The 288,358-nt window shown below is 40.0% G+C and overlaps 1 protein-coding gene across 1 annotated transcript; it reads right to left on the bottom strand.

Moving 5' to 3' along the window:
• Positions 1–53,343: 53,343 nt before the first annotated feature.
• Positions 53,344–287,046, bottom strand: LOC137502936 (uncharacterized). Its single transcript, XM_068230150.1, has 6 exons — positions 286,984–287,046; positions 284,580–284,707; positions 270,627–270,698; positions 243,594–243,676; positions 54,244–54,361; positions 53,344–53,457 (listed from the first exon to the last, which is right to left on the bottom strand). The coding sequence occupies exons 2-6, from the start codon at positions 284,643–284,645 to the stop codon at positions 53,344–53,346; spliced, it is 453 nt and encodes a 150-aa protein (XP_068086251.1). The 5' UTR covers positions 284,646–284,707; positions 286,984–287,046.
• Positions 287,047–288,358: the final 1,312 nt, after the last annotated feature.

The raw sequence follows: 288,358 nt of genomic DNA, 5'->3' as shown, positions 1-288,358 counted from the left end.
TTATTATTATTATTATTATTCAAGAGAAGCACCTTGAGAAACGCTATCTGCTATATAGAGTTTGCAACAACAAAGGCAAGAATTTTGGACTTTTCCCTACAGATGTAGCTATTAAAAACTAATGTCATATCCTCTGGTGTAAGGTGGAACTACCAAAAATTTGAAGTAATTTTTATTCCTACGTTGTCTCAACTGAATTTTTTATTCTTTGTTTTTGGTGTTTCAGAGTTTGCAATAATTCTATCTGTCTCCGCCAGCTTTTAATCCTGGCCATTTTGTATATTTATTTGTCAGCCAATAGGCTCTGTGTTGTACCTATTGAATTAACCAAAACATTTGGGCTGTGTCGGGTCTTAGCCCAGAATTTTCTAGAAGCTTCCCCTCGAGTATAAAAGCGGGCTAGGTGGTCCTATTGATCGCCAAATTTGCTGAGTGTGTGTTAACAGAGTAGGCGGGGAGCGTCCTCCATCGTCGAGTAGTCCATCAACTCAAGGTAATGGCTAGCTCACGGAGAAGGTTCCAAATCTTAAGAATGTAACTTCTACTTTCCTAAAGTGTAAATTTCTATCTTGTAATATAACTTTCAAACATGCCTAAAAAACTTAACCGATATCCGTGAATATAGATTGATGTCCGGTACTCTCTCGAATTCCCTTTCAACTTGATGTTGAGAAGACTATGACTTTGTAAGCGTTTTATCTCTTTTAACCTTGTAAATTAACTTTTCTCCATCTAGTCACCTCTGTAACTACGGACCAGAAGCCGTAATAGGGTTTTAATCTTTAATCACAAATTTCTAGTAGTGGAAATGAGTAGTATAATTGGATGGTTCGGGCGCCGCCACCGCCACCGGGCTCCCAGAGGCCACCTCCACCACCACCACAGCCAGAGGCCTCCCAGATGCCTCCTCCACCACCACCACAGCCAGAGGCCTCCCAGAGGTCTCCTCCCCCAGCCGCGGGAAATTTGAATTTGTAAACAAAGCCACGTGCTTTTTGACAGCTGCCATCGACAACAACGCATCGCTAACCTCAGTACTGCCATCTTGACGGGCCTAAACCGCAGTAGTGCCAACATAACCTAACTAGCGCGAGATAAACAAAGCCACGTGTTTTTTGACAGCCACGTGCTTTTTGACAGACAACAACGCATCGCTAACCTCAGTACTGCCATCTTGACGGGCCTAAACCTCAGTAGTACCAACTTAACCTAACTAGCGCGTGGTAAACAAAGCCACGTTTTTTTGAGAGCCGCGTGCTTTTTTGACAGCTGTCATCCGCCATCTTTAATCCAGAGAGCACCGTGCTGCCCTCTTTAGCTACTTACCTTTGAAATGTGGTACGTCACAGCTGTCATCCGCCATCTTGCATCGCGAACCTCAGTGCTGCACTCTTTAGCTAGATACCTTTGAAATGTAGTGGCGGCAATTTGAAAAATTCTTTATGCTCCTGTTTGGAAACAAACCTATGCGCTTTTTTTGTCAGCTATCATCCGCCATCTTTAATCTAGAGAGCAGCGTGCTGCACTCTATGTGGTGGTGGTAAATTCTACACGCTCTTGTTTGGAAACAAACCCATGTGCTTTTCTGACAGCTGTCAACCGCCAGAGAGCACCGTGCTACCCTCTTTATGCCGGTGGCAAATTCTACGTGCTTTTTGACAGCTGTCATCCGCCATCTTTAATCAAGAGAGCACCGTGCTGCCATCTTTAGCTAGATACCTTTGAAATGTGGTGGCGGCAAATTCCACGTGCTCTTGTTTAGTAAACAAAGCCACGTGCTTTTTTGACAGCTATCATCCGCCATCTTTAATCAATAGAGCACTGTGCTGCTATCATGCGGGTAATTTCGTCAGCTGTCATCCACCATCTTTACTCTACAGAGCGCCGCGCTGCTCTCTGTAGTAGCGGGCAATTTGAAAAGTTCTGTTACTTGTCATCCGTCATCTTTAATCAACAAAGCTTCGTACTGCTGTCTTTAGCTACATACATTTAACATGTGGTGGCGGATAATTTAAAAATAAAAAACCTTTCGTTAGCTATCATCCGCCATCTTTATTCAACAGAGCATCGTGCTGCTATCTCTAGCTACATACATTTAACATGTGGTGACGGCAATTTGAAATTCTATCTAGATGCCATCTTTAATCAACAGAGCACCGTGCTGCTATCCCTTAGAATTGTGGTGACGGATAATTTGAAATTCTGTTAGCTATGATCATTAAACATTAGTGCATTCGCTAACCTAACCTCTCATCTACTATCTTGAAGGAGATTATACGACACTTCCTCTACCTCCTGTTCTTCCTCCTCCTCCTCCTCCCCTACCACCTCCGCCTCCTCCTCCTCCTCTGTCAAGGCATAACTTTATCGAACACGCATCGCGAAGGCAAGAGTGTGCAGCGATATGCATGTTTAGACTTGCGGATTACGAAGGAAACATAACAAGACTTGAATCGAACACTGCACTCGATGTCGTTAACTTCAACATGTGATTAAAACATTGTCTGGTGTGTTCAGAACACTACATAAGTAGAATCGAACGCTGTACAACATGATAGGGGATACCTTTGTTCTAAGAAGATCAGATTGAAACATAACAAGACTAGAATTGAACACTGCTCTCGATGTCGTTAACCTTAACATGTGATCAGAACATTGATTGATGTGTTCAGATCACTAAACAAGTAGAACCGAACACTGTACAACATGTTAGGGGGATACCTTTGTTCTAAGAAAATTAGATTGAAACATAACAAGACTAGAATCGAACACTGCACTCGATGTCGTTAACCTTAACATGTGATCCGATACAACATGTTAGGGGATAACTTTGTTCTAAGAAAATTAGATTGAAGCGTAGCAAGGCTAGAATCGAACACTGTAAGAACATTGTTTGATGTGTTCAGAGCAAAAGTACAACTTCAATGATTTACCTAGTGTAAAAATCAAAAACACACACTGTGCACATATCGCATAGCTAACTCGGCAACACTTCAAATGATTTGCTTAGTACGAAAATAAAAATCTATACCGCGTAGCTAACTCGTTCTTCGCACTGCTAAGACGCTTAGTAATTGCAAATACACTGATATATGTCATACGAAAATCAAGAAAGCACACTGCGTAGCCAACTCGCACGGGTCACTCGCTTAGTAATTGCAGCACGACTAGAACACTGATACACGTTACTCTTTTTTCTCGAAACACACACACACTCCTGTTGAAGGAGCCTGTACAAGGTTTAACACCCCTCTATCAACAGGCCTTACTTAATGCTAGCTTTTTTTGCACGCCCTTGAAACTACCTAAGAATGTAATATACAATAGTAGGGAGAGGGTAAAACCCGGTATCGGCACATAACCTACCCTACCGAAGAAGCCTGCACACAGCATAACGCCTCCATCCGACAAATGAATCACCCTCAACACTCTTGTACTCACAATCATTTTCGAAGGAGTCTGCATAAGGTTTAACGTCCCCATTAACAGCCCTTACTTAATGCTAGCTTTTTTCCACACCCCGCCTCTTAGATCATACACCATAGCTTTACGACCGGTTACCCTTCCTGACTAGGATTTTAAATCGCAGTATACGCGATAAATTTGTTATAGCGGGTTTTATAACTAGATATCCGGGTACCGGCACATAGCCTACTCCTACCGAAGAAGCTTATCACCTCCATCCGACAAATGAATCACCCTCAACACTCTTCAACCATTCCCGCTACTTCGGGAGATAGCAGGTTCGAACTCCTACTGTCGGAAGCCGTAAAAAATAGCAAATGCTAGGCGAGGGACCTGCGCGATCGTCATAACATGATCTAGCCGGATGCCCTTCCTGACGGCATAAGTTGCCAGGATTTGAATCGCGGTATCCATCATTGTATCTCACTTGCGTGTATGCAAGCTCGAGCGTATTTTTTTGCTGAGATATCATGCTACTTCCGTTCGCCAGCTAGAGCGGAAACTCGCAGTACTGCGTCTATTTCGTCTTACAACTTGGAGGAGACAACATGTGGACATATAATTTATGATCTTTCATCCCCCTATTTTTTAAACATGTAAGTATGTAGTATCTCGGAACATTCTTATCCGTGTGTGTGTGTGTGTGTTTCGAGAAAAAAAGAGTAACGTGTATCAGTGTTCTAGTCGTGTTGCAATTACTAAGCGAGTGACCCGTGCGAGTTGGCTACGCAGTGTGCTTTCTTGATTTTCGTATGGCATATATCAGTGTATTTGCAATTACTAAGCGTCTTAGCAGTGCGAAGAACGAGTTAGCTACGCGGTATAGATTTTTTATTTTCGTACTAAGCAAATCATTTGAAGTGTTGCCGAGTTAGCTATGCGATATGTGCACAGTGTGTTTTTGATTTTCATACTAGGCAAGTAATAGGCGAGATAGCTATGCGATATGTGCACAGTGTGTGTTTTTGATTTTTACACTAGGTAAATCATTGAAGTTGTACTTTTGCTCTAAACACATCAAACAATGTTCTTACAGTGTTCGATTCTAGCCTTGCTATGCTTCAATCTAATTTTCTTAGAACAAAGTTATCCCCTAACATGTCGTATCGGATCACATGTTAAGGTTAACGACATCGAGTGCAGTGTTCGATTCTAGTCTTGTTATGTTTCAATCTAATTTTCTTAGAACAAAGGTATCCCCTAACATGTTGTATAGTGTTCGGTTCTACTTGTTTAGTGATCTGAACACATCAATCAATATTCTGATCATATGTTGTACCGAGTGCAGTGTTCAATTCTAGTCTTGTTATGTTTCAATCTGATCTTCTTAGAACACAAGTATCCCCTAACATTTTGTACAGTGTTCGGTTCTAGTCTTGTTATGTTTCAATCTAATTTTCTTAGAACAAAGGTATCCCCTGACATGTTGTACAGTGTTCGGTTCTACTTGTTTAGTGATCTGAACACATCGATCAATGTTCTGATCACATGTTAAGGTTAACGACATCGAGTGTAGTGTTCGATTCTAGTCTTGTTATTTTGCAATCTAATTTTCTTAGAACAAAGGTATCCCCTAACATGTTGTACAGTGTTCGGTTCTACTTGTTTAGTGATCTGAACACATCAATCAATGTTCTGATCACATGTTAAGGTTAACGACATCGAGAGCAGTGTTCAATTCTAGTCTTGTTATGTTTCAATCTGATCTTCTTAGAACAAAGGTATCCCCTATCATGTTGTACAGCGTTCGATTCTACTTATGTAGTGTTCTGAACACACCAGACAATGTTTTAATCACATGTTGAAGTTAACGACATCGAGTGCACTGTTCGATTCAAGTCTTGTTATGTTTCTTTCGTAATCCGCAAGTCTAAACATGCATATCGCTGCACACTCTTGCCTTCGCGATGCGTGTTCGATAAAGTTATGCCTTGACAGAGGAGGAGGAGGAGGAGGAGGAAGAGCAGGAGGTAGAGGAGGTGTCGTATAATCTCCTTCAAGATAGTAGATGAGAGGTTAGGTTAGCGAATGCACTAATGTTTAATGATCATAGCTAACAGAATTTCAAATTATCCGTCACCACAATTCAAAGGGATAGCAGCACGGTGCTCTGTTGATTAAAGATGGCATCTAGATAGAATTTCAAATTGCCGTCACCACATGTTAAATGTATGTAGCTAGAGATAGCAGCACGATGCTCTGTTGAATAAAGATGGCGGATGATAGCTAACGGAAGGTTTTTTATTTTCAAATTATCCGCCACCACATGTTAAATGTATGTAGCTAAAGATAGCAGTACGAAGCTTTGTTGATTAAAGGTGACGGATGACAAGTAACAGAACTTTTCAAATTGCCCGCTACTACAGAGAGCAGCACGGCGCTCTGTAGATTAAAGATGGTGGGTGACAGCTGACGAAATTACCCGCATGATAGCAGCACAGTGCTCTATTGATTAAAGATGGCGGATGATAGCTGTCAAAAAAGCACGTGGCTTTGTTTACTAAACAAGAGCACGTGGAATTTGCCGCCACCACATTTCAAAGGTATCTAGCTAAAGATGGCAGCACGGTGCTCTCTTGATTAAAGATGGCGGATGACAGCTGTCAAAAAGCACGTAGAATTTGCCACCGGCATAAAGAGGGTAGCACGGTGCTCTCTGGCGGTTGACAGCTGTCAGAAAAGCACATGGGTTTGTTTCCAAACAAGAGCGTGTAGAATTTACCACCACCACATAGAGTGCAGCACGCTGCTCTCTAGATTAAAGATGGCGGATGATAGCTGACAAAAAAAGCGCATAGGTTTGTTTCCAAACAGGAGCATAAAGAATTTTTCAAATTGCCGCCACTACATTTCAAAGGTATCTAGCTAAAGAGTGCAGCACTGAGGTTTGCGATGCAAGATGGCGGATGACAGCTGTGACGTACCACATTTCAAAGGTAAGTAGCTAAAGAGGGCAGCACGGTGCTCTATGGATTAAAGATGGCGGATGACAGCTGCACATGGCTTTGTTTCCAAACAAGAGCACTTGGAATTTGCCGCCACTACATTTCAAAGGTATCTAGCTAAAGAGTGCAGCACTGAGGTTTGCGATGCAAGATGGCGGATGACAGCTGTGACGTACCACATTTCAAAGGTAAGTAGCTAAAGAGGGCAGCACGGTGCTCGCGGGATTAAAGATGGCGGATGACAGCTGCACGTGGATTTGTTTATCTCACGCTAGTGAGGTTAAGTTGGTAGCACTAAGGTTTAGGCCCGCCAAGATGGCAGCACTGCCGATGACAGGTGACGAATTTTACATCTACTACGATAAAGAGGGCAGCACAGTGCTCTGTGGTTTAAAGATGGCGAATGACAGCTGTCAAAAAAGCACGCGGCTCTCAAAAAGCACGTGGCTTTGTTTACCACGCGCTAGTTAGGTTAAGTTGGTTCTACTGAGGTTTAGGCCCGTCAAGATGGCAGTACTGAGGTTAGGGATGCGTTGGTGTCTGTCAAAAAGCACGTGGCTGTCAAAAAACACGTGGCTTTGTTTATCTCGCGCTAGTTAGGTTAAGTTGGCACTACTGCGGTTTAGGCCCGTCAAGATGGCAGTACTGAGGTTAGCGATGCGTTGTGTTCGATGACAGCTGTCAAAAAGCACGTGGCTTTGTTTACAAATTCAAATTTCCCGCGGGTGGTGGAGGAGACCTCTGGCTGTGGTGGTGGTGGTGGTGGAGGAGGCATCTGGGAGCCCGGTGGCGGTGGCGGCGCCCGAACCATCCAATTATACTACTGAAATGGCCGCCTCCGTATAATTTTGTTCTTGGCCAGTAATTGAACTTACTTTTCTACAAAAGCCCGGCAGAACGAGTGCTGGATACCCCTGCATCATTTCCTTTCTATAACAGCAGCTTGTGCCTAGAGAGGCCTGTAAAGTGTAAATTTTATTGCGCAAAGATGCTCCGATTATAAATGTAAAGTTGAAGGTTGCGCTGTAAGGAGAGCGCAGTCTCCACGGCATTGACGCTCTTTCTCTTCTTGTAGAGGTTTTAGTGTATGGTGCCTTTTGGAAGGCTGTAGCGTGTAATTTGGTGGAGTAAAAGGTGCTCTTGAACCATTGTATTTTATGGAATACCCTGTAAAAAGAAATTGGGAGAACTGTCTCCTTGATTATTGAGTGAATGGAGCCGTAGTGCTCAAATCTTGTGTAAATTGAGATCTTGAAGCTCAAATTGTTCATTGGTGCACGCTTCTAATATTTCCTACATTGTACCTGAGCTAACGAAATAGTACTATAACTGGAATTTTTTTGTCGCTAAGCGAATTGGTTGTTAAAGCTTAACCTTTGAAGAGATACAAAATACGAAAGGAAATAAATATAGCGGTAAAATTTAAAGTTTTAATTGATATCCTGACTTCATTATATGGACCCATTCAAGCCCGCACCTTCCTTCACCTCTGTAAACCACGATATCATCGTAACAAGTGGTGGCTAATAGTGGTTGAATGGGTCTAGATTAAGCCCCTTTTGACAGCGACTACCAGAAATTAACACCGAACTCTAAAAATTCTCTTGGTTACTGGAACGTTTAAAATCCATTCAATTTCCTATCATTATGTCTGGGCCTCGCGAAGTCCTTGCACCTAGCTACCTGCACACGGAGGAGTTGATTTACGAGCTTTTACTGAGGACGTTTCAATCTGGTCTCAGGTTTGTGGCAGATATTGCCAAACTTAAGGAATCTTTAGAATTTCCCATCTGTATCCCGGTATTTGGGGAGAAGGAAATTGATAAGTCTCTGTGCACTATCAAGGATAATACCACCGAGTTAGCTTCCGTAGTTAGTTCTTTTGAAGTAAGTGATCCATCTGCTAGTCAATTATTTAAAATAGTTCAGGCTAGACTGTTTCATATTTATAACAGGGCTAGGGACCTTTGTCTCTAAAGCTAAGGGATGACGGGCTGTACCATTGTAAAGGCAACTGGATCTTCAGAAGTTAATGAATAAATGGTTGGGTGATTTTACTCTAATGTTGTGCGTAATACAAGTCAGCTTTAACTCAAGTGCCTCATGTAGTATGTACAGGCTTAGCATCATGTCATCTTTAATTATGGCCATCATATTTCCACAACAAACATGTATATGTCTCCATGAATTATCAATACGCCTGGGATTGAACTCAGGTATTGTACGACTGTAATGGTAGCTGAATCTTCTTAATTCAATGAACAACTTGTGAGATTTCACTGTTATGTTCTGCGTATTACAACTTGGCTTTAAACCAAGTGCATCAACTTGTAACTACACGATGGGGGTGGTATCTTACATCGTTGTATCAGAGTCCCAAGCCTAATAAGCAATAAGCGATATCAAAGTTGGATGGAAACAAAGAGCAAACTTCGTTATTCACCAAGATAACGTCAGATTTATAGAAGTTTAGTGAACTCATTGAACCCTACCATACAACGATCCCAGGACCTTCATTCGCGCCGATTACATTTATCAGTCAGTGAACCAGTAGCCAATGAGGGAAGGCTAGGTTTCTCAAGCGAAGTAGATAAATAACAGGGCGCGCCAAGAATCACTGTGTGAGAGAGAAACGCGCAAGCGAGACAGTCACAGAAATTTAATAACACAAGCTTTGTTCATTTTGTTCGGGAAAATACAATCGCCAATTGTGAGAGGTAAAATATGAGTTGCTTCAACGTTGGAAAACCCAACAAAATGATTTCTGTCTAGCACGGGAACCCGGTATGGGCGAAATAACAAGGCCAAACAGCCAAGATATAATTACAGTGGCTGAGAACGAAAGTGTTACTACTCAAAAAAATTAATTTATGATTTTTCTGTCAATGTTAACCATATGCCGACCTTTACAACCTCCAAAATTGTAACAACACAAAATTTGCTCTGAATTCAACGTTTTTCTGAATTCAAAAGGCTAGAATTATGAGTTGTAAATATTTTCCTGATTATAACAACCACGTAAGATTCGCGTAAACACCAATTTTCATAAAAATTACGTAACAGGTCAATTTTGAGGGGCAATGCTGTAAACTGCTATAACTCTAAGCTCTTCTCTTGAAAATCATAGATTTTGAATTGTAATTTTTTCATTCTGGCCCACAGCCATGCCCAAGCACGCATTAATTCATCATTCTGGTAGAAGCTAGGGAACGACAGCGGACCAATAACAGAAAGTCGGCTGACCTCATAAAGAAATATTTGTTATCCGGGGATGTCGATTGAGGGGGCCGGACTTCAAAACATGAGGGCACGATTCTTCCTTTCTTGTGTCCAGAGCTATTACTAGAAGTGCGTGTTGCCTGCCGAGAAGTTGGAGCTCTTTGTGAGTTGTACATTTTGCTCTTCGTTCAGAGCGGTTAGATAATATAATATACAGTTTATTTACTTATTTAATCGTGTAACAAACATAAATTATATCCTACAATAATATCAGGACAATAACAAATCTGGTACTATAACCATTAATTATTTCTGATGATGACAGGTAACGAAGTGATTAAGCTCTACATAAATATAAATTTAATTAAATGTGGTGAGACCAATATACGGCTAATTCACATGCTTCCATGGTAGCGTCCATCACATTCTGGAGAGAGCAATTAGTTGGGCACCAGTTACAAACAGGAGGATGGCTCATTGTCTGTTCTTCACGACATTCACATAGAGTGGAGTCACAGACAAAACCCCACTTTCTCATGTTGGTCTTTGTTCTTCCAACTCCTGAACGCAACCTGTTCAGCGTCTCCCATGTTGACCAGCTCTGCTCGCGGCCCGAAGGAAGTCTTTCGGAAGGCGTCATCCTTTCTGCGTGATGGCTAGATCTGGAACGCCATGAATTCACTCTGAATTTCGATGGTGGTTTAGTGAGGCTTTCAGTTGTATGGAAAAAAACTTTACCTTGACTTGAGCCGTTGGGTTGCTGGTTGGTACCCATAAAAAGTACGGATCGCCAGGTTTCAATGCTTTACATTTCTCCAGTCTGGATGCACACTCACGGCGAATATCTGGAGGTGGGATACCTGCTAGACAATAAACTTTATCAGGTGGTGTAGATCTCAAACATCCTGTAATGAGTTTGCAGGTCTCATTGAAGGCAACATACACTTGATTAGCATGACTAGATCTACACCAGACATGGCAGGCTGAATAACAGAGAGCTATTGCTGAAGTTTTTAAAATGAGGGGATGCGCCGCCCAGGTTTAACCCCATAATATTGTTCCTTGCAAATACCTTCCTTTTAGTGTTCAGACAGTGTGTTCTATACGTTAGTGCTCGGTCAAGAGTTACTCCTAGATATTTGGGAGTGAAGCAGTGTTCTAATATTTTACCTTCCCAAATTACTTGCAATTTTCTTGCTGTCTGTCGATTTTTCAGGTGGAAGGCACAGACTTGTGCTTTTGATGGGTTTGGCTTTAGTTGGTTCTCTCGGTAATAACCACTTAGAATTTGTAGAGCATGGAGAGGTTCTCTTCAGCAACTTCAAACGTTTCCTCTTGAGCTGCCAGAGCGACATCATCTGCATAAATAAAGCCCTCTGTCCTCGTCGGCGAGGCTAATCATTGGTGTAAATGTTGAAGAGTATAGGAGCTAGCACACTCCCTTGTGGAAGGCAATTCTTTAAGTTCCTCCAACTACTCCTCTTCCCTTGGAATTCAACGAAAACCTTCTGTTCTGTAGAATCCAGTAGTGAATATGGAAGACATAAAGAGGTGGGAACAGTGAATTCCTAAAGAGATTCAATAATACAGTTAATGTGGGCGCCGAACTAAATCAGCTTATAAAATTTGTACTAAGGAATATGTACTTACGATTGGATGAACTAAGACCATGATGATGCCTGTTATTTAAAGGGGCTTAACATCTCAGGTCATCGGCCCCAACTAAAAACATTAGGTGTTATCTAATATATGCTCATGAGTGGACGGACTATTTCCAGTCAGGCAAGTAAGCACACCAAACACTTTGTGGTATTTTGTCAAAGCTGGAGCCCTTGAGTTCGAGCGTCGAGCGCGGTAAACGTGTACCATAACTTTCGTGCGGCCCACTAGTTCCGAGAAGTTTTAAGTGAACAATTACTAAATAGCCCAATGTTTTATGTAGCAGTGACGCATTTCCCAACCCATCAAGAATAAAGCCTCACTAGATTGGTAGTCGGCATCACAAACGGACCCATGAACTACCCTAAAGAACCAATCACCAAAGAAAGACTCTACGAAGCCCATGTTCATCAGAAGATAGAGATCAGTGTTATTTTATTTAGGAGAGTAGCAACCGCACACGCTCATGTACATAAATATCAATCACTGGTGATTCATTGTGACGATTTTAAGTTTCCTTATTACCTAGTATCATCATATGATTGATGGATTGCCTAAGTGAGTATTAGTTAATGCGGTGTAAATATTAGTAATCACGAGCGTACAGATGTATTTGCTTAATGTTCAGTCGAAATGAAATGACTTTAATTTAGAAAATTGTATAACTAATGTAGAAAAAATTATTCTTTATATGTTGTCATAGACAATTCATTGACGGATTATATACGTCTCCGACTTTGACTACCATGGGAAAACTATCAGCAAGGTAACACTAAACGAATTAAACATTCCATGGTGATCAGGCAGAAATATATAACAGCTTTAAAATATAATCTCAGTGGAAGAATGAAACTCAGAAACACACTAACATTTTAAGACTGAAATATTTAAATTTGATTTAAGCTCTTCCCCAAAGAAAAGCTGCCCAGAAAAACTAAGGTATTACAGCAACCCATAGCTCTGTAATAATAAAAAAAAGCTTACTATTAAAAGCTGCATTCCCCATCTTGCAAGTAATCTAAAAGGAAAATGTTTTATTGCATAGCTAAGGAAAAGTGAAGACAGTAGTAATCAAACGAAATATTGTACGGAAGGGACATATAAAAATAATTGTCAACGACAAAATTATTCGAGAATCTAAAATTAATGTAGCACTAACTTGGAAATAATAAATAATGAAACTGGTAGGAAGGAAATAAAAGAATCAACAGCTATTGCACCACACATTCTGAATTACTTCTTTATAAAGAAATACTAACTGGAAAATATCTTTGATATCCTTGAGGAGAATTACAATTTACCCCCTGATATTCAGAGTTACCATCAATTACAGATGTAATGATGTAAAGTTTGTGTGACATGAAATCACATTTAAAAGGTCTGTCCACCGTAACTGGTAGTATACATAAAATACGTACGACTAGTGGCAAGTAAATAATACTGTCCTTGTGTATAATTTCTATTGTTAATTTATCTTAAGTTGCCATCCCTTTTGTGTTGCTTTTCTGCACATGAATTCCAATTCTTTAATAATTCAAATTCTCGTTTTTGCTGTAGGAGGTTATTTACTCCTCTGATGTCGTTTCCTAAAATAACATTTTAAACAAGAATTACCAGCTTGTGCCCCTGTGCCGCCCCTCATGATATTATATACTAAAACTACAAACAATACAGGTAACTACACATTTGTAGACGACTTCACAATTTGTAGACTAGAACATGGAGCATTATTAGAGAGCAAAAACATGTGCATAACAGTATTTTGGAGTGTTGTGGAGCTCGAAGTGTGGAACTGTAGGTTGCTGAGCAGCAACTTTATTATTCTATTCATACAAGAAAGCAAAGATCTACTTCCACTCTTGTTTTCACCCAATTATATTTTTAAGACATTTCCACAAATCGAACATCTAATCAGCCATACTCCACAGTAAGTGGATAGAAGGGCATTACGGGGAACATATTGGTTAAACAAATTTTTCAGGCAGAGAAAAACTCCACGACACTTCTCCAGAGAAAAATAAGAATGTTACGTAATAATAAAAATCAGGTTAATGAACCGCACATTCCGGCACTTGTTTAAGGAAGGACATGTTGGAAAAACGTGGCACTGTATGCATGGGAACTGTGCAGCCTGACACGTGAGTTAGTGGACTGGTGATATCGACGATTGTACCACTGAGAAATTTCACTATGGATAGGCGTTAGCCCAAACCGTGTTAACCCTAGAAGAACAGGGTGAAAATCGTGACATGAACGGTCGGCCAAGGAGTGATAGACCTAGTATTAAACCATTTTATTTTACAACAAGAAGACCTGTCAATACCCTGAAGAGATTCTTAGAATAGTCAACTCCATAAAAATCTACAAACCGAGCTCGATAGCTGCGGCCAGTATCCAGTAATCGGGAGATAGTGGGTTCGAACCCCACTGTCGGCGGCCCTGAAGATGGTTTTCCGTGCTTTCCCATTTGCACACCAGGCCAATGCTGGGGCTGTACCTTAATTAAGTCCACAGCAGCTTCCTTCCAATTCCTAGGCCTTTCCTATCCCATCGTCGCCGTAAGACTTATCTGTGTCAGTGCGACGGAAAGCAAATAGCAAAAAGACTACAAAATGGCCAATGAAAATTCAGCATAACATTTAGCGTTCTAAACACGCACGAATATAAAAATTTGTGGAAAATGATATGTACTTAATACATCTACTAGTTAACAGTAGTTTCCAAAAACGAACACAATGATTCTCAATATGGCAAGCAAAATGTAACATGTATATGACGCTTAGAGAACTTCCAACTGGGTCACAATCCTTGGTTTCTTCTGCCATTATCAAGAAAATAATGAGAAGAAATATCTGCATTTGAACCCTTTGTAATCATTGTAAAACTGGAATTAGCTATAGATGCATCTGTAATGTCTTTTTCTTCAATATAAATAAAGTTGTAGGGGTTCCGCTGTCTGTAATGTCTCTTTTCAGATACTTATCCGTTGTAAGTTAACGCAAGAGCGAATCGTTGGGTTTTTACTTTTCGTGTATGTTTGTCTGTTCCACCATCACGTCGAAACGGCTGGATTGATCTCAACCAAACTTCATATTTAGAGTACACTCATCCCGGGGAAGGTTTTGATATGCATATCATTTTAAAATCTAAAATTTTTCAGGAGACCGGAAAAACGTATAAAATCTAAATAAAGAGATTTAGGATTAGTTGTATTTACTATATCACAAATAAATAGCGTTGTAATGAATGTTACAGAACGCCAATGTTGTATTCGTATAATTATCTGAAATATTTAAGGTTCACATTTGGAGATGGCCGGGTTTGCACCAAACTAAGGAATGAAAATGTACAAAAAATGCTTTATTTAAAAGTTAACATAAAAAAATCAATGCAGTAAAAAGGCCAATGTATTTACACAAAATAAATTGAATTTTCAAAAATTATACGTTAAACATTAAATTAAACATTAAAGCCATTATCTACACTGTGCTCACATCAGACATACCAACTTTCAAAAGTGAAAAATCAGGAGAAATTTTGCAGCGAATCGCGACGTATTACGACCCATCACTGATGGCAGAACATGTACAATTTCATTATAATTCAATACATTAACAATTCTATTTGCTCATACATATATATTTTCCATCATTTATATGTGAATACTAAATACTGGACATACCTGAACTGTAGGAACATGCGACTTCTCATCCTTCAACATGGTGATCACATTACGACTAATTGTTGTTTAACACACCAGTAGCTGACTTAGCCTTCTTCAGAAACTCGGAACTAAATTTTTGCTCAATGCACTTGCCTTGCTGAACTGATTTCAAGGTTAAAAGTTTCTCCAAAGTTTGTTCAGACAGCAAGAATTTGAACTGTGTTTTTGTCTTTGTGACTCTGCTAAAAATGCTTTCACATTCTGCATTGCTATGTGGAATTGATAAAATAGCAAGCATCACCTTAGAGAGTCTGTCATATTTAAGTACACCATCAGCTGATTTCATCTGACCTACCAATGCCCATTGAACATCAATTCTTCCTTTTGCCAGGTCTGTTTCTTCGAGCTGAAAGTTACAGAACTGGGAGTGCAGAATATCAGGTTGTTTATCCAAATGTTCCGTTTCATAAGTCAACATATTCGGACACTTGTTTATAAAAAATCTAAGGCTAGAAAATGATGCCTTACATATAGCAGAATATTTGCAACTTCTGCATTAATTAAAACTTCACCTTTGAATGGAAATTTGTGCACCATGTAGTCACACGATGAAGAGAAACACTTTCTAACAGACTTAAATAATATGCACTTTTCCTCAGACTTCAAGGTGTTCACTAAAACAAACGCAGAGTTCCCTATCATCAGATCACAATCATCCTTTTAATTTGCTGGAGTATGATAATCTACATCAAGGAGAGAGGAGGATCTTTTAATAACGTCTGATTTCATAAAACTTGCCATCACATTCTTCAATATTTCCTCCAAAACTGACCCAATAAGTGGATGTGCGGCATACTTGACTGAAGAGCTACGTTTGGATTCTCAAAGATATCCATAAAACTTGAGAGAGTAAGGCAAAAAGATTTATGTAAATTTGATGAAAGGAACATGAAAAGTCGTTCTTCATGTGACAATGCATGGCTCTTAGTGTCATAAGTACTGCAGTTTCATTTTTTTAAATGAAACTGACGACTGTCTTTACCTTTTAACTGAGGAGTGAGGTGAAATGTTATGATAATCCTTAACGTTTTCAGACAAACAAGACACATCTGCACTTAAACTGTGCTTAGGAATTTTGTAGGTCTTCAACGTTCCCATCTGAGAATCCTTACTCACAATTTCGCTCCTGAATAATGTAACCAAAGGGTCCCACTGAAGCCAAATCCTATCTAAACACCTTCTTAGTGATAACCATCGAGTAGACAAACACTTCAGAAGTTTCCTGATCTCTGTGTTGTGTAAAGTCTGAAATTCTCTGAACTTTTCTCTCGTCTTTGCACACCTTTCCAGATAATAAAATATATCAATTATACTTTCATCTACATTTAAGGGCAAGCATGCCACACCGTTCTCGACAGCAAGATTAATTAGGTGACAAGATCAGCCTACGATGATTGTTACTATTTTCCCGCTTCAAACATCCTGCCACACCATTCTTTAATCCTACCATTACTGGAGCATTATCAGCACCAAGAGCTAGGCAGTTTTTTAATGGAATGCAGAATTCCCGAAAAGTTGAGAGCAAAAGATTGGCAATGTTAGCTCCAGTAGCATCCCCTTCTAAATTAGGCACAGAGAGTAGACAACTCTGAATTTCATTGAGATCAGGCTTAAAAAATGTTACAACAATGGGAGAGGCCTATATCTTTAAGTCGCTTTTATTGCTACCATCAGTAGCAACGGAAAATGCATTCACCTGCAAATGTGATACAGTTTTCGCCCTTTCTTCCATGCACATTTCTGTAATGACAGCCGCTGTTTTCGTTCTAGCACACCCATATCGTTTAGCGATTTCGGAATCAGGAAACATTTTGCGAAACAAAGGTCGCACGTGATCGGCACAATTTACAGGCAGGTTATTTTCTACTATAAATGACGTAAATAACGCCTCGGCATTCGTCACAGGATTTACATCTTGGTTTTTACATGAAAAGTTCAGTTTCTGGTTTCTTTCTACACACTGAACACTCTCCTTATGTTTTCTCGTTTGCATGTGCTTGAGTATATTGCATTTCCCGTCATGTGCAACTGCAAAATCAAACCTACGTATAGTACAGAATGTGAACGTTGGTCCCTTTCTGGATTCACTCAAACACGGAAACTCTTCACTATAGGCACTTTTAAACACTGCATCATATTTCTTTTTTTGACATTTTGGCCAAAACAAATATTAAGGCACAACACGAGCACTTCTGCAGGTCTTGCCCCGGGTAGAACGACTATGTTTCTGAGGTTAGGTTACTCCAAAGAGAATGTTACTCGTTTGACTTGCTTGCAAAGAGAATGACTGTATTATAGACCAAAGAGCAGCACATGACTGGCCACCGTGCCCCGTACTGCCATCTGGTATCATTATTAGAACCACTATCGACCAGCCATACTCAGCTATATATCGATAGAACGAGGAAACCCGCGGGAGTTTAAAATAATACGAAAATTACGGATATTGCTCTGAAAATCGGGAGATCGGGAGGAACGATGAAAAATCGGGAGTCTCCCGCTCAAATCGGGAGACTTGGCATGTCTGTCACATGCATCTCCCTCATCTTCTGGGTTGTTTTGTGGAAGGTTATTGTTATCAATGAGTTCTTTGTGAAACTTAAGCACTTCAAAATTTCTCCACTGAGTCCCAAATGTTTAGTCAATAGAGATTCAACATCTTTTGCCTTTAAATTCTTTACTATTTTAGCAGTATGTATAACTTTTTGATTCATCATCAAAACAGTTTTTCCTTTCTTACAAACGCCTAATTATGTTCCAACGTCTATTCTGTAGTTGGGTTCACCTTGATTTAACACTGAATTGCCTCCTTTTAATTTGGTCCAAATTTTCTGCAGCAAAAAGGGTAATTTTAAGTGCCAGTTCCCTATAGGCCTGAAAATAGAAGTACATTCTGTTTTCAAGTCAAGGTCGGAACATTGTCATATTTTCCTAGATGAAGTAATTTGCCATACTGAGAAAGAACGTTATGAAATTCCTCAGGTTGTATTAAAATTTCTATTTTATTTGTTTGTTTTCCAATGAGCCAGAAAACTCTGTCGGATGGTAAAAATGAATGGCCTGTCACAGGGAAAATTAACTCAATTTCCTTAATGCTTTTAGGTGCCTTTGTGACAAACCAAAAGGAGAGCATTGATATCATAACAGAATTATTGTTCTGTGCCCCACATCCATCAGAAAAACACCTTATAAAATGAAACATTGAATACATCAGTTGTGTTTAGCTTATGATAAAGCGCTGATGCTATTTCATTGCCTTTTTCTGGCCTTTTCGGGTGTCAATTAATCAACCTTAGTGTCCATTTTCCCAATATAATTATAATATCTGCACAGTTCTATGATAAAAACTACAACTTTCCTTACAACAGAACTATAACACTTACAATAGTCACCATGAATAAGCTGCTCTTTCCCACCCAATTGCTGCGATTCCACTGCCCTCTAGTGTTAGAGGAGATGGCCGGTATTGCAACTCATAACCATACGCGCACGGCCGTGTTTGCAACTAACTCCAATTTTTGATGAAGTAAATAAGCTGGTTGGAGGCCGAGCTTACAGCTAATAGTTTTCTACCTTGTGTAAAAGTGGACAGAGAACATATTCAGCACAAAAAGTAGATTTCAATTTTTTTTGGGAGATGGCCGGTTTTGCAAATAGACGACTCAATTTATTGAGGGGCATTTGATTTTCCAATAAATTCACTTGGCATTTACATATTTGTCATTATCCAGCTGTCCTCAGTTATAATCAATTTTCTATTAATTTCAACTTTCTTAACTGTTTTATTTTCTTCATTAATTACTCCATATGTACGCAAGTTATAGAATCTACTGGATATATTTCCACCAAACTTCATATTTAGAATCAACATGTCCTTGGGTAGGTTTTAGGGCAAATATTATTTCTAAATCCGTGAACTGATTGGGGGTTTTGTACGAAACCAAAGCCGTGATTTTGTACTCCTACAAAATATACACAACCAAACTTAATAAAAATCTACCTGCCTTAATGGAAATCAATTTGTAAACCTTTCTTCTCATGTGCATCATTTCGATACGAGGATTAATAAGGGAGATATCATTAACGGACCGTTCTTCGGTACAAATCCCATTGAACTTAACTCAAGAGGGGGTATCAAATTATAATAATTAAGAAATCCACCTTTCCAATACACAAAATCCTTATATTTAGGATGAAATCGTTTAATCACAAATTGGACATGTTTCACTCAACTTTGTGAGCATCATCAGCAATAGTTAACATAAATCATTGGTGGGTCAGGGCCCTGATCCTGGTGTATATCACAAAAGAATGTCTAATATACATTGATAAAATATATAAATTTAAACTGTTAAATTTAAAGTGTTAAATTTATACATTTTATCAATGTACTGTATATTAGACATTCTTTTGTGATATACACCTGGATCAGGGCCCTGACCCACCAATGATTTATGTTAACTATTGCTGATGATGCTCACAAAGTTGAGTGAAACATGTCCAATTTGTGATTAAACGATTTCATCCTAAATATAAGGATTTTGTGTATTGGAAAGGTGGTTTTTTAATTATCACAATTTGATACTCTGAACTCCAATACGGTTGAAAGAAATGAGATTTATAAATTGCAATCAAGAGGGGGGTGCATGTCATGTCCTTACAACTTGAAAACTACTGAAGATATTCGAACCAAACTTTATATTTAGCATCCACCTGTCCAAAGGTAGAATTTAAAGGTCAATAACATTTCATGTTCCGGGAATGGACTGGTGGTTTTTAGGGAACCGAAATGGTGAATTTACTCTTCCACAAAATATACCGTACAAGACCAACCCGCCTGGAAATCGACCAAACGTGATGGAATTCCATCTATAAAACTTTCTTCCTGTGCACTTTTTCGTCAGGAGAAATAATAAGGGAGATATCATGAATGGTCAGTTTTGCAGGTTAAGTCGAACGGACATAGCCCAAAAGGTGTTGTTCGTGGAGCAGATTTCTTATCTACCTATATAAATAAAATCGTAACGACTGTGTGCCTCTACAATGACTATTTTGGCGAAATTTTCGCACAGCTACCCTTTTCAGGGGTAATAATAACCATCTGCATATTTTTTGGTTTAGTTTCCCGAAAGTCCTAATTTTTACCCTCCTCGCCCAAAATCCAGATTGCAGCAAAATCAGCCTGACGAAAAAGAAAATTAAAATTTGAAAAAAGTATACGTTTTAGACTGTAACGGACGGAAAACTTCCAAGATCTTTAAATTTTTCATATTTTATCCCCGAAGAATATCGAAATATTGGGGCGATTTTAATGATGGTGCAGACCTTCGGGAAATCCAATCACATAAAGGATTGCACAATCTCTGTTCTACTTTGGAATGATCTACAACCTTGGTCTTATGACTTTTTGTCGTATGTGTAACCCCCTTACGTTTGAATTTTCTTTATTTCTCGATGTTAAGTAAATTTGGACTTTTCACATATATAATTCATACTTTCAAACTCTTCACGAAAATTGACCCTGCCAATAGCCATATGTAAGCCAAATACTATATATGTAGCTGTCACATAATTATCCGAAAAGTAATGCAATGTGAGATAATCTTACAAAAACTTTACCCTATTCAACGTTTCTAACTCAATCTGACCCATAAGTAGATGAGATATCATAGGACCAGCCATTTAAGCCGCTAAATCCGGCGTCTTGTGGAATAAATTCTTTTGTCGATATGACGTACCGCTTAGCAGCAGTTAATCTGTAAATGAAGGTCTGCAAATATTATAAAAATTCATATACTTTCGTATCTATATATATTGACTGATGTCGATTTTTAGCGATTGGGAAAGGGTGTGTCTGCTATTGTAATCAGTACTCCCCACATGGACATTGACTGGCAGTAGGAACGGGGTCCTTTTCCAACTCCTGTGTAACTGGCATTAGCAAGGAAGGCCTACCATTGAAACGAATAGTTCACTTCTCGATTTGAATTGCAGAAGACAAGGGAGCATGCAGTTTTGTTTAAAACTCCCCTACCCGATTGTGTTTGGCAGTAGGCATGTGTGCCCGCAATTATAAACAAATGTCCTCATCTAAAATGTGACTGGCATTAGGCATAGTGGCCTGCTATTTTGATGGAAACTCACCAACTTTGTGTGACTGGTAGTAAGCTGGCTGGCAGTTGGAAAAGGGGCCTGACATTATAATGATAACTGCACAACTCAGTTTCGACTAATAGTAGGATAGTTGCCTGCCATTATAATAAAAACTCCTCAACTGTTATCTGTCTCGAAGTAGGAAAGGGGGCTGCCATTGTAACGAAAACTCCCCAAATCGATTGTAACCACGCATTAGGCAGTGGGGCCTGCAAATATCATATAAATTTCCCAACTCGATTGTTAAAGGGAGTAGGCAAGTGAGCTTGCCGTCATATCACAAATCCGTAACAAACACTTTACATTGGAAACAATGTATGGGGACCTCCCCAATTTTAAAACCATCTTATTTACTGCATATGCAGTATTTACTTCGATATTCGAATACAATGTAGAATACCGTAGTGAGGCACGGGTACATTTGCTAGTCTTCAATAAATTTGCCGCTGTATTCAAAGTTACTGGTTAACACAAAATCTGGGTCAGGGTGAATCATCATTCTAGTTGTCAAACAAATGAGACTTCGGACGTAACCATATCTGCACGTTGAATGCAAGGGTGTAGCCGTTCTGGAAAATCCTTTCGAAGATTAAGAATTCCAGGAAATAACGCTGAAACATACTGTTGACCGACATCAGCCTTACAGATAGAGCGAGTGTACCTACAAAAACAACAAATGACCAATGATACATAACGTCAGTGTAAATGTTCACTAAGGTTAGCTACCAGGTCTGAACAAACATGAGTCTTGTGAAAAAACGTTTTAAATTTATTTATTGAAATGACTTGATCGATCTGCAGTGTTAGTAGGTGATTTTTCTTAAGATAAGACTTCTAGGAAACCTATAACCGCACTTATTACACAGAGGCAGTTATACTGGAGACTGAGTGAGGAGTGTTTACAAAAATTACCACACTCGTTACAAGAGTGAGAGAGGTTCAACCAAATTTTTCTGAAGAATGCCCCCGTTCCACACCACAAGTCAGCATTTGTAGATTTATTACATGCTTGAGAAAATTCACCATCACATTGACATCACCAGAGTGACCGTAGCTTGGGATGACCCTACGGATGTTTTTCAGGACTAGCCTCTTCACTAATTTTTTGGCTATTTGCTTTACGTCGCACCGACACAGATATATCTTATGTCGATGATAGGAGAGGAAAGGCCCAGGAATGGGAAGTACCCGTGGCCTTGTGTGAAAATGGGAAAACACGGAAAACCATATTCAGGGCTGCCGACATCTCCTGGATGCGAGCTTTTACCTCATTCGTAACAACAGTGTGAACATTTTCCATAACAAATGACCTGGTGCAATCGAAGATTAGATTTCCTGAATAAATTACTAACACATTCTTTAGAAATTTGCTGGCGTCCAGCGTTGTGTGAGTAGGTGACTTTGAAGACGGCATATCAGGGGAAACGCTCACCACAAGAGTGCGGAAGCTCTACAATATCTATAAGTAATTGCTCATTAAGCGTGCACTTTTCAGGAGAGTTTTGGTGAAATTCTGTATGGATGAACAGGTGTTTCCAAAAAATATATTTGCAGAAAACGCAGTACGACAGTCAAGAAGGAGTGATATCAGGCGAAACATTCACCACGAGAGTACAGATGCTTATAAATGACTTTCAGCGAGGGCCCATTAGGTGTGCTCTTTTCACGAGACTTTTTACCACATTAGTTACGAAAGTTTGGGGGACAGATGTTTCCGAAAAATATATCTGCGGAAAATGCACTACAACATTCAACACGAGAGTGGGACCCATTTCCAGTGTGTGTGTGTGTGTGTGTATTGTTATAGTACATATATCACACTTTCGCACTGTATTCAGAAGTAAGATGTATCATTGTCAGTATTCGATATATTATTATAATTATTTCACATCTATATTTATTCCTAATATTTTACACTGCAAGGTATCCATATATTATATCAGTAATTTTTGCATAAACGGATGGGAAATAGTGTTAAATACATTTCGGAAAATTGTATGAGTTGTGCAGACATCCCAGAGTCCGACGAGGTGGCGTTGTTGACGTTGTAGTAGGAATGATTCTATGAGTCGTGTGAATAGGCCAGAGTCTGATGAGGTGACCTTGTTGATGTTGTCATGAGATCCGGAGATCAAACGGCTTCATACTGGACTTGACTTCAAACTTTGGTTGAGAAAACTTGACTTGAAACAGCAGAGCAGAGGTGATGTACCAACTGTGGAACGCGGTCTTTGTGTGTTTGTGAATTGAGGTAATGACGTACTACTGCGGAGTGCTTAGGCTCTTGGTATTGCACCACTTGTAGCGGCTTGGTTTTATATACTGATGAAAGCTATGGAGTGCTGTATTTCAGACATTCCGTAATTTATGTTCTGGAAGAAGCGTGTGTTACTCGAGTGATGTAACTTTTAACCAAGTGTAGTGAACATGGTATTATATAGGTCCAATATCAGTGTAATATAACAAGTGCCAATAATTCAAATATGCAAGTTGTGCTGATAGAGACAGCAAAGTATACTTATGTACATACACTGACTGACAGAGCAAATGCAACACCAAGAAAGAGTGGTCAGAACTTTATGCCAATTGCAGGGTAGACTGACGTCACTGACGTATGCTCATGATGTGAAAGCGCCGCTGTGCTGCGCACGTAGCGAACGATAAATGGGACACGGCGTTGGCGAATGGCCCACTTCGTACCGTGATTTCTCAGCCGAGTCATTGTAGAACGTGTTGTCGAGTGCCACAGGACACATGTATAGCTAAGAATGCCAGGCCGCCATCAACGGAGGCATTTCCAGCAGACAGACGTCTTTACGAGGGGTATGGTGATCGGGCTGAGAAGGGCAGGTTGGTCGCTTCGTCAAATCGCAGCCGATACCCATAGGGATGTGTCCACGGTGCAGCGCCTGTGGCGAAGATGGTTGGCACAGGGACATGTGGCACGTGCGAGGGGTCCAGGTGCAGCCCAAGTGACGTCAGCACGCGAGGATCGGCGCATCCGCCGCCAAGCGGTGGCAGCCCCGCACGCCACGTCAAACGCCATTCTTCAGCATGTGCAAGACACCCTGGCTGTTCCAATATCGACCAGAACAATTTCCCGTCGATTGGTTGAAGGAGGCCTGCACTCCCGGCGCCCGCTCAGAAGACTACCATTGACTCCACAGCATAGACGTGCACGCCTGGCATGGTGCTGGGCTAGAGCGACTTGGATGAGGGAATGGCGGAACTTCGTGTTCTCCGATGAGTCACGCTTCTGTTCTGTCAGTGATAGTCACCGCAGACGAGTGTGGCGTCGGCGTGGAGAAAGGTCAAATCCGGCAGTAACTGTGGAGCGCCCTACCGCTAGACAACGCAGTATCATGGTTTGGGGCGCTATTGTGTATGATTCCACGTCACCTCTAGTGCGTATTCAAGGCACGTTAAATGCCCACCGCTATGTGCAGCATGTGCTGCGGCCGGTGGCACTCCCGTACCTTCAGGGGCTGCCCAATGCTCTGTTTCAGCAGGATAATGCCCACCCACACACTGCTCGCATCTCCCAACAGGCTCTACGAGGTGTACAGATGCTTCCGTGGCCAGCGTACTCTCCGGATCTCTCACCAATCGAACACATGTGGGATCTCATTGGACGCCGTTTGCAAACTCTGCCCCAGCCTCGTACGGACGACCAACTGTGGCAAATGGTTGACAGAGAATGGAGAACCATCCCTCAGGACACCATCCGCACTCTTATTGACTCTGTACCTCGACGTGTTTCTGCGTGCATCGCCGCTCGCGGTGGTCCTACATCCTACTGAGTCAATGCCGTGCGCATTGTGTAAAATGCATATCCCTTTGAAATAAACATCAATTATTCGTCCGTGCCGTCTCTGTTTTTTCCCGAACTTTCATTCCTTTCGAACCACTCCTTCTTGGTGTTGCATTTGCTCTGTCAGTCAGTGTATATGTGCTTTCTTCACTGGACTCACTGCATATGGTGGCTTGGTCCCCACTTTTGTTTTTCAACTGTTTTTGTTGTTGTCGATTGTGTAAATATGGAGTAATCCAGCGATACCCTTTGAGTGTATCTTGTGCATATTTTGGTGTGTTGATGAGGTGCCCATGCATGGAGTTTGTTCAGAATATAGTTAATTATTTTAGAATCAGCCAAAGTATTGATGAACCTACGAGCAGTCCCTAGCTATTTAGTCGTTTTCAGAAGGTTAAGTAAAGCCTGAAGATGTACCAGTATGCAGCTTTATGTACACGCCCTGGGAGAGGAAGAATTATCATGGCGTGTCAAAATTTCGAGGCATGCATTCTGGTGAACCCTGGCACCCAAACAATGGACATGATGAAATATTATTTTATTGATTTATTTATTCAGATAGATTTCATTTGACGCCCAAGCGTGAGGCGATAATTTTTTATATTTGATGTAATTTCATCATATTGCAATGGTTTATTATTAACGTCATACAACAAATGGTGCCAGCGTGGGGCAATTAGGTATTTCATTTGTATTTGATTATTTTATCATATGATCATATTAATGATTTTCATAATTATTCATATATATTACCGTGTGTGTTTAGAATACTGTATATCCAGTTTGCATACGTCAATATATTCATACTGCATCCACTAGAAGAATGTGGGCGCTGTCCAATAATCGCAAAAATGTGTTATCGAATATAAGATTTTTGAAATATTACCACATTCAACACAATGATGTGGACGTGTCTAATAAGCGCTGTCCTTGTCACACAACCATGATATATCTATGCAAATGTATCTTCAACACAGAAGTTTGACCTAAACTGTTACACACATCGTTCTCCACATTGTGGGCGAGCTGCAATGTATTCTAACTTGCGTTTTCGAAGACTAGGCTTGTTAAAATCTAATTGTCGCATTGATCACGAGAATGTAGACGCTCCGCAGTATGGGTAGCAGGTGTTGTCTGAGATCTTCAGACCACAGTCGTCACAGGAATGTGGACGCTAAACAGTATGCGTAGGTACGTGATTTTGAAGATTTAACTTCTGAAAATTCTTCTTAACGCATTGTTTACAAAAATGTAAATACATACTAACTAGTATGTGAAACTAGATGATTCAGAAGACGGGACTTCCGATAAAACTCCATACCAAAGTTATTACATGTGTACGGACATGTGTCGTGGAAGAACTTGTTTCTCAGAATGCTGCTTCCGACATTGATCACAGGATTACTTACTTTATTTTGCGGGTTGAACCATGTTGTTGTTATCTGTACATTACGTACAATTTGCCGACGTTTCAAATACATTGCAGTATTCTTTCTCAAGGCGACTGAAATACTCCTACTTGATTCAAGTTAGTCAGTCACCAGGCAGCAATCATACTATGAGGGTGGTTCTTTACTTTGGTATTTTACATCCTAGCCTTTCTGGCTGACGTAAGCCCCTTGGCTGTTTTGTGAAACGCTATAAGTTATGCGTCACAGCCACGTAGTGGGGCTTGCCCGCGATATTATGTAATTGAAGGTTCAGACTGTATGTCAATGTTGTGCTCTGTATGGCTTAAACTATGTATGATAGGCATCCAAGAATTACCGATTTTATATCCTTCTCCTAAATTCATATTTTCGGATGTTTCTTGACTTTGATAGCCTCGCGGATTTTCCTTTCCAGATTTCAAGGGGTAGCTGCTAGGATATTGGTCTTTTTGTCTCTTTTCTCTTCTGATTTTCTAAAGGCTCGTCGCATACTATTGAGCGAGTAGCCATTTCCCCTGAGGGTTTCGTGAGGTGTTCTTTCTTTTCTCCGAGATGTTCTGCGTCTGATATCGCTATCGCCTTGTTAACCAGTGATTATAGAAGAGCCTGTTTTTGTGATTGGTGGTGATGAGAAGAGGTGTGCAGGTACCTGTCTCTGCATGTGTGGGTTTTCTGTATACCGCGTGGCTCAGAGTCCCATTGATGTTGCGTTTCACTTGGATATCCAGAAACGGTAGTTTTCCGTTTATATTGGTTTCCAGGGTGAACTGAATATTTACGTGAATAGACTTGAGATGGCCGAGAAATAGCTGCAGGTTATTGCTCCTGAGAGGCCAGATTACGAATGTGTCATCTACATAACGGAGAAAACATTTCAGTTTAAGGGTTGATGTGGCTAAAATTTATGTTAGAAGTGTTCCATACACATGTATGCTATTGCTGTATCTTCCTACAACACCGATTACAGGGTATGTGGAAGTTCACCATGATGTGTAGGCAGATGTTGTCGAAGATTCGACTTCTGAGAAAATGATTTACCACATAGTTCACATGAAAATGGACGCTCACCAGTATGTACAAGCAAGTGTCGCCGAAAATTCCGCTTTTGAGAGAATGTGATACCACATTTATCACATAAATGTGAACACTCTTCAGTAGGTCTATGCCGGTGTTTTGCAGGATGACCAGAATGTGTACGCGAGTGGTACCGAAGAGACGACTTCTGAGTAAACTTCCTACCACATTGATCACAGGAATGTGCACGCTCACCAGTGTGCGTAACGGTATGTTGTCGAAGACTGGACTTCTGAGAAAAACGCTTACCACATAAATTACAGATATGTGGAAGCAGTCCAGTATGAATACGCATGTGTCTTCGAAGAACTTGTTTCTGAGAGAACTGCTTTCCACATTGATCACATGAATTTGATCGGAAAGTGGTATGCGTAAGTAGGTGCTCACGAAGGTGCGTCTTCTGAGCAAAGTTCCTACAACAGTGATTACAGTTATATGGACGCTCACCTGTATGTGTAAGCTGGTGTCGCCTGAGATTCGACCTGTCTGAGAATGTTTTACCACATTGCTTACAGGAGTGTTGACGCTCGCCAGTATCAATGCCCTGGTGTCGCCGAGGTTCCGAATTCTGAAAAAAAAAAAAAACAAAAAAAAACAAAACAGAACATTCATTACAACAGAGTGCCCATTGTCTAATGGAATGGTTTGGCGGTATAGCGGAGTCAGAGAACACGTGTAGGTTGCATTCATTACGAATGGACAAAATGCACATTACCTTATTTTCTTCTTTCAATTCCTTGCGGCTTCTCTTGCATGTACCAACTGGACTATTCCCAAATCTAGAAAACAAAAAAAAGTATTAAATTTTCTGAGTAAGATAACAAAATCAAATACAATTTCCAAAAGCAAATGCAAGATATGTACCCAACTTGCTTCTTATCACATTACATAGCACTCCAAAACTCAATAATTTCAGATATAGGCTGTAACAGATAAGTCCATATAATTTCCAACTGCCAAATGGAATATATAATAAGTTTGCCCTCAATGACAGAATATCTAAACAATTCAAGAGGGTCCATTAGGGAAGCAATGGTTGCGAGAAAGGACTCTGAGTGACATCCTTACGGGCATTCTTCAAGTTTGTTTGTAACAGAAACTCATCACACTTAGGATGCAAAATAACACAATGTTTTAATATCTTCTTCCTTAGTGAGGTTAAATGTTGACAAGATTTCTGTATCATCTACAGAGACATTGGCAAGGGCTTCTGGAAAATATGACATCCAATTTCTGATACACACATCTGTACTATAAAACCGGGCATAAATTTCTGACTGAATCTGCACATCTACTTCAACCGAGATAGGACCTGTCAATATGTCATCAACGTAAAAACAAGATGCAAATAGGGGGAGATTCTGTGTGGTCGTTAGCGAGTTGAACTAGGGATCTCGGAGCAAGAAAGAGGATGGAACTTGGAACAGTAGCAAGGTGGTAGTTCTTGATCTCTTAATCGGAGGATTCATGCCACCCATCTTTCTGAAGACTCCTGTGGTCGGGATGTATTGATACACTTCTGTACATCTTAGCAATATTAGCTAAAAGGGCAAAAAATAAGTTCTGAACTTTAAAACAATAGAGAGGAATTCAGTCTGAATTTTAGGGTCTATCATTTACAAATAATTCAATGCTACCCCATATTTCAAAATCTAATGTTCTAAGATTCACAACTTCCATCAAAATCAACTTCTTGCTTGGTTGTCATTCTGGAATCATTGTGTACAAAATGATGGGGTATGTAGAAGCTTAATGAGTTAGAAGTCACGAGGGATGCAATTTCAGTGTGTCCGAATTCATTGTGTTCACTCATGAAAATTATGTACTGCTGTTTCAAGTGTGTGAATCTAACAGACTTATTTCCAATGTAATTGAGCATTTTAGCAACATTATGCTTAGACTCAGCTGCAGGTGACACTTCAGGATAAATAGGAAATTTGCCAACAAACCTGCCAGAAACATCCAGTTGATCATTGTATAAGAATGTCCTTCACAATCCCTTTCTTCAGAAGAAAGAAATTGTTGATGGGGTTCTTTAAGCCTCAATCTCTGACAAATCAAGATTAATGTAAGCAAAAAAAATATTTTTTCCTAATCGTAAATATAGATGCCACCCAACTAACAAATTCTTTCTAACCTTAAATAATCAACCCCTTACTGTAATGACCACACTTACATAGGCATTACGTTTTCAAAATAATTTTAAATGGAATGACATTTGGATCAAATTTATAAGATATCCAACAGGATTCACCTCCTACTCTGGCTGTTAGGTTAAACCAGGGGACTAAAAGCCATACAAATCACACCTCACACCTCTTCCCACTTCTGAGACAGATCATAGATAAATTTAAACTCCAAATGGAATTATGGACAATTACAGATCACACATATCTGGGCAAGGATATCTAATTATTTTTCTTTTCCTCAGAATTATGACAACATTCCTTATTCACATGGAGAACAATTTTGTTAATAATTTCATGTCATCAATTGTATACTTAAATTTAAAATACATATATATATATGTAAGTAAAATTAAAAAATTTAATATATTTAACATTGTTTCACTTTGAAAAAAATGTTTTCTCTTCTGTTATTATGTGTGTAGTGATTCAATACTTTAACAAGAAAACGATTTTTATTTCTGACAATGTGTTTTGCAAAAGCAGAGAAAATTATTTTTCAATTTACATCCATAAAACCTGTGAAATTAGCACACAACCATAATTAAAACAAATATCTGTTAATGTAATTGCCCGAAGACCCAATTTGTTAGACTGATAGCTCACTCCCGTAGTTGGGGGAATGAAATAACTATTACACTAAAAAGACTTATTTCCAATGTAATTGAGCATTTTAGCAACATTATGCTTAGACTCAGCTGCAGATGACACTTCAGGATAAATAGGAAATTTGCCAACAAATGTTTTCTCTTCTGTTATTATGTGTGTAGTGATTTAATACTTTAACAAGAAAACGATTTTTATTTCTGACAACATGTTTTGCAAAAGCAGAGAAAATTATTTTTCAATTTCCATCCATAAAACCTGTGAAATTAGCACACAACCATAATTAAAACAAATATCTGTTAATGCCTAACTCTGCCTTTATGAAAACATCTGCCATGAAGAAACCTACTCCGGGTTATATTTGCAAAGATTGTGGAAGAACCTTCCTCTGGGGGTACAACAACCGTGTCATAAAATATTGTGTAGTGCAATTTTTCGCTGCAAATAATGCAGAAGTGTGTTCTAGAAACCTTCGAATGGCAAACTTCATGAAGAAGTTTGTAGTGTAGATTCATCGAGAAAGAAGATTAAAGAGCTCAAACGTATTCAACCTGATAATTATCTATAAATAGTAAAGCTTTAAAAAATATTTCAAAATCTAATGTTCTGTTCTTTTATGCTCACATCTCATGAGGGACAGAAGCAAGATAAAGAAGAGGAAAGAAAATAAGATTTCAATGGTGTTTACCATCAGAGTTCTTAATTTTATTTCATTGCCTAAGCCTAATACAAATTCTATCACAGTGCAAACATCTAAAGAAGTAGAGCAGCACGATGAGGTACAAAATGAAGAAGGTGATGAAAAAACAACCGACAAGGTCTCAAATCATTTCTTACCAACAAAGCAGGTTAAACACAGTTTTCTACATATCAACTGGCTGCACGTAGTCTGAAATGTTAACAACAAGCCTCTGTTATCGTAAGTAGATGTAAGATCCCAGCCGATTAGTAGAACGCTTTTAACAGATAAGAGCCAATCAAGATTGTCGTTACACAACGTATGAAGCAGAGATTCTAGAAATAGGGCAAGAATTACATTGTATGTGGGTATTACTTAGTAACAGTTTTATATACAGTCAGTACAGTACCTTTCTCTTTTTCTGTAACATACAGTACACTATAATGTTACAGACACTTCAATAACCTACATCACATAGGGTGTTATTTCGAACTCTACCTGTAGAGTAGGTCTCAAGGTTGGATAAAGCAAGAGAGATGCCCGAAATGGTAGGTTAGCTAAAATGGTAGTTTAGGGAGAAGTATAAAATTTAATTCGTGTATAACATAGAAAAATGCTACATAAAGATGTAAAACAACATTTCTAATCATTTTGGCCGAACATGAGTTTTCGAGTTTTTGCACAGGCTATATTAACACCGACATTCATGAATGTAAACACAACAGTGTTGTAAGAAAAGAGTTGCATAAATGTAAACAAATAAAAACTCGTAATGCAACCCTCATTAAACCACACTTTTTAGTCACTGCTCATTAGCCCGCACACATTAGTAACTGCTAATAAGCCCTTGCTCAACTGCTCCCTGATCAACTGTAATAGCTTATTAGACCCTGCTTATTAGGCCATGCTTAATTGACCTTGCCCATTAGTGACTGATAATTGCTGATGACCACGCAGTTTTCAACAGTCTTACCCCTCACCTAGGCAATTTACCAAACTTGGAAGATGGATGGGTGTTTGTACCATATTTAGATTTAGATGACATCTTCACAGCCTAAGTTAGTCTATATAAACTTGATATGCTACTAAGTTTTTAAGTTCACTTCTGACTATCGTTCTTATTTCGGCCTTTTAGGCCGATGGCCATGCAGTTTCTAAGACTCGAAAATCTCCTTGAGCTACTCAGTCTAAGTTAGTCTACACAGACTTGATTCTGTATTTCAAGGCATTTCTTAAGTTTTGAACCCAAAGCTTTAATCTCTAAGTGATGTAACATTATGGTATGCAATTAGAAGTATCTAAATTTCAAATCTATAAACACAAAAATTTAAAATAAACAAGCGAGTGACTCAGCTCTAAGACCCTGATACTGACCTCCATTACGTCCATAAGAGCAATTTGAATATCTTAGGCCTTACACAACCTCTAATCCCATATAAACAATGTATACCCATTATCTTGTAGAGAACTACAAGTTCCAGTCCGAGTCCCTCAGGTTGCCTTCCATTTTGCCCCCATCAGTATTAAACATTACACCATCTCCCTAGTCCCATTAGCAAAATGTTTAGCCACAATCTTGTTCCACGTCCAGCACCAAGTGCCGAAGATCACCCTCCACTGTTTCCCCTCTATAAGTAAAGCATACATATTAAGCCATATACCATGTTCCTAGTATCATTAGCACAATATGTAGCCGCCATTTTGTCCTGAGGTCCGTTCCGTGGGAGCTAATGCTTCTGCACACAGTACAGAGATAAGAGAGGAAGGTCAGAAGCAGCATGTGGTCGAGTGTTTTGAAGGCTGTTAATTACCTCGATCCCTGTGAAGTAAAGAATGGAGAGGGAGAGTGGTAATTGCTTAGCTGTGTTTGCGTACATATTTGCATTTTCCCTAACTCATTATTCCCAACTTTAAATTTCTCAATGAACTTTGAGGCAATGGCTTCTGAGGCAACTATTATCATTAGAGTAGAATGCACTTTGTGCTGATTTGCCGTGTTCACTATTAAGATATAAACACACGTCTTTGCTGTAAATGCTTCGTGGCTGAGTTTCTTGGTGATATTCCTCACCTATTTATATTTGTCCCACATAAGATTGTTTGTATCCCATTCCCATTTCCTGTGAAGCACATTACATTTGCATGTCATTTCAACTATTCCTTTTGTGATCTATGGAGAGATTTTCTTGCTAACAATGGGTAGATGGCTTCTTAGAAGTTATGATAGCAGTTCCCAGCCAGCTTTCTTGTAATAATAGAATTTTATAACACACTTTTACTGTTCATTTCTTGTATTTTATGGTAGCTGTAACTGCTAGACGTTCGGAGGAAGAGAGGATTACTTCTGTTTTCAGTACTGAGGATGGAGGGTTAGTAAGGACAAGAGTTTACATTATACGGGTTGGGTCAGTAATTAATTGTTCAAAGAACATGTAGAATTCTGTGGCAAATGTTGCTGCTAATGGACTGATAGAGAGGGGCAGGAGGTGTGGGCGATCATGCTGGCAGAACATACCTAAGATAAAATCACCAGCCTTTGAGAAACTTTTGGATCAATGCTGCATATTTTGCACAGGGCTTGGAGACAGTAATCTTTCCTTAGAGATGTCACTGGGGAGGGGGGTTGGAGCTCAGTTCATTGAACCCAAAAGGAACTTGCTTCCAGCACATGTGAATTCCACCCAATCAAATTCTGCCTTTGTTTCCAGCTGCTCAAAGCGCACAGGGTTGAATTCGGGTTTCATGGCAATAAGTGTTCCTCCCCCTGAGGTTTCCTAAATACTGCTATGTCATGGATTGACAAATTTAGTCAGGATCCACTAATGCACACAATTGGGGGTTCTAAAACAGCGAGAGTGGCCACAATTGCCTGTTTACGCTTAACATACTTCAGGCTGTGAGCATTAAATCAAAACACAGTAACTGTCCTGTTATGTGCAGTCCAATATTCGGAGTTGCTAACATCATTATTTACACTGCTCGATGTCATGTTAAAAATTATTCTGAGATTGAGAACTACGTTTCCAACACAATGATGTCTGCACCCTCTGAGTAAATTTTCTGCAGTAGAGATATATTAATCATTGCACATGTTCTCTGGACTGGTGAGTAAAAAATGTATGTCACAAATAGCTGATTCACATGATGTTTAGAATTACACACATTACAAAAGGCATTTGAATGACGCTTCTGAGTTTGGTCCTGGGTTCAATTCCACCTATCCACTAAGAGCAACCAACACATCAAAAGGAGGGAGATGATACGGGTGGTTTGGCAACTTTGCTCCCTCCGGCAACCCGCCAACCCCCAGACGTCCGATACCCATTCCTGCGGTGGACTGTAGACCTTTACTTCTGCACTATGCCCAAGAATTAATCTCACATTTAGATACTACTAATAAGCGCTTATTAATTTCTGAAAATGCGTACAATTCTCTGTTTGTCAAGGAGTACTTTGCAGATGTTATTACATTTTATACCATTAAGAACATGACACAAACTGTGCTAACTCGTGTCACTACAGGGACACAATAGAGAATTGGGAAATAACGATATGACACAACAAATGCTGAACATATTGAAAAATTGTAAAATGCTTGCCACCATCTTGAACTATTTTCTGGTTATATTGTTGTGATGAACTGCAGATTTAAATGTTCAAAAATAACAGTCTTGCAAAACCATACATTTGATTTCTTCAACACAGCCAGGCAAGAGGCAGTGTTGCCAATATTTCCATCCCAGAATATACATTCCGCCTGCCTGAACACTGAGTATTCCGATGCCAACCACTTGCTTTGAACCAACCACCAATTTTGCTTTTGTTTACTCACTTATTTTAACCATACAAGGATGCATTTCCCAAATAGTTTGCTTACCTGTTACTCATGACCATATCTCAGTTTTATTGATTTAATAGTTCCTGGAATATTTTAATGAGTGAGTCAGTGGTGTTATGTATTTCTACCACACATTGCCTGTGATCACCAGATTGTTCAGAAATCATCTACTAATTACAGGGTCAGATGTAAGAACAAAGATTATGAAAGAGCAACAGGAAGCCAAGTTAAATGTCGGAGACCGATAAAGACTTGACATTTAGACAATTAAATATCTCCAAACTGTGTGGAGCAGTGTTTATAATGAGGTGATAGAGGCGAAGAAGAATAAACAAAATACAGATGATGGAATATAACACTCCAGTCTATGTGGATCATTGCCGGATTTTCAGCCACTGGATCCCAAGATCAAATTTTCAAAGGTCAGAATAAATTCTGAGTATGGAAAGCAAATTTAGTACATGAGAACATGGTCATTCAAGTGCAAATCATCAGGCCCTGAAATATTAGAAAGATTTTGGTTACTTTTAGGTTAATTTATTGCATTTCTTATATGGCAGGGCTCAGGCTATGAAGCCTGCTATTATGCCAAACCATGTTATACAACAGCTTTATACAATTTACAGAATAATGTACATGAAAAAATTTTTTACACATATTTCTAAAAACTATAAAAAATAATTTACTTAACCTCTATAATTTTGTATCCTTATTGATAACTAAGAACTAATTATTACTTTTTACATTAGTGAGATCTACTTTTTACATATTTGAGTACCACATTAAACATTTCCTTTTAAATAGCGTCGGATTGCCTATGCCTCTAATTTCAACTGGGACTGAGTTCCAGGAACGTACGGTTGCAGGTATGAATGAGTTGTTGTATGAGTTACTGAGGTGAATGGGAATGTACAAGATGGAACATGTGGATGACCTTGAGGGAGCTCTATCGGAAGCGAAGAGGTATTTAAAGTCTGTTCTAAGATAGTCTGGTTTGCTTGTTTGCAGAATACTGTGGAGAAGGGAAACACACAGGTATTTAAGTCATTCAGTCCATCTCAGCCATGACAGCTGAAAGAGAAAAGGGGTAATATGAGTTTGAGTATGGATATTTAATAAAAATCAAGCGCTAGCATTGTAGGCTCGCTGTAGTCGATAGTAAAAAGTTTTGCACATCCTATTATAAACTACATCTCCGTAGTCAAATATTGGAAATATTAGACTCTGAAGCAATAATTTTCTTGTGTTTCTTGGAAGGAAGTCCCTCATCCTTTTTGCAGAATGACAAATTTTTGTGACATGTTCTGACCAACTAATATATTTATCGAATAAAATTCCAAGGTCCTTTGCATGATCGGTATATGTTACTAGTATTCCACTGAGTGTAACACCGGGTATAAATGTGTTTTGTATTTTGGCATGAGATTTATGTGCGCCAATTATGATGGCCTGTGATTTTAATGTGTTCACTTTCAGGCCATGTCTGCTGGTTCAGTCATTAACATTTGCTAGGTCTTCATTTAAGTTGGTGATTTAATTGTTTAAGTCATTAGGCTTTGTGTGAATACATAACTGAACTAGCAAATGTACCCGTGCTTCGCTACGGAATTCTTCATTGTATTCGAATATCGAAGTAAATACTGCACATGCAGTAAATAAGATTGCTTTAAAACTGCATGTCTCTTCGCGTTATCCGAGAAACTGCATGAGAATGCCCCATACGTTGTTTCCAATCTAAAGTATTTGTTACGTATTTGTGATGATAACCGCAGGCTCACTTGCCTACTGCCACTCACAATCGTGTTGGGAAGTTAACATTATAATTGCAGGCCCCATTGCCTACTGTATGGTCAAAATCGATTTGGGGAGTTTTCGTTACAATGGCAGGCCCCCTTCCCTACTTCCAGACAGATTACACTTAAAGAGTTATTGTTATAATGGCAGACAACTTCCCTAGTACCAGTCAAAATTGAGTTGTGCAGCCATCATTATGACAGGCACTTTTTCCTACTGCCAGCCAGCTTACTGCCAGTCACACCAAGTTGGTGAGTTTCCATCAAAACAGCAGGCCACTATGCCCAATTCCAGTCAGATTTTATATGAGTACATTTGTTTATAATGGCGGGCACCCTTGCCTACAGCTGAACACAATCGGATAGGGGAGTTTTAAACAAAACTGCATACTTCCTTGCCTTCTGCAAGTCAAATCGAGAAGTGAATTATTCATTACAACGGTAAGCCTTCCTTACTAATGCCAGTTACACAGGAGTTGGAGAAGGACCCCATTCCTACTGCCAGTCAAAGTCGGTGTGGGGAGCACAGAGTACAATAGCACACACACCCTTTCTCGATCGCTACAAATCGACATCAGTCAATATATACAGATACAAAAGTATATTCATGTTTATAATATTTGCAAACCTTCATTTACAGATTAACTGCTGCTAAACGGTACGTCATATCGACAAAATGGTTGTAACACAAGACACCGGATTTAGGTTCCTACTCAGGGGTCAGATTGAGTTAGAAACATTGAATAGGGTAAAATTATCTCACACTGCATTACATTTCAGATAATTATGTGACAGCTACTTAAAAAGCATTTGGCTCACATTTGGCTACTCGGTGGGCCAATTTTCGTGTAGAGTTTGAAGATTCTGTCTTTCCTGTAAGTGATTGACAGTATGAATTATGCATGTGAAAAGTCCAAATTTACTTAACATCAAGAAATAGAGAAAAATCAAATGTAAGGGGGTTACACATACGACAAAATGTCATAAGACCAAGGTTGTAGATCACTCCAAACTGAATGGAGATTGAGCCATCAATTATATGATAGGACTTTCCGAAGATCTGCATCATCATTGAAATTGCCTCCATATTTCGATATTCTTCGGGGAATAATGTAAAAAATTTAAAGATCTTGGAAGTTTTCCGACCGTTGCAGGCGATGACATATGATTTTGGCGAAAATTCAATTTTCTTGTTCATCTCGCAGATTATGCTGCAATATGGATTTTAGGCAAGGAGGGTAAAAATTAGGACTTTCAGGAAACTAAACCAAAAACATATGCAAATGGTCATTATTACCCCTTACGTGGGTAGCTGTACGAAAATTTTGCAAAATAGTCAATGTACAGGCACACAGTCGTTTCGATTTTATTTATATAGATAAGGAATCTGCTCCATGTAAAACACATTTTGGGCTATGCCCGCTGCATTCAACCTGAAAAACCGACCTTTCATGATATCTCCCTTATTAATCTTCATGTCGAAAAATGCACATGAAAATAAATGTTCTAGAAATGGATTTCCATAAAGCTGGTTCGATTTCCAATCACCTTGGCCTTGTACTGTATAAAATTGTGGAAGAGTAAAAAAACCATTTCGGTTCCCTATAAACCGTCAGTCCATTACGGGAACATGAAATCTTATTGACCTTTAAAACCTACCTTTGGACAGGTGGCTGCTAAATATAAAGTTTGATTCAAATATATTCATTAGTTTCCAAGTTGTAAGAAATACGCTTAACACGCAACCGCTCTTGAGTTAAGTCCGGTGGAATTTGTACCAAGAAACGGTCCGTTAATATCTCCCTTATTACTCGTCGTATCGAAATGATGAAAATGAGGAAAATGGTTTAGAAATTAATTTCCATTAAGGCAGGTAGACTTCCATTAAGTTTCGTTGTGTATATTTTGTGGGAGTGCAAAATCACGGTTTCAGTTTTGTATGAACCCCAGTCAGTTCAGGGATTTAGAAACAATATTTGCCTTGATATGAAACAAAATGGCGTATGGCTTTTAGTGCTGGCAGTGTCCGAGGACATGTTCGGCTCGCCAGGTGCAGGCCTTTTGATTTGACTCCCCTCGGCGACCTGCGCATCACAATGAGGATGAAATGATGATGAAGACGCCGACACACACACCCAGCCCCCAGGCCAGAGAAACTAAACAATGATGGTTAAAATTCTCGACCCTGCCGGGAATCGAACCCAGGACCCCTGCGAACAAAGGCCAGCACGCTAACTATTTAGCCATGGGGCCGGACAATATTTGCCCTAAAACCTACCCAAGGACAGGTATATGCTAAATATGAAGTTTGGTGGACAGACAAACAGACAAATAGACAGACCCACAGACACCAAAGCTAAAAATATTCAATGATCATTATTACACCTGAAATGGATAACTGTACAGAAATTTAGCCAAAATATTCACTGTACAGACACACTCTAGAAGTGCAGACCTTTATTTTGAGACTTACTGCTTTGAAACTGTACGACATATCTATAAATCGACTTCACAATCAGGCGCCTCCTTCAGTATTCGACACGGCTGGTCCCATGACATCTCATATCTCATATATTTGCTGGTTAGACTGAGTTAGAGTCATTGAATGGGGTGAAATTCTGTACAGTTTTCACGTATTACTTTGTATTTTTGATACTCATATGACAGGTAGAATCATAAAATTTGGCTACCACATGGCCACTGGTCATGACAATGTGCGTGCCAAATGTATGTGCAAAATGACAACATATACGTGTAAAAGTACAAAATTAACTTGAAATTGAGAAATACAGCTCTGTTTAACGTATAAGGGATAGAAGTACGTCAAAAAGTCATACCAAAGTCGTAGATCTCTCCATAATGAAACGCGATTGTGCTTCCTGATTTGTGATACGATTTACTGATTAGCCACCAATTATCCCGAAACGAAGGTCTGCACCGTTGTTAAAATTGCATCCATATTTCGATATTTTCTGGGGCCAAAAGTTATACATTTGCATAGCTTAGAATATTTCCTCAAAGAAAAGAGTGTCCAAATTTCGATATTATCACTCACATACATACGGAGTAATGAAGGAAGAAAATAAAAGTTATGAAAGCTGACATTAATAGAAAATGGATTATAACTGAGGATAGCCGGATGACGACAAAATATGTAAATACCACGTGAATGTATTGTACAATCATATGCCCCTCGATAAATTATGCTGGTGTAAGTTATGGATATAACAAAGAGGTAACAGAGGAGAAATTTAGGCGCAGGGATTTTAGGCAAACAGATAGGAACATGACAATGGTGTTATTACTTAAGCTATTCGAGGACGGTTATAACCTCCAACGATATTCCGCCAATATCCCGTACAATGGCCGACTGACGCCTCTCTTGCCTTCTACCCAAGGAACCATCACGAATTTAAAAGCATGATGAGGATAATGGCAGTACGTTACTTCCCTGCTGGCATGCAGTAAGAGACGTTGCCATGGTAACATGTAGGTTCGTTTTCGGTCAGTTGATCACTCAATGTAGAGCATGATACCCGCAGAAAATAGTAAATTTCTCCGTCATTTGAAGAGTAAGGTAAATTATGAACAAAACAAAAGTTGTTTATAATGAAGATTCGTTTCACATATGATCCACAGAGTTTACAGAAAATCAATAGTATAAGAGAAAATGGAGGAAAACCGTTCTGGTTTTCCTATAAACCCCCCCGTCTATTCAAAGATTTTAAAATGATAACCATACCGAAACCTTCCTCGGGATGAGTATAATATAAATATGGAGTTTGGTTGAGATCTATCCAGCCGTTTCACCGTGATGGTGGAACAAACAGACACGAAAAATAAAAACCCGCGATTCAGTCTTGAGTTGACCTAAAACGGATAAATGTCAAAAAAATCTGCAAAACAAACGAAATTACAGACAGCGGACCCTTACAACTTTATTTATATAGATATCATCTGCATACAGGTGATATTTACAATTGGTCAGCATCTCAGATAAGTCGTTCATGTACAATGAGAACAGAAGTGGTGACAACACTTCACCCTGAGCCACGCCCACCTTAGTGGTTTGCCACGAAGATGTATCGTTTCCCATGCTGCTGACGATCACCAAGATAGGATTGTACCCAGGCTAAAGTGCTGTAAGAAAATTTCAGCGCCTTAAGTTTAGCGAGTAATATGTCTATCTACACAGTCGAAGGCTTTGCTTAAGTCCAAGAGAACATGTATAGTCATTTGTCCCTTATCTATCGCTAGTTGCATGTCATTTGTCATTTTAACTAATGCGGTGGCAGTACTGTGGTTTTGTCTGAATCCCGATTGATATTTGTTAAATAAGTTGTACTGTATAAGATATTCAGTCATTTGCTTATGCACTATTTTTCTCCAACATTTTTCCTAATATAGGAAGGATACTAACAGGACGATAATCTTCGGGACTGTTGGGGTTATTATTTTTAGGGAAAGGTCGGATGATTGCATGTTTCCAATTCGAAGGAAAGACTCAAGTCAAGAGTGAATTATTAATGATATGTGTAACCATTCGAAGTATGATGTCTATGATTCCTTTTAGAAGAGACAGGATGATTCCATCATGGCCAGTGGACCCTGACTTTATTTCAATGAAGACACCCCTGACGTCACTGGCGGTCACATGAGAAAAGTAGAACTGCTCGCCATTATGTCTTACTTTTGAGAATATTCTGTTAATTACTGCTGATTTGGTCCGTTCGTCAATCTGAGAGGATCGTGAGCTAAAATGACGTATTTCTAATTAACTGTGTTGTTCTGTTTCGGAGTTTTTTATACTTTCCGAAATTGTCAGACATAGGATATTTCATATAATAATTACAGGCTGCGTCTCTTTATTTTCATCTGGTAGCGTATTTCTTGGGAAAGCCATGGGTTTGAAGGTCTCTTTACCCTAACAGAGCGTAGTGATGCATGTCTGTCATACAAAGTCAAAAGTAGTTTGGTAAAACGATTTACTTTTCCGTCAATGTCATTTATGAACTGAATGTTGTGCCATTGTGTGTTAAGAGTATCTTCAAAAAATACGTCTTCATTGAAGTGTTTAAAATCTCTATATGTAATTAATTTCGCCTTGAATTTAGGACAATTCAAGGAATACGCAGCGTAAACCATGTCATGTCGGAAGAGACCGGGAACAGGCATTTGTCCAAGTTAGGATTCGGTTGGTATTATTAGTAATTATTAGATCGAGGAGCGTACGTGAGTTGGCAACATGATGTGTAGGGTTTAGGGTTGCATTGTCAACTTAATGGATGAATACTTCTCAGTCAATCGTTTTCTTTCAGTAGATTTCTTTGTCAAATTTGTATTAGTCTCCCATTAAAATCAGATGCTCATGCCTGGGTGTTAGGTCATGTAGGGCTTCCTCCAGATTTGTGCTGTTAACAGTCTCCGGTGGACGATACACCACACCAAGCAAGCACTTCGTACCGCGAACTATGAGCTCAACGAACAAGAATTCAGGGCTATTGGAGAACTCACTGGGGGATTTTAATATCACCTTAAACTTCACATTATCCCGTATATACATACCAACTCCTCCACCGAGCTTACCGCTCCTGTCATTCCTAACTAATGAATAACCATTCATACTAACAAGAGATGAACGGACAGATTGACGCAACCACAGAATCGGAGAATAGTATGGGATGCAGGTTGCTGACTGAGAATATTTCAGAGAATTCCGGTAAATGTGGGAGAATGGTCTGAGTGTTTACATGATCTATTTGTAAGGAAGTAGGGTAAGGCGAAGGAATGTCCTGAAGGTGATTAGCGGTACATAGGGTGCGGGCTGGGAGATACAGGTAGTTATATGCTTGGGACTGTGGGTTGGAGAGGCTTAAACTTGGTGCATTTTTTTTTTTTCCTGGTTGCTAGTTGCTGCCAACTTGAAATTCAACTGTAGATATAAAAGGAAAAACTACACTAGAAAAAAATTAAGAAACTAAAAATTGAAATTTATGAAAAAAATGTAGGCTATAGCTACAGTTGGAATTCTGATTAAAGTTCTATACAGCGGTATTTAGTTTACAGAATGTCGGCTCATGGTTAGCGAATACGATTGAGGTCTTCGCGGTTTGACACAGGTATTTTACGAGTTCCCCGTTTAACATAAATTATGCCATCCTTCGACCACGCATTCCGCACAATGAACTTACTTATAGCATCCTGCAGAAGCCGCAGTCTCTCCGGGGTTAGATCATCTCTCATTTTTTTTTTTTTGCACCTTTGAGTTTCATTTTGTTTACAAACAAGGCATTTCTTTTCTGGTACGAAACAAACTTCACAATTATGGGTCTTGGACGGCTATTTTGACTTTTCCCAACCCTATGCGATCTGTCTATTTCGTCCACTGCGAGATCCACCCCAATTTCAGAGCTATATCAATGACAATATTGTCCGTGTTTTCTCCTGCAGTTTCTTCCACGCCAAGCACATGCAAGCACTGTCTCCTTTGACACTGCTCCAAACTGTCTGTTTTAATTTGCAGCTCCCTTTTCAATTCTCTTTCTGAAACAACATTAAAAATGTGGACCTAACAACACCAAGATAAAAATCTACTACGCAATCATACGAGCCAGTGTATTCTATCGTTTGAAACTTAACAAGCCACTGAAGGTGACAGTAAATATATCGATATCACAGAAAGAAAGTATCTGCGACGTGTCACTAATGAATGAAATTGGGGTTTTGATAGAAGAATTCAAAGATGTACAGAGGTATGGAAGGAGACAGAATCAAGTGCCGAATTCACAGCAGGTTGATTCTCTGGACTGGTCATATTGAAAGAATGGTGAACAGCAAGGTCATGGTCAACCAGACACCCGTATTACAATATGGAGAAAGGAACTGGGATGGTAATAATAATTGTAGTGGCTCAGAAACTGAGTGGTACCAACTAGAAGGCCTGCTTGATCACTAGATACTACAGGCTGACTTATTTAAATTTTGTAGAATGTTCTCATGAGCCACGATCAAAACAACAAGTTCGGACCTTGAGTGAAGTACAGAAGACAGAATTTAAGAATGAACGGATGGACCTGTGCTTGCCTTGAACCCAAGATATTGGGATATCGAGGACTTAACTCCACCTCTTGTCTGCAGAGGGAGCTACTAAACACATAAATAGCAAATTCCATATTGTCGAGGGTTGGAGGTGTAAAATCTAATTATGCTAAGCAGTACTTACTTGTCTTCTTCTTTGAAACAAGCAACCAACTGACCTACTGTGTGTTCATCTATGCATATTTCATTCTTAATATTGGTGGACAGCTGTAAGGAACAAATATGCAAACCAAGGTAAGAAATGTACAGTAAACAGATAAGTAGAGCAAAAGTTTATTATTAGACATGATATAGCTGACAAAATAAACTGGATAGTTACACAATAAAAATATCAGTTTAGTCTCACAATGTAAAAAGCAAACAAACAAACAAGTGCCAAATCAAAATTACATGAAGAATAGGAACAAGAAAAGGAACTCATAATGGGATAAAAAGGACAACACTGGAAGTGGGAGCAAAAGAAGAAGAAAAGCTTGAAGGACAACAATAATCTCTGCAAATTTTTCTTCTCTTCCTACAACTTCCTGTCATCATGTTCATTCTGTTATGTGTTCTTAAATGACTGGTTACTTGTTTGTTTCTTGTGTTCCCACAGATGACTCTGATTGTATGACAAATAGTCAGTCAGTTGTTGGACTTTTCATTGCCTCTAGACAACCAGTAGGCTTTATCAATATAGACTTACAACATTTACATTCAGATGTTAGACAATGCTGGCCATGTTTTCTACGGATAGCAAGTACACCACATTCCCGGAAGCCGCACAACAGATTCTAGGACAAGTCAGAGATTATTACCAGACTCTAGCAGCTAGATGCTGGTCCAGTCACACTATATGAGAACAATGTAGGTGTCTATTGATAGAGTTGTAGAGTCCATAGTCTAAAAGGTCAAGAATAATGGCCAAGAAAATTTGTTGCGCTCACCACACATTGACTTACAAACTGCAGGCCTTCAGGTTGAGCAGACGCCACTTGGCAGGGTAATGCTCATCAGAGCTGTAGAGTCAAGGGTTTTGGTTTGTCATAAAGGGACTCTGTTCACAGAGTTTAAAACCACCTAATATGTTTCCAAGATATGAGCAGCAGTAGCAGCGATTAGGGGAAAGGGAGGAGGGAGGGAGGTCGCTCCCCACTTTGTGGAGAACAAAATTAATTTTTATTCCATTTTAGCTGACCAAAACTGGGAATTATTTAAATAAACCATTTTGTATAAACCCTGTTGTGTTTTCTGCTAATTCTTTCCTTAGGTTACTCAATTATTAATAAAAATACTCAGTGATATTATGCACAAAATGTCGTTCGTCGCAGCAAACCGAACTGTACAGCGCCACAGCACGTAGTGAAGACCCAAAGAGCAATGTGTAGCATGTTCTGTGACAAAGGGTAACAGGGGTATATTTGTGCCATGGTCGCACGCTTGCCGCGCGCATTCATCAGTCTGGCATTCTCACTCAATGTGTCTGTGTAGTTCTGTCTAGTGTCATTTACCTTGTTAGTGTGTAGTCATGTACTAAATTACCTTTACATTGTATAATCAGGCTGTACTTCTATTTAATTGTAATACATGCGCAACTATTGTTCCTATGGTGAAAGTTTTATTGTATAGTACGATAATTACCGCACTTAAATTGGTAAACTGTCAACCTGAGTGGTGTTTTTAGAAGTAGGAAAGATCACAATATGAAGATAAATTTAGAATTCAAGAGGACAAATTGGGGCAAATATTCGTTGCACGTTCCTGACACCATTCACGGGCGACGTGGGAGCGATGTGGCGGTGCGTTATCATCTTGGAACACCGCAGAACTGTCTGGGCGCTGGAAGGCCAAAAATGGGTGGAGATGGTCTCCGAGCAGCTCAACATACCGCGTACCATCCATAGTCTCTTCCAGAACAACTAAGGGGCCCATTCCATACCATGAAAATGCACCCCAGACCATAGCAAAGACACCAGCGCCCTGAACCACATCTTCGCGCAGGCGGGATCCATCGCTTCATGTGGTCTGCGCCATACACAGTACCTCCCATCGGCATGGTGCAGTTGAAATCGTGATTCGTCCGACCATATCACGTTATGCCATTGTTCCAGTGTCCATCCCTGGTGGCTGGCCACAAATGTGCGTCCTTGAGCCCGATGACATTGGGTTAACAGAGGCACCCGTGTGCGGCGCCACCTCTCATACTCCACGGAACCCATGTTCCTACGTATTGTCCACTGGGAGACGTGTCTAGCAAGGCCTGCGTTGAATTGAGCCATGATTTGTTGCACGGATGCCCGCCTGTCACTACTGAAAATCCGCCTCAGATGTCGCAGGTCACAGTCATCGAGGCTGGCTGGACGGCCGGTCGTTCATCTGTTGTGGACGGTGACACCCGCATTCAACCATTAATGATACACCCTGGACATGGTTGATCGCGTGAAGCCAAATTCCCACACCACTCCCGAAATCGCACTTCCCATCCGTCGGGCTCCGACCACCATACCCCGTTCGAACGTTGTCAGCTCACGACTACGTTTCATGTTACACCTGTCACATGCACAGCCACGGCTCACAAGGTCTCCTATACAATTGCTGCTGGCACAGGGGGCATGTGGTGTGCAGACAACATACCTGCTCATCAGTTCTCCGCTATCCCATGACATTTGCTCAGTCAATGTAGGTATTGATGACAGTGTTAACAAATTTCTAGGTAGGCTCCCATTTGTGCAATACAATCCTTCCAAGAAAGCCAGGTTCGTTTTTAAAAGTTATTGACTCTGTGAAAATGCTTCTGGATACTGTTCCCAGTTCAAACTTTATACCAGATAAGGCAAACAGGGTATTATTCCAGCAAAAGAAGCAGCAGTGTAGGAACTAATGGAAGCAAACTTGAACAAAGGTCATATATATATCTTGATAACTGCTTTCTCCTGAACTTTTTCGCACCTTGTTGGAGAAAGGAACTCATGCTGTGGGTACTGTATGCAGTAACAGGAAGAATGTGCCTCCAGAGTTCCGCAGAGTCAAACTGAAGAAATGTGAGAATATTAGTATGACAGCTAATAATATTCATGCCATAAAATGGAAAGACAGAAAGGATGTGCATTTACATTCAATTGTTGATCAGGACTTGGACGTTGATGTTGTGAAAATTCAAAGATAACGAGGTGGAGGAGATAAAGTGGTGAAAATCGCCAGGGGTACGGGAAGATACAACCGGAAAATGAATGCAGTATACCATGAAGACCACGTCCCTGCATGTTTCCCTGTAACGCGATGGAACATCAACGGTTTTAAAACGATAAATCTGTATCCATTGGATAAGGCTATCTTCAATTCATGCGTTGTGTTCATGAAGGTTACTGGCAGGCGTCTGCATCATACATACTTTCTCACAGCATTTGCCGATCGATTGTTCCAAAGTGTTGCTCTCCCGCCTAGGACAACAAAAGGAAGAAGGCCCAGTCAAGACAGCCACCTGCGGCTTCAGGCAAAAGTACAGAGATATTTTCCAGTGCCTATTCCTCCAACAGAAAGGAAAAAGCATCCTTCTCGGTGCTGCAAAGTTTGCAAGGGTCATAAAAACAGGTCGTGAGGTGGCTATGTGAAAAATTTGGTGATCCACTCCATCTGGAGAGCTGCTTCAAAAAATATCACAGGATTATTAACTACTGAAGACTGAGAAACTGTTAATGAACAGTTAGGCACTGATCTGTGATGTATATAGCTTTGAAAAATTGCCACTTTTTGACCAATCCTCAATAAACCAAATTATAGAGTAATTTTCGAAAACTGAGTTTTCTGTCCCTTCAGGTTAGACTATTAGTCAGGTTCCAATAGTTATTATTAAAGTACAGTTTCAGAATTTGCCTGTTTTAAAAGTGGGAAACCACAGAAAACCATCTTTGGAAGAATGGCTGAAAGAGAAGTGCAAGGATGTCCAAGGCTTTATGGTCCTAGGAAAGGAAGAAACTGCATGCAGGAGAATCAAGGAAGCCTTTGGAGAAATGAAAACTAGGTAAGAGAGTAGTGATGGGTGATATGACAGCGCCAATGGATTGGATATGGAGGAACATAGTCAACAGCTTGCTGATAATCCTACCAAATGCAGTCCAACGATTGGACTCATTTCATATATGCACCTTTCCTACTGTATTCAAGCAAATACCCTCAACAAGAGCTCAAATGGAAAAAAAACTTCTATGGAAAAGAGACAAAGCAAAAATATGGCAGGAACATACCCAACAGTAGTATCATGGTAAAGAAGTAGATGATAGTGTTCTGGAACAATAAGAGGCTGTTGATCCTGATGAAATGGGAGTCCCAATTTTGAGGTCAGAATTCGAGAAAATTTTGAAAGACCAAAGTATAAACAAGGCACCAGGAATTGATGACATACCCTCAGAATTACTGACCGCCTTAAGAGAAACCAGCATTGTGAGGTTATACCGTTTAGCATGCAAGATGCAAGAAAAAGGGGAATTGCCATACCATTTTTGGCAGAATGAAGTTATGTCTATTCCCATGAAAGCCGGTGCTGACAAGTGTGAAAACTATCGCGCCATTAGTTTAGTATCGAAAGACAATTTGAAATCGAGTTGGAGGGCATCAATTTGGCTACAGAAGAAATGTAAGAATACATAAAGTAATCCTTAATTTACGTCAGATCTTAAGAGCATTAAATTAAGAAGGACAAGCACACATACATAGTCTTGGTAGAACAAAAAATGCATTCATTATCAGATACAGAGAATTATTTTCTACCTGCACAAAAATCATTCTGCTGTGATAAGAATCGAAGACTTTGCAAAAGCAGCAGAGTTCAATAAGGGAGTGAGGCAGGGCTGCAGGTTACCCCTCCTTCACAATTTTCATATGGAAGAAAGAGGCAGTGTAGAAAATAAGAAAGGAAACTGGAAATGGTATTGCAATTAAAGGAGAGGAAATCAAAATTCTGAAGTTTGCTGATGATATTGTTATTTTATCTCAGTAGCAGACGATCAGGAGAAATTGTTGAATGGTATAGACATCTTGGGGAAGGAGTGCAAGATGAAAATAAATAAATCCAAAACAAATGTAATGGAGTGCAGTAGAACGAAGTCAGCTGACGCAGGAAATATTTGATTAGGAAATGAACTTCTAAAGGTAGTAGATGAATATTGTTTCTTGGTAGTAAATAAACTAATGACAGAAGAATAACGAGGACATAAAATGCAGACTGCAGGCTTGCACAAGCAAGGAAGTCCTTTCTTCAGAAAACAAATTAGCACCTTACAAACTTTGATAAACCGATTACTTACATGTTCTTTAACACATCTGTCTGGAGCGTGGTGTTGTATGGAGTAACACATGGACGATAACCAGCTTAGGAAAAAAGAGGGTGGAAACTTCTGAAATATAGTGTTAAAGATGAATGACGAAGGTGAGTTGGGTAGATTGAATCATGAACGAAGAGATGCAGAATGAAATTGGTGAAAGAACAATTTGGCTAAATTTGACAATCAGAGATAGAATGATAAGACATATCATAAGACACCCAGGTCATGTTTATTTGGTTTATGAGGGAAGTGTAGTCAGTAAGAACAGTAGGGGTAGACCAAGATATGAATATGACAAGCAGATTAGAGCAGATGTGGGATGTAGTAGTTATCTAGAAATGAAAAGGATACCACAGTATAGGGTCACATGAAGGGCTGCATCAAACCAGGCTTTGGACTGATGACTCAAACAATAACAAGTGAGAAAGTGTGTCATGGTTAACAGAGATGGCAATTCCTTTCCAAGAGGACATGCTGAGAACACGATTATATTCATTAATCAAGATGAATAAGCCAGCCCTGTGCACTTATAAGAGAGACTGTATTTCAGCCAAACATGGTCATCCTGTATTACACCTTTCTCCATATCACCCAGAATTGAATTCCATTAAGCTGATATGGGCGAGTGTCAAGAATGGCATTTCTGAACATAATGAAATGTTCAGAATCGAAGCATTACTATAATTTATGGTGAACAAATTGCTTCTAATACAAATGAGGACTGCAAGTAAAATTTGTGGGCACGTAAAGAAATTTGAAGATCAGTAATTTCAAGTGAAGGTTTACTGGACCATGATAAACAAAAACATGGAAAGTGAAATGGACTGATATGATGACAGTGATGAAAGCAATACTGAAACCGAAAGACCAAGTGATAATAAAAAGACAGACACTGCTAGCGGAAGTGAAATCGATATGGATATGATGAAACAGAGGGAGGGGCATTCTCTAAGATATTTACTATGCCTAGCAATAGTGACAGTGAATGATCCATAGTCCTCTATCAAGTGATTAACGTACTGAGTTACGTGTAATGTGCAGTTATGTGTGTAATTATTGGAAGGATTTGTTAAAGCTTTCTTGACAGGAATATTTTGTAATGTTATTCCTTCGGGGCATCGACCTCTGAAGATCTTCTGACCCTAATTGCACCATATGTGTGGAACCTGCGTGTATTATGTAAATGGCGGAAGTGTAAAGTGTTGAATGTGAGGAAGGAAACGTTAAGGATGACACAAACACTCAGTCCCCAGGCGAGGGATATTTATGCATTTCCCCTAACCCAGCCAGGAATCGAACCCGGGGCCGCCGAGTGACAGGCGGACGTTTTGCCCCCTACAGCGCGGGGCCGGACTAACAGGAATACAACAACATATGAGATTGTATGTTTCATAAGGCATGTACAAGGATTGTACAATATCCTCACTTACACTCCCCAATGTATGCATGAACCTAGTTCTTGTCACCTTCCACTACAGTGCTCTACCTGTCCTACACTTAAATGAGTGTTCTCCACAAATTGCACAAGCTGTATCCTAAGACTGTAACTTTGTTTTCAACGCAACAAAAGCAATGTAAAAAAAGGAACCTACACCGCCTGAAATCTCTCTGATGTACCAAATACAGGCAGACGGGGTAAAAAATGGTAAATTTATGGAGTAACATAGGACCACTGTGCTGAAATTAAATGCTGGGTAGAGAAAGTAGAGTAAATCTTCATTAGCATGTGGCAACTCCTATCCTAAAACGATCGCAGAATAAAGCTCAAAAAGAGAATAACTAAGTGCTTTGTCCTCTCCACCCTACTAAATACTGTAGAGCCTTATATATTTTATTACACACAGAAAAGAGAATTCAAATTTTCAAGATGTTGATATATAACGGCAAACTGTATAAATCCTATGGGTCATGTTTTTGGCGACGATGGGATTGGAAAGGGCTAGGAGTGGAAAGGAATTGACCATGGCCTTAATTAAGGTACAGACCAGGAATTTGCCTGGTGTGAAAACAGGAAACCACAGAATACCAGTTTCAGGGCTGCCAACAGTGGGTTCGACCCACTATTTCCCGAATACAAGCTGACAGCTGCATGACCCTAACCGCATGGCCACTTAATCAATACAGATAAATTGTGCACTGCGAATGGACTTCATATGTATTAAGAAACAAAATGTTAGATTGTTGTCTCAAGAATGCCAGCCCATTGTTCAGCATATGGCTGCACTAATCGGTGTAACTAATTCAAGGATACATTTTTTTAACTAAGTCTTACTGAATTATAACTGACATTGCTTTTGTAATTCCTGTTTGATATTAAACCCATTTTAATGTTTAAACAGAGGAAGTACTGTGAGACACAGTTATTATTCATTTGAACATGTTTCTGATTTCCTTTTTAAAGACCAAGGAATTAACTCAACAATGGGTTGTGAGGATGAAAATAGACAAATGGTATCCCACACAATAGAGTCATTTATGCTCCGCATACTTTGAAGTTAAGTACATGTATTAAATGACCAGTGGCTCTTACTGCCAAACACGGTTCTAGGCATTTATTTTCCCACACATTTGCAAACATAAAGCATAACCAAGAACACCCACCAGAGGCAACATTAAAATATATAAAGTTGGGACTATTAAAGAGCTTTGAATTATTTTTCCCTAACCATTTGCTGCTCCTATTTATCAAGCAATTTAAAATTGTAGTGATCTGGATGACATTGTTTTAAAATTGTTTTATTTTTATCTTTTAAATCATCAAAACTACAGCTTTTGTCTCATCCCTAAGAAATTAAAGCAGCAATTGATGCAGACTACCAGGAAAATAAAATGGCTGAAATCATGGCAAAACAAACAAAGAGGAACAGGAGGAAAGTCTTCCATCAGCAAGAAATGATTAAGGGACTTCACAAGAAACATAAGGATTCAGGTCTCAATGTGCTGGGTAGCTATTTCCAAGAGGTGATCCAAGACCTTGTCAGGCTTCAAGCCAACCGAACAGTGCATCAATATTGCCACTATCCCTATAACTACCCCAGGAAATATTGACATCACCACACCTTCAAAATATTTGTTACTGGGCCACATCTATTGATGGCAGTCCAGGTTTTACAGAGGAGAGTTTTCACAACTAAGAAAACGTAAGGGCTATTTCACAATCAATCCTCACAACTTACATGTTTAATAAAATGGCTGTTATGAAAGACTTGGTGTAGGGCAATAAACAGTTTTGTGTCTATGTTGACTTAGGTCAGGGATATTTAGACACTGGTGAGAATGAAATGGCCAAGTAACATTACACTTTATGGTAGCAGCACTGAATGGGAGCTCAAAAATACCAGTGAGTGGAGAGCCCATACAAAAATAATATTGTCAGCAGTTGTGATGGGATTGGGACTAATATCCTTAGGAATGAAGTTTGTTGGACTGAACTCCCAGTGTTCTTTTCCTCACCAGCAGAGTTTGAGCAAAACGCATTTAATTTTGTTGATGCTGCTCACAATATACAACTTGCAATGAATTACCTAGCAGAAAAGCAGGTTCTCATAGATGGTAGAGCTCCAGACCAAGAAAATATTACTGAGTGTTACAGAAAGTGAATAGCCTGCATGCTGGTTATAGATTAAGGAGAATGAATTTAGAATGGGTCATACAGAAGATCAATGTTTCCTCAGATGCATAAACCTTCGGTAATTCTGAGGCTAATACCCCTAAATTTTGCTGTGATCTGGGTCTTCAAGTGTTTGTTGATTGTGAAACTACCATTCAGTTTGCAATGTTCCTAAATCTTGCATTATATTTAATAAATTCATACCATCTTATGGGTAAGCAAACCAAAGCTGCAAACATATATTCTAATGAGACCAAAATCAGTACTGATATTGAAAAATGCATACGTTACCCAAACAATATCATGCTAACTGATGGTTTATCCCTCTGTAACTCTAAGAAAATAACTTCATTGAAAGGTATCATTTCTGATTTTTTCAGTGAGCAAGGTCTTGCAGAAACATATGTCTGGGGAGAGGATTCTGTACTAAGATACGTCCTCACATGGAGGTTAAGCCAGGATCACCTGGAATTCATTGTCTCATGTGTCAGGTGCAGAGATGGAAATAAAATTCTAGCCAACTAAAAGCTGCATACAGGAAGTGTCTCACTGGTCAGATCGACCCATCTTGTAATTCTAATACGTGTTTTTGAAAGGTACTATTCTATTGCAACCTGGTCTTGTACAGACAATTCAGCAAGAAATATATTTTGTCAGACTTGAGCAAGATTAGGTCACCAATTATGTTGATATTTCTTTTTATAGTTAATATGTTGATTATGTTGCAAGCATTGTGTAAAATATATCGCTAAATCAATTAAATATGTGCAGTATTTGCGTCTTTCCCAGTGTTACATAATACCTGTAATTGGAGTATAAGCCCAAGTAGAAGGTGATGAAGACAAAAATGAAGATTTCTACAACAAACTGCAACAGGTTTTGAATAAAATTAATAGGCATGACAATCTCTTATTGATGGGTTACTGAAGTGCAAGAGTAGGTAATGCGAAAGTTGGACAGTCAATTGACACATTTGGTGAACATGTCTGTAACAACTACGGGATTAGATTAATAGACTTCTCCACTTACAATCAGTTAAAGGTAATGAATGTTTTTTTCAATCATAGAGACAGCCATAAATACACATGGGAGGCAAGAGGCACGAAATCCATACTAGATTATGCTATTTGCAATATCAAACTAGCAGAGATGGTTTTCACTTTACAATGGCGAAAAATGAAAGTATCCTCCTATTCAATACATCATATATTCCGTCATTAGACGGAGTAAAGAGTAAAGAGAGATGGTTTTACATACAAGAGATTTACGAGGCCCATAATTAGAAACTGAACACTACCTATTAATGTGTCCCATTAGAATAAAACCTTGATGGGACAGCAAGATGAAGAAACCAACAAAATCAAATACAACCTCTCTCTACAAAGTAAAACTTCTTCTTCAAAACCTAAAGAATGAATTCAACTTTCAGACATGTTGTGCTACATAATCAATACATACCTGTAAATTCTGCATTAATGTAATCATTAAAAAAAATTTAGTCAATCTGAGATTAGTACAAAAATATATATGTGCCTTAAAGATAGACAGCAAGATGCTCATCACATAAGAGAAGAGTTATGTAACCATTCAAACTCAGAAGACTGCTAAAGGTTTATTTGTAATCACTATACAGTTACCTGGAATGATACTTACACATGAAGTATTTGATGTTTCCTCAAAAGAGATTGGTTCCTGTTTGATCATTACTTCCAAGTCCATTTTAAATAGTGTGTGAAAGTATAGACGGTAGATTACTTCCACAGACCTTGCACTGAAACATGAGCAACAAACACTATTATTGCTGTTTTATAGTCAAGTCTGTAGTTTCAGGTGACTGTTGATATTGTGCTCATAGCCACAGGACCTCCAGTTTTACCTGGAAACTGAACCTCAAAGATAAACATTTTCAATGAAAAACATCCCACACACACAGATTGGAATTAATTTATACACCCCTTGTGAAAAGCCTGTGACTATGCAACTTACATATTGCCCACTACACTGGGAGTCAAATGACTGGTTTGATGTACCTCCCCATACAACCCTATCCGGTGCTATGCTGTAGATGTACTCTAATCTGTTCATAACATTTCGTCCTTTATACTAGAACTGATCTTCCTTTCTATTTTTACAATTAGTTTTACATCACACTGACACAGGGAAGCAAGTGACTGTGGCCTTGAGTAAGGTACAGTCCGGCCGGCCCCGCAGTGTAGGGAGCAACGTGTCCGCCTGTCACCCAGCGGCCCCGAGTTCATTTCGCAGCTGGGTCAGGGTTTTTAATTGTAAATGACCAATATCCCTGGCCTGGGGACTGGGTGTTTGTGTCGTCCTTCATGTTCCTTATCGCACTTTCAACACTTTACACTTCCGTAATTTCCAAATACACGCAGACATATGGTGCAACGTAGGGGCAAAAGACGTTCTTAGGTCGATGCCCCGAATAAATAGCATTTAAAAAAAGGTACAGATCAGCATTTCTTTGGCGTGAAAATGGGAAAACTTAGGGGTGCGACTTCATTCCCACTTCTAGCCCTTTCCTATCCCATCTTTACCATAAGTCCTATCTGTATCAGTGCGATGTAAAGCCAATTGCAAAAAAAAAAAAGTAATTCTACAACCAAACCTACAAAACTATTCATTTCTTGCTCATCTTGCAGGGCAAATTAACTGCTTTCAACCACTGTGAAGACACAATCTCCATGCCCTGTCCCTCTGCTAGCTCTATTGGCTGTGTACATTTTGTACTGCTCAATATAAACTTCACTGTGTTTACACTAGTGTCTGGTGGTGATTCAGATACAATATAAAATTTGAAAGCCACTATTAGGAATCCGATATAGTTCATCAGTTTTGTTTTCAATCCACAAACCTTTGGATAGTAAGTGAGCCCAGTCTTATTCATCACACTTTATGTAAATCATCCTGGATGGTAATGACTAATGACAATTGAGGGCAAGCTCTGTGCCTTATGTATTTTAATACGCCAGTTTCTCACACAGATATAGGCATGGTTCATCTCTCAATGCACTGTCCTCACATGGGCTGGCAGCCCCGTTAAAAGCTACCATACAATATGTTGAATTCAGTAGCAGTTTGGTGAGATTCCTTATTGATCAAACAAATTATTTGATAGAAAATAACAAGGTACCCATGAGCAACTTTATCCAAAAAGTTGCAGCCATTACTGATTATGTTACTATATACACTGTTTTTTTGTTACAACAAAGAATTCCGAACTGGCTATGAACTATTTTGTTACAACAAACAGTTCTAAATTGGCTATGAACTCCTTCAAAATTATCTTACTGAGCATACATGAATCAGAATGTTTCCAGAACTGATTGTTAATAACGGTTTGTTGGAATTAGTAAATGGCATTTGTGAACTGTATCAACGCCATCTACGAACTATTACGAAACGTTCAACGGTGAATGTTGGAAGAGCTCACTATTCCAATGAGAAGTACTGCATGTAGTCACACAATTTACTGGTCGAATCAAATGTGCATGTATAGAACATGCAGTCCCTGGTATTGAACATGAACTGCTGGCAATGGTTCTGAAATGGTTCTGAATGTAGTTAGAACAGCATGAATTCAGAACTCACAGTTCTGAATTTCTGTTGGAACAGCATGTATACAACTGTACATTAGCAAGCTATTCAGAATCAATTCGGTACCGGTACCATGTTGGACCAAACCTGCATGTATTATCAATAAGGATAGTATCTGAGATATATTTAATGTAGACAGCCAACAGTTGGCTGAAAAACAGAAATATCTGTCGCTGATCTTTTGTGTTTAAATACGAATTGAACAATAAAGCTTTCGTTATTTCCTATCACGTAACGTACGATATTAAGTTCCGTATGGAGATGTACAAGACTGAGATTCCTTTGTACGTAAGAAACTAAGAAACTGCAATTACCTGATGTAGAAAATCTTAAGAGAAACAGCACAATCCACAGAATAAACCTGCACAAGCAACCGCTATATGTCCGAGATGCATAGTACAATACAAATTAATTCAAACATTAAATAACAAGCCAACCACTTCGAAACTAAACCGGAAATAGCGAATAGGGCTTCTCACAAATTTATAACTTCTTCTACTTCTTCTTGATACTTATAGACTTATTTACTGTCGTCCAGCCACTATGCGTATAAAAAAGGAGATCACACGCCAAATAGAGTCTAAAAATCATAGGATAAGTACATTTTGCACATATTATAGAGGATTGGAAAACTAATGTCCTTGAAAGCAGTCTAAGGGTTCACTGTTCACATACAACCAAAACTTGCACTGGATTCAAAGATGGAAGCCAGACCAGAACGTCTAATGATAGGTATAAACTTGTGGAGAGAACAAAATATATTGAGCACCTGTAAATATGATCGAGCTGCGGAAATGTCATGTAAATTCTCGTATGGAACGTACAAATGTATAACCACTGTAGTGATGGGTCGAACAACTACCTGCTCGATCTGCAACCGATAGCTGCTTATACTGCCTGCTCATTACCACATTTTAACATGGCACTAAATGAAACACTCCGTTTACAAATACCCACAGCAGATGGCAGCACCAACCGGCTCCTGAACCAAGGTCTGTCCAAGACCAACTGCAATATTATCAGACCTGAAGGCACATATCGATACGTCACAAAATGGCCGCCGCATTGGGCTACGCGTATCCGGCATGTAGGGCCATGTTTACATTCAGTTTGGTGTAAGCTCAGCACGTGTCTAGTTCGTTGAGGTTATCTTGCTACTGGAATTCGCAAATTAATTATCCACCGAATATGTTTGTGTGTTAAGTAATGTTTCAGTGTCCTTTTATTTGTTATCTAGTTATTTTTTAAAGTGCTAGTGATGTTTTTAGTTGTATTCAGAGGTTATTACGGCCGTATGTAATGTGTTGGTGATTCAGTGAGTTTGATCTGGTGGAGTGGAATTAGTTTTAGTATTTTAGAGGTTATTAGTGTCGTATATTATTTGCTGCTGCTTCGGTGAGTTTGGTCTGGTGGAGTGTATAAATGTGTTAGATAAGTACAATGGGTCGTAAATGTTCTGTGCCTGGTTGTCGATCAAATTATGGATCTTCCAATACTACAACTTTTAGGTTTCCTAAGGACAAAGTTTTACGAGACAAATGGGTTAGGAATATTCATCGTGACCATTTTGAGGTTACTGATAATACTTCGGTATGCATTAAACATTTTGACCCTAAGTTTATTATAAGTGAAGGTGTTTTTCCTGTGCTCAACGGTGATCCCGTTAGAGTGCCCAGAAATATACCAAAACTGACTTCTGATGCATACCCCACTATATTTCCTAATCAGCCCTCTTATCACACTGTTAGTGTTTCAAAACAAAGGACAAATCCCGAAGACAGGGTCCAAGAGCTTATTAGGAGAGATGAGGAGAATTTTAATAAGTGGTGCGAAAATGACAAAATTACTGATTTTAACACATTCATCTGTGAAGTCGAGAAAAAATGTGTTAAACCATTCACTGCAATAGTGCATTGGCACTGCCGGTGGCTCCAGTAGCCTACGCAGTGACCTCCACGGTATGCACTAGACATGCGTCTTGGTAGGTGTGCTATTCACCAACTGGTGAGCCCAACTAAGCACACTGGGGCGAAACGTTGGCAACCAGGAATGAGTTAGCTGCAGAATTCATTATGTCCTATAACAGACCAAGAATATTGGTATTAACATGAAAGTGACCGAGGTATGAGTGATGCTAGCAATGCCATTTCTTATGCAGCCAGTCTCTGTGAGGGGCGGTGTGAAAATATTGCTCATAGGGTCAGTCGGTGCGTTTATTTTAGTGGGCTTGGCAGACCGATATATAATAGGAACTTTTGGCTCAACGAGGAAAGCAACGGAGAGCTACTTCACTTTCCCTAATATGCCTCTTCAGTGACACCTAGGCCACCTCTGACAGCTGATGGGGGAACTGGGAGGATCAAACCAGCCTCCAGTTCTGAGCACTTAACATACGTATGTGTTGTGTATTGATGTGATTTACCAACAAATGCTGCTTTAATTCTGTCATTTTGAAGTGTACTGGCTGTAGGGTTATGTTAGTGAGTCATGCGAGTATTTAAAGTAGACTTGGTTGCTGAATTTCTTATTTTCTGAGTACGGTACACTATTTCAGTGCTATGAGTTTTTTTCTCTTGTAATGTGTTGCGTGTGCACTGTTGTGTTTTACCAACAAATATTTATTAAATGTTGTCAATTTCAAGTGTTGCAGGGTTATGTTATTGAGTCGTGTGATATTTAAAGTTGACCTGGTTGCTAAATATCTTATTTACTAAGCACAGTGTGTCATTTCACTCTTATGAAGTTTTTTGTAAAGTGTTGTGCGTGGTTGTTTTACCAACAAATATTAATTACGGTACTTACATTTTGTCATTTTAGGGTTATGTAAGTTGAATACTTATTTCGATTTTGGTATATTATTTTAAACCGTTTCGTGTTTTATAACTATGGAAACATGATTTATATTTCATGTACTAATTCTTCTTTACGATTATGAATTTTGAACGTTATCGGCGTTAATTATATTAGTTAGGAATTAATGCCTAGCTGCTTCCCACAGCAGACAGTGAGCCCAATGTTTCCGCCATGTTGGATTCTGCATTAAGGTCTGATAGGTTGTAGTTGGTCTTGGTCTGTCTAGGGAGGTCTGGTCACGCTACCACAATCCTTTGCGGTGGCGGCCATATTGGGTCTCAAATATCGTTGTTATGTGGGCGTGCACGATGTAATGATGTGAGTTATTACTTGTATTTTGAAATAAAATGGGATACTGTGCCGCTCCAAATTGTCAAAATAAGACAACTAACGGAATTAGAGTGTTTCGCTTCCCGAAAGTTAAGCAAAGGAGAGCTCAGTGGGTACAAAACCATAGGCATGACAAATGGCAATCTACAGATAATTCCGTCTTGTGCGCGGTTTTGTGAACTTATACACTCGTATTACTCCTGAATAATACAGTAATATGTTTGTATGAACAATGTTTTATATTAATAGGTCTTATTATGTATTTTCTGCTAGCAAAATTTTGAAGAATCGCTATTTGAACGAAAGAGGGCAGATGCACGGAAACTACTCAAGTGGAATTCCATCCCACCCAAGTCTTTGACATGTGATAGGAAACCTCCCAAAGAAAGGGAACTGTCTTTCAAAACAAGCAAGGAAAGTAAATGGAAATGTGTAACAGTAGTATTGTTGTTTACGAAAATTTCATTTTCATGCGTTCGGCTCCATGGCTAAATTATTAGCGTGCTTGCCTTTTGGTCATAGCGGTCCCGGGTTCGATTCCCGGCAAGGTCAGAAATTTTAACCGTAATTGGTTAATTTCGCTGGCCTATCTTTTCAAACCAACAATTTGTGTCCAGTTTGTCATCATTACAACAATAATTGTTAATAGCAGTCTTTTACGGTACTGTAGTTATTATTTACAGCTATATTTCATTCACCGTAAATGCTCTATGGAGTACATTATCTGGCTGGACAAATACTTAAAGATCACAACACTCGCACTAACCAACTACTGTAATTTAACGTACCGTAGCCTAACATAATATCCTAATGTAATCCCTAAAATAGCCTAACCTAGGTTAACTCAACTTAATAGTGACTGAATTTCTATTTATTATTATTATTATTATTATTATTATTATTATTATTATTATTATTATTATTATTATTATATGCATGAGCGTTAGGACTCAGTTGAGAGCCCCGTGGTCGCCAACCCACGCTCCCTAGTTAGGAGCTCCTGACGCCCCTTTCAGTCACCTCTTATGACGGGCAGGGGATACCGTGGGTGTTATTCTATTGCCCCCGCCCACAGGGGGAAATCAATCTGGGTTGTGACTACGAGGGCCTTAGCTGAGTCTTGACATTGCTTTCACTTGTGTTTGGCTCTCACCTATTCTATCCTATCCGACTTCCCCTGGTCAACACTTGTTCTTTTCCGACCGCGACGGCATTAGCGCATTCGAGGCCTAGGAAGTTTTTCATTTCCATGCACTTTGTGGCCTTCATCTTACTTTTGCCGATACCTTCATTTTTCGAAGTGTTGGACCCCTTCCATTTGTTTCCTTCTGATTAGTGTTTATAGATAACAACAGTTACCATACATCATTTAATGCACTCAACTGAAGAGGCATTCAGTGTTCGTCAACACACGGGGGTAACCCCTTAGAAACGCAGTATCGGTAATTACTTTCTTAATAAAGAAAACGGTGAAGGTAATAATAAATTATTTATTAGAACTGTCTCTTAGTACTTTAAGTATAGTACTTCACGTTCAGTATTTCATGTACCGTTAATAATAATATGACACATGTACTGTACAGATTTCTATGTTTCTGTCAATAAGATTACGTATTTGACAGATTATATTAATAGGAAACACAGTAAGACCAAGTTGTAAGGAAGTAAAAGAGTAGGACATGAGCTTTCCTGTTGATTCTTGTTTCTTAAAAAAAAAAAAAATCAGGCTCTGCTAATTATCTTCCTATTCAAATAGCTGTGAATGTATTAATATCATTTAAGTGTTATACAGTTATATATACATGAACAGTACATGCCCAGTTAAATTCTTTACGAAAAATAGTTGATGTTCTGTTATTATTTCAATGTACGGCACCGAAATCCTCTAAATTGCCTTTGGTTACGCTCGCTTAAAGACCCAATATGGCGGCTCCATAAGAAGCATTCGTGACTTGACCTCCCTAGACAGACCTTGCCTGAACTGTCTGTATGAAATAGCGGGAAATAGGGTAGTAGTAGTAGTAGTAGTAGTACTGTATTTGTTTACAGTGAAAATGGTGTACTGCTGCGTGCCTTTCTGCAAATCAAAGAAAGGGAAAATAAAATGCCGTGGTATTTCATTCCATGACACGGGCTTTTTCAGGAGATCCAGTTGAAGCCATGTTTAGTTCTATAAGAATGGGAGAAGGTTGCAATGACATGACTGATTCAGAATTCCATAAAAATAATTCTGAAATCCGGTATTTTAATGTCCACCGATGGTGCTAACGTTGTCCACAAACAAAATACAAAATTTTCTGCCTCAGTATCCTCTCCCGGACTTGACGAAACAGAACCAGTGATGCCGCTGAGTATGTACTTGATTTACTGGAAGATGTTCGTGAGCCCCCTGAGTCAGTGTGTGTCACTTTGGAAACTGCTTCCCATGCATTAGTGTGTGGTTATTTAGTGCATGTAATCGAAGAAAAAAAAACAATGCAGCACGTGCTTGAGTAACGTTTCCCCCTCAGTTAATGCATTCCCATTGATGAACTTAATCAGACAGTCTGATAGAGGAGGCCTGCGCTATCCCCAGCAAGGATTTATTGGCCTAATTATGGGGCTACAGAATTTGTTGAGGCAGCTCTACCGTACTGCAAGAAATCTGCAAGTCTGCTCCAGACTATAAAAAACGACCTGTGATAAAGCCATTGATGAACGGATGAAAGCATGGAATCAGTGGAATGGACATCAAACAACTAAGAGATGGGAGACCTTCCTAAAAGTTCAGAAAATCTCCTCAAAAATAATCCGCAGGGAGAAACGAGCCTATGACAAAAATAGACTCATGGAAATCGAACAAGATTTCCTTAGAAACAACTCCAGGAATTTCTACAAGACCTTCCGTGAGAATTTATCTAGCTATCAACCACCATCTTTATGTTTCCGTCGAGCAAATGGAACATTAGAAACGAACACCAAAGAGAACTGCACTATTCTAGCTGACTACTTCCGAGACCTCCTCAATTGTGATCCTCCAAAGGAAAGACTGAACTTTGAAAAGCCCATGCCCAACCCCGATTCACAGCCACCGACAATACAGGAAACAGCAGAGATTATACGATCGCTTAAAAATAATAAAGCTCCTGGAGAGGACGGCATCACTGCGGAGATGTGTAAACTTGGAGATGATCTTGTAAGCAAAATTCATGCAATCCTAGTAGAAATATGGGAAACGGAAATGATTCCACAGGATTGGAAGTGTGCATTAATACACCCATTGCACAAGAAAGGTGACAAGGCAGATCCAAACAACTATAGAGGCATATCTCTACTGCCAATCGCATACAAAATCCTTTCCAAAGCTCTCTTGAACCGGTTAGAAAAACAGACAGATCATCTGATTGGCGAGTACCAAGCGGGTTTCAGGAAAGGTCGATCATGTGCAGAACAAATATGGAACTTGAAGACGATATTAAGGATTCGCCGAAGTGCCAGCACGATCGTCACCTTTGTGGATTTTAAGAAGGCGTATGACTCTGTGGACAGACAGACAGTATTTGATACCCTAGAAGAACTCAGAGTGGACAAGAAGACCAGAGCACTTATCCAGCAGACCCTCACAAGTACGACCTCTAAAGTGAAATTCCTTGGAGAAATCTCTGAGCCTTTTGAAATATGTACGGGCGTTCGTCAAGGTGACAGCATCTCCCCTATTCTGTTTAACTTAGTTCTAGACAAAGTTATTAGAGAGTGGGAAAAGGATATCAAGGGTGTGAACATCGGAAATTTGGGAAGCAAGGTCAATGTGAAATGTTTAGCATTTGCTGATGATCTCGCAATCATTACTAAGACCAAGGATGAAACAAGGTATGCCATACAGAGACTACACAATATAGCATCAAAGGCAGGCCTCCAGATATCCTACGAGAAAACCAAGTACATGGAAAATCTACGTCAAAATAGCAAAAGAACTCCGCTAGAGATGGAAAACGGCACAATTTCACAGGTGCCCTCCTTCAAATACCTTGGAGAAATTATACTACCATCAGGATTAGACAGTAGTGCCAATGTAGAAAGAAACACCAAACTACATAAGGCATACAGACTGACGTGGAATTACTACAACAAAAGAGTCATATCGCGTAATGCAAAATTACGACACTACAAGACAGTTGTATTGCCCGAAGCTTTATATGCCTCAGAAACCATATGCTTAGGTGGTCACTCTAAAATTACAGAAATTGAAAAGCAGGAGCGGAAAATTCTCAGGAAAATTTATGGTCCTACGAGAAAAAATGGAATGTGGATTAAGAGGAAAACAGCGGACCTCTACTCCTTCACCGACAGGTTTACTGATGCTGTACGGAAAAGGCGCCTTAATTTCTATGGCCATATCTACAGAATGAACAGCGACAGACTAACTAAAAGATTATTCAAAGTAATCAACTCAAAGAAGGTCAAAATAAAATGGCTAGAAGAAACTAAGGCGGACCTCCAAGAAATAAATATTACAGACGACATCATGGAAAATCGTGGAGCTTTTAGAACCAAAGTAGCTAATCATAAATTTAGGGAGAAACCAAAAAAGACAACTGGTAGGAAGTGGTCGACAGAACGCAAGATGCAACACAGTGCATTCATGAAGAGATTTTGGGAGGATAAGAAGGCACAAACCATCAAACCAACTATCAAGTTCAAACGCGCTCTATGAATGGGCATAACGAAGGAATAATAATAATAATAATAATAATAATAATAATAATAATAATAATAATAATAATAATAATAATGTTATTTGTTTTACGCCCCACCAACTACTTGTACGGTCTTCGGAGACGCCGAGGTGGCGAAATTTAGTCCCGCAGGAGTTCTTTTACGTGCCAGTAAACCCACCGACACGAGGCTGTCGTATTTGAGCACCTTCAAATACCACCGGACTGAGCCAGGATCGAACCTGCGAAGTTGGGGTTAGAAGGCCAGCGCCTTAACCGTCTGAGCCACTCAGCCCGGCTCTACCCTCTTTGTGCCACTGTAAGATTTTAAAGTGTGTTAGTAACAATAAGCACCAGGAACTTGTGGTGGCCAAATTCGTGAAACCTCTACTTAGTAATGTAGGGAAGTACCATACAGACAAAGTTTACAGGTTTTCTTATTCGCCGAAATCTCTTTCTCGAAAAGTCCTGAAGCTATCACTCTCTAGAGCACCACTTTATGCATACAATTCTTTAATTTTTCTGTTACTTTCAGATTTAAAATTTTGCTTGTATGCTTATCTAGCTGTATTCACGCGATAACTGGGTACGTCTGGTGCTGCGATCTAGCGGCAGAATGTTTGTAAGTCGTATTACACGTTTGAATATGGAATGAGCAGGCAGTATAAGCAGCCATCGGATGCAGATCGAGCAGGCAGTGGGTCGAACCAACACCTCCTAGACAATAAGGCCTCCCAACTGTTCCGCATGTCTACCGTGACATCACTACCGGGAGGCAAGCTTGAACCTTCTCAGTGTTAAGAAAGCAATGAGTGTGGCCATGTGTCGGTGCAATTATGTAGAAGTGTTTTAATTATTTTAATTGTACCAGTTGCGAATCGTTGTGTAAAATGGTGCTAAAGTGTTGTGTGCCCAACTGCAAGGGAAATTACGATAATGATAACAAAGTTCATGTGTTTAAGTTCCCGAAAGATGAGGTTATGCAGCACAGATGGTTACGTGCAATTCCAAGACAAGATTACAGAGTTACCAATTACTCGGTGGCGAGTAACTGTTACTTTTACATTCTCACATAATCATAATGCACATAGGCCTATTAGTTTTTTTTTTGCTAGTTGCTTTACGTCGCATCGACACAGATAGGTCTTATGGCGACTATGGGACAGGTAAGGGCTAGGAGTGGGAAGGAAGCGGCCGTGGCATTAATTAAGGTACAGCCCCAGCATTCGCCGTGTGTGAAAATGGGAAACCACGGAAAACCATCTTCAGGGCTGCCGATAGTGGGGTTCGAGCCTACTATCTCCCGAATACTGAATACTGGCCGCACTTAAGCGACTGCAGCTATCGAGCTCGGTCCTATTAGGTATTAAACTACACGGAGCAAGTGGTGATATGTAGGTATGTTTACTCTCGTAAGCTATGAGGTTATGTTAGCTTACAATCAAGGGATACATTATTATTATTATTATTATTATTATTATTATTATTATTATTATTATTATTATTACCCGAATTAGATTTATTATACACATTAAACTACATGCCTACATATGTAGGCCTATTCACTCTGTAAATGCATGAAGCTGGCTCACAGTGGTATCTTATTTTATAGGTATGGCACAGACATTTTAAAGCCAGTGATGTTTTGTGGGAAGTAACTGCTACTGATTGAAAGACATGAAAAATTTTAACTGCTTCTCTTCCAAGTCCACGACTGGCAGAGAATGCAGTCCCGTGTATCTTTCCCAACAGTCCATCATATTTATCTTCACATTCTGCCAGTTCAAGAGAAGAACCAGACAAAAAAAGAAGTAGAATAGAGAGGGAATCAATAAACAGAGCAACTGAAGATAGTATCAACAGTCATGCCTCATACACAAACAAAATTTCAGTCCACAATCTAACACAACTGAAAAGTAAAATAAACATGTTGATGTTACCTGATGGTTGGTGTACTGTTGTGAAGAAAATGCAAGTAATTTTTCTGTACATGAATACATTAAAGCAACCACATTGCATAACATATATAATAATTGAATCGTTTGTTTCAGAAACGACACTTCTCCAACGTACCAAATTGTTCAGAAAACAGGAAAAACTGTCTGTAGTGTGTAATGTCATACCTATCCTTCCGAAATTCATTATGCTTATTCTACTGTTGAAATGGCTATGACAGATAGGTTGTTTGAGTGAATTAGTCCAATACGTTCCTTTACAGACTTTGTTGAAAATGGTGGAGACGTGCTGTTTCTGCAACAAACACCATTATTGAGAATATAAGGAAGTGTAACATTGATTTTAACGTCATTTCAGTTTCAAAAGGAACTTTATTAAATAAAGTACAAATTTTGTACTGAGGAAATACAGTGTTTAAACCCATTATTTAATAGTTATTTGTAAAACTTACTTATTTGCACATATTATGATTAGACCACATTGTGTAGAAAAATAAACAGAAGAATCCTCCTTTTATGTCCCTTTCCAAAGTTCGTAAAACAAAACAACACAATATAATACAAATAGCATGTAAGTGTCAGTAGGCCAGCGTCTCACCCGTCTGAGTCACTCAGCCCGGCTGACCCTGTTTTACGGCCGAATATCCTTCCTGACGCTAAACGTATGCGGAGGGATGTAATCAATATTGCGTGTTTCTATGCTGGTTGGTATTGTCGTGTGTTGTCTGAATATGAAGACGAAAGTGTTGGGACAAACACAATCACCCAGTTCCCGAGCCAGAATTAAATTCCCGACGTGGCCAAGAATCGAATCCGGGACCCTCTGCACCGAATGCCTCAATGCTGACTATCCAGCTAAGGAGTCGGACTCCTTACACGACTACGTGTTAATAAATAATTATTTGAAAATGTACTGCGGTATACACATTGGCATGAGTTACTTAGCCTATATTTTAAATATTTAACGTCAAAAACCTCATAATGGTCCGTATTGAAAAGAATCGCTTTAACATATGTAGGAAATTGAAGTATCACTACCTGAATTAATTCATGTTCAGGTAGAGGTGGATCAAAAAATTGCATCTTTTTTAATTGTGACAGTAAAAAGTCGGAATAGCGTGAGGAATTAATTACTATGTTGTACTTTCTCGAATATAGTTGCAATCTAATTAAATGTTGAATTTCTGAATTCCAAAATCTTTTCAATAGTGCTTCTTTAAAATCATCGTAAGTTTTAATATTAAACTTGAATGCTGAGTACCATGTTAGCGCTCTTCCTTCTAGAAATCGGGAAGCTATTCTTAATTTACAATCAGATCTTACTTGACTCTCTAAAAAATATTCATCAAGATTGAGGAGAAATTCCTTTGCGGTATATTCTTCCCTTCCGGAGAACTTCGCAGGTTTGTCATCAGACATTCGGATAATTTGGGAAATGTGAGAAATGCTTCCGCTAGTGTCGAGAATGCTTGGTGCTGTCCCGTCCTTTTCTACTTGAGAAACTTTATCACTGAGTGTTTCAATTTTACCTTGCAGATCTAATTTAATGACTTTGACCTGACTACTAATGGAAGTTTCTACGTTTTTAACTTCTGTTTCGAGGTCCTTTTTGACTTCGGCAACGTCGTGACTTATGCAGGTGATCTGTGTGTGTGCGTTATTTAGCTGGTTTTTAACATATTTGTCAGTCTCTTCTTGTTTAGTTTTCAGCAAGTCTACTTCACTAGATAACTTGTGAATACCACTCTTAAAAGACACACGAATATTATCCTGTATTGACGCAATCTTAGCTAAATGTAACAAAGGCTTTTCAGTCTGTCAAACACACAGCAAATACAATGTAAATTAAAACACTATAAATATATCTGTAATACACCCACTAACATACAAAGAATGACATGTTTCGTCCTACAAGAACATCCTCAGATTCTATCAAATCACTTAAAAACAAGCTTATGTATGCACAGTATTGTTTCCGTAGCGTAAACTTGTCAATGATAGAGAGATTAGTGATAACATGAAACAGTAATGACAAAAAATATAAAAAAATAAAATATTTTCCATGTTAAATGTACCTTTATGTAATATGGATGAATGCAAATTAATAATTTTTAGGTGAAAAAGTAAGGGACGTTATTATTATTATTATTATTATTATTATTACTATTATTATTATTATTATTATTATTATTATTACGATAGAAACAATTTAATGAGTAGGTGTTGTCAGATATTATGTGAGTAGAGCGAATAGGGGGAATTATTTAAATATGTATGCTCATTCAGGTTATTGGCATTAGCATTTTTTGCGACGTAAATTTCTATTGTTTCTTTTATATTCAAAGATTTACTTTTACTTTCGAAGTGTAAAATTTTTAGATCAGTGTTGATGTCTGTGAAATGGTGTGAACAGTCGTAGATGTGCTCCCCGAAGGCTGAATGCCGATTATATCTGATCGCGTTTTTGTGTTCTTTGTATCTTGTATGGAAATTACGTTTTGTTTGTTTGCAGTTGGATTCTTGGCACTTCAGTTCATACACTCCTGACTTTGAGAAAGGGTCCTTTTTGTTGAGGTTGCACCTGCTGAAGTGTCTCTGTAGTGTGTTATTCGTTCGAAAAGCTACTTTTAAACCTTGTTTCTTCAAAATGTTAGCTACTTTGTATGTGTTATTGTTAACATAGTTGAGAACCACGTAGTTTTCTTTGTCGTGTGTTGTGCTTTCCCGGCGACTATTCTTATGTTTATTTAATAGTTTATCCACTGTGCCTGGAAGATGGTTGTTTTCTTTCGCGATTTGTTTAATGATTTGCAGCTCTTCATTGAAATCTGTTGTGCTCATTGGTATGGAAATAGCTCTATGTATCATTGTATTCAGTCCTGCTATTTTGTGTGTGTATGGGTGGTTCGAGTTGTTGTCAATAGTGTGCGACGTCCGAGTGGGCTTTCTGTATACTTTGTAAGATAGCTTGTCATTATTCCTGTTGATTGTGATGTCTAGATAGTTTATTTTCTTGTTATTTTCCGGCTCCATAGTGAAGCTGATGGATTTGTGTAAAGTATTTAGAGTGTTTAATAACTGGTCTGCATTAGTGACGTCATTATCATACATGCATATGGCGTTATCCACAAATCTGCTCCAGTGTAAGATTCCTTTTGAAAGCTGGCCCATTAAGAAGATGTTTTCGAAGTTATTCAGAAAAATGTTTGCTATTATACCTGATAACGGTGAGCCCATGGCTAGCCCTTCTTTTTGGCAATAGATTTTGTCGTTAAATGCAAAGCAATTTTGGTGTAGTGTTGTTCTAAGAAGGTTAATAATTTCTTTGGTTTCTTGTAGAGAGGTGTTTTCTTTAAGAAGGTTTTCGATAATTTTAATGGATTCATCTATTGGTATGTTGGTGTACATATTAGTGATGTTAAAGGATATCATACGTGTGCTCTCTGTTATTTTAAGTTTATTTAATTCTTTAATTAGTTCTAGGCTGTTTTTAATTGATCTGTCTCCTTTAAGTGAAATTTTCTCTTTTAGAATGATGCTCAGTTGTTTGCTTAAATTGTAACTTGGCGCATCTTTAAAATTTACTATTGGTCTAATGGGACACAGCTCTTTGTGTATTTTGGGCAGGGATCTTCGTGTGGGGAGTTTAGGATTTTTGATGGTGAGGCTTTCCTTTTCTTGTTTTGTGAAAATTAAGTCTGTTTCCTTGATAGCTTGCTTTATTTGGTTTTGAAATTGATTTGTAGGGTCGCGTTGCAATTCTTAAATACCGTTGTTGTTGATAAATTCTATTGTTTTTCCTGCCCAAAATACACAAAGAGCTGTGTCCCATTAGACCAATAGTAAATTTTAAAGATGCACCAAGTTACGATTTAAGCAAACAACTGAACATCATTCTAAAAGAGAAAATTTCACTTAAAGGAGACAGATCAATTAAAAACAGCCTAGAACTAATTAAAGAATTAAATAAACTTAAAATAACAGAGAGCACACGTATGATATCCTTTAACATCACTAACATGTACACCAACATACCAATAGATGAATCCATTAAAATTATCGAAAACCTTCTTAAAGAAAACACCTCTCTACAAGAAAACAAAGAAATTATTAACCTTCTTAGAACAACACTACATCAAAATTGCTTTGCATTTAACGACAAAGTCTATTGCCAAAAAGAAGGGCTAGCCATGGGCTCACCGTTATCAGGTATAATAGCAAACATTTTTCTGAATAACTTCGAAAACATCCTCTTAATGGGCCAGCTTTCAAAAGGAATCTTACATTGGAGGAGATTTGTGGATGACGTCATATGCATATATGATAATGACGTCACTAATGCAGACCAGTTATTAAACACTCTAAATACTTTACACAAATCCATCAGCTTCACAATGGAGCCAGAAAATAACAAGAAAAAAAACTATCTAGACATCACAATCAACAGGAATAATGACAAGCTATCTTACAAAGTATACAGAAAGCCCACTCGGACGTCGCACACTATTGACAACAACTCGAACCACCCATACACACACAAAATAGCAGGACTGAATACAATGATACATAGAGCTATTTCCATACCAATGAGCACAACAGATTTCAATGAAGAGATGCAAATAATTAAACAAATTGCGAAAGAAAACAACCATCTTCCAGGCACAGTGGATAAACTATTAAATAAACATAAGAATAGTCGCCGGGAAAGCACAACACACGACAAAGAAAACTACGTGGTTCTCAACTATGTTAACAATAACACATACAAAGTAGCTAACATTTTGAAGAAACAAGGTTTAGAAGTAGCTTTTCGAACGAATAACACACTACAGAGACACTTCAGCAGGTGCAGCCTAAACAAAAAGGACCCTTTCTCAAAGTCAGGAGTGTATGAACTCAAGTGCCAAGAACCCAACTGCAACGCCACATACATAGGTCAAACAAAACGTAATACCGGGCGAGTTGGCCGTGCGCATAGAGGCGCGCGGCTGTGAGCTTGCATCCGGGAGATAGTAGGTTCGAATCCCACTATCGGCAGCCCTGAAGATGCTTTTCCGTGGTTTCCCATTTTTACACCAGGCAAATGCTGGGGCTGTACCTTAATTAAGGCCACGGCCGCTTCCTTCCAAATCCTAGGCCTTCCCCATCCCACCGTCGCCATAAGACCTATCTGTGTCGGAGCGACGTAAAGCCCCTAGCAAAAAAAACGTAATTTCCATACAAGATACAAAGAACACAAAAACGCCATCAGATATAATCGGCATTCAGCCTTCGCGGAGCACATCTACGACTGTTCACACCATTTCACAGACATCAACACTGATCTAAAAATTTTACACTTCGAAAGTAAAAGTAAATCTTTGAATATAAAAGAAGCAATAGAAATTTACGTCGCAAAAAATGCTAATGCCAATAACCTGAATGAGCATAAATATTTAAATAATTCCCCCCTATTCGCTCTACTCACATAATATCTGACAACACCTACTCATTAAATTGCTTCTATCGTAATAATAATAATAATAATAATAATAATAATAATAATAATAATAATAATAATAATAATAATAATAATAATAATAACGTCCCTTACTTTTTCACCTAAAAAATTATTTATTTGCTTTCATCCATATTACATAAAGGTACACTTAACATGGAAAAGGTCAATAACATCTCTCCCATCTCCAATGTTGATGGAAGGTAAATTGCTTTTTTCAGAATAATAATAATAATAATAATAATAATAATAATAATAATAATAATAATAATAATAATAATAATAATAATAACGTCCCTTACTTTATTCACCTAAAAATTATTAATTTGCAGTCATCCATATTACATAAAGGTACATTTAACATGGAAAATATTTTATTTTTTATATTTTTTGTCATTACTGTTTCAATTTTCACTAATCTCTCTATCATTGACAAGTTTACGCTACGTAAACAATACTGTACATATATAAGCTTGTTTTTAAGTGATTTGATAGAATCTGAGGATGTTCTTGTAGAACGAAACATGTTATTCTTTGTATGTTAGTGTGTGTTTTACAGATATGCTTTTAGTGTTTTAATTTACATTGTATTTGCTGTGTGTTTGACAGACTGAAAAGCCTTTGTTACATTTAACTAAGTCAACACTGGAAAACATGGCTTCATATTTAACAAAGCAATCCTAGCTTGTGCTTGCGAAAGATGTGCATGCGATTCTTGGAATTCTGCTTTTAAACTCCCTACTTGATGAATTAATTGTTGTGATGTACGAAAAGCAGTCTTTAAATCCGCAACAACTTGTTTTTTATATCCTCTTTTACTGTGTCTAAATTACGGGTAAGGCGTTCATTAATCTCGGTAAATTGAGAATTAATTTTAGCATTGGTATCAGAGAATCTTTTTTCGATCTCTGAACCAGCCTTGGCGAGTCTACTTTCAAGGTTTGTATTAATCTCAGAAAATTTACTAACTTATCTATACTTTCCGTCATTTGAGTAATACGAGTTTCAAAATTGGTATTAGACTCGTTTATACGTGCTTCCAAGTTAATGTTTGACTCATTAATGCGAGCTTCCAAGTTAGTGTTGGATTCGTTAATACGAGCACCTAGGTGGACTTCTAAATTAGTGTTGGATTCCTGAATACGTCGTGATAAATTAGCGTTAGATTCCGAAATTCTTTCATTCATGCTAATTTCTAGAGCTTCAATGGCTGCTAATATGCTTTCCATTTTGACAATATTACATTTGACCAAATACCATAGACAAGTAATAAATAAGCACTTATAAAATTTGCAAATATCACCATTAATGTTCAATGGTGGACAGTTTGTAAAATAATCACTTGGACACTGGCAAATATTTCGCATACAACATCAAAATAGCACTTTGAAAAAAATATTTGTGGTAGTTCATTGTCCGCAAATTACCAAGTATTGACTTTGGAATGAATTCAACTAAGTTCAAAATTAGTCTGTTGATTTGAGATTACTCTGATTAAATAGCACACGATCCATGTTAATATTTCCAGCACTGCACTTTACTAAACTTAGTATGATCTGAAAATCAAAGTTTCTGTACTTTGGTTTAAAATGATTATAAGATCTATTTGTACACTTATTCAGTTCAAGTTCTGAAAGTTTGATCTTCATCTAAGTGTCTCTTATGTTGATTAATTTTATACTTGTACGCTCTAGATTCAGATAATTCCTATCACATCTGAGTGTCATTTACACTTATGTACACTGATATGCTATTCAGATCGGCTCCTACACGTCTGGGGCGCCATTTATACCTATCTTCCCTCTCTGTAACCGTAAAAGTTTATTTTGATGGCTAGCTCGAACATAAGACTCGGCCCAGGTGGTGACCGGTCACAGAGGAGAGGGTAGTCGACACTGATTGTTTATAAAAATAATTTATTCATGAAAATACAGTCAGATTCCCACATCACCTGAGTCTCCATAGGTACTCCTTGTGGAACGGAGACCCAACCATGGGAACATGATCCCTCAAAGGCAGCAATCAAACCATGGAAACACGATCCTTCGTGTTCAGCAACCGAACCATGGAACACGATCCGTTGTAAGCTGGCCATCGTTGATTTTAGAAGGTCCTGGTTCGAGGTAACCACTCACCGATTATGTTACGCGAGTGTCCACATTTGACAGTTCGAGTAATGGAATGGTTTCGCGTAAATCACAGCACTTCGTAATCGTGACGCAATACTTAATAATTGGTTATGCTCTGACTTAGAAAAAAATGTTAGTTTAGAAAAATAGCATGTACTTCTGTCAAAAGATTGTGGTTGTTTGCTCACACACAAAGGAAAAAACAAATTTGAATCCCTACACTGACGTGGCGTCTTCCCACGAAACTAGAAATTAACACCGTTTCTTTACAATAATAAATACACAGTTTATTCTTAATCACATCAGAAAATATAGCGTCTGATGGGATTACTTCATTTGGAGATAATTCCTGAATATTCTAGAATGAAATTAAATGTTTGCAGCAACCGACCAAAAGTACTGGTGAGTTGACGTGTCAATTAGCACATCACAGTTCAAAATGGAAATATCACTCGTAATTACTGCATTCTATATGAATGTCTAAAGCGATTTAAGACTATATTCGTGTCATGGAATGTCTATTTGTAAATTATAATTCACACGAAGTACTTATTATTATTATTATTATTATTAATAATAATAATATCTCCTGTCGGCAGAGTTCAATTCACTAAAACATCTCACTTATAAGTACTGCATTCTTCACAATGTCTGAAGTGAACTACTACAACTCTTGCAATACGTAAAGTCCATTACAAAGTACCTGGATATTCTATCACTCAAGTCGAAACGTCGAAGTTCAATTAAATTCACTTTGAAATTGTTCTGACATATGTGACACACGTAAGTGTTGGTTCTACTATGTTTTACAAGTCCTGGAGCTGAACTTTAATCTTTACTAGTCCCTTTAATAAAGTTCTACTCACTGCAAATGTATAAGTTCCGTAACAACGCAAGTATTCTATGTCCAAAGTTCACGCATCACTCGGACAGGGTCCCGTCTTGAAAATACGATGCAGCGAAACAACGTCGTCGAGGTTTAGACTGTAACTGTAGTGTAGATGAACTGGCGGCTAACATCACCAACAGCCGACCGACCGGCCTCGACTGTGGCACAAGGCAGACTGATCTGACAAGGGAAATGCTTGCCTATTCATTCAGTATTCCCTCGGAAACGTAATTGCTAATATCTTTCGTACATTTTAACGGATCTCCATGAAATTCAGGGATTATGACTATAAAAAATCAGGCTATGCAGTGATGATGTTCGTTTATTTATATCATTAATCCGTCTGAAAGAAATTAACGATGGAAGAAAATGGAACATTCCATCTGACGTAACACCACCTTGGTCACGTTACTCGGTCGTGACGCTTCACTTCCCCGCTGCTCGCAGCTGACGTGGTCGAAGGGGAGCGTGCATCGGGACTTTGATTGTGAACCGTGCTACGGGTATAATATAGAGTCACTGTACTCCGCGCGCTCCCTCGTTCTATTGGGGCTGTGTTGACTTAAGGCTATGACCAGCCAGGCACGTTATCTGTTGCTTGGTTGCGTGTAGCTTCAACTGCTTAATAGCAGTTTAGATATAATGGAGTGTAGGAGTGAAGGAAGAGCTGTCAGAGAACATTTATCTAAGAAGTATAAAAGTCACAATAACAAACTGAAAGGTTTAGCATATACAAAATGTTCCGGCAAAGAACTCCCTGCTAAAATACCGCCAAAGGTAGGCTATGTATTGTGAAATGTTTATACTACCTCATTTGTTGTCAGCATGTGCTGTTAATGAACGAGTACTATGAAATATGATTAGTTGTTGATTATACCTATTCGTGATTATACATATATAAGTTACTTTAATGTTACGTAAACTCCTTTCGTTCTCTGTATTTTCAGACTGTCTGCAGATGCGATAGAAAACAACTGAAATGCCGCTCAGTGCAAATGAATACCGTTTGACTCTCTTTAGGGACTTTTACAGCCAAACTGCAAATACTCAAGGAACCTTTTTGATGTGTTTAATGCATGTATTACCAGTTGTCAGGAGACACCGTGGCAAACATAAACAAATGATTCAAGATAGGCCATATCATCGCAACGCAACAATAGATAGACATTCTAGAGTGTGTCGGAAAACAAGTAACAGCACGCCATTTTGTCTTGTTAACAGTTGGGGAGTGCAAGTATGAAGTGAAGAGTTTAGAGAAGATGATCGATGTGGAGCAGTACAGGGAAATTATAGGAAGATGGCATGGAAGACAGAAGAAAGAAGTGAATATAGGAGGGTATAGAACGGAATTGGGAATGAAGGAAGAGATGATGCTGACAGCGGTGGTGATTATAGTAATGCTATGGATCGGGGGTGTGGAACTGAACCCCGGGCCGATCTACAGTGGAAGCATGAGTTCGGAAGACGTAGAAGTAATCGGTAAGGTAGTAAAAGAGGTGGTTGAAGAAGTGTGTCCCTTTGAACAAATAAAAAGTATGATACAAGACCAAACGAGGGAGTTCGACAAAATGAAGAAATGGTTCCAGGAAAAGGCCGAGGACACAACATCCAAAATGATAAACAACGCTGAAGAGGTGGCAACATTAAGGGAGAAAATAGGACGATTAAAAGAAAAGGTGCTGACGCTTAAAACTGAAGTAGAAACCACTACCGTAGTCAAAACCGTAGAAAGAAATGCTTATTTATATATCAGGGGACAGGAACTAATAGTGACTAATGCGAGCTGGAGAAGAATCTGGACTGTGACTAAATTACTGGAGCTAAAAGAAAATACGAAACAGGAAGAAGACACGGTAATGAGTATGGGGAAAAGAGTGGAAGAAGGTCAAGCTGTAGAAAGCAACGAGGGGGAAGACGAGCAAGGTGAAAAGGAAAATACGTAGGGAATCAGGAATTTGAATGAAGAAAGGCAGGGAGAGGTGCATAGTGAAAGTGTGATCATAAACAATGAAGAGGAAAGGCAGAGAAGTAAATGCAATGAAGCAAGAGAAGTGCGGGGTAGAAAGGTAAAGTCTGAGGCAACCTGGGAGAGACTCGAGTAGGGTATGAAAAGAGGGAGTAGCGGAAGCTTAAGGAACCTGTGCGGAGTTAAAAAAAGATGAGAGTATTGTAACAAGAAGCAAAAACTACAATAAAGATAGTAAGTAAGTAACTAGGGGCATGGTTTTCGAAGACGTGTGTTTATGAGGTGGAGTTGGAGGTAGGTGACTATATAGTGAATTTGACGGTGATGGTAGTTTTTGGTAGGTAATGAGGTGTGTTTATTTATTGCTGATGTTGTAATTGAAATGTATGAGTAAAAGATGGAGTTGATGGTATGAGGAGGTATGTGTTTGTATAGTGGAATTCATGGTAATATCTGGAGTGTATTGGTCTGTCTGTAAGTAAGGTAATTTGGAAGAGTGATTTGTTGAGTGAATTCGATGGTGATGGGGTATGTGATGGTATAGTAGGTATATTGAATTAATGGAGGAAGTGGTAATTGGTATATAGTAAGGTAATTTGGATTTGATTTGGAGTGTTAAGTGTAAGTGAATGATAGTGGATTTGGATGGAGTTTTTGGTAGGTAATGGAGTGTGTTTATTTATTGCTGATGTTGTAATTGAAATGTATGAGTAAAAGATAGGGTTGATGGTATATGGAGGTATGTGAGGGTAATTTTGGCATGTCGATGGTAATTTTGATTTGGAAGTAATGGAGGGTCGATGCTATTTGTGTGTTCAGTAAATAGGCAGAGTTGGTAAATATTGGTTTGGTGGACGTGATGGCAAAATTTAATGTGAAGAATGGCTTGGTTTTTAATTAGATTAAGCATGGTTAAGTGTTCATTTATTGCTGTTGTTGTAAGTGAAATGTATGAGTAAGAGATGGAGTTGATGGTATACGGAGGTATGTGTTTCTATAGGGAAGTTAATGGTAACATGTGTTTTGGAGGTGTGTGGTATACATAATGGCAGAATTTAAGTGGGGAGATAGAGAGGTGGTGGAATACGTTATGGCAGAGACAAGAGTGATTATGGATAAGAGATGTGTGAGAGGTATGATATTGGAAAGTATGATATAGAAGAGGTAAATTTGGTGGTGGTAATTCTGATTTGGAAGTAATGGTGAGTTGATGCTATTTGTGTGTTCATTAAATAGGCATGGTAAGTAAATTTTGGTTGGGTGGACGTGATGGCAAAATTGAATGTGGAGAATGGCTCGGTATTTAAATTAGGTTAAGCATTGTTAAATACAATGAGTAGGAACAGAGAAGTAGTACAAAGATGAAGATGCAACGTGAGCAGAATGAGGTGTAAGTCTTGACTCAGCTAGTCAGAGTGGGTCAGGTAATGGTGTGAGGAATGAAATGTGCAAACGTTTGCATGATTATACAGGGGGACAAGAGAGTCGTTGTCATTTACAATGTCTTTGTTTTATTTCAACTACATTAGGTCTTTTAATTCTATATTATTTAAACTGCATATTCTAAAAAGGCAATGTGAATATTCAGGGAGGACATTGGTTGTGGCATGCAGGGACTTAGGATGACTACTGTGGGGAACCTTACCTTGGGGGGTCACGTTTCCGGAGTACTCTCTGAACCTCATGGCACGTCCAAGGAGAAGCGTGTTTCCTTTCGTTTGATTATTATTATTATTATTATTATTATTATTATTATTATTATTATTATTATTATTATTATTATTTTGTTTTGTTCGTTTATTCTGTTTATTAGTCCGATTATACCCATTGCATGCCAAGGCATATGGATCACTAATAAGGGTTGATCATGGGCCATATGAGAGCGCATATGGGGAATGATTGCCTTTTATTTTATTTTAGTTTCATTTTATTCCATTTTGCTGGTTTCTTATTTTAGTCGTTTATTAGATTCTAATGTACTGTCCTTTTGCATCCTGGAATTGGCTTAGGCTATTCCCAATTCCAAATTTGAACCATACTTTGTAAAATATATTGGGTGATCCCTCTCCTGTACTCTTAAGCGGACGGAGCAATAATGCTCAATTTTGTAAAAGTTGGGAGCTGTAAGGTCAGATTGTTGAATTGCGGGTTTATCTGATTTCTCCAAACTTGTAACTAAACTACCGTAAAAAACTAATTCTATATCTGAAGTCTTGTACTGTCGCTCAGCGATTGGTCTTGTTAACAGTTGGTATTTAAAAAAACAGTCCAAAAGAAATATGACTTTGATTTTAAAGCTATTAATTAATCTTTTGATTGTAGTAGATAGACCCATTCATGCCCGCGCCTTCTTTCGCCTCTGTGATCCACAAAAACACGGTAACAAGTGGTAGCAAAGCGTAGTTGAATGGGTCTGGATAAAGCCCATTTTGACGGCTAAGCATAGAAATCTATATCGCCCTCTAAAAGAATTTCTCGCTTGTTGGAAATTTTCAAAATTGTTAAACATTTCTTCCAACATGTCTGGTCCTCGTGAAATCCTTGCACCCGGGTATTTGCGCAAGGAGGAACTAATTTATGAGCTTCTTATTAGGAAGGTTCAAACTGGAGGCACTGCTGTGGCAGATATTGCCAAACTTAAAGAATCTTTAGAACTTCCTATTTGTATCCCGGTATTTGAGAAAGAAATTGATGAGGCTCTATCCAGTATCACGGATAATACCACCGAGCTATCTTCCCTAGTTAGGTTTTTTAAGTAAGCGATCCATCTGCTAATCAACTTAAAAGAGTTCAGGCTAGGCTATTTCATTTCTATAATAGGGCTAGGGACCTATTGTCTCTAAAATAGAAGGAGGATCATGCTAAGGAAGCAACTAATCTATTGGAACACCTCTCTGATATGTCGAATAGAGTTAGTCAGTTGTTGTCCGGGACCGCTACTGCTGAAAGCGACCAGGTGCCTATGGTAAATTTGTCTACGGAGGAACAATCTAGTAGAGTGATTGAGGGTAGGAAATCTGTTGCTACTCAACAAACATCTGCCCCATCGGTAACAGCGTGTGATCATCCAAGACAACTTCCACCGTTCATTACGACTAACGCAGTGTTTGAACCTTCTCAAGCTCCAAGGCCGTCACCTCCTAGTTCTCCATTAACTCAACTAATTAAGTCATTTCTTTTAAGATTTCTAGTCGAATTTTCTCTCTCTAATCCCCAAGCACTTCAAATTACTTACCCATATTCTGTAGGCGTCCTCTCGGATAAAATAGCAAAAGCAATAGCTGACATATCTTCAGTAGAAGACTTCCATGTCCATCTTCTGGCTAACTTCATTCCGGCTAGACCTATGTCATCTTTAATTCAGAAGTATTATTTTAGAGTACAGAGGTAGGATGAGAACCTTGCAGATATTAAGTTTTACACCATTGTATTAGCTCTTCATTTCCCAGATAATCAAACTGTCCAAACTATAGTAGAGGGAATCCCTCCGCCCTATAGTTCGTACGTACGTTTTGCATCTCGGCCTCAAACCTCCCGGAACCCGAGGCAATGGCAGTGTCAGCCGAAGGCGTGAGGTATGCTGACACCTTACGAGTCGCCACGGTGCCCCCTCCGTCATCTAACAGTTCTTGGCCACCACCTAACCGAACCTTTCCCGAACGCAAGTGTTATGCATGTGGATCAACTGTACATCTTAGGAATAAGTGTCCCTTGGTCAGATCCAGCGGATATAGGAACGGAGCTGGTCCGTCTCAAGGTTGCTTCATGTGTGGATCATTTTCCCTTCTTGCTAAGAATTGCTCTTCAAGTAACAACACACCATCTTGTTCAACTTCTGGTGCTGCCTCCACGAATCCAAGTGATAGGAAGTGACCAGCGTACGCGGCTGAGTCACAGTGTTTCCCTTCCAGAGGCTCGGCCCCTGTTAGATTAGGCAACGAATTTTCCAAGAATAAAACTTCATCTAATTTATCATTTGAAGGCCCTAGGCAATGCCTTAAAATTACTTCAGAGGCTCCAGAATGTGTACCATATCACAAAATTGAAGTAAATAACGAACCAGCCACGGCTCTATTACACTAAGGAAGCGTGAGTTCCATTATTACTTAAGAGTGATATTCTAAATTAAAAGCTTGTTGTAAATTTCTGGTCTATTGTTTCTCTTCCATTAAATGTGTTTCAGCAAACTCGTTACCAATGGAAATTTTAGGTTTATTTTTTGCTAAAGTTCGCATTTCAAAATTTACCTGGAAAGTTAAGTTGTTTGTAGCTAAACAATTGTCCTGCCCTGTAATATTGCGGGCCGACTTTGTGTCTAATACAGGTCTTGTGCTCGACATTCAGAGCAAGTCGTGCTATTAACTGTAATATCCCCCTTTTGAAATGAAATTCTGTGTCATTTTCATCTATTTCGCCTACCCAGAGTGAGACGTCGTTAGATCTTAGGTATCTGCCTGAGGATCAGGCTGAAAGTATTACAAGGTTGTATCAGTCTTTCCAGACGTATTTTAAGATACCCTTGGCGTCACGGACCCTACTGAATATAAAATTGAGCTAACGGATTCCATTTCGGTCAGGTTTCCTCCTTATAGACTATCGCCACCTAAAAGGGAGGCTCCTAAGGAAATCTTCGATCAGATGCTAAAGGATGATATTATTCGACCTTCCAAGTCGGCGTATTCACCGCCCATTTCTCTGGTACCGAAACCTCAAGGTGGTTTCAGGCCTGTGATTGATTACAGGGCTTTGAACCGTAATGTGGTGTTATAATCTTCATTCTTGTTTTTCTTGGTTTCGTAAGGCTAAATTCTTTACCGTCTTAGACCTTAATCAGGCATATGACCGAATTCCTCTAGCGGAAGAATCCAAATATCTAGTGGCTTTCGCCTCTGATTGGAATCTGTATGAATACAACCGTATGCCTTTCGGGATCTCCACGGATGCAGGTATACTTACTAGACTGCGCAGGGTATTCTCTGACATAAATTTCGAATATCTGTATCATTACCTCGATGCTGTCGTCTTGTTTTCAGAGACCTTCGAAGAGCACTTAGATCATCTGAAGGAAGTCCTCAATCGCCTTCGGAAGGCTGGAATGACCATTACATTATTTAAGGTAGCTTTTACTAAGCCTCCTATGTCGTTCTTAGGGCATATTGTGTCGCCCGGTGGTGTTTCTATAGACCATTGCAGAACACAGGCTATTCGTGACTTCAAGCATCCTAAGGATATCAAAGGAATGGCTAGATTCATAGGCATGGTAAATTTCTTCAGGAAATTTATTCCTAACTTCGCTAACAGAGAGGCACCCCTAAGCTTACTTCGCAAGGAAGGTGTCAAATTTGGGGGGCCGTCGTAGTAAGATGCTTTTGAAGACCTTAAATTAGCTCTTTGTAATGCCCCTGTATTAGCTATGTCAGATTTCCCGAAGAAAATAATTGTCCAAACTGATGCCTCTTCATCTGCTGTTGCTGCTGTCCTTCTCCAGGAAACGTAACTCGACAGGCGACCCATCGCCTATGCGTCTAGGACCTTATCGGCTCAAGAAGCCAAGTATTATATCTATGAACTAGGGGGTTTGGTAGTCTTCCTTGCTTTGGAGAAGTTCCGTCTGTATTTTGAACATGCCAAATTTGAGTTAGATACAGAAAATCAAGCCTTAAGTTGGGTTTTAGCTAGGCTTTGTCGTACAGGACGTATCGCCCTTTGGGGTATCAGGATTTCATCATTTGAGTTTGATGTACGACACATTAAGGGTTCAGAAAATGCAGTTGCTGTTGGTCTCAGCTGTATGTTTTCCAGTGGTGTTGAGTCTAGTGAACAGGAAGATGTTTTTTTCTTTTCAAATGCCCATTCCTTATAGTATTAATGCTATTTTGACGGATGTCCTTATGCTATTCCGTTACACTGAGAATGATCAGCGTGAAGATCCTGTGCTGGCATCGATAATGGAAACCCTTTCTTCTGGGGGAACATGTTGTCCCTTATTTATTCAGGAACGGGGTTTGAGTTGCCTTTGAGACATGATTAGAAGAAGAAAGTTGTGGTTCCAACCTTTCTTGTGCGAGTGACCTTCAAATACTAAAATGAGACCCCATTAGGGGGACATTTAGGAATCTTCAAAACAAGGGAAAAAATCAGAGAGTTGTTTATTTGGAAGAGTATGGATGTCGAAATCCGAGAAATGGTTAAAACTTGTCAATCTTGCTTACTTAGTAAGCCCACCTTGTCTACCAAGCTAGGACTATTGTCATCGCACCAGGCACCTCGCCCCATGGAGCGTTTTGATACAGACTACGTCGGACCATTCCCCCAATCGAAGGGGAACGGGAATAAAGTAATTCTTGTATTCGTGGACGGCTTCACTTGATTTTCATGGTTCTTTCCGACTAAACTGGCTAACGCTCAGTCTACAATTTCTTGTCTTAACACTATCTTTGCTTCTTTTGGCCCCTGTCAATATATAGTTTCAGATAATGCAAGAAGGAAAGAAGTAATCTTAAAACTTCTCATGAAAAGATTAGAGAGAGATATGATCGTGGACGGAGGCCACCAATGTTAAGGTCGGAGATCAAGTTATGGTTATGGACCATCTCTGGCTGAGCGGGTCAATCGTAATCCTCGATCAGCGTTGATTGCTTTTCATTGTGAAGAACATTCCAGGTGGTTATCTTTTGCTTTAAATTCAGCTCTTCATGAGTCCCACAAGATCACTCTGGCCTCTCTCATGTTCAAATTTGTTCCCAACATTGTCTAATCATTGGTCATTCAATAACGTAATACCTGAGACAATAGACCGTGATAATATCAGAGACCTATGGAAGAAGGCGAGAAGTAATCTTAAAACTTCGCATGATCGTGGACGGAGGCCCACCAATTTAAAGGTCGGAGATGAAGTTATGTTTAAGAATTTTGTTCCTGCAGTCTAGCTTGTCCCCAGAATTCATGGGTCATGTATTATTTTGGACTTCATAACTCCTGTTACCATTCTAGTAAGCAACCCAGCCACTGAGAGGATATTTAGGGTTCATCTCTCCTAAATAAAACGCGTGTAATCTTTTGTTTTTCAGTATGGGCCATTAAGACTTGGCAGCAGGGAATAAGTTATATTTCCTTCGGTTGCAGTTCAGTAAACCAATTGTGTTTTAATCCAGTTGCAAGGTGCATGCGGAGGCCTTCTGCCCCACCCATACCCATGTAAGGCATGATCTTAATTATGTACTCAACCCTGTACAAGCTACCCCTCTAGTAAGGTCTACTTTATCCCCGCCTACAGTCACACACTCATCCTCCATGCAGCCCGCCTCATCTAAAAACGCAGCTTAGAAAAACACACAACTCTCACTGTCCACAAAAACAATCTCTGTCGCCAAGTAAATTATTGTTACAGCGCCCTCTCTGACATCGACAGCCGAGGCGGCGGCCGCTCTTGCCGTCAAAATCTGAACTGTATATCCGGTACGAGTACGGCTGCAAGAAGACTTCAAGACTTGTTTTCAACCTAATTTCGTAAAAATGAACTCTTTCAAGAATAATCGTTATCTGTACAACGTTTTTTTCTAACAAGCAATTTCAAAGTTTCACTGTGAGGAGGGGCCTTTTGGGGGATGTTTCTACCAAGAGGTACACAAACCACGTGCATTCAAATCAAGCACCTTTCTGAACTGACATCTTAGTCTTAAAACTTGGAAGACCTAGTGCAACTAGTTTGGACTTTGGTCAACAGATGTCGCTACTAAAGTGATAAAGTAATTTGTTATTTTAAGGTTTCATAAACTGAGTTGATTTATTGTTGTTTTTTGTGTACCACAGTTGTCAACACTTCAATCTCTTTCCGCCAACTTCAAAATTAACCAATCGGAAATTTTGGGTACTTAATTTTCAACCAATCAGGGTTTTCTTGTATATGTTTTATTATCCAATAAAAATGGTGGATGTGTCGGGCTTCAGATCAGATCTCTCTTGAACCTTCCTCTCGGGTATAAAAGCTGGAAATTTTTCGAGCTACCTTATCTTCTTGATCGTCCTGTTACTGAATGGGTGCTAATAGTGGAGGCGGGGACGTCTCGCCGTTCATAATAAGCAGTAAGGTAATGGCAGCCACTCGAGTGGAAGGTTTCCTGTCTTTAACAATAATGTAAACCTCATCTTCAAATTAAATCTCAAAACTACCCTAGAAACTTAGCTTAAATACGGGAATAGAGAGTATTTGAGGTGACTATCTAGTGACCTCAGTAGCCTCTGTAACGTCGGACAGTGTCAGTGAGTGGAAGTGTCTGCCTCCACGTCACTTTTTATTTAACGTCAACCTGCATTTTTTTCCTTCCCACAAATGCCCGGTAGAATGAGTATTCGATACTCGTGTAAATCTTAGTTATTTCTGTTAAGTGGTTAAACATTTTAGAGTTTAAGACAGTGAATACAGGCCGGGACCTCCTTAACACTATTGTAAAGTTTTAACATAGAAAAGACGCTCTTTGCCTTTTGGAAAGCGGTAACGTTGTGGTGGAGCAAAAGTGCTCTACGAAGAAATGTGCCTTGTAAGCAATAATGCTCAATTAAAGTATGAAGGCTTTCACGGCCGGTGTCAATATAATAAAATTCTTCCGGGTTGTTATGCCGTGGTCCACTCCTCTCGCTTCTCCCAGACGTTTCGACTACTGCTGCGGTAGTCATCTTCTGTGGCGTCGTGTAGATACGCTCTCCTGTATCCCGCTGGCGACTGCAAAAGTTGTTTGGGAAGCAGCTTTATTTATATGTAAGTGTGTGGCCTCTAATTGGTTCGCGCTGTGCAAACCGACATCTGATTGACTATCTGAAAGCACGACCTCCGATTGGGTCGCGCCGAGCAGCTTGACGTTTGGTTGGCTATCTGAACACACGACCTCTGATTGGTTCGCGCCGGGCATGGATTCTGACTGGGTCGCTCCGAGAAGTCTGTCGTCTGATTGGATCTCGGAGTGCACGACCTCCGATTGGGTCGTGCCGAGCAATGGATCCTCTGGTTGGTTAACTGTAATGTCCCTGATCTTAGTAAACTTCGGCCGTACGTTATATAAAGGGGTGTACCAGGCCTTGCTGAGTTTCAGTCCTTCCTCCTTTCTATTAAAGTTATCTGGATGTTTATGTATTTCGATTGCTTCCCTGTAGAGACGGGCGTGAAAGTGGGATGTTGTAGCCAGTATGTCAGTATCCTCGTAACGGATCTCATGATTTCCGTCAAGCAGTGCATGCTCCGCTACTGCTGATTTGTCGTATTGTCTCAAGCGACAATTCCTTTTGTGCTCCGTCAGGCGAGTATTGACACTTCTGCCAGTCGTGCCAATATAAACAGCTCCACAGCTGCAAGGTATCCTATAGACCCCAGTAGATGTTAAAGGGTCACGTGGATCTTTGGCAGAACGTAACATGTTCCGTAGCTGTTGGGTCGGCTGAAAAATGGTTTTAACTTCGTGACGTTCAAGGAGCCTTCCAATACGATCCGTGACGTCCCGTATATACGGAAAATAAGCGATACCTTTCTTCCTGGGTTCTTCTCGCTTACTATTCGCTGGCTGTCTTCTGGGGTGGAGTGCTCTCCTGACCTCTTGTACCGTGTAGCCATTGGTTTGTAAGGCTAGATCAAGATGCCGCAGTTCCTTCTCGATGTACTCTGGTTCACAGACACGAAGGGCGCGATCCACCAAAGTCTTCATCATGGCGCGCTTCTGCCCAGGATGGTGATTCGAATTTTTGTTTAAATATCGGTCTGTGTGTGTTGGTTTTCGGTATACTTGATGCCCTAGGGATCCATCATTCTTCCTCTTCACCAGCACGTCCAGGAAAGCTAATTCTCCATCCTTTTCCTTCTCCACAGTGAATTGTATACGAGGATGAATACTGTTCAGATGTGTAAGAAAACCGTCAAGTGCCTCCTCTCCATGTCCCCATATTACAAAAGTGTCATCAACAAAGCGGAACCAACAGCTGGGTTTATTTACAGCAGTCTGCAGGGCTTCCTCTTCAAAGAATTCCATATAAAAATTAGCAATAACAGGGCTAAGTGGGCTTCCCATGGCAACACCGTCTGTCTGTTCATAAAATTCATGTTTCCATTGGAAAAATGTCGTCGTAAGTACATGTTGAAATAAAACTATTGTCTCCTCTGCAAAGAGATGTTGAATATGTTCAAGAGTATCCTTGATTGGTACCATAGTGAACAGCGAGACGACGTCAAAACTAACAAGTATATCCCCCGGTTGTACTCGCAAGTGTCGCAGTCTGTTTATGAAATGGGCCGAGTCTTTGATATGTGAGTCCTTAGTCCCTACGTAAGGTTTCAGTAAACTGCTTAAATATTTTGCGACTTCATAAGTTGGAGAGCCAATGGTACTAACGATGGGACGAAGAGGGACGTCTGGCTTATGGACCTTAGGAAGACCATATAGTCTTGGACACAAGGCTTCTGATTTCTTCAGCTTCTTCTGTTCTTCTGGTGAAATAGAAGATTTCTTAATCAGAGTATTGGTCTTGCACAGGATACTCATAGTCGGGTCACGGGGAAGTTTTTTGTAGATCGATGGATCAAGAAGTTCTTTGATCTTATGTTCATAATCCATGGTGTTCAAGATGACAGTAGCATTACCTTTGTCAGCTGCTAATATGATAATACTTTCGTCGGCTTTTAAATCCTTTAGAGCAAGCCCCGCCTTCTTGCTAAGATTACGTTTTGGTAACTTGGCCTTGCAGAGTATCTTGGAACAGTCGTGACGTATTTCCTCGGAAACCTGTGGCGGCAACTGACGTATTCCTGATACTATGTTGGAAATAATATCTTCTATTGGGATGGTCGCCGGTGTAACAGCAAAATTGCCTCCTTTTGCAAGAACAGTAGTTTCATCTTCGGTTAAAGAACGGTTAGATAAATTAATGACTGTCCGAGCAGTGTCCACTCTGTGGATCGGATCTCTCGTCCTCATATTGCCACTTACGCGTTCGTACTTTTTCTTCTGCCGTAGCGTATCCTTCTTCTCCTGATGTTCCATGGTGTTGTAAGTAATCCTGTCAATTCGGTCCCAGTCACTCCAGTGCATCGAGTTGCCTGTCGTCAAATGTAGTGATAAAAGCCGTTCATCATTGAGGGCAAGTTCTTTACGAGTAAAATGAATACGTTCCCTAAGAAGGGCTTGTTCAGTCCTGTTATAAATTCTGTGTGCCGAAGGAGTTGAAAAAAGTCTCTTCTGTCGAAGAAATTGTGGAATAACACATGTGTCGCGGCAGCGGAGTAAAAATGTAAGAGAGCACAGTAGATGGGATTTATTCTTGCGAAGCGTTTCAAATTGACGACTTAAACGATAAATATCCTCCCCGTAGAGGTGGGTCATTAAAGTATGAAGGCTTTCACGGCCGGTGTCAATATAATAAAATTCTTCCGGGCTGTTATGCCGTGGTCCACTCCTCTCGCTTCTCCCAGACGTTTCGACTACTGCTGCGGTAGTCATCTTCTGTGGCATCGTGTAGATACGCTCTCCTGTATCCCGCTGGCGACTGCAAAAGTTGTTTGGGAAGCAGCTGTATTTATATGTAAGTGTGTGGCCTCAAATTGGTTCGCGCTGTGCAAACCGACATCTGATTGACTATCTGAAAGCACGACCTCCGATTGGGTCGCGCCGAGCAGCTTGACGTTTGGTTGGCTATCTGAACACACGACCTCTGATTGGTTCGCGCCGGGCATGGATTCTGACTGGGTCGCTCCGAGAAGTCTGTCGTCTGATTGGATCTCGGAGTGCACGACCTCCGATTGGGTCGTGCCGAGCAATGGATCCTCTGGTTGGTTAACTGTAATGTCCCTGATCTTAGTAAACTTCGGCCGTACGTTATATAAAGGGGTGTACCAGGCCTTGCTGAGTTTCAGCCGACGAAAGTATTATCATATTAGCAGCTGACAAAGGTAATGCTACTGTCATCTTGAACACCATGGATTATGAACATAAGATCAAAGAACTTCTTGATCCATCGATCTACAAAAAACTTCCCCGTGACCCGACTATGAGTATCCTGCGCAAGACCAATACTCTGATTAAGAAATCTTCTATTTCACCAGAAGAACAGAAGAAGCTGAAGAAATCAGAAGCCTTGTGTCCAAGACTATATGGTCTTCCTAAGGTCCATAAGGCAGACGTCCCTCTTCGTCCCATCGTTAGTACCATTGGCTCTCCAACTTATGAAGTCGCAAAATATTTAAGCAGTTTACTGAAACCTTACGTAGGGACTAAGGACTCTCATATCAAAGACTCGGCCCATTTCATAAACAGACTGCGACACTTGCGAGTACAACCGGGGGATATACTTGTTAGTTTTGACGTCGTCTCGCTGTTCACTATGGTACCAATCAAGGATACTCTTGAACATATTCAACATCTCTTTGCAGAGGAGACAATAGTTTTATTTCAACATGTACTTACGACGACTTTTTTCCAATGGAAACATGAATTTTATGAACAGACAGACGGTGTTGCCATGGGAAGCCCACTTAGCCCTGTTATTGCTAATTTTTATATGGAGTTCTTTGAAGAGGAAGCCCTGCAGACTGCTGTAAATAAACCCAGCTGTTGGTTCCGCTTTGTTGATGACACTTTTGTAATATGGGGACATGGAGAGGAGGCACTTGACGGTTTTCTTAAACATCTAAACAGTATTCATCCTCGTATACAATTCACTGTGGAGAAGGAAAAGGATGGAGAATTAGCTTTCCTGGACGTGCTGGTGAAGAGGAAGAATGATGGATCCCTAGGGCATCAAGTATACCGAAAACCAACACACACAGACCGATATTTAAACAAAAATTCGAATCACCATCCTGGGCAGAAGCGCGCCATGATGAAGACTTTGGTGGATCGCGCCCTTCGTGTCTGTGAACCAGAGTACATCGAGAAGGAACTGCGGCATCTTGATCTAGCCTTACAAACCAATGGCTACACGGTACAAGAGGTCAGGAGAGCACTCCACCCCAGAAGACAGCCAGCGAATAGTAAGCGAGAAGAACCCAGGAAGAAAGGTATCGCTTATTTTCCGTATATACGGGACGTCACGGATCGTATTGGAAGGCTCCTTGAACGTCACGAAGTTAAAACCATTTTTCAGCCGACCCAACAGCTACGGAACATGTTACGTTCTGCCAAAGATCCACGTGACCCTTTAACATCTACTGGGGTCTATAGGATACATTGCAGCTGTGGAGCTGTTTATATTGGCACGACTGGCAGAAGTGTCAATACTCGCCTGACGGAGCACAAAAAGAATTGTCGCTTTGGACAATACGACAAATCAGCAGTAGCGGAGCATGCACTGCTTGACGGAAATCATGAGATCCGTTACGAGGATACTGACATACTGGCCACAACATCCCACTTTCACGCCCGTCTCTACAGGGAAGCAATCGAAATACATAAACATCCAGATAACTTTAATAGAAAGGAGGAAGGACTGAAACTCAGCAAGGCCTGGTACATCCCTTTATATAACGTACGGCCGAAGATTACTAAGATCAGGGACATTACAGTTAACCAACCAGAGGATCCATTGCTCGGCACGACCCAATCGGAGGTCGTGCACTCCGAGATCCAATCAGACGACAGACTTCTCGGAGCGACCCAGTCAGAATCCATGCCCGGCGCGAACCAATCAGAGGTCGTGTGTTCAGATAGCCAACCAAACGTCAAGCTGCTCGGCGCGACCCAATCGGAGGTCGTGCTTTCAGATGGTCAATCAGATGTCGGTTTGCACAGCGCGAACCAATTGGAGGCCACACACTTACATATAAATACAGCTGCTTCCCAAACAACTTTTGCAGTCGCCAGCGGGATACAGGAGAGCGTATCTACACGACGCCACAGAAGATGACTACCGCAGCAGTAGTCGAAACGTCTGGGAGAAGCGAGAGGAGTGGACCACGGCATAACAGCCTGGAAGAATTTTATTATATAATAATGCTCAAGTAACAGTTGTAAAAGTTAGGAGCTTTAAGCTCAGATTGTCAATTGTAGGTTTTCTGATTTCTCCAAACTTTTAACTTAACTAACAAACTCATTCTACATATGAAATCTGGTCTTGTTAACAGTTGGCATTTGAAAACAAAAAAAAACCGTCCAAAAGGAATGTAAATTCGATTTTTAAAGGTTTTAATTGATCTTTTGATTGTAGTAGCTAGACCCATTCATACCCGTACCTTCTTTCACCTCTGTGATCCACAAACACACGGTAACAATTATTACTACTATTGTTATTATTATTATTATTATTGATTCAGAAAGTTTGAACTGAAGTTAATATTATCTGCTGAAGCTGTATATGTATATGGATGGAGACATTTAGAAGGAATAATGTATTGGACATAGCCCCTTCTGCAATTTCCATTTTTAAATTGTATTTTCCGAGAAATCTCATAACAACACCTCATATGTAGATGGTTGGTTGTATATTTGATTTAATGTTGTGTTTGTGACATAACAAAGACAAAATTATTTAACTGGAGCATTTGAAATTGTTCTTTATCAGTATCTCATAAAGCAGTTTTTGGCGTTTAGCCCCTTTAGAATGTTAGGTCTACAATTGAAAGTCCAAAATCCTCCAATGACCAGAATTCCAGACGTGAGGACGAAGAATGAATGGATGGATATGAATTTAAAACAATCTGTGGATCCGACCCGCAATGGCTCACATTCAGAGAATCTGACGTAAAACAATATTATTAGTGACTAAGGGACTGCGCCTATAGCACAATACTGAGTCGATGATGCGTGCAGTCTAAAGGAGTCCAAAATCAAACTCATCGGCCCCTCATAATGGTTTTTATCGCTAGGAAAGTAGAACCATGGTATTTGTGATGTTGCGGTACGAATCCAAAGTACCGGTAGCATAAACTCGCGGTATTCCATACATTATGGTACTACTCACACGTAGTGAGTATTCATCACATACGTATGCAAACCACAGACTCGTACTATCCCGTGGTCTTCCTCATATAGTGGGCACTAATCACAGGCAAGCTAGAACCATGGTGTCGCTAATATAGTGCTACTAATCACAGGTACTGTAAAGGATGACAGCGCACTCTGTTGTTACTAATCACAAACTATTTTGTACCTAACATAGTAGTATTACGCGCAAGTGAAAGCGACCCATGGTGTTACCCGTGTTTTGGTACTAATTACAAGAAGCCTCATGGCTCGAATTCGATCATCCCTTGGTCGCCCCTTGTAATCGCTTCTTATGACAGGCACGGGATTCTGTGGAAGTATTCTTCGTCTGCGTCCCCCACCCATAGGGGGTAGACAGAAAGAATAAAGAAAAAGAAGGGATCCGTCTCGTCGAAAAATAAGTAACGGACGAAGAAATGCAAGGGTCACGGAGGGCGTGAAAATGAAAAATGCCCTAGGCCTCGAATGCTCTAATACCGTCGGGGTAGGAAAAGAACAAGAGTTGACCAAGGATTGTCAGACAGGATAGATGAAAGGGAGGAGCCTGGCACTAGTAAGTGGAAGCAATACCAGGAGTCAACCAAGAGCCCCGTGGTTGTCAAACCACTCTCCGAAGTTGAGAGCCCCTGGGGTACCTTTTAGTCGCCTCTTACGGCGGGCAGGCAATATCTTGGGCGTATTCTTCATCTGCGTCCTCCACCCACAGGGGGTCGGCCAAGAACCAAAAGAACAGCGCACGGCCTCTGGGTACTCTCGAATGCCTGCTTTAACAAGTGAAATTGGAATTTCCTGTTTTTCAGCGGAAGTAATATTTACAAGTTCAATGAATGTATAATGGTAAGTGCACTCGAGATGGTATTTAGGTCTTGTCTGCCGCAGTTCAGTAAATAGGTTTTAATACTCGCCAATTATTTCAACTGGATATCTGAGATACATCGATACCAAATTTCACATGCGTTGTTCATGGAGATTATCTATTTATGTATTTATTAACAACTTGTATGACTACAGTGCCTTCTATTATGCCAAACTAAAATATATACATTTAATAGATCTTACTGCGATCTCTCGGAAACATAGCAGGGGATTGTGTGGTGATTACTTCTGGAGGACAGGTACTGTTGGTCTGCTCTCAAGTGACAAGTTTCTCCCCTAAATATAGCCAAGAGAACTGAGTGAGACAGTATATTGTTATTAAGTGACAAATGGAGATGCATCACCTCATTTGAAATTATTACGTGATTTTTAAAATAATTTCACAAACATTATATTTTAAGAACGTAGCTGAATGTACGAGTCATGTAGTTCCGATCACAGCTCATAGACTGAGTTCAACCGTCGTACGAATGATATGTACTACTTCATCAATAGAGTTTGTTCTTAAATTAGCTTTTATCCTATTATTTCAAGTAACCGCGGCAATTCTTCTCACGTGTTTGTACGGCAATCACGCTCAGTCCACACAGCTTTAACTCCCGTGCAGCGGAGTCTGTCTGGGAATAAAGCGATATACAGATAACTTGTCCGATTATCGCGCAGTCCATTTGTTCACATATGGGTTGTATGAAAACATAAGCCAACATCTGTGACTTTTTAAATCCGGGTATTTTAATTCCTGCAGGTAGCTATGTGCATGGTATCATTATTTTCCAAATTTACCAAAATTTATTGAAATTTACTATGAATCAAAAATAGATTTATGCTGTGCTTTAAAATGTTACACTAAAAATATGAAGTTGTAAATTTTAATTTCACTTTTCTCCGGCTTTTGAGCTTCCAAGTGCTCTTGAAGTTGCTTCATTAGAAATCTGATGTCGCTTAGGAAGGATAATTTACTAAGAAATTTTGGTGTGAGAAGCTTAAAATATGCCAATGCTCCCTCACGAAGTAACAATATGTCGGTTGTCGGTTATTGTTGTACTGTACTCACGTTACCTTGGTACGTACCCTTGGAATAAGTTATCACCCATAATTTTATCAAATATTGTATTTTGAGGTCTACATTTTTGAAGCAAATCGTGGCTAATCATGTGACTACCTCTGAGAATGGTTGTGCAAAATTTGATGAAATTCTGTTCAGCGACTTAGGCGTGATATCGTGTCGGAAGGCAGGCACGAAGAAGATTACCAAGTTCATCACGGTAAGGAACGTCTTGGTAGCTGTTGTCAAAACCACGAGGTCATCTGCCCATATTCATGATGGGGGTGACCACAGACATAAGAAATATAATTAGGGAACATTAAATCTCCAAGGCAGCAGAAAACCGAATATGATGTCCTGAGTCCTGAAACATGTTGGCTCAGCATGGTTTCCAGGATGTCTTACCAATGTTTCACTGAATAAGTAGCAAACTGTTACTATATCGTATGTGTTTCCAGCTTTTATCGATAGAGGACAGCCCCTCTGTCAAGAGCATTGATGATCTTTTCTCGCCTAGGTCTTTTAACTATCTTCTCCTTGATATTTATTTTGTTTTGATGACGGGGAAGAATAATAATAATAAGCCCTCACACACAGGAGCGATGTTATTACATTTCAAATGGATGTATTTTAGATTTAAAACCCTGCTAAATCACTGCACGATTAACGAGTTCTGAAGATAGATATTGAGGGTAATGTACCGTTTTGAATTTGTATCTCCTGTGTATGATCATTTTTTCTTTTCTTTCCTTTTTTATTTTTGCTGACCGAAAACCCGTCTTGATACTCGGGGAGAGGATGGTATGTGTTTGTGTGCGTTGTTGATATAATCGTGGTGCAACAAAATCTGAGCCTCTGTCTATTATAATGGACTTCTCAATGAAACGTCTTTGCCCTCGGTTGGAATTATGGTTTGTGTGTCGACCGGAAGATTTATTCTGGCCGTACACAGCGATGTTTGTGGGTGATCTACGCGTGGCCATGTGCCGCGGTGAGTGGAACTGTTTGGCCACCACTGACGTTTGTCCTTATTGATTTTTGGTTATATTGCACTCTACGAGTTGGCCGGATTTACCTATTTGCACCAGTGGCCACTGTTACTTGCCTTAAGGCGATTTGTTCGTATGGTTGAATGAACGAATAAATGAATGAGCCGAGTATTAAGATGAAGTATCGGTCTATTGAATTTGTGTTTATCTGTTCATTATCGCCCCCTTTACTCTCGGATGCTGTCTCTTCTTATTTAGTGCGCTTCCCGATCGTTTTCGACCTGGACGTTGCCATGTTGATTTATTCCTTTCTTGGAAGCACGCTGGCCCGTGTTAATGTAATTGATTTATTTTCCGCTCTTTTCCCCATTGTATCTTTTTTTCTCTTTGCCCGCTGGGGTTTTCTCTTTCCTGGGACGGCCTTTTTTGTGTGCTCCTTGGTGTGTGGGAACCTAATGAAATGAGACCGTGGTATTGTTAAAAAATGAAAGATATATATATATATATAAAACGTTATTCAAAAAAGAAAAAGTAAGGGAGAAATGGATAAGGTACTCCCGACTCGTAATTATTAACCCTCAATAAATGGGAGCAATCGATTTAAGGCCTAGTCTAAAATTATTCTCTTCGCAAATATTGTATGCGAAGTCGTCAAGGGTAAAAATGTTAAGATCCCTTGCATAATTATATTCCTGTGCATGTGTGTATTGATGAGTTCAGGATATCATGTTGATTGTAATTCGGGCTAATCTGCATACGTATGTATTACCCAATTATGATCTTATATTTTCCTTTTCCAATTAATTCTCTAATTAACGTTTATCACTTATTTGGATTTTGACTCAAAGTAGTGTTAGTTTATGCTTGTATTTATTTAGGTGAATAAGGTTTCCAGTTCAGGGCAGAGTTATACGCCCTTCTTGGTCGCGGTCCACGTGTAGTTTCCTCTTCTATCCTCGTCGTAGTCTATGTATTTATGTCAAATTGAGGGTGGATGTGGCTCAGTAAATGGTAGGAGAGACGTGCTCGATCAGGATATCTCATCTGGAAAAAGCACGGGTGAGAGAGAACTGGGAATAGTATTCTGTTTCGGATGCATTAAGAAAATAATTTCTTTTCGACTTAACCTTTTGAAACTTGTTATATTATTTCCGATCTTGTGTGTCGTTTATTAATTAACTCTTTCGATGACCATTGTGTATGTGTGGGTCTTTCATTACTGACGAAACCTCGGTTGAGACATGGCAAGTGAGAAAGTTGTTGACATGAGTGGTGAGAGTGATGTATTTGCTGGAGGGGTCTCCGATGTCGAAAGAGAAAGGCGAGAACGTATTAATCGTGAAAGTGCTTCTGCCCTATCAGGTAGTGAGAGTAATATGTGCTTAGGAAATAACAATGCTGTTGTTGACAGAAATTGTGCCCTCGATGAGAATCGTGTCGATGTGGTTTCGCCCTGTTATGGACCCAGTAGTGAACGTAGTCCTCATTTGAACCCCGTTTTCGATATAGTTAGGAAATGGAAGCTCAATTTTTCCGGGAAAGGGGGCAATTCTAATGTAATTGAATATCTCGAGAGGGTCGAGGATATCGCTGAATGCAGCTCGATACCCCTTAACCTTTTCGTTCCTGTAATTCCGAGCATGCTCGAAGGGCCGGCGTTGAGGTGGTTTAGGTTGGTTAAAGCAAATGTCTGGTCGTGGGAGGATTTCGCTGATCGCATTAAAAAACGTTTCGGGTTGTCCCACATGGACTATTGCCTGAAACAAGAGATCTTTAGAAGAACCCAAGGCGTGGAGGAAGGTATTGACGACTATGCTACTCGTATTTTGACCCTGTACAACCGATTTGGTGTGAAGGTTCCTGAGTGCGAAATATTCGACCAATTTTACCGAAACCTGTCCCCTCAATACAAATTATTCATTAAGAGATCCCAGGTTCAGACCGTCGATGATGTTAGTAGTATTATAGGACAGTTCGGCGGCCGCCTCCGCCTCCGGGCTCCCAGGGGCCCCTCCGCCTCGAGCCGGAAATTTGAATTTTGGCCGTGATTTGAATTTGTAAACAAAGCCACGTGCTTTTTGACAGCTGTCATCGACAACAACGCATCGCAAACCTCACTGCTGCCATCTTAACGGGCCTAAAACTCAGTGGTACCAACTTAACCTAACTAGCGCGAGATTTGAATCGGTAAACAAATCCACGTGCTTTTTGACAGACAACAACGCATCGCTAACCTCAGTACTGCCATCTTGACGGGCCTAAACCTCAGTAGTACCAACTTAACCTAACTAGCGTGAGATTTGAATCCGTAAACAAATCCACGTGCTTTTTGACAGCCACGTGCTTTTTGACAGACAACAACGTATCGCAATCCTCAGTACTACCATCTTGACTGGCCTAAACCTTAGTGCTACCAACTTAACCTTTCGAATCGGTAAACAAATCGACGTGCTTTTTTGACAGCTGACATCCGCCATCTTCAATCAAGAGAGCACCGTGCTGCACTCTATGTGGTGGCGGCAAATTCCACATGCTTTACAAAGCCACGTGCTTTTTCGACAGCTGTCATCCGCCATCTTTAATCAAGAGAGCGCCGTGCTGCACTCTATGTGGTGGCGGCAAATTCGATGTGCTTTACAAACTCACGTGCTTTTGTCATCCGCCATCTTTAATCAAGAGAGGACCGTGCTGACCTCTTTGTGGTGGCAGAAAATTCGAAGTGCTTTACAAACTCACGTGCTTTTTTGACAGCAGTCATCATTAATCAACAGAGTACCGTGCTGTCATCATGCGGGCAATTTCGTTAGCTGTCATGCGCCATCGTTAACCTAGAGAACACCGTGCTGCCCTCATGCGGGCAATTTCGTCAGCTGTCATCCGCCATCTTTAATCAACAGAGCTCCGCGCTGCTATCATGCGGGCAATTTCGTTAGCTGTCATCCGCCATCTTTAAACTAGAGAACACCGTGCTGCCCTCATGCGGGCAATTTCGTCAGCTGCCATCCGCCATCTTAAATCAACAGAGCACCGTGCTATTATCATGCGGGCAATTTCGTTAGCTGTCATCCGCCACCTTTAATCTACGGAGCAACGTGCCGCACTCTTGCGACCGCCAACTTTAATCTACAGAGCGCCGCGCTGCACTCTGTGGTGGCGGACAATTTAAAAAGCTGCCAAGAGAGCATTGTGTTAGCATCTTTATGCTTTGACATGTAGTGGCGGCAAATTCCACATCCGCCATCTTTAATCAAGAGAGCACCGTGCTGCGCTCTTGATCGTAGTATTGGACAATTTAAAGGAAGCGATTAAGTATATAATCGAACAAAGTACTCGATACAACATATAATCAGAACATCAATTGGGGGTATACCTTTGTTCTAAGAGAAGATAGCTATTGTTTCTTTCGCATAACTTGCACCTAACATGCTTGTTGTTACATCAGGAAAGGTAACTGGCTAAATCCTGGTCTTTCGGCGCTAGGAAGGGCATCTAGCCGTAAAACAATAGTTCAAGAAACTGTGATTTAAAATCCAGCTGTACAAAGAGATTCTTGTGTCAGGAAGGACATCCGGCCGTAAAAGGAGTGCTTTCAACTTAAAATCTCATGTTAGGAAGGGGCAACCGGTCGTAAAACAGGACTAGGAGTAGGAGAGCGGCAGCTAGCTGCTTCCTGGCGCATTACAGGTGTTACGCCTTACAAGTAGCTATGTACTAGCACCGGATTTCGAATAAGCAGACTCTAGAACGAGAAAAAATATCTGGGATGTGTTTCTGAAGCATGCCTACACACACGCGCGCGCGCAAGCTGCATCCGGCTAGCGAGCCCCTACCGGAATGTGTTTGCCTCAGCGGAGTACGAAGTCCACTGCACGCGTACAGTTCGCATTAAAATTATTAGCAGCTTGTAGAGCTGAGCTCAAACCTTCTTGTTTAATCGTAATATAAATACGTCTGCTTGTAGAACTTGTATATTTCGGAACCTCAGCGTTTCGTGTTGTTTTCAAAGGTCGCTAACAGGTACGTGATACTGTGGATCTAGGCTTAGCTTAGTAAAACTCACAACAATGTCTGACCTCTATAGGTTGAAACTTGGTTTCCTCCGAACATTGCAACTTTAGTCTATTGATAAATAGTTGTTCTCTTCAATCCTCATGCTATAGAAGAGGTTAATCTTATAATTTCAAACTTACAACCATGTCCGACTTCTATAGGTTGAAACTGGGTTTCTTCCGAACATCGTAACATTTAGCTCATTTCTATTGATAAACAGTTTTCTCTTCAATCCGCATGCTATAGAAGGGGTTAATTTTCTAATTTCAAACTCACAACCATGTCTGACCTCTATAGGTTGAAACTTGGTTCCTTCCGAACATTGCAAATTCAGGCTATTGATAAATAGTTGTTCTCTTCAATTCTTATTCTATAGAAGAGGTTAATCTCATAATTTGAAACTCACAACTATGTCTGACCTCTATAGGTTGAAACTGTGCTTCTTCCCAACATAGCAACTCTAGGCTAGCTGACTTGTCCTTTCCTATCGTATTATTACATCTGCTTGTACGCTAGGTAATAAAGGTCTTTAATTTAAAAATAGCTAGGTTAGCTGTTAGCGAACCAAGTAACGTTTACAACCTTCATTGTATTTAGCATTTTACGATAGAAGAATTAGAAGGTGTAGACAAGGAAGAGGATAATCTTATGATTTCAAACTCACAACCATGTCCGACCTCTATAGGTTAAACCTGGTTTCTTCCGAACATCGCAACTCTAGGCTAGCTGACTCGCGCTTTTGTTTTTAGCACTCTAGGATTAGAAGGTGTAGATATGGTAAAGGTTAATCTTGTAACTTCAAACTTACAACCATGTGTGACCTCTATAGGTTGAAACTTGGATTTTTTCCCAAACATTGCAATCGCGCGCGCTGACCTTCTCAGGTTCAATCTGCTGCAGAACTCCTCGGCATTAACAGTAGGCTCGATCCTAGCTTAGTGCTTAAATACGTCAGCCTGTAGAACTCAGCGCAAGGCCCTCAGGAGAGCTCTTGTTGTATAAACATTTAGTTCCAACCGTACTGCAGTTGTCAGCGACTCTGATATCCGCTTGGTAACAAGCAGCATATTTACTCGCTGCAGTTTGCGTGAAGCGCTCACAGTTCTCTGTGTATGTTTATTACGTGCACATCCCCGTCTAAGTACTGTCTGCTGTGAATATTATTCTTCAGCCTTCAACTTAAGGTAAGCCTGAACTGTCAGTTACTGTTTGCAAAGCAACTTCTACACTAGGTAATAAACATCTACATTAATATATTTTTGTTCTTTTTAGGTACAACTAGAATATTATCATTCGAGTTACAGGCTTGAAAGTACGCATTTTATTCATCCGAGTAACAGTCTGCAGCGCGAACATTTTAAGGTATGTTTCGAACTTCGAGTTGTAAAGATAGCTAGGCTAGCTGAAGTACCCTTTTATATTCCTACACTACATTCATATATGTTATTTTAGGTACAACTAGAATATTATCGTTCGAGTTACAGGCTTGAAGGTACGCATTTCATTCATCCGAGTAACACTTTGCAGCGCGAATATTTTAAGGTATGTCTGACCTCTAAAGGTTCAAACATGGTTTCTTCCGAACATAGCAACTTTAGTCTATTGATAAATAGTTGTTCTCTTCAATCCTCATGCTATAGAAGAGGTTAATCTTATAATTTCGAACTCAAAGCAATGTCCGACCCCTATACGTTGAAACTTGGTTTCTTCCGAACATCATATCTTTAGTCTATTGATGAATAGTTATTCTCTTCAATCCACATGCTGTAGAAGAGGTTAATCTTACAATTTCAAACTTACAGCCATGTCTGACCTCTATAGGTTGAAACTTGGTTTCTTTCGAACATCGTAACTTTAGTCTGTTGGTAAATAGTTTCCCTCCTCTATCCGCATGCTATAGAAGATGTTAATCTTATAATTTCAAATTTACAGAAATGTCTGACCTCTATAGGTTAAAATTTGGTTTCTTCCGAACATCGTAACTTTAGTCTAATGATAAATAGTTGTTCGTTTTAATCCACATGCTATAGAAGATGCTAATCTTATAATTTCAACTTCACAACAATGTCTGACCTGTACAGGTTCAAACATGGTTTCTTCCGAACATCGTAACTTTAGTCTATTGATAAATAGATATTTTCTTTAATCTGCATGCCATAGAAGAGGTTAATCTTATAATTTCAAACTTACAGCAATGTCTAGCCTCTATAGGTTGAAACTTGATGTCTAATCTCAAAAAGGTTCAAACTTGGTTTCTTCCGAACATAGCAACTTTAGTCTATTGATAAATAGTTGTTCTCTTCAATCCTCATGCTATAGAAGAGGTTAATCTTATAATTTCAAACTCACAGCAATGTCCGACCTCTATACGTTGAAACTTGGTTTCTTCCGAACATCATATCATTAGTCTATTGATAAATAGTTATTCTCTTCAACACACATGCTGTAGAAGAGGTTAATCTTATAATTTCAAACTTACACCATGTCTGACCTCTATAGGTTGAAACTAGGTTTCTTCAAAACATCGTAATTTTAGTCTATCGGTAAATAGTTTCCCTCTTCTATCCGCATGCTGTAGAAGATATTAATTTTATAATTTCAAAATTACAGCAATGTTTGACCTCTATAGGTTGAAACTTGGTTTCTTCCGAACATCGTAACTTTCGTCTAATGATAAAAAGTTGTTCGCTCTAATCCACATGCTAAAGAAGATGTCAATCTTATAATTTCAAACGCACAGCATTGTCTGACCTGTACAGGTTCAAACTTGGTTTCTTCCGAACATCGTAACTTTAGTCTATTGATAAATAGTTATTTTCTTTAATCTGCATGCCATAGAAGAGGTTAATCTTATAATTTCAAACTTACAGCAATGTCTAACCTCTATAGGTTGAAACTTGATGTCTGACCTCTAAAGGTTCAAACTTGGTTTCTTCCGAACATAGCAACTTTACCCTATTGATAAATAGTTGTTCTCTTCAATCCTCAGGCTATAGAAGAGGTTAATCTTATAATTTCAAACTCACAGCAATGTCCGACCTCTAAACGTTGAAACTTGATGTCTGACCTCTAAAGGTTCAAACTTGGTTTCTTCCGAACACAGCAACTTTAGTCTATTGATAAATAGTTGGTCTCTTCAATTCTCGTGCTATAGAAGAGGTTAATCTTATAATTTCAAACTCACAGCAATGTTCGACCTCTATACGTTGAAACGTGGTTTCATCCGAACATCGTAACATTTGCCTATTTGTAAATAGTTTCCCTCTTCTATCCGCATGCTATAGAAGATGTTAATCTTATAATTTCAAACTTACAGCAATGTCTAACCTCTATAGGTTGAAACTTTGTTTCTTCCGAACGTCGTAACATTAGTCTAATGATAAATAGTTGTTCTCTTTACTCTGTATCCTATAGGAGAGGCTAATCATATAATTTCAAACGTACAGCAATGTCTGACCTCTATAGGTTGAAACGTTGTTTCTTCCGAACATCGTAAGTTTAAGCTAATCTTCATTGATAAATAGTTATTCTCCTCAATCCGCATGCTGTAGAAGAGGTTAATCTTATAATTTCAAATTACAGGTATGTCTGACCTCTATAGGTTGAAACTTGGTTTCTTCCGAACATCGTAACTTTAGTCTATTAGTAAATAGCTTCCCTCTTCTATCCGCATGCTACAGAAGATGTTAATCTTATAATTTCAAACTTACAGCAATGTCTGACCTCTATAGGTTGGAACTTGGTTTCTTCCGAACATCGTAACTTAAGTCTAATGACAAATAGTTGTTCTCTTTAATCCACATGCTATAGAAGAAGTTAATCTTATAATTTGAAACTTACAGCAATGTCCGACCTCTATAGGTTGCAACGTGGTTTCTTCCGAACATCGTAACTTTAGTCTAATGATAAATAGTTGTTCTATTCTATCCGCATGCTATAGGAGAGGTTAATCATATAATTTCAAACTTACAGCAATGTCTGACCTCTATAGGTTGAAACTTGTTTTCTTCCGAACATCGTAACTTTGGTCTAATCATAAATAGTTGTTCACTTTAATCCACATGCTATAGAAGAGGTTAATCTTATAATTTCAAACTTTCAGCAATGTCTGACCTCAATAGGTTGAAACTTGGTTTCTTCCGAACATCGTAACTTTAGTCTATTAATAAATAGTTATTCTCTTCTATCCACATGCTGTAGAAGAGGTTAATCTTATAATTTCAAATTTACAGCAATGTCTCACCTCTATAGGTTGAAACTTGGTTTCTTCCGAACATCGTAAATCTAGGCTAGCACACTTACCCTTTTATATCCTATTATTACTATGTGTGATGCAAGTGCTAACGCTACATTTATATATTTGTTCCTTTTAGAAAAACCATGGAGATTAATAACCAGCTAGGTCATATTTCAACTCCAACTACCAAGCCGCTAACAAGTCTACCGCTAAATGAGCAATTTAAAGTAATTTCACTACGAAGATTAAAAACGAAATTTGGAGAAAGGATTTTATGCGTCTGCAAAGACTTTCAAGTTTTTTACCTAACTGCTAAGCGTGCTAACTGACTTAGAAATAGAAGAACTAAATCAACGTTCTATTTTCATTATATATCGCAGGATAGAGAACAAATCTTGTGTTATTAGTCTTATTGACGCGTAAAAGCATGTACATACAAGAATTACATCGAGAAGGCAAAAGTACGCAAACATCACTACAAGTAAAATCAATCATGATAAAACTAGTACAGACAAGATGTAAATAAATACTGTAGAATTGGCATATTCTTTTATTTTAGATTAGGTATTACCTTCTCCTCCTACTCCTTCCTCTCGAAGAAGAATAAGAGCAAGAAAGAAGGTGTTGATTAAATTCGTAAGTATGTTATCGTCTAGCACAGTAAGTATGTTGAGAAGAGATTTTTTTCTAAACAGTGCTTGATTCTAGTCTTGCAATGCAGTGTACTACAACATCGCACTATAGTATGCATATATATGTTTTCTTGAACGGTAGTATGTGTTCAAGTCTAAACTTGCACACTCTCGCTTTTGCAATGCATGTTCAATAAAGATGTACCTTGGCAGAGTAAGTAAAGGTAAAGGAAGTTATACACATCAATTAATGTTCTGATCACATGTTAAAGTTAACAACATCGAGTGCAGTGTTCGATTCTAGTCTTGTTATGTTTCAATCTGATTTTCTTAGAACAAAGGTATCCCCTAACATGTTCTAAATACATGTTGTATCGAGTACAGTGTACGAATCTAGTCTCGATCACTTATCTAGTGTTTTGAACACATCAATTAATTGTCTGATCACATGTTAAGGTTAACAACATCGAGTGCAGTGTTCGAATCTAGTCTTGACCAATTATCTAGTGTTTTGAGCACATCAATTAATGTTCTGATTACATGTTAAGGTTAACAACATCGAGTGCAGTGTTCGATTCTAGTCTTGCTATGTTTTAATCTCATTTTATGTTCTAATCACATGTTGAAGTTAACAACATCGAGTGCAGTGTTTGATTCTAGTCTTGTTATGTTTTACAATCTTGTTTTTGCAATGCATGTTCGATAGAGGAGTACCCTGAAAGAGTAGGAAGAGTTCGATTCAAGTCTTGCTATGTTTGAACCTGATTTAATGTTCTAATCACATGTTGAAGTTAATAACTTCGAGTGCAGTGTTCGATTCTATTCTTGTTATGTTTTACAATCACAGAGCAGGACGAGCAGCTCAGTAAGTATGTTGAGAAGAGATTTTTTTCTTTCTAAACAGTGCTTGATTCCAGTCTTGCAAAGCTGTGTTCTACAACATCGAACTATAGTATGCGATTCTAGTTGTAATAGGTTTTCTAACAGTAGTATGTATGTTCAAGACTCAACACACATCACTGCTGGAATTTGCCGCCACCACATGTCAAAGAATAAAGATACCAACACGACGCTCTCTTGGCAGCTTTTCAAATTGCCCGCATGATGGCAGCACGGTGCTCACTTGATTAAAGATGGCGGATGACAGCTATCAAAAATGCACGCGGGTTTGTAAAGCACGTGGAATTCGCCACCACCACAAAGAGGGCAGCACGGTGCTCTGTTCATTAAAGATGGCGGATGACAGCTACCGAAATAGCCCGCATGATAGCAGCGCGGTGCTCTGTTCATTAAAGATGGCGGATGGCAGCTGGCGAAATTGCCCGCATGATAGCAGCACGGCGCTCTCTAGATTAAAGATGGTGGATGACAAAAAGCACGTGGCTCTGTAAAGCATGTAGAATTTACCGCCACCACATTTCAGCTAAAGATTGCAGCACTGTGCTCTGTAGATTAAAGATGGCGGATAACAGCTGACGAAATTGCCCGCATGATAGCAGCACGGCGCTCTCTAGATTAAAGATGGCGGATGACAAAAAGCACGTGGCTTTGTAAAGCATGTAGAATTTACCGCCACCACATTTCAGCTAAAGATTGCAGCACTGTGCTCTGTAGATTAAAGATGGCGGATGACAGGTGAAGAAATTGCCCGCATGATAGCAGCACGGTGACAGCTGTCAGAAAAAAGCACGTGAGATTGTTTCCAAACAAGAGCACGCGGAATTTGCTACCGCTACAAAGAGGGCAGCACGGTACTCTCTGGACTAAAGATGGCGGATAGCAAAAGCACGCGAGTTTGTAAAGCTCTTCGACTTTGCCGCCACCACATAGAGTGTGCCACGGCGCTCTCTTGATTAAAGATGGCGGATGACAGCTGTCAAAAAGCACGTGGATTTGTTTACCGATACAAACCTCGCGCTAGTGAGGTTAAGTTGGTAGCACTAAGGTTTATTCCCTCCAAGATGGCAGCACTGCGGATGACAGGTGACGAATATGCAGCTACTGCGATAAAGAGGGCAGGACGGTGCTCTGTAGTTTAAAGATGGCGGATGACAGCTGTCAAAAAGCACGTGGATTTGTTTACAAATTCAAATCTCGCGCTAGTGAGGTTAAGTTGGTACCACTAAGGTTTAGGTCCGTCAAGATGGCTGCACTGAGGTTTGCGGTACGTTGTTGTCTGTCAAAAAGCACGTGGCTGTCAAAAAGCACGTGGATTTGTTTACAAATTCAACTCTCGCGCTAGTACGGTTAAGTTGGTACCACTAAGGTTTAGGCACGTCAAGATGGCAGCAGTGAGGTTAGCGATGCGTTTTTGTCTGTCAAAAAGCACGTGGCTGTCAAAAAACACGTGGCTTTGTTTACAAATTCAAATCTCGCGCTTTAGGTTAAGTTGGTACCACTGAGGTTTAGGCCCGTCAAGATGGCAGCAGTGAGGTTAGCGATGCGTTGTTGTCGATGACAGCTGTCAAAAAGCACGTGGCTTTGTTTACAAATTCAAATCTCGCTCCAAAATTCAAATATCCCGCCAAAATTCAAATTTCCCTCCGGAGGTGGAGGCCTCTCCCGAGAGCTGGAGGAGGAGGTGGCGGCAGAACTGTCCTATTATACTACTGATGTTATGAACTTGCGTCGCGAGTTTGAATCGATCGTATGTCAGAATAAACAATATCGTCCCCCTCCGGCTCCGTCCGAATGCCCTATCACCGACGTCGCCTGCCGCACGTCCGTCAAGTCAGCATACTTTGACGCGCCCCCTTCGCCGTCGCGCCCCTCGACTAGTCCCGAGCGAAGGACCAGCGTTGTGTCTCCGGCTCGACGCAGTATTAACGCCATCCAACCCTCCGACTCACCTGTTGAACGTAGTGCCGCTACAAGAAAGTGCTGGAATAGCGGTAAGGCGGGACATATTTCTAAAAATTGTTGGTCAAAATCCCGACTGAAGTGTTCAGAATGTGGCCTCGTTAGTGCCACTGCGCGTATATGTCCTAGATGAAGTTCCGGGCAGGGAAAATGAACGCGCGCCGGCGTAATGGCCCTTCGTTGGCGCAAAATGTCTGTGTTAACAAAAGGATCTGGCGTCTTCCTTCGTCGACACGCTGGGCCAAATTTTGTATGGGATCGCACACGCTATACGCCCTACTGGGTACTGGTTCCTGCGTTTCCTTCTTGAATCTGATCCCTGCGTCTTTCATGCATTTAAAATATCTCTCGAATTGCGGGGAGATAGGAAAGTTTATGTCTGCTGAAGGCCGTCAAGTGTGTTCGGTGGGCCACGTCGTGTGCCACATCAAAATTCATAATCTTTCATGGAATTGGAAATTTTATGTTGTTGCTGATCTGTCTGTCCCGATCATTTTAGGGACTGATTTTATGCAACCTTGATTTCATCACTCGAAGTTTCGCCTTCCGCTTCCGGTTTGACGTTAATTATCCCTTCGAAACCCCCTTTCTGCGTAATATTGTGTGTCCTCTTTCAGCTCTTGTGACTAAGTGCGTCGTGTGACCTAACCGACGGGCAGAACGTGATGCTAAACAGTCTAATGGAGGAATTTTCGGATGTTTTAACACCTGAGTTGGGTTGTGCAAAAAACTTTTCTTATTCCATCGATCTCAAAGATAAAACCCCTGTTAGATCCCCTCCCTTCGGGTGTTCACCTCCGAAGTTGTCCGCCATGAGAGAATGTGTAAACGAACTTTTAGAAGAAAAAGGTCATCAGCCCATTCAAGTCAACTTATGGCAGCCCCGCCTTCCTAATCCCTAAAAAAGACGGGAGATTTAGGTTCATCATTGATTACCGTATGGTGAATAGAAACATTGTGTTTGACAGCTTCCCATTGCCCACTATCGAAAGCGCCTTTCAGCATACTGATCAATACTGATCAATACTGATCTGCATTTAGGGCAGTCGCCCAGGTGGCAGATTCCCTATCTGTTGCTTTCCTAGCCTTTTCCTAAATGATTTCAAAGAAATTGGAAATTTATTGAACGTCCCCCTTGGTAAGTTATTCCAATCCCTAACTCCCCTTCCTATAAATGAATATTTGCCCCAGTTTGTCCTCTTGAATCCCAAATTTATATTCATATTGTGATCTTTCCTACTTTTATAAACGCCATTTAAACTTATTCATCTACTAATGTCATTCCACGCCATCTCTCCGCTGACAGATCGGAACATACCACTTAGTCGAGCAGCTCTTCCTCTTTCTCTCAATTCTTCCCAACCCAAACTTTGCAACATTTTTGTAACGCTACGCTTTTGTCGGAAATCACCCAGAACAAATCGAGTTGCTTTTCTTTGGATTTTTCCAGTTCTTGAATCAGGTAATCCTGGTGAGGGTCCCATACACTGGAACCATACTCTAGCTGGGTCTTACCGGAGACTTTCCATGGCGCTAGATTTTTCACTGTCTTCGACTTTAACTCGGTGTATTATCAATTTGTTTTGGACCCCAAAAGTCGTCCTTGTACAGCCTTTGTCACCCCTTTTGGTCTCTTTGAATTCAATAAAGTACCCATGGGCATCTCGATCGGCGGACAAGCGCTTAGCAGGGTCATGGATTCGATTTTCGGCGTTCTAAATATTCTCCTATGTATTTAATTTTCTGGATGTTCTCATATACTCTGCAAGCTATGACGAAAATCTAGATCACCTACGTGAGGTACTTAGTCTTTTGCGCAAACACGGGTTCACTATAAAGCCCAAAAAAGTCTCTCTCTGTTCTAAACGATTGAATTTCTTGGGGCATGTCATCTCGGATTCCGGTATAGCTGTAAGCCCTGAGAGGGTTAAATGTATTAAAGAGTTTCCTCATCCTAAGAACGTCCGTGGCGTGGGAAGGTTCTTGGGTATGGTGGGTTTTTACAGTCGGTTCGTCGAGAACTATTCTCAAATTTCAGCCCCTTTGAATCTTCTAGAAGAAAGAATTGTCGCTTCGTCTGGGGTGAAGCCCAGACCCTTGCCTTCAATCAGCTGACAGATGCCCTTAGTCGAGCCCCTGTTCTCCACAGCCCCGATTTTTCCTGCGACTTCGTTCTCCAATATGATTCCAGTGAAACTGCGATTTCCGCTGTGCTCAACCAAACCGATGAAGACCGAAAACTAATCCCGATCGCATATTTTAGCAAGTTAAAACACGGGGCCGAGTTACGTTACTCCATTTACGAAAAAGAATGTTTGGCCTTCGTATTGGGTGTGGAAAAATTTAGAACTTATCTCGAAGATCGTCATTTCTTTGTCCACACTGATAATCAGGCCCTGTCGTGGATGAGTGCCAACGTCAAGCGACTTGGAAGAACAGCCAGGTGGATTCTTCGACTGTCTGCGTATAAGTTCACCGTTGTACATGTTCGCGGAAAGGAAAATGTCGTGGCAGACTCTCGCGTATGTTTGACGGAATAAAAATGAGTGAAGCCGAGGACGCGGAGATCTGATAGTGTTGGATGTGTAAATATTTTGCAGAAATATCCTTGGTCATTTTCTGATATTTCACAGCACCAGAATACTGATGACGAGTGTCAAAAGCTGATGAAAGGTGTCGCTGATGAGTCACTTCACGATAAATCATTTTGCATTAAACGTGGATTGTTAGTTCGTCGTTGTGGTAAAAGGGGGAAGGACAAGATCTACATTCCGGATAAGATAAGACGCATCGTATTACATTATTACCATGACTCTTATTTAGGGGTTCATTTGGGTCAGTACAAGACATTACATCGCGTTTCTCGTGACTTCTACTGGCCAAATCTGAAAAAAGCGGTGCTCGACTACGTGAAAATCTGCGAAGTGTGTCAACGGTCCAAACCTGCTAAATAATTTCAAGTTGGGTTGCATTCCGCTGATGTAGCCACGTACCCCGGAGAAAGGTTATTCGTTGAATTTTTGGTCCTCTCATCAAGTCCCGTAAAGGCAACGGTGGATTCCAATCTGTCGATGGTTTCTCAAAATTCGTCTGGTTGTTCCCAGTGCGCAAAATCAACTCTAATAACGCCGTTCACTTCTTGCCTCGTTAAATCTTTGCGATTTATGGCCCCGCAAAAAAAGTTGGTGACTGACAATGCATCCACCTTCAGCGGTAATAACTTTCGTCAATTGTGTTTTGAGTGGGGAGTGGACCAGATATTTCTCAGCGCAGTTGGGACGAAAACTTAAATTTCTTTGTTCTAGGTTTCAACAGTGCTCTACACGAGTCGCATCGACACACACCGGCGGAGTTGTTCATGGGCAGGAATGTTGCTGACCCATTACAATTAAAATGGGATTTTGGATACTTGTCTGAAACGTTAAGGACAAAGAGCGTCGAAGAAAAATGGAAGGAAGCGGTATAGCCACTGATCAAAGCCAGAGATCGAGTAGCCAAAAGATTCAACAAGCGAAGGATATAAGTCACCCTGAAGGTTGGAGACTTAGTAATGGTAAAAAGGTTCCCGACAAGCCCTGCAGCAGAACAAATTGGAGCGAAACTCTGCAAAAATAGTCTGGTCCCAACCGTATTGTGAACTTCTTGGGACCTGTGACCGTGTTGTTACAGGATGAAATAAATAAGAGGGTATGCAGAGCTCACGTGGGTCTGTTGAAGCCCTACCATTCACAGGGCTAGAAATAATTGATCTAGTAGCTATTAGTACCTGATGGTAACATGATTTGATTAATTTATCACTCTTAGACTCGTTATTCTAAAGTCTTTTTCTTTTCAGGAAAAAAGAGAGAGGGAAAGAATAGAAGAGTCAAAGGATATTTCAGAATCGAAGAACAAGGATAATATAAAATAGACAACAGACCTATTGATAGGACACAAACATTGCACGACTACTGTTATCCTTCACCTGCCTGCAACCGATTCATGAAAATGTCGCATTTATGATAGGAAAAAGACTGATTAAATTCAGCGCCTTTCCTTTTAAAGTACTGAAATTTAAAGCAATGTGTAATCCGCCAATCCATGCTCACTCGTGACTCCTGGTGATGATCAATGTCATTTGTTAGTACTCTGATTAATTAGGTTAGTTATAGTTATATACTTCGCACTATATATATCCCTGTATGTATTTTTATAATAAGTTTTGCACCTCACTTTAAAATGTGTCCTTTTGACCCTTCGTCAAGATCGGACACATTTTAAAGCCGCATGGGTGTGATGATGAAACATGCTGGCTCAGCATGGTTTCCAAGATGTCTTACCAATGTTTCTCTGAATAAGTATCAAACTGTTTACTATATCGTACGTGTTTCCAGCTTTTATCGATAGAGGACAGCCCCTCTGTCAAGAGCATTGATGATCTTTTCTCGACTAGGTCTTTTAACTATTTTCTCCTTGATATTTATTTTGTTCTGATGACGGGGAAGAATAAGAATAATAAGCCCTCACACACAGGAGCGATGTTATTACATTTCAAATGGATGTATTTTAGATTTAAAACCCTGCTAAATCACTGCACGATTAACGAGTTCTGAAGATAGATATTGAGGGTAATGTACCGTTTTGAATTTGTATCTCCTGTGTATGATCATTTTTTCTTTTCTTTCCTTTTTTATTTCTGCTGACCGAAAACCCGTCTTGATACTCGGGGAGAGGTTGGTATGTGTTTGTGTGCGTTGCTGATATAATCGTGGTGCAACTAAATCTGAGCCTCTGTCTATTATAATGGACTTCTCAATGAAACGTCTTTGCCCTCGGTTGGAATTATGGTTTGTGTGTCGACCGGAAGATTTATTCTGGCCGTACACAGCGATGTTTGTGGGTGATCTACGCGTGGCCATGTGCCGCGGTGAGTGGAACTGTTTGGCCACCACTGACGTTTGTCCTTATTGATTTTTGGTTATATTGCACTCTACGAGTTGGCCGGATTTACCTATTTGCACCAGTGGCCACTGTTACTTGCCTTAAGGCGATTTGTTCGTATGGTTGAATGAACGAATAAATGAATGAGCCGAGTATTAAGATGAAGTATCGGTCTATTGAATTTGTGTTTATCTGTTCATTATCGCCCCCTTTACTCTCGGATGCTGTCTCTTCTTATTTAGTGCGCTTCCCGATCGTTTTCGACCTGGACGTTTCCATGTTGATATTTATTTCTTGGCTGCACGCTGGCCCGCGTTAATGTAATTTATTTCCCGTTCTTTTCCCCATTGTATCTTTTTTCTCTTTGCCCGCTGGGGTTTTCTCTTTCCTGGGACCGCCTTTTTGTGTGCTCCTTGGTGTGTAGGAACCTAATGAAATGAGACCGTGGTATTGTTTAAAAAAATGAAAGACATATATATAGAATGTTATTTAAAAAAAAGGAAAAGTTAGGGAGAAATGGATAAGGTACTCCCGACTCGTAATTAAGTATTAACCCTCAATAAATGGGAGCAATCGATTTAAGGCCTAGTCTAAAACTATTCTCTTCGCAAATGTTGTGTACGAAGTCGTCAAGAGCAAAAATGCTAAGATCCCTTGCATAATTATATTCCTGTGCATGTGTGTATTGATGAGTTCAGGTATCATGATTGATTGACATCCGGGCTAACCTGTATACGTATGTGTTACCCAATTATGATCTTATATTTTCCTTTTCCAATTAATTCTCTAATTAACGTTGCGTTTTAATAAACTATCATTTATCACTTATTTGGATTTTGACTCAAAGTAGTGTTAGTTCATGCTTGCACTGATTTAGGTGAATAACGTTTCCAGTTCAGGGCAGTGTTATTCGCCCTTCCTGGTCGCGGTCCACGTGTAGTTTCCTCTTCTATCCTCGTCGTAGTCTATGTATTTAAGGCAGATTGAGGGTGGTGTGGCTCAGTCCCTAAAACTAATCGAGTATTACATTTATTTCTTACTCTTATATAAGTGTCTTCTTCCCGTAGTGTAATTACTTTCGCACTCTTCTATTGCAAATCGTCTCTGATTGGTTGAATAGTTTCTCCACCAGACTGCAGCACTATCTCCACACTCCCTGCTCAAGTAATCTGACGCCATCACAATACTGACTAATGTTAGGTTAAACCCGTCCAACAGATAAATATCACACATATCACATTATATCATAAAATTGGCACTACCTTCAAATAACACAGGATATGAGGACCGTCTTTACGACGCTGGTAGCTTACTGGACTGTTCACTGCTTCAAATAACATTAATATTATATCCAACTGGAAGAGTGATCGGGATAGTTGCAGCCTCCCATCCTAGCAAGTGTAAAGGTGACTACTAAGTGAGGGGGAGGCAAGCAGGAGTACAGCGAGAATGTACACTCCTGGTATGCGAGGGCTAGTGAAATAGCAAAGCATGATTTCTTTGTATAGTATGTCCATTAATATACATTCCTTCACATATGGACGAACGGAGTGAATAAAACAAGTGTTAGGCTTCGCCCACATTGCAGGCTGCGAGCGGAGCGTTGAGGAGTGGGGGATGAGGAATCGTTCGTGTGGACATCTAGCGAGAGTCAGTATCACTTGCACGTGGTGATTAGACAATGGTGGTTTCAAAGTCTTCTCGTTTGTCTTTACTTTTAGAAAATTCTTATTTGAAAAGGAGTGTTCGAAATAAGGCCAGGAGAAAATTTGGAATTCATCCAATTAGTAAATAAAGTGAAATGTTCGGAGAATTTCATCATTGATATGGAGGACTAAGGAGATATCCTGTCTATTCAAACGTTTGACTTCTTGCTAAACAAACTTAAGGCGTGACTACAGAAGCAAGTCACCAACTCCCAGAGACCCATCAGTCCTGCAGAAGGACTAATCATTAAAATAAGATAAGGCTATTTTTTGAATTAAATGCACGGGTTCTTGCATTCCACAAGTAATGGTATAATTGTATGTATAAATTAAATTGATTACTTCTATGTCTCCGTAAAATGATGAGAAATTGCATGCAAGTACATACAAGAGCTGTATCCCACATGGTAAGGAGAAATAAATTAGCTTCTGCTTAAAATTTGCTTTTCTAAAGTAGAAAAAGATCAGAATATTAGAATTCCATCATGATGTAAACGGAGAGTTTTTAGGAAAAAACAGATTTAAATATTTCAATTATTGTTTGATGACGAGATATGCCAGAACATAGCTCAGAAAATATATATCCAGCAGAAAATCCCACAAAACCTCAGCTTACTAGGAACGAAAGAGTCGAGATCCGAGACCGGGTCTTATGGGCATAATGTTCCCACAGGAGATTGTACAGAGACCTAAATTAGGACATGATATTTCTCTCAATCGCTTGTTGACTAAGTCTGTATTATAGGAGCTGATGACACAGAACAGATTTTTCCTCACCAGGCTGAGTGGCTCAGACGGTTGAGACGCTGGCTGGCCCTTGACCCCAACTTGGCATGATCGAACCTGGCTCAGTCCGGTGGTATTTGAAGGTGCTCAAATACGTCAGTCTCGTGTTGGTAGATTTTCTGGCATGTAAAGGAACTCCTGCTGGACTAAATTTCGGCAAATCGGTGTCTCCGGAAACCGTAAAAGTAGTTCGTGGGACGTAAGGCCTTAATTTTTATTCTTATTAGATTTTCCTCCACAGCTTCTTACATTTCTCTGACAGTGAGGCATGTAATGGACAAATTTCTTCCAAAATATACAAGATAGAGCAAGTATTTGACCACCATGTAGCGAAAATTCGGAAGCCTATACTCCTGATGGCATAGTGTCAATGATAAGAACCACTTATTTTGGAAAGGGTGGCTAGGGCGGAAAGTTTACATACCAAGGAAACGGTCAGGTTTCGGAATGGAACTGTAGAAAAACATTGCCCAGCTGGGTAAGGGTATGTAACATGATCTGCATCTATGTGTAACATAATGAACAGCTGTAAAAGATGTAACACTGTGAAGACTGGAAGTATTACCTGTAGTATAGTGTAATATAGTGCGTGTGTGTCACTTATGAATTGTAGGTAAATAAACTAGATCCCCCAAAAGTGCCGTGCCATTTCACTGTTTCCAACAATATCTATTTGGAACGAAAATGGAGTTCAAGTCATCAGAACGTCGATAATAAAGCGCCAGAGTACTATTATGAGCAGAAGGAGTAATGTTTTCGTCAAGCGCTCGGTGAGAAAGGAGCATAGAAGGCGGTGGTAAAGAAAGACGTGAGAAGATTGTTAAGAGTTATTTAAAAAATTAACATTCGATTCGCACAGAAGGAGATCATCATGGACGTACTCAAGAGGAAGGGAAACATCGTTCTATCAAAATACTGCTTATAAAATAGAGAGAAACCTTGGTCCACAAACTGTTTTACGAAGTATTAGCGCTCAAGAATATTTCACTCCGTGAAATTAAATTGTACTTTTGGAATACAAAGACTTCCACATTGCTAAGTCACGATATCTACCCAAGACGACGTATTAGCCGATACAATCCATTCCGAGAGGCTACATAGCTGTAATATCGGCAGGGAGAGAGAGAGGAGAAAAATATGGGTACCCGTCCAAAGCAAAGTCAAGTCAAAAAGCATGACGGCACAACATTTCAAGAAACATACCCCAGGGGGTAAATCTTCGGATAAATCCCTCGTCGTGAACGCCACAGCGCACGAGTCTCGTTCGGATTCTGGGGGAGACTCGACATCATGCAAGAGACGAGTCGGAGCGTCTCGGTGTACCCCGAAGAGTCAAAAACTCAGGCCAAAATCTAAAACCTTTCTAGCAACTTTCAACATAAATTCACTTACACAAACTGGCAAGCTGAAAACCCTCACCAAAGCTCTTCACGAAAATCAGATATCCATAATGGCCCTACAGGAAACAAGGTACCCAGATGAAGAGATTTTTGAATCCGAAGGCTACCGATTTTTCAAGAGCAAACCGCAAAAAGGAATCCTCAATGGAGCTGTGATGCTTGGAACCGCGTTTGCTGTTAGAACCAAGATCCTTAAATCGGTTGCAAATTTTGAACCTGTGAATGACAGATTGTCTATACTCACAATTAAATGTGCGAACAAAACCTACGCCCTAGTTAACGCACATGCTCCTACAAACGACAAGAACAAGTCTGATCCAGACGAAGTTGATTATTTCTGGGACCTACTGGATGAAAAATTAAACTAAATCCCCAAACACCATGTCAAGCTTCTTTTGGGTGACTTCAATGCCCAACTAGGTCGTGAACAGAAGTACAAGAAAGTTATAGGAAATTACCCTGCTCACAAAAGAACCAATCCCAACGGCAAAAGACTGGTGTCCGTTTGTGAAAATCACAACCTGCAGGTCATGTCGACCCACTTTCGCCATCTACCCAGAAAGCAAATGACTTGGCGTTCTCCCATCCAAGCTCTCGGAGAGTTCCAAATTGATCATGTTGCAATCTCCAGGAGAAACAGCCCTGAGATTATGAATGTCAAGGTAAAGAGAGGCATCAATGTGGCCTCAGATCATTATACGTCTCTTATCAAATTCAAACCAATTCCCGCAAAAACAAGGAAGACAACCAAACAGATCACACGCTTCGACAATGATAAACTTCGGCAAAGGGTCGAGGAGTTCCAGGAGAAGGCTAGACCAAATGACTGTGACTTTAACAACGCCAAAAGTCTCCTTGTTGAGACCGCCAAAGACGTTGCAGAAATCAAGGGAAGCAAAAAGCATGCCTGGTGGAATAGTACCTGCGAATCAGTCCTCCAAGAAAGACTCAATGCTTGGAAACAGTACTACTCTACGAAATCAGAAAATGATTGGGAAACCTACAAAACCCAACGTGCCCAAGCAGCTAGGGTTTTCAGAACTGAGAAACGTAAATACGAAAAATCTCTCATTGAAAAGATAGGACAAAACTTTAGGAAGAATGAAAGCAGCGAGTACTACAGAGCCTTCAAACGCAAATTCACTGGATATAAACCACCATATCTATGCTTTCAGCGAAAGTATGGCACACTGGCGACGTAAAATGAAGAAAATTGCAGCATTCTGGCAGATTACTTCAAGAATTTACTAAATTGCTCTAAAACGCAAAGCGCTATTGAGACCAAGGAACCCTTACTCAGGTACCCAGATTCCAGACCACTTGACAGAGATGAAATCAAGCGCCACATTGCCCGTCTCAAAAATAACAAAGCGCCGGGGGAAGAATCAGTAGTAGCAGAACTATGGAAATATGCCCCAGAGGAATCACTTGATATCTTGCAAAAGCAAATAGAAGAAATTTGGAACAAGGAGACCCTACCCGAAGATTGGAAAATAGCTTTGATCCATCCATTACACAAAAAAGGCAGCATGAAGAACATCAACAACTACAGAGGAATATATTTGCTACCCGTGACTTACAAAATTCTATCACTTGCCATCCTGGAGCGTTTGGAAGCACAAGTCGAACATCAAATGGGTGAATACAAGGAGGGTTCAGAAAAGCTCGCTCAACAGCTGAACAGATCCAAAATCTCAAAACGATCATCAGATATTGTACACTAAGGTCCAAGCAGTATGTGTCTGTCTTTGTGGGCTTTAAGAAAGCGTACGACTCCATTAACCGGGAAGTCCTGCTAAATATCTTAAATGAATTTGGAGTTGATTTGAAACTGCTGGCATTAATTAGAGCCACCCTGACCGATACAAAATCCAAGGTGAAGTTCCACGGATGTCTCTCGAATTCCTTTGACATCAAAACAGGAGTCCGACAAGGTGATGGGCTATCCCCGATACTCAACTCTGTTCTTGAAAAGATCATCAGAACCTGGCGGGTGAGATTACAGGAAACCAACTACAGTCCATTGAGAATAGGAATCAAATCCAAGGGGATCGCAACAGACTGCTTAGCATTTGCCGATAATATTGCTGTTCTCTCAAACGACATTGAAACCGCTAGAGCTCAAGTTGAAATTTTAAAGCAAATTGCCGAACAAACTGGTTTGCAGATATCGTTCGAGAAAACAGAAGTAATGACTAACATCAAAGAGGCTCCACGAAAACTCCATGCAAAATACGGGGACATCACCCGAGTAGACAAATTCAAATACCTGGGTGAGATCATCATGAAAAATGGACTGGACAAAGAAGCACTTCAGGAGCGAGTACGCAAACTGGAAATAGCCTACCAAACATCCCGCACAATCCACAACAAAATATGCCTTTCCCAAAACACCAAGATAGGTCACTATGAAACAGTTCTGAAGCCAGTAGTTCTATATGCAGCCGAAACCCTGTCTCTAAATACCAACAAAGGACTCCTTGAAGAACTGGAGAAAAGAGAACGCAAAATTGTGAGAGGAATCTTGGGATCAAAGTACAGAAATGGAATACGTCAAAAGAGATCCAACAAGGAAGTCTACAGCAAAATAGAGAAAATTACCGACACAATCAGATACAGACGGGCACGATTTTACGGTCATCTTAAAAGGATGGACGGAAGTAAATTAACTAAAAAATCCTTCACTTTTTTATTCAAACCCCAAAACCACAATTCCCTGGTTTAGAAATACCAAAGAAGACCTGGAAATGCTACATATCTCAGCTGAAGACGCCCTTAACAGAGATCTCTTCCTCAAGAAAATATTGACGAATGGGCTAAACCGAGACGAGCAACCGAAGAGAAGACACGGTGCCCCTTGGACAGAGGAGCGTAAGCAGGCCCACTCACAAAGAATGAGGGAAATTTGGGCTCTAAAGAAGGCCAAGTTCAGTGTCAAATGCAACAAGACTTAACGTGGTCCTTAAAGGCCCCAGCGAATTATATATACATATATCTCCATAATTCAATTGGAATGTTCATTTTCACGCATTGCAAATTTTAGAATACTTCCAAGATCAATTTCCTAAAGAGCAATATTCCTATATCATATTCAGATTGTAGAAGAACATATCATTACGATGACGACATTAACCAAACTGACGTCTTGTTTTGTTCCGATTGCTCGAGAGACCAGCAGCAGCATGCACTAAGAAAATGGAGGCGAAGCTACTTAGGTTATGGCGACACGGGATGACATTTCCAGCCCATGAGGACCGATAACCAGCCGAGACAGTCCCAGATGTTCCCAAACAGATTAGAGAAATGCCTTGAGCCGTGCCCGCATGTCCATTCACCCGGACATGAGATGACAACGGCGGAAACAGAGCAAAGATAAGTTTCTTTAAGTCAATGGAATAAATGAAAATGTATTTATTTTTCAAAGTACTATTCTAATTAATGTCAGTGAAATGATAATATATGGGAAGACGAATGCCATAGTTAGGTTAAAGGTTGATAGGTATTCATCGGACCTAAATGTCAAATCCATGTATAGGATGTAGTCAACCAGTGATAATAAGGTATCCCGTTCGTAATGCTATCAATGTAATATGAAAGGAGGTTAAATTTTTATCTCTTGGTGAATTTTATACGACGTTGCGATAAATACTAGGCTTATGTGAGAACTTATGTCATCAAATAATAGTGGAAGTGAGATCGTATGTAGGACATGTTTGCTGAATAGAAGGATATGGTAATATTTTACGGAATTATCAAAAGACTGAGACTATGGCGGAATAGTGAGGTAAACGGTAAATGATGACAGATATACGTCGAGTTGGAATGAATTAATGCGTTTACTATGATGTGAAGTGTTATATCCTCTTCCGACCCAATGTCCACATATGTGGACAATTATGTGTTATCGTCTAACTAACAATGAAATTCGAATTTCCCCCCAATTTTACTTTGAGTGTGTTCTCAAAGGATCTCTCTTTAAACTTCAGTGTTTTTCAACATTCTATAACCTCCTTGGTAGCACTCAGCAAGTTGGCGGGAAGTGAAGACATGGATACATAACAGGACATTCGACTTACGGGTAAATATTTCATAATACTTCATTTATGGGCTTGTCTAATAAACTCTTTCAGTTAGTTTCTTGTAATCAAAGATCCAAATTGATGAATAATGCACAAATGTATTATTGTTTTTATTTGGTGTCGACTGTATGGGCATGCAAATTATTTTGTCCACGCACGTGGACATTAGGTCTCTATAACAATAGCTGGGTAAGACTATTTGTCCACGCATGTGGACATTTGGTCTTACCAACAATAAGTTGCTCCAGGTAATGTAGAGAACATGTTGCCATGGTACCTAATTTAACTGAATCTACATTAATCTAGAACACATAGGAGAAACTCTTTTATTTATTTAGTTACACAATCAATTATGTTTCCAGGTTTGCCGGTCATCTTCCTCTAGCCATGGATTTTAAAGACATGAAAAGATGCCGAAATCCTGGCTGCAATGAAAAAAGCCTCATTCTCTGCATAACATGCAAAGTTTACCTGTGCCGTCTTAAGTACAGGAATTGTTTTGTGCATTTCCATACGTAAAAGGGAAGAAATCTTATAGGCTGTTACTTAAATAATTTGTAAATATGTGTTTCTTTTATGTGTTCATGTCACCTGATTCAAAAGATTACAATACATTTTCAATTTATTTAAGTTTACCCCACTCTTTATTGAAGTTAGCCCATTATCATACTTAAAATATTAGCAGATTTCACCATTTATTCACAAAAGTGAGCAAGAGGCATAGACATAATGCAGACCTAATGTCCACATTTGTGGACAAATTATATTAGAAACGTCTGACGGTAAAAAATATAAATATTGGTACATATTGTTCATTTAGGAATATAAGAGCTCAGAAATGTGGATTTCATCATAGTTGTCCACTGGCATGGGCGTTGGGTCTGAAGAGGATATGGGATCAATAATGTGAAGTGATGGTTTTATATGTGAATAAGGAAATGAGGTTTTGATGATTAATGTTGGTGATGATTAGTGTTCACCGTAAGTGAGGTCATAGTTTATTTTAACGAAGACAGTATTTCAAGTTACGTATTTTTGGGATGATGCATGAATATAATTTGTCTGCAATCGACGGTTGATCCTTGAATAAGCCATAAGTAGATTAGGACACGATCTCAGTGACGTCCGTATGTTGATATTTTAATTGTAGATAGTCAAATACTTTCTGATGAGGAAGATGATATGAAATTAACCTACATCCATGTGTTTTTTCAGATCGTAAGAATTTTGTCACATATTAGGGAAGCTTTGGAGTTTATTTCAATACATTATCCGATAACACTGGTGACTTATCTTCAAAACTGAGAGTGGTTGGTAATAAGTAGAGTCCTCTCACAAGATAGACCACCCAATTACGGTATGATTTGAATGAGTGATGGTCAGATACACTTGATAGCACAATTTTATGACATAGATATGCACTTGAATTAATTACTTAATGCTCTCAAATAAGGGAACAATTTGCGTAATTTCTAGATATGATGTTTAGTCATAATATTTTAAAGAATATAATGACTTAAAGGGGTTATCCTTGTCTCTGCAAGAAGAGTTACCAAGACATTTGAGAACGTGTTTGAAAAGTGTGATACATATTAAATGTTTTAAATATTTCTGAAGACGTTTTCTCATGTCAGTCTGGTTGTGTATTTGAGCAAAAATAGTTTGAGTCAAGCAAAGTTACTTTATTGCAAGGAATTAACGAATATTATATGAAAGCAAATAGGATTTTCGGAATAATTTCACAAGAATTTATAACAAGAAAGTTGTGATTCTAATTGAATTTATTCGTAACCAAGTATGGAAGCTGCGTCCATCATTTAAAGACTCTCAGTCTACGGCAGTGTATATATTGTGATTCGATGTAATTTTCATTCATTTAATTAGATGCATCTAATGTCTTTTTCAACCTAATGTTTTTATCAATCCGATAGTTTTTCAATCTAATGTCTTCATGTAATGTTTTCATTTTAGTTACTCCAATTTGAGATTTTGTTTTCAATTTAATATTTCCAACTTACCATTTCAAGATATCTCAATGGTTATTACTTGCCGTTTCAAAGAGGAATTTATGACAACCATTTGCGCAAGAACTTTCTTGATTTACAATAAATGATGCATGGTAAAACTTAGGCATTCTTTTAATGACTTCTAGAATAGATGCTTAGATGTAAGTGATAACCACTTGATAATTTCTAAGTCGGAGGTGGAAACTAACTAGGAATACGGGCAGGAGACGTCCAATGCGTAAGTTAGGTATTTCCACTAGCATAAATCGGTGATCTTTTCTCTAATGCGGAATCCCTAGCCCATAAACTTTGAATAGCGAAAAATGTGATTATATTCGAGCTAGCCTGGATCTCATGCGACTCCACCTGGACGCGGGAACGGCGCAGTGCTAACCTACATAATACAAAATTTAGCAAGTATTATAATTTATTCCATCATAAATAATAACTTAAGTAATTGTAAACTTTGTAAGTCTAAAATTTACACGTAAAGAAAACATTTCCAGGATGATTTTGAGTAAACTGCCTAAACTATTTAGGCATAAGTTACTGTATAGGCGAAAACCAGAACATTGCTATTAGGAAAAACCAAGCTCGATATCTCAGTGTGAAAGCACTTAGTACTTATTCCCCTTTTAATGACACTATGCTCCTTATTAAACCAGCATTGGTGGGTACATATCAAGTAAATGGACCCGAGAGAACAAATAAAACAGACAGGAAAACATAATTAAAATGTAAACGATGACAAAAATTACCAAAAAACACTCCAAGAAGTCCATGTGAATTAAGCTGAAACCCATCCCAAGATAAAACCTATAATACAGGTTGTGACTATCTACTCAAAGAAAACTTAAATATGGTATGAAATATAATTTAATAACAAGTCATGAAATAACAAAAAATTACATGACCAAAATAAGGTGTCCAATAGAATAACATGAGGTTAAATGGAGTTGCATAGATATGGAAATTATAACAGTTTATTTAGGGGTTTACCCACTATACATTGACTAATTCAACAAAATAACCCAAACTATAATCCTTGGCACTAGGGGTTGCCAATTCTTTAAATGGGCTACGAGCTTCATGAATAGGAAGGGAATGAACGATATACTAAGAGAGATAATAATAGAATAATTACTGCAAGAAAATGTGTTACAAAATTACAGAACTCTACAATGATATAAAACAAATCCCAATAGAAAGGTATCACCAAATAAGGAGTCGAGATCCGAGACCAGATCCAGACAAATCAGGACGAAATAAAGCTTCTTATGGGCATACTGTTTCCACAGGAGGTTACAAGTTCTCTACTACTGATAATAATATACAACCCCAAAGTTCATTCTGTTCAATTGTTCCAAAATGAAGGAAGCATGAACAAAAGATGCAGGGCACAAAATATATGATTACTCAGGAGACCGAGACACAGTAAGAAACGGAAGAAAACAAAAGGTGGTAACAACCTAAGTACAACACAAGAGAATGGAAGAAACATTCCAACATACACCACAAAAATGCAAGGTAATTCCTAATTCCAGAGGAAAGCTCGATTGAAATATAACATTAGCGTGACTTATTTAATTACCTCTCAGGAAGTTAGAACAAAAATATAAATAGAGGCATCTTGTCCTCAATAAAATTAAGGATGTTCTAATATACTCTTCCTACACCTCAGTAACGCATCAAATAAGTTCGAGCACAATAAGTTAGTGAACAACAATTGTAATTCACATGGTAGAAAATACGAATCTAGATTGTTACCTAACCTGTAACTTGTTTGTTCACTGTCATATAAATCTCACCATGTGTAAGATAATATCACAATACTACATACTTAACGGCCATAAGACCTATCTCTGTCGGTGCGACGTAAAGCCCCTAGCATACTTAACGAGTGACGATATTGTATATTTTGATAGTATTGCATGTGGTAGGACCTACACAATATGTTTCAATATCCATAAAGATTCAGTTTAACATCGAGTAAAAGTAATTCATTAATAAATACATTAGGACCACTTAAAATCAGGAGTTACCCAGGATTCCCTAAATATCATTTTTCTGAAAAATAATAAAAATAATAGTAAGAAGAAGACAAATTCAAATGTATATGCCATGACAAACGTATTCGTAGAACGGAACCTCCATTCAATTTCAATATCAAGAAGCAGGTATAAATAACAATATCCACCAATACTAGATATGATTTCCTAATTTGCCTTGAAGTTCAGATGATTACCAGTACGTCGAAAACGTTAAATGCATCATAGAAGTGTGATTAGAAATATAACAACTAAGAAATTCAAAACTTATTAACCTTACTGCACTTCAAAATGTTCAAGGCTAACAACGTATCAGGCCATAAAGAAGGTATTGACACTGCAACAAACCACCCACAGTTGTTGAAGACGAAATTTAGGATCACCCTTACTGGTTGTAACAAATATGAATATTACAAATATCTACAGTATTATTAACACATTGTCACCATAAGAGTTATGTGTGTCAGTGAGACGTAAAGCTGACTGTACAAAAATTAAGATTGTTTTCTACGATAATAGATTTCAAATGAAAGACGTAGTGCAGATCACGCAATAATCCAGAAGCACATATTTAAAGCGACCTGGCGTACCAGCAAAAAAAAGTAGTAAACCAATATCAAATTTTACCTCCTCAAAGTACGAAGACATTTCGTCAAAAAAATTAGTTCATCAGTTTGGGAGAAAGGAGTGAAGATTCCCAAAATGGTTCATTATTTACATGACCCCAAATCCATAATTCAAGATACTAAATTGAGTTCACACTAACTTATTTTACCCATTATCAAGTTATATCAGAACGGAAGGACATGAGTATTAGGATAGTTCAAAACAGTTATCATTCCTTCATGTAGGAAGATGTGAAGGAATCTATCCAGACGGTTTGTTCATTTTTACACTCGGACGACACGCCATGAAAACACAGCCTGAGACGCGTCTGTTCACAATGGAGTCCAGCAACAAAGTCGCGTTCTGGCAGGTGTCCAAGTACGAAGATGCTGGAAGTGATCTGTGCCCTCATTATAGTTTCATATAATACAAACTCTGAGAGCAAATGGCACTGCTATATAATTTATTAAGAGAATACAGTCATGGTTCCTTCAATTATAATTCTATTTGGAGACTCTACTAATTGCAGAACAGAATGACAAGAGTTCAAGTCTTTAACATGAATAATTAAAACTGTGTTCACCAATAGTAGAAGTCGGACCAATTATCAGGAATATTTTGAAAGTCAAATAAGAAGTTATGCTTTAGTAAGTTCTTGCAGAGTGTATTGAAAATTATTATAATAGGTTTATTCAACAATTAAATGCAATACATTCAAGTAAATATTTCTCGTAGGGTCGTTATGTACGTAGTTCATTTTAGTTTAAGATTGTTTCTATGCAGGCAATTCAATATTTTCTTCAATCAGGGAAATCTCTCCCCAAAGAGGAGGGAGGCTGTGTGTACCGAGTTCCTCACTTAAAGGATTAAAGTGCAAAAATTTCATAATTTTTTGTATCAGTGTACAATTGATTTAATATTATATTCTGATCAACGAGACGAACTCTGAGACCATTCAGATAGTTCTGAGGCATGTATTTCTTGTCATATTGGATGACTTTTGCTATGCCTTTCATATTTCATATTTCAATGAAAAAACATTTTCCTTCAAAACTGACGTCATGCCTCGACTTACATCGTTCTTAGCTAGTAGTTTACTCCGTCCCTTCCATATTAGACATATATGTTCCCCATCAAAGCTAGTGTACAATTATGGGTTAATTTCATATTTTTAAGTAGTTCGATCTGAGCGCGCCCGGGAGTGACTGACCAGTCTGGGACACATTACATTGATGATGATTGAAATATGGGACACATATAGCCTGTAATAATATAATCCAATATTATAATTGGTGTAAGTGAAAACCACTAAGTAATAAAATCCCCAGAATGAGATTGCATCGTGTAGATGATGTCATTCCACAGATGAAACAACTGCATACTTGATGGTGGGTAAAATTCCGAACGGATTTCCTAACATTGTATTTATTGTTAAGCTCCTTATGTTCGAAGAATTACTTAACGCAGATGATCTCAATGGTCATTTAACATATTCTTCTTTGTCACACTTTTTTTCCACAGAAATTGCACTTATAAAGCCGCTGGTTGTTATGATGAACTCGTGTGAGAAAGGACCATTCATTGACATTACACAGATACCGCCGCTGGGCACTGAGAGAGCACGTGCCTTTTAAGGTCAGCCTTCCGCGCAAACGACTTTTTGCAGACGGTACATTGGAAAGGCCGCTCGTCAGAATGGGATACGAGGTGCGTTTTCATTTGGGTACGTAATACAAAGGACCTTTCGCACAATGTACACCGGAATGGCCGTTCGTCAGCGTGCGATTGGAGGTGGATGTTTAGTTGGCGTCGTGTAACATACGACTTTGCGCAAGCGTTACATGGATATGGCCGCGTGGCAGAGTGAGAAAGTAAGTGACTTTGTTTGTTACGCTCTCGGGCAAATGACTTTTCGCAGACCGTACATTGGTAAGGCCGTTCGTTAGAATGGGAAACGAGATGCCTTTTCAGCTGGCTTGGTAGGATAAAGGGCTTTCCGCAAAAGGTACACTGGTGCGGCCACTGGTTAGTGTGTGTGAATACGTGCATCTTCAGGTTAAAGTTCGTGGCAAACGACTTTTCGCAGTCGGTACAATGGTAAGCCAGAAGTCCAGAGTGAGACTCGTGATGTTTTTTAAGCCTCCCCTTGCTGGCAAACGACTTCTCGCAAACAGTACATTGGTACAATTGTTCCGACTGCAATGGAAATTTGGCCCTTATAGGATATTTCTCCACACTGAAATATTCAGAAAACACAATCATTACCGTTTTGCACGTCAGAACAACATATATTCAAAGAGCGAAAAAAATAAATAATGTTTATCATATTACAATGTACATTTACGAATTTCTTACGCCAATAATGTACTTCATGTCCCCTCATGCCAAATAGGTGCAAAGAGTAAAAGAGTTTCTCTGGAAAGGAGCCATATCTCAGTGCAGCATGCAATATTATGTTGAATAGTAATGCCTTGTGATATCACTCTCAAGAATGCCCACACCTTTCTTAAGTACACTACACGTTACAAGAGTACATGCTCTGTAACATTACTGAGTACCTTATAGCTGGAACTTTCTCTAAATCCAGTCTAGATCTTTCATATGCTATGAGATTACCCAAGAATTGAAGTTCTTAAACACAAATTGTTAACTATGCAACATTTATTCTCAACCCAAACTTTGTCAGTCCAACAAACCAAGATTCATATATTCATAATGTTCTTGGTCAGACATATATGCAATCAGAATATATTCAACATATGGGAATACATGTCCCAATATGTGCAGGAGTTCAGTAACAAAGTGCTAAAGTGTTGATAGACTATTACTTATTTTGATGCCTAATATATTGGTTATTAATTATAAAAATTAGCGTGACAGGCTTTGGTCCCCGGCACATTTCTTATCCTTGCCATTCCTGACCCAGTCGAATAACAGGAAACAGGCTGTGGATTTTCAACTATAAAAATTAATTTCTAAGAAATATTCTTTAATTTTGCATGTAAGGGTTACAATCTTCTCATAGTATTTGCAGGCTACAATGGAGACAAATAGAGCACGAATAGATTCAGTTCATTACTGTGAAAAATTACATAATGTGTCCAGGGATGTGATGTGCAGAGAATGTTGCAGTTAGGAACGAAGGTCAGGCACATATGTGTGACGGTAGTTGCTAGGTATACAAATAAGAACTAAGGCATGAGATTCAAGACGAGAGAAATGAAATGGTGAGGCCTATCTACGTGGATACTAAATATGGAAATAATACATCTGAGCACTGTGTTGGATGGTGTGTTTATGATACATCTTGTAAGTACAAATCGATACAAAAATGCCACAATTATACAGGGATGGTCCTTCTGGTAACTATAAATGACCAGAACTGAGAATTATACAATTATACAGGGATGGTCCTTCTGGTAAATATAAATGACCAGAACTGAGAACGACGATTGTGAAAGGGCAGGAGAAGCCCAAGTTAAATGGCAGAGGAGAGTGAAGACACGATATCCACATACTGCTAGAAGCTAAGTCTAAACTGAGGTGATAGAGGTGAAAACATTGAACAAATTAGAGATGAAGTATTATAAGAGTAACACTATGGATTTATACACTGCCCTATGGAGGAGAGCTGGAGTATCAGTGACAAGATCCCAACAGTGAAGTAACTCGATGAATTACGAGTCAATAAAGGGAGACAAGGATATTGGTTGGAATTTGGTCAAGCACAATCATTCCTAGAGATGCCCACTCGGAACTGATGTTTACACAATGCTCAAAATGGAGTAATTTCTCACTGTGATTTAATCAGTGACAACTTAGTCCCTTCAGCATTTCTACGATTAAAGAAGCCATAACTCTTAAATGTAAGGTGAAGTAATGCGGCCTCTGTCTTTAAAAAAATATTAAGTTTTTCAGTTTCTTTCACAGCGATCTGTCATACATTGGCACCACAGTAGGTGTCATAAATTTAGAGTCCCTGTGATTCTTCCCAATTTTGTAAACACAGCAATACAGGGTTAACCCAAGTGTAGTGCATATAAGAAGACCAGGTAACGCTAGTAAACACTGCAGCTAACTGTTTAAATGGGCTAGTTTGTATTGGATAACACTGAAATAAGGGAGACATGAAATCAAATTTCTCAGATACAGTTTAGACATGCTCTACTAATTCCTAAAAGTAAAAGTACCTATCTAGAGATATAAGTATGTATCAGATTCCACGTTGCATACATAGCAGACGAATGTTTCCATTATTCCCAACCATTATCAACCACATATGCCTTACAAAATATGATCTCCACACAGACACATCAGGTGATTTTCACCAATTTAAACCTTTAGTCCTATGGGGACAGAAGTTTTGAAACTTGAATTTCTACGTTTCTTACGCCTTTATAAGTATATTATTGTAAATTAATACCGTGCGATAATTTCACCTGACGGTCACTGAATCTACCTAATTAAGTTGTTAACCAATGCAACTGTCATGTGTCATCTCTACATCTCCTTGAACTATTCTCAACCTTATTTAAAGAAATATCTTATATCCACCGTGTCCTTAATTTTCGTATGCCCCCTTGACTCCGTTAGACCAGTAGTGAATATGTATTAACGAGCCGAGATGTTCCTCGCTCATCAACTCTTTTAGACCTGACGAATATGTAGGTATCTTCTAATTATGTTGTGATAGAAGTAGTTTTAGTTGGGAAATATTCACTGTAACTAATTTCCCAGGAGAGTGGTTGCAATAATGATGCGTACTTCTCATACTTCATACTTTCAAATATAACATTATGTTATCCACTTATTATTGTCCTACTGAGGATATTAGGTACGTTTCGTTTTTCTAAAATTGAGTTGGATTCGGTAACTGAAGTTGACTGAAGACTGACGTGTCTGGGTTCTCTTGTGAACTGCTCAATTTACTGTGTAAGGCACATTTGATTTCAAATAGCTTATCTTTTATATATGTGTGCTTGACCTATCACCTATATCATTCCAGAAGGGTGTTAACTTTAAAGTATAACAGCCATTTTGGTATTATTTCTGCCAAATACATATATTTACTGAACTAATCAAAGACATCCAGGAATTACGGGTTGCTAAAATGCACAAAGTAGAGCATATTATTTTATTATATAGAAATTATGCAGTATTACGCACTTTTTAAATTATGGAGGTCGGAGTAAATGAGATTTGAGGATGTGTACAGATCCATGCATAGTTCATGTATTGTTCATAGGCAGGTCCAATTTGTTTCAGAATTCAATGAACGAGGCAGGTATTGTGCCACGAGCGCCAACCATTAGACCGATAATCTGTACTTCGTTCAGCTGGTATTTATTTTTGTAGAACGGGATGGTGGGCGCGCAAATGTTCTGCTCATCAAGATGAATTTCAGTAGAGTGGACGACATGGTGCTTGAATCGGATGGTCGGAACGATAATGAAGCCTTTCTTGTAATTATCTTTAAAGGCAATTATGTCGATTCGTCTTGTAAGCCCTGTCGTAGACAAACTATGGACTTCATGTACACGGAAGTTTTTACAACGGAGTTATTCTGCAATCAGTGATCTCATCTTGTGGAGGCGTGAGTTTCTCAGTACTTCGCCGTAGGGGCAATAACCCCAGAACGTGAGCCAGTTTTTCTTTCTCTCTGACGCATCTGCGACAGAGGTTTCAGTCCTTAGTTCTGCGCGGAATAGTTCGCACTGCAGAAACGTGCGATGTCATCTTCATTGCCTCCCGCCATTCGCTCCAAGAAAGTCCCTGGCGATGCCCAATCTAACTGTTGGCTGGAGTGTACTCTTTATACAACTCTACACCGATCCCCTTCTGACGCAAAGTGCACCAAATTGCCATTTCCCGACTTCTTAGTTCCCGGCGGATTCTTCTTGGATTTGGAAGGGCACTGTCTTTATTGGAGAATCGGTTAATATCTGTGATGTTGAGGGCCTGTAAACAATGCGTCGTTTCGGATGTCAGATCACGCATCTTTAAAACGTAGCTATTGCTGTCTCGGCGAAGATCGTCGCATCCGCTTACTTCTTGCAGATGTACTTCCCAGATGGCTTCGAAAAGTCCGAGTCCTTATTCAACATCGCCTTTCTTATGTATCAACACGGTTGTAGCACTCTTTAGACTCTGGGGTATTTTGCCTATTGAAAGCATTCGAGCCGCAACTGATTGCTATGATTTCACATACCGTGCCGTCCTGATGACACATAGTAAGGCAAGGTCAGGACCAGGCGCGGTATCTACTGTAATTTGGCGTGTTGCTTAGGAGATTCCTTCTTTTGTGATTGTGGGATTGTACGTTGCGGAAAATGAATCGGAGTAAGTAGAAAATATTTTCGAAATATCGACGTTCCAAGATTCAGACTTCGAATCAGTATCCTATGCAGGGCTTTGCTTCGCTGATTGTAGAACTGAAACTGAGTGAGCTGATAGTCACATTTACGTTTCCTTTCGTGGCGTTCTCTCATGGTCGCACGCTGTGGGTTCGGGGACTTGCTATATGTTTTACTTTGATGTCCGAGACATTGTTGTCTCTTAGCTTCATAATATTTCGTCACAGGGTGATTTGGACCAGGTACAAAATGGATAGAGTTACTCAGAAACACCGACAACTCCCACACGAGTGTGTCGAAATCAGAATCGTTTTCACTGTAGAACTGAGTGAATTTCTTATTCCATTCCTTCAATTTTGACTGGAATGCAGTCTCCTCTTGAACAGGATATTGATGCTCAGTGGGAATATCATCATATTCTGAATGACACACGCGATGACTGAAGTTGGTTAACAAGGTAGTTCGATGTATTTGTAGATGGGAGCGACTAACGTGAATGCTTACACCTCCTGCTCCTTGAAAATAACCACCACAGTGAGGGCATTGTATTTTTAGTGTATCAGAATAATCTTCCGGTCTGTCCACAGTCTTCCCCATTTGATAATCCTGTACAACTTCACTTTCTGGCTCAGAGTCCGAACATATACACTGACTGACAGAGCAAATGCAACACCAAGAAGGAGTGGTCAGAACTTTATGCCAATTGCAGGGTAGACTGACGTTACTGAGGTATGCTCATGATGTGAAATGCGCCGCTGTGCTGCGCACGTAGCGAACGATAAATGGGACACGGCGTTGGCGAATGGCCCACTTCGTACCGTGATTTCTCAGCCGACAGTCATTGTAGAACGTGTTGTCGTGTGCCACAGGACACGTGTATAGCTAAGAATGCCAGGCCGCCGTCAACGGAGGCATTTCCAGCAGACAGACGACTTTACGAGGGGTATGGTGATCGGGCTGAGAAGGGCAGGTTGGTCGCTTCGTCAAATCGCAGCCGATACCCATAGGGATGTGTCCACGGTGCAGCGCCTGTGGCGAAGATGGTTGGCGCAGGGACATGTGGCACGTGCGAGGGGTCCAGGGGCAGCCCGAGTGACGTCAGCACGCGAGGATCGGCGCATCCGCCGCCAAGCGGTGGCAGCACCGCACGCCACGTCAACCGCCATTCTTCAGCATGTGCAAGACACCCTGGCTGTTCCAATATCGACCAGAACAATTTCCCGTCGATTGGTTGAAGGAGGCCTGCACTCCCGGCGTCCGCTCAGAAGACTACCATTGACTCCACAGCATAGACGTGCACGCCTGGCATGGTGCCGGGCTAGAGCGACTTGGATGAGGGAATGGCGGAACGTCGTGTTCTCCGATGAGTCACGCTTCTGTTCTGTCAGCGATAGTCACCGCAGACGAGTGTGGCGTCGGCGTGGAGAAAGGTCAAATCCGGCAGTAACTGTGGAGCGCCCTACCGCTAGACAACGCGGCATCATGGTTTGGGGCGCTATTGCGTATGATTCCACGTCACCTCTAGTGCGTATTCAAGGCACGTTAAATGCCCACCGCTACGTGCAGCATGTGCTGCGGCCGGTGGCACTCCCGTACCTTCAGGGGCTGCCCAATGCTCTGTTTCAGCAGGATAATGCCCACCCACACACTGCTCGCATCTCCCAACAGGCTCTACGAGGTGTACAGATGCTTCCGTGGCCAGCGTACTCTCCGGATCTCTCACCAATCGAACACGTGTGGGATCTCATTGGACGCCGTTTGCAAACTCTGCCCCAGCCTCGTACGGACGACCAACTGTGGCAAATGATTGACAGAGAATGGAGAACCATCCCTCAGGACACCATCCGCACTCTTATTGACTCTGTACCTCGACGTGTTTCTGCGTGCATCGCCGCTCGCGGTGGTCCTACATCCTACTGAGTCGATGCCGTGCGCATTGTGTAACCTGCATATCGGTTTGAAATAAACATCAATTATTCGTCCGTGCCGTCTCTGTTTTTTCCCCAACTTTCATCCCTTTCGAACCACTCCTTCTTGGTGTTGCATTTGCTCTGTCAGTCAGTGTATATTGTGGTCTAAAATTTCTTCCTAACGAAGACGATATTCCCGTTGACTCCGTAGACGCAGTAGGTCGTTCCGTCGGGACGTAGTACTGTTTCTCTTTCTGCCTTAACCTATCTTTATGTTTCATCTCGATATGGACAAGCAAGGCTTTATGAGAAAAGGTTTTATCACAGTGAAGACATTTATTTCTTGTTCCTAAATCGGTCTCCATTCTGAATGAGGACGGTGGTTTAGCGGAGTGCCGACGTTTAACAGTATGACAATTCATGGCCGAGTACCCTAGCGACCAGATATCAGCCTAAGTAAAATCCAGCGCCTACCAATCACGGCGGAAGTATTACCAACTAACGGAGAGGTCGGACTCTTGCAAAGAGAGTGTTGACTAAGTATCGTATTATCGCGGCCCCCTTCACCAGCCGCTATTGGCAGTTATTTTAGTTAAATGCAGTATAATGTGTGCGCTATTCCTAACGGATGGTTTGCTTGATAACACGCAAATTATGATTGACAGAACAAGGTCGATTAAGATGTCTACTATCGTTGGTATCGAATCCATTATAACCAAGTATAACTCATAAAAAGAGCCACGATTCCGCAGGATATCATTAGAACTATTAGAACCCACGAATAAACAGGACAAATTAGTAACGCCGCCTTAAAAATCAACCTGGCACTTACTTCTTACGGCGCAATGACAGAGCACATCTGCACAGCCGTCTTCAACAATTTTCAGTAAATCCAGTGTAAAAACATTGAACATGTGATAGATAAAAAGAGCTCGGATGAAAGCATTACAATACCGTAACCTAATTTGGTTTATTGCATTCCTCCTACAGGAATGTCACCCTCAATGCTATATTTCATTCCTTACAGTGGAAGGGCTTCTCCCCAGTATGTATCATTATTTGCAGCCGGAGGTCACTTCTCCTAGCAAATAATTTGTTGCGTTCCAAACTATGAAAGGGTCTTGGTCTTTTACCAAGAAGCACGTGGGTGGGCGAATTACCAAGTGGAGAAAACGTCTTATTCCATTCCATGCAGTTGTGTGGCTTGTCTACAGGTTGTACAAAAAGGTGTTTCGGAGTCTGTCCCTAATCTTAAACACTCTATTGCATTGAAAGGCTTCCCTGCAGTAAGTATCACGATGTGTTGCTTGAGAGACGAGCTGAGTATTCGTTTAAGTGCATACCTGACATCAAATGTACATAACCCATTATGAATTGACAGATGATTTTGCAGATTACCTTCTTGATGAAGCGTTTTAATGCATTCCCAGCACTGGAATGGCCTGAATCCCGTATGAAGAACTGCGTGCCTTGAAGAATACTCCTTTCGTAGATCGCCACATGTTGCCGAAGATTACCCCAACTAGTATACACTTCACTGCATTCTACACAGCGGAACGGTTTCACTCCTGTACGTGTACACTTTCTGCGTTCGTTAATTAACGGAGACCCTATGAAAACAGCACACAACTGAATTCTTTGGGTTCTTGACTGAAAAGTCTCCACGTACAACAAAAATGGGTTTATGCTTAACCTCCTTTCATTTACTCTGTTTATTAGGACTCTCTCCCGCATAATTGGCTGTAATATATTCTTCCGAATTTTCAATGTTTCAAAACGATTTTATTGGCGATTCGTCACTCATGTGTGTTTTCATTGGGGCTGCTGTCTATTTCGGAATCAGCCGAACTGTCTCGTATTATTCTTTCTTTTCTGCTACGATGTTCTCACGATAATTTTCTCCTCGCAAGCAAGCTACGTCTGATTAGGCGAACGATAGCAGCGACATGCACGGTGGCCACTTCTTCTCGGTGTGTATCATTTGTTCTAGTACTTTTATTGGCTGAGCACTTTGGAGAAAGTATTCTTTCACTTTTAATATGGAGGTGGATTACATTCACGATAGTATTCCTACGATATACCTAGCGTTATTAGATATTTTGTTTGGTTCCGTGTTCGCGTGCGTGGTTTGTAGTGTTGCAGTTTGTTTAATTTAGCCTCGCTACTGCATTGCGGTGATAGGTGGTAAATTAGCTCTGGTACACTGACATATAACTTCCACTAAATATTGTCAATAACACCAGTATTCTCTTTAGTCCATTTTGACATTATTAGACCGAGGAGACTTAATTACGACCACTTCAGACTTCAGATTCCGGGCTCTGACCTAGCGTCTTGAAACTACCAATCAGCTCAACTTTTTCAAGAACCGAGGAGAGAGAAATATATAGGTAACTTTTACCAGCAATAAAAGTAGTAATATCAAATCATTATATTAATCTTCAAAATCAGTCACACTAAATGTAATAAAAAGGACGTTGCATTCTAATCACAAGTAATATATATCACTTTCGGTTCCGAAAAACACGTTTTTGTGCTTTTCTCTATCTTCAGATTTAATACTGATTGAATCTCTGATTACTCCAACATTTAGCATTTTTATAAAAAAAGATAAGTTCAAGGAATATAATTTAAATTTGTTTAGTGAAATACCCATCTACTACTTAGTTTCTTAATGGCAATAACTGGTGGGACACAAGGTCATTTGAGAGAATGTCCTAATGATAAAAAAATTCTGAAGTGAAGGAGAATATTACTTTTGTTCAAAATTCAATATTCTTCTCCCCTCTCTTTAATGTGATCTACTCCAAAATAAGTTGAATAATTTGATAGTTGCCACGAATGCATTTACGGCCCGTACTTATAGACATGATACTCTATAGGCTTTTGGGTTTATGCCATGTCAAGAAACTAAGGTGAAATTACTAACGTTTCGCAGAGAACTTTGCTCTGCTTCCTCAGAAGATATCTCGACTGTTCACGAGAAAGGCTTCCTAAACAACGACACTTTGAATTTGGACGTTATAATAGAAGTGGAAATGGTACGTTCATTCGCCACCAGGTGGCCCCCAGGACGTGGCACACAGTTAGCGTTCAAAGCGGAAACTGACCGAACCATCACAATCTGACTAAGCAATTCACATAACGTGTTTGCGTAACATATGACATTGATAGGCGTATGATATAGACACAAGCCTGGCAACGAGCAACGTACGAATATAGAAAACGCCGAGACGAAATAACAATAGTGAAGGGACAGGGAAGAGAAATACCTTCGTAAATTCTTAACGGCCGGCAACGAGGTATTAATTGATAGCAGGTGTCTCTGTTGAAATTGTTAGGACTTATACGTATTTCCACAGCTTCCCGTATAATCCTGGATCTGTAGTGTCTAGTGTGGTTAAGAGCTCGAACATCTTGGAACATGACATCATGACCCGACGATAGAGCGTGCTGAGCTATTGCTGATTTGTCTGGTTGGTATAGACGAATATTACGTTCTTGTTCTTTGATACGGGTACGAATGGACCGGCATGTTTGGCCGATGTATACCTGACCACTCGTACAGGGAATTTCGTATACTCCAGGATGCAAAAGTTACGACAATATGTCCGTGGTTTTACTCAGACTGTGAGCAATTTTATTGGCGGTGCAAAACACGGCTTTTATATTGTTTTTGGGGAGGATCTTGGCAATTCGATCTGTGCTGTTGTGGATGAAAGGCAAGTAGGCAGTTCCCTTCACTTCATCATTCTGTGAGCTTTGCTCTCCTTTCACCTCTTGTTAAACTGGACGCGGGTACAACAGCGGACCTTATGACTCTCACACGTTTGTCTTAACTCCTCAGTCTCATCCGTAGATAGTTTATGGATCTCTATGAATCAGCAAATCGATGTAACCATTACCCTAGAACGCGACTTTGAGCGTGTCCATATCCACCTGGATATTTTATTGCTCACAAATTCGTCTCGCTCTCCTGGCGAGTGTCGTGACAATGCCTTGTTTTAGTGCTGGATGGTAGTGAGAATCTGCATGAAGATAGCGATTTGTGTGGGTAGGCTTATGATAGACGGTATATCCTAAGGAGCCATCCGGTTTCTTTCTTACTAGAACATCCAAGAAAGGAAGGCATCCGTCCGACTCACCTCCATAGCGAATTTTATTCACGGATGTTGCTGATTTAGGTGGTTTCGAAATAGATGAAGTTTCTCAGGACCTTCTGACCAGACCACAAATGCATCATCAACATACCTCCACCATATCATAGGCTTGAAGGGCGCCGAAGCAACAGCCCCTTCCTCAAAATGCTCCATAAAGAAATTAGTCACTACGGGCGAAAGTGGACTTTCCATAGCCACTCCGTCCGTCCGTTCGTAAAAATTCCCACCCCATTAAAAACAGATGGACGTCATGCAGTGGTAAAATAGCTTAGTCCTCACGGACCAGCTGTTCAATGAGAAACATGACCGAGTCAGTCGGCACTTTAGTGAACAAGGTCTCTACATCGAAACTTACCAAAAGTGCGGTAGGTTGAATGGTTATGGTTGAACAGCTTGTTGACGAGATACCGAGAGTGCCTGGCGTATGATTCAGTACGTCCTGTGTGTGGCTGAAGCAATTTGCTTAGGTATTTTGCCAGAGCATACGTAAGAGAACCTATCGCACTAACAATAGGTCTGAGGGGAACATCTTTTTTATGGACCTTAGGCAGTCCGTATAATCTAGGTGGCACAGCATCCCCCGGGGACAGATGTTTAGCCTCCTCTTTTGGAATTGAAGGTAGCCTTAAGAGGTTCACGGTGGCGCTGGACACAAGAGTGGTGGGGTCACGTGAGCTCAGTCTGTAAACAGGCTCCGACAATATAAACGAGATATTATATTTATACTCGCCAATGTCCATAACCACTGTCGAATTACCCTTATCAGCTGTGAGAATGGTTAGTTCAGAATCATCTCTAAGTTCCTTCAGAGCTCTCCTTTCACCTCTTGTTAAATCGGGCGCGGGTACAAGAAGTCTCACACATTTCTGTCGTAACTCCTCAGCTTCATCCGTAAGTAGTTTGTGGATGGCTGCCTCAACGGAAGTAATTAACTCCTCAGTGGGAATTTTAGAGGGAGCGACAGCGAAATTAAGACCCTTAGCTATAACTGCCGATTGTTTCTCGTCCAAGGATTTCTTGGAGACAATGACGACAGTTTTACTAGCATCCGGGTTCGTGCGAGAGACCGGCTGTTTCTGAGCTAGACGGAGGAACTTTGATTTCTGTCTGAATGACACCTTGTTGAATTTTCGTTCAGCCTGTATAGCAGTAATGCGATCGAAAGTCAACCACAATTCCTGCGAGAGAGTGTTGCTTAACATCAGGTGTAAACGAAACAACTCTCGGGAGACTGAATCCAGTTCCCTACGAGTGTCATGCACTCTCTCGATCACAAGAGCCTTGCTAGCGCGTTGATATATTCTCCTGGCCTTCGGTGTATTAAAGGTGTGCTTCAGCTTCACACAGTAGGAATGATGTTATGGTCCCTGCATCTCAGTAGAAAGCATAAAGAAGAAAGAGAGAAGAGTTCTTTCTTCCTTAATTTGATGAATTTTGAAGCCTTCTTGAAAGTATCCTCCCCATAGAGGCTTTTAATGTTGCCATTGATGCTCTCACGGCCCGTACTTATAGACATGATACTGTATGGGCGAATGAACGTACCACTTCTACTTCTATTATAACGTCCAACTTTCAAAGTGTCATTGTTTAAGAAGCCTTTCTCGTGGACAGTCGAGATTTCTTCTGATGACGCAGAGCACAGTTCTCCGCGAAACGTTAAGAATTTCACCTTATTTTCTTGACACGGCATAAGCCCAAAAGCCTATACAGTATCATGTCTCTAAGTACGGGCCGTGAAAGCATCAATTGCAACATTAAAAGCCTCTATGGGGAGGATACTTTCAAGAAGGCTTCGAAATTCATCAAATTAAGGAAGAAAGAAGTCTTCTCTCTTTCTTCTTTGTGCTTTATACTGAGATGCAGGGACCATAACATCAATCCCACTGTGTGAAGCTGAAGCAAACCTTTAATACACCGAAGGCCAGGTGAATATATCAACGCGCTGGCAAGGCTCTTGTGATCGAGAGAGTGCATGACACTCGTACGGAACTGGATTCAGTCTCCCGACAGTTGTTTCATTTACACCTGATGTTAAGCAACACACTCTCGCGGGAATTGCGGTTGACTTTCGATCGCATTACTGCTATACAGTCTGAAAGAAAATTCAACCATGTGTCATTCAGACAGAAATCAAAGTTCCTCCGTCTAGCTCAGAAACAGCCGGTCTCTCGCACGAACCCGGATACTAGTAAAACGGTCGTCATTGTCTCCAAGAAATCCTTGGACGAGAAACAAATGGCAGTACTAGCTAGGGGACTTAATTTCGCTGTCGCTCCCTCTAAAATTCCCACTGAGGACTTAATTACTTCCGTTGAGGCAGCCATCCACAAACTACTTACGGATGAAGCTGAGGAGTTAAGACAGAAATGTGTGAGACTTCTTGTACCCGCGCCCGATTTAACAAGAGGTGAAAGGAGAGCTCTGAAGGAACTTAGAGATGATTCTGAACTAACCATTCTCACAGCTGATAAGGGTAATTCGTCAGTGGTTATGGACATTGGCGAGTATAAGAATAAGATCTCGGCTATATTGTCAGAGCCTGTTTACAAACTGAGCTCACGCGACCCCACCGCTTGTGTGTCCAACGCCACCGTGAAGCATTTAAGGCTATCTTCAAATCCAAAAGAGAAGGCTAAACATCGGTCCCCGGGGAATACTGTGCCACCTAGATTATATGGACTAACTAAGATCCATAAAAAGGATGTTCCCCTCAGAACTATTGTTAGTGCGATAGGTTCTCCTACGTATGCTCTGGCAAAATACCTACGCAAATTGCTTCCGCCACACATAGGATGTATTGAATCATACTTCAGGGACTCTCGGTATTTCGTCAACAAGCAGTTCAACTACAACCCTTCAACCTAATGCACATTTGGTGAGTTTTGATGTAGAGTCCTTGTTCACTGAAGTGCCGACTGACTCGGTCATGTCTCTCATTGAACACATGTTCCCTGAGGATATTACTAAGTTATTTTACCACTGCTTGACGTCCATCTACACTCATGCTCATAAATTAAGGATAATTGCATATTGTGGTGCCACATAACGTGGCACTACACAAAACTGGTGCTAATAGCATAGGCACATAATGAACACAAACGAAACATAGCTCTAAGTCCACGGTATTGGTGATAAGTTGAGTAAACCGTCCCAAAACACATGTGCTACAAAACGCCACTGTTTCCTGGGCATGTACTGCTACATCAATATGGGTATAATCACCATGCACACGTACACAGACCGCACAACGGGTTGGCATACTCTGGATCAGGTGGTCGAGCAGCTGCTGGGGTATAGCCTCCCACTCTCGCACCAGTGCCTGTCGGAACTCCTGATGTGTCCTAGGGGTTTGAAGACGTGCCGCGATACGTAGACCGAGAGCATCCTAGACGTGCTCGATGGGTTTTAGGTCTGGAGAACAAGCAGGCCACTCCATTCCCCGGATATCTTCTGTTTCACGGTACTCCTCCACGATGGCAGCTCGACGGGGCCGTGCGTTATCATCCATCAGGAGGAAGGTGGGACCCACTGCACCCCTGAAAAGGCGGACATACTGGTGCAAAATGACGTCCCGATACACCTGCCCTGTTACAGTTCCTTTGTCAAAGACATGCAGGGGTGTACGTGCACCAATCATAATCCCACCCCACACCATCAAACCACTACCTCCATACAGGTCCCTTTCAAGGACATTACGGGGTTGGTATCTGGCTCCTGGTTCACGCCAGATGAGAACCCGGCGAGAATCGCTGTTCAGACTATACCTGGACTCGTCCGTGAACATAACCTGGGACCACTGTTCAAATGACCATGTACTGTGTTCTCGACACTAGGCTTTACGGGCTCTCCTGTGAGCAGGGGTCAGTGGAATGCATCTTGCAGGTCTCCTGGCGAATAAAAAAATGTCTGTTCAGTCGTCTGTAGACTGTGTGTCTGGGGACAAGTGTTCCGGTGGCTGCGGCAAGATCCCGAGCAAGGCTACCTGCAATATTCCGTGGCCGTCTGCGGGCACTGTTGGTGAGATATCGCTCTTCTTGTGGTGTACACTGCGGACGCCCCGTACTGTAGCGCCCGGACACGTTTCCTGTCTGCTGAAATCGTTGCCATAATCTTGAGATCACACTTTGTGGAACACGGAGGGCCCGTGCTACGACCTGCTGTGTTTGACCAGCCTCCAGTCACCATATTATTCTACCCCTCATAACGTCATCAATATGTGTTCGTTGAGCCATTTTCACCATAGAGTCACCATTAGCACGTTTGAAGACATCTGCACACTTACTCGCTGCACCGTACTCAGGCATGCACCAACACACTTCTGCGTATTTGGACTACTGCCAGCGCCACCGTGTGACGACCGCAGGTCAAATGCACTACATGGTCATACCCCGAGGTAATTTAAAACCGCAAACCGCCCACCAAAGCGTTGCTTCATCATGTATCAGCAGTATCCTTAATTTCTGAGCATGAGTGTATTTCTTGTTGGGTGGGAATTTTTATCAACAGACGGACGGAGTGGCTATGGAAAGTCCCGTTTCGTCCGTAGTGGCTAATTTCTTTGTAGAGCATTTTGAGGAAGAGGCTGTTGCTTTGGCTCCCTTCGAGCCTATGATGTGGTGGAGGTATGTTGATGATGCATTTGTGGTCGGGACAGAAGGTCGTGAGAAACTTCATCTATTTCTAAACCACCTAAATTAGCAACATCCGTCAATAAAACTCACTATGGACGTGGAGTCGGAAGGACGCCTTCATTTCTTGGATGTTCTAGTAAGAAAGAAATCGGGCGGCTCCTTAGGACATACCGTCTATCATAAGCCTACCCACACAAATCGCTATCTTCATGCAGATTCTCACCACCATCCAGCACTAAAACAAGGAAGGCATTGTCACGACACTCGCCAGGAGGGCGAGACGAATTTGTGAGCCATTAAATATCCAGGTGGATATGGACACGCTCAAAGTCGCGTTCTAGGGTAATGGTTACAGCGATTTGCTGATTCATAGAGTCCTACGTCCCGGAGAAACGACCAAGCAAAGCTCATAGAAGGGAGAAGTTAGGGGAACTGCCTACTTGCCTTACATCCACAACAGCATAGATCGAATTGCCAAGATCCTCCACAAAGACATTACAAAAACCCTGGTTGGCACCGCCAATAAAATTGTTCACAGTCTGAGTAAAACCAAGGACAAATTGTCCCCGCTTTTACATCCTGGTGTATACGAAATTCCCTGTACGTGCGGTAGGGTATACGTTGGCCAAACATGCCGGTCCTTTGGTACCCGTATCAAAGAACATGAACGTAATATTCGTCTATACCAACCTGACAAATCGGCAATAGCCTGAGAAAGCTGTATCGTCAGGTCGTGATGTCATGTTCCAAGATGATCGAGCTCTTGCCCACACAAGACACTACAGATCCAGGTTTATACGGGAAGCTGTGGAAATTTCAACAGGGTCACCGGCTATGAATTTAGTAACACCTGGTTGCCAGCTATTATGAGTTTACGTAGGTAGTTCCCTTCCCTGTCCCTTCACTATTGTTATTTCGTTTGGTGTTTTCCAAATTCGTACGTTCCTCGTCGCCAGATGTTTAATTCCAGGCTCGTGTCTACATCATATACCTGTCAATGCCATATGATACGCAAGTAGTATATCGGCGTATTCAGGACATTCTGGAATTCACCGGCATGCCGATTTACAAGACATAATTTTTTTCTTATCTGTCCTGAATACCCTCAACGAAAAAATTGTTTAAATACCCATAATTTGTCCTAAGTGTAACCCTCGAAAAATATAAAATAACAATCAAGACTATTATTATTATTATTCAGATAGGTAAGAAAAATTTTCAGCTCCCTCTTATTTCGGCTACTTTTTAAATTCCTTAATATTTTTCATCTTTTATTAACAGTTATTACAGTAGAATTATAATTTACCCTTATTTAATTTCCACTCCAGTCCACGATTTGTCTTACATTTTACCACTAAATATTTTGTAATCTACCCATTTTTTTAACCATGTTCTAAAACATGTCTCTAAATTTAATGTTTTTTGTCCCTAATAAATGGTATCCGAAACTAAGCACTCTGCTACTACTAATAAATACTCTATTACGGAGTTACTTGGAAATAAAATTAAACCCACAGACGAAAGATTTGGATTATGGCTACTAACAGAAAATATGCATAACAATAATTTGGTTAACAACATTGGATATTAATTATGTACAAGGAGAAGAAAAATTACAAGAATTTAAACCTATTACAGAACCGTTTTGCGATAATATTATGGTAGTTAAAATAACAGATTCTTTGCATTGCGAAGGAGATTAAAAAATGGAAAATACTTATTTAAAAAATCTGCATGTGGATCTTTTAATAGTTTTCTTAGATCTTGCTTTTCTAATTTTAAGTTAGCTGGACAGGGTGTTAAAGCTAAACTTCCGTATTTACTAAATTCTTCTTCTAAAACAAATAACATAGTTAATGGAGTAAAGCAAATCGCGAAACAAGACGTGGATATAATAAACAGCAAATATAACAATCCAATTATTATGCCATGTAAGATAGAACTAGCAGATGTAAAATTAGAAACTCTTTTAAGCGGACTGTCGAAAATACTAGAAGAATTAAATAAGGAGCACTACTATTTGTTAAACTTAGATATAACACAAGATTTTGCTGGAATTTTTAATAAAGAAGAAATGATCGAATATCTAACTAATAATTATAATTTTCGAAAGGAACGAGAATATAAAAAAGATTGTAATATAATTGTTAACAACGATAAAACGGTAGGAAAAGGTTGTCTAACATAGATTAACTGTAATTCTAGAGTTAAAGTTTATAACAAATTTATATGCCAATTAACAAGTCCAGGAGTTAGTAAACAATTAGGAAACCACATTATAGATTTTTTAAATTGTCCAGATAAAAGATACATTTACATCTAACTTAGCAAAGGAGAATGGAATAACAAGATTAGAAGCAACAATTTATAATTACATTAATCCAGAATTCCAAAACAAACAAGAATTTAATCCAATAAAAGATTGTTTAAATTTAATACGGTATAATAGAAAATATTTCTATAATGCTCCATTTTATTGTGTTCCACTCTCTAAAATGTGGATAAAATTAACAGATTGTTTATTAAACAGTGTTGTGTTGTTTCTAAAAACTTGTTACAATATGCACACTGGGGAAATATAAATACTAAAAAATTAACTGGAATACAAATAAAACTACCAGAAAAACCAGAAGATAGAAACAAGCTTTTAGTTTTAACATGTTACCAATTAATTACTTAGAAATTTTAGAAGATGCAGAAGATAATAATAATAACGTGTCTATAATCCAAAAATCTTATATTAAAGCTGGAGAATCTTATTTTTCCAAATCTAATACTCTTTATTCTTCTTTAGATAAAGATATCGATATCGGAGGATTAGGATTAATTAAAACTAAGAATGTTATTCCTTTAGTTTTAAGAAAAAGAACTAACATAACAAGTAAGCTATTCCCTTATAAATTTAAAGAAGTAAAACCAATTAATAATGCATACTTAACATCCACAAAGAAAAGAGAACAAGAACTGGAAGAAATAATGTTACAAGAGAGAAAGTTAGAATATTTAAATAAAACGAAAGCTATACAAGAAGATTATAAAACAGCATTAGAAAAGGAACAAACGATTAAGCAAACAGAAGACGAAATACGGAATTACTTTAGACAAAAATGGGATAATTTACAAACATTTGGGAATTACAATTTACATGCATTTTTGGTAAATGGAAGAGGAAAATATACTTATGTTGGCGCATTATGCGAAAGAAAAGGCGGTAAAGATGTTTATTTTATTAAGGGTGCATTTAAAAATACATTAATAAATATCGCTAAAGACAGAGAAAATTTAAAGAACGAAGGGTTTGTTTTTATTCCATACAAGAAAGATTTAGAAATAATTTATTATCCAGCACAGAATCCTTTTATGGAAATAGAAATGGATGGTATTAAAACGTACAATGGAAATAGTTTTCCAAATATAAAAAACTATAAAACCTTAGATTCTTTCCAGTCTAAAATTAATCTAGAATACTCCGAAGACACCAAGGAAAAATAGATAATTCGAAAATGGGTAGTATAACTGGAGAAATAAAACCAATAGATTGTAAAAGAATCGAAAGCTTAGAAGAAGGTTTAGAATTAATTATTTCCAACTTATCTGTAATAAGCTATAGAGGAAAAGAGAGATATATATTTAAATTCGAAAACATTGCAGATTGTTACATTTCCAATTATTGGTTGGAGAAGGAAATGCAGGATAAAAAGAAAGATTTAAATTTTAAGATGTAAGCAGATATAATGTACAGGCACTATACATTAACATAAAAACACACAGAATAGGCAGACAAAATATATAGACAAACAGACAAACAGAATAGACAGACAAACAGAACAGACAGCCTGTTTTACAGGCCTGTTTGTCTTTTGTGTCTGTTTGTCTATATATTTTGTCTGTTGTGTTTGTCTGCCTATTCTGTGTGTTTTTATGTTAATGTTATAGTGCTTGTACATTATATCTGCTTTTATGTTTACACTTTATATCCCTAATATATTTGTTAAAATAAAATTTTAAATAATAAAATAATTAACACAACTAAATTTAACAAAATAAAATATAAAAGAATACAACCAAATTTAAACAAAAAATACAAAAAAACAAATCTGCTTTAAATCCATTCTTGTCTATACTTACTTCCAAATTTCTTAATATCTTCATCTATATATTGTTTTCCAACTCTTACAGGTTCCTCGTTTGTGTTTTCGTAATAATCTTCTATATTATCTGTTTCGCTTTCCTCGTTTTCCTCGCTTTCTATCGCTAGTATCTTCCGAATCATTTTCTTCCTTGTTACATTTTGTAAGAGCTTTAAGAATTCTATTTATGTACCTTGTTCTTGCTCGTTTATTAATATCGTTTAGAAGTACAAACTTGTCTTTTTCTTTGTTATAAACTGTAATTTTTGCACAACCATTTTTAAGTAGAATTATGTCTAAACATTCTACTTGGTACTCTTCGTCCAGTAAATTATTTAATTTTTCTCGTGTTTCTTGGTAATGTATCTTATTTCCATAATATAAGTCTATAATTTTAGAATTAAACTCTTTGGACTCCATTTAAAAAGGATAAAATACAAACCTGTCCTTATTTATCTTTCTCCAGATATTTTTATTAGAATTTCTTGCTTATTATCATCTCCCCGAATTCGTAGAGATGTAAAAAATAAAAATATACATTATAATACATTTATCTTTTAACGATCGAAGTAAATATAAGAGATATCAAATTTGTTAAACGTTTTTTTACTATTTAAAATTTATTTTACTATTTAAATGTATAAGTTAATTATTCCTAAAGATATAACTCCATGGCATTGCGATGTAGAAGTATACATAACAAATAAAATAATAATTAACGACGACTATGTTTTCTTAAATAGTTTTTGCAATTATTATGTTTACCATAAATTGGTTCCAGAAGATATTATAAAATGTGGACGAGTTTATTATTTTGGAAGTAATTATATAGAGAATTTTATTAGGAGTATTTGTGGATTAACATGTAAAGAATATCCTAAATTTATGTTGGATTATTGTAAAGACTAAAAAAAAAAATTCCAGAAACATTCCAAGTAGTTACTGTTAACTGCTAAATTTAGATTGTAAAGATAAAAAATTAAGTGATAAACGCTAATCTCTCTTTATGTTTATTTGGTGTCGTTTTTATTTTATACAACTTAACTTTTCACTTAAAATTTAAATCTTTCTCTTTATCCTGCATTTCCTTCTCCAACCAATAATTGGAAATGTAACAATCTGCAATGTTTTCGATTTTAAATATATATATCTCTCTTTTCCTCTATAGCTTATTACAGATAAGTTGGAAATAATTAATTCTAAACCTTCTTCTAAGCTTTCGAGTCTTTTACAATCTATTGGTTTTATTTTTCCAGTTATACTACCATTTTCGAATTATCTATATTTCCTTGGTTTCTTCGGAGTATTCTAGATTAATTTTAGACTGGAAAGAATCTAAGGTTTTATAGTTTTTTATATTTGGAAAACTATTTCCATTGTACGTTTAAATACCATCCATTTCTATTTCCATAAAAGGATTCTGTGCTGGATAATGTATTATTTCTAAATCATTCTTGTATGGAATAAAAACAAACCCTTCGTTCTTTAAATTTTCTCTGTCTTTAGCGATATTTATTAATGCATTTTTAAATGCACCCTTAATAAAATAAACATCTTTACCGCCTTTTCTTTCGCATAATGCGCCAACATAAGTATATTTTCCTCTTCCATTTACCAAAAATGCATGTAAATTGTAATTCCCAAATGTTTGTAAATTATCCCATTTTTGTCTAAAGTAATTCCGTATTTCGTCTTCTGTTTGCTTAATCGTTTGTTCCTTTTCTAATGCTGTTTTATAATCTTCTTGTATAGCTTTCGTTTTATTTAAATATTCTAACTTTCTCTCTTGTAACATTATTTCTTCCAGTTCTTGTTCTCTTTTCTTTGTGGATGTTAAGTATGCATTATTAATTGGTTTTACTTCTTTAAATTTATAAGGGAATAGCTTACTTGTTATGTTAGTTCTTTTTCTTAAAACTAAAGGAATAACATTCTTAGTTTTAATTAATCCTAATCCTCCGATATCGATATCTTTATCTAAAGAAGAATAAAGAGTATTAGATTTGGAAAAATAAGATTCTCCAGCTTTAATATAAGATTTTTGGATTATAGACACGTTATTATTATTATCTTCTGCATCTTCTAAAATTTCTAAGTAATTAATTGGTAACATGTTAAAACTAAAAGCTTGTTTCTATCTTCTGGTTTTTCTGGTAGTTTTATTTGTATTCCAGTTAATTTTTTAGTATTTATATTTCCCCAGTATGCATATTATAACAAGTTTTTAGAAACAACACAACACTGTTTAATAAACAATCTGTTAATTTTATCCACATTTTAGAGAGTGGAACACAATAAAATGGAGCATTATAGAAATATTTTCTATTATACCGTATTAAATTTAAACAATCTTTTATTGGATTAAATTCTTGTTTGTTTTGGAATTCTGGATTAATGTAATTATAAATTGTTGCTTCTAATCTTGTTATTCCATTCTCCTTTGCTAAGTTAGATGTAAATGTATCTTTTATCTGGACAATTTAAAAAATCTATAATGTGGTTTCCTAATTGTTTACTAAATCCTGGACTTGTTAATTGGCACATAAATTTGTTATAAACTTTAACTCTAGAATTACAGTTAATCTATGTTAGACAACCTTTTCCTACCGTTTTATCGTTGTTAACAATTATATTACAATCTTTTTTATATTCTCGTTCCTTTCGAAAATTATAATTATTAGTTAGATATTCGATCATTCCTTCTTTATTAAAAATTCCAGCAAAATCTTGTGTTATATCCAAGTTTAACAAATAGTAGTGCTCCTTATTTAATTCTTCTAGTATTTTCGGTAGTTCGCTTAAAAGTGTTTCTAATTTTACATCTGCTAGTTCTATCTTATATGGCATAATAATTGGATTGTTATATTTGCTATTTATTATATCCATGCCTTGTTTCGCGATTTGCTTACTCCATTAAATATGTTATTTGTTTTAGAAGAAGAATTTAGTACATACGGAAGTTTAGCTTTAACACCCTGTCCAGCTAACTTAAAATTAGAAAAGCAAGATCTAAGAAAACTATTAAAAGATCCACATGCAGACTTTTTTAATAAGAATTTTCCATTTTTTTAATCTCCTTCGCAATGCAAAGAATCTGTTATTCTAACTACCATAATATTATCGCAAAATGGTTCTGTAATAGGTTTAAATTCTTGTAATTTTTCTTCTCCTTGTACATAATTAATATCTCCAATGTTGGTAACCAAATTATTGTTATGCATATTTTCTGTTAGTAGCCATAATCCAAATCTTTCGTCTGTGGGTTTAATTTTATTTCCAAGTAACTCCGTAATAGAGTACTTATTAGTAGTAGCAAAGTTCTTAGTTTCGGATACCATTTATTAGGGACAAAAAACTTTTAATATAGAGACAGGTTTTAGAACATGGTTAAAAAAATGGATAGATTACAAAATATTTAGTGGTAAAATGTAAGACAAATCGTGGACTGGAGTGGAAATTAAATAAAGGTAAATTATAATTCTACTGTAATAACTGTTAATAAAAGATGAAAAATATTAAGGAATTTAAAAAGTAGCCGAAATAAGAGGGAGCTGAAAATTTTTCTTACCTATCTGAAACGGAAGAGGATAAAATATATTGTCGCCAATGTAATAGATATTGTTAAAATCAAGAGTGTTTAGATAACCATCAAGAAGTTTGTGACACGGTTTTGAAATGTACAGGATGTAATAAAATTATCTTCAGAAATCGAGAACATAAGTGTGGTTTCGAAAGGTGTAGAAATTGTGGAGAGGAGGTAGAGATTAAAAATCACAAATGTTACATGCAGAGAAGAAAACAAAGGGGTGGAATATGTGCGAGATTAATTGAGAAAGGTAGAAAACCTTTGATGGCAAGAGGATGTCCTAACTGCAGTAAAGATGGTACGACTTTAACGAATGCTTTCGATAAGACAAAAATTGTAGAGCGTGTTCCATATTATTATTTCGAGTGCTCAGAACGCCACAAAATTTTAAAATGTGATAATATCTCTGAATTCAAGTGTTGTAAGGACAAAAAAGGCAGTTATTTAAAACCTAAGAACGATTGTGACTATACCGAAAAGTATATGTGGTTTGATTACGAGGCTCAACAAGAAACAGGTATTCATATACCTAATTTAATAATAGTTCACAATTTCAGTAGTGATACAGTTTACCGATTCAAAACAAATGACGAATTCTGTAAGTGATTGATTTCTAAAGAACACAAGGGTTATACATTTATAGCTCATTATGCTAAGGCCTACGATTCACAGTTTATTTTGAAATATTGCGTTGAAAATACAATCACACGTTACACTGTTTACACTGGAACGAAACTTATGTTTCTTGAATTTGAGAGTATCAGACTAAAAATTATTGATAGTAGTAATTTTGTACAAGGTGCTCTGAGTGCTTTTCCAAAAGCATTTGGCTTGAAAGAACTGAAAAAAGGATACTCCCCTCACTTGTTTAATACTCAAGGAAATGAAAATTATATAGGTTCTATTCCAGATACAAAATATTACTGCGTTGATACAATGAAGCCAAAAGACAGAGAAATGTTTTTCAAATGGCATAAGGAAAGAGTTGAAGAGAATTACGTATTCAACATGAAAAAAGAAATTAACGAATATTGTAATTCAGTTGTTGATATTCTGCGAAGAGGCTGTCTAGAATTACGGAAACAATTTTTAGAAATTGTAATTATTGATCCTTTTTGTTACCTCACCATAGCTGGAGTTTGTATGGCTATATATCGTTCAAAATATCTACAAGAAAATACAATCGCTGTACTAGATAAAGAACAAAATGAAAGATACAGTAAAGAATCTATTTCGTGGTTATCAAGTCATTTGAAGAAAAATATTCAGCATGTTTTGAATGGTGGAGAAGTTAGAATTGCGGGCGCTAAAGTCGATGGTTTTGACAGAGAAAATAATACCGTTTATCACTTCCACGGATGCTTCTGGCACGGATGTCGAAGATGTTTTAAATCTGAAAGTATTAAGAACAAAAATCAGGAAACTATGAGTGATTTGTATCAAAAAACATTAGAGCGAAGTAAAAAAATACGAGATGCTGGATACCACCTAATTGAGATTTGGGAATGCGAATGGAAAAATTCTCAAACGTATAAAACGATGAAAAAGAACAAAAAACTGCCTGAAATTATTGAACCTCTTAATCCAAGAGATGCGTTCTTTGGAGGAAGAACGAATGCCACAAAACTAAGAGTTACAGTTGATGGAGTTCATGAAAAAATAGAATACATAGATGTTTGCAGTCTTTATCAAACTGTTCAGTATTATGATTACTATCCTGTCGGGCACCCAATAAAAATATATAAACCAGATTACTATGATCATACTTGGTACGGATTAATAAAATGCAGAGTTACAGCACCAAGAAAGTTATATCACCCTGTTCTTCCTGCAAAAATAAAAATTGACAAGAATGAAAAATTATTATTTCCTCCATGTTACAAGTGTGTAGAGGAACAAATACAAAGTTGTAACCATACCGAAATAGAACGAAGTTTTATAGGCACATGGACAACAGATGAAGTCAACAAGGCTATAGAAAAGGGATATAAAATACTAAACATATATGAAGTCTGGCGGATATAAAATACTAAACATATATGAAGTCTGGCATTTTGAAAACAAGAGCAACACATTATTCAGAGGATATGTGAAAGATTTTATGAAAATCAAACTGGAAACAAGTCCTTGGAAAGATGATTTCGAAAGCAAGGAACACTATATACAGGCTGTTAAGGAAAAATTAGATATTAATCTAGATTTAGACAATATTGGAGAAAATCCAGGAAAACGTAATGTTTCAAAAACATGCTTAAATTCTTTATGGGGTAAGTTTGGTCAGAGACAAAATATGAGTAAAACTGAATACGTAACTACGCTAGATAGATTCTATGAAATTCTTCTAGACTACAGGTTAGAGAAAATAGATGTGAATTTTCTCAATGACGATATGGTTGAAATGAAGTACAACTTTAAAGATTATTATATAGAAAATAATACAGCAACGAACGTCTTTATTGCTGCTTTTACTACTTGAAACGCAAGACTACCCTTATATCACATGCTTGAAAAATTGGGGGATTCTGTGATATATTTCGATACGGATTCAATAGTGTATAAAAATAATGTTTAAATACTATAGAAACAGGTTGTATGTTAGGTGAATGGACGAATGAACTGGGAAAAGGTATTTGCAGCGTTGAGTGGGCTTCAACAGGCCCTAAGAGTTATTATTTTAAAGTAGTATAATAAGCGGGTTCGGCGGCCGCCGCCGCCGCACGCCTCCTCCTCCGCCTCCGCCGCCTCCTCCGCCTCCGCCGCCGCCGCCCGCGGGAAATTTGAATTTTGGCGGGCAATTTGAATTTTGGCGGGAGATTTGAATTTGTAAACAAAGCCACGTGCTTTTTGACAGCTGTCATCGACAACAACGCAACGCTAACCTCACTGCTGCCATCTTGACGGGCCTAAACCTCACTAGTGCCAACTTAACCTAACTAGCATGAGGTAAACAAAGCCACGTGTTTTTTGAGAGCTACGTGCTTTTTGACAGACAACAACGCATCGCTAACCTCAGTACTGCCATCTTGACGGGCCTAAACCTCAGTAGTGCCAACTTAACCTCACTAGCGCGAGGTAAACAAAGCCACGTGCTTTTTGACAGCCACGTGCTTTTTGACAGATTTGTAAACAAAGCCACGTGCTTTTTGACAGATAACAACGCATCGCAAACCTCAGTACTACCATCTTGACGGGCCTAAACCTCAGTAGTGCCAACTTAACCTAACTAGCATGAGGTAAACAAAGCCACGTGCTTTTTTTTTGACAGCTGTCATCCGCCATCTTTAATCCAGAGAGCATAGTGCTGCCCTCTTTAGCTACTTACCTTTGACAGCTGTCATCCGCCATCTTTAAACCACAAAGCACTGTGCTGCCCTCTATATCGCAGTAGCTGCAAAATTCGTCACCTGTCATCGGCAGTGCTGCCATCTTGACGGGTCTAAACCTTAGTGCTACCAACTTAACCTAACTAGCGCGAGGTAAACAAAGCCACGTGCAGCTGTCATCCGCCATCTTTAATCTATAGAGCACAGTGCTGCCCTCTTTAGCTACTTACCTTTGAAATGTGGTGGCGGATAATTTGAAAAATGCTTTTTTGACAGCAGCCATCTTGCATCGCAAACCTCAGTGCTGCCCTCTTTAGCTAGATACCTGTGGTGGCAGACAATTCCACGTGACAGCAGCCATCTTTAATCAAGAGAGCACCGTGCTGCCCTCTATGTGGTGGCGGCAAATTCCACGTGCTCTTGTTTGGAAACAAACTCACGTGCTTTTTTGACAGCTACTACCCGCCATCTTTAATCAACAGAGTATAGTGCTGCCCTCTATGTGGTGGCGGTAAATTCCACGTGCTCTTGTTTGGTAAACAAAGCCACGTGCTTTTTTGACAGCTGTCATCCGCCATCTTTGAGCACCGTGCTGCGGGCAATTTCATCACCTATCACCCGCCTTTTTGACAGCCGTCATCCACCATCTTTAATCAACAGAGCACAGTGCTGCACTCTATGTGGTGGCGGCAATTTGAAAAATCTATGTGCTCTTGTTGGGAAACAAAGCCACGTGCTTTTTTGACAGCTGTCATTCGCCATCTTTGAGCACTGTGCTGCGGGCAATTTCGTCAGCTGTCATCCGCCATCTTTAATCCAGAGAGAACAGTGCTGCACTCTATGTGGTGGTGGTAAATTCCACGTGCTTTACAAACCTATGCGCTTTTCTGAAGCTGTCATCCGCCATCTTTGAGAACAGTGCTGCCCTCTATGTAGCGGTGGCAAATTCCACGTGCTTTACAAACCTATGCGCTTTTCTGACAGCCGTCATCCGCCATCTTTGAGAACAGTGCTGCCCTCTATGTAGCGGTAGCAAATTCCAAGTGCTTTACAAACCTATGCGCTTTTCTGACAGCCGTCATCCGCCATCTTTGAGAACAGTGCTGCACTCTATGTGGCGGCGGTAAATTCTACGTGCTCTTGTTTGGAAACAAAGCTTTTAATCCAGAGAGAACAGTGCTGCCCCGGTGGCGGCAAATTCCACGTGCTTTACAAAGCTATGTGCTTTTTTGACAAAAAAAAATTCTGCTCTCGAGATACTTACCGAACAAGACGATACTATACTTACGAAACTGCTCATCACCTTCTTTCTTCTTCTATGAGTAATAAACAAAAACTCTATCTTGCAAATAAGGAGTGGGAGGAAGGTAATACCTAACCTAAAATAAAAGAATATGCCAATTCTACATTATTTATTTACATCTTGTATGTACAAGTTTTATCTCGAATCATTTTACCCTAGTGATGTTTTGCGTACTTCTCGATGCAATTCTTGAATGTACAAGTTTAGACTTGCCGTACTACACTCTCAGCGTTCCTCTCCCGAATTGTGATGTAAGACAGCGTAACGTAAGTACACACACCTCTAGCATAATGTTTATGTAAAGTAGTATCTATCAATACTACTATGCCCCCAGGCTAGCGTGTTGGTAGAATTTGGAATGACAAACCGTTTACAATCATCGCTATTAAGGGCTACCTTACTAATTAAATGTGTGTACAACTGGTGCTTCTTGCTTCTAATGACAGACATTTGCTTATGCAAAACAGGTGGATTACTTTTAATGCAATTGTTATAGTTTTCAAAACTTAGCTGATTCTGAACGACATTCTTTTTAACCCCCTTCAATCTCTTTATTTGTAATTCATTTAAGAGTTTTATGCAATATGACTTGGATTTAGTACCTACAAATGAATCGATAATATTCCCAGCACATTCATCTTTCATTTTACCTAGAACCTTTTTGTTCACTAGCGGTAGATGATATTGATTATCTGCAGGATAGTTACTTGTATCAAACCTACCCAAGTCTGGCTTTATATCATTGTAATAGTCATCAGTTTTGATTTGATAAATAAACGAATCGGTATCTGTGTAGAGCAATTGCGCATTATGCGCGTACTTCTTCATCATATAATCGTAATGGAATTCATACATGAGTGTTTTAGCCAATTCAAGTACTGCAAAGCCGACGTAGGTAGGTTTGTCATACTTAACCTTGACACGATTCATCTGTATAATAACTACATTCTCATGTATGATGGTGCAGCTGTGGAAATTTGGTTTACTTATTAAATAGTTAGCACCATACCTTTTCTTAATATTATCCCAGTTTGTAATCAATTTTACATCAACGCGTTTGTCAACATTCTCCATAGTCTTACCAAACACACTGTTATTCATGAGCTTGTAGAAATCCTTTTCAAACTCGTTAACCGCATTCGTTCTTAAATTATTGTTCAGATCGATATATGGCTTTAGCCACGGTGACTGATTAAATTCTAGTACGCGATGAATTTTGGATAACTTCAAACCATGCTGCAAACACTGTTTTAAATTTCGGTAATGAATGATATACTTAGATTTATCGCACAAATTAGCAATGAGCATTTTCGTCGTTGATGCAATGTACGGGGGCTTCATATTTTCAGGGCAGAACGGTAGGTCATTATGAGAAGTGTGTAACTCTTTAGGATACTGTAAGTCAACTTCGAGGAAATAGCCTTTATCAGCTTCATCACCTAGGGCGTGTAGCTGTAAAGCATCAATTTCGCACTGCGTCAGCCAGCGGAAACCACTCACCGGTAGATGCTGACTCATCGCCCACCCATACTGATTATTAGCATCGAGGTAAACGATATACCGAGATTCCTGACTTGAATCGAAACTCGGCATGTACTTATTATTAGCTCTCGAATGTCGGCCGCTGCACTGACTCAGACCGCCTCGAATTGACGATTTTACGAAGTGTACTATATCGATATCGGTTAGCAGTTCTAAATTCACACGCGTGTATTTTAACATCGCGTCCCAACTTAACCCAGGTGCAGTAAAATACTGACATGGGTCAAGGCTGTAGGTTTTCATGCAAACACAGCGAAAATTTTCAAAAACATCAGCTAACAAAAGTACATCTGTCTTTAAATATAAATCGGAGTATTCACCCAGCGTTTGAATGTGGAACTGCTCCCAGATATGTTGTGCATGTAAATAGTCATCATCACTAATATCTGCTGAATTCAGCGAGCTGTAAAAGGATTGTTTCGATGGTAAGGCACGTTCTTCGAGGCGGTCTAAGCAGTCGAGATATTCATAACAAAAAACACCCTTACGCCGAAGTAAATTAAACTGCGCTTCTTCGGGGAAAACGCGTCGAATTTCCGTAAATTGTTCAGGCTGTAAATGACTAGAAAGTTTATCGAGGCTACTCGCCATAAAGCGAAACGAGTCAAGGAATCTCAGTTTTATAGAATGCTCAGCATCTACTTTTACAGACTTTGCAAACGCAATGTACCGCTCTTTATTCTGAGGGATTATATCTACTTTTTCATCTGAAGCTCCAAATTGTGAAATGATGAAATGAGAGTCGTAACCAGATAAGTTATGAAAAATTACAGGGATGAATTTAGGAACTCTATACTTAAGATTACAGCTATAATGAGCGGCACATCTGTAGAAACCAGTTAAATGATCATGATCAAAAACTTTAGGGTCATTTTCGGAAAATTCCCCATCACAAATGCTACGCTTTGTAGCACGTTCATGATCATTTAACTGAATGTCGGTGAGTGGCTTCATAGGAATATTACTATTCAGAATACGACCGAGACGAACTGCATCACTTTCAAGTCTTTCTAAAAATACTTTAGCAGCATCATGTCCTCGATACAGCTCTAACTTGTTAAGCGTACTATCGTAACTACACTTGATGTAATACGCGAAGCTATACGGGACATGCATGTGCGTAGTATTAGTGAAAGAGTTGTCAGGATTAGGTGAGCATGTGTTGCATGGCGTGAGGATGGCTTCAAAGTCTGCATAAATCACGAACGGTACCCACATCTGCTTGTGAAAATTTGTAAATTTTAAAACATTATTGCCTGTAGTAGGTATCTCTGTACGTACATGATTGCAGTCATTCTTGGAATGCTTCGTTAACTGATCTTCAGTTCTAAAATACTGCAAGCATCCATCACATAGCCACTTTTTACACTTATCTTTTGACAACTGACTGCCAACAAGTCTACTCAGATTTTTAATCCAGCAAAAGTGGCTATTCTCACTGTTTTCAATATAGAGTAAATTAACATGAGTACTCTTCTTATGACATGTATAATACAGAGGACCTACTACAGACTTTTTCTCTACAGCATACACATTAATACTAATGTTATTTAGTTCCTCAAAGTGCTTAATATCCTTTATCTGCACGGGAAATTCTATACTATCGAAATTTAGCTGCGTTGAATAGTGTGGATACGATGATGTTCTCTTAGCTACGTCTGATTTCGCAGGATTTAAAGCTGACATCACCGCCCATGCAAAACATGCTTCGTCATTGTTTTGGATGTTTACAACAGCTTCTTTTCGCTGAATCCATGTCGGCAGCTCGATGTACGATGAACCTCGCATGGGATTGTACTTATTGATGTTAACTTCTAGATACATTATCTCAACTAAAGCCCACCCTGATTCCTTTTCCTGAAATTCCTCGCTCTTAGTTGAAATAATGTTAGAGACATCCCTAAGTACATCACCAAAATTAGTCGACTGACTTATGACAAAATTCTTCGTATTAAATGATTTAATGTCCGTTATTTCGGATTCATCCGTGCTTTTAATGTACAAGGCGAAAAGTACAAAATTAACTTTAAATAAACTATGACTGGACAAAGATTTAGCAAGAAGCTGTTGTACATCCGGTTGAACGCAATTTAAAAAGTTTGAAGTGCTCTGAAACTTTTGACTGGTGCGAATTCGGTAACTAGCAATCCTACTTTTAAATGCTGTATTAATTTCCTCGATGTTTGCGTTACTACCACTTCTACACGCATTATTTTTATGCGCATTACTCCGTAAGTGCCCCTGAAAATGCGAAGATGGTACATCAGTGTTACAGTGCTCGCAGTGAATAGTTTGAAGTTCATGATTTTTTCTAGGTTTTTTACTACTAGTACTTTCTACAGCTACATCAGTAGCTGCACGCTTTTCCCCTACTACTACCTGAGGGCAAGTAGATATTTGATGTACCTCTGCTAAGTGATCCTCATATCGCTCTACGTTAGCGAAATACACACTACAAACTTTACATAAAGCAGATGTTATGCTAGGGTGTTTTGATTTCATATGGCGCGTGAAGTTATCACGCCTTGCAAACGTTACATTACATTCCTCGCAGCAGGGGGACACCTGTTCATGATTTTTTCTAGGTTTTTTACTACTAGTACTTTCTACAGCCACATCAGTAGCTGCACGCTTTTTCCCTACTACTACCTGAGGGCGAGTAGATATTTGATGTACCTCTGCTAAGTGATCCTCATATCGCTCTACGTTAGCGAAATACACACTACAAACTTTACATAAAGCAGATGTTATGCTAGGGTGTTTTGATTTCATATGGCGTATGAAGTTATCACGCCTTGCAAACGTTACATTACATTCCTCGCAGCAGGGGAACATCTGAAAAGAGAACGACCGATAGAGATTAGGTGAAAGTTACGGAAGAAACCAAGTTTCAGCGTATAGAGGTTGGACATGGCTGTGAGTTAGGCCTATAGCATGAGGATTGAAGAGAACGACTAAAGTTACGATGTTCGGAAGAAACCAAGTTTCAGCCCGTTGAGGACAGACATAGCTATGTGTACGTGTTTGAAATTATACCACGTCTATAGCGCGAGGATTGAAGAGAACAACTATTTATCAATTGCTTAAAGTTACGATGTTTTAGAAGAAACCAAGTTTCAACCCGTTGAGGGCAGACATAGCTATGTGCATGTGTTTGAAATTATACCCCGTCTATAGCGTGAGGATTAAAGAGAACAACTATTTATCAATACTCTAAAGTTACAATGTTTTAGAAGAAACCAATTTTCAGCCTGTTGAGGGCAGACATAGCTATGTGTACGTGTTTGAAATTATACCACGTCTATAGTATGAGGATTGAAGAGAACAACTATTTATCAATAGACTAAAGTTATGATGTTTTAGAAGAAACCAAGTTTCAACCCGTTGAGGATAGACATAGCTATGTGTACGTGTTTGAAAGTATACCACGTCTATAGCGTGAGGATTAAAGAGAACAACTATTTATCAATACTCTAAAGTTACGGAAGAAACCAAGTTTCAGCCTGTGGAGGGCAGACATAGCTATACCTCGTCTATAGTATGCAAGAACAACTATTTATCAATAGACTAAAGTTACGATGTTCGGAAGAAACCAAGTTTCAGCCCGTTGAGGATAGACATAGCTATGTGCGCGTGTTTGAAATTATACCACGTCTCTAGTATGCGGGTTGAAGAGAACAACTATTTATGATTAGCTTAAAGTTATAATGTTTTAGAAGAAACCAAGTTTCAGCCCGTTGAGGTCAGACATAGCCATGTGTGCGTGTTTGAAATTATACCCCCATCTATAGTATGCGGGTTGAAGAGAACAACTATTTATGATTAGCTTAAAGTTACAATGTTTTAGAAGAAACCAAGTTTCAGCCTGTTGAGGTCAGACATAGCTATGTGTGCGTGTTTGAAATTATACCTCATCTATAGCGTGAGGATTAAAGAGAACAACTATTTATGATTAGCTTAAAGTTACGATGTTTTAGAAGAAACCAACTTTCAGCCTGTTGAGGATAGACATAGCTATGTGCACACCTCGTCTATAGCGTGAGGATTAAAGAGAACAACTATTTATCAATAGACTAAAGAAACGATGTTTTAGAAGAAACCAAGTTTCAACCCGTTGAGGTCAGACATAGCTATGTGTACGTGTTTGAAATTATACCACGTCTATAGCATGATGATTGAAGAGAACAACTATTTATCAATAGACTAAAGTTACGATGTTCGGAAGAAACCAACTTTCAACCCGTTGAGGTCAGACATAGCTATGTGTGCGTGTTTGAAATTATACCGCGTCTATAGGATGCGGGTTGAAGAGAACAACTATTTATGATTAGCTTAAAGTTATAATGTTTTAGAAGAAACCAAGTTTCAACCCGTTGAGGTCAGACATAGCCATGTGTGCCTGTTTGAAATTATACCCCGTCTATAGCGTGAGGATTAAAGAGAACAACTATTTATCAATACTCTAAAGTTACAATGTTTTAGAAGAAACCAATTTTCAGCCTGTTGAGGGCAGACATAGCTATGTGCGCACCACGTCTATAGTATGCGGGTTGAAGAGAACTGTTTATGAATAGCTTAAAGTTACGATGTTTTAGAAGAAACCAAGTTTCAGCCTGTTGAGGGCGGACATAGCTATGTACGTACCTCGCGTGAGGATTAAAGAGAACAACTATTTATCAATTGCTTAAAGTTATGATGTTTTAGAAGAAACCAAGTTTCAACGAATAGAGGTCAGACATAACTTAAAATCTTCGCGCTGCAAACTGTTACTCGGATGTATAAAATGCGTGCGTTCAAGCCTGAAACTCGAATGATAATATTCTGGTCGTACCTAAAAAAAAAGAAGAAACATATATGAATGTAGTGTAGGGTGCATCATCTAACCTAATTATCTTTACAACTCAAAGTTCGAAAACATACCTTTAAAAAAAATGCACGTGCTGCAGGCTGTTACTGGGATGAATAAAATTGCGTACTTTCGAACGGTACCTAAAAAAAGAATAAACATATATGAATGTAGATGTCTAGCGTAGAAGTTGCTTTGCAAAAAGTAACTAACAGTTCTACCTTACCTTAAGATAAAGGCTGAAGAATAATATTCACAGCAGACGGGAGATGTGTGTACGTACGTAATAAACGCATACAGAGAACTGTGAGCACTTCGCGCAGACTGCAGCGGCTAAATATTCTGCTTGTTACCGAGCGGATGTGAGAAAATCGCTGACAAACTGCGGGTACAGTCAGAACGAATGCAACAAGAGCCCTCCCTGTACTCCTGCAAGCTGACATATTCGAACCTCCTGTTGATGCCGAGGTGTCAGAATTTAAGAGTTCGAGCCTTGGAAAGTTAGCATGTGATCCTCGACTTCTCGAGGGTACATACGCGGTATTCCTTACCTGTAGGTATCGAGCTAAAGCTAGACCATGTAATGAAGATCGCGCAGGCCCACTCGCCTAGCATTTACGGCTTCTAGTTCGAACCCTATATCTACCGAAGTAGCGAGAATGATTGAAGAATGTTCAGGGTGATTCATTTGTCGGATGGAGGCGTTAAGCTATGTGCAGGCTTCTTCTAGTCGGGGTACGCGATTCAAATCCTGGCAACTTATACCGTCGGGAAGGGCATCCAGCTAGATCATGCAATGACGATCACGCAGGTCCCTCACCTAGCATTTGCGGCTTCCAGTTCGAACCCGCTATCTTCCGAAGTAGCGAGAATGATTGAAGAGTGTTGAGGGTGATTCATTTGTCAGATGGAGGCGTTAAGCTGGCTTCTCCGGTAGGAGTAGGCTATGTTGTAATGTTCGGAAGAAACCAAGTTTCAGCCTACTGAGGTCGGACATTGTCGTGAGTTTTACTAAGCTAAGTCTACATCTACCGTACCCCCCTACCTGCTAGCAATAACACGAAACGCTGAGGTACCGAAATATACAAGTTCTACAAGCTGACGTACTTGTACTATGATTGAACTGGGGGAGGTTTGAGCTCAACTCGAGAAGCTGCTAATAATTTTAATGCGAACTGTACACGTGTAGTGGACTCTGTACCCTGCTGAGGTAAACGCATTCCAGCGAGGAGCTAGCGAGCCGGATGCAGCTTGCGTGCGCGTGTGTGTGTAGGCACGCTATCCCAGAATATTTTTTCCTCGTTCTAGAGCCTGTTACATTCCTGATGTAACAAGACTAGGATTTATTTTTTAGACTACACTTAGCTAGAAATAGCTACATGAAATATCGCAAGAATTTGTTGAGTTGCCCTTCCTGATGCAAACTACGAAGCTACGTATTAGCCGGAAAAATTTTGTCCGTTTTGCTCTACGATGCATCGTTTTCGAGATATTTAACATTTTGCATTTAAGCCTCAAAATTTAATGAATCGAACCTGCACGGTACGTTATACTCTCTACCATAGCTAGACCTGATCATGTTACGAAGACTCGCTTCAATACAAGCTAAAACAGAGCAAATGCCAAAGGGCCTAAGTAGGAACCGAACCGTTGATCCCATCATTAGACTATGATTTTCTTGTTCCTCATACTGCGAACCTAGGTATTAGGCAGAAAAATGTTGTCCGTTTTGCTCTACGGTGCACCGTTTTCGATATATTTAACATTTTGCATTTAAGCCCTAAATTTAATGAATCGAACTATCACGACACGTTAGCCTCTAAGCTAAGAGTAGCAACCATCTTGCGCAAGCACCCTTAAAGCGTCTCATAAGGAGTTATGTATAGCCGCCATCTTGTGTCCGCCATCTTGCGCAAGCATCCTTAGGGCGTCTCAAGCCATCTTGTGCAAGGACACTTAAGCCGTCCCATAAGAGCAGTCGCTATCTTGAGCAAGCATCCCTAGGGCATCTCATAAGGAGCCATGTATAACTACCATCTTGAGCAAGCATCCCAAGGGCGTCTCATAAGAACCTGTGTATAGCAGCCATCTTGCGTAAGCACCCTTAAGGAGTCATGTATAGCCGCCATCTTATGCAATTAGCGTCGAGAGAGGGCTGCTGTAGAATTTTTCTTTTTAAATTATCCGCCACCACATTTCAAAGGTATCTAGCTAAAGATGGCAGCACTGCGGATGACAGGTGACGAATTTACATCTAAAGAGGGTAGCACGGTGCTCAAAGATGGCGGATGACAGCTGCACATGGCTATGTTTACCAAACAAGAGCACGTGGAATTTGCCACCGCTACATAGAGGGCAGCACTGTTCTCAAAGATGGCGGATGACAGCTGTCAGAAAAGCGCATAGGTTTGTAAAGCACGTGGAATTTACCACCACCACATAGAGTGCAGCACTGTTCTCTCTGGATTAAAGATGGCGGATGACAGCTGACGAAATTGCCCGCAGCACAGTGCTCAAAGATGGCGAATGACAGCTGTCAAAAAAGCACGTGGCTTTGTTTCCCAACAAGAGCACATAGATTTTTTCAAATTGCCGCCACCACATAGAGTGCAGCACTGTGCTCTGTTGATTAAAGATGGTGGATGACGGCTGTCAAAAAGGCGGGTGATAGGTGATGAAATTGCCCGCAGCACGGTGCTCAAAGATGGCGGATGACAGCTGTCAAAAAAGCACGTGGCTTTGTTTACCAAACAAGAGCACGTGGAATTTACCGCCACCACATAGAGGGCAGCACTATACTCTGTTGATTAAAGATGGCGGGTAGTAGCTGTCAAAAAAGCACGTGAGTTTGTTTCCAAACAAGAGCACGTGGAATTTGCCGCCACCACATAGAGGGCAGCACGGTGCTCTCTTGATTAAAGATGGCTGCTGTCACGTGGAATTGTCTGCCACCACAGGTATCTAGCTAAAGAGGGCAGCACTGAGGTTTGCGATGCAAGATGGCTGCTGTCAAAAAAGCATTTTTCAAATTATCCGCCACCACATTTCAAAGGTAAGTAGCTAAAGAGGGCAGCACTGTGCTCTATAGATTAAAGATGGCGGATGACAGCTGCACGTGGCTTTGTTTACCTCGCGCTAGTTAGGTTAAGTTGGTAGCACTAAGGTTTAGACCCGTCAAGATGGCAGCACTGCCGATGACAGGTGACGAATTTTGCAGCTACTGCGATATAGAGGGCAGCACAGTGCTTTGTGGTTTAAAGATGGCGGATGACAGCTGTCAAAGGTAAGTAGCTAAAGAGGGCAGCACTATGCTCTCTGGATTAAAGATGGCGAATGACAGCTGTCAAAAAAAAAGCACGTGGCTTTGTTTACCTCATGCTAGTTAGGTTAAGTTGGCACTACTGAGGTTTAGGCCCGTCAAGATGGTAGTACTGAGGTTTGCGATGCGTTGTTGTCTGTCAAAAAGCACGTGGCTTTGTTTACAAATCTGTCAAAAAGCACGTGGCTGTCAAAAAGCACGTGGCTTTGTTTACCTCGCGCTAGTGAGGTTAAGTTGGCACTACTGAGGTTTAGGCCCGTCAAGATGGCAGTACTGAGGTTAGCGATGCGTTGTTGTCTGTCAAAAAGCACGTGGCTGTCAAAAAACACGTGGCTTTGTTTACCTCATGCTAGTTAGGTTAAGTTGGCACTAGTGAGGTTTAGGACCGTCAGGATGGCAGCTGTGAGGTTAGCGTTGCGTTGTTGTCGATGACAGCTGTCAAAAAGCACGTGGCTTTGTTTACAAATTCAAATCTCCCGCCAAAATTCAAATTGCCCGCCAAAATTCAAATTTCCCGCGGGCGGCGGAGGCGGAGGAGGAGGCGTGCGGCGGCGGCGGCCTCCGAACCCGCTTATTATACTACTTTTTTAAAAAGAATTATAGTTCCGCTATTACGAAAATTAAGGGCTTCCCTCTAAATTGGAGAAATTTACAACGTCTGAATGGTGAAGCTATGGTAAAAATTATTGAAAGCGAAGTAAGGGAAAATATACCATTACACTACAATCAAATATCCAGAGACGCTATAACTAAAAATTTAGTAATTAAGGACGTAACCAAACAATTTTCATTTGCGTACGATAAAAGAGTAGTTCTTCCTAATTATGATACCGTTCCATATGGTTATTAACACATAGAATAGCATAGACTAGATGTACACTTATAAATATATATAGGCAAAACATACACACAGACTTACGAGCAGTTATGCTACGCCAGAGGTCTTTCATTCACACAGACTTAGAGGCTGTTAAGCCATGCCAGAGGTCTTTACATTCAGTCTTGCGAGTGTTTACCACTACGTCAGAGGCCGCATACACACAGACTTAGAGGCTGTCAAGCCATGCCAGAGGTCTTAACATATACATCTCTTATTTACCAGCGCTGTTAGATATTGCAAAACTCCGAACTTCGGAGAAACCCTGGGGTATTTTCGAAGCCAGCGCTGGTTTTCTAATTTTTCCTCGATCTAACCCCCAGGGTTTTATATTCTCCTTTCTCCTTCTTTCACTCCTTCTCCTTCTCTCTTTCCTTTCTCCTTCTCTTTACTTCCTGGAGCGGCCAACTCCTCCGAAGTCATCTCTCAGCATTGTAAACGCTGGAGAGCCTTCAAACAACATTACACTCTCACCTCTTTTCACCTTCCTATATAGCTCAGAATTTTTGAAAGGAATTAAGTCAGTCGAGGCGCCTTCGACCGAAAGAGAACAATCCTAGACATTTACCTAACATCTAACCACCTGAGCTAAAGTGGCAGACAAAGATTCTAGTTCTGGTAGGGATATATATATGAACTTAATGTTGAATAAATCTTAAAAATTCTTTGCAATAGTTGTACTCGAACTGTAGTCTTTGCAGTTACCAGTTGCACACGTTACTCACTGCGCCACGATGACTTGATGAGTGAAGGCCAGATTAACTGGTTATATGTGTCACGTTACATCATGCTCACTTCTAAAATGTTCTATTAGCAGACGCTAGAGTGCTCTTAAAATAGTCTTGTCTAAGTGTTATTATCGTTTGCCGCTAGAGTGTAGTACGAAAGCATTAGCAAATAGTACTTGTCAGTAGCTAAAAGATGGCAGCACATGCGGAAAAACAAGATTACACACCGCTGTGCGCTTACGACACCGGAACAGAGTAGATGACATTGAAGAATGATTAATACCGCAAGCAGTAATTACATTGAGGAAATGACCTTGTTAGCTTCAACAAGATAGAACGTTGCTCTGGGAAGGTCGTTTCAACAGAGAACGAGTATGAATGAGTACTGTCAATTAGGAAACATATTAATAATAATAATAATAATAATAATAATAATAATAATAATAATAGTCTTAAATGATTGTTATTTTATATTTTTTCGAGGGGCACACTTAGGACAAATTATAGGTATTTAAACAGTTTTTTCACCATTTTAGGTATTTACACAATTTTTTTCGTTGGGGTATTCAGGACAGATAGGAAAAAAATTATAGGTATTTAAACATCATTTTAGGTATTTAAACAATTTTTTTCGTTGGGGGTATTCAGGACAGATAGGAAAAAATTATAGGTATTTAAACAAACATTTTTTCGTTGGGGGGCATTCAGGACAGATAGGAAAAAAATTATGTGTTTGTGAATCGGCATTCAGCGGAATTCCAGATTGTCCTGATAATAATAATAGTCTTAAATGATTGTTATTTTATATTTTTCGAGGGTTACACTTAGGACAAATTATAGGTATTTAAACAATTTTTTCGTTGAGGGTATTCAGCACAGACAGGAAAAAATTATGTGTTGTAAATCGGCATGCCGGTGAATTCCAGAATGTCCTGAATACGCCCATATACTACTTACGCAAACACGTTATGTGAACCGCTTAGTCTGATTGTGATGTTTTAGTCAGATTCAGCTTCGAACGTTAGCGTTGTGTCACGTCCTGGGGGCCATCTGGTGGCGAATGAACGTACCATTTCCACTTTTATTATAAAGTCCAAATTCAAAGTGTCATTGTTTCAGATGCTTTCCTCGTGGACAGTCGAGATTTCTTCTGAGGACGCAGAGCACAGTTCTCTGGGAATCGTTAAGAATTTCACCTTACTTTCTTGACACAGCATAAGCCCAAAAGACTATACAGTATCATGTCTATAATTTGCTAGTTGTAATTCCAAGCAATTTTCAATTCGTTAAATTTATTTTTATTTAAAAAGAATTTATCATCATTCAACAAATTAATAGAAAGAACATTACAACACACCAAAGACGCGGCCGAAACCTTCCACGATTTTATTCCCCTCAGCTGCGTACAATTTTTGTGCGTACCTTTACCTTGTGTGCAAATTCATTATTTAATTAATGTACCGTTGCGATGAATGTATTATGTATTGATAGTGCGTTGTCTTGAATTTGATACGATTCAACTAACTGATGTTATATTTTTCTCTGATTGCAGTATATTAACCTCATACTGTCGTTTGAATAAACTGGTTTGATAGCCTAGTCGTCGTCGTCTTTGTAATATGTCCTTAGATTCCGTCGCATAAGCACATTATGGTTGGCAAGGTTCCTGCATTGTATGAAATAGGCTGAATGCTATAGTGTGCACGATGTATTCAGAGTGTAGGACCTATTTACGCTTTGACTTGACGTGGAAATATAACCGTTGTGTACTAAGATAAAAACCATAGTTGCTTGTCTATCTGCTGGACTACAACGTTTGATAATTACAGTACCTTGAAGAACTTCTCTCTCTTACTGCTGATATTTGTATCCAGTAACAATGTCGATGACTAGAGCCATAAAATAAGATCTACTACTCAACATTTTCTTTCTTATAATGTTCAGACTATTACTGTTCCAACTGTAAATGCATTGTACGATTCTACGCTATCAAGATTAAGAGTAATTCCCATGTCTGCACGTGACCTGTTTGGTAAGTTCCCCTTCAATTATAATGAGGATTTGACTGAAAATTCCAATGTCTTCAGTATGGATACACCAGAAATTTTTCGCACAATATTTCTCCATTGTATTGGAGTAGTGAAACGAGATATTTCAGACTGTTACTGACGGAATATCAGTAAATCTTTAACATGATCTGATATTTATGAAATATATCTTACTTAGAGCCCTAACAAATTTAGTAGCTAAATTTATCAACCTTTATTCTGGACATGTCATTCTATTCTCAGGCATTTACTTTACATATCAGTGATTTCAAATTGGTTGAAGGTATCATCTCCACAAAGGCGGTATACACCAGGTATATTCCATTAATAAGGAGAGAAGTGGATAATTTATTCATTATTGAAATTCATTTCACTTTGAACAGCAGCGACTCCTGCGGCCGCATGCTTGTCTCTATCTCAGGGAGAGCCGATATCTGCGTTAGCCTTGACAATGTGAAATGTAATTTATTTCTTAAATTCACAGCCATGCATAGGCGAGACTTGTCAGGTAATAACAGAGTGCGCAGAGGAGACTCGACACAAATATTTTCCAAATACGTCTTGCAAAGGATTGAACCAGAGGTATTTAGAAAGCCACATTATGAACCAATAACATCGTAAACATGTTAATGAAAAACTAAGTGTGAACAAGAAGATATCCCTATGTCTTTCTCTTAACGTTTCTTTACGGTCTCGATATTAATTATTAACTCAAGTTTTCCATGTCGTCAGTCGTCAAATCTATGTTAAGAATGTTTTGGGCTGAAACATTTCTCTACTGTGGATTTTTTTTCTATACCGACCATATAGAGAGATTTGCGGAACTACAGACCGGCAATGTTAAGGAAATTTAACACAGAATTGTACTACATTCTGGGCATCTAAACATTTATATTACAAAGTTCCACAGATAGGAAGTTTAGTGCTGAAATGTGTTCAACAGTATTTGGGAACTTCTTGACATAAATGCAATTTAGTCTCCACGAAAAAACATTTCCGACGACAGACCAACTAGGTACAAGTTATACTAGATCTTCAGCGAGTGATGATATCGCAAAAAGAACTATAAATTATACAGAAGTGTGGCATAATATTGTTGAGCAATCAACTTCAGTATTTGGGGCTGAAAAATCATAAAGTTACACGACTACGTGCAAATACTGGACTAAGCCAAGTATTTCCTCAAGAAATGTTTGTGTGATATTTATAATTGTGTGCCAAAAATTAATTCAATTTGTTAGTTTACAGTCATGCACATTATGACAAGATTAATAAATTCCTGGGCCCATGTGCGACATAAGGAGAAAATGTTCCAAATATGGGGAGCATTTGAACCGTCATCGAGCCCAGTAACTCCAAATGCAGTGTCGCCCTGTGCAACTACTAAACCAAAATGTAGCCAGACCATATATTGGACCACCAGTTACCATAATGTAGGACATCCGACACCATGAGGAACCAGTGTAGAGAATCGCCTTCCATTTACATAAAATAAGTACCAATCTGTGCTAAATCCTATCACTTGCTACAATTAAATTGATCGTCTTAATAGAAACTGCATTTTGTTGAAAATTGCAGTAGATTTGAGATATATTCTCTTATTTCTTGGTAGCTAACGAATAATTGGATAGACCTTTTAGCAGAGGATGTCTGTGTCAATCATCCATGAGTATTTCCGCAAAATAATAATAATCATTAAAAAATCGACATATAACTAAAAATATTATATGAATTAAAGTGATTACAAAAGTTATGGTGATTTCATTACAGATCATCCACTCAATTTTCAGTGTACCGGTATTAACACAAGGGTGATCTGACTACAGTCTACCTACAATTACAGAATAAAAATATGATACAAAAACAACAGATGGTTTGTTTAAACTATGGTATATTAACAAATTCTTTGTTGAACTGAAAATCATACATGTGATTTTGTTTGGTGATATCTATACCAGTTTGATAAAGTGCTCGCATCTTCGTATGATGTGAAGTGGCTATGAATATTTGCGAATTTTGTGCCGATTTTGGGATAGAAATAGATTTAGGTATGTACGTGCTAATATAGGATGCAGACATCCTTACTGTCACATAATATTCTCTCATAGGCTGCTCAACAAACTTAAACAGAAATACGTAGTCCCGTGGATGATTATTAAGGATGATTAGTAAAAGAATAAGCATTTCTTTTCTATAAACCCCAGTGTCATGTAGTGATAGATGAAACTGTTAGTCCTGAAAAGTGATATTCGTAATTTTGATCATGAAAATAATCAGGAGTATAATTACTTGAATTAGGTAATCTCTAGAGTCATCTGTGAATAATACTCAACAGGTAATGATGATGATACTGATAATAATAATAATAATAATAATAATAATAATAATAATAACAGTTAAATGTCAGGAATTTTGATACCAGTTAATAATAATGCGACATTTTATGCATATTTATGTCGGTATGTGTCAGTATGCATGTGAGATATTGCTGAAATGAAATTATTTTCCGGTTGCATTAAACTATGTGTAAACTTCATGGAATGTCTTGGACTCCACACGTTCTAATCATGGTAGAAAAATCCGATTCTTCGTTATATAGGTAATTCTCAGAGAACTGAACATTCTTATGAATCGAATTTGATACTACTATCATGCAGTGAGATAGACTTGTAACATAACGGAAGTGAAGATCGTGTAAGGATTTTTTGGGAATGATTGGACTTTAGAAAAGAGAAAGAGACATACGAGATAGGTTTAATATTAATTGTACAACAATCACTGTTATTTAAGTTTAGCAAATGGAGATATAACTTCACCTAGTTTTCAGTGGGTTAAGTGAAGAAAGAAACTCATATATTAAATCTCGACGAGAATAAGATACTATGCACAATGTTATAACTATTGAAATGAAATATAGTGTTGAAATAAAGAGGAAAAGCTAATATTTAAAATTTAGAGAACCTAGTTATAAAGTTAAAGTAATTCTGAGATGATAAATAATAATCAAGCATATTAATTTAGTATGCTTAGTAAGTGATATATTAATTTAGACAGATTGTAGCTTGATGATTAAAGGGGTTTTAGATAAATACATAATTCGTTAATTAAGCAATTCTGAATAAATAATTCATATTATCATAGATGAGATAAAAAATATAAAATCCAATAAAACAGGATGAGGTAAACTCCGAAATAAAAAGGAATGAGATGACATTGAACTAATTCACCAATTAATTGCAATAGGGAATATAGGACTATTATTGAGAATTGTGTATAATAAAGTTATATAAGCCTACTCAAAGATGATAGTAGAGTACAATTGTAAATTAACGTAAATAAAATCAGCCAGGAGATAATTCTGTAAACAAAAAAGAAGATAGATAAAAATATATTACAATTTCAGAGACATGTATGAAAGGATACTTAATTTGTTAACTGACATGAAGACAGACGGAAACAAGTGTATGAAGATTTCAGTTGGTTACCCCATGAAGTTTGATACAATTGGGAGTACTGTATCTTATGCGGCATTTACAAGTGCGTTCCTTATAATTATGTTGAGAAAGCATCTTGATTCTTACACTAATGCCCAATTAATTTGCTTTTTACAGTTACAGATTATTCATGGTGAATTCCCAGTGGAAATTCGGTGTCATTTAGTCATAAAATGTGAAACTGACATAAAAGTGTGATTTGTCAAGACGATGAAATAGTTGCTTCATTGTAATTATGCAAAGAAATGTTATTTGATTGGTTGATCTACCAATAAATATACATTTTGACTGGGATTATGTGTCATCTGCTAGAAGCCTATCCATCTAAGCCATAATACCATTGTTTTAAATGTTATAAATATGCCTCTTGAAATCAGATATTGGTTCGCATAGACGTTCCGTGCCTAGGTAGTCTCGTGGCTATTTGCTGAGCCCTGGTGATGGGGGCAGTACTGAAGCAGCAATTATTAAGTAAGGAAACATATCTCATGTAATTAGTGTACCTCTTCCAGATTCGTTAAATGCTGTAGTAAGAGCTCACAGTCGCATCACGCAACCAACATTAGCACTGGGAGAAGTCACTACGCTTGTGTATCAAGAGAGCATTTCAAGGATAAGTCTACAAACTCAAAATATAGCAGCTCATCATCTAGTACAAAGCTCAATATTATTGTTATAATTTTCGTTCGGGTCAACACATTCAAAAAATTGTACAACTTCACCTAAAATACATCTTAATTCCTCAAATCGTAATTATGCCAGTATTTCTCTAAATGAGTCCGAGAGGAGCAATTCTGCACCTTCAGTAGAAATTGTTTGGAGAAATTATGTTAATAATGATCCACAATTACAAAATTATACATGCACACTAGAATGGCAGAATACTTCACAACTGATATTTTTATGCATGTTCCATGGTTAATGCTGAAACCAGTAATAAACCTGTTATTGCTCACTAATATTAGTAAAGTAATATCTTGGTACGAAAGCATGGTAAGCACTTGGAAGTTACCGTCCATTGAATCTGTGTTTATTAGTTTATTGGAGCTGATTTTAATCAACTTGGATCGTGTTAGAATTTGAAACTTCACATGGAAAATCAAAAGTTTTTCATCTGAAACTTGTCTTGCAGGTACTCCTAGGAGAAGATATAATTTCAGTAAAGAATACTGAATTTACATTTCGATTTCTGCCTATCACATGACATTATGTTAATGATAACTAGTTCCAAATTGTCTAATGGTCTAACTTTTCACATTTTTTTACGTCACACAACAAAAATAGGTTTTATGCCGACAACAGGAAAGAACAGGGCTATTATTGGGAAGGAAGTTACTATGGCCTTAAAGTAGCGGCCCTGCTGTGAAAATAGGAAAACACAAAACAAATCGTCAGAGCTGCTGACAGAGAGGTTCGATCCCACTACCTCCTGAATGCAAGCTGACAGCTGCATGGCCCAAACCGTACGGCCACTTGCTCTGTCTAAGCATGTATCAAGTGATGAGGAAAATTTTCATGCAATCAGCCTTGACTTTAGTTAAGTACTGGATATTCTAGCCAACAAAATGTTATAAAATGTGTATCATGTTTCAAAAATAATTAATTTATACAATATCTTGCAGAATAAAATCTATGTTTCAGAGAATATTCCTGTACGATCACTTTCTTATACAGAGGCTCTTCATAGGAATAACATTTTAAATGTGTTCAGTGATGAAAAGCTCCATAAAGGCATAACACACCCTTCGGCTTAATTGTATGAATCTCGTATGCTTTTAATTATGAGAACCACAGGTGGGTTGAGACCTGTTGTGATTATTGTGAATTGAATATTAAAACTGAACACTTCAATTGGTGCCACTTCATGACTTACGCACGTAATTCACTTTTTTTTTATAGCACACAGTACCTAAGAACTCTCGACTTACATCAAGCATATATTCAAAGTTCCACTCACCAACATTCCCAAACATCTGACCGCATTTTCAACTGACATACTGATTAGTGCTGCTGTGTTCATATGGCCTCTGGGTTCCACTTGGGTGATATTAAGTTTGACTTTATACATCATTATCTTAACAACATTGTAGGCCTAATCTACAGTAAAAGTTTTGGAGATCACCGTATACACATCCATGAAATGCACAAATGGATGAAAAGGGCAGGATTAACAGTAAAATTATCCAAGGTTAACTATGCTATAGACCAAATGTCATTCATCAGATATATTGTGTCACCCAATGGAGTCGCCAATGATCAGTTCCGTATCAAGACCATTTGTGGATTTCAGACACCTAAGGATCAAAAGTACACAGCCAGATTTGTAGCAAGTACAATCTTCCTTCGGAAGTTTAAACACAATCTGCTAAAATCGCAAAACCTCTGAACTCACTATGTCGTAAGAATGTAAAGTTCGTGAACCACAACAAGACACACATACACCTTCATTATACTCTTATGACATTCAGCATTCTATCTACAAGCCTCTGTGAATTTAATAATTGCATGCACAATCCTATATTTGTGACCTTTAGTTCTATATCTCTTCAAACTGTTAGAAACTCAGTCTAGACGTCCTCCTCTTGGTCTCACTCAACACCCCCTATTCTCCATAACGGAGCCCATTATTCTCCACAGTAATCTATCCCCCTCCATTCTTCCCATATGACCCCATCACCAAAGCCAGTTTATGTGTTATGTGGCGTTATAATATTCAACTACTACTATTATTATTACCAGAGACATTTTAATTGTGAGTGTTATTTGAAGGTATCAATGTAACAATGTGCAGTTGGCTGAAATTGGATTTTAAGATGGACCATCATTCCACTATTGGAATGTAAAAGGTGTATACATTCACAATTCTTCAGTCCCAGAAGTCAAAATCGGCCTTCTACTGTCTTTGCTGCTTGCCCTAGTGGCAGACTTGCCCAACTGTGACTTGTTCCCCATCTCTCTATACATCTATCAATCTATCTTTCTATCGAGATGGACATGTCGCTGTCTCTGCTGCATCTAGCTGCCATGGCCAGAAGGAAGGTTTTTAAAACTGCCATGATGAAGCTAAAAAAGCCTAGGCTTAACTACTAATAATACTATGCATATACTGAAGATAGATCAAGTGCTGATTGGCTGTTGTGGGCACGTGACTCATAACATGACAAGCGAGGGAAATTTGAAATGAAGGGTACGGGTGGTGTGGGTGAGTGTGACAGCTGCCCTGCGATGTGGAGGAGTGCGCTGCAATGTGGTGACCTTTATTCAAACTCTGTTGGCTATGCTGCAGATGTGCCAACCCGATAGATGAAGTGCCAACTGAAAATACTATGACATGGACGATTTGAAAAGTAGAATGGCTGATTATGTTATGTTAATTGTTTTATTTGCTGTAAAACAAGACATTGAGAAACACGAGGCTCTTTTGTTTTCCGACCTCAGTTACTTATTGTCGTGTATCTGGACAGTATGTGTGTTTCTGTTGCGTCTGGTCAAGATCAATAATGCAGAGACCGGTGAGTCTCAATCAGGTTATTTTAGGCCTATTATTGTAATGGAGGAAATGGAGGAAATGGAGGCATTACTTAAGAAATATAAAGCGGTGACAGCATGTTCTTACAACGACAACCATTTTAAACAAGAAACAGATTCTGAAAATCTGAATGATGAAATTGCAAAATTAAAGTATTCAACTTTACATATGTAGTGAACTTATTAATGTAGGTGATCGAATGAGCATGAAGGTACTAGAAAATGAAAATGCTGCCTTTGAAATGGAATACAAAATTGCAGAAGCGTGTAGAGAAAAAATTGATCTTGTTAATATAAATGCGCACAAGTAGAACTAGGAAATGATGCCCAGTAGTTAGTCAATCCCTAACCTCAAGTTGGACTAGTCAATGATGCCTGGTCAGTTAGTGGTTCCCCTACTTCAAGTACATACACAGTTTACACAGACAATAAGACATTAACTGTTGCCTTCAAGCAAAATAATGAGAAAGCATCACAAAGGCAATTAAAACATTTACAGTTCACAATTGATTTACATCATATTTGAGTGGCTCAGTGCCATAGGTGCCAAACCCACAAATTTAAGATAGGCTGTTAATGTGCTATAACAGACTTCTAACAGTTGCCTCTATCAGTGACAGGCTTGCCCACAACATTCAAGTGGCTTGATTGGTGCTGCCATCTGCAATTATGTTCGGCAACTTCCACAACCTTCAGTTACTTTAGAGCCGGCTGTGCCTATCCAACATCAAGATTGCTGAAGAGAGCTGGATTGTGGAAATGCCCCTGGAGAAAAATTAAGATGGCAGGGACAAAGACCAAGATAATGAGCAGAACTATGCTGATTTGAAATCCTCATGTAATTTAGAATAGGTACATATACTGATATTATAAGGTAGTAAAATGAACAGTTTGTGATTAATATGAGAAACGTGTAATTGGTTAGGCATTTCTAGCTCTGACTGGTGTAAATGAAATTGTATTGTGCCTAGGCATAAAAGACTGATATGTAAACGGTGATTATGTTACGTATTAAATTTGGTACTAATTCTGATATAATCAGTAACTAAAGAGGATTAGTTCTGGCTATAAAATATTAATGCAAGGAATTCAGAAAGTCCATTATAAATATTATGGTGGTTAGGCAAGTCTGGCTCCCGTCTACAGATGCGTTTTCAGATGCAGAGAGGCAAGATGGGCCTGCAGCTGTTACATCTGTATGTAATCCTATTTTACAACACTCAAGTAATATTTCTTTAAAACTAAGTTAGTTTTAGAAATTCATGATAGATTTCATATATTACAATGAAACTATGAGTGTAGTGGAGAAATATTCTGGAGCATTGTTGTTGAGAGCTGCTGTAATTTGGTTACAGATACTGCAGAGACACAAGGAACTGCATCTGAAGTAGAAGTATCTCATAACATAATTCCTGAATTGCCAAACATGACACTGAATGAGGATAGGAATGATCAAATAGAAAATACTGACTTACCTAGAAGAAGAAAAGACCAAAGCAGCCATAAAGTCAGAAGCAATTTATTAGAAGTACAAATGTAACTACAGTAAGGAATACGTATCTGTTACCAGAAACTTAGTGTCAAAACAACAGTGTCCATTGGATGCATATGGTTGCCAACTAGAGAGTGATAAATGTAATTCTTCAAGAACACAACAGAATTTTTTTTATGGTTCTACCAAATGAAGTGGTCTCTAAAAATACATTTTTCAGTGGGTAACTTGAAGTAAAGACATCAAGACGCAATGAAACAAAACTAGAGTTTATATACTCGAGGATGAGAATGGTGAGGATGAGGCAAGACAGTTTGCAACGGTACAACTACTAATGCTATTAAAGGGAAACAAGCCACTGGTACAATGGAAAGTGATAAAAGAGCAAAACATGTACCACACAGCAAAACGAGCCCTGGTCATATAAAGAGAGTTTGTGACTTTATGAATAAATTCCCAACTGGCGACAGTCACTATTGTCTTCAAGACAGTTCCCGTAAATATTTAACCCCAGATCTGAATATGGCTATTATGTTTAAGCTCTACAAAGAAGAATGTTAAAAAAAAGACACATGCAACACAAGTGGTGAACATCAAACTAAGATGATTGGATTATCAGATGGTCTTGAAAACCAGGCGCTACTTAAGCAACATGAACTCCACATGCGGAGGGCAGATTGCATCCAGGATTTTTTTTAAATGATATTGAGGAAGCGCGTGCCTCTAACGGTAGGAAAAATGTTCTTCTATTTTACCTTCAGAAAACTCCCCCTACACCACTATTAACAACAGGAGTAGCCTACTATACACAGCAGCTATGTGTGTATAACCTTGGAGTCCATGATGAGGTTACCAATCATGGACACATGTATATTTGGGGAGAGCATATTTTTTTCTTATGGACGTGAAAAGTTGCTTTATGTCCTATATAACACAAAAAACCCGTCTTATCTCAACAACGAGGGAGATTGCACTGTACAGTGACACTTGTGGTGGTCAAAGCCGCAATCAAAATGGTTCTGATGCTAAGTTATAACATTCAAATTTCAGAAAACATTGAAGTGATACATCAGAAGTTCTCTTTACCTGGGCATAATTTTTCCACTTGTGATTAAGACTTTTTATATAAAAGGAAAGGGATTACCATCCTCACATTTTTCATCCAGAAGATAGGTGTGATGTAATAGAGGAAGCTAGGAAGCAATGACCAAGATTTGTTGTCCGTAAAATTAATAGTAATCTGATCTTCAGCACAAAGCAAATATCAGGAGTTAAGCAGAGGAAGCAAAAACCGCACACTGCTCACACAAAGTACACCAAAGCAGTGGCACAGCAACAAATACCAGTCTTCCTGCCCCATTCTACATACTGAAGATGAGAAATCTGAACCCGGATATCATCCACTCGCTCACAATCTACAATACAATCACCAATTCAACACGGGATTATTTTCTAGAAATTCAGTAGAGCAAAGATGGCCACACCATCAAAACTTCTAGAAATGTTTACACAGTCCCAGTCAACAAATTAGGACAGGCGCATTTTGGACACATCCTGCAGCACAGAACCTGGCTCAACAATGCGGTGCAACTAACCCAGCCTCCAACTGGTCAGCATTGGAACATGGGGTTGATAGCAGCTACACGGGGGACGTTATCGCAGGCAATCTGCAGAAACAGGGACATGAAATATTCCGGGCCATTCGGAGCCGGAATTCTAACAGACACACCCCACTGATGCGTATCCTGTCCTGGAATATGGCAACAATGATCCAGCTTCTGAGGGATGGTTTGCTGATCTACGTGAATTGACATCATGTGGAGGCCTCTTGGTCATCTTGACCACACCGCGGACACTGCGATCGCTGCGATCGCTGCCAATTCTATGAACATCCTACTATTGCTTTCTTCAAAATGTATGTGCGATTTGTAGTGTTCAACACACCTGAAGTGCTTGCACGAAAAAAAGGGTCACTCAAATGCAACACTTGCAGTTAAGATCATCCATGTTTCTCAGTTAAATGCAAGGGTAACCGTCAACTTTCTCCCACTCAGCCAGAAAAAGTGTCACCTACCTACCCCACCCTCCTCTTCCACTCTTTCCCTCCTTCCTTTGAGAACATTCTGTAAATCATCATTATGGAGCTCCAGAATATTCTCCCTCTTTAACGTCCTGATGTTCTGTATCAGCTCGAGATAGCGTCGTGATGATCTTCCAGACTCACTTTGGCGGAACGTTCTCTGGGACATAAATGCACTGTGCATTATTCATCCTTGATCCTAGTCCACTGTTCTAGTAAATGAAATTTTATTACGGTAACGTGTGTTCTTAAAGGGTCAAGTGACCGCTGCCCAAACAGATGTCGTGGAGTGGTAGAAATTACTAACCATAAATCCATCCCTTCAGTACAAAAATATCATTCTTTAAATGAATATCTCTCTGACAACTTAAAAATGGTAATACAATTGGAAATCCAATAATAGCTTTAGCAACAATTTATATACCTGTTGTCTATTCCCCACCCCTGATATTTGTAGAATATACCGATCGCTAATACAGTACTTTCATCATGATCACAGATTTTAATATTATGTCACATACACAACAACAACAAGCTATGTACGATCAACTATTACATGATATCCAGGGTGTTGACTTAAACTTCCCTTCCTGCAACCCGCTCTACATCAAGTAAGAGCCCAGAATTTCCAATCCACAGCCCTAATCTAGCAACGAACTGTGACATCACCATGCTACCTTCAATGGGACATGACCATGTCTCTGCCTTACCAACAATAACAAATCTACTAACAAACCCGAAGCAAAATAACCAACGTCCCCCAACAGTCATACGGTATATGCGAAACTACTGGGTAGCATACAAACAATATTAGCCACAATATGCAATAATAAACCACCTACTTCACAGCAGGAATTGCAAGATAAAGTTAAAAAATTAGAATCCCCACTGACTATTGTCAACCGACTCCATATTCCTCACCACACCTCCCATCCTTACAAACCTTCCCTCCCACACTAAGCACTCCAAATATTAACATATTCCCATGAACATCACAAGGTACCTTCGAACCTGTGACTGAAATATTCAGAAATACTCTTGGAGATGCTTCATCATTCATCAAGCCTATTAAAAAAGCGTGGGCAAATGCTCTGAATTATCCAACACAACTGACACTCGCAAATACCGGAACAAGTTAAAACAACTGACAAACATAAAGCAGTCCTACACCTATTACCTATTAATACATAACAAATCTGCAATCAGTGATAATAAAACAATGACTGACACCTTTTCAGATCATTATAAAGTAATTTTCACACCATCTTCCAATACCAATACCTACCATCCTGACCACGATAGAATATCGGAATATTCGGGTCTCACACAAAATCCTCCTTGCCCTGCCTTTGAATGCCCTCATTTTCTTGACTCTCAACATCCCCCAAATGCTCCTATTACAGTCTAAGATATCAAAGACGCACTCAGGACTAACAATTACACTGCCACTGGACTAGATCAAATTACTTACCGCCAAATAAAAGAAGCCCCACATCCCTTCCTCCAACTCAAAAATAAAGTATACACTATATTTCTACATACTGGATTCTTCCCCTCCCCTCCCCCAAATTTAGTACACACCAAATTTTGTTATTTTGGAAACTCCAAGATCTACCATCCCAATTAAATACATATTGCTTCATAAGTCTTCTAACGGATTGTTCTAAAATCTTAGAAATCATCTTAGCTCCGTGTATTTACACCTATTTCGACTCCCTCCATCTCATACCTTAGTATCACGCCAGTTTCTGTCTTAGCACTCCATACATGACCATGTCTTTCATGTTTCTGTATCCATCACAAAATGTTTACCTACAAAAATATGCGCAGCACTTACCAGTCTTGATGGTCCAATGACCATCACCCATTTCCTAGCCAAAATCAGTATCCATAACACATTGTCCTACACTTTCCCAATATAAGTAGGAGTACCACAAGGTTTTCCTCTGTTACCACTTTTGTACGTCCGGTTTTGTATCAATATTACCCAACCCATACACCCACCTTGATGGTGTCAGTTTGCTGAACACACAGAAATACTGGCTGTTGAATCCAATAACCGATACTTGAAATCCCGCCTCCAAATCAATTTCAAATAACTCGAACAATGGCTCAACCTCTGACAAATCAAAATTAATGTAAGCAAAAAAAAAAATAATTTTCCTAATCATAAATGTAGATGCCGTCCGATTTAGACTCTTTCTACCCTTAAATAATCAACCCTCCACTGTAACGATCACACTGGCATAACGTTTCAAAACTATCTTCAATCGAATGTACATTTGGACCAAACGTATAAAAAGGCATCCCACTGGGTTCACCACCTCCCCTGGCTGTTGAGTCAAACCTGGGGATTAAAAGCCATGCAAATCACACCTCCTACCAAGCACCACTTCCCAGTTCCGAGTCTGACCATAGATAAATTTAAACTCAATATGGAATTATGGACAAATAGAGATCACATATATCTGCTCGAGATTCTTCTTGTTGTTTTTATTTCCCTCAGAAAATATAACAACTTGGCTTATTCACATGAAGAGGAATTGGTTAATAAATTAATATCATCGACTGTATACTTATATTTAAAATATATATGAATGTATCCAAGTAAAGATATATATTTAACATTGTTTCACTATGAGAAAAACAACGTTTTCTGTTCTGGTATTATGTCTGTAGTGATTCAATACTTTAACAAGAAATAGAATTTTATGTCTGACAAAGGGTTTTACAAGAGCAAAAGAAAACATTTTTAATCTACTTACATAAAACCTGTGAAATTAGCACACAACCATAACTAAAACAAATATCTGTAAAAGTAATTGGCCAACGAGTCCATTTGGTAGATTGAAATAACTATTAAACAAAAAAGATCGGCTCTCTCTGTCATTACGAAAATATCTACCATGAAACAACACACAGATTATATATACAAAGAACCTTCCTCTGCGGGTAAAAAAGAGTGTCGTAAGATGATGTGTGATGCAATTTTTCGGGTGCAAACACTGTAAAATTCAGAACCCTTCCAATGGCAAACGTCATGAAGAAGCTTGTAGTGTAGCTTCACTGAGAAACAAGTTTAAGGAGTTCAAACGAATTCTACCAGATAATTTAACGTATTTATTTATGAATAGTAAACCTTTACAATTTTTTTTCAAACTAGTAGTAGAGCTGTGACAATTCTAAATCCCAGGCGTCAGCATTATCTGCTGAATGAATATGCTAATATGGCATGTTCATTAAGTTGATGTTTTCAATATTGCAAAGAACTTGTGTCAGCCTCACCTCAGTTGACTTATGTATTTCCATGATTGCACCCTAGAGGGCAGCTCCCTCGGTCGTGTGCATAGAGGATCGTTCTTTCGGCGAGACCTTTGTCTTATCTCTTTGCAGTTGATTCTTTGCATTGTTATGAGTGCTGAATTTAAAGATGGAGGCCTCGCAGATTGGACCGGCTTTCTTATGTTATAAATGGGTTTATAACAGATTTAAACATGACCCATACTACATTGCTTCTTATAATTTAAATTACTGACATGGCAGGTACGTTAATCTTTATTTTAACCATGCTTTTACGGTGTTTGTAAGACATTCGCATAGCTGATTGTTGCACTCAGAGCGAGAATAGATTGTGTGTCTGTTGTTGACGTGATAGCTCTGTGTTCGCGGCTGGGTCTCTGATTGATTTATTTGGTGCACTGCATTGTGAAATATCTTGCCATCGTATGAATCAATGCCCTGCCTCTCGGCTCGGAGATCCATATCGGGTCGCACTCCATACGACGCGAAGTGATGGGTTTATGCGTGACCGTTCGGTCACTAATATGTTGCTGCTAATTGGCTGAGCCGTGCACGCTATCCCTAACATATGTGAGTCACATTATACGAGATTGTGTTCAGCTTATTTACTGTGCGACTGCTCGTGTCATTTGCCGATGCTGGCAGTTTGTATGTGTTTATTTGAGTGTGTGGGCGTGTGAAAGGAGAGTAAGTATGACTTCTCGATCAGTTTATTAAATATTTTAATATTTTTTCTGGACTTCATGGCTGTCGTAGGTACGGCTATTCTTGTTTTCCCTTGGTGTCCGTTCTGGCCGTTTGTTGTCCTGGAGGCCGCCATTTTGTTTGTTTTCATTCGGCCTATGCGAATGCCTGTGCTTCTCTTTCATTTTTGAATTTTAATTCTTTGTTCCAGAGATGTTTCTCTCTGTGCTAAGATGTGATCTTGCGTGTTTCTTTATGTTTCTCTGGGTTTATTGTTAACTATTCTTTTCTGCTCCTCGCTGCGCTGGGGAATGATGATGTGTAGTAATTGTTGAGACGATGTGGAAATAATGATAGACGTGTGGGCTTGGAATTTCATTATGCTTGCTGAAAGAATGATTGAATTAATCCGTGTGGATTGTAATTGCTGCACGGTATTATGTAGCGAGACTACAGTTGAAAAGGTGAGAGCGTTATATTAATAATTTCAACCCCGTGTTTTAAAAAGAAAAGATGTGGTCACACGTCAATGATATGATTTTCAGTTGGATGGGTACTGAACAAGTATGTATTATCTCTTTATGATTGGTGGCTTCAATTCTTATTTTTTTTATTTTTCTAATCACTTTCAATAAACCCTAATTGGATTTGTTATTTAATGTTAGTAGTCTTAGTGTTTATCCCTTACCGCCACAGGGGTCTCTTCCCGCATCGCGCTCACTTGTTTCTCTCCCTGTCCGCCTTCTGCGTGACGTCATGTGGTACGAGACAGCGGTCGCCCGTCCTGCTGACACATATTATCACTACAGTCTAAAATGGTCATAACTTCTGAACTATTCATGCAAATAATGTCCTGACAAGGTTATTGTAATCCTTATAAAATGCTGGAGGAGGTCAAACAATTTATTTTGATGAGGAACTCGAGGATAATATCGAAATATTTATTTAATCTTAAGGGGTTACTTTTTTTTGCGCGGACTATAGCATAAAATCGCTTCTAGAGGGCAGCCGGTTGGAAATAGGTATGTGCCATCGCGGACTTTTTTGTAGAGGATTCTATGCTCTACATTTCGTACGCTTACACTTGGGGTATATCATTGATGGTTCACGCAGCGTAAGCCAAGAAAGCAAGTGACCGACCGACATTTTTATCTCTTTCTACGTATTTACTGCATATCGGATCACGGATATATAGTAATTTTATAGTGGTTCACTACGTGAACAGTGTCCGTGTTGTCAGTATCTGAAGTAGAACCACTGTACTGATTAAAATGCAGTCAACATATTATGGAAACGTGTGTGGCGCTATAAATTGTTGGCACGTAAAAGAACTCCCGTGGGACAAAATTACGGCACCTCGAGTCTCAGAAAACTATAAATGTTAGTGAGACCTAACACAAATAACATTATTATTATTTCGCATATTATAAAGGCAATAACGACAACAACCATCATAGCCAGATAGTTTGCTACTGTGATGGCATAACAATACTTCCTCGTCAGCAATGCTTGGTTATTGAAACACTTTGTAATAAACTCTTGAATATCTCCATTATTACAGCTCGTACGGTAAAAAGGTGTCAGATATAAATGACTGAATGAAAATCATATTTTCTACAATTATTGTTATGTGCTAATAGCCGGGCTGAGTAGCAACTCAAATGGTAGATCGCTGGCCTTCTTAGCCCAACTTGGCAGGTTCGATCCTGTCTCAGTCCGGTGGTGAAGGTGCTCAAAAACATAGTTAGTGGGACGTAAAATCCAATAACATTAACATTATTATGTGCTAATAACTTATATTTCTGAATATATTTCGAAACTCGTGAAATAATACAGTATTCGTGATCCGATAAACAGTAAATATGAAGAAAGAGACAAAAATGTCGTGCGAGAAGAGACCTGTTACTGGATCTCGGTTATTTCAAAAGGGGGCCTCACACATCCCAGTCATCAGTGATTAAAAAATATAGCCCAGTTCGAAATTTCATTTCGTGTGTTTCACGATAAGACTGTATCCAGATCAATAAATACATACATACATTATCATTATAGACTGTTATGCCTTTCAGCGTTCAGTCTGCAAGCCTCTGAGAATTTACTAAACGTCGCCACAATCCTCGATTTGCAACGTGTTGTGGCCTCATTTAGTTCTATACCTCTCATCTTTAAATCGTTAGAAACCGAGTCTAACCATCGTCGTTTTGGTCCCCCTCCACTTCTCTTACCCTCCATAACAGAGTCCATTATTCTCCTAGGTAACCTATCCTCCTCCATTCGCCTCACATGACCCCACCACCGAAGCCGGTTTATGCGTACAGCTTCATCTATCGAGTTCATTCCTAAATTAGCCTTTATCTCCTCATTCCGAGTACCCTCCAGCCATTGTTACCACCTGTTTGAACCAGAAATCATTCTTGCTACTTTCATGTCTGTTACTTCTAACTTATGAATAAGATATCCTGAGTCCACCCAGCTTTCGCTCCCGTAAAGCAAAGTTGGTCTGAAAACAGACCGATGTAAAGATAGCTTCGTCTGGGAGCTGACTTCCTTCTTACAGAATACCGCTGATCGCAACTGCGAGCTCACTGCATTAGCTTTACTACACCTTGATTCAATCTCACTTAATATATTGCCATCCTGGGAGAACACACAACCTAAATACTTGAAATTATCGACCTGTTCTAGCTTTCTATCACCCATCTGACATTCAATTCTGTTGAATTTCTTACCTACCGACATCAATTTAGTCTTCGAGAGGCTAATCTTCATACCATACTCATTGCACCTATTTTCAAGTTCCAAGATATTTAGACTGCAGGCTTTCGGCACAGTCTGCCATTAAGACCAAGTCGTCAGCATAGGCCAAACTGCTTACTACATTTCCATCTAACTGAATCCCTCCCTGCCATTTTATACCCTTCTGCAGATGATCCATGTAAACTACGAACAGCAAAGCTGAAAGATTACAGCCTTGTCTAACTCCTGTAAGTACCCTGAACCAAGAACTCATTCTACCATCAATTCTCACTGAAGCCCAGTTGTCAACATAAATGCATTTAATTGATTTTAATAATCTACCTTTAATTCCATAGTCCCCCAGTATGGCGAACATCTTTTCCCTCGGTACCCTGTCATATGCTTTCTCTAGATCTACAAAACATTAACACAACTGCCTATTCCTCTCGTAGCATTTTTCAATTACCTGGCGCATACTGAAAATCTGATCCTGACAGTCTCTCTGTGGTCTGAATCCACACTGGTTTTCATCCAACTTCCTCTCAACGACTGATCGCACCCTCCCTTCCAAGATGCCAGTAAATACTTTGCCTGGTATACTAATCAATGAGATACTTCGATTGTTATTGCAATCCTTCCTGTTCCCTTTCTTATAGATCGGTGCAATTACTGCTTTTGCCCAATCTGAAGGTACCTTACCAACACTCCATGCTAATTTTACTACTCTATGAAGCCATTTCATCCCTGCCTTCCCACTATACTTCACTATTTCAGGTCTAATTTCATCTATTCATGCTGCCTTATGACAATGGAGTTTATTCACTATCCTTTCCAATTCCTCAAGCATAATTTCACTAACATTATTTTCCTCCTCCCCATGAGCTTGGCTGTTTGCAACACCGCCATGATGATTTCCTTTTACATTGAGAAGATGTTCAAAATATTCCCTCCAACTCTCCAGTGATTCCCTGGTATCTATTATGAGTTCACCTGAATTACTCAAAACACTGTTCATTTCCTTTTTCCCTCCCTTCATAAGATTATTTATTACTGTCCAGAAAGGTTTCCCTGCTGCTTGACCTAGCCTTTCCAGGTTATTACCGAAATCTTCCCATGACTTCTTTTTGGATTCAACAACTATTTGATTCGCTCTGTTTCTTTCATCTACGTACCAATCCCTGTCTGCCTCGGCCCTTGTTTGGAGCCATTTCTGATAAGCCTTCTTTTTACGTTTACAGGCTCCTCTCACTTCATCATTCCACCAAGATGTTCGCCTTTTCCCATCTTTACACACAGTTGTTCCTAGGCATTCCCTTGCTGTTTCTACTACAGCATCCCTGTATGCCACCCATTCACTTTCTATATCCTGAACCTGCTTACTGGCTACTGTTCGAAACTTCTCACCAATCATATCCATGTACTTCTGTCTAATTTCCTCGTCCTGGAAATTTTCTACCCTTATTCGTTTGCAGACAGATTTCACTTTCTCTACCCTAGGCCTAGAGATACTTAGTTCACTACAGATCAGATAGTGGTCTCTATCATCGAAAAATACGCGAAAAACTCGTACATTCCTAACAGATTTCCTCAATTCAAAGTCTGTTAAGATATAGTCTATTATGGATCTGGTACCCCTAGCCGCCCATGTGTAGCGGTGTATAGCCTTATGCTTGAAGAATGTATTCATAACAGCTAAACCCATACCAGCACAGAAGTCCAGAAAACGCTTCCCGTTCCCATTAGCTTCCATATCTTCCCCACATTTACCAATCACCCTTTCGTATCCTTCAGTTCTATTCCCAACTCTCGCATTGAAATCGCCCCTTAGCACTATTCTATCCTTACTGTTGACCCTGACCACGATGTCACTCAATGCTCCATAAAACTTGTCAACTTCATCCTCATCTGCACCCTCACAGGGTGAATACACGGACACAATGCTTGTCCTAATTCCTCCCACTGACAAATCTACCCACATCATTCGCTCATTTACGTGCCTAACAGAAACTATGTTGCGTGCAATGGTATTCCTGATAAAGAGCCCTACCCCAGACTCTGCCCTTCCCTTTCTAACACCCGTCAAGTACTCCTTATAATCTCCTATCTGTTCCTCATTATCTCCCCTTACCCGAATATCACTTACTCCTAGCACATCCAGATGCATCCTCTTTGCTGACTCAGCCAGTTCTACCTTCTTTCTTCCATAAGCCCCATTAATATTGATAGCTCCCCATCGAATTCCATTTCGTTCGCCAAGTTGTTTCCAAGGAGTCCCTCGCCTGTCAAATGGGAGTGGGACTCCATTACTCCCATAGATCCGAGGCTTGCTTAAAGTGTTCTGAGCTCGGTAAATTCATGAAGCAGGATGCTGCCCTACTTGCACATAGTCCAAGTGAGGATCTCTCCTTTAACGAGGTTATGGACCACCGGTGAATTGTATAGTCCTAGCCACCTGAGCACAAGGAGGGCCACGACTCAAAATATGTCCGAAATGCCCACACCCATTCCATAGCAACTGGTATCCCTACTCTCAGGACCACTTACTAGGCCACTCAGCCGTTGCCCATGGTTCACGAACTAGGACGTGACTACAGTAACCCACAAACATGAACCACCAGATGCAAAAAGTGAAAACTCTTACTTCTATTATTAAGTCAAAATTTCCAGTATTCCATGACAAAATAATTTGTCTCTACGTAAGGACCAGGACATTTATTAGGATATGGCATTTTAATGCAAAGAGTAAGGAGCTAGCGCTGAGAAAATATGGCAATAAGAAGGCTAAGCCTTGGGCTGGTTCATCAAGTAATTAAGTTCCTGGCACGTACGTTTTAATAATTTAATATAATCCCATAAAGATGTCGATATGATGCATATTTTCCTATGCCATTTAATCTAAATATTTACTTCATCAGGAAATAAATTAATTAGTTTGAGATGCATGGCAATATTTTATTTTTTATCGTATTATATGCATGTATTTGATAGTTGATGTTCTACCTGCTCAGCATGTGACGAAATTTAACGCATTTTCACGTTTTTAAATCTATTGGAAGTGCTGTTACTTATCGAATCGGACTAAACCAGACTATTAATTGATGAAAGATTGAGAAGATGTTTCACAGGCACGACAATTCACAGGCTTGCTGTACTGCGACTGTGTTCCTTACTCGCTATCGTTCATATCACGTGACGTCAGAGCGCTCCAGCCAATGGAAGCTTCAACCGCCGGAGTAGCCTACCTTATATTCTAGTTACCTTGCCTTACCGCATCGAAATGAGGGACATTTCCAGTTCAGGGCTGTGTGATTAGCCTTTCCTAGTAGAGGTCCACGCCTCGATTCTCCCGTTGTGCGTATCATTATATGTGTGATATTATCACAAAAGGGAGGGGATTGGTTCAAATGGTAGCAGACACGTGCTCGATTAGGATATCTCCTCTGGAAAAGAACCGGACGAGATAGAACTGGAAATGGTGTTTTGTGTGCGATACATTAAGTGAGTCCTATTTCCCCTTTGATTTAGTTTTGTGAAGCCAGTATTTTCTTTATCTTAATCCTGTGTGTTATTTGTAATTTATGCATTGTTGTGTCCATTTGCATGTGTGTGTGTGTGTCGTCTTTCGTTACCGTTAAAAACATGGCTGGAATATGGAAAGCGAGATACCTTTAAATATGAGTAAAGAAAGCGAAATTTTGCCGTGGAAATCGCCGAGCTTGAGAAAGAAAAGAGGGAAGGTATGGGTGAGGTTAATGCATTGCTTGTATCCGGTAGCGATAGTGGTAGATGCCCTGGCGATAGGAATGCGGTTAATAGTAGAAATTGTGCCCTCGACGAGACCCGTGTAGAGATAGGTTTCCCCAATTCTAGGCCCGCTAGTGATCGTAGCGTTAATGTTAACCCTGTTTTTGACGTCGTCAGAAAATAGAAGATCAATTTTTCAGGAGAAGGGTATGACTCTAGTCACGGAATTTCTCGAGCTGGTGGAGGACATCGCCTAATATAGCCCGATACCCCTTGACCTGTTCGTAGCCGTCATCCCCGGGATGCTGGAAGGGCCAGCATTGTATAGGCTTATCAAGGCAAATATTCAGTCATGGGACGATTTTACCACTCACATCAGACAGCGATTTGGGTTGTCCGATATGGACTACTGCTTGAAACAAGAAATTTTCCGAAGGACCCAGGGAGTAGGGGAAGGTGTTGACGATTACTCCACCGGCATCTTAACCCTTTTCAATCGTTTAAGTGTCAAGGTGCCTGAATCCGAAATGTTTGAACAGTATGATCGAAATCTAGCCCCTGATTACAAATTATACATAAAAAGATCTCATGTCGAAAGTGTTGAAGATGTCATTATTTTAGGCCGCGAGTTCCAGTCCACATCCACTCAAAATAAATTGTATCGTCCATCTCCTACCCCGTCTGATTGTTCCTTTCCCAACGTTGCCTATCGTACGCCCGTCAGATCGGTTTCTTTTGGTGCAACCCCTTCTCCGTCTCGCCCCTTTGGTAGTCCCGAACGCAGGTCCAGCGTTGTGTCTCCGCCTCGACACTGTGTTAACGCCGTTCAACCCACTAATTCGCCTGTGGTAAACAACACTGCAACAAGAAAATGCTGGAATTGTGGGAAAGTAGGGCATGTTTCAAAGAATTGTTGGTCTAAGTCTCCTCTGAAATGTTCAAAGAGTGGTCTAGCTGGTGTCACTCGGCACGTGTGTCCTTGGTGCAACCATCAGCAGGGAAACTAAAGGCGCGTCAGCGTGACGGCCCGTCGTTGGCACCTGATGTTGGTGTTACTAAGAGGATCAGGGGCCTTCCCTCATCTACACCCTGGGCCAAGATATATGTAGGATCACGTAAACTGTATGCATTATTAGATACCGGTTCGTGCACTTCCGTTGTCAACCAATCCCTTGTGTCTTCTATGAATTTACAGCATCTCCAAGGCTGTGAGAGCTTGAGAAAGTTCATGTCAGCTGATGGCCGTCGGGTATGTCCGGTGGGTCGAGTCAAGTGCCATATTAAATTTCAGGGTCTTTCGTGGGATTGGACGTTGAATGTTGTTCCCGATCTATCTGTGCCGGTTATTTTAGGAACTGATTTTATGTTGGCTACCGGTCTGTCTATTGATTTCATTACTCGTATCTTTGCCTTTCCATTCAAATCAGGCGTAAGTTATCCTTTCGAAGTCCCTTTCCAACGTGCTACTGTATGCACCCTCTCGGAATCCCAACTTCCCAACTCCTCGTGTGAATTAACCGATAATCAAAACCTCATGTTCAACAGTTTGTTGGAAGATTTCTCCGTTTTAACTGGTGACTTGGGATGTAATAATACCATTATATTGGTATTATAAATTTACTCATTCGGGAAAAATATTCAGGTTCCCTATGGGAATCAACATCTACATCATTTGATGGCCAGGCAGGCATCTATTTTTGGAAATGAGACATAGCTCTCATAGTGCATTGGCACTGCTGGTGGCTTCAAATATCCTATGCAGTGGCCTCCACGGTATGCACTAGCCTTGCGTCTTGGGTGGTGTGCTAAGTCCCAACTGACGAGCCTAACTTAGCACACGAGGGCGAAACGCAGGCAACCAAGAATGAGTTAGCTGGAAAATTTATAATGTCAAATAACGGACCATTATATTGGTATTATAAATTTACTCATTCGGGAAAAATATTCAGGTTCCCTATGGGAATCAACATCTACATCATTTGATGGCCAGGCAGGCATCTATTTTTGGAAATGAGACATAGCTCTCATAGTGCATTGGCACTGCTGGTGGCTTCAAATATCCTATGCAGTGGCCTCCACGGTATGCACTAGCCTTGCGTCTTGGGTGGTGTGCTAAGTCCCAACTGACGAGCCTAACTTAGCACACGAGGGCGAAACGCAGGCAACCAAGAATGAGTTAGCTGGAAAATTTATAATGTCAAATAACGGACCATTATATTGGTATTATAAATTTACTCATTCGGGAAAAATATTCAGGTTCCCTATGGGAATCAACATCTACATCATTTGATGGCCAGGCAGGCATCTATTTTTGGAAATGAGACATAGCTCTCATAGTGCATTGGCACTGCTGGTGGCTTCAAATATCCTATGCAGTGGCCTCCACGGTATGCACTAGCCTTGCGTCTTGGGTGGTGTGCTAAGTCCCAACTGACGAGCCTAACTTAGCACACGAGGGCGAAACGCAGGCAACCAAGAATGAGTTAGCTGGAAAATTTATAATGTCCAATAACGGACCATTATATTGGTATTATAAATTTACTCATTCGGGAAAAATATTCAGGTTCCCTATGGGAATCAACATCTACATCATTTGATGGCCAGGCAGGCATCTATTTTTGGAAATGAGACACAGCTCTCATAGTGCATTGGCACTGCTGGTGGCTTCAAATATCCTATGCAGTGGCCTCCACGGTATGCACTAGCCTTGCGTCTTGGGTGGTGTGCTAAGTCCCAACTGACGAGCCTAACTTAGCACACGAGGGCGAAACGCAGGCAACCAAGAATGAGTTAGCTGGAAAATTTATAATGTCCAATAACGGACCATTATATTGGTATTATAAATTTACTCATTCGGGAAAAATATTCAGGTTCCCTATGGGAATCAACATCTACATCATTTGATGGCCAGGCAGGCATCTATTTTTGGAAATGAGACATAGCTCTCATAGTGCATTGGCACTGCTGGTGGCTTCAAATATCCTATGCAGTGGCCTCCACGGTATGCACTAGCCTTGCGTCTTGGGTGGTGTGCTAAGTCCCAACTGACGAGCCTAACTTAGCACACGAGGGCGAAACGCAGGCAACCAAGAATGAGTTAGCTGGAAAATTTATAATGTCCAATAACGGACCATTATATTGGTATTATAAATTTACTCATTCGGGAAAAATATTCAGGTTCCCTATGGGAATCAACATCTACATCATTTGATGGCCAGGCAGGCATCTATTTTTGGAAATGAGACATAGCTCTCATAGTGCATTGGCACTGCTGGTGGCTTCAAATATCCTATGCAGTGGCCTCCACGGTATGCACTAGCCTTGCGTCTTGGGTGGTGTGCTAAGTCCCAACTGACGAGCCTAACTTAGCACACGAGGGCGAAACGCAGGCAACCAAGAATGAGTTAGCTGGAAAATTTATAATGTCCAATAACGGACCATTATATTGGTATTATAAATTTACTCATTCGGGAAAAATATTCAGGTTCCCTATGGGAATCAACATCTACATCACATGACTTGGGATGTGCTAAAAATTTCTCCTATTCCATTGAACTCAAAGATGATACCCCGTTAGATCCACTCCATTCGGTTGCTCGCCCCCCAAAACTGTCGGCAATGAGAGAATGTGTTAACGACCTGTTAGAAAAGAAAGTAATCAGACCCTCTAAGTCTCCTTTCAGTAGCCCCGCCTTCCTAGTCCCTAAAAAGGACGGTAGATTCAGATTTATTATAGATTATCGTAAGGTGAATAAAAACATAGTCTTCGACAGCTTCCCGTTGCCCACCATTAAAAGTGCTTTTCAACATTTTCATGGCGCTAAATTTCTTCACGGTTTTCGACTTTAATTCAGCCTATTACCAAATTCCGTTGGACCCCAAAAGCCGCCCTTACACTGCCTAAGCCAATCCTTTTGGATTGTTTGAATTTAATAAAGTACCGATGGGCATCTCCATTGGTGGGCAAGCCCTCAGCCGCGTGATGGACTCGATCTTCGGAGATTTGAAACTTTCCTATGAGTTCAATTTTCTGGAAGACCTTATTTTTCATCGAGCTTTGACGAGCATCTGGCTCATCTTTGCGAAGTTCTTAGTCACCTGCGCAAGCACGGTTTCACAACAAATCCCAAGAAGGTGTCTCTCTGTTCCAAACGCTTAAATTTCCTTGGTCACATCATTTCTGATTCCGGAATTGCTGTAAACCCCGACGGGGTCAAATGCATCAAAGAGTTTCCTCGGCCTAAGAATGCCCGTGGTGTGAGAAGTTTTCTTGGTATGGTTGGTTTTTACAGTCGTTTAATCAAAGAATTTTCGGAAATTTTGGCCCGCTTAAACCTTTTAGTAAAGGAAAAACTGCCGTTTCGTTTGGGGCGAAGATCAAGGCCGTGCCTGAATGCTGAAGAATGCCCTTTGTCAAGCCTCTGTGTTACAGTCCTGATTTATCCCGTGACTTTGCCCTGCATTGTGATTCCAGTGAACTAGCCTTTTCTGCCGTATTTAACCAATCCGATGAGGAAGGGAAACTGGTCCCTATCGCTTATTATAGTAAGCTGATGCATGGAGCTGAGTTACGTTATTCTATCTATGAGAAGGAATCCCTGGTCGTAGTTTTAGGTGTTGAGAAATTCCGTTCCTATTTGGAGCACCGTCATTTCTTCGTCCATACGAACAATCAAGCTCTATCATGGATAAGCGCCAATGTCAAGCGACTTGGTGGAACAGCTAGGTGGATACTCCGTTTGTCACCCTACAAATTTACGGTTGTGCATGTTCGTGGAAAGGAGAATGTTGTGGCCGACTGTCTGTCACGTATGTTCGACGGGGTAAAATAGTCTGAGTTTAAACCCGAGGAAAACTGTGATCACATTGAAAGTATTGAAGGTATCAATATCCTGCAAAATTATCCTTGGTCCATCACGGATATTTCTGAGCACCAAAAAGATGACAGTGAGTGTCAGGAATTGTTGAAAATAGTCGCGGAAGGGTCTCTTCGAGACAAGTCGCTTAGTGTCAAAAGAGGGTTGCTGGTTCATCGTAGACGTAAGAATGGTAAAGACAAAATTTACGTTCCCCTCAAACTAAGGTCGATGATGTTGCACTACTATCATGACTCATACCTGGGCTCATTTAGGTCAGTTCAAACCTTGCATCGAATCTCTCGTGATTTCGTTTGGGCTAACCTTAAAAAGGACGTATTAGAGTACGTGAAAAGTTGCGACGTATGCCAAAGGTGTAAACCGGCGCAATCTTCTCAAATAGGCCTCCACTCCGCCGACGTCGCGTCGCACCCCGGGGAAAAGTTATTCGTCGATTATTTTGGTCCCCTCGTGAGTCAAAAAATGGCAACGTTGGAATACTGTCCGTTGTAGATGCATTTTCTAAATTCGTATGGTTGTTCCCAGTCCGTAAAATTAACTTGAACAGCGCCGACCTCCTCTTAACCCGGCATATTTTTGGAGTATATGGCCCACCGAAAGTCCTAGTCACTGATAATGCATCTACCTTCAGTTGCCATAAATTTCGTCACCTGTGTTTTGGGTGGGGTGTTAAGCATGTTTTCCTGAGCAGCCGCAACCACGCGTTGAAAGATTTCACCGCAAACCTAAATCTTGTTCAACTGCGTTCCACAGCGCTGATCAGCGCAGGTGGGACGATGATGTGTCATTTTTTGCTATAGCCTTCAACAATGCTCAGCACGGGTCTCATCGACATACTCCAGCGGAACTGTTTATAGGACGAGCCCTTGCTGACACGCTGCAATTGAAATGGGACACTGAGTATCTGTCCCAGCCATCGAGGACCATGGATATTAACTAGAAATTGAAGGAAGCTGTCGCGCACTTGGTCAGAGCCCGAGACCGGGTGCCTAAAAGTTGCAACCGAGGAGAGAGAAACGTCACACTGGAAGTTGGAGACCTGGTGGTAGTAAAGATGTTTCCCATAAGCTCGGCAGCAAACCAGATCCTGGGATCGGTAACTCTAGAGTTAGAAGATCTTGTTAATAAGAGATTATCCTGGTATCGCTGGTAAAGCCTTACCATCAATGATGCACGTAAAACCTTGTGTATAGCGCACAACATTTTGATAGTAACATGATTATTCTGTTTGTTACATGAATGCCCTCTTCTAAAGTCCTTTTCCTTTCAGGGAAATCTGATATAAAAAAAAGAGAACCAATGGAAATATCTGTGACACTGATTGTAGACGAGATGAAATAAGTTAAAAAACCTTTGGAAACGTATGGATCATACGTAATTACGACTTCCCCTTGGTTATCTGACGCCGACTGAAGGAAGTGTTAAACGAATTACTTGATATAGACTGATTGATTCAGCGTAGTATTGCTTATGAAACTAATGAAACTCAAATCGAGGTGGACTGCATTCATTTATGCATTGGTGTAACTCCTTCGTAATTATGAATATTATGTGTTTTCCTAGTTTTAGTTTTGATTTTAAGGTCTCTTAGTATGTAGCAGATTTAAGAATTGAAACCTCATTTTAAAATGTGTCCCCTTGTCTGACCAACAAGAAGACACATTTTAAAACGGGGGCAGTCTGAAGATGAAACATGCCAATATGGCATGTTCATTAAGTTGATGTTTTCTATATTGCAAAGAACTTGTGTCAGCCTCACATCAATTGACTTATGTATTTCCATTATTGCACCCTAGAGGACAGCTCCCTTGGTCGTGTGCACGGAGGATAGTTCTTTCGGCGAGACCTTTGTCTTATCTCTTTGCAGTTGATTCTTTGCATTGTTATGAGTGCTGAATTTAAAGATGGAGCCCTCGCAGATTGGAGCGGCGTTCTTATGTTATAAATGGGTTTACAACAGATTTAAACATGACCCATACTACCTTGCTTCGTATAAATTAAATTACTGATATGGCAGGTACGTTAATCTTTATTTTAACCATGCTTTTACGGTGTTTGTAAGACATTCCTCACTATCATGCATAGCTGATTGATATGTGTCCCTGCACTCAGAGCGAGAATGGATGGTGTGTCTGTTGTTGACGTGATAGCTCTGTGTTTGCGGCTGGGTCCCTGGTTGATTTATTTGGTGCACTGTATTGTGAATAATTTTGCCATCGTATGAATGAATGCCCTGCCTCTCGGCTCGGAGATCCATATCGGTTCGCACTCCATACGACGCGAAGTGATGGGTTTATGCGTGACCGTTCGGTCACTAATATGTTGCTGCTAATTGGCTGAGCCGTGCACGCTCTCCCTAACATATGTGAGACCCCATATTTGTGATCAGGTGAGTCACATTATACGAGATTGTGTTCAGCTTATTTACTGTGCGACTGCTCGTGTCATTTGCCGATGCCGGCAGTTTGTATGTGTTTGTTTGAGTGTGTGGGCGTGTGAAAGGAGAGGAAGGATAACTTCTCGATCAGTTTAAATATTTTAATATATTTCTGGACCTCATGGCTGTCGTAGGTACGGCTATTCTTGTTTTCCCACGGTGTCTGTCCTGGCCGTTTGTTATCCTGGAGGCCGCCATGTTGTTGTTTTTTCATTCGGGCTGTACGAATGCCTGTGCTTCTCGCTGGTTTTTGAATTTTAATTCTTTGGTCCAGAGATGTTGCTCTCTGTGCTAAGATGTGAATTTGCGTGTTTCTTTATGTTTCTCTGGGTTTATTGTTAACTATTCTTTTCTGCTCCTCGCTGCGCTGGGGAATGATGATGTGTAGTAATTGTCGAGACGATGTGGAAATAATGATAGACGTGTGGGCTTGGAATTTCATTATGCTCACTGAAAGAATGATTGAATTAATCCGTGTGGTTTGTAATTGCTGCACGGTATTATGTAGCGAGACTACAGTTGAAAAGGTGAGAGCGTTATATTAATAATTTCAACCCCGTGTTTTAAAAAGAAAAGATGTGGTCACAGATCAATGATGTGATTCTCAGTTGGATGGGTATTGAACAAGTATGTATTAACTCTTTATGATTGGTGGCTTCAATTCTTTTTTTTAATTTTTCTAATTACTTTCAATAAACCCTCATTCGAATTTGTTATTTACTGTTAGCAGTCTTAGTGTTTATCCCTTACCGCATCGAAATGAGGGACATTTCCAGTTCATTGCTGTGTCATTAGCCTTTCCTAGTCGAGGTCCACGGCTCGATTCTCCCGTTGTTTATATGTCTGATATTATCTAAAAAGTAAGGGGTTTGGTTCATGAGTCCACACCTGAGGTCATTGACCCCAGCCAAGGTCACTGACCCTACGACGTCATGACTACGTAACCGTGACGTCACATTGTAAACTAAGCCACGTGCTTCTGACAGCTGTCATCTTGACGGACCAAAACCTCACTTTTTAAGCACGTAGGCGCTGCTAAACTTAGTGCTGCAATCTTAACCGGTCTAAACATCATTGCTGACACCTTATCCACGTGGGGGCGCGGAATTTGAAAGCCAGGTGTTTTTGACAGCTGTCAAGGTCCCAACCACGACGGTACTGCTAACCTCACTGCTGCCATCTTGACAGGCCCTAACCTCATTGTTGCCACTTGATGGACGTACGGACGTGGGATTTAAAATCCATGTGCTTTTTGACAGCTGCCATCTTAAACCACGTGGGCACAGAATTTAAAATCCAAGTGATCTTTGACAGCTGTCAGGGAGTAACCACGTGAACAAGTGATCGCATCTAACCTCACTGCTGCCATCTTAACAGACCCTAAACTCATTGTTGCCACCTTAAGCACGGAGGGGCGCGGAATTTAAAATCCATGTGCTTTTTGACAGCTGTCAGGGAGTAACCACGTGCACTTGTTTTGCCGCGGAGTTTAAACAAGTTAACATGGCTAACCTCACTGCTGCCATCTTAACAGACCCAAACCTCACTGCTGCTATCTTAAGAACGTAAGGGGGCGCGGAATTTAAAATCCATATGCTTTTTGAAAGCTGTCAAATCGTTTGAGCATGTGCACGCGGAATTTAAACAAATGAACCTGGCTAACCTCAGTTCTACCATCTTTACAGTGCCAAACTTCACTGCTACCATCTTAACCATGTAGGGAGCAAGGAATTTGAATGATCTTGACAGGATTTAGCCACGCTGCGAATTTTTCTTGAACGGTCCTAAAGCCAGGGGTCCTAAAATCAGAGTTTTATGGCTAGCTTCCTTTCTCGACATACCCCTTCCCGTTATCCATCTTGGAGGTGCCTAAGTTTTAAGGCAGAGTCGGCCTTTCTCGACCATGAAATTTCAGACATAGTTTTCATGCAAGATGCCCTTCTCGATATGACCCTTCCGACATAGTTTTCAAGCAAATTACTATTTTCGACAAGACCCTTCCGACAGTTTTCATGCAAGCCGCCCTTCTCGACAAGACCCTTCCCGAAATTTTTTTTCTATTTTTTTACGTCGCACCGTCACAGATAGGTCTTAAGGCGACGATTGTATAGGAAAGCCCTCGGAATGGGAAGGAATCGGTCGTGGCCTTGATTAGGGTATAGCCCCAGCATTTTCCTTGTGTGAAAATGGGAAACCACGGAAAATCATCTTCAGGGCTGTCGACAGTGCGGTTCGAACCCACTATCTCCCGGATGAAAGTTCACAGCTGCGCGCTCCTAACCACACGGCCAACTCGCCCGGTCCACATAGTTTTAAGGCAAGCTGCCCTTTTCGACGTGACACTATATTAGAAGGGGCTGGATTATGGCTAGCTGACCTTCTCGACATCCCCCTTCACCAACACAATTTTAGAGGTCTAACCGTAGTAGATTATACTTTTAAGGCTAATTGCCCTTCCCGACACCATCCTGGAGGGGGCCTAACGTCAGAGGATTAAGGCTAGCTGCCCTTCTCGGCATGACAACATCGTGGAGGGGTCTAACCTTACTGGGCCATAGTTTTATAGTAAGATACTCTTCTCGACACTATCTTAGAGTAGCAACCTAAGATCTCTGGGCAAGCTGCCCTTCTCGTGAATGTAACGTTACGGAGGTCAGGTAAATCTATCCTCCTCCGACGGAACAGAGTCGCGTTCCTCCTCCTCCTCCTCTTCCGACGGGACAGCCGTGTTCCTCCTCCTCCTCCTCCGAAGGGGCTTAGCCGTCCTCCTCCTCATCCTCCGACGGGACATAGCCACGTTCCTCCTCCTCGTTACAGTTACTCAGGTTAGCTCAATCCCTCCTACTCTTCCCAGTTATGGAGGTCAGCTCAATCCCTCCTCTTCCTCAACAGCTATGACGTCAACGCAGTTATGCATGTTTAGTCGTGATCGTTATCAAGGTTACCATCTAGTAAACTCATGTATTTACGAACGGTGTAAAGGGAATGCGATATGTAGAACGTTTAAAGTTTAATAAAATATTTATTCACAAACTACTACTACTTGTTTATCCTATTTCTACATGTAATGTTACAATGATATCTTTGTTGTAACTAATGTGCGCCTTTACACAATAATCCGCCTACGATATAAATCGTCTTCCATTTCCTTAATCTCTCGTTCATACACTGTGTATCCAGCATCTTGATAAGCTCTTAGGAGTTTTAATCGTTCAACGAGTAAGTTAATATCTTTACTGTGTCTTACATCTGCATAGGGAAACAGAGATTTGCTAAAACGTATAGACAGTTTATGCGTAGGAAACGGAAGAAATTGTTTTGATGTAGTATGTGCTTCCGCAATGTTATCAGTAGATAAACACTTAAGACGGTTTGATTGAAAAGGAGCGGTAAAATCTTTATTTTTCTTCTACTACAACTTGCTTCTCTTCTTAAGTTGATTGCACTGCAACAGAACGTGTAGTCGGCTTAGAAAATAAAGTAGAATGAAGAGCTCCGATGGAAAAGAACGATGAGTTCGTGTTTTACTTCCTTATGCATTTCCTCTTTATCCCGTAGTGTGAGGTTAGTAACAGAACTTGTAGTAAGCTGAGACGATGTTACATCGTTTCGATCACGCTTCTTTATATCGCGCTTTCGACATTTAGTCAATGTTCCTATGCGTTCTACTGGTAGATTACTTAAACAAATGTGTTCAGAACTTCTGATAATAAAACTAGATAACGAAGAGGCATAGCCGCGTTCCTCCTCATCAGCTACAGTTCTACGGTTAGATGCTCCTTCCCTCCTCCCCCTCCTTATTAGGCTCAGATTTACGGATAGATATTCCTTCCCTCCTCCTCATCTGCCGTAGTTTTACGGTCAAATATCCCTTCCCTCCTCCTTATATGCCATACTTTTACGAACAGATGCCCCTTCCCTCCTTCTCTAGCTAATGCTAGGAAGCCTTTCAACTTACGAGCGAATGATTGTGACCGGGTTCGATGCTAAAAACCACATAGCACTTACTCTACCAAAATTACGAGGTGTCATGTGGTCAGCACAAAGAACGCAGGACGCTAAGGGGTAGCGCAACAGCCTCCAGAAGAGTGCCTTGTCCTACCAAGCGACCGCTGTTCAGCCGGATGACCTGCAGTAATATATGCTCTGGCCCACATAGCAACAAGTCCCTTCCTGCTAAGGGAACTAAGCAGGTGCGATCCTAGCTCAGTCCAGTAGTATTTAAAAGTGATCAAATATAACCGAATTCCGGCACCCCGGCATCTACCAAAATGCGTTAAAATTAGATAGTAGAATGAAAAGCCGATAACGTTATTATCAAATAGTAGTATAATAGGACAGTTCGGCCGCCGCCACCGCCACCCGGCTCCCAGGGGCCTCCTCCACCACCACCACCCGAGCGGCCTACCCAGGGGCCTCCTCCACCACCGCCACCCGAGGGGCCTTCCCAGGGGCCTCCTCCACCACCGCCACACGGGAGGCCTTCCCAGGGGCCTACTCCTTCTCCCGCGGGAAATTTGAATTGGTAAACAAAGCCACGTGCTTTTTTTGACAGCCACGTGCTTTTTGACAGACAACAACGCATCGCTAAACTCAGTACGGCCATCTTGACGGGCCTAAACCTTAGTGGTACCAACTTAACCTAACTAGCGCGAGATTTGAATCGGTAAACAAATCCACGTGCTTTTTAACAGCTATTATCGACAACAACGCATCGCTAACCTCAGTACAGCCATCTTAACGGGCCTAAACCTTAGTGGTACCAAATAACCTAACTAGCGAGAGATTTGAATGTTTTTCTTATGCTATCATGTTCCTCATACTGCGAAGCTACGTATTGGGCGGAAACATTTTGTCCGTTTTGCTCTACGATGCACCGTTTTCGAGATATTTAATATTTTGCATTTAAGCCCCAAATTTAACGAATCGAACTAGCACGGCACGTTAACCTCTAAGCCAGCTTTCTTCATAAGAACAGCGGCCATCTTGTACAAGCGCCCTTAAGCCGTCTTATAAGAGCAACTGCCATCTTGCGCAAGCACCCTTAAGCGTCTCATAAGGAGCCATGTATAGCCACCATCTTGCGCAAGCATCCCAAGAGCGCCTCATGAGAACCTATGTATAGCAGCCATCTTGGGTAAGGGCCCTTAAGGAGTCATGTACAGCCACCGTCTTGTGCAATTAGCGTCGAGAGATGGCTGCCGTATAATTTTTTTAAATTATCCGCCACCATATTTCAAAGGTAGTAGCTAAAGAGTGCAGCACTGAGGTCTGCGATGCAATATGGCGGATGACAGCTGTGACGTAGAAATTGTCTACTACTACGATAAAGATAGCAGCACGGTGCTCTGTTGATTAAAGATGGCTGCTGTCAAAAAGAATTTTTCAAATTGTCCGCCACCACATATCAACCAAAGAGGGCAGCACGGTGCTCTGTTGATTAAAGATGGCGGATGACAGCTGTCAAAAAAGCTTGCGGGTTTGTTTCCAAACAAGAGCGAGTAGAATTTTTCAAATTGCCGCCACCACATTTCAAAGGTATGTAGCTAAAGAGTGCAGCACGGTGCTCTCTTGATTAAAGATGGCGGATGGTAGCTGTCAAATAAGCATGTGGCATTGTTTCCAAACAAGAGCACGTGGAATTTTTCAAATTGCCGCCACCACATTTCAACTAGAGAGTGCAGCACGGTGCTCTCTTGATTAAAGATGGCTGCTGTCATGTGGAATTCCCCGCCATCAGAGTGCAGCACGGTGCTCTATCGATTAAAGATGGCTGCTATCAAAAAGCGTTTTTCAAATTATCCGCCACCACATTTCAAAGATATGTAGCTAAAGAGGGCAGCATGGTGCTCTGTTGATTAAAGATGGCGGATGACAGCTGTCAAAAAAGCACGTGGATTTGTTTACCGATTCAAATCTCGCGCTAGTTAGGTTAAGTTGGTACCACTAAGGTTTAGGCCCGTTAAGATGGCTGTACTGAGGTTAGCGATGCGTTATTGTCGATAACAGCTGTCAAAAAAGCACGTGGATTTGTTTACCGATTCAAATCTCGCGCTAGTTAGTTTAAGTTGGTACCACTAAGGTTTAGGCCCGTCAAGATGGCAGTACTGAGGTTAGCGATGCGTTGTTGTCTGTCAAAAAGCACGTGGCTGTCAAAAAAGCACGTGGCTTTGTTTACCAATTCAAATTTCCCGCGGGAGAAGGAGTAGGCCCCTGGAAAGGCCTCCCGGTTGGCGGTGGTGGAGGAGGCCCCTGGAAAGGCCCCTCGGGTGGCGGTGGTGGAGGAGGCCCCTGGGAACCCGGTGGCGGTGGCGGCGGCCGAACTGTCCTATTATACCACTTTAAATAAATCGGAATATCTCATTTACATGTTCGTTGTGCTAATTACATAGCCAGGTACAACAGCCCCATCTAACAGCACAGATAAGAATTGTGCTGTTCTAGCAACGATCGGATAGGAGATAAAAGCAAGCGACCATGCTCATAATTAAGGTATAGCCCCTAGCATTTGCAGTGGCTCAGATGATGGCGGCCTCCATACTCATCCCTCCATATGCCTGGTGTGATAACAGGAAACTGCCTTCAGGGATGAAATAAAGAACACCTAGTCTCCGAGCTAAACGTAGAACCCACGGCCCTCTGAATCACAGATCAGTACGCTTACCAAAGCTGCTTCCATACTCATCCCCAGCAATTGCCTGGTTTGATAATAGGAAACCATCTTCAGGGATGAGACAAAATACACAGTTCCTGAACGAAGAGAATTAAAAGTTCGATCTGCTAGAACCCTCGGTCCTCTAAATCAAAGACCAGTACGCTTACCAATGCAGCCTCTTAGCCATGAATGAAACTAATCTCTTTAGGTTCAGTCCTGTTACAGAGGACATGGAACATACTCTTGTTATCTTGCAGTAAAGATTTCAGTCGACGCTTACAACAGGTGCTTAGAACACTGAATGTTTGATTGTAACATCTGAAGTTTATAGATTTAATAACTACCGGGCGAGTTGGCCGTGCGCGTAGAGGCGCGCGGCTGTGAGCTTGCATCCGGGAGATAGTAGGTTCGAATCCCACTATCGGCAGCCCTGAAGATGGTTTTCCGTGGTTTCCCATTTTCACACCAGGCAAATGCTGGGGCTGTACCTTAATTAAGGCCACGGCCGCTTCCTTCCAACTCCTAGGCCTTTCCTATCCCATCGTCGCCATAAGACCTATCTGTGTCGGTGCGACGTAAAGCCGCTAGCAAAAAAAAAAAAAGATTTAATAACTAGAGACATTTAATTGCCTACGGTAATGTTCACATCTCCAGAATCAAACTGTAAACATTGTATGACCGGATGCTCTTCCTAGATGTATTCAATGTTGCGTGTACGAACAGAAGTGCATTGAGATTAAAAACCTAGTCTCCGAGCTAAACATAGAACCCGCAGCCTTCTGTATCACAGATCACTACGCTTACCAAAACAGCTTCCATACTCATCCCAGCATTGCCTGGTGTGATAATAAGAAATTATTTTCAGGGATCACATCAGATTGAGTATAGAGGCTGCTTTGGTAAGCATATTGGTCCGTAATTCGGACGGTCCCGGTTAGTAGGCCAAGGCCATTCAGGGCTTGAGCCAGGACGAACCCCACGGTCGGCAGCCCTGATGATGGGTATCCGTGGTTGCTCATTTTTACACCAGGCAAATGCTGGGGCTGTATCTTAATTATGACCACGGTCGCTTCTACGGTCGCTTCTGCGGCTTAAGTCACGCAGCTATCAGCTTGCATTCGGAGATAGCGGAGTCGAACCCCACTGTCGGCAGCTTGAAGAAAGAACCTTCGGTCCTCTGAATCACAGACTAGTGCGCTTACTAAAGCTGTTTCCATACTCATCCCTGCATTTGCCTGGTCTATGTGACCCGTGGTCGCCAACTGCATGCCTTTAGGGCACTGTATCCGGAGGCTAACACACTCTTATCCACAGAAACAGGAATAATAATAATACAGAGCGAGAGTATAGATCACATCAGATTGAGTATAGAGGGTGCTTCGGTGAATAGTAAGCGTACTAGTCTGTAATTCGGAGGGTCCCGGTTGGTAGGCCAAGACCCTTCGGGGCTTGAACCAAAATCATCTTCCGATAACCTGCGAAGGAATCGAACTCGGCCTTACAAACTATCCCATTCCAGTAAAGTGCCACTGATCACTAACCTTAATCTCTGGGAATGTAATTAGCTGTTTACATCAATCATATGATTCAATGTTATTTCAATTGGAACTGGATGTGATAAGAGCCTGCCCTACTTGTGTCCAGACAAGGTCACGGACTACTCGAGTATTTGCTGTACTGTTACTTCCGCTCATGTTAGCGAACAATGTACAGGTAGTACCTGGCAGTATGTGTTTCGATCATCTGTTCTTATGACTTCACGCAGTCTACAGCCTGCCAACAAAAATCTGAAAAAACTTATATCATCTGTTCCTCATTTATTACATGTAAGTATCTCAGGTAATCAAAACTATACTAAAAATGCAATTGCTATATGTGTGTGGAGTGAATTAAAACGTGTGTGTTAGTGGCTAGCTCGCAGCATTTGCTTGTCCTATTTTTGCGTGTGTTCGGTTCTACGATAGGGAGTGATATGTGTGCGTATAACATTATGTATAGTCTGTTGTTGTCTTACACATCGGAGACTATCAGTGTACAATTCTATGTAATTCTTTTACGGTATCTGTGTCGACAGCACATAAAATAAGGAATGAGGTATTTTTATTCACGGTCTCAGCTATGTGCCCCGTAGTAACGTCTTCTATGTAAGTATTGATAATCTCAGGTAATGTGTACGCGTGTGTTTTACTGTGCAGAGTAATAGTCGTTTATATTGTGATAAACAACTCCCTTGTAAAAAATCCAATACCTTAACGTCTTCAAAAACCGTGTAGGATCATAAAGCCGAAGAAACCTTCGTGATTGCAAGAAGATATTCGACAGTCACCAACCTATTGTGCAGGTTTTCGTAAAATATAAAACTGCGGAGGACTTTCTCCACCAAGCGACTGATTCTCAGCCCACAAAGGCCTGCAGATTATGAGGTAATGTGTGGTCAGCGTACATCGCTCCCCATCACGACACGCCACATGTAAGGGGCGAGTTGGCCGTGTGGTAAGGAGCTTACAGCTTGGATTCAGAAAATAGTAGGTTTGAATACCACTGTCGCTATAGTCCTTATCCAGGAGATAGTAGAAGCTGGTTACATGATGGCTGCTGGTCTTGACGTGGCAGTAAATCTACCGACATGAGGGTGTCGTATTTTTACCACCTTTAAATACCACCGGACTGAGCCAGAATCGAACCTGTCAACATGCTCCTGTTTTTTATACTTACGTTATCTAATGCGGAACTACACAAAACTACCATGTTAGGTCGTAATATACCGGTACTTCGGAAATCCACAGCCTGTTTCTGGTCAATCAGCGATAGAATAAATAAAGCCCTTATCTAGTGGCTATGATAGGAAATGTGTCGGCTGCCGAAGCCTGTCGCACTCCTCTAAATAAGTCAAAGATAAAATATTATCCCGAAGACCTGCAACCACTACACAGGACTAAGTTTTACGGACAAATGCCCTTCTCGTCGTCATTTTGGAGATGCCCTAAAAATAAGGTATTTAACGTGCAAGTAAATGTCTTGGTAATGGTCTCTAGATGACTTTGCCACGATTGAATCGGAGCATTCAGGGAGTCAGTTTAGTGAATCCCGGGTTTGAGCAGCGGTCGCTTGGTAGGTCAAGGTCCTTCAGGTAGTCTTCCTTTATTCTGAACATCGCAAATGTAATAGTTATTATTATTATTATTATTATTATTATTATTATTATTATTATTATTATTATTAACTAGCGAGGATTTCGTAATTTAATAAAAATTACTTGTTTCTCGGTACTGCACTAAGACACTGTCTGTAAATCCCTAAAGTATAAAAACTCACCGAAAAAATTGCATTTCATTTACCCCAGAACCACTTTGTACACAACGTTTGTAGCATTGCATTTTGGGGCCAAGACGACCAGGCTACTGGCAGAGCTAAATCTGGAACATGCGATATGTGAGAAACAATCCTCTTTCATGTCGAAAAAGTTTTCTTTACTTCTAAAGGAGATTCCAAATACAAAATTTAACGTCTGTAACATCTTAGTTTATGAGATATGCTCATTATAAAAACCACCCCACTCCTAGTCTGAGTGCGCAGCGTTGAGGTCTTCGGTTCAAAGGGTTCCGGCTTGGATTCCGGGCTGGGTCGTAAATTGTAATCGCGAGTGATTAATTCATCTGTCTCGGGGACAGATTGTTTGTTTGTGTTTGTCCCAACACTCTCCTCTTCATATTCACTCAACACACCACATTACCGACCACAACAGGAACACGCAACAGTAATTACATCCCTACACATACGGTTGCGACCAGGAAGGGCATCCAGCCGTAAAACAGGGTCAAATCTACATTACATTACATTACATTACATTACATTACATTACACTACATTACATTACATTACATTACATGCATACATACATATATATGTGTGACACAGTTCGCACCCGCGGTAAAGCGGTAGAAGAAAAAATTACTCATTTTAAAAATTCACCCGCTTTTTATTCTTTTCACCCCTTAAAAGGATTTAAAAAAGTGTGTTCATTTTTAAAGGAGATTCCAAGTACCAATTATAACGTCTGTAACATCTTCATTTCCTGAGATATATGTATCCTCATCTAAATAATTCAACTTCTTCCTCACTTCTTTTCACTCCCCCCGCCCCCAAGTGGATTTTCTGGAAACGAACATTTGTGTTCTTTTATTTTTAAAGTGGACTCCAAATACCAATTTTCATGTCTGTAACATGTTAGGTGTTTGCGATATATTGTAGATAATTTCGCTGCTGTAGAATCCTGAAGCTGACGCTGCCATGGTTACAGCATTCCATTACTTTAGCCAATTCCTAGAGCAGGGGTAATGTGGTGCCAATATCCTCATAACGGATGGATTTAGGGCCTTAAAACATGGTTTTCGGGCGCCTAGGACTTACCGAGTTTTGTTCTTTGAGTCAAGGGGATTAAATTGAGCTTTGTCTCGTCCTTGTACGACAAATTCGATATTTTGTCTCTGTTAGCCTATATTTTTATATCCCCCGTTCCCCCACCTCGAATCGTTTTGAAAATAAAATACGGCCCATGTTACTCACTGACAATGTAGCTTTCTGTAGGCAGTTGAAATGTGGATGTGGAGAAGAATGCAGACGATAAGTTGGAATGAAATGAAGAGCAATACCGAAGTTCTCAGAGAGCTAAGAGAAGAACGGATTCTGCGGCATGAGGAGTTCCTTTGTAATATCATCGAAGGACAAATTGCTGGAAGAGGACGACCCAGAGTGTCTTACTTCAAGAACCTGCTTCTGACGATGAAGTGCAAGACCTACACTGGCTCAAGATAGACAACTGTGGCTGCAGCGACAAGTCTTAGCATTTAGAATATGATGGTGAGTTTTTGAGTCTATCCGCTACAAACAAATATACAAATTTTTCCTCTTTATAATATTAGTATAGATATTGGCAGCCTCTGTCGAGTTACCTTCGAGCTGAGCAGCGGTCAGTTGGTAGGCCAAGGCCCTTCCTACGTGGTTAGGGTGTTAGATGGAGACATACAGCATTTGCTTGTCCTTCAATCAATTCCACACCTACACCGAGCGAATTGGCTACGCGAAGGGATCATTGTTCGAACCGCATGATTTTTATTCCGTTATGGTAACTACTGTGTTTGCCTTATAAACAAGGTAAGTTCTCCTGCTCAGAACACGATAGCGAATGTGTTCAAATCTTAACTGTAAGATAACACAAGTGTGAGTAGTGATAAAAGACCGCTTCTGGCCCAGGGGCTAATGGGCAAGATGGCCGCCGCGCGCAATCTACCTCTAGGGCTACCGCGCAAGATGGCCGCCACGCGCAATCTACCTCTAGCTACGCGCTACGTCCTCGGACACCTTCAGAAAATAGGATGTCGTTATCTTATGGAATACTGTCGAAAGAGGCTACTAAAAGGGATACCTGACTTGAAAGAGCAAGTGTTAGCGAACTAGGGGTCATTAGCTGAGCCTAGGTATGATGTATGCTAAGCTGTTGTGTATAACCTCCCTTGGCCAACTCCTGTAGGTCACTTTATTCCGAGGGGGGGGGGTTGATAAGAGTAAAGCTCCTCCAGGGGCACCAAGCAACCTGTGCTGTTGTTGTGTCTGCAATGGCGAACTTCGGTTTTTTTACCTGAGTCTAGCTATGATGTGTGCTAAGCTGTCGTCTGTTTAACCTCCTTGGCCAACTCTTGTAGGACACTTCATTCTGATGTGGTAAGGTTCTAGCAGAGTAAAGCTCCTCCAGGGGCACCCTTGCCTTACGTAGGAGCCGAGCAACCTGTGATGTTGTGCCTGCATTAGCGAACTCGGGTTTTTTAGCTGGGTCTAGGCATGTTGTGTGCTAAGCTATCGTCTATCCAACCTGCTTGGCCAACTCTTGTAGGGAGTACTTCAGCCCTAGAGGAGCAGAGTAAATGCTACTCCTAAGGATTCGAACATGGAGTTGACATAAACTCAGAACTAAAGAGCTTAAGTTCAATTCAAGTATCCTCACCCTGATTGAAATATGTGTACGATGTGTACTGACTACAGTAAATGTGGAGACATGTTCATCTCAACAGAAAAATAATGACTTTGCGAGCTAAGCTGTATTTTCCCTTACCTGGTGTAGTACTAAAATATGTTGACCATATGTTATGATGCGAGACACTTGACTTGAGAGAGAACGCGGAGTCTTCAGCTACAGGTCAAAGCTTGTTCGCGATGACGGCACTACAGCTCTTGCTACCAAGATAACGTTCTCTACTTAGATCTGAATTGTTTTATGAGGTAGGGTGGAGGGGTAGATTTTTATTAATGGTATACTGCTAGTCGTAAGGGTAACTAAAAGGGATGGGCTAACTCAGGAGAGAGCTGTGCTAGGACACAGGGGTATTTAGACATATACAGAGCCTTATAGACGCATTCTCTAATTTTCTTCTTTCTTTCTTAACCTGCTTACCATCCAGGGTTGATTTTTTCCTGGGACTCAGCGAGGGATCCCACCTCGACCGCCTTAATGACAGCATTCAAGAGCTACAGACTCTGTGTCGGGGGATACCAGTACCTCGCCTTACATGGCCTATCGTTAACTTCTTAAGACTTAGCTGCTTACCTGATTATGGTTAAGAGTGCAAGGTTAACCCATGCATATGACGCCAGGCTTAACTTTACAAGGGCGTTACAGTCTCAAATTTGAGATTCGATCTTACGCTCAACCCAACTAGACGAGATAAGACATGATGCTGAGATTGGTGGAAGGACTAGGGATATGGTGTGAGGTGTAATACAAATGCTTTATTTACAGACGGCGTAATATTGGGGAGCATCTTCGAAGTTCTAAAAACGGAGAGCCTAGCATAACATAGAAGAAATAACTGCACGTGCAAGTTGACTAGCTTTCGATGTATTTGCTAACACATAGAATACAAAGTATTTTTCAAAGTATTTTTTCCCTACAAGTTTGCATCTTAGGTACAATCACGCAGGAAGACCTTACCTATCCTTGTACTGAATACCCAATGCAATACGTAAAATGAATGTGGTGCCGGAATATAGCTCTGCAGCATTCCGCGTATTATCAGAATTCCCGAATACAGAATAAAATCCTCACTTACACTTTACGTTCGATACCCCTGCAGGCCTGACGTTGCGCTGACCACGCGTTAACCTCCTAGGCGATGGTGTGAGCCTTAATACATAACATGCTTCATTCATTGAGACGTAAGGCTGAAAAGCAACCTTAGGTCCAGGGGAGATGAGCGACCGCGCAAGGTATCAGCCAAAGAAAGACAAAGGCTACGAAAGGCGTGAAAATTAAAGATTCCTTAGCCTTCGTAAACCTAATAGCGTAAGGGTCGGAAAAGAACAAGAGTTAACCGAGGAAGGTCGGATAGGATAGAAAAAAGTGAGTGACCTAACACAAGTAAGTAGAAGCATGCGTATACATGGGCTCTTATGGCACTAACCCGGTGGAGGCTGTGCTAGGGCTTTTTGCCTTGTATCTAATAAAATCCATGACCCAGCCTGGAATTACCCTAATTCGAGGTTCTATCCTCCTAACCGGATGCCCTCCTAACTTGCAACTCTCGGTGGAGTGATGTAGGAGGGTGATGGAATACTGCTGTAAGAAACGACTAAAAAAGGGGTGCTCGAGGGCTTTTAACTTCCGAGCGTGGTATTAGCGACAAGAGGACCTCAAGCTGAATCTGGCATTAATTATAGTTGTTTAACATTTTTGAATACGGAATCGAAGGTTTAGTGACTCGAGAACAATCTTCTACTCACAACCACGAGGCTTTAGGAATCTGCTGACAGTGTAGCCGGTTACGCTATGTAAGCAACTCAGCTGTCGCAGAGATGCATGCCGTTACAATTGACATGAATGAAATATCTGACCCGCACACACTTCGACTCTTTGAATACAACTCTGCATCTGTTGGCACAAAGGGGTCTATAGCTGAGTCTGGCATAAGTCTAACTCTGCAGAGTTACTACAGGGTTTACAACTTGTAACTCATAAGCTATTAGTTTTTATTAGCTTAACATTCGGAACAAGGCTACTATGCAAGATAGCTGCTATACTTTATTCGTTTAGACTTAACTAGAGGGCTGTCTCATAGACTGACAACTCGTAACTTAAGACCTCATGCATTACAATTGTGTCAAACACGGAATGTAGCGTACAGGACCTGTTATTTCTCTTTCTTCTTCTCCTCCTTAACCTTTTTCTCAATATATTTGGATTAACATGACGAAAACACATAGTTCGCAAGCCAGAAAACGTAATCATGCACAGTTAAATTTATGACCCAGCCGAAAATTAAATCTAACCCTTGTTGATGTAGATGAAGAGAAGTTTATTACGACGGAAACACTTAGTTCTCAAGCCACAAAACATAATCATACGCAGTTAAAATCACGAACCGCCGGGGATCGAACCCAACGCCTTGTAAACTTAAGGTTAGTATGCTAATGATACAACCGAGGAGCCTTGTATCTAATAAAATCCATGACCCAGCCTGAAATTACATCAGCCCTCGACAATACAAACTATTAAGTGAACTACGAGGGGTTATTAACTGTGTGTCTCTTATTACTCTTAGAAAATGTACATTTAAGCTCTACTGATAAAATGTTAGTCTCTTCTATCTTTAAAGTCGCAACGATGTCGCAACGTCTGTTGGTTAACACTTGGTTTCTTTCGAGCTTAACATTTAAACTATATAGGCTATACTCGTATATATAACCTGTAGCCTGCCTGCCTCTTACCCGGAGGTCCCGGGTTCGATTCCTGGCTAGGTTAAGGATTTTTACCTGGACTTGTGGGTTGGTTCGAGGTCTACTTAGCGTACGTGATTATAATTGACGGGCTAACTGACGATGAGATAGCGGCCCCGGTCTAGAAAGCTAAGAATAACGGCCGAGAGGATTCGTCGTGCTGACTACACGACACCTCGTAATCCGCAATCCTTCGGGCTGAGCGACGGCCGCTTGGTAGGCCAAGGCCCTTCAAGGGCTGTAGTGTTATGGGGTTTGTTTATGTGTATATAACATTTTGCTCTTGCGTCTAACTCTATTGATAAATTGTCGTTCTCTTCTGACTTCAAACTGGTTACCTATCTGACGTTTATTAATCCAAATTTCGTTTCTTCTAATGTTTAACTGCCTGCTGTCATTTCTTGATGGATACAGTACTTTGCATCCATCTCTTGGCACAGGCCAGAGTAAAGTGTAGCTTCCACCGAAGTCCTAGTCAACATTCATGGCTGTGACAATATTGAAGTTGCTGGGGTATGGGTAGTGCTGAGTAATGACATTCAGAGCATGACTAGTGCATCTGAGTGTTATGAAAGGTGCTGCTCATAGGGTCAGTCGTGCTGCAATAGTACTTTCTGACCCAGTGAGGAAAGCAATAAAAACTACCTCACTCATCATCTTGCCTAGTACGCCTCAGTACGGTGCTGCCATTGGTTTTTGGGGTTTTCCTTATAGCCGCATAACCTTTGGTGGTGCAATTTGCGGATCCAACCAGCCTCTGGGCTGATGACCTAACAGACAGACTAATTTTTAAACTTGCGACTCGACGGAAGAACATTTAGCGATTCAGCTGAAGTTGGTACATTTTTGATAGCAGCAACACCCTTATCGATTGTTATCTGCAAGCACGCTTCTACTTTGTTAGGAATAGCAAATGAATCTCTCTTGGTAAATGGTTTATCTCTTCTAACTTTAAAACTCGTGACGATGTGTAACCTCTGTTGTTCATGACCAATGACTGTTCACAATGTACCTTACAGTAATGTAATCTATTCGTGCTGTGTGTATCTGTGGTTATTCTTCAATAAACAACTGCACTGGATGATCTACTAGACTTATGGTTTTTGTTATAGTCCTTTACTGTAAGCAGTTACAACCCGAGCTTCTCAACATTGTGTATTATTCCTGCTAAGGTACACGGGAAACTGATAAATGTCTGATTCTAAGAAAACGAAAAGTTTACCGTGCTAATGACAATGAGTTAAAACTGTGTGTTCAGAACCAAAAAGAAATTCGTGCTACACACATGATAGTGAACGGAACCCAGGGTTTACGTCTTATTATAAGGCAAAAGGGCTTCCACCTCCTAGCAAAAGAGCAAAAGGGCTTTCTCCTCCTATCAAAAGGGATCCTGCTCCTAGCAAAGGGGCTAAAGGGATCCTCCTCCTAGCAAAAGGGCAAAAGGGCTTTCTCCTCCTATCAAAAGGGATCCTGCTCCTAGCAAAGGGGCTAAAGGGATCCTCCTCCTATCAAAAGGGATCCTGCTCCTAGCAAAGGGGCTAAAGGGATCCTCCTCCTAGCAAAAGAGCAAAAGGGCTTTCTCCTCTTATCAAAAGGGATCCTGCTCCTAGCAAAAGGGCTAGAATTGAACTTGAAACGGAACAGTAACACGGGACTAGGAAGAATTGTAAACGATTTAATACTTATGCTTTTTACATAGGGACATAGCGGCTACACATAGTATTGATAGGGCTAGAAAGAATAGTGTAAAGCATAATGCTTGTATTTTATTGATAGGGACAGCCCTTTTGCCCTTTTGCTAGGAGAAGGATCCCTTTAGCCCCTTTGCTAGGAGCAGGATCCCTTTTGATAGGAGGAGAAAGCCCTTTTGCCCTTTTGCTAGGAGGAGGATCCCTTTAGCCCCTTTTCTAGGAGCAGGATCCCTTTTGATAGGAGGAGAAAGCCCTTTTGCTCTTTTGCTAGGAGGTGGAAGCCCTTTTGCCTTATAATAAGACGTAAACCCTGGGTTCCGTTCACTATCATGTGTGTAGCACGAATTTCTTTTTGGTTCTGAACACACAGTTTTAACTCATTGTCATTAGCACGGTAAACTTTTCGTTTTCTTAGAATCAGACATTTATCAGTTTCCCGTGTACCTTAGCAGGAATAATACACAATGTTGAGAAGCTTAGGTTGTAACTGCTTACAGTAAAGGACTATAACAAAAACCATAAGTCTAGTAGATCATCCAGTGCAGTTGTTTATTGAAGAATAACCACAGATATACACAACACGAATAGATTACATTACTGTAAGGTACATTGTGAACAGTCATTGATCATGAACAACAGAGGTTACACATCGTCACGAGTTTTAAAGTTAGAAGAGATAAACCATTTACCAATAGAGATTCATTTGCTATTCCTAACAAAGTAGAAGCGTGCTTGCAGATAACAATCGATAAGGGTGTTGCTGCTATCAAAAATGTACCAACTTCAGCTGAATCGCTAAATGTTCTTCCGTCGAGTCGCAAGTTTAAAAATTAGTCTGTCTGTTAGGTCATCAGCCCAGAGGCTGGTTGGATCCGCAAATTGCACCACCAAAGGTTATGCGGCTATAAGGAAAACCCCAAAAACCAATGGCAGCACCGTACTGAGGCGTACTAGGCAAGATGATGAGTGAGGTAGTTTTTATTGCTTTCCTCACTGGGTCAGAAAGTACTATTGCAGCACGACTGACCCTATGAGCAGCACCTTTCATAACACTCAGATGCACTAGTCATGCTCTGAATGACATTACTCAGCACTACCCATACCCCAGCAACTTCAATATTGTCACAGCCATGAATGTTGACTGGGACTTCGGTGGAAGCTACACTTTACTCTGGCCTGTGCCAAGAGATGGATGCAAAGTACTGTATTCATCAAGAAATGACAGCAGGCAGTTAAACATTAGAAGAAACGAAATTTGGATTAATAAACGTCAGATAGGTAACCAGTTTGAAGTCAGAAGAGAACGACAATTTATCAATAGAGTTAGACGCAAGAGTAAAATGTTATATACACATAAACAAACCCCATAACACTACAGCCCTTGAAGGGCCTTGGCCTACCAAGCGGCCGTCGCTCAGCCCGAAGGATTGCGGATTACGAGGTGTCGTGTAGTCAGCACGACGAATCCTCTCGGCCGTTATTCTTAGCTTTCTAGACCGGGGCCGCTATCTCATCGTCAGATAGCCCGTCAATTCTAATCACGTACGCTAAGTAGACCTCGAACCAACCCACAAGTCCAGATAAAAATCCTTAACCTAGCCAGGAATCGAACCCGGGGCCTCCGGGTAAGAGGCAGGCAGGCTACAGGTTATATATACGAGTATAGCCTATATAGTTTAAATGTTAAGTTCGAAAGAAACCAAGTGTTAACCAATAGACGTTGCGACATCATTGCGACTTTAAAGATAGAAGAGACTAACATTTTATCAGTAGAGCTTAAATGTACATTTTCTAAGAGTAATAAGACACACACAGTTAATAACCCCTCGTAGTTCACTTAATAGTTTGTATTGTCGAGGGCTGATGTAATTTCAGGCTGGGTCATGGATTTTATTAGATACAAGGCTCCTCGGTTGTATCATTAGCATACTAACCTTAAGTTTACAAGGCGTTGGGTTCGATCCCCGGCGGGTCGTGATTTTAACTGCGTATGATTATGTTTTGTGGCTTGAGAACTAAGTGTTTCCGTCGTAATAAACTTCTCTTCATCTACATCAACAAGGTCTTAGATTTAATTTTCGGCTGGGTCATAAATTTAACTATGCATGATTACGTTTTCTGGCTTGCGAACTATGTGTTTTCGTCATGTTAATCCAAATATATTGAGAAAAAGGTTAAGGAGGAGAAGAAGAAAGAGAAATAACAGGTCCTGTACGCTACATTCCGTGTTTGACACAATTGTAATGCATGAGGTCTTAAGTTACAAGTTGTCAGTCTATGAGACAGCCCTCTAGTTAAGTCTAAACGAATAAAGTATAGCAGCTATCTTGCATAGTAGCCTTGTTCCGAATGTTAAGCTAATAAAAACTAATAGCTTATGAGTTACAAGTTGTAAACCCTGTAGTAACTCTGCAGAGTTAGACTTATGCCAGACTCAGCTATAGACCCCTTTGTGCCAACAGATGCAGAGTTGTATTCAAAGAGTCGAGGTGTGTGCGGGTCAGATATTTCATTCATGTCAATTGTAACGGCATGCATCTCTGCGACAGCTGAGTTGCTTACATAGCGTAACCGGCTACACTGTCAGCAGATTCCTCAAGCCTCGTGGTTGTGAGTAGAAGATTGTTCTCGAGTCACTAAACCTTCGATTCCGTATTCAAAAATGTTAAACAACTATAATTAATGCCAGATTCAGCTTGAGGTCCTCTTGTCGCTAATACCACGCTCGGAAGTTAAAAGCCCTCGAGCACCCCTTTTTTAGTCGTTTCTTACAGCAGTATTCCATCACCCTCCTACATCACTCCACCGAGAGTTGCAAGTTAGGAGGGCATCCGGTTAGGAGGATAGAACCTCGAATTAGGGTAATTCCAGGCTGGGTCATGGATTTTATTAGATACAAGGCAAAAAGCCCTAGCACAGCCTCCACCGGGTTAGTGCCATAAGAGCCCATGTATACGCATGCTTCTACTTACTTGTGTTAGGTCACTCACTTTTTTCTATCCTATCCGACCTTCCTCGGTTAACTCTTGTTCTTTTCCGACCCTTACGCTATTAGGTTTACGAAGGCTAAGGAATCTTTAATTTTCACGCCTTTCGTAGCCTTTGTCTTTCTTTGGCTGATACCTTGCGCGGTCGCTCATCTCCCCTGGACCTAAGGTTGCTTTTCAGCCTTACGTCTCAATGAATGAAGCATGTTATGTATTAAGGCTCACACCATCGCCTAGGAGGTTAACGCGTGGTCAGCGCAACGTCAGGCCTGCAGGGGTATCGAACGTAAAGTGTAAGTGAGGATTTTATTCTGTATTCGGGAATTCTGATAATACGCGGAATGCTGCAGAGCTATATTCCGGCACCACATTCATTTTACGTATTGCATTGGGTATTCAGTACAAGGATGGGTAAGGTCTTCCTGCGTGATTGTACCTAAGATGCAAACTTGTAGGGAAAAAATACTTTGAAAAATACTTTGTATTCTATGTGTTAGCAAATACATCGAAAGCTAGTCAACTTGCACGTGCAGTTATTTCTTCTATGTTATGCTAGGCTCTCCGTTTTTAGAACTTCGAAGATGCTCCCCAATATTACGCCGTCTGTAAATAAAGCATCTGTATTACACCTCACACCATATCCCTAGTCCTTCCACCAATCTCAGCATCATGTCTTATCTCGTCTAGTTGGGTTGAGCGTAAGATCGAATCTCAAATTTGAGACTGTAACGCCCTTGTAAAGTTAAGCCTGGCGTCATATGCATGGGTTAACCTAGCACTCTTAACCATAATCAGGTAAGCAGCTAAGTCTTAAGAAGTTAACGATAGGCCATGTAAGGCGAGGTACTGGTATCCCCCGACACAGAGTCTGTAGCTCTTGAATGCTGTCATTAAGGCGGTCGAGGTGGGATCCCTCGCTGAGTCCCAGGAAAAAATCAACCCTGGATGGTAAGCAGGTTAAGAAAGAAAGAAGAAAATTAGAGAATGCGTCTATAAGGCTCTGTATATGTCTAAATACCCCTGTGTCCTAGCACAGCTCTCTCCTGAGTTAGCCCATCCCTTTTAGTTACCCTTACGACTAGCAGTATACCATTAATAAAAATCTACCCCTCCACCCTACCTCATAAAACAATTCAGATCTAAGTAGAGAACGTTATCTTGGTAGCAAGAGCTGTAGTGCCGTCATCGCGAACAAGCTTTGACCTGTAGCTGAAGACTCCGCGTTCTCTCTCAAGTCAAGTGTCTCGCATCATAACATATGGTCAACATATTTTAGTACTACACCAGGTAAGGGAAAATACAGCTTAGCTCGCAAAGTCATTATTTTTCTGTTGAGATGAACATGTCTCCACATTTACTGTAGTCAGTACACATCGTACACATATTTCAATCAGGGTGAGGATACTTGAATTGAACTTAAGCTCTTTAGTTCTGAGTTTATGTCAACTCCATGTTCGAATCCTTAGGAGTAGCATTTACTCTGCTCCTCTAGGGCTGAAGTACTCCCTACAAGAGTTGGCCAAGCAGGTTGGATAGACGATAGCTTAGCACACAACATGCCTAGACCCAGCTAAAAAACCCGAGTTCGCTAATGCAGGCACAACATCACAGGTTGCTCGGCTCCTACGTAAGGCAAGGGTGCCCCTGGAGGAGCTTTACTCTGCTAGAACCTGTCGTGTACCGACCTCCCACGGACTCGAACCGGCGGACTGCCAGGTGGAAGGCAGCCGGGGTTCGCAGCCGAGTCTTGAGCTCAAGGTGTCAGAGGAGATTAATTAGTGTTAGAATGATAATCAAAGACAGGAGACACCTTGTAGCATTAAGGTAATTGAATAATAATTATAGGCAGATTTAGTTACTGTAAGAAAAGGGAAACATTTCAAGAAGTTACATGTAGTGGAGAGAGCTTGCGAAGTGCGCTTACACAAGAGTTGACTAAGAGCGGGGACTTGTTGATCACAACAAGGTATTTACTGTGTATCGACAAACAGAGCTAGTATGGCAGCGGGCCGCCGAAGCCGACAAAGAAATAAAGCCCAGTGCAAGGCCATTCAGGGTCAGTACAGATGCACTAGGGAAACAAGGAAAGATGACGATAAAGTAAGACAGTAGTGCCTAGGTAGCAGCACTTACTGTGACAACTATTGAGAATAGCCACTTGAGGGCGCTAGTGACTGGATGATCAGTTTAGCAATGCCCGTAAGACCCAAGGAGGTAGGGATAGAACTTTGAGTTCAGGAGCGGAGATATAACCCCTGGCCAAGATGGCGCGGGGCCTTCTTCCAGCCAGTAGTTCGTACTAGTCAGAACGATATTCTGTTCGGGCATAGCCCAAGTGCCGTAGGGCAAGATTCAGATAGACGCGTAGTAGAACAGTAGGCGCGTGGATCAAGCTCGCTCTCTCTTTAGATCTTCACATTCAGACTTGTAAATATACTGTACATAGTAGTTTTAGTGTCCTCAATAATAAAGGACGGAGAAATAATTTCATCTTTTATTTCGGGAGTTGCGGGACGAGTCATACCTACAATTACCTCCCTACATTCCGCTCGGCAGGACAGGTAATACTTCAACTTCCAAGTGCCTGGTGACCAACCTACGAGATCGTCTCACAGGACAGGTAGGTCACGACAGGCACGTATAAAAATTTGGTGTCAGGTAGTGCAGGGTCCCGAGTTCGATCCTCGAACAGTGTCAACTCACCGAAATAACGTGAGAGAATCGCGACTTCGTAGAAGATTGTCCGTAAGAGAACCGCGACTTCGCAGAAGATTTCCGTGTGAGAAAATCGCGACTTCGCAGAAGATTGTCCGAACCGCGCTACCGCGTAGTTTCGTTCGTGTGCCGCGCATCGCAGAAGAGGAGCATCACTACCGCAGCCTACTAAGCCAGCCCAGCAGAGGGGTAGCAGTCCAGTAGCAGACAACGCCATCCGGTGGAGACGCAGCACTACAGCTGACTACTCATCCAGCCCAGCAGTGAAGCAGCATTGCAGATTAAGGTAAGCTGAATATTTATTTCAAATGGCACGACAGAACAGTTCAGTACCAGCAGACCAAGGCACTGAGATGCTTGACGAGGTGGAATCAGTAAGTATGAGTGGGCCTTTTGTTACAGTAGTAGAAGGACATCGCCTCATTGGACGAGAGTTTGATGGCAGTCAACCAGATAGACTGCATGAGTTCATAGCTAACGTAGATGCTGCTGTTCGTATGATTAAGGATGAGGATCAAGAGTTGTTTTTCAAGTATATTTTAACTAAGGTTACGGGCAGAGCCCGAGATAAGTTGTTGTACAGACGTGATATACATAACTGGGAGAAAGCCAAGCGGGCATTGATAGAATATTATGGCCAACAAGGCACGTTAGATTCGTACATTTGTCAAATGTTCCAAACAGCGCAGGACCCGCGAGAATCAGTCGCACTTTGGGCACATAAAATAGAAACATTGTCAGCTTCTTTTAGAGAGGCAATACTTGAGGATGAATTAGAGGAGGATCGTGACGCGCAGTTGAAAATAACGAGAAAAATATGTGTTGCTAGTTTCATACAAGGGTTAGCCAACCCTCGAATACAAGCTAGGGTACAGTCAGAGAAGGGCATTACTTTTGAGAGGGCAGTTGCACTTGCACAACAGGAAGAAACCGTAATATTGTCAAAGAAGGCACGAGAGGGCCTACAACACAAACGTAGCTCAGGGTTTAGCAAGCGCAAACCAGAACAGGAGCGCAGTGCAGCACCAAAGTGGCATACTAAGCCAACACATGCTAGTGTTAGGGTGGTCTGTTACAATTGTAACCAGGAAGGCCACATAGCAAAGAACTGTAAGAACACAGGAACGCAGGGGGCTCACACCACACAGACCACTAGTTCCAATACAGCTACAGGGGGCACATTCAGTAAATTAAAATGTCGCTATTGTGGGAAAACAGGACACATTGAACGTGACTGTAGAAAGAAACAGAGGGACGAGGAAACAGAGGTACGAGACACGGTGCGCATAGTACGTACACAACCAAACACAGTGACAGGTGAAAACAGAACTTGTTATCGTTGCGGCCGAAAAGGTCACATACAGGTGAATTGCCGACAAGGTGTACACACTCAAGGTGCACGCACACAAGGTGCACACACTCAAGGTGCACGCACACAAGGTGCACACACTCAAGGTGCACACACACAAGGTGCACACACACAAGGTTCACGCACTCAAGGTGCACACACTCCGGTGATGCGTACGGATAACCGCAGGTGCTATTCGTGTGGCCAACAGGGCCACGTTCAGAGAAATTGTCGAAAAGCCCAAGGCAAGTCCACGGGCAACAGGGCCATGAAAGGCCAAACTCAAGGTGATCGCATAGGGGGCAAGGCCGTAAGATACCGAGCCCAATGCGAACATTGTGATAGGTGGTCACATCGAACCCAAGACTGTTGGTTCAAAAAGAAGGGCGGCAGTACGCAAGCCACGAAAGCCTCCGCGGCTCAGGCGGCAAACTAGAACGGGCCCGTAGCAAGGGGACAGTTACGGAGGCCCGCAGACCAGAAGGTCCCAAGAATTCTGACATAGAAGGCACGGTGCTGATCCAGGTCGCAAACCAAGGAAGACCGTTGAGATTTTTGATAGATACTGGGTCCGATGTCAGCCTAGTTAAGAGGCAATCGGTACCCAAGGAATGCCTGATTGATGGGAGCAAATCAATTGAATTAGCGGGTGTAAGTAAGGGAATAATTTACACCCAGGGTACTGTACGTTTTGCCATTGGAAACACAAGTCACACATTTCATGTGGTAGGGAGTGACTTCCAATTAACACAGGATGGTATAGTTGGGCGAGACCTCCTGACAGATAGCGTGATTGACTATAGGGAAGGTCATGTCACCATAAGAGGGCGACAATACCCTATGGGGGCACGAGAGACGAAGGTGATCCGTCTCGAACCAAGGACCCAGAAGGTCGTTGTTATAGAAGTAGATCGGAATCTACCCTTAGGAATTATTGAGAAGGAAGAGGTGATACCAGGGGTATACCTCGCAGGGTGCCTAACTAAATCAGCGCACCACGAAGCAGTGGTTAGCATGATGAATACCACTGAAAAGGCAGTGACTTTACACAGTCCACGAGTGCACATACAGGAGGTAGATAAGACCTGCCTAGCACAAGTGCGAAAGGTAGAGCAGAACAGTAGAGTGGCAAACGGAGAACCGGCCACCCAGAAGCCCCTATCACAGCGGGTGATAGATTGTTTGCGAGTTGATCACCTCACGCAGGTAGATAAGGAAGGGATATACGCCATCTGTGCTGAGTACAATGATATCTTCCATCTTGAAGGAGACAAACTAACTCACACTGATGTACTACAGCATGAGATCCCTACACCCCAAGATCAACCTCCAATTAATGTAAGACCATATAGACTTCCCGAGGCACAGAAGGGGGAGATACAAGCTCAGATAGATAAGATGCTGAATGATGAAATTATCACAGCTAGCACATCAGCCTGGAATGCGCCATTACTTTTAATTCCGAAGAAATTAGACGCCTCAGGGAAACAAAAATGGAGGGTCGTGATCGACTTTCGAAAATTGAACGAGATAACGATAGGAACCAGTTATCCCCTGCCATTAATTTCAGAACTGTTAGACGCCCTTGGCAAGGCGAGATACTTTTCAACTTTAGATCTCGCGAGTGGCTATCACCAGGTGTTGTTGAAGCCTGAAGACAGGCCAAAGACAGCATTCTCTGCGCTAGGACGCAAGTACGAATTCAGGAAAATGCCCATGGGTTTGAAAGACGCGCCAGCCACGTTTACAAGGCTGATGAACAACGTGCTCACAGGGTTAACGGGTATAAAATGTCTGTGTTACCTGGATGACGTCATTGTGTACGGGAGTTCAATCCAGGAGCACAATGCGAAGCTAAGAGACGTATTTCAAAGGCTGAGAGAGAACACGCTGAAACTCCAGCCAGATAAGTGTGAATTCCTAAGAACCGAAGTAGCGTTCCTAGGACATGTAATCACTGACGAAGGTGTCTTACCAGACCCACGTAAAGTACAGGCCGTTAAGGACTTTCCGAGGCCTACCACTAGCCGCCAGATCAAGCAGTTCTGCGGACTGAGTGGGTACTATAGGAAGTTCATACCTAACTACAGCAAAATCGCGAAACCGCTGTATCAGTTAGTGAAGAAGGACGTTCCCTTTGTATGGGGAGACGATCAGGAACAAGCGTTCCAGATACTAAAGCAAAAGCTAATTGAGGAACCTATATTGCAGTATCCGGATTTTGAAAAACCATTCGTTGTTACCACTGATGCGAGCAACGAAGCGGTTGGGGCAGTATTGTCACAAGGACCTACCGGAAAAGACCTTCCAATTGCCTATGCAAGTAGAACGCTTAATAAAGCAGAAATGAATTATAGCGTAACTGAGAAAGAACTGTTGGCAATAGTGTGGGCAGTAAAGTATTTCAGACCATATCTGTTTGGTAGAAAATTCACTGTTGTGACAGACCATAAGCCGTTGAAGTGGGTCTTCAACGTGCAAGATCCGTCTTCACGCCTGCTAAAGTTCAGGCTGAAGCTAGCGGAATACGACTTCGACGTCGTATATAAGCAGGGCAAACAGAACTGCAATGCAGATGCCCTGAGTAGGAATCCCACTGAACCCAAGTGCCAAGCGCGAGTAGTTAACTCGGCTCAGCACAGGTCTCACTCAGAGACAACAGTAGAAACTCAGGCCTCAGACGAGAATAGAGAGGAGGTACTGTCTTCAAAACCCGAGGACGCTACGGCAGAGGGAATTGAAGTGGACGGTAGCGAGGTTTCCGAGGACGCTAACGCAGAGGAGATTTTGCCCGAAGGTAGTTTATCTGAGGAAGAGAACGAATTAGGCGAAGCTGAAAAGCTAGCCATTTTGAAAGAATGTCATGATTCTTTGGTGGGAGGCCACCAAGGAATAGCGCGCACGTACGCCAGGGTACGTGAACGAATTCAGTGGAAGGGCATGAAAGGGGACATTGAGCGCTATGTACGCACATGTCCCTCCTGCCAAAAGAATAAAGGGACCAGACCAGACGTCAGGGCTCCCATGAGAATCACGGATACCCCGAACACAGTCTTTGAGAAGATATCCCTAGACGTAGTTGGACCTCTTCCGTTGACAGAAGCAGGAAACAGGTACATACTGACATGCCAAGATCAGCTGTCGAAGTACCTAGTAGCGAGTGCCATGCCTAATCAGGAGGCAGAAACCGTGGCACGGACGCTAATCAATAACGTAATAAGTATCTACGGGATACCAGAGCAGATTCTCACTGACCAGGGTAGTAATTTCATGAGTGATGTGTTTAAGACGCTGTGTAAAACGCTGCGCATTCGGAAAACACACACTACGGCCTTCAGGCCACAATCGAACGGTAGCATAGAAAGATCCCATAAGGTGCTCACGGAGTACCTAAGGCATTATGTCTGCTCAGGGGAGCAGAATGACTGGGACAAGTATTTGCCTACAGCTAGCTTTGTGTATAATACCACAAAGAGCACAAGTACAGGGTTCACACCCTACGAATTAATTTTTGGAAGGAAGGCAAATATCCCAGGTGTGCTGCAAAAGCCACCTGAAATGAATTACAATGAACACCAGAACGTGGTGGAGGAACTGACGGCACAGCTTAGGCGAAATCACGAGGCCGCCAGAAAGACTTTAATAGAGCGAAAGGAATTAGAGAAAGAACGCTACGACAAAAAGCAAAATGAGGTCACCTTTCAGGTAGGTGATAAAGTTCTTTTGCGCAATGACGCATTGCGAAGAGGAAAATCCAGAAAGCTAAGCCCACCATTCGAAGGTCCGTACGAAATAGTAGATGTTTCAGGGGTGAACTGCACCCTACAGATGAATAAGAAGGGGAAAAGGGTTAAAGTACATAAGAATCGTTTGAAATTGTACTTGTAGAAACGAGAACTGGGAAGCGAATGGTAACACACATCCTGTCTTTACCTTGCAGGTAGACAGCAGATATGGCGCGAATGCTAGGATTGTTGTCCATCGTAGTAGCAGTGATAGTCGTGACGTCACATCGCTACAGAATAGCCGGAGAAATACTGGATGTCAAGGTGACACCATATGAGAGTACTCCAGGGGCATACTTCGACAATCAGGATGAGATACAGTTATACCATACGGAATGGACACTAGTTACCTATGTAAACCTGAATAAATTAAGTGATGTATTTTCAAATGTCAAGAGACACATACACTGGACTCAATTAATATGTACACAGTTAGAAAGAAGTACTAACCTAACATGTCAACAGGAAGATAAAATGCTAAGTGCACAATTAGATAGAATTAAGGAATCGAAGGAATTAATTACGAGGATTACTAAACCAATAGGGGAAACGGATAACACTAGGCGAAAACGAGGCCTAATTAACGCAGTAGGTTCCATCGCAAAGGCATTATTTGGAACATTAAGTCAAGAGGATGCCGATAAATATGAGTCAAAAATTAGTGAGTTAGAGCAGGAACAGCTTTCAATTATGAAAATTGCAAAAGACCAGATGATAGTAGTAAAATCAACATTGCAATCTATGAACAGCACCATTTACGATGTCACAGCCAATGAGCAGAGATTAACTCAAAACATTGCAGAAATTAGATCATATCTTGCCAATAGCACGCTTCAGATTACAGAAGCACTTAAGCAAGTAGAACTAGAAAACTCAGTGAATAGGCATTTAATTGAGATTGAAGGCCTTCTCATACAACTGTATGAGCATTACAGTGTTGTATTATCAGGTATAATGAATGCTCACGTAGGAGTCATTCAGGTGCAAATAATTTCACCAGATGATATTATTAAAGGTTATAAGAAAGCTCAGGGAGATTTCCCTAAAGGATTGTCCTTGCCATTTGATTTAAAATCAGCTTACGGCTACTTGATTTACAAGGTAGCCACAGTGGAAGTGTTCGCCAACAAAAATTATCTAGTGTACGTCATCAAGACACCCCTTACAGATAGGGTAACTTATACAATGTTCACATGATTCCATTCTCCACGTATATGAAGAGTAATCCACACCATTTTGTTTATCTTCAAGAGACCAAGGACTATATCCTTATGGACAAAGAGAAACAAACTTATGTTCAGTTAGATAAAGATCAGGTAAATCAATGTAAGGTAGTAACACCCAGTTGGAAACTATGTCATGTTAAATTCCCTATTAATACAGTGTACACTCAAAAGAGTTGTGCAGTCCAGCTTATCTTAGGAGTTAGTCAGATTCCAGATTATTGTGATAAAAGAGTGCTTCCCGTTCAACAGCTCATGTGGATACCTATCAGAGCTAACAGATATATATACGTATCCCCAGAAGAAGTTAAAGTAACATGTATGTGTAAGGATACCACCAGTGATATCAGGTTAACAGGCACTGGTATTCTTGTTTTAAGTGCAGGTTGCACAGTATACGGGCCACATAATAAAATACAAGGTGTAGGTGAAGTGAACACTACACAAAGTAAAGACTTTGTACCAGAAGTCACACTTGATTATGACTGTTGTGAACAGATAGGTAGTGAAATCAAGTTAGAACAGATACCCGAAATGAATAAGTTGTCATTAAACAATTTACTAAATCACATTAACGATTTACAATGGGCTACCCATAAGACACAAGAAGTGGAAGATATGGTGAGACAAAAAGAAGAAGAACTGCAAAGACAAATGGTCTATCAACATATTAATGTGTACAGATATATTGTGTGGATAGTTGTTGGTATCATAAGTTTAATTTTAATTTGTTATTGTTGTAATTGTTGCTGTCCGAAACTAGGGTTTCCAGCAAAGAGATGGTTTGATGATGCACGGGCTCATTGCCCTAATATATGTATAAAACAAACGGTAATCACGAAGGGAGATAAGGTTAAGACTTCAGATGAGGATTTAACTATATTCCAACGTCCCAGGCGGATCCGGGGACGCCCGGAGATGTTTGCGGAGATCATGGAATTACACTCCAGGCCTGCTGGGGGACGCCCTAGTACGCCTGTGAGATCTATAGAAGCAATAGAAATAGACGAAAGTGATAATCAGAGTAGAGAACAACCTTCCCCTTCACCACAGGGTCGCCGATCCTTACGTACCGGCAACATCAGAGTATAAATAGTGTAGGACAGAAATGGACGCAACGTATGGTTGCATCCATTTCTTCCCTAAGGGGGGAGATGTCGTGTACCGACCTCCCACGGACTCGAACCGGCGGACTGCCAGGTGGAAGGCAGCCGGGGTTCGCAGCCGAGTCTTGAGCTCAAGGTGTCAGAGGAGATTAATTAGTGTTAGAATGATAATCAAAGACAGGAGACACCTTGTAGCATTAAGGTAATTGAATAATAATTATAGGCAGATTTAGTTACTGTAAGAAAAGGGAAACATTTCAAGAAGTTACATGTAGTGGAGAGAGCTTGCGAAGTGCGCTTACACAAGAGTTGACTAAGAGCGGGGACTTGTTGATCACAACAAGGTATTTACTGTGTATCGACAAACAGAGCTAGTATGGCAGCGGGCCGCCGAAGCCGACAAAGAAATAAAGCCCAGTGCAAGGCCATTCAGGGTCAGTACAGATGCACTAGGGAAACAAGGAAAGATGACGATAAAGTAAGACAGTAGTGCCTAGGTAGCAGCACTTACTGTGACAACTATTGAGAATAGCCACTTGAGGGCGCTAGTGACTGGATGATCAGTTTAGCAATGCCCGTAAGACCCAAGGAGGTAGGGATAGAACTTTGAGTTCAGGAGCGGAGATATAACCCCTGGTCAAGATGGCGCGGGGCCTTCTTCCAGCCAGTAGTTCGTACTAGTCAGAACGATATTCTGTTCGGGCATAGCCCAAGTGCCGTAGGGCAAGATTCAGATAGACGCGTAGTAGAACAGTAGGCGCGTGGATCAAGCTCGCTCTCTCTTTAGATCTTCACATTCAGACTTGTAAATATACTGTACATAGTAGTTTTAGTGTCCTCAATAATAAAGGACGGAGAAATAATTTCATCTTTTATTTCGGGAGTTGCGGGACGAGTCATACCTACAATTACCTCCCTACATTCCGCTCGGCAGGACAGGTAATACTTCAACTTCCAAGTGCCTGGTGACCAACCTACGAGATCGTCTCACAGGACAGGTAGGTCACGACAAACCTTACCACATCAGAATGAAGTGTCCTACAAGAGTTGGCCAAGGAGGTTAAACAGACGACAGCTTAGCACACATCATAGCTAGACTCAGGTAAAAAACCGAAGTTCGCCATTGCAGACACAACAACAGCACAGGTTGCTCGGTGCCCCTGGAGGAGCTTTACTCTTATCAACCCCCCCTCGGAATATAGTGACCTACAGGAGTTGGCCAAGGGAGGTTATACACAACAGCTTAGCATACATCATACCTAGGCTCAGCTAATGACCCCTAGTTCGCTAACACTTGCTCTTTCAAGTCAGGTATCCCTTTTAGTAGCCTCTTTCGACAGTATTCCATAAGATAACGACATCCTATTTTCTGAAGGTGTCCGAGGACATAGCGCGTAGCTAGAGGTAGATTGCGCGTGGCGGCCATCTTGCGCGGTAGCCCTAGAGGTAGATTGCGCGCGGCGGCCACCTTGCCCATTAGCCCCTGGGCCAGAAGCGGTCTTTTATCACTACTAGTGTGTTCCATGTCCTCTGTAACAGGAATAAACCTGTCTACATATTTTGCCTTGTCGGATGGGGATACACAGCATTTGCTTATCATACAATCATTTTTATATTTTTGCGTTTAGAAAATTCCACAGCGTGGCTAAGTCCCGTTAAGGTCAATTAAATTCTGCGCCCACGTGCTCAAAGAACCTAACATTTGTCAAAAACACGTAGATATAAGTTTTTATTCTGTTACGGTAACTATTTTGTTTACGTTATTAAGTTATGAGAACAGGGCATGAATCCATGATTTTTTCATTGTTACTGTTACCGTGTTTTGGTGGTAGGTAGAGGTGAAAGAAGGTGCGGGGTGGTGAACAGGTCTCAAGCTACGAAAGTAAAATTAATTTAAAATTTAACAAGGTTATATTTTCTTTTCAAAATTAAGAAATAACAATTACGGCAGGTACAGAGTAGCAAGGCAACAACAGTTCCCATTACAGGATTTACAGGATTCGGGGCTTCGAGTCCCAAATTCACAATTCTTGAGCAATTAACCCGACTTTACTCCAAAATAAATTTTACCAGAGGGGCCGAAAACCCCGTTCATGTTCCAGAGCACTTGCTCCAAATTACACAGAAAAGCCTCCTCGAGGCATACAACACTTAATTTTCAAGAAAGCGCCCCTCGCTCTCAACTTTAAGCCTCTCAAAGGCCACACCAAACTCCACCTTCAAGTTGTCCTCTCTGGACATAGACACAGGGGTAAAATAACATACATATCTTTATTACCCACCCTAGAATACACCATCGGCTTTACAGGTAATAAAGACAGACAGAGCGAAACCCAAAAACAAAAAGAACAAACAAACAAACACTAGGCACTACATCTCTCCTAAAAATACTTTCTAAATCTACTCAGTGTCCTCCCACACGCACGCGGATAGCCGGCAAACGTGCAGGAAGCACCGCACTACAAATTACCCTATTTCCACAGGGGTAAAACACCCAACCTACTGAGGTCTATTAAGTGAGAAAAGATTAATTACTTGACCTCTAAAATAACAATTTGAGAGGAGGCGAACTTGCGCTCCTAATACGCTTTGTTTAAAACCTACTTGGCACTAGGCCGTTAATACAAGGGCTAATCCCATACTAAAGAGGTGACTTAAGAAGGAAACAATTTACATTAAGTCGAAGAAGAATAGGTTGAGAAAAATATAAGTTCACCTCAAAACAATATGAGTGGGAGCTCGAGAGGGTTAAGCACTCTCTATCCCAATATGTAGTTTAAAAGATAGAATAGATACAAGTTTCTTTACATTTTAAGGAAGGTTACATAATGGAAAAACTTCGGACCCGCCCCGAGAGTTAAACTGCTGAGCAAGCAAGAAAAGAAGTAATTAGTCGGCCATTACCTGGTTGTTGACTGTCGCCGAAGAAAGAGGCGCTTCCCGCCCCCTGCTATGTACTTTACACACTGAAAGATGGAACAGAAGTGGCCCGGAGACCCTAAAATCAGCAGTTTGTATCCTCTCGCGGAAAGTTCGAGGCGTTAGGGGAATGAGAACACCCTCCCACAAAAACTTTATTGGGTAGGATACAGCAACATATTCAAGTTGGGGGAAGATACATCCGATTGGTCAGAAATTAATAAAAGAAATTCGGGATTGGCTAAATACAAAACAAGGGGAAAGAGAGGGGTATACAGCCAACTTAAACAATAACAGAAAGAAATTTAACAAGAAACAAACTTTTGAAATAAAAATTTCTCCAAAAAAAAACAGTTCTTTCACTCCGCACTAGGGTGCACTATTGTTGATCTTCAGTAGTGTCCTCTAGAAGAGAAAGTTCACACTTCTTTCTACAAGCCAAACAAAAATACGTCGAAAATGACACAGTTCAAAAACTCCAAATTTTCCACGTAGTGACATCTTCTGAGAAATTTGAAAATTAATACCGTCAATAAAGTTCAGACTTCCTCCAGCAGAGGAGTTTCAATTGGCGCACATTTTAAATTAGCGGCGTGGAGGTGTACCGCCCGGTACAGACCTCCCCCCCCCCCCCGCAAAAGTTCCTCCAGGGGTGACACATGCCATTTGTTTGGAAAGGTCCAAGTTTTGATGTTGATATGGAGATTAATTGCAGAAGTATTTATAAGATTTTCTTAATATGGTTTGATTCAGTTTCAAAATTTTTGTTGTAACTTGGTGAAGTAAAGTTTTTATGTTTTATAGAAGTTGAATTCAGAAGATAAAATTTTAATACTTAAAAGTGAAGAAAAATTTTGCAAGGTCCACCAAATATTGCTGTTGAATTCCCAAGTGCAGTAATTGCTGACAGTAAATTTCCATGTAGTTGATGTTGATGAAGTTGGATGGCCAGACCGGCCGTTGCAGCTTGCGTCCAGAAGAGGCCGCTCGGACCCCTCAAGTACCCTGAGATACCGCTCGCCCGCACTATGAGGGGAGCAGTGGTGTTGAAGCACGCCGCGCCCGCGGTGAACATATACAGGCTGCGGGCCAGTAGCAGGTCGTGCGCCGCACATCAGCCTTGGCCGGGAGGAGGGCTCCGGCTCGCCGTGCACATGTGGTCCTCGCTGGGGAAGAGGGGGCCCTTCCTCTAACCCAGCCGCAGCACGGCGCCGCGAGGCTGCGGGGGCACTGAAACATTAAAGCTAGGCGGCAGAATTGTTGGACAATCATCATTTTTTGAGGGCACAGGCTTTGTGGAGAGGTTGAGGGGCCAGCGGCGTGCAGAAATCCATGGCCTTAATTAAGCCACTGTGTAGAGTGGAGCAGGAGGCGGGAGCGTGGTAATGGCCGTGGCAAGGACAGGATGGCAGTTTAACCGTGCGGGAGGGGTTTACAAAAAACTTACATATGAAACAAAATATTATAGAAGGGGCAGAATGCCTTAAAAGTGAAAACTCAAAAAAAATATATAACCTTCATATTCCTTTCACGATTATATGAAGCAAGTTAACCCAGAAATTACACCGGTTTCACCTGTGACAGGTGAACCCTAAATATCCTCTCGGTAGCTGGATTACTTAATAATAACGTAACCGGCGTCAGGAAATCGAGAATGACACACGGCCCATGAAATCTGGGGGCAAGCTTGCCCGCGGGAACAAAATTCTTGACCATCACTTGGTCGCCTACCTTCAAATTGGAGGGTCTCCGTCCACGATCATACCTTTCCCTAACCTTTTCATGAGACACTTTAAGATTGGCTTTAGCCTTCTTCCAAAGATCTTTAATGTTGTCCGGATCTATTGTCTCAGGTAGAATGTCACTCAGAGACCAGAGGTTAGAGAGCGGGGTGTTGGGAACAAACTTGAACATCAAAGAAGCTGGAGTAAATTTATGTGATTCATGAACCGCCGAATTCAAAGCAAAAGCTAACCAATGCAGGGACGTGTCCCACCTGGAATGATCTTCATGGTGATAGGCAATAAGCGCGGACCTGAGATTACGGTTAACCCGTTCAGCCAGAGATGGTTGAGGGTAATAAGCAGAAGTTGTCACATGAGAGATGGACAGGTCAAAGCAGAACTTACGAAATAAATTAGATGTAAAAGCCTTAGCATTATCAGATACAATATATTGGCACGGACCGAAAGAAGCAAAAATAGAATTTAGGCAAGTAATGGTGGACTGAGCGGTAGCCAGCTTAGTCGGAAATAACCAGGAAAATCTAGTAAAGCCATCTACGCATACAAAGATGAACTTGTTGGCATTTCCCTTTGACTGGGGGAAGGGTCCTACATAATCGATATACAGGCGTTCCATGGGACGCGACGCTTGATGCGAAGACAAAAGGCCTACCTTGGTGGACATGGTGGGTTTACTGAGCAAACAAGATTTACAAGCTTTTACTAGTTCACGGATTTCACCGTCCATACCCTTCCAGATGAACATTTCACGAATCTTCTCACGAGTTTTAAAGATTCCAAGATGCCCTCCTAATGGGGTCTCATGATAGTATTTGAAGATCATAGGCACAAGAACAGCTGGAACGACAACCTTCATCATCTTATCATGCCTCGAAGGGCAACATAGAACACCATTCCTCAGAACATAAGGGACAACATGTTCCCCAGAAGAAAGGGTTTCCATTATCGGAGCCAGCGTCGGATCTTCACGTTGGTATTTCTCGATATCCCTAAAGAGCATGGGGGCATCAGTTAAGATGGCATTAACACCAGATAGTATGGACTCGGGAGGTGATGAACTGTCGGCCGGTTCGTGGGTCTCGACGTCGTTGGAAAACATACGGCTGAGTCCATCAGCGACAACATTTTCGGTACCTCTGATATGCCGGACATCGAATTGGAAGGCAGAAATACGGATGGCCCAACGGGCTATACGACCAGTACGACGCGGCCTACCTAAGACCCAGCTTAAGGCTTGATTATCTGTCTCCAGGTCGAATTTGTCATGTTCCAGATAGAGACGGAACTTCTCTAAGGCAAATAAGACTGCCAACCCTTCGAGCTCATAGATAGAATACTTGGCTTCTTGAGCCGATAGAGTCCTAGATGCATGGGCGATGGGTCGCCTACCTAGTTCAGTCTCTTGAAGAAGGACTGCAGCTACTGCTGACGACGACGCGTCGGTTTGGACGATGAATTTCTTCGAGAAATCAGGCATAGCAAGTACAGGGGCATTACATAGAGCTAATTTAAGATCTTCAAAAGCGGCTTGTTGAGAAGGTCCCCACTCGAATTTGATGCCTTTCCTACGAAGAAGGTTCAAGGGCGCCGCTCTATTAGCAAAGTTAGGAATGAACTTCCTGAAGAAATTCACCATACCAATGAACCTGGCGATACCTTTAATGTCATTGGGAGGTTTAAAATCACGGATGGCCTGTGTTCTAGAATGATCGACCGCTACACCATCAGGTGACACAATATGCCCTAGGAACGACATAGAGGGCTTAGAAAAGGCAACCTTGGACAACTTGACAGTTAACCCAGCCTTACGAAGGCGATCGAGAACTTCTCGCAGATGATCTAGATGTTCTTCAAAAGTCTCTGAAAATACGACGACATCATCCAAGTAGTGATATAAGTACTCAAATTTGATGTCGGAGAAGACCCTATCTAGTAGCCTAGTGAGTACAGCTGCTCCCGTGGGGAGCCCGAAAGGCACGCGGTTGTATTCGTATAAATTCCAGTCCGTGGCAAACGCTGTAGGATGTTTAGACTCTTCGGCTAGGGGAATTTGATTATAGGCCTGATTCAAATCCAAGATAGTAAAGAACTTGGCCTTACGGAACCATGAAAAACAAGAATGAAGGTCGGGAAGGGGCACAGATTGTAACACCACCTTCCGATTGAGAGCCCTATAATCAATGACAGGCCTGAAGCCTCCTTGGGGTTTCGGGACTAGAAAAATAGGTGACGAATACGCCGACTTAGAGGGCCTAATAATACCATCCTTCAACATCTGATCAATGATTTCTTTCAGAGCCTTCATTTTAGGTGGCGATAGCCTATAAGGTGGAAAACGGACGGGAATCGAATCCGTGACCTCAATTTTGTATTCAATAATGTCAGTAACGCCAAGAGTATCCGAGAACACCTCTGGAAATGACTGACATAATTTACGGATACTATCAGCCTGCTCCTCAGGTAGATGTCTAAGGTCTAACAACATCTCAACCTGGGTAGGCGAAATAGAAGAACATGATACAGAATTACACTTTAGCAAGGGAATTTTACAATTGGACGCAAATTTGAACGTGCACGACTTACTCTGAAGATCGAGCACAAGACCAGTGCGAGAAATGAAGTCCGCTCCCAGTATGATGGGGCAAGACAAGTGCTTAGCCACAAACAGTTTGGTTTTCCATGTGAATTTAAAAATACGAATTTTGACCTGTACAGAACCTAGAATTTCTAATGGAGATGAATTAGCCGAAACATAATGAACAGTAGATGAGCCATAGTCAGGTAATTTACAAACAGACTTCAATTTTGAATACCATTGGTCCGAAATAATTGAACAAACCCTGCCTGAATCTAATAAAGCTGTTATAGGCTCGTTATTTAACTCAATCTTAAGAAAAGGAACAGGTGCGGGGGTATCCGCCGCAATCCTAAGACATTCTTTGGGGCATTCGAAAGATGGATTTGCAAATTGAACGTTCCCTGAATTCACGACCTTTTTGCCAGGGGCTGAGCCTTGAGAAGCAGAATTAGTCGACTCAGCCGAAGCCGCTAGTCACATTTTATTATTGGCATTGATGGAATTTGCACCAGAAGTTGAGCAGGAGGCGGTGCTATTTGACTTTGGGCAATTCTTGGCGATATGTGAGAAAGCCCCACATTTAAAACAGCCTTGTGATGAACCAGCTCCATTATTTGCCCTACCAGACTTGATCAGTGGACACTTATTGCGAAGATGGTCAGGCGACCCGCACGCATAACATTTACGAGGTGTGACTGATCGGCGAGGTGGAGGCCGAGTATTACTAAAAGAAGGCGGGGGTTCTTTCGCGACACGCAAGGAATCGGCGTATCTCACTCCTTCCGCTGAGACGGCCAACGCTTCAAGTTCGGAGAAAGTTTGCGGGCACGCCGCGAAACACAAATATGACCTATAGGGTGGTGAAATTCCTTCTACAATAGCCTGTACAATCTGGTCTTCAGGAAAATGAAGAGCAAACACCCTAGTATAGAATTTAATATCTTGGATAAAGTCTGCCAAGTTTTCATCCAAACGCTGTACACGATAATAGTACTTCTGAATAAGGGAGGACCTGGCCCTAGCCGGGATGAAGTTAGCTAGCAAGTGGGCGTGGAAATCCTCAATAGATGATTGCTCGGCAATGGCTCTTACTATTTTATCAGAGAGAATACCAATTGCATAGGGATAGATAATTTGCAAAATTTGACATGGAGAAAGAGAAAACACAAGGGCATGATCCTGAAATTCGACTAAAAATCTTAAAAAGGAAATTACTTCACTAGTGGTATTAACGGAAAACTTAGAGATACCTCTGAGCAACATTGCCAATGGATGAGGCAAACTGCTGACCCCGGGTGACATAGTAGGTAAAGGTTTCAGTGGCAAGGAAGTTAATTCCGAACGTATATTATTCAACGATGCACGGCGTCCAGACTCGTTGTCCAATGGGGCAGAGATAGTTTGAGCAGCAACGGTTATCCTATTAACTTCTCCCTTAGGAGGCTCTTCCTCGGAACCTGCATTCATCGTGGTGGGTTGATCAATTTTGGGAGGAATTTCCCCAGTTAACAATTGAGTGACCTTGCTAGATAACTCAGAAATATTTTCAAGTAGCGTACTAGCTTCCTTCTTCTGAACGTCATTCAACTTTAGAGACAACAGATCGTTAACTCTATTTGAAAAATGAAACAGCCTGGCTTGCACACGCTTAATTTGATTAGGAGAAGGATCATTTTCATCAAAAAAACTAACTACAGAGGCTAGCCCAGTAATATTCTCGACGATCGTGGAAAGAGAGTCGTCAATTTCATTCTCTCCCAAGGTGGGGATGGAAATTGGCAATTCAAGGGACTCTCTAAGCTTGTTTGTGTCTACCGCAACCGTGCCTCCAGATTGCACATTTCTAATAGTCAATTCATAGATCAACTCCTCCTTGCGCAAGTAGTTAAGATGGAGAACATCGCGAGGGCCGGGCATAATGACAGAACAATTTTGAAAAACTCAAAAAATTCCAGCAACTGAGAAAAATGGTTAGAGTTCGGATCAAAACAATATTTAGCCGTCAAAAGGGGCTAAAATGAGACCCATTCAACCACGCTCTGCTACCACTTGTTACCGTGTTTTGGTGGTAGGTAGAGGTGAAAGAAGGTGCGGGGTGGTGAACAGGTCTCAAGCTACGAAAGTAAAATTAATTTAAAATTTAACAAGGTTATATTTTCTTTTCAAAATTAAGAAATAACAATTACGGCAGGTACAGAGTAGCAAGGCAACAACAGTTCCCATTACAGGATTTACAGGATTTGGGGCTTCGAGCCCCAAATTCACAATTCTTGAGTAATTAACCCGACTTTACTCCAAAATAAATTTTACCAGAGGGGCCGAAAACCCCGTTCATGTTCCAGAGCACTTGCTCCAAATTACACAGAAAAGCCTCCTCGAGGCATACAACACTTAATTTTCAAGAAAGAGCCCCTCGCTCTCAACTTTAAGCCTCTCAAAGGCCACACCAAACTCCACCTTCAAGTTGTCCTCTCTGGACATAGACACAGGGGTAAAATAACATACATATCTTTATTACCCACCCTAGAATACACCATCGGCTTTACAGGTAATAAAGACAGACAGAGCGAAACCCAAAAACAAAAAGAACAAACAAACAAACACTAGGCACTACATCTCTCCTAAAAATACTTAGCAAAATTATTTACCTCTAAATCTACTCAGTGTCCTCCCACACGCACGCGGATAGCCGGCAAACGTGCAGGAAGCACCGCACTACAAATTACCCTATTTCCACAGGGGTAAAACACCCAACCTACTGAGGTCTATTAAGTGAGAAAAGATTAATTACTTGACCTCTAAAATAACAATTTGAGAGGAGGCGAACTTGCGCTCCTAATACGCTTTGTTTAAAACCTACTTGGCACTAGGCCGTTAATACAAGGGCTAATCCCATACTAAAGAGGTGACTTAAGAAGGAAACAATTTACATTAAGTCGAAGAAGAATAGGTTGAGAAAAATATAAGTTCACCTCAAAACAATATGAGTGGGAGCTCGAGAGGGTTAAGCACTCTCTATCCCAATATGTAGTTTAAAAGATAGAATAGATACAAGTTTCTTTACATTTTAAGGAAGGTTACATAATGGAAAAACTTCGGACCCGCCCCGAGAGTTAAACTGCTGAGCAAGCAAGAAAAGAAGTAATTAGTCGGCCATTACCTGGTTGTTGACTGTCGCCGAAGAAAGAGGCGCTTCCCGCCCCCTCCTATGTACTTTACACACTGAAAGATGGAACAGAAGTGGCCCGGAGACCCTAAAATCAGCAGTTTATATCCTCTCGCGGAAAGTTCGAGGCGTTAGAGGAATGAGAACACCCTCCCACAAACACTTTATTGGGTAGGATACAGCAACATATTCAAGTTGGGGGAAGATACATCCGATTGGTCAGAAATTAATAAAAGAAATTCGGGATTGGCTAAATACAAAACAAGGGGAAAGAGAGGGGTATACAGCCAACTTAAACAATAACAGAAAGAAATTTAACAAGAAACAAACTTTTGAAATAAAAATTTCTCCAAAAAAAAAACCAGTTCTTTCACTCCGCACTAGGGTGCACTATTGTTGATCTTCAGTAGTGTCCTCTAGAAGAGAAAGTTCACACTTCTTTCTACAAGCCAAACAAAAATACGTCGAAAATGACACAGTTCAAAAACTCCAAATTTTCCACGTAGTGACATCTTCTGAGAAATTTGAAAATTAATACCGTCAATAAAGTTCAGACTTCCTCCAGCAGAGGAGTTTCAATTGGCGCACATTTTAAATTAGCGGCGTGGAGGTGTACCGCCCGGTACAGTTACAATTACTAAATCAGAGTTCGAAATCTATTTCTGTAACACAGATTTTTCTGCTGCATGTGTCAGTGTTCGAATCTCGCAAATCCATCTCCTTAACACAATACGATGTAGAATTATGGGTAGGACAAAGATTTATTTTTCATGGTATCTCCTGCTAAGTAATAAAATCATTTTATCTGCATGGTGGTAGTGAATGTTTTAAGAGGAAGTACAACTGTACACGTCTATTTCTCTCCCCGTCTTCATGATTGAAGTTATACAATCCTATCAGTTAGCAAGATACCGCGCTTCCTCCTTGCAACATATAACCAAGTTACGTTTTCTGTTCAGAACAAGGTGGGGAATGTATGCTGCCTATTCAAATATTTACTTACGATAAAGAAAAATATGTTCCATGTCCTATTAACAAGATTGAACCGGTTAACATGTTTTGTCTTGTCGGATGGAGACATAGAGCATTTGATGTTCTTCAATCAATTCCGCACATATACCGAGCGAATTGGCTACGCGAAGATATCAGAGTTCGAATCGCATATCTTTTCATTCTGTTACGGTAACAATTGTTTTTGTATTATAATCTATTTCTGTTCAGAACACGGTGGGGAATGTCTGCTACCTATTCAAATCTTTACTGTAAGATAACAACAGTATGTTCCATGTCCTCTGTAACAGGAATGAATCTGTCAACATGTTTTGTCTTGTCGGATGGAGGCATGCAGCATTTGCTTGTCCTACAACCAATTTATATTTTTGCATGCAGAAAATTCCACATCGTGGCTATGATCCGTCAAGATCATTTCAATTCTGCGGCCACGTGCTCAAAGAACCTAACAGTTGTCAAAAAGCACGTAGATTTTATATTCTGCACCCCTAGATGGCAGCATTGAGGTTTGGATCAGTTAAGACGGTAGCAGTAACTTTACTTGTTTAAATCCATGGCAAAACAGTGCACAAGGTTAGGACCCGTCAGCTGTCACTTTTTCAAATTCCGCTCCTCCCTACATGGTCATGATGGCAGGAGTGTGGTTAGGCGCTGATAAGATGGTAGCAGTAAGGTTAGCCACGTTTACTTGTTTAAATTCAGCACCCACGTGGTTAGGACCCGACAGATATCAAAAGCACGTGCCACATTCGAAATTCTGCGCCTGCACGTGGCTAAGTCCTGTCATGATGACAGCAGTTAGGTTGGTTCATTCAAAATTCTACGCCTGCACATGGCTAAGTTCCCTCAAGATAACAGCAGTAAGGATAGTGTCGTTCTCCTTTTCAAAATTCCGCGTCACATATCTGTTAAAAGCATGTGACGTGTGGCTAAGTCCCATTAAGATGCGTACGTATATGAGATCAGCTTACATTTTCTTTTACCAGAGTGCACAACTAACGTTAATCGATGCATACACATCGGCAAACGAAAAGTTTCAAAATGAGCTTATATTTCCTTTTACCCGAGAGTGTGACTATCGCCAGCAGACGTTTATGCATCGACAATTGAAAAGTATCGAGATGAGTTTACATTTTCATTTACAAGAGTGCGCAACAATCACCAGCCGATGTGCATGCATCGACAATCGAAAAGTATCCAGATGAGTTTATATTTTCTTTTACTAGTGTGCAACAAGCGCCTCGTAATGCGCGCGCAACAATAAGGTTTGGCCCTGTTAAGATGGTAGCAGTGAGGATAACCGCGTTCAGTTGTTTAAATTCGATGCCCACGTAGTTACGACCTGTCAAGATGACAGCTATCAAAAGCACGCGGATTTCAAATTCCGCGCGCCCCACGTGGATAAGGTGGCAACAATGAGGTTAGGCCCTGTTAAGATTGCAGCAGTGAGGTTAGCAATACGCACCTGTCCGACAAAGTGAGGTTAGGGTATGTCAAGAAGACAGCTGTCAACTTAACTGCTGTCGAAATCCACGTGGCTTTCTTTACAATGTGACGTCACGGTCACGTGGTCATGACGTCATGGGGTCAATGACCTTTGCCGGGGTCAAGGACATCGGGTGTTGACTCAGCAGAAAAAATGATGACGCCTGTGATTTAGAACTGTCACAGGTCTACTACTCAAACTCTCTTTCATTGTCTAGATTTACAACAAGTTATGTTCCTATGCCCACATCTCAAGAGGAAGAATAGCAAGATAAATAAGAGGAAGAAAAAGAAATTCTCAATGATATTTACCATCAGTTTTAAATGTTATTCCATTGCCTAAGCGTATTACAATATCTATCGCAGTGCAAACATCTAAGGAAGGAGAAAAGCAGGATGACGTACATAATGAAGAAGGCGATGGTAAAGACGACACCCGAGAAGGTCTCAATACCTTTTACCAACAAAGCAGTTTAAATAAAGTTTTCTACATATCAACTGTCTGCACAAAGTCTGAAATGTAAACAGCAAGCCTCTGTTGCCATATGTAGATGTAAGATCCAAACCTACTTGTAGAACGACTGTAACAGATAAGAGCTGATCAAGATTGTCGTTACACAAAGTATGAAGCAGATATTCTAGAAATAGAGCAAGAATGACACTGTGTGGGTGTTACTGAGTAACAGCTTTTACAGTACAGTCAGCACAGAACCTTTCCTTTTTCTGTAGCATACAGTACACTATAATGTTGCAGAATCTTCAATAACCTACATCTCTTAGGGTGTTATCTCCAACTCTATCCGTAGAGCAGGTCTCAAGCTTGGTTAAGGCAACAGAGACACCCGAAATAGTAAGCTAGCTAAAATAGTACTTTAGGGGGAAGTATAAAATTTAATTCTTGTATAACAGCATTAGTAATGGTTCTATCGAAAAATACTACATAACTAAAGATGTAAAACATAACATTTCCAATAATTTTTGGCCGATCCTGAGTTTTCGAGTTTTTGTACAGCCTATATTACCATGGATATACACGAATATAAACTTAACCGAGTTGTAAGAAAATGGTTGCATAAAATGTAAAAAAAAGTGTGATGCACACCTCATTAATCCACACATTTTAGTCACAGCTCATTAGCCTGAACTCATTAGTAATTGCTAATAAGCCCTTGCTCAATTGCCTCCTATCATTTGCAATTACTAATTTGACCCTGCTCATTAAGTCATGCGTAACTGACACTTGCTCATTAGTGACTGCACATTGCTGATTACCACACTGTTTACAAGACTTAACCCGCACCTTGGCAGTTTACCAAATTTGGAAGATGGATGTGTGTTTTACCATATTTAGAATTAATAATAATAATAATAATAATAATAATAATAATAATGTTTTTGGCTTTACATCCCACTAACTACCCTTTTACAGTTTTTGGGGATGGCAAGGTGCATGAATTTTGTCCCGCAGGAGTTCTTTTACGTGCCAGTAAATTTACTGACACAAGGCTGACATATTTGAGCACCTTCAAATACTACTGGACTGAGCCAGAATCGAACCTGCCAAGCTGAGGTCAGAAGGCAAGCACCTCAACCATCTTAACCACCCAGTATTTAGAACTAATGACATCTTCTCAGCCTAAGTTAGTCTATATAAACTTGATACTCTAAGTTTGTAAGTACAATTCTGGCCATTATTCTTAAACCAGCCTTTTAGGCTGATGACAGTGCAATTTTCAAGACACAAAAAGCTAGCACTCAGCTCTTATGTTAGTTTGAGTAAGTGTGGATACTCTTGATAGCTATCTTTCACCACATTTTTTAAGTTGTGAGCCAAAATCTTTAATATCTAAGTGAAGTAAACATTATGGTATGCAATTAGAAGTCTCTAAAGTTCAAATCTATAAGCTCGAAAAGTTAAAATCAACAAGTGAGTGACTCCATGTTCGCTCAGCTCTGAGACCCTGAGATCGACCTCCATTACGTCCATGTAAGCAATTCAAATTATTAGGCGTTACATCATCTCCCTAGTCCCATATAAACAATGTATGTTCACTACCTCGTACATAACTACAAGTTCAACTCCGAGTCCCTCAAGATGCCTTCCATTACGCTCTATAAGTATTAAACGTTACACCATTTCCCTAGTCCCATTAGCAAAATGTGTAGCCACCATCTCGATCTAAGTCCAGCACTGAGTCCTGAAGATCGCCCTCCAATATTTCCCCTCTATGAGTAAAGCATATGTATTAAGCCTTACACCATATCCCTAGTCTCACTAGTACGAGGTTTAGCCACCATTAAATGCCAAGGTCTATTCGCGGGAGTTAATGCTTCTGCACATTGCTCAAAGGTAACTGGAGGTATATTGTCAAGGTCGAAAGCAGCATGTGGTCGAGTATTTTGTAGGCTCTTAATTACCTCAATCTCTGTGAGGTAAAGGATGGAGAGGGAGGGTGGTAATGGCTTAGCTGTGTTTGGGTACATGTTTGTACTTTTCCCTGGCTCACTGTTACCGACCTTAAATTTTTCACTGAACGTTGAGGCAATGGCCTGGGGGGAGGCAACTATTGCCATTAGAGTAGAATGCACTTTGTACAGATTTGCAGTGTGTGCTATTAAGGTATAAACACATGTCTCTGATATTGTTACTTATCTTGTTTATGCAGCTTTTGTATGCTTCGTGGATGATTTTCTTGGTGGTATACCTCACGCATTCACATTTGTCCCATATAAGATTGGTTGTATCTTGTTTTTGTTTCCTGTAAAGCATGTTCACTTTGCATACCATTCTGACTCTTTCTTTTGTGATCTATGGAGAGTTCTTCTTGGTAACGATGGGTAGATGGCTGCTTAGAAGTTATGATAGCAGTTTGCAGCTGGTTTTCTTGTAGTAATAGACTTCTCCATTACATTTTTTACTGGTGGTTTCTTGTATTTTATGGTGGCTGTAATTGCTAGGTGTTCGGAGGAACAAAGGATTATTTCTGTTTGGTTGGAGGGTTAGTAAGGACAAGAGTTTTCATTATACGGGTTGGTTCAGTAATTAACTGTTCAAGGAACACATTATAGAATACTACAACAAAACTTGCTGCTAATGGACAGATGGGAAGAGGCAGGAGGTGAGGGCGATCATGCCGCCAGAACATTTCCAAGATAAAATCACCAGCTATCTAGATAATTTTATATCAATGTTGTATATTTTTCACATGGTTTAGAGACAGTAGTAATTCCTCACTGATATCACCAGGAGGACTTCAGAGCTTGGTACATGGAACCCGTAAGGAACTTGCTTCCAGTGCATGTGAATTCCACCCAAAAGAAATTCTGCCTTTGTTTGCAGCTGGTCAAAGACCACAGGGTTGAATTCGGGTTTCATGGCAATTAGTGTTCCTCCCCCTGAGTTTTCCTAAATACTGTGAATGACTGAGATATAACTTCTGTGTCATAGATTGACAAATTTAGCCTGGATGCACTAATGCACACAACTGGTGGGTCTAAAGTAGTAAGAGTGGCCTGAACTCCCTGTGTACGGTTCGCATATTTCAGGCTGTGACCATTAAATCAAAACACAGTAACTGCCCCATTATGTGCAGTCCAATATTCTGAGTTGCTAACATCACTATTTACACAGCATGATGTCATGTTAAGAATGATTCTGAGATTGAGGAGAACTACATTTCCAACATGACCATGTCTGCACTCCCAAGTTAATTTCCTACAGTAGAGATGTATTAATCATTGCACATGTTCACTGGACTGGTGAGTAAAAAAATGTACATGCCATAAATAGCTGATTTACATTATGTTTAGAATTACATATGTTACACAGGCATTTGAATGAGACTCTGAATTAGGTCCTGGGTTCAATTCCACATATCCACTAAGTGCAACTGAACACATCACAAGGTGGGGAAATGATACGGGCAGTTTGGAAACTTTGGTCTCTTCCGCAACCCGCCAATCCCCCAGACATCCGATACCCATTCCTGCAGTGAAATCTAATTCTGTTTTTCAAGGAGTACATTGATACAAATTTTGCTAATGTTATTACACTTTATACCAATAAAACATGACAAAAACTCGGAGAACTCGTATCACTACGGAGATGCCTACCACAATCTTGAACTATTTTCTGGTTATTTCATTGTGATAAGCTGCAGATTCTTATATTTGGGAATAACATTCTTGCAAATCCAAACATGTGATTCCATCACTTTCATCCAACACAGCCAGACAAGAGGCAGTGTTGCCAATGTTTCTATCACAGAATATACTTTCCACATGCCTGAACACTGAGGCCAACCTCTCGCTCGGAAACAATCCCCAATTTACCTTTTGTTTACTCACTTAATTTATCTGTACAAGGATGCATTTCTCAAATAGGTTGCTTACCTGTCACTCATGACCGTATTTCCGTTTTATTGATTTGATAGTCCTTGGAATATTGTGATAAGTGTGTGTGATGTTTTGAATTTATATCATACATTGCCATGGATCATCAGTGTGTACTATTACTTACAATGTCAGATGTAAGAACAAGGATTGTGAAAGAGCAACAGGACGCCAAGTTAAATGTCCCAGAGCAATTGAGACTTGACACTTTGGCAATTAAATATCTTCAAACTGCATGGAGCAGTGTTTATAATGAGGTGTTAGAGGTAATGAAGAATAAACAAAGTACAGATGATGTAATATAAAACACCAGCCTCTGTGGATCACTGCTGGATTTTCAGCCACTGGATCCCAGGATCAAATTTTCAAAGGTCAGGAAAAATTTTGAGTATGGAAGGCAATTGAGTACACGGTCATCCAACTACAAATAATCAGGCCTTGAAATATAAGAAAGATTTCAGGTAGGGTTCCAATGTTATTCTTCCATCTAATACAACATTTTTAAAAATGTACCTAATAACACCAAAATAAAAATCTACAATGCCATCACATGAGCCAGTGTATTCTATGGCTTTGAAACTTAACAAGCCACTGAAAGTGACAGTAAATATATTGATATCACAGGATGAATTTACTAAGTGTCACTAATAAAAGAAATTGGGGTTTTGATAGACGAATGCAAATATGTACAGAGGTATAAAAGGAGACAGAATCAAGTGACTAATTCATAGCAGATTGATTCTCTGGACTGGTCATGTTGCAACAATGGCGAACAACAAGGTCATGGTCAAGCAGACAACCCAGGAACACCTATTACAATATGGAGAAATAAACTGGGATGGTAATATTAATAATCATTGTACCGGATCAGATACCAAGTGGTGCCAACTAGGCGGCCTGTTGATCACTAGATGCTACAGGCTGACTAATTTTAATTTTGTGGAATTTTCTCATGAGCCACGATCAAACCAACAAGTTCGGACCACGAGTGAAGTACAGGAGACAGAATTCGAGAATGATCTGGATGGACCTGTGCTCGACTTGAACCCAAGATATTCGGATATCGAGGACTTCACTCCACCTCTTGACTGCAGAGGGAGCTACTGAACAAATAAATAGCAAATTCCATATTGTCGAGGGTTAGAGGTGTAAAATCTAATAAAGCTAAACAGTACTTACTTGTCTTCTTCCTTGAAACAACCAACCAACTGACCATCTGTTTGTTCATCTACGCATATTTCATTCTTAATATCTGTGGGAGGCTGCAAAAACAAATATGCAAAACAAAGTAACAAATGTAGAGTAAGCAGATAACTAGAGTAAAAGTTTATAAATACACATGACACAGCTGACAAAAGTAAACTGCATAGCTGCACAATAAAGATATCAATTTATTCTCCCAATGTAAAAAGGAAATAAACAAGTGTCAAGTCAAAATAATGTGAAAAACGGGAACTAAAAAAGGCATTCTTAATATGATAAAGAGGACAGCACTGGAAGGGAGAGCAAAAGAAGAAGAAGAAAACTTGAAGGACGACAATAATCTCTGCAATTTTCCTACAACTTCCAACAACTTGCTGTCACTGTGTTCATCCTATTATGTGTTCTTAAAAAACTGGTCACTTGTTTGTTTCTTGTGTTCCCACAGATGACTCTGAGTGTCAAAGAGACATACATTGGATCTTAACCAGAGAAAGGTCAATCTCTTACCTATCATGTTCAAGTTTGTACAACAAATACTCAGTTGTTGGACTTTTCATTGACTCTAGACAATCCGAAGGCTTTATCAACATAAGACTTCCAACATTTACATTCAGATTTTAAGGGGCAATGCTGACCGTGTTTTCTATGGATAGAAAGAACAACGCATACCCGGAAGCCCCAGAATTGATTCTCAGACAAGTCAGAGATTATTACCAGACTCTGACGACAAGTTGCTGACCCAGTCAGGCTATATGAGAACAATGAATGTGTTAATTGATAGAGAGGTAGAATCCTTAGTTTAAAAAGCCAAGAATAATGGCCAAGAAAATTTGTTGTGCTCAGCACACATCGACTTGTAAACTGCAGGCCATAAGGCTGAACAGAGGTCGCTTGGCAGGGTAATGCTCATCAGAGCTGAAGAGCCATGGGTTTTGGTTTGGCCTTAAAATGACTCTGTTCAGAGAGTTTAAAACTACCTGATATGTTTCCTAGACATGAGCAGAACTGCCAAACATTTTTAAAAATTATCATTTAACTGACGTAGTCTGCACTTGACATAGTATGCAATGTTAGATTAATGTTATCTCTTGGGCTTTTAGAAAGAGAGAAACCTTACACTTTGCTTCCTCACAAGTCAACTTTCCACTGTTCTAACAAAGGTGAAGGGATTCAATTTAGTTAACTGTCATTGTGTATTTCATCAATAGAGCAATATTCAAATGAATTCATTAATCTAAACCTTACTAATGAAAGTTAAAGGATCATAACTAACATCGTATATTTTGAAAGGAGCAGCCAGCAAAAGAGAAGAAACTCCCATTATCTAGTGTAGCAAATGCTGCAAAAGGAAATCAAGGATCCTAAGTACATGGGTAACAATGCCCTGGAAAATCTCAAGGCTCATTTCTTCCCAGATGAGCCTCTTCAAGATTGGCTGCATCTATGGATATTGCACATAGTACATGTACAATTATATTGACTTTACTGTAAAATGTTATACCGAAAAGGACACCCCATTTGTTCACAACAACAAATCTTTAAACAACAATATATATTACCTTCGTGAGAAGAAACATGCTTGAGACAGGCGATTCTCTAGATATATCAACAAAATATTCTCAATGGACTGTTCATATGAAGATTAAGTAGGTCACAGGTGGATGAAAACAGGAATATTTTATTAGCCATAGAATATGAAGACGAACTTAAGTATAAGAGATAAGACGGTTGGAAATTTAATAGTGACAACACTGCTGCAGAGGCGCCATGCAATGGAATCTAATAATGTCACTGACAGCACACGTTAGTTGCATACCTACCTTACCTCAGAGCATTCCTTCTCGCATCACACGCGTGCAAACTGGCATAATGAACACAGCCTCGGGTTAGCTGGCAATCTAACACAGTGTTGTCACGATGTTTTTGAAACATGAACAATAGAATTGGGTGAAGATTGAATGTGCCAGAGGTCGTACAGCACGCCAGTGTCCTCGAGGTCTTCAACAAGTTTGCAGCGAAACTGCATAGCCTTACAGGACAGTGGCACGGTGGGTAAAAGCCTTCAACGAGGACGCCAATTAGTGTCAGACATGTGTCAGCCAGGTTATCCTGGTGTCAGTGAAGGAGAAGTGCTTGCTTGCTCTTGCCGTGTTAATGGACACTGTTCGATGTCATATAATATGTGAGCTGGCCAGAGACAATAGGTTAGCGAATACGATTGTGCTTCATATTGGAAGGAACACATGGGCATGAGAAAAATTTCATCAAATTGGGGTCAGCATGATTCAAGAGAAATGCAGAAATGGTTACGATATGATGCCATACTGTTACACTGGTTGAGACATAGGCTAAATTGTATGAGTTGTAACTGAATATTTGCTACTATTAAATTTCCAAACGTTGTAATATCCAATAAGTTTCTATTTACAACTTCATGGTGCTCCGGCACAGACAGGAAGGGGCTAGGAGTGAAGTAACCTTGGTGCCGACTTACGAACCCGCTCCTTACGCCGCCAATTTGGACCAAAGTGTTCCGTACCAACCTATAAATATTTGTAATTTTGTAATTTTAGTTACTAGCAAGTGATACGTCTTGTGCCGCATGTAGATTACTCCTTGAAGTTCAGTGAAACTTCTAAATGGAATTCACACTCCTTAGACCACAGAATACTGTATAAATAAACAAAATGCTATCTGCTTGCATTTGTCAGTAAACAAACATGGCTGATGAATATGTAGATATTTAAAGTGGTTAGAAAGTGATATTGAGAATCATTTTTCTTCAGAAGACAGTGCTAATTCTTACACTAATAATTAGCGTTTTAGAGAAAATGATTGTACTGATGACGACAGCATAGACAGTTAAACGAAGAACGAGGTGGTGGGACTGCTTTACGAGATGGATCTTCAACATGGAATTGGTCAAACATTTCCAATACACCGAAAACAATTTCATTCACTGGTGTTTCTGGTCTCAGTGCCGTTGTTTTGAGAAGACTGTATATTAGATGTGTGTTCAGAATTTCTTGCGGATGATTTCTGGGAAATTATGGCGATAAAAACCAATGACTATGCTGCTTTCCAGGCGAATAATATGATGAGAAAAAATCTGAAATGTGGCAGTAAGTGGTCTCCTTGCACGTTTGATGAGATAAAAGCGTATTTTTTCTGATGATTCTCATGAGTCGGGTAAGAAAACCTAAACTGAAATTGTGCTGGTCTAAGAGGAAGGTTCAGAAAGTAAAATATTTCCACAGACGATGACATTTGTGCTATTCTGTCAAATTTAATGATTTCTGCATTTCTCCGATGACATGTTTACAGATCCAATGACCGTGTAAGAAAAATCAGACCAGTTATTTCATATTTGCAAACAAAGTTTCTTGCTTGATGCTTGTTGTTTTAAGGGTCCTAACTTCGGAGGTCATCGGCCCCCAAAACAAAGTTTCAGAATACCTACAATCTTCACAGAGATATGGGTATTGCTGGCAGTGTTATGAAATTTCTAGGTAGGAACCGCTTTGGGCAATACAATCCTTCCAAAAAGCCAGGTTTGTTATTAAAATGCATAGAGTCTGTAAAGGTGCTTCTGAATAATTTTCCTGTTCAAAATTTATAGCAGACAAGGCAAACCGGGTGTTATTCCAGCAACAGAAGCAGCAGTGTTGGAAGCAAACTAGAACCAAGGTCATATATTATATCTTGATAACTGATATGTTAATGCTGAACTTTTTCACACCTTGTTGGAGAATGGAACGCATGCTGTGGGTACCATATGCTCTGACAGGAAGAACGTGCCTCCAGAGTTCTGCTAAGTAAAACTGACGAAATGTGAGGCTATTGTATGACAGCTAATAATATTCTCACCATAACATGGAATGACAGAAAGGAAGTCCATTTACTTTCAAGGACTTGGACTTGATAAGGACTTGGACCTTGATGTGGAAATTCAAAGAAAACGATGTGGAAGATAGAAAGTAGAGAAAAAACCCAAGGGTATTGGAAGATACAACCGGAAAATGAATGCAGTATCTCATCAAGACCAAGTCCTTGCATGTTTCCCTGTAACGCGATGTACTGTCAAGAGTTATAAAAAGATAATGCTGTATCTATTGGATATGGCTATCTTCAATTCATACGTTGTGTTCATGAAGGCAGGCGGCTGCATTATACAGACTTTTTCGAGCGATTGTTGCAGACTGTTGCTCTCGTGCCTAGGACAACAAAAGGAAGAATACCCAGCCAACAGAGCTACCTGCAGCTTCAGGCAAATATATGGGGACATTTTCCAGAGCCTATTTGTCCAACAGAAAGGAAGAAACATCCTTCTATGCCATGCAATATTTTCAAGGGTCATACAACAAGGTCTAAACCAAGGTGGCTATGTGAAAAATGTTGTATTCCAATCCATCTGGAGAGTTTGCTTCAAAAAATATCACTCGATGATTCACTACTGAAGACTGAGAAATACTTAATGGACAGTTAGGCACTGACCTGTGATGTAACCAAACCCCATGGCACTACAGCCTTGAAGGGCCTTGGCCTACCAAATGGCCCTGCAGAATACGAGGTGTCATGTTGTCAGCACGAGGAAACCTCTCCGCCGTTATTCTTGGCTTTCGAGATCGGGGCCGCTATCTCACCGTCAGATAGCTCCTCAATTCTAATCACGTAGACTGAGTGGACCTCGAACCCATCTTCAGGTCCATGTAAAATCGCTGACCTGGCCGAGAATCGAACCCAGAACCTCCGTGTAAGCTTTGAAAAATGTCACTTATTGACCAATCCTCAATAAACAAAATTAAAGGATAATTTTCGAAAATAAATAGAGTTTTCTGTCCCTGAAGGTTAGACTATTTGTCCGGTTGCGATGGGTTAATTAAAATATAGTATCAGAATTTGCCTCGTTTAAAAGTGGGAAACCCAGAAAACCATCTTTGGAAGAAAAGCTGAAAGAGAAGTGCAAGGCTTCATGGTCCTAGGAAAGGTCGAAAGTGCATGCAGGAAAATCAAGGAAGCCTTTGGAGAAAGGAAAACTAGGTAAGAAAGAGTAGTGATGGGTGGTACGACAGTGGAAGAATCTCAATAGTGTAAAATTTAGTGATTAGATTTTGATACGGAAAATGAAGCTGATTACTTGCAATGGTACGACAGTGCCGATGGATTGGATATGGAGGAACATAGTCAATAGCTTGCTGAAAATCCTATGAAACTGCAGTCCAACGATTGGGCTCATTTCATATGTGCATCCTTCCCACTGTATCCAAGCAAATCCCCTCAACAAGAGCTCAGATGGAAAAAAAACTTATACGGGAAAAAAGACAAAGCAGGAATATGGCAGGAACATATCGAACAGCAGTATCAAGGTTAAGAAGTATATTATAGGTTTCTGGGACAATAAGAGGCTGTTGATGCTGATGACATGGAAGTCCCAAATTTGAGGTCAGAATTCGAGAAAGTTTCGAAAGACCTCAGTATAAACAAGGCACCAGGAGTTGATACCCTCAGAATTAATGACCGCCTTAAGAGAAACCAGCATGGTGAGGTTATTCCGTTTATTGTGCAAGATGCATGAAAAAGGAGAACTGACATACAAATTTTTGGCAGAATGATGTTATATCTATTCCCATGAAAGGTGGTGCTGACAAGTGTGAAAACTATTGCACCATTGGTACAGTATGGAAAGACAATTTGAAACTGAGTTGGAGGACATCAATTCGGCTACAGAAGAAATGTAAGAAAACATGAAGCAATCCTGACTTTACGTCGTTTATAAGAGGATTGAATTGAGAAGGACAAGCACACAGAGTTGTACAATCTGTACAAAAATCAGTCTGCTGTGATAAGAATCGAAGACTTTGAGAAAGCAGCAGTATACCATAAGGGAGTGAGGCAGGACTGCAGGTTCCCCCTCCTTCAAAATGTTCATACAGAAGAAAGTGGCAGTAAAGTAAATGAAAAATGAATTTGGAAAGGGTATTGCAATCAAAGGAGAGGAAATTAAAACTCTGAAGTTCGCTGACGATATTGTTATTTTATCTCAGTCTGCAGAAGATCTGGAGAAATTGTGGAATGGTACAGAGTTTTGGGGAAGGAGTACAATAAACCCAAAACAAAAGTAATGGAGTGCAGTACAACGAAGACAGCTGACACAGGAAATATTACATTAGGAAATTAACTTCTAAAGTTAGTAGATGAATATTGTTACTTCGCTAGTAAATAAACTAACGACGGCAGATGTAATGAGGACATAAAATGCAGACTGCAGGCTAACACAAACAAGGAAGGCCTTTATTCATAAAACAAATTCGCACATTCAAACATTGACAAATGGATTACTTACATGTTTATGGACACACTTGTCTGGAGCGTGGTGTTGTATGGAAGTAAAACATGGGCGATAACTAGCTCAGGATAAAAGAGGGTAGAAGCTTCTGAAATATAGTGTTAAAGACGAATGCTGAAGGTGAGTTGGGTAGATCGAAACATGAATGAAGAGATACGGAATTAAATTGTTGAGGGATCAATTTGGCTAGATTTGACAGGAAGAGATTGAATGATAGGATATACCTTAAGACACCCAGGATTTGTTCGGTTGGTTTTTGAGGGAAATGTAGTCGGTAAGAATAGCAGGGATAGACCGAGACATGAATATGAAAAAGCAGATCAGAGCAGATGTAGGATGTAGTACTTATCTAGAAATGAAAATGATACCACAGGATAGGGTCTCATGAAGGGCTGCATCAAACTAGTCTTTGGACTTCCAGTACAGCGCTCTTCCTGTCCTGTACTTAAATGAGTGCTCTCCACAATCAGCACAAGCTGTACCCAAAGATTGTGACCTTGTTCTCAACACAACAAAAGCAATGCGAAAAAGAAACCTACATTGCCTGATATCTTTCTGGTGTACAACATACAGTCAGACAGGGTAAAAAAAGGTATATATAGGGAGTAACAGAAGACCATTCTGCTGAAATCAAACGCTGGACAGAGAAAGCAGACTCTATCTTCATTAGAATGTGGCATCTCCTACCCTGAAACGATCTCAGAATAAAGCTCAAAAAGATAATAACGAAGTGCTGTGTCCTCCCCACCATACCAAATACTGCAGTGCCCTATATACTTTGTTACCCACAGAAAAGAGAACCCAAACTTTCAAGATCTGTATATAAATAACGGCAAATTGTATAATAACTGTGGGTCATGTTTTGGCGACGATGGGATAGTAAGGGGCTAGGAGTGGAAAGGAAGTGACTATGTCCTAACTAACCCCACTTGACCTTGTGTGGTTCCTGAGACTTGTGACGTTTGTTATATCTCTGTGAGTGGAATGCTTTATCACCGATTCACTCCCCCCACCCAGTACCTTTCTACAGTCACGCCGGTCAGACTATGGTGAGAAGTCGTACATGTCCGGTTGCTTGGTAGGGGAGTATTTAGATACCCGTGGTCTATGGGATCACACAAGATCAGTTGCGTAATTTTCTTTATATTTTACTTATTTTATTATTTTTTATTCCTAGTGAAACGTGATATAACCGACCATTCCAAACCTGGCCCCAGCTGGATAAATGTAGGATCAACGGATTTCGAGAATGTTGTTGCTGACTGGCTGCAAGCGGATGATGAAATCGAACAAAATGTGTCGGACTCCGAAGAACAGATAGGTACCCACGTACAACATGCTTCAGAAGAAAAGTTTTCAGACCAAGATGATGCCGATTACATACACACCGATCATGAAACAGCTACTGAGGTAAGTGTCTCAGAAAATGAAGGTACAGAGGCTGAAGATGTGGACGTGGCAAGTGAAGAACGTAACCCAAGGGGACAGTGTTTCTATTATGGTAAGAATAGATTCAAGTGGGCTCAAGCTGAACCAACTAGATATGATAGGACGCCGTCGCATAATATTTTGAGACTGCCGACTATTCGAAGTTCAGCACGGCATGAAAAACTACTCCATCCAAGAGAAGCTTTTGATCTGATATTTGATGAGCGTATGCTTACAATCATTATGACAGTGACAAATACAAATCTCGACCTGATACGACAAACAATTCATAGCGATCATAAAGGTGATATGAGTAAAGTGCGACCTCTCACTTTGATAGAACTTAAGGCTTTTCTTGGTCTTCTAATTTTTAGCTGTGGTTTCATATCAAAGCGAGAAAGCATTCTGTCCTTATTCACCGCGGAAGGCATGGGCAGAAAGGTATTCAGAATGACGTTATCAGCGAAGAGATTGTATTTACTGCTGTTGGTTTTGCGACTTGATGACTTTGAGACTCGTCACTTGCGTAAACAAGCAGATCCGGGTTCTGCTATCTCTAAAATTTTGAACTTGTTTAATGAAACACTCAGAACCATTACTCTATAGGAGCGAATGCCGCAGTTGACGAAATGCTCATCACCTTCCGTGAACGCTGTAAATTCGAAGTATTTATACCCAATAAACCGGCCAAATACGGCTTGAAACTTCAGTGCCTAGCAGATGCTAAGACTTACTACATGCTCAGTGTCTACTTGTACACGGGGAAGGGTTCTGATGGGATGACCCTTTCTAATGATGAAAAGAAAAATTCTGCACCAACTCAAGCGGCTCTTCTGTTATGCAATCCCATTTACTATTCAAACAGAAATGTCACTTTGGACAACTGGTAATGTTCGATGGAGCTACTGGCGGTACTAAAATCTAAATGGCTCACCATCCTTGGCACGTTGCATAAAACAAAGAGGAAATTCCCAAGGATAATTTGCCTGACAATAAAAGACCTGCCTTCGGTTTTACCAAAGACGGGACGCTAGTAAGCCATGTACCAAAAAAGAACCGAGCCATCATTCTACTCTCATCTATGCATCATATAAGGACATAAGATGCCGTAGCTGAGAAGCCTATTATGATTATGAACTACAACAACACCAAAGGAGGAGTTGACTCAGTAGACCAGAAAACATCTATATACAGCAGCAATCGACGCCAAGAAGATAGCCGACGGCTGTGTGGAACCGAGTGCTGGACTTTAGTGCTGTCAATGGTTTTGTGATACACCAAAGCCAAGCAGGAATGAAAAATATGTCATGCCTTGATTTTCTTAAGCATTTAGCTAGAGACTTATGCAAGCTACAATTGAAAGAGTGAATGTACAACAAATGGCTGCCAAGAGAAACACGCCTAACGATTGCCCGTAATCTAAAACTAAATCTAGATCCCGACAATGAGGCATCAGAGGAGAAAATGGATCGCAACAAACGTAAATGTTGCTCAGTGTGTCCGGTGAAGAAGAGAACGAAAACCGCTTACCTCTGTTACAAATGTAAGCCACCAATCTGCTTAGCGCCCAGCAAAAAAGATTGCAATGGCAGCGTCAGTGAAAATAATTAGGACATACTAACCCTTTGCAGGATTATTTTCTTTGTGCCTAATATAATTTTGAATTTTACTGACATTTAGATCATACATTTTTGTGTTAAGATACATTACTTTATATTACCAAACATGAAAGATTGTATTTTTTTAAAGCAAAGACTGAAACCTCACAATTGTACTAATATTTGGATTTTGTACCATTAGCAGCTTGAATACGTATAATTTTATAAAATATTATTTTATATTGCAATAATATGGATGTATTTACAATGTTATTGAAATCAATAAAAATAAAACTATATCGTTTTCGAAATACATATTTTTTTTTTCATTTGCCTGGTCCATGGGACCACACGAGGTTACTAGTGTGAGTATTTTCCACGAGGTTAATCAAGGTTTAAGGTACAGCCCTAGCATTTGCCTGGCGTGAAAACAGCAATACATGGAAAACCATCTTCAGGGCAGCAAACAGTGGGTTTGGCCCACTATTTCCCAAATACAAGCTCACAGTTGTATGACCCCAACCGCATGGCCACTTGCTCAATACAGATATATTGTCCACCGTGATTGGACTTCATATGTATTGAGAAGGAAAAGGTCAGATTGTTGTCTCAAGAATGCCAGCCCTATGTTCAGCATATGGCTGCAGTCATCAGTGTAACTAGTCCAAGGATACATTTTGTTTCAACTAAGTGTTACTGAATTATATCTGACATTGCTCATATAATCCCTGTTTGTAATTATACCCATTTTGAAGTTTACACACAGAAAGTACTGTGAGAGACAGTTATTATTTATGTTCCTGATTTCCTTTTTAAAGACCAAGCAATTAACTCAACTTTGGTTTGCGAGGATGAAAAGAGAGAAATTGTATCCCACCCAATACAGTCACTTATGCTCTACACACTTTGAAGACATGTTCATGTATCAAATGACCAGCGGCGATTACTGACAAACGCGGTTCTAACCATACTTTACAATCCCTCACATCTGCAAACAAAGAAAACATAGTGCCCACTGTCAATAAAACATAATGAAGAAAACCCACCAGAAGCAACTGATGAGGAACAACCTGTTCAAATCAAAGTATATAAAGCGGGGACTATTAAATAGTTTCTAATTATTTATTCATAATCACTTGCTCCTCATATTTATTGTGCAATATAAAATTGTAGTGATCTGGATGCCACTGTTTTAAATTAATTTATATTTATCCTCAATGACCTCAATACAGCTTTTAACCCAGCCCTAAGAAAATAAAGCAGCAATTGGTGCAGGCTACCAGGAAAATAAAACAGCTGAAGTCATGGCAGAGCAAACAAAGAGGAACAGGAGGAACATCTTCCATCAGCAATAAATCACTGAAGATGGTCACAAGAAACTTGATAATTCACGTCTCAATGTTTTCGGTAGCTATTTCCAAGAGGTGATCCAAGACCTCGTCAAGCTTCAGGCCAACCCAACTTTGCATTAATATCCCCAATATCCCTAGTGTTACATCAAGATTTTTACACCACATCTTAAAAAATCGTTGTCAATGGGCAATATCTATTGATGGCAGTCCAGGTTTTAAAGAGGAGAGTTTTTAAAAGAACCATTCCTCGGAACTTAGATGTTTGGTGAAATGGCTGTTAAGAAGGTCTTGTTGTGGGAAAATAAACAGTTTGGTGTGTATGTTGACTTAGGTCAGGGATATTTAGACACTGGCAAGTAAGAAATGGCCAAGGAAGCACTACACTTTATGGTCGAAGAACTGAATAGGAGCTCGAAAATACCAGTCAAGTAAACTTTGGTGAAAGAGTATTTCAGAAAACTGCAAGACACTAACCATTTAGCCATGGAGCCGTCAACAGTGGTGATGGGATTTCGACTAACAGCCTTAGGAATGAAGTTTGTTGGACTGCACTCCCAGTGCTGTGTTCCTCATCCAGCAGACTCTGAGCAAAAGGCATTTACTTCCCTTGGTACTGCTCACAATATAAAACTTGCAATGAATTCGCTAGCGGAAAATCATGTTCTGGTAGATGGTAGAGCTCCAGACCAAAAAAATTATACTGAGATGAAATACCTGGAAAAAATTACATGGCGTATGACTTTCAGTGCTGGGAGTGTCTGAGGACAAGTTCGGCTCGCCAGATTCAGGTCTTTAGATTTGACTCCCGTAGGCAACCTGCGCGTCGTGATGAGGATGAAATGATGATGAAGACGACACATAAACCCAGCCCCCGTGTCAGCGAAATTAACCAATTTGTAGTCAAAATTCCCTATACTGCCGGGAATCGAACCTGAGACTCCTGTGACCAAAGGCCAGCACGCTATTTAGCCATGGAGCTGGACAGGAAAAACTTGGTACTATTATAGGAAATGAAAGGAGAAAGACTTTAGAGTGGGTGAGACGGAAGATAAACCTTCCGTAATTCTGTGGCTAATACCCTTAAATTTTGCAGAGATCTGGGTCATGAAGAGCTTACTGATTGTGAAAGTGCAATTCAGTTCACAATGTTCATAAATCTTGCATTTCATTTAATAAACTTGTGATGTACCGACAATTGAATGTAAGGACAACAAAACAACTGACCGCACAACATTGAAAACACTCGGGTTAGATTCCTAGTACTACTACAAGAGAGACAAGAGGGCAAGAGGCCCATCCCAGCGTGAAATCACGCCAACTACTTAGGGTAGGCCTTGATGAAAACGCAAGACACAGGACTGAAAAACGATGTAATCTGGACAGAACCAAGGGTTAACACAAACTCATCAGAGGGTAAATCCAGGGGAATAGGATAGAGCAATTCATGTGAAATACCATAAAGTACTAAATTGTTTTAACCACATTAAAATTAAATAAATAAGATTATTTGAAAAAAAAAAGGAGTGTAACACCCATAAATAATTCATTACATTTAAAAAGCAATGAAATTAAACTAAATAAATTAAATTAAGAATAAGAAGAAATCAATTCATTCACTAAAACCATTTTAAACCACAAATATTTTAATATTATTTCAAACATTTTGCACACAAACTGCAGTTCTTTTTTTTAACTTTTAAATCAATGGTCATATGACTATACCAGTTTGAGAGCTATCAATAATGATTTGTAAAAAAAGAATGGGGTAACTCCATTTAAAGGTCATACAAGAAACAAAATAATATAAAGAAAATGAACTAGAAGGGAAGGTGAAACATCTCAACCAACAAATTCAAAATACCATGAATGGCAGAAGGCAAAGTCGGAAACAAGAAAATTTACAAATTGGCGACATGTGTAAACATGATATATTCACATCAAAAATAATAAATTTCACGAGATCACATCAGAAATTAAATCAAAGAAATATCATAGATATCACATTCCTTAAATCACCTCGACAATGTTACTTAATAAGAGGTACAATACACCACAGTCATCAATCGAAGATTGACCTCTACACCACACAAGCGTCTGACCCACAACGATTCCCTAAAGACAATGAACTCATAAAGGTGACGCAATGCATATCTAATCATATCTTATCAATACCCATCATCATGACACAACAATGACATAACCATGCAACAACAACAATAGCAAGAATAACAGTTACGAGAAACAGAATAAAACCACAGCATAAAGAAAGTGAAGCTCCAAAAGGATAATAATAGCACATTCAATATTCTACAGAAAATAAATGAGTTAACTACCAAGAAAACCTATTAAAATATTAATAATAATGTGAAGAAGAAGAAGAAGAAGAAGAAGATGATGATGATGAAGAAGAAGAAGTAGTTTGTATTTATTGTATAAATGTATATGCTGTAATTATTTCTGTTGTAAATATTTGTACATATATGTACCTGTAGTTTCATAATCAAGAGGGTGACTCCTTGCTTAGGCCGAGTCAGCCCATTATGTTACCGGCACAAGCCGAGCCTTCCTAAAATAATAATAATAAAAACCAAGAAAATTAAGGTAGAACACATCTGATAATGACAAATTTAAATTTGATAATAAAATTCTATGAGACCTTAGCTGTGCCCAGAACAGTTTTAAATATGATGCTAGAAACTAACACTTAATTATGGAGACCACAGGTTTGATATTGTTTTAAAGCAGTCACAGTACATACTGAATATCACCTTGGAAATTAGAGGGGAACCCTTTTAAACTATTTCAAATATTATTTCAACAGGTGAATTCAAAATCTGAGACTTTTCACTCAATACCACAGGAACAAACAATCATCGCCTTTGTATTGTATAGCCAACAATTAAGTCGGACATGTTTAAACTCGTGGGAACTCCTTGCGCCAACACAGTCATGGTAGGTAAGGTACCTTCACCAATGTATGAAGTTTACAAAAATTACTGACGAAGAGGGCTCTAAATAATCTTTTCAGGTACTTTTATAATATAATAACACACTGTTTGGTTACAGAAATAATTTTAATTACACTGTGCTAATACACCAATTTAAGAGTAAAATTAAATAACAAAATAACTCATCACCGTAGGTTCTAATAAGTAAGAGGCTCCACAGCCACTTTCGTCTCTGAACTAGGCTGCTAATAATCATTTCGTTTAGCCATAATGGCTAAACAGAACGTCGCTCCAAATACAGCTATTTGGAGATGACCAGCTACTGACTCGCAGCTCACAGAGTAGGTCCCCGAGACAACGCACATTGACTATCACACAGCGGAGTCAAGGAATAAAAGCCATAGAAATTTCTCCACGTCGTCCAATCAAGATATTAGATGCCCCACAATTAAGAAATTACAGCCAATTGCTCTCTTGCAGTTCATGGTGCATTGTTGAATGATACACTTTAAATACCACACATACTAAAACTCATAGATGGCAGCTGTTATAAAAATCCCCTTTAAATTATACCACCACTAAATTCATGCCATCCTAAGGGTAAGGGAACCAACGTAGCAAACAGATATTCCAACAAGCCCAAAATCGGTACTGATATTGAAAAATACATAAGTAACCTCAGTAATATTAAGCTAACTTATGATTCATCCCTCTGTAACTCGAAGAAAATAACTACAATGAATGGTATCATTCCTTCCCTCCATACTTCCATATTTCAGGTCTAATTTCATCTATTCTTGCTGCTTTATGTAAATGGACTTTATTTTCCATCCTTTCCATTTCCTTAAGAGTAATTTCTCCAACATCACAGGAAATGGGAAAGTTAATATCCACCTTTTCAATACAATTGAAAAGGTGGATATTAATTTTCCCATTTCTCTATCGTGAAGCTTGATTCAATACGGAACCTGAAGAATGAAATTCTTATGTTAAACATCACAGGAGTTGAGAAATAACAGGTATTGCTAGTAATATATAGCACATGGATGATGCAGAAAAATAGACTATGTTCTATGACTGAGAAAATTATTTGTGAGAATCAATTTGAAGAGCATGATGCTGTACTGCAAGAATGGGCTAAAGATGATATTGCTGAAGAGAGACATTATGAAGCGGCTAGAGGTAAAATATACATTCTACCTCATCGGTGTGTATTTAAGGACAGTGCAACTATGCAAATTAGACCCATATTCACCGCATCCAGTAAAAGGAAGAGGGAGTTGTCACTGAATGACTGTATGAACAAAGGTCCGAACTTAATCAGAATTTTTACCTCTCAGGTTTCGAGAGATGGCAATGGGTGTGATCTCGGATATAAGAAAGGTGTTCCTACACGTGTCAGTAAAGAGGGTTGAAAGATTTCTGTGGTGGGATTATCATACTCATACGAGCTCCAAGGTTTTCCGTCGTTGCCAAGTGGATGCGAAAAGTAGCATGCTTTTTTTCAGGCACAGAAGACTCAGTCTCTCCAGTACTGGGGATGCTAGGTCTGTCACTAAAAATTGCAAAATTCATAACGAACCTGTAAAAAGGGCAAAGGTTTTATCTATTCCCATTTGTTCCCATTGGTTTCCCCTATCCCGTGACTGATGCCGAAGATTCTGTTCAAGACAGTTTGGAGAGGAGAATTAGTTGCAACAAAGAGGTACTACCAGAAACAAAAGACATCTTCATAAAGTGGAATAAACAATTACCTCCATTAGCTTGTACCACTATCCCGAGACAATGTACCTTGGCTGACTGTAAGGAAATCTTAAAAATTCTTACATACTGTGACGCCAGTAAATATGCTTATGCTGCAGTTGTATCGTTGATCATGATGAAATCAGTCTGCAGTCACAAAAGGGAGGATAGCACCATTTAGGGGAACTATAACATCACGACTAGAATTACTTTCCTGTGCACTGGTGTTTGAATGTTAACCAATGTAAGAGACAGCCTCAGACCCATTGATGTACAATGCTATTTTTGGACACTGCATTGATATAGATAAAGAAGAGCATCTTTGTACGAAACAGAGTGAAGGAAATATTGATTTTCTCCCACAGAGAAAAGAAGAATTAATTACAAAGAAGAATTAATCCAGCTGATCTGCCTTCACGAGGCTGTAACATGCAAGAGATTTAGAAGAATCCAAGTGGTGTGAAGGTCCTGTTTTGGTGAGGATGGGAGAAGAAAAGTGGCCTTGTTCTGCAGGTGCCATGCAAGAAGAGGAAGTCAATCATGAAAGAGATAAGGTAAATGTAACTTACGCTGCCCCCTCTGGGAAGCCTCCTTGGTACATGTAATATTCTTCTTCTACTGTATATCAAGATTCCCAGAATGGTCACTTGGAAGTTGCAGTTTACTATTAACAAAAGGAGAAATGCAAAAGAGACACTGGTTGGAGAGAGAACCATGGATGAAATAAAGGCATCAGAAAGGATACCCATTTGGATTGTTCAAGAAGAAGTTTCTGGGGGAGAAGAGATTTCCATCTGGAAGTCACTTTGCACATTCCGAGACTGTTAAGAAAATTTGTGAGTTAAAACAAAGATCATTGAAAGAAAAGACAGTGAGGACTTCAGATGCCTAACGGTACTACCGAGTAAACATCATCTGGTGCAACTTTTAATTCATGTGGAACATGTTAGAATGTTGAGCGTTGCCACTCGCATGTTACTTTCGGTTATACAAAGAGGAATGAGCAGCCAGGCCGTGCTGTCAAGATGTGTGAGATGTAAATGGCACGAAGCTAGGAAGGCAGATGCTAATCCTGAAACACTGTCACAAAACAGAATAAAAGATGCAGCAGTATTTGAGGTGACAGGTGAAGGCATTTCTGGACCTTTGATATTGAAATTAGGAAGAGGGGGATGAAATGTGCTTTTTACATTTGCCGTATATAGGGCAATGCACTTGGAACTGGTTAGCAGTTTCATAACGAACAGACTTTTTTCTGAATTTTTGACGGTTAATCGCTCAGGGAGTTGTACGTAGATGAAAGAAACAGAGCGAAACAAATAGTTGTTGAATCCAAAAAGAAGTCATGGGAAGATTTTGGTAATAACCTGGAAAGGCTAGGTCAAGCAGCAGGGAAACCTTTCTGGACAGTAATAAAGAATCTTAGGAAGGGAGGGAAAAAGGAAATGAACAGTGTTTTGAGTAATTCAGGTGAACTCATAACAGATCCCAGGGAATCACTGGAGAGGTGGAGGGAATATTTTGAACATCTTCTCAATGTAAAAGGAAATCATCATGGTGGTGTTGCAAACAGTCAAGCTCATGGGGAGGAGGAAAATGATGTTGGTGAAATTATGCTTGAGGAAGTGGAATGGATAGTAAATAAACTCCATTGTCATAAGGCAGCAGGAATAGATGAAATTAGACCTGAAATGGTGAAGTATAGTGGGAAGGCAGGGATGAAATGGCTTCATAGAGTAGTAAAATTAGCGTGGAGTGTTGGTAAGGTACCTTCAGATTGGACAAAAGCAGTAATTGCACCTATCTATAAGCAAGGGAACAGGAAGGATTGCAACAACTATCGAGGTATCTCATTGATTAGTATACCAGGCAAAGTATTCACAGGCATCTTGGAAGGGAGGGTGCGATCAGTCGTTGAGAGGAAGTTGGATGAAAACCAGTGTGGTTTCAGACCACAGAGAGGCTGTCAGGATCAGATTTTCAGTATGCGCCAGGTAATTGAAAAATGCTACGAGAGGAATAGGCAGTTGTGTTTATGTTTCGTAGATCTAGAGAAAGCATATGACAGGGTACCGAGGGAAAAGATGTTCGCTATACTGGGGGACTATGGAATTAAAGGTAGATTATTAAAATCAATCAAAGGCATTTATGCTGACAATTGGGCTTCAGTGAGAATTGATGGTAGAATGAGTTCTTGGTTCAGGGTACTTACAGGAGTTAGACAAGGCTGTAATCTTTCACCTTTGCTGTTTGTAGTTTACATGGATCATATGCTGAAAGGTATAAAATGGCAGGGAGGGATTCAGTTAGGTGGAAATGTAGTAAGCAGCCTGGCCTATGCTGACGACTTGGTCTTAATGGCAGACTGTGCCGAAAGCCTGCAGTCTAACATCTTGGAACTTGAAAATAGGTGCAATGAGTATGGTATGAAAATTAGACTCTCGAAGACTAAATTGATGTCAGTAGGTAAGAAATCCAACAGAATTGAATGTCAGATTGGTGATACAAAGCTAGAACAGGTCGATAATTTCAAGTATTTAGGTTGTGTGTTTTCCCAGGATGGTAATATAGTAAGTGAGATTGAATCAAGGTGTAGTCAAGCTAATGCAGTGAGCTCGCAGTTGCGATCATCAGTATTCTGCAAGAAGGAAGTCAGCTCCCAGACAAAACTATCTTTACATCGGTCTGTTTTCAGACCAACTTTGCTTTATGGGAGCGAAAGCTGGGTGGACTCAGGATATCTTATTCATAAGTTAGAAGTAACAGACATGAAAGTAGCAAGAATGATTGCTGGTACAAACAGGTGGGAACAGTGGCAGGAGGGAACTCGGAATGAGGAGATAAAGGCTAATTTAGGAATGAACTCAATGGATGAAGCTGTACGCAGAAACCGGCTTCGGTGGTGGGGTCATGTGAGGCGAATGGAGGAGTATAGGTTACCTAGGAGAATAATGGACTCTGTTATGGAGGGTAAGAGAAGTAGAGGGAGACCAAGACGACGATGGTTAGACTCTGTTTCTAACGATTTAAAAATAAGAGGTATAGAACTAAATGAGGCCACAACACTAGTTGCAAATCGAGGATTGTGGCGACGTTTAGTAAATTCTCAGAGGCTTGCAGACTGAACGCTGAAAGGCATAACAGTCTATAATGATAATGTATGTATGTATGTAATCGCTCGATGAAAAAGTCCAAAAGTTGTCTACAACAACATTGGAACAAATTTCACTGGTAATTAGTTTTGAACTGGCGACTAAAACCACAAAGGAAGAGAGTCCTCAATGCAGCCAATAAAGTAGAGGATTAACCCTCCCACAGCAGGCAGGTGATTTGGTTGGTGACGTGTGAATTGGGTAGTAAAGAGAATTTTGAGGTGTGTCTTTGGGAGAGCATAACTGTGTCACGAAGGGATGACAATCCTACTGTGTGCGTGTGAAGCCATGGTTAATTCCCGTCCTCTTACTTACTTGCCTGAGAAGCCTGAAGATCTCAACCAACTTTCACCTTCATGTATTTTGCAAGACGATGTCTGCATGTGCATTCTAGATGTAGATCAACTGGATTCTGTGAACTTACCCAGGAGATTTTGATTTCTACTACAGGTGCAGCAAGATTTTGAGAAGAGTACCTAAGTCAGCTGATTAGAGGCAGAACAAGATACCTACAAACACTGCAAAAGGAGATGTGGTGCCAGTTAGAGCTGATGGAAAGAATTGGACCAACTGGCCATTAACACGGGTGCTGGAAGTGTATTGTGGGAAAGAGATGGAAGAGTTATGAGGTTGAAAACATTGTCAGGTGATGTGATTAGTCCACATCAGTGAATTCTGAAACTGTAGAGGATGCTGACGACTGAACCAGTAGATTTCACTCTCAGGAACAGTATGACTCATCAGACTCCTCAAAGGGAGTACTGGTAACCACGAGCGGTCGACAAGTGAAAATGCTATAGATGGTGATTCCCATAGGGAATCTGAAATATTTGACCTGAATGAGTAAATTTATAATGTCCAATAACAGGGCATTTATATTGGTATTATTAAGTGAAAACGCCTAATAAATTATGTTTATGAATTTCTCCAATGCTTAACTTTTTATTTTTGGAGATTACTTCAGGTGAGTGACTGAAATGACCAGGTAGATAGTTTGATGCCCATAGTGCTTAATTTTGATTTGTGCCACTCCTTCCCAATAGGGAAGGATATGAAGAACAATATGTTGTAAATATTCTGTTTTATTTTCTCTTTTGAATTAATATCAGTGAGTTTACACACCATGAGTATGTATTCCTTGATATCATGACAGCATGTCTACTGTTTCATGTGAATATAAAAACTGATTCAATATAAGTGATTTATAAAAATGGGAAATTCCCTTCAGGTGGAAAGAATGATTCTCACAGGCTAAGTGCTCTAGGAATAAAGACATTCTGTTAAAGACAACTCCCTTATTGATCTTCCTATTAAAATAGTGTACATGAGAAGAAAGTTTTAGAAATAGATTCCCAGTAAGGTTGGTAGATTTCAAAAAGATCGGCCATGTATATTTTGTGGGGGAGTAGAATTACAGTTTTAGTCTTCCTATAAACACCCAGTCCATTCGTCGATGTCGAAATGATATTGAACTTAAATCTATCCATGCATAAGAGGATTCTAAAGGTGAATTAAAATATATCCTCTAGTTTTCCAGCTATAAGAACGCAAAAACAAAAAAAAAAAGACAGGCAAAACTCCAAAGCTAAAAGATATGTAGGTATCATTGTTGCACCTGAAATGTATAATTATATAGATTACAGTCATTATTAATATGCTTGGCTTATCAGTCGATGGACTAGAATGATGCAGCTTTCTATGTCACTTTATCCTGTCCCATCTGATTCTTCTCTAACTAGTGCAGTGTTTTCCCCAGAAACTTTGTCAGCCAGGTATCAGGAATGAATGGCCAGCCAGGCGGGGAATATACCAAAAGAGAGATGAAAAAATGTAATTTATTCCCCTCAGGGCATTCATATTACAAGACAGGTAACATTAAATGCCATATTGAACTATTTTAGTGTTATTATCATGAACAAGACTCGAGAGTATTTTGAACTTCTAGTGTTCTACTGCTTGTTCATAATCATTCAATACCGGAGATACCCATTTCATTGCTGTGGTTTGACATACAGGTTTGTGACGCCATGGGGAACTGCTAAACAATTGAACTTTGTTGTAACTGATGCAATTATGCTGAAAATAATAATTGATCATACAGTTTTACAATATGTAACTAGTGCATATCTAGGTTATGTTAGATGGGCAGTCTGCTAACACGGCAGGGCAACGTGACCATTTAAAAGGTCTAAGGGAGAGCACTGTAGTTGAACTTATATTTACAACAATCGTTTTATCACACTAATGTCATGGCCTGCCCTACCACTCCCTCTAGATGTGCTCCCAAACTAAATTCCTGAAATCCTGCAGGACTTTATTTCAAAAAAGGGTAATAATGATAAGGTTATTATAATATTCCTTCAGTTCTTGTAGATTTCATAGAACATTAATACAGCAGCTGCTGTACCTACAGTCACACAATCAGGTTGGGTGTTACCAGTGTTGTAATGGGTGGTGTGAATAAAAATGAGCACGCACTCTTTACTCGAGAATTTAGAGCAGGCACTCGCAACAAGGTGAATAAAAACTGCCGGTCGGCAGCAGTCCTCACAGAAGGCCTGTGACCTTGAGAACACACTCCAGTCGCTCGAGTAGCAGAATGGGTGCTCCAGATTTCCGGTGATTAAAGATAAAGCAGGCACTTTTTCCAGTAAACATCTGCTCATGTTTCCTTGAGGGAATTCAGTAGGTAACTCCAAATGATAGTGTCAAGTTCAGCAGCATGGCAGAGTTTTTGGTGGTGGTTAATCCGAAAAGAAAATTATATAAACTTCACAGATTCCACTTGATTACAAAGTGTTATACAGGTCCAGTAAGGACCATGCTGAATGGTTAGTGGAGTATTTAAATGGGCACTCCAAAGAAACAAGAGGTGGTGCACTAACAAATTAAGACGAAGTGAAAATCTCCTTGCGTTATATTAGTGACCCTGGATTACAGTGTGGAGTTGGTGCAGACACCTTGGAGCATTGTGTCAAAAACATTTTCGCAGGTTTTGACATGAATACAAATGAGGGCAGATTATTAGATAAAATTCCAACAAATGTTGCTTGGATGCAGGAAGCACAGGCTAAGTGACAAGAACGTTTTAACTTCCCTTATGCTGTCGGAACTGTAAACTGTACTCATGTACAAATTCAGAAGCCACATATTCATGGGAATGACTACGTTTACAGAAAAGATGTCCCTAGCATTAATGTACAGACCACTTGCAATGGAAAGGAAGAGTTCAACCATGGCCTGGCTCAGTCCATGACTCCCGAATCCAGAGGAATTCTGATGTTTTCAGAGTTATGATGCCTCTGTTGGAAGTCGAAGGGATGACAACTCCTGCAGATCTGGCTCCTCAAAAAATACAATCAACTGTCAATATACCATTTTCATCATAATTAGCTTTTGTTATTTACATTATACCATTGTCCTCAATTTATTAATGTCTTCATTTTCAGGCTATAATTTCCTACCATTGAGACGGCCGATGGTAGGATTATTCTTCCCCTGCATTAAATTCATCAGCCGCTTATCCCATTATTTTAACGATATGGGCTTGTTTCCAGTACACTTTAATTCTACTTTATATTCTAGTCTTGTGTTCATGTTTTGTAAATTTTTACCAACAGTTGTTGGACCGAAATATTTACGTTAAATTTAGCAAGAAGTTCACACTGAACTGCATTTATTGCACTTGGTTCCTTGTGCTTCATATCAGGTAATTGCAGGGTTCTGAAACATCCCAGATTTTATGGGCAGTCCCATATTCATTCTACATGTCCCGCGCCCCAAACGGTTCTTATCCGAGATGGTTGTTGTCTCGTATTTTCGAGCATTTTGTAACTCAAGAGAAATAAGCCAGTTTTTACATCACTGGTATCATATTTCCTTCAAAAATCTCTCTTTTCTTCTTTCTGTCTGATGTTTTCATTGCAAAGAGAACTTACTCTGGTATATTTGTTCGCTAAGACCGAAAAAAATCTTTGGTTCATTGCTTACAATTTTGGTGAGTTTTGGGTTCTCCAGCATGGTGGATATAATGGGTAATAATGAACTGCCATCAGTGCCGCATGCACCGTGCTCTTTCCATTTGCAAGATTTTTTATTCTAGCAAAAGAGATATCCTTCTATGATATTGGTGCTCTTATTTTTAAGTTAAACATACAGAATGTGTTTTTTTATTTACAATTGGCTTAACATCACACCGACATAGATCGATATTGTGGCAACGATGCTACAGGAAAGACCACTGGAAAGGAAGTGGCCGAGGCCTTAATCAAGGTACAGCCCCAGCATTTGCCTGGTGTGAAAATGGGAAACCACGGAAAACCATATTCAGGGCCCCCGACAGTGGGGCTCGAACCCACTATTTCCCGGATGCAAGCTCACAGCTGCGTGCCCGGTAGAATGATGTTGATGTAGATAAATATAAATATCCCAAAGTGTAGGGGCATATGAAGTAACAAACTTTGTGAAAATGGTTTCTTCTTGTTTGAACATATTTGCCTCAAATTCTTTAGTCGGGAGAGTTATTTTCATATATGAATGCAAAATGTTGGGATGTGAGAAACAGATGTTCTGTGTAAATTTTTCTTCAGTTTCATGCAAAGACTATTACAATTGGTCCAAAAATATGCTGAAGGACATGGTATCAGCATGGAAATAAAATGTTTGTTTCGGTATGTGTACTATTATTTATTAATAAACTGCTCTGTGATGGCATTTCACTTCTGTAAAATTAGAAGTTCACTAGTTGTCGATTATGTTACGCACAGATATCCTCGAAAACACAGCTGTCCCTTAACTTATTTTCAGTAATCTGGCAACACTGGGTAACGTGACTTTGAAAACTGAATCTATGTTCCTTTAAAATGGAGATAAAAGTGGAATGAAATTCCACATTGTCTTCTACCATGTTGAGCATTGAACTATCCGGAAGTCATCGAAGTGTTATCTACATGGCAAGTGCCTGACCTTGATCAGTGACACTGAGTGGCTGCTCCAGACACTTGAGTTTACTCTGTGCTTCCACTCTACATTACTGAAAAAGAAAACCTACAATCTGTTTTCCAGTCATTGACCGGGTCAGGAATGAAATGAATGAATCATATATAGGCTATTTGTACGATGCGGTCGCCACTCCCAAAGTGATTTATTAATGACTGTTAGATGCTATGAAATGAGAATGGAGAGTGTTGCTGGAATGAAAAATGACAGGGAAAACCGGAGTACCCGGAGAAAAACCAGTCCCGCCTCCACTTTGTCCAGCACAAATCTCACATATAGTGACCGGAATTTGAACCACAGTATCCAGCGGTGAGAGGCCGACACGCTGCCGTCTGAGCCACGGAGGCTCTACTCTACATTATTATTCACTGCAAATGCAGAGTGGAAGATCATCGGCAGAGAGACGCTCAGACACTCAGCGAGTACATGCTCACTCGCTTAGTCTTATTTTTATTCACACCACCCAATATCATGGTGGGAAAAGTGGTGGTCAGCTATTTTGCTCTTAACTGGTTTTTAAATTCAGTATAAGGTGACTTTTCCCTTCAGTGGAATATTTAACCATCTCATTATTCACATGAGCTCTGCAAATTCCTCACCCTAACAGGAAATAAGAATAATACTGCTCTAGATTTATCTATCTGTGCAATCTCAAAAGCAAAGGTGTAGGAAGCCTTAAGAGTATTGTGACAGTTATGTCGTATCTTGAAGCATTGCAGTTGTAGTTATTATGATTCTGGTAATTTCAAAATTCCGACAAGTTTGGACTCCATCTTACCGATGAATAGAAGTCGTATTGCTACCTGGATGAGTAACTCTCAGCCCGCTGGATTGGGATCATTAATGAGAATGACCTGGTGGTGTTTACATATTCCTCTACGTTGCACCACTTTTTTGTTGTGGGGACATATTTAAGGCATTCTTTAGGCACCACTACTGGGTATTTACAATTGCAAGGACACTAATTTCAAGAACACCCACAACTGCTGCATCTAGGAGTTCCGTCAGAAATGCTAGCATGCCGTGACCATCCTGAGCAAGGCATACATTGTTCAAGTAGAGGAGTATAAATAATCATCATCCCCCTTCCATAGCTCTCTCACACCTTTGCTTCTCAGTGGCTTCCATGACTGTTTGGTGTTCTGGTTGTTTTTCATGAATAATTCATAAAAACTCAACAGAATAGTTCATAGTAAGGTTAATGGAGTTCTGACCTTAGAGATGGCTGCACAAACTTTAAAATCAGTAAGTAAACAATTTCATAAATAAGTTACTGATACCAATAAAAAAGGAGAATATAAATTAAGTGGAAGTAGATGGAACACAGCATGAAAAAATTGTACATAAACAACTAAAACCTTGAAAATATCAAATTAAAAATTTCCCTCCATGATCACACAGGCCCTTTATATATTGAATTGGAAAATCCAATTATCAAAGTTGACCAACAATGTTATAAAATCTATTCAATCAGGAGGAAAGATGAGTAAAAATCAATAATTAGCAAACTCCCCATGCACATATCAATATACACTGACTTAGCAAATGTCATGGGATAGTCACCTAATAGCGTGTGGGGTCTCTTCTGGCCCTGCGAACTGCAGTGAAACACCATGGAAGTGAGTCGACAAGTCCCTGGTAGTCGTCTGGACGCAGCTAACACCAAACTGTTTGCAGAGCGGCCGCCAATGCTGGTCTGTTGGTGGGTGCAGGATCTATGGCACGGAGCCTGTGTTCCAGGACATCCCAGATATGTTCGATAGGGTTCATATCAGGGCTCCTGGGTGGCCATGGCAGTCGTTGGACCTCTGCTGCATGTTCCAGGAACCATTCCCTTGTGACATGGGAGCGATGTGGCGGCACGTTATCACCTTGAAATACCGCAGAACCGCCTGGGTGCTGGAAGGCCAAAAATGGGTGGAGATGGTCTCCGAGCAGCTCAACATACCCCGTACCATTCAAAGTATCTTGCAGAACAACTAAGGGGCCCATTCCTTACCAGGAAAATGCACCCCAGACCATAACAGAGACACCAGTACCCTGGACCACACCTTCGAGGCAGGCGGGATCCATCGCTTCATGTAATCTGCGCCATACATGGTGCCTCCCATCGGCATGGTGCAGTTGAAATCATGATTCGTCTGACCATATCACGTTACGCCATTGTTCCAGTGTCCATCCCTGGTGACTGGCGACAAATGCGCGTCGTGCCCGATGAAGTTAGGTTAATAGTGGCACCCATGTGCGGCGCCGGCTCTCATACCCCATAGAACCCATGTTCCTACGGATTGTCCACCGGGAGATGTGTCCAGCACGGCCTGTGTTGAACTGAGCCATGATTTGTTGCACGGCTGCCCGTCTGTCACTATTGACAATCCGTCTCAGATGTCGCCGGTCACTGTTATCGAGGGTGGCTTGACGGGCGGTCGTTCGTTTGTTGTGGAGGGTGACACCCGCATTCAACCATTCATGATACACCCTGGACACGGTTGATTGTGTAAAGCCGAATTCCCGCACCACTTCCGAAATCGCACTTCCCATCCGTCGGGCACCGACCACCACACCCTGTTTGAACGGTGTCAGCTCACGACGACGTTCCGTGTTACACCTGTCACATGCACAGCCACTGCTCACAAGGTCTCCTATACAACTGCCGCTGGCACAGGGGGCGTGTGGTGCATAGACAACACACCTGCGCATCAGTGCTCCGCTACCCCATGACATTTGCTCAGTCAGTGTAAATCTGTTTATGAAAAAGAGGATAATATAGATTAATCAATACTGCAATAATGAACTTGATCCTCTCATGCTGGTAGGCAAAAAGGACCCGACCAATCACAATCAGTTATGTCTTCATGAACAGTAACCTGAATGTCTCCATAGTAGTTTTACCAAATGAAGAAAAAGTCCACAGCACTGATAGGATCCCTAATCAACTCCAGGATTCAGGTACTGATATCTCAAACTCACTGGGAATCTTACAGGGGTCTTGTAGGTAAGCTGAAGGTGCTCGTTCTCTACAGAATAGGACCTGTTCTGCTAATTTAAACTGAAAATTATTAGTGTTATATAGCCAACCATTAAACAATCCATGAGGGAAAATTAAGAATACAAGGTTCCAATGTCAACAACTATCCACTATTTCCAATAACAATGAATGACATCCAGCATGCCATCACCACTCATCTGATGGCCACTAACAGCCACAACATACAGCACACCTACCAGACTAAAAGCTAGATATGTCATGCTATGAAAGTAGAACAAAATGAAACATCTGACAAAGTACATTTTAAAAGTTGGTGAGTGTCTGCCTCTTGTTACAATTTATTGTTATGCACTGAACATTATTCCAGGTGAAACACTTTGTAACTAATAGCTCTGAAATATTTTAAATATCACTTAAATTCTGATCACTATTAAGTAATCAGGAATGATACTTACAAAGGATGTACTTGCTGTGCCTTCAAGCCAAACAGGTTCCTCCTTGATCTCTATTTCCTTGCCCATTTCACACTGCAACAGAAGTCATTATATGAAAATGAGCCAAAAAAAGTTTCCACTAATATTTTACTGAAAGAAAGATACTGGAAAAATATATTTTATTATTATCAACATTAGGGTCATAGTTTATTGACTAATGAAGTAAGGAGGCAGCCCTGTAGCTCTCCATTATTTTCAATATTTATATCACAGTCACGTAGCCTCTAGTCTTCCATGGAAATCAAATCACAGGTACTAGGCTTTTATTTCAAACAACCCACATGCACTGCTGAGACCGGCAGTACATATTTTTGAAAACAGAGAATTCACTTCTCCTTTAGCAGGTCAGCAATCCCTATTTTCTAACACTACAGGACCATGCAGTTGGTCTGACACTGCTAAGCAAAGTATTGGAGGGGCGTGCCATTTCGACTGATGAGTCCAAGTAGCACGTCTGGGCGAAACTCTCCAAATGCACATGGCCTAACCACCCAAAAGCTGGTTCTATTCCTGAGATTTTAAATTCTTGATTGCGACTGGCATTAGGAAAAGGGGCCTGTCTTGATACTGAAATCTCCCCATCTCTATTGTTAATGGCAACTGGCAAGTGAGTTAGCCATTATAGTACAAACCCTGAACTCTATTCTGAATGGTCGTAGGAAATGTGGCCTGCCATTTTCAACAAAACTCTTACTCACTGTGTGTACAGTAATTTACACAGAAATCCATATAAAATGTAGAATACTGCAGCAAAGCATGGGTACATTTTTCAAGGAATTCTTGGGATTAAGAAAGCACATGTGTAATTGCTTGCTTATTGTTTTAAGGGGCCTAACATCGAAGGTCATCGGCCCCATGTGTAATTGTACACCACATGCAATTTTTTGGAGCTACTTGTTTCCATTTTTTGTCATTAATATCATTGTTTCCTTTCTTTATCTTTTTATTTTATGTTTAACGGGCAACTTGTACTATTATCATAGCAATCTTTTAATAACCTGACACCAGGGAGTGGTGAGGGAATCCCTAAATTCTTGATTTTGTCGGACTGCACAATTATTTTGCACCAGTGTCTATCCTTCTAGGTATTCCATGTTTCTTATTTTCTGCATCACTCCGTGACTGTTGCATGTTGGTGAAGGTTTGTTACTTTTGTTTGTGGTACGTTCTTGTCATCCTTGCAGTTCAGTCAGATTTTCCCTCACCTTGCAGTTTGTTACATTAGTATATCCAGAATTGTTGAATAATATAAATATACAGTATTGACTATATTCGAAAATATTGAAGTATTGTTTTTGAGAATGCACAGAAATTGTTACAATGGATAGATCAAGTGGAAAATTAGATGAACAGGAAGGAAGAAGCAGGTGAAGATATAGATTATGTAATTGACATTTGCTGTTATAATGTTGAACAAATTAAACAGAGTTTTCTGGAATTGAAACTGAACCTGTTGTTACAAATTCTGACCAAACAGTACAAAACAGACCCTCTACACAGGGAAAGATGGAGGAACCACATGGGAAGTACACTGCAGAAACACGACACATAATACTACAATAATAATTAAACTTATGTTATAGTGGTTCTCCTTTTCAATACTATATTATGCAATGTTTATATTACATTTAAACCTTGTTTGGAACTAGTTTTGGCCTTGGCTGGCCGTCATCAGCCATAATATAAAACAGTACAAATACATCTAATGAATAAAACAAATACACAAACACAAATTATATTAAAAGGTAATAAAAGGATGAACTATGTGCAAAACACATAAAAATGTGAAATTAAAATAAGATACTCAATTCCTTGGATGCAATGCATCACATTAAAATGTTAGCGCTTTCTGATAAAATATCTTGAAAAGTGCTAATGAAGATTGTCAAAAATGGCACACAATGATATGATTAATGGCTGGTAGTTCATACAATGCAATTGATGGAGATTCGCAGTTCAATGTGGTGTCCATGAAGTTGACCTAAATAAATGATGGTCAAAATTAATGAACTAAAAGAAGAGAGAGTGCAAATCAAATGGCATAAGTTATATGAGACTTACCTTACGTTACAGCATGTGTAGAGTTTGTGATTTTTAGCATTTGCGATAAATGCTAAATACGTCGAATCTTTGTCAGTGTATGTGCCTTCATCTTATATGACCCGTACGAATGGTTTTTAGCGATTTTGAATTAGCGATAAAATGCGAAATTTGTTCAAAATGCGAATTTATGCAATTTATGCGAAATAGATGCGAAATTCTCGGTTTTATACGAAATAAACATATATCTTTTAAAAACGATGCATGTTTCTAAAAAATACTACCGTATATATGTTTGTTATTTATTTCAGGAGAAATAATTATTACGGCGCTCATTGCCATCGTAAGGCGGTAACATACTTTGACGGACACTTCCGTCCTGGTGCACGGAATATTTATAAGTTATTATCACGGTTAGCTGGTCAGAGAGATTTATTCTGTTTGTTTTGCAGCCTACCCGATTGATGTCAGATGATACCTGAATCTATTTTCTCTCTGAATATAGTAACTCTGAGCAGCTGAAGTACGGAAAACAAAAATCACCCCAGTTTGCCGCTCGAAAAAATCATGGCGGCATCCCAAGGTAAGTGGACTATTATAAGGTAGGCCACTCCCGCCCGTTCAGCGGAAATTTTACCCACACTGCTTTGCGCGCTGTGACGTCATGTGGCGGATAACTGAGGCCCCGGCAGGCTTAGGAGTGTGTGAAAACTAGGTAACTAGTGAGTGTGTGCGTGAGGAACCAGTAAAAAGGAAGCGTTGTGAGAGAAGCTGTCATCCATGAGAAGCTATTTGCCATAAGTAAAGATAACAGTAATTGTGCAGTTACAAGACGACTGGTATAATGTATGATCGTTTCCCTAAAGATGCAGTGACACAGAGAGAATGGTTATCACGGTGCAAGCGTGCCGATGAAATCAACGTGAACAATGCACGTATATCCCTTTCAGACCGAGTACGCACAATTGTGCGGGTTCGTATTTTAGTTATCCCTGACCGTATTTGATGTTTTTTCGGCGCTACACCGGACTGCAGTGATTGTGCAGGACACGTGGCGTGTATTTCAATTGATTTTAGTATGCGCTTGACCGCCAGGGCGAAGGAAGAATAGTTTAAAAAGCACAGTTGATCGGCGAGATGGCAGGAAGCAGTAGTGCCGAAAGTAAGTATTTATTTACTGCGTTTATATTAATCTAGAACCTTTACTGAATACCGGAATATATTCAATGAAGTGTGTACATTGGTTAGTGAACGTAAATTTTGAAGCTACACCATCGTACGTGATACAACGAGGTTTTGAATTTTGATACGCACAATTGTGTGGGTCCTGTTTTTCGGATGTTAGTTTTTATTTCGTAAAATAAACTATTAATATGTGTATTGAGGAGCATTTTAGTCAGTTCTTGACGTACAAACAAAAATTCACACCTCCAGTTTTCTTTCAGGTCTGAAAGGGATATGCTCAGCTCATTTCCTTCCGGAGGATTACGAGCGTGATTGAAAGAATGAGCTGCTCGGTTTACCGCTAAATAACTAAATGCATATGCTGTTCCACCACAGCATTTACCAAATTGGCACTTAGAAGCGCGTACAGCTGAATGAGGAAGATAATTCAGGACGTATTAGATAGCCAGAAAGGCGATTTATCTATTACGCAGCACATATCAGAAGCTCACATCAGTGTCACAGGTCGAGCGCGACAGAATGTTAGAATGGCTGCTTGTTTTCACACCGTACAGCTAAAGCATTGAAGTATGTTCTACGTAAGGAACGCGAGAGCATTTTCTTTGAATTAGTGAATGATGTTTTCGATGTTCTGAATCCTCGAGTTCCCTTTGACTATGGTACACCTCTTCGTAGCGGATTCGGTCTCATTCTTCCGAGCCAGGAGCATACATTAGGAAGGTTCATTGACGTTTGCCGTGGCATGTGCTTTGGAAGTAAAAAAGGTTTTTTTGCCGTTTCAAAAGGGATTGCTCATCTCCATCACATCACTTCTGGGACTGTATCCAGTAATCGGGAGATAGTGGGTTCGAGCCCCACTGTCCGCAGCCCTGAAGATGGTTTTCCGTGGTTTCTCATCTTCACACCAGGCAAATGCTGGGGCTGCACCTTAATTAAGGCCACGGCCGCTTCCTTCCACTTCCTAGGCCTTTCCTATCCCATCGTCGCCATAAGACCTATCTGTGTCGGTGCGACGTAAAGTAAATAGCAAAAACCCTAATATCTCGATTAAATCAAGACTGTCTAGAAAATTATTTTTCGAGAATTCGAGGTCTTTGTGCTTTTTATAACAACTCTACAGCACTCGAGGTGAAACACAGGATTCGGCTTCTTATCTTAACAGGAAACTCAAATGTCACACCCTAATAATAATAATTTCGTGTGGCTATTTCTAACCGAGTGCAGGCCTTGTAAGGCAGACCCTCCGATGAGGGTGGGCGGCATCTGCCATGTGTAGGTAACTGCGTGTTATTGTGATGGAGGATAGTGTTATGTGTGGTGTGTAAGTTGCAGGGATGTTGGGGACAGCACAAACACCCAGCCCCCGAGCCACTAGAATTAACCAATTAAGGTTAAAATCCCCGACCCGGTCGGGAATCGAACCCGGGACCCTCTGAACAGAAGGCCAGTACGCTGACCATTCAGCCAACGAGTCGGACATGTCACACCCTTATCAGCGAGTACATCAGTTGCTGAAGAAAGAAACAGTACAACTGTGGCAGACGTTAAAACGCGGTACGAGGAAACAGATGGGGAATTCTTCAAATTCAAAAGTAGTGAACCTTGCATTGAAGTAACAGAAGAAAGCCCAGCGAAAATTATACGTAGTTCTGACATTGAAGACATTAAAGAAGACGAAGAAGAGTTACTGAGTAAAGTCCATGAGTTAGGGCAGAACTATTCTAATAATGAGGACGTTTCTTCCGATACCGTACAGTACATGGCGGGCTACCTCGCATTTAAATGCCGAGCGATTGATAAATTCCTGGGATCATGAACTGAAATGTGCCCGATTTCTGGGGCAATTTCTCTTTCCTGGATATCTACTGTTTCTCGAGGGAGCCTTTTTACTCCGACAAAAGATTGGGTGAACACAGTCAAACAATTCGAAATTATATTTGCTGGTTTTCATGGACATGACAGTTCGAAGTGTGACAAAGTGATTAAAACTTTGTCTTCGAAGTTTCCTCAGGTGCATGAAAATAAAATTCATTTGTATACAAGGACGAGGACATTTATTCGCATCAGGTATTTGAATAAGGAAAGGCAGTTGCAAGCAGCAAAGAAATATGCCGCAAAGAAGAATCTGATGTGGACTGCATCTCAGCCAGTAAAATAATGAGGATACCCTTCACTCTCCTGCATACAGGTATGTTCGGTTTACGACAAATTAAATTAAATTAATGCATGGTGGCCGTGGAATTTGTTCAGTTGTATATAGTACTAAGTATTTGTGTTTATTTTACACATTTTTAAAACGTGTAAATTACGAAAGTAGTACGTTCTCGCAACCTACACAGCATGCGCTGTCTTAAGGCTATCCGCCGGTTGACGTCACGCGAGAGCGACCAATGGCAACTTCCATTGCCGGACTGCCCCCCCCCCCCTCCCTGCTGCGGCATCCAAGCGCGACATGGATGCCTTTTGTCGTAACTGGCTTGAAAATAGTGATGTTGAAAGTAGAAATGATTCTCTGGAGAGTGAAAATACTTCTTCTTCTTCCTTTTCAACCGACAGTGATGAAAGTGATTCCGATTTCAGTTCCGAGATGATAGTGCCAATTGAAACTACGTGACAAAACCAGAATGCAACAAGAGCGGGTGAAAAGTCTAGTAAAACGATACTTGGAATTATGATCTTGTTGACAATAAGCCTGTTTCTATAACATGCAAACCAGTTTCTGAAATTCACTCTATAGCGAAAGGGGAGAGGGGGGGAATTTTCCGAAAGAAATGGACGTAGGGAATGAATTTCTAACCCCACAGCTCTGGGATCACGTTACTAAGAAAGCCAATGCCTATGCCTCTACATTCACTTGCTAATTTATCTGTTTCCCTTGAAACTAATACTTACGAACAAAAACATTAGTTTCCTGTTACTATAGACGAGCTAAAAGCTCACTTTGCTCTGTGTATTCTTATGCATGTGATAAGTCAAATTTATGTTAAAGTGACGAAAAAAATACATAAATGGTACGCAAGGGAATATTTCCTTTCACAAGTAATGGTGGGCCAAAGGGTTAAATCATTCAATGAGGAATATTTTTCACTGGCCGAAGAGCACTGCAAAGAAGAATCGATCAGACAGCAAATACACTTTCAAGCACAAACGTTCATTCTCTGTGTGTTGACCCTTGATCATAGCCGGTTATTCTTGACATTGATGTTGAGCAGTAGTTCATGTTTTAAAGTACGGTAGCGATTTATGTTATTGTCTGGTAACCATGGGTAGAAGTGAAGTGACGATCAAACAGCGTGCCGAGAGTCACAATACGGGACATTTTTATGTAAGCGATACAGATAGGCCTATATTGATGTGCCGACTTTGCAATCAAAGACTTGAAGAAAAAATGTTTTGCAGTCCTTCCCTTGCCTCGGCAGCACTGCTGTTCATTTAGGCCTCCACGGACAGTGTCGATGTAGAATTTTTTTTTATCAAGTACAAGATAATTATAACTAATAGGCGGTCTCGAATGAAGGAGGACACCGTTTAAACAACTGGCATGTTGTACTTCAATCACCCTTGAAAATCCTGTTCCTTGTAGGTGTGTTGTACTGTGATAAATAAATACGTTCAGAATAGTATTTTTCACTTTGAAATTGTGTTTGTAAATTTGTAATAGGCATATTCGTGTGAGTGCGTTAATAATTCTTGCAGTCTTATGTTGATGTTTGTCTTATTTTCTATAGTGAATTCAAAGGTTGTGGGCTCGAATCCCACTGGTGTGGCTGGCCATTTTTGTACTGTACTTAACATCCCTTCAACACGTACTATTAGCAAATTATGCCTATTTTAACCAACTTGCCACAAAACGCTAAATTTGAGAAATGTAGGTGCTACAAAATGCTTAATTTGAAAATCAAAACGCTAAATGTCTGATTTTTAAATGCTATAAACCACGAACTCTAAGCATGTGGTGTGTGGCCTACTGTGTGCCTCACTAATGGGGAGGAGTACAGATAGGATTATGAGATTCAAAGGGAATACAGAAAAAGTAAGAGCGGGCCAAGGAGAGAGGAGAGGGCTGGGAAAGGAAGGGAGGTGGAAAGGGATGAGTTTTAGGCAGGGCCCAAGGATGTGGGAAAACAGGTGGCTGCTGAGGGAAGTTGCTGTGAATAGAATAACTTGAATTATGAATTTTAGGTTTGATGTTTCTAAAAATAGGAATTGGAAAGTCGAATAGGATATTTTGCTTTTCAGAAATGTCATTAAGTTTATAATTTGGGTTAAAATATAATAATAATAATAACAATTTTGTGTGGCTATTTCTAGCCGAGTGCAGCCCTTGTAAGGCAGATCCTCTGATGAGGGTGGGCGGCATCTGCCATGTGTAGGTAACTGCGTATTATTGAGGTGGAGGATAGTGTTATGTGTGGTGTATGAGTTGCAGGAATGTTGCGGACAGCACAAACACTCGGCCCCCAGGCCAATGGAATTAACCAATGAAGGTTTATATCTCCGACCTGGCCGGGAATCGAACCCGTGACACTCTGAACCAAAGGCCAGTACGCTGAGCATTCAGCCAACGAGTCGGACGGTTAAAACATTGATAAATGTGTATGAAGCAGCTTTCTGTAATGTTAAGGAGGGGTCTTTTGATCAAAACTTTGAGAATTTTCATATCTCGTTTTTAGTCCGTGAATTTGTGATTATAGTCATGCATATGCTGTCCCACAGCCAAAAATCTATTGTATTTAAGGGCATTAACATGTTCTGAGTATCTTATATTAAAGCAGTACAACAGTACTATGCAGAGGATTCTTGTGAGACATCTACCACATGCCAGATGGAAAGGACGAAATGAAAATTCCACAAAGGAAGCGTGGTCTTTATTATCTCTGCAGACACTAGAAAGCTAATACCTATCTCAAATGGGCAGATGCATAGAAGAGACACCCATGAAAGAGATGTTCATGATACTCATTAAACGATGTAGAATTCCCTACATTTGTATTTAAAATAGTATAAAACTACAAGAATTGTTATGAAAATAAAACAGAAAGCTTTAATTAACCAATTAGTTCTGGAAATGTACTATAAAGGTTACATTCCTTTTATTTCATGCATGAGGTAAGTTCTTACCATGTGCCCACTTCTGTCCCTAGTGAACTGATTCCCTGTGCCAGCTTAAGTAATGAAATTATATATATTAAGTTAGTAAATTCCATGTAATGCTCTTCAGTCATTCTGAATCTCCAATAACACTACGTTCTTATGATTTTCTTGCATTCAGCTTATGCTTCTCCTTATCATGTCCGCCCTTCTTTTCTTTGGGAGTTGTATTTAATATGTATCTGTCTTCCCACTGTTATTGTATACTATCTTCTTGAGTTTATGTGTGTAGATTGCCTTTTGTTTACTGGAAATAGACCGTTAATACGGATTGATGTGTCTGTGACGGTGGGCATAAATTTATTTCCTTAGTTGTGTGAAATGTTGGAAGTTTTTTTTCAGGAATTATATATTGTGAGCTTCTCTTTGTTATATTATTCAATTAAAAATATTTTTCTACTAAATAACATTTCTATTTATTTGTTCCTTATTCTTGATTTCAGCGATTTGGGAGCTCATTAAGGATTCTCCATTTTAATATTCATCAGATTCTAACCATGAGTTGTGAATTATGTTAAAATAAAACTGTCTTAAACTATATTTTATCAAGGGATCCCTAATCATTATCTTTATTTAAAGGAAATTCATTATTTTCATCATACTTATCAACTTATCATGCATCATGTCATATTTCACCATTTCAAATGTACTATTCAAGTTATTTTAATTTATAAAATCTATTGTTAATGGTAATGGCTGATTTCAAATCTTACATTCACACAAAGGTACAGAACTTCTTACAATTCATTTTATATTCATGTTTACACCCTCTTTATACTCCAGAGAATGGGCCTTTATTTACCATCACTTCAGTTAGGTATTTCTTGAGTTTGGTTAGCTTCAAAAGGTATGTCTGTTACATGATGTTCCTTGTACTAGTGAGTTTTCTTGCTTTTCATGTTTATCATGTGATGAATTTCTTATGTTTTGATGGGCTCTGTTTTGCTTGACCTGCCTTATACTGACTCTAAATATATTGCTCACACACAGAAGCAGTTAGGGATAACATCATAGCCCCGATGAGTGCTGATGTCTGCCCTCCTTATCAAGGTGAGAAGCACAAACCAGCCTGTTGGGGCCAAAAAGGGAGGGATGTAGAATCGGGGTTGACAAGGAAAAGCCCGTGGCAGTGTATGAAAATGTGGAAATTGTTGTCATCCTTTTGTGTTTTTGTGTTCATTTTCATCTCCTCTTTGTGTTGCACCCTCTTCCCACACTGGACTCTCATTATGTTCATCCTATTATGACTTCGTTTTCATGTGATACTTGTTTGTTCCTCTCCAATTACTATTTCAGCTTTTGTGTTTGTCCTGTGTTTCTAAAACTTCTACCTCCTCTATTTTATTTTTATCTTATCTTTTCTGCCTATTTATCTTGCTTCCTGCTTTAAAACTGAAGATCTGTCAAGATGCCCTCCTTCACGCTGAAGCTGGGAAGGAGAACTCGTCGGGGACTGAGAAGACATGGATGTAGAAGAACTGGGATAGATAAACTCTCCTATCATGTGTTCCCCTGTCTCCCTCTCTGTCTTTATGAGTTGATTCGACAATTGTTTATTCATTTCCAATGCTTATCCCTCCATCTCTTGATTGCTATAGATTAGATTCAAGACAAAAAATCAAGTGACCGCTCCCACTATCCCTGTAGACTCCCAAGCAGCCTTAACTGTCATCTCAAACAGACACAGAATGCATCTGCTTGCTCTTGCAATCAGAAATAAAACCATTCACATAAATAACCTCAATAACATTCACTGGCTCAAATGGCAAAAGAAACTTTGGGGGAATGAAAGAGCAGACCGCAAAGCCAAAACTGCACCCAGCTACCTGCACATTATTTCTTATAGCACAATACCAATGATAAGATGTAGGAAGTTACTGAAACAATAAAAATCCATAGCCTGTTGCCAGTCCTTCAACTGGTTCATGAACAAAATGAATGATGCTGGAATCTAGCGGCGAGGATAGGAACTGTGCTGGCTGCCAAAGCCTGTTGCCCTCCTCTGGGGCAATTATTAATGACTGACAGATGAAATGAAATGATATTGGAGTGAATGATTACAGGAAAGGCTAGAGTACTGAGAGAAGAGGTTGTCCAAAAAAAAAATCTCAAAATCTTACATGGATTGACTGCGATTTGTACCACAGAACCCAGCTATGAGAGGCCAGCATGCTGCTGCCTGAACCATGGAGGCTTTTACTGAAAAAATATTACACCAAATCTGGACTGAAACATATAACAACCCACAGAATGCTTCCCACACTAAACTACTCATTCCAAGTATCTCCCACAGACATTCTGTATATTTCGTGCCTAATTGCGTCCACATGCAATTCTTTATAAATCAAGGCTGCTTTAGATCACTCCTTCACAGAATAAACATAATTACTTCACCAGTGTGTGACAGCCCAAAGAAAACAAGACAAATGTCATACCACATCATGAAAGAATGAACCCTCTTTGCAAGGGAATATCCTACTCTATGGTAGTCACTTCGCCTATCTCATAAGTAAACATCACATCAAAACTCCCAGCATTTCAAGCTTCACCATATCCATCTTCTGTATGATTCAAAAATAATATCACTGCACTGTAATACCCAACTCTGTAAATACCACTGGTATATCAACACATGGTATCCATTTCATGTACTAAATTAAATAGTAAAAAAGACCTGTCATGTTTTCCATCACCTGCCAATATAACATTATTACAATATTAAACTATTAGCAATATTACATTTACAATATAGCACGTCATGGTTTCTGGAAAAAAAATTCACTGTCAAGTTGTTGTCATTATCAAAGGGTATAGAAAGGTCCACCACCTATTCAATACCATTAGATTAATATTATATAATTGGTACTTGTTTCAACTTTGCTACATTAGGTCATCTTCAGCCCTAATCAAATTGGAAATACATGCATACATATAACCACCAATAAAAAAATTGCATATTGGTATGTCTTAAGTAAAACCTAAATACATGCACACATATAACCACCAATAAAAAATGGCATATTGGTATGTCTTAAGTAAAACCTAAATCTACACAGTGATAAAATGTCTGACTACACATTTAAAACTGAAACTAAAATAACACATTAGAACTGTGATGATGATGCTTGTTGTTTTAAGGGGCCTAACATCTAGGTAATTGGCCCCTGATGGTAAGAAATGAAATGACAAATTAAATGTTTTAAATCATCCACTGACCAAAATAAAAAATGGCATGAAAAATGAATGGATTGATATGAATTTAAGACAATCAGTGGATCCTACCCGAAAACTACCATAAAAAATATTATTACTGACCAAGAGACCATTTCTAAAGCTAAATTCTGAATCAAGGATGCTTGTTGTCTAAAGGGGTCCAAAATACAGGTCAGCAGCCCCATATAATGGTACTTATCGCTAGTAAAGGAGAACAATGGTATTTGTCTTGTTAGGGTACTAATCAAAAGTAGCGTACACTCACAATGTTCCACACATAATAGTACTACTCACAAGTGTTGGATGACAAACAGATAATGCAGACCTATGGTGTTTCTCACATAATGGCGCCACACATAGGCAACGCTAACCGATGGTGTTCCTCACCTACGTGTACTAATCACGAGCGCCAGTATTCCCATAGTTTTCCTCACATAGTGGGTGCTAAGCACAAGCAACTCAGACCCACGGTGCCACTTACACTATATAGTGGTACTAGTCACAGGCGATGCCCAGACCCGTGGTGTTGGTCACACCACAGTATCTGGAAACCCACAGTGTCCCTCTCTCTGCTGCTACTAATCACAAACCTATTTTGTACCTAATATAGTGGTACTACTCGCAAGTACAGGCAACCCATGGTGCTCCCCGTGTCATGGTACTAATCAAAAGTAGTTTCATGGTTCTAGTACAATCATCCCTTGGTCGCCCCTCACAACAGGCAAAAGATACCGTGGGTGTATTCTTCATCTGCATCCCCCACCTACAGGGTGTAGATAGAGAAAAAGGAAGAAATAAAAAGGGATTCGTCACTTCGAAAAATGAAGTAACGGATGAAGAAAGGCAAGGGCCATGAAGGGTGTGAAAATGAAAGACTCCCTAGGCCTCGAATGTTCTAATACCATTGGGGTTGGAAAAGAACAAGAGTTGACCAAGGGAGATTGGACAGGATAGATGAAAGTGAGGTGCCTGGCACAAGAAAGTGGAAGCAATGCCAGATTCAGCTAAGGGCCCCGTGGTCGCCAACCCACGCTCCCAAGTTGACAGCCCCTTGGGCCCCTTTTAGTTGTCTCTTACAACAGGTCAGGGGATACTGAGGGGGTCATTAAAACTGTTGTGAGACGTGTTGGACTAGGCCAATGGCCTTATAATAACCATGTAGTCTTGATCTTGGAGCTGATATTCATTTTCTGTATAGTGGACCCATTTGATCTACAAATTATGCTTTGTTGAATAAAATACATGAGTAACAATTTATATATATATTTTTTATTTCTTCATAACACTTGCTTTATGTCACATGGACACAGATATGTCTTATGGCAAGGATAGAATAGGAAAGGCCTAGGACTGGGAAGAAAGCAGCTGTGGCCTTAATTAACGTACAGCCCCAGTATTTGCCTGGTGTGAAAATGAGAAACCACGGAAAACCATCTTGAGGGCTGCCGACAGTGGGGTTCGAACCCACTATCTCCCACACGCAAGCTCACGGCTGTGCACCCCTAACCACATGGCCAACTCATATGGTAAAAAGTTTATATATAGCTTTGAAAGGGACATTCACAACCAAAACAAATGGACTTTCCATCAGATATAATGATGTATTGTTGTAATTCGGTGGGAAGTGAATACCCCATGCTCCTAGTAATTTATGTGCACTCAGCACTGACACCAACACCAGACTGGCTGCCAAGAGGGAGCGGAGGCATCTCTATCTTTAATAATATTAATATAATGTTATCACTATTTACCCTTTGATAGTGATCAATTGTCAATACAGACAATAATGAAATTTGTAACCTATAAGTTATCATTATTGATTTCATGTCATGCAATTTAGCTTTATGGATTTCAAAACACTAAGATGACAGAAATTGTTCCTGCAAGAGGCTGATGTATTTGTGCACCTTTAATATCATCATAGTGATAAAGGATTTAATATGACAACTTGAAAGCAAGGCAAGCCCTCCACAGCCTGAGCCACTCAGACTGCCATTATTCCTGACAAGAGTTACAAAGCAAAGGGACATGAAGAGAAACCCACTTCCCCCTCAAAACCTAATGAATGAATTCAGCTTTCCGACATGCTGTGCAAAATAATAGTTTCATACTTGTAAATTCTGCATTTATGTAATAATTAAAAAAATATCTAGTCAATTTGAGATCTGTATACAAACATATATATGCCTTAAGAATAGACAGCAAGATACTCACATATTTCCTGATCAACAGATAAAAGTAGAATTATGTAACCATCAAACTCAAACAACAGCTAAGGGTTTAATTGTAATCAATCACTATTAAGTTATCTGGAATGATACTTACGCATAAAGTATTTGATGTTTCCTCAAAGCAGATTGGTTCCTCTTTAATTTTTACTTCCAAGTCCATTTTATATAGTGTGAGATGGTATAGATCGTTATGGGATGTAGATTACTTCCACCGACCTTGCACTGAAACATGAGCAACCAACACTATTATTGCTGTCTTGTAGTCAAACCTGTAGTTTGAGGTGACTCTTGATAATGTGCACAGGACCTGCAGTTTTATGTGGAAACTGAACCCCAGGGGTAAACAATTTCACTGAAAGAACATCCCAAACCCACAGATTGGGCTTAATTTGCACACCCCTTGTGAAAAGCCTATGACTATGGAACATATGTATCACCCACTACACTGGGATTCTAATGGTTGGTTTGATATATATCCCATACAATCCTATCCTGTGCTATGCTGTAGATGTACTCTAATTTGTTCGTTATATCTTGTCCCCTATAGGCTACCTAAAATGACTTTTTTATTTACAGTTTGTTTTACATCACATTGGCACAGACAGGACTTAAGGCGTTATGGCTAAGAGTGGGAAGGAAGTGACCTTAGCCTTGAGTAAGGTACAGCCTCAGCATTTGCCTGGTGTACAAATGGAAAATCACAGGAAACTGTCTTTAGGGCTGCCATGGCCACTTCATACCCACTCCTAGCCCTTTCCTATCCCGTCATTACCATAGATCCTATCTGTGTCAGTATGAAGTAAGACCAATAGTAATTAAAAAAAAGATAAATTCTACAACCAAACCTTCAAAACTATTCATTTCTTGCTCAACTTGCAGGCCAAATGATCTGCTCCTAACCACTGTCCCTGTCCCTCTGCTAGCTCTATAGGCTATGAAAATTCTGTACTGTACCATATAAACCTCACTGTCTTTAGACTAGAGTCCAGAGGTGATTCAGTTACAATATACATTTGAAGTCACTATTAGGTATATTCTGATATAGTTCATTCAGTTTTGTTTTCAATCCACAAACATTCGGATAGTAAATGGAGAGCCCATTCTTATTCATCACACTTAATAATTATGTAAATCATCCTGGCTATTAATGACAACTGTGTGTAAACCCTGTGCCTTATGTATTTTAATAAGCATAGTTGTTCTCTCATCACACAATCCTCACCTGGGCCAGCACGGCCTTTAAGAGCTACCACACAATAGGTTGAATTCAGTAGCAGCTTAGCCAGATTTCTTATTGATGAAACAAATTATTTGGTAAGGAGGATAGCAAGGTACTCACTGGTAACTTTATACAAAACGTTAAAACCATTATTGATTACGTTACAATATACACTGTATGTCTGCCATGCAGTTAGGGGCGTGTGGCTGTGAGCTTGCATCCGTAATATAGTGAATTCGAATCTCACTGTCGGCAGCCCTGAAGATGGTTTTACGTGGTTTTTCATTTACAGACCAGGCAAATGCTGGGGCTGTACCTTAATTAAGGCCATGGCCACTTCCTTCCAACTCCTAATCCTGTCCTATCCCATTGTCACCATAAGACCTATCTGTGTCGGTGCAACGTAAAGCCACTAGCAAAGAAAGAACAAGAAACAGTTCCAAACTGGTTATGAAATCCTTTGTTACAACAAACCATTCCAAACTGGCTATAATACTCCTGAACTGGATATAAACTACTTTCGAACTCGTTATGAGATCCTTCGTTACAAAAAACAGTTCCAAACTGGCTATAAACTACTTCGTTCGAACAGTTCTGAACTGGGTATGAAATTCCTTCAAAATTATCTTAATGAGCATATGCGAATCAGAATGCTTCTAGAATTGATTGTTAATAATGGTTTGCTGGAACTAGCAAATGGCAATTGTGAACTGTATCAACACCATCTACGAATTGTTAAAAAAACCTTTAATGACGGATGATGGAAGACCTCTCTATTCAGGTGAGAAGTACTGTATGTAGTCACATCACTAACTGGTTGAATTATATCTGCATGTATAGGAAACGCAGCCCCTGGTATTGAATGACAACTGCTGGAATTGGCTCCGAAATGGTTCTAAATGTACTTAGAACAACATTAATTCGGAACTCACAGTTCAGAACCAGTTCTGAATTTTTGTTGGAACAGCATGTATACAACTGGGTATGAGCAGGCTATTCAGAGTCAATTCGGTACTTGCATGTAATCTCACTAAGAACGGTACCGGTAGGTGGGTAATATTTAATGTAATCAGCCTACAGTAGGCTGTAAAAAAGAATCACCTGCGCCTGTTTTTGGTGTGTTTAAATCCGAAGTGAACAATAAAGCTATCCTTATTTTCTTTTACGTACCGTACGCTATTAGGTTCCTTATGGAGGAGTAGCAGACTGAGACTCCAAATTTATTAGCAATATGTTCAAAGGTTTAGACACAGTGTAAAACGTAAATAACTGCAATTACCAGACTAAGAAAATCTTAAGCGAAACAGCACAATCCACAGACCAAACCTACACAATCTGTCGCAATATGTCGGAGTTGCACAATAGAAAACAAATGAATACGAACATTAAATGGCAAGTCAACCACTTCAAAAGCAAAACCAGTAATAGCTAATAGCACTACTCACAATGTTATAACCAGTGCGTTGTTCCTCGGTATAATCCGGTATAATTCACTTATCTCCAACTAACTACTGTACATGGATAGAAGTCGTAAGTCATATGGGACAACCAAGACGAACTACTTTCTTCTTCTGGGGATTTTCTTGGGCGCTGCTAAAAAGCCATTACCCAGTCGCAACACTTATTTTATCACAAATCTTCAATAGAAATATATACTGAGTTTTACTTATGACTGATAGAGTTGATCAACACTTGTAGTAACACTCAAGAAACACTAGGGTTACAGGTCGAGAACGTGACGTCTTCATAGGTTACAGCAAAGAGATTGAGTTGCACTTATGTAGAGGAAGATGCGAGTTAAGAAGCTCATAAGACTCTCTAGTCGAAAGAAGTTAGAGTTTAATGTTACAATTATCCAAAAATTCTTGAATAGCAAGAACAAGTGAAGGTACAGGCTGTTGAACGAGGCGAGTGACTGTTGTGGGTACTTGTACGTTTTGCGAGCGTAAAGTGTGGAAAAAACGTTTTCTATGTAGGGCGAAATGGGAACATTGAAAGAATATGTGATTAATGTCGGCCATACTATTATTACATGGGCACATGGGTGAATCCACTAACTTTAATTTAAATTTATAAGTCGGAGTCAGAGCGTGATTAAAGCGTAATCTGATAAGTGTTGTAATACCGGTATATCTGCGTGAATATTTTGTTATTGAAAACCATGGGCGACTAGCAATACTTGGTTGCAGCTGATAGTAATGTTTTCCTTTGAGTTTCGCCGATTGTGTCCAATTGTGCTGCCATTTTTGTTGAACAGCAAGTTTAATAAACGGCGTGAAATCTGTGTAGGGAAGGGCTATAGAAGCATTGATTCCGGTTCCGTATGCAGCTTGTTTTTGCCATTTTATCAGCCTGATCATTACCTGCGTTGTTCGAATGACCTTTTATCCATGTTAGAGTTATATCAGCACCATTTTCATCGAGTTCAAATAAAAGGCGTCGAATATTGCAGATATACCAATTAGTATAGAACTTGTGTGGCATTAAACTTTGAAGTACACTTAAGGAGCGGTAAAAATGATCGCTTTGGAGATATGATTATTTTTTATGTATATCAAAGCTTGTCGTATAGCGAAAGCCTCAGCAGTAAAAATTGAGGCATAGTTTGGAAGTGTGTATTGCTCGCGGACGTGTAACTGCGGAATGTAATATGC

The sequence above is a fragment of the Anabrus simplex genome, chromosome 13 (assembly GCF_040414725.1).
Source record: "Anabrus simplex isolate iqAnaSimp1 chromosome 13, ASM4041472v1, whole genome shotgun sequence".
Lineage (NCBI taxonomy): Eukaryota > Metazoa > Arthropoda > Insecta > Orthoptera > Tettigoniidae > Anabrus > Anabrus simplex.
The sequence above is the reverse complement of the archived record's forward strand: the minus strand, read 5'-3'. Positions and strand labels throughout refer to the sequence as shown.

Excerpts from the sequence above, each read along its gene's own strand:
- LOC137502936 (XM_068230150.1), bottom strand. The coding sequence starts at position 284,645 with ATGGACTTGGAAGTAAAAATTAAAGAGGAACCAATCTGCTTTGAGGAA. Across the intron at positions 270,699-284,579 it reads AAACATCAAATACTTTATGC|TGTGAAATGGGCAAGGAAAT; the intron begins GTAAGTATCATT and ends CTTCTGTTGCAG. Across the intron at positions 53,458-54,243 it reads AAACATCAAATACTTCATGT|TTTGTTGTAGAAATCTTCAT; the intron begins GTAAGTATCATT and ends AACCTGTTGCAG.